Source organism: Carassius gibelio, chromosome A3 (assembly GCF_023724105.1).
Source record: "Carassius gibelio isolate Cgi1373 ecotype wild population from Czech Republic chromosome A3, carGib1.2-hapl.c, whole genome shotgun sequence".
NCBI classification, from domain to species: Eukaryota; Metazoa; Chordata; class Actinopteri; order Cypriniformes; family Cyprinidae; genus Carassius; species Carassius gibelio.
In genome coordinates this window covers 32,567,605-32,790,104 of record NC_068373.1, presented here as the reverse complement: position 1 = coordinate 32,790,104, position 222,500 = coordinate 32,567,605, and the positions used below count along the sequence as shown (strand labels likewise).

General features: G+C 38.8%; 6 protein-coding genes and 2 long non-coding RNA genes across 14 annotated transcripts; all 8 read right to left on the bottom strand.

Moving 5' to 3' along the window:
- Window positions 1-93: 93 nt before the first annotated feature.
- On the bottom strand, window positions 94-3,929 carry LOC127956243 (uncharacterized). Its single transcript, XM_052554066.1, has 2 exons — window positions 3,804-3,929; window positions 94-1,835 (listed from the first exon to the last, which is right to left on the bottom strand). The coding sequence occupies exons 1-2, from the start codon at window positions 3,823-3,825 to the stop codon at window positions 433-435; spliced, it is 1,425 nt and encodes a 474-aa protein (XP_052410026.1). The 5' UTR covers window positions 3,826-3,929; the 3' UTR covers window positions 94-432.
- Window positions 3,930-20,289: 16,360 nt separating this feature from the next.
- On the bottom strand, window positions 20,290-23,223 carry LOC127943372 (uncharacterized). Its single transcript, XM_052539776.1, has 5 exons — window positions 23,056-23,223; window positions 22,623-22,949; window positions 22,221-22,520; window positions 20,434-20,514; window positions 20,290-20,345 (listed from the first exon to the last, which is right to left on the bottom strand). Exons 1-5 carry the CDS (start codon window positions 23,114-23,116, stop codon window positions 20,290-20,292), a joined length of 825 nt encoding a protein of 274 aa, XP_052395736.1. The 5' UTR covers window positions 23,117-23,223.
- An 18,341-nt stretch (window positions 23,224-41,564) lies between these two features.
- On the bottom strand, window positions 41,565-60,794 carry LOC127956145 (GTPase IMAP family member 8). The gene is made up of 7 exons (XM_052553883.1): window positions 60,562-60,794; window positions 53,665-53,706; window positions 47,886-47,921; window positions 46,712-47,413; window positions 45,420-45,464; window positions 44,698-45,339; window positions 41,565-44,108 (listed from the first exon to the last, which is right to left on the bottom strand). Exons 1-7 carry the CDS (start codon window positions 60,575-60,577, stop codon window positions 42,178-42,180), a joined length of 3,414 nt encoding a protein of 1,137 aa, XP_052409843.1. The 5' UTR covers window positions 60,578-60,794; the 3' UTR covers window positions 41,565-42,177.
- Window positions 60,795-78,636: 17,842 nt separating this feature from the next.
- Window positions 78,637-221,037, bottom strand: LOC127956263 (uncharacterized). Of its 7 annotated transcripts, none has more exons than XM_052554099.1 (9): window positions 220,871-221,037; window positions 220,250-220,579; window positions 219,848-220,147; window positions 218,933-219,046; window positions 85,849-85,938; window positions 85,651-85,679; window positions 84,660-84,767; window positions 79,197-79,265; window positions 78,637-79,043 (listed from the first exon to the last, which is right to left on the bottom strand). In XM_052554099.1, the coding sequence occupies exons 1-9, from the start codon at window positions 220,929-220,931 to the stop codon at window positions 78,924-78,926; spliced, it is 1,221 nt and encodes a 406-aa protein (XP_052410059.1). In that variant the 5' UTR covers window positions 220,932-221,037; the 3' UTR covers window positions 78,637-78,923. The 7 variants fall into 7 exon arrangements, with proteins under 7 accessions (XP_052410059.1, XP_052410096.1, XP_052410101.1 ...); XM_052554136.1 differs by lacking the exons at window positions 218,933-219,046; window positions 219,848-220,147; window positions 220,250-220,579; window positions 220,871-221,037 and adding exons at window positions 87,118-87,387; window positions 116,442-116,471; window positions 116,575-116,892; window positions 117,011-117,159; XM_052554141.1 differs by lacking the exons at window positions 218,933-219,046; window positions 219,848-220,147; window positions 220,250-220,579; window positions 220,871-221,037 and adding exons at window positions 211,402-211,701; window positions 211,804-212,121; window positions 212,228-212,348.
- LOC127956406 (uncharacterized) lies at window positions 97,378-98,579 on the bottom strand. Its single transcript, XM_052554269.1, has 2 exons — window positions 97,926-98,579; window positions 97,378-97,799 (listed from the first exon to the last, which is right to left on the bottom strand). The coding sequence occupies exons 1-2, from the start codon at window positions 98,562-98,564 to the stop codon at window positions 97,710-97,712; spliced, it is 729 nt and encodes a 242-aa protein (XP_052410229.1). The 5' UTR covers window positions 98,565-98,579; the 3' UTR covers window positions 97,378-97,709.
- On the bottom strand, window positions 141,551-146,978 carry LOC127956518 (uncharacterized). Its single transcript, XM_052554531.1, has 6 exons — window positions 146,843-146,978; window positions 146,395-146,724; window positions 145,984-146,292; window positions 145,826-145,870; window positions 141,841-141,921; window positions 141,551-141,752 (listed from the first exon to the last, which is right to left on the bottom strand). Exons 1-6 carry the CDS (start codon window positions 146,901-146,903, stop codon window positions 141,700-141,702), a joined length of 879 nt encoding a protein of 292 aa, XP_052410491.1. The 5' UTR covers window positions 146,904-146,978; the 3' UTR covers window positions 141,551-141,699.
- On the bottom strand, window positions 174,566-190,018 carry LOC127956593 (uncharacterized). Its single transcript, XR_008153600.1, has 3 exons — window positions 189,736-190,018; window positions 175,369-175,459; window positions 174,566-175,235 (listed from the first exon to the last, which is right to left on the bottom strand). It is a non-coding gene; the product is annotated as an uncharacterized LOC127956593 (long non-coding RNA).
- Window positions 191,228-197,325, bottom strand: LOC127956522 (uncharacterized). Its single transcript, XR_008153578.1, has 3 exons — window positions 197,095-197,325; window positions 193,373-193,534; window positions 191,228-192,599 (listed from the first exon to the last, which is right to left on the bottom strand). It is a non-coding gene; the product is annotated as an uncharacterized LOC127956522 (long non-coding RNA).
- Window positions 221,038-222,500: the final 1,463 nt, after the last annotated feature.

Below are 222,500 nucleotides of genomic sequence, written 5' to 3'. Positions count from 1 at the left end.
GTTAAATAGCAAACATTAAGCTAGTCAGAACATCACATTATACACAATATACTCACGACTGTAAACTACAGAATAATATCAGATGCTTGTGACTGAAGTTTCATTAATGTGTTTATTTTTGTTCAGGCTTCAGAAAGCAAGCACACGGTGTTCAGTGACTCACACACATCTGCTGAGTGTGAACAGATCCAGTCTAAACCAGTCCTCACTCACACGTCTGGATCTGTTTCCTCACACATCACTTCAGCTCAGAGTTCAACAGAAGACATGTTCATACATCCAGTGTTCATCCGCTGAACAGAGCGGCTCAAGGAGAAACTAAAATCTAGTAAAATACTGAACTCATCAAATAATCTTTATGTTCTACACATCTGACTGCGATGACAAGCTGATGCGTCTGCAGTATCTGCAGGGTTAGAAGTGTGTGATTGTTCACTTGTTCCAGTGGATCTCGTAGGAGGTGTGTTCCGTGGTGTTTCCTGCGGAGCGCACCCTCTCCTTCACCACCCTGATCACCAGTCCTCCAGCCAGAGCTATCCCAGCCGCCGCTCTCCCGATCTCTCCCACAGCGCTCAGGACACGTGCAGCTGCACTGGAGGTCACTGACTGCACTGCTGCACTCGATGCTACAGCTTCACTCATCACCCCTCCCTCTAGCACCGCCCCCAGCGCTGCCCCCGCCCCCACAGCCCCGCCCACTCCTGCAGCCACGCCCACTGCTGCAGCACCCATCACTCCCACCTGCTGCATTGCCTCCAGCGCAGCCTCCCGTGGCCCCGGGGCCTCAGCGCCCGCTAGCGCTCCGACCGATCCTCCCAACACGCCGCCTGTCGCCGCTCCCAGAGCCACCGCGCTCTTCCCAGCCGCGGCTGCTACTATTGCTCCGAACGCTTTCCCTACGCCTGCGCTTCCTGCGGCCGAGACTCCTGCTAACCCCACTGATCCGCCGCCCATCACCGAGGCTCCGGCTGCGACCGCTAGAGGAGCCGCGGCTCCGAACACGGCCCCTATGGCCGCACCGGTGGCTCCCGCGGCCACCAGCACTCTGATGCGCTCCAGGACCTTCCCGGAGAGAGCGGCTTCGGCTCGGATGCGGCTGAGAGCGGCGCGCAGGGTCTGGCGTCGGCTGTGACCCCTCCAGTGCTGCATGCGCCGCTGCTGCTCGTCCCGTATGACGCGCTCCGCCTGCAGGAACACACTGTTGGTGTAACAGGCTCCGCCCACGTCCTGCACCATCCTCTGCACCGCGGCTAGCAGCGCGGTCACCTGCGTGCGGTTCTGCGGCGCTCTGTTGTTGATGACGCAGTAGCGTCCGCCGCAGACGCGCAGCAGCTCCTTCAGTCGCTCCGGAGTGGACTCGTGCTCCAGGAAGCTCTCGATGCTGTCGTCCTCCAGCTGGTCTCCGTGTGTGAACAGCACCACCGTGTGGCGGAGCGCCTCCTCGCCGAACACACGCAGCGTCTGCGTGACGACCCGGTCCTCCTCCGCGGTGTAGCGTCCGAGCGGGATCACCAGCAGGAAGGCATGCGGCCCGGGAGCCGTCAGAGCCACACATCGAGCCATCTCTGCGTGAACCTGAGCCTCGTCCAGACCAGTGTCTCCGAATCCCGGCATGTCCACCACCAGAACACTCTTCATCGCCCCCCCGCCGGACTCCTCATCCTCACACAGCTGCGCTCGGCCACACTCACACACACGGGTCACAGAACCCGCCCTCAGCGCAGACAGGAAGTGACGTCGCCCTAAGATGGTGTTTCCTGTGGCGCTCTTGCCGGAGCCGGTCCGTCCAATCAGAACGAGTCTCAGCTGTGTCTCCTCCTCCCCACTCCACTGATCTGGAATCAGAACAGACGTCTCTGTCATCATCATCATCATCTCGAGATCAACACACACAAGCTGTCGCGCTATTACTAACTGTAAAATAGTCTCTTCCAAAACTCCTTGCAGATTGCAATGTCAAAGAACTGGACTATTATAAGAGTGTAATGAAAACTATTAGCATTATTATTATTTTAAATGACAATATATCAGAAAAGAGTGAAGAAAGAATATAAAGGACAGCAGGATGAGCTCTTCGTAACTCAGCTGGACCTGAATGTTGTGATTTAACCTGATCCTGGATTGGTTGGTTCTTCTAAACTTATTCTGGAGTTGTTGTCATAGCAACAGATCCAGTTTAAAATATTTATTTATTTTGTGTATTTTATTTATAAAATTGGTCTATTTTTTTTTTATCTTTGAAGGAATTGCTAAAAGCAAATAAGGTATTCTTAAGCAGTAGGCCCTAGGCTAATTTTCCTTTGAACATGTAATAAATCCAGGTTATTATTATTATATAATATAATATATATATATATAGTATAGTTTAATTATTATAGGTCTATTTTTTAATTTACATTTCTTACTTTTTTACTGTATTTCTAAGTTCCTTGTTTGTGTTCGTCCATTTAATTAAACGCAAATAAAACAAAACATTTGTTTATTTATTTATATTCAACAGTGGAGCAATTGAAAAAATAACAGAGTAGCAGACAGAATATGCAATTTATTTATTAAAAAACCCGTATACGGTATTAGGAGAAGCGTATTCGTATACGAGCTCCCTGCAGCGGCAGAGACCCGGACCATACCTCCACACACACATATGGACACTGTGTATTATCTTGTTGTTGGTGTTAGTTACTACACAATGCAGGAGTTTAATAAAAGCCACAAGTCTTTGGGGAAAGTTAATGTGTGAAGAAAGCAGTCGAGTTCAGCACAGAATCAACATCTCTGTGAAATCTTGTGAGAAGCATCAGATTCAGTGGAGGATTCGGTTAAAGCTGATATCAGAATTTGAAAGTTATTTTTTAATGTGACGATATTTGTTGATCTTTAATGGGTTTCCCCCATGTATAAAACTAAACATTTTATAATATAGGAAAGCAAACACTTAAAAAAAAAAAAGGTATTAAAGACTAATAGATGGCTGCAGAGAAGTATTTATAGGTCATTTCCACTCCCTAATATAGCCTATGTATTTTAGTATTCATTAAATTAAATTTAGACATTATGAATGACAGTAATAAAGTACATTGTATCAGATGTGATATACTGTATTTATTACATCTGTAAGAGGTCTGCTAAAGATCTGGGAATCATCTGCTGTGTTCTCTGATAAACGTCTCAGAAGCAGTTTTACATCTGTTCTAATAAATGTCTAATATCTGACAGGAGACATCTTAGAGATGTACTGCAGATGAACACATCTTAGATATGTAACTGCAGACATTAGACATCTCTGAGAAGGACATGTGATTAGGGATAGTGTTTACTGTCAGGTGCTGGAGACAGCTTCTGTAGATCTTCATGATCTAGTGCTCCAACGTTAAACATTAGTCAGGAGACCTACAGCGTTCTCCAAGAGTCATAACAGTGTTAACAGAATATTCTCTGTGGTTATTTTCACAGCAAAACAATAAGAAATGTCGCAAATATCAAGGCAAATTTTGAGAAAAGGCGCAGAAAAATCCAGTCATTTTGATCGCAAAAATCACAAAAGAGAAAAACAATTCGTGGAATGTTGGAGGGACTGATTAGACGAACTGATTTAGACAGATCCTGATCAGCGCGATGATTTCATCTGGGATGTGACATCTAATCTGAGAACAGGCCTGAGCTCATGTAAACAAAGCACGCGATCAGCGACACAAACAGTGTGTTCATGAAGTTTAATCCTACATACACAGCATACATACACACACAAACAGGCCTCCAGTGCCTCCTGAGTAATATCTGATATGGATATGATCTTTACACACCTGGAAGAGCGTTCGCAGACATGCTGCTCGTGTCACAGCGACACTGTTGTTGTTCCGTTACTCGCGGAAGCGGAAGATCAAACGTCACCACGGAGAGTTTGAACGCAGAATTGGCGCCACCTGGCGGACGCGCGGGAAATATCAGCGCAGCAGCCTCGTGTTGACTTACTTTTTTATTTTATTTTATTTTATTATGAACAATACATAGGTACAGAGAACACTACAAATACTTTGCAACCTACACAACAAAAAAAAAAAGAAATGTACAGACCAGAGGATAATAACATATTAATTTATAGAAGGGAAAAATTAAAATATATTCAGTTCCTTCAGGAGATGAAATGTTCTTGTAGCCTTCATATTTGGCATGTTTATTTTATTGTTTTGTAATATGTTTTAAAGTCCAGATGAAATACATTAAAGTTAGGTTGTGAATTAGACCATTTACATTTGTGAATATGGTATTTTCCGAAGATAATAAACAGTTGAATAACAAAAATTAAATTTTTGGACAAACCACATAAATAAAAGTATAACATGACATCAAAAATATTGATTCTGATGTTTACATTCAATTTTGTGATTATAAATTCTTCCAAATCAGACCAAATTTTTTTTTGTGTACATACAGTGATACAGGGGTGGTTCTATTGTGAGTGGAGATCCGGGGCTTAGCCCAGAAAAATCCATGTATGTGACTTTTTATTTTAATAAATCAGAAAGATTTACCTTATGTAAAATATACAAAAACAATAAAAACAAAAACAAATTTAAAACATTTTATTTAAAGTATTGAGGAAAATACATTTGCTTTTTGCAAACAAAAATTAAGAATTGCAAAACAAATGAAAAAGCGCGAAAGCAATGATTTTGCAATACATATTTTCCATGGTCATATCTATTAATTTATTTGCAACGCTGCTTTTACTTTGCGTGTCAGTCTAGTTTGAGCTTGCAATACCATTTTTCCTTTGCGCTTCACTTTTCTGCACGTCTCTCTTTGTGGCACCGTTTTGACGTGAGGGCGGAGTCAATGGACGGGGGCCTGTACAACATGCCTCCATGGAAGTGACGTCATCGGCCCGAGACGCAGCTCACTGATCCAGGTCCTGTCATGATGAGCAGAGACTTTCGACTGGATCGTTTATTTTTATTCGGTAGCATTAAAACATTCATTTTTTTGTTTTATTTACTTTATTAACATGTATGTGTATTAGCAGAGTTTGCTCAAGTTAAATAAGTTGTTAACATGAACATCTGCTGTTTATTTCTCTGGATGTGCACACTTTTATAGCATTATGTGTATTGGGATCGCAAATCATTTGAGTCAGTTCGGGAGTTCTTAGCGGGATCGCGATTCATTTGAATAAGTTCGGGAGTGCGTAGCGGGTTCGCGAATCATTTGAGTCATTTTGAGGATCACGAATCATTTGAGTCAGTGCGGGAGTTCGTAGCGGGTTCGCGAATCATTTGAGTTAGTTTGGGTTCGTAAATCATTACATACATAGCTGTATATGGATAGGCATTTTTAACTAATTTAGTAGCTAGTTATAATTACATTTTCCACGCGTGTTTAGGTGTGATATGTGAACTCTTTTTGTTTTGTTTTATTGATGTGCCTTTTAACAGTATCAAGTATATTCAAAAACTAAACAAATCGTGCCTAAAAAGTGCATGTATCTAGGCTAATATAAAGTTACATGATAAAGTCATACTAGTGCGCCTGTGCATTTTGAGTGCGTTCTTTCACTGCATTATACGGTGTATTCAAATGAATTTATGAATGCATGTCAATGATCACAAAATTCAAGATATGAACCCTTTGTGCCAAAAGAGTTCTTTCTTGTCATTATAGAACCTTTTTAGCATGAAAGGTTCTTTGGAGTTGAGTAAAGAACCCTATGGTTCTATATAGAACCCCAATGATCCCTTTCTTCTAACAGTTTGTTGCCATAAGCAGGGTTGGTTCTAGGGTAAGTGGAGATCCATGTGACTTTTTATTTTAATAAATCAGAAAGATTTACCTAGTTTAAAATATACAAAAACAATAAAAACAAATTTAAAACATTTTATTTTATACATTTTATTTTAACATTTTATTACAACACATATGCTGATGTTGTGTCTCTATCTCACTTTTTTTTTTTTTTTTTTATATAAAAGTTACAGATACCTGAAGTAAGCTGTTGTATCTTGGCATTCAAGTGTTTTGGGTGGGGGGTTTTACTTCCTTTTTTTAAGAAGAAGAAGATTATTTTTGAAATATCCATTTTAATTTTCGAATAAATTGATCTAGTAAAATACTACACGCCAACAAACCGCCTGCCTCCAAAAGATCTCACTTCATTGGCTGGATCGTACAGAGGCTCATCGATGGTTGGTCAGTTTACCTGTCAGTCATAAGCACTAGACTCAGTGGGCGGTTTTCGTCGGGTGTGAATGACAACGCGTACTTACTTGGGTAAATTTACAGACACTATGGACTTGAGTCGAGAGATATTTATTTATTTATTTAAATTCTAATATAAATTACTTTATTGGGCATGAAAACTCATTGATGGCATGGTGGTAATAAAAACATTCGGGGCTTTACTGAAAACATTCGGGGCTCCAGCCCCCTTAGCCCACCCCTAACACCGCCCCTGCAGTGATAAAATAAATGAAAAATAGTCTCCCTATTTGATTGGCAAAAGACACAAGACTCTTCTATGTTTATTTTAAATCTTCTTAGCGTATATTTAACAGGATAAATTTGATGTAAAATTTTAAATGAAACTTCTTTTATTTTATTATTAATACAATATTTATAAATAATAGTATTTGCCTTTTCCCAATTTAAATCACCCATGGTTGAATACCAAAAAAACTTTGCAGCAGGTGGAACCAAGCATGAAATTTGATTTTTAATATAGTTATTGGTGTATGCTTTCTTTGTAATGTCTGTATCTCCAATAAAAATTCTATTAACTTCAGCACTAACATCTGTAAATGATATGTGTTTTAGAATTTGAAGTGAACCTGTAGGGATTGCATCAAATACAACTGCGTATTCTTTTGGTGTCACTGGGAAGTTAAAGTTCTGAAGAAATTCTGAATATGACACGAGTAAACCATCTTTGCTCAATAACTGTCCTACCAACAGAATTCCTCTATCAAACCATGGCTGAAAAAACAGAGACTTCTTTTTATAAAGAATTTCTTTATTATTCCAAATAAAGTATCTATGTGGACTTTATATATCATTATCCAAGATAGAAGGGCATGTTTGTGGAAGTCAGGTAATTTCAAGGGAATTTTATCAATAGAAAAATTACATTTCAGTAGAAAATGTATGCCACCAAGAGTATTGAACAGAAATGATGGAAAAGCGTTCCAGATGTTGTCAGGGCTTTTCAAGTATTCTATAATCCATTTAATTTTAAAAGTATTATTTATAGTATGAAAATCCAGCACTTCCAAACCACCTTGGTCTCTACATCCTGTGATAACATCTTTTTTTAGATAATGGGGTTTTTTCCTCCAGATATAATCATACAGTATTTTATCCAATTCTTTAATTGTATTTTTGGGATATCCAGCGATAAGGCAACATATACAGAGCGTGATATACCTTCTGCCTTTGATATTAAGACCCTGCCAAATAGAGACAAATCTCTCATTAACCATTAATTTAATTTAGATTGTATTTTTTTTAACAATTGGATCAAAATTTAATTTATGACGTTCCTCTTTATTTTTACAAATTACAATTCCAAGATATGTCACTTTTTCATTAATTGGTATTCCATCAAAACTGGCTAGATTGCAATTTTTCAGGGGGAACAAAACTGATTTATTAATGTTCATTACCAACCCTGATACATCACTAAATTTTTTGATAGTATTTACTGCAGTCCCAATTTGGTTTCGGTCACTTAAAAAGATGGCTGGCATCGTGTTGACTTACTGGACTATAGAGATCGCTAATGTGTCGTCATCATGATGTATTCGCAGTGGTGAACGCAAAGCATTTTGGGAATCCGCGACACAAACATTAGGTGCCAGACTTATTTGCATGGAGGGAAGAACACAGTGTTCAAGATGCTGTCTACTTATAAATGGCATGGATAGCAGCGGTAAGGAGGCCAAGATTACCTTCGATAACACCAAGCATTTTCACAAAGGTAAGTTACAATAACTCTCTGTAAATGTTAACTAGCATGACATGGCTAGAAGATGAGCTTAAGTTACCAGCGTATTAAAGCGTAACGTTAATCAGTTTTAAATGTTGTACATCTAGGCTACATTGCAATTTATTTGGTGACTGTGTTTGCAGTCAAACCTTCCTATGAAATGTTGGAGTGTGATCCTGCTTTGATTACAGGAATAAATTAGTTTAAAATATATTAAAATAGAGAAGTCATTTTAAATTGTCATAATATTTCACAATATTACTGTTTTTATTATTATTATTATTTATCAAATAAATGCAGCCTTGGTGAGCAGAAGATGCTTCTTTTAAAAACATTTAATAATCTTACTGACCCCAAACTCTTGAACGGTAGTGTATGTTGCCCCAGGGGCGATTCTAAGATTTTGATTTTAGGGGGGCTCAGCCCCCAATAAGGGTATGATTAAAAAATATTATTTGACTATTAGGGTAGGGTTGTATACTACTAACCTTATTGTAATCCACTATTCCATTGTATTCCCTGTATTTCATATATGGGAGTAGGAGTACTGACTGAGCCATATATAATACTGTAAAAAAAATACAGTTAATTCAGTTTTTACATGTGAACAGTCACTGGAAAATTTTGAATTGGGAATGTAGATATTTTTTTTTATTTTTATTTTTTTACAATAAAGACTTCCTGATTCAGTATTAGGACATTCATGTTTATCCTTTGATGATACCACTGCTTTTTCTTATGAAATGTACGTGGAAATTGGCAGAAAATTAAAACAACATAAGGGTTCAATGACTGCAATGAATCTTGGGAACACAGTGGTATTGTGTGTGTGTGTGTGTGTGTGTGTGTGAGGCTGTCTGTTCTATTCTCACCTGACTGTTGCTCATTTGCAGACCTACTCCCGCACGACAAAAAAAAAGTTGTATATCCATCTACAATGAAATATAAATTATTATATTTTATTATTATTATTATTATTATTATTATTATTATTATTATTATTATTATTATAAATTTTTAGCTTTTTAGACTTTATAATCAACAATACAGTTGGTTATACATCAAGTCAGCCCCTGAACATTTATTTCATTTCAAATAATTTAACTAACCAGCTAATATTCATTAAGAATATAGACAAAACATGTATTAATGTAATTGTCTATTGGCAATATGTTTAATCTGTTCTATATTTATTTATATTTATTAAAAATAACATCATTATCAATTTGCCACTTCTATAAATCAATTACTTAAAAAAAAAAAAAAATCACAGATCCCTTTACTCTTACTCTAATATATGTATCATGATACACTAATGATTAATTATTACTTAATACAAAATTATGTTTAATAATAGAAAACAAAATAACTCCACATGATGTTTCTCTCTCTGTGCCATTTAGTGCTTTCAGACAATGATGTGTGTCTTTAATCATTTCTGTGAATGGCTGCATAATGTAATGCCAAAATACACAATAATATGTTTTCAATTTCAAAAAGTAAATTAAAATAAATCATGATCGTTTTCTAAAGTATGTTTTCATGGGTGTTAATCGCTTCATTTTTGTTGGAAGAAAAAACAACTGTCACACTGTGATAAAGGCTGAAAGTGAAAGCAGCGAAGACGTACTGGTATTGGATGCGAGAACACACACACCACACACACACACGCACACACACACCTTGTACTCTCTGATGTTCGCTCTGCTCGGCGCCCCTGTGGATTGAAAAACGCGCTGAATCCATGCAGACTCAGATAAGGGGAGGAGCCGGAACTTGATGCAGCTTGCCACCGTTTCAAATGAGTTTTTAAAGGGGACTGAAGCGATCACTAATTAATTAATCAAATAATTTTTTAGGGGGGCTGGGCATAAGTTTAGCCCCCCTGTGTAAAGCTAATCTGGAATCCTTAGGAATAGAGGTTGTGATATGACACGATTTCTTTATATTGTTACTGTCAGACACTACACCTGCTCCTCAGATGGAAGATCCTGTGAATCCTCCTCCATCACCGGACACTGTCCACACCACTCTTGAGACTGAGAGTCTCAAGGCGTCATGTTAGAATTATACACCATGCTCACATCTAATATATAAATGTTTTTTTTGTTTTCTAAAAAAAATAAAATAATGTCTCTTCTCACATGTAATGTTTTTTAGCCATGTCTGTAAATAAAATACACAAAGATTGAATGTAATTCTGCCTCCTTTATCTGTATTAAGGAAGAATTGAGCAAAATCAGTGTTCTTTGGTTGCAAACACAATTACATAACTTCAATAGTAGTAACAACCAACTTAATTCCAGTTTCTTTACATATTTAACATGTAAATACATTTAGATGAATACATGTACATTTATACAGAGTCGATAGAAGTGATGAGAAGCTGGAGATGTATGAGGCAGGTTGTGGGTGATAAGTCACAGACACATGACTCTTCTCTGGTGCGCTGCTGAGTCCCACACAGTCTAAATGAACGGTAGTGTATGTTGTACAGGACAGTTCTGATTATCGCAAGCAAACATGTTATCAAGCTCTTCAGGATGTCTGTAAAAGCACCACAACACAGCCTTTACACATGCCCTTCTTTTGGGCTGGAGGGTGTTACCTTGACCAGTCGCTCTGCTCGTAAGGATCGAGTTCTTTGATTCTCTTTATTTTCTCGTCATATCTCATCTTTGCATTAGGATTTCGTTTTAGGTGGTATGCTCCAACAATGTTTTCGGCATTTTGTAGGATTATATTCTGTTTTTCACGCTAATTTTTCATTATTTTCATGCCAGAACACTAGCCTGCTATGCCAGACCATGTTAAAGCTGTAGTAGGGAACTTTTGACGCTCTAGTGGTTAATAAACAGAACTGCTTGCGTCTTGCGGAAGAACATTGTAGCTGGAGCTACTTCTCTCTGTTTATGTCTATGAAGAATCACAAAGGTACTGGGTTACTCCGCCGCGGTATCCCCGAAGCAATATAAAATAGTCAGAATATAAACACTTATTATAGGTGCACCCTAGTGATTCAGGACAAGCCAAAAACACGGTTTGGAAAATGGATTCATGGTGTACTCGCTTATTATATACATTTTGAACACAAACAAAGTTACGGACCGCAGCTCTGATTGGTGGTTTTTTACCGGGAGCGATGGAGTTTCTGCAAATGGCAATAGGACACTGGGAGGAGCCAGAGGAGCTTGATTTATACACAGATTATCTGTCTCATATTCTACTGTCAGGACATAATGACTGTGAAATATTTTTTTTACAAAAGTTCCCTACAGCACCTTTAACTGGCCAAACATACCCATAATTCTTTGCGTTCTGATGACGTTGCCGGCCAATTGGTCACATGTGTTAGCGATCTCTATACCATCAGTTTTTTTTTCATATTAGTGCTACCAGTATTATAACATCAATATTGTAACTTATTTGTACCATTTTAACTTTTAGTTTAGTGCAATATTTTGTCTTTGCAACATTTTAGTGTCATTGATATCAGTCAGAACTGCAGCTGGATTTGTATTATATAATGGTGAGATAGCAATGTTACTCAATACGACTGGTAAAACCGATGAGTTCCCAGAATCACAAGACACAGACTGGCTGGCCCTTCATTCAGAGTCCACACGTCGCTTCACAAACTTTGCAAACATTGACACTGAGCTTGATCTTGTCACATGCCCCCTATTTTTCGACAGTGGGAAAGCACCAGACACACAGCTGGAGCTCATCGATATCCAGTGTGATCAGGGGCAGACTGACCATCTGGAGGTTCTGGAGAAGACCAGAACAGCCGTCCATCTGAAGTCCGTCGGTCTGCTGATTCATCAAAGAAAAAGTGTCAGATAAAGAGATGTTGACAGCTGACAAAAGGGGCGCTAATGCAATATATTTTTGCTTATAAGAAACCCGAAACTGATGTATACAGCCCACAATGTCATTTAGTACATTCCGCTGGATCATTTTAGACTTGGATGATCAATTTTAAAATATTTATAACGCAAGTTACATAAAGAGTTTTCAGTTGGAGAGATCATTAGTTTCCAGCCGTTCCCTGTATTAATTTAACCATAGGAGGACGTGCACTCTGTCCATAAAAACAGGATTTTCCAGTCAAGATGGTAAACAGATTATCTTTTTTTTTTTTTTTTTACAAGTTGTGATGGGGTGAAGAAGCACACTACATGAGGATGCAGGTAAGTTCCCCGATAAAGTGGCGGGGAAAAAAAGACCAATGTGAGGGGTTTGGTGCTCGGCTTCTTTCTCTCTCCTCTCCTTTCGTGCGGGTCTGTGATTTCCCTTCATGGCGGGGCTGGCGCTCACACACTGCTCTCTGTGGGATTAATAGAAGATATGGTTAGCCGAGTCTTTTGGAGACATCTCTCACCTCTATGCTCGTCTCCCAGGCTTATAAACCCGGTGCCTGATGGGACGCAGGTGTGGCCGCTCAACCCGGGGTGAGGAGGTGCAGGTGTGGCTCGGTTTCCAGGGCGACGTATATCCTAGCGAGACCATCGGCGTTCGCGTTTGCCATCCCTGCCCAGTGTTGCAAGGTGAAGTTGAAGTCCTGGAGTGCGAGGAAGCATTGAGTCACTCAGGCCATCCACTGCAGGGGGGCGTGGTCGGTGATCAGGGTGAACTGGTGGCTGGGGAGGTAATATCGGAGCTCCAGGACTGCCCACTTCACGGCCAATGCCTCCCTTTCAACGGTTGCGTAGCATCGCTCTGCTGGAGTCAGCTTTCGGCTGATATATATCACTGGGTGTTCCTCGCCGTTGTGGACCTGGGACAGGACAGCTCCAGACCCAGTGTCGGATGCGTTTGTCTGCAGCAGGAAGGGGCGGTTGGAGTCAGGGGCTCTGAGCACTGGCTCTGGACATTAGTTGGCACAGGGCTGTCTTTATCCGCTGGAACGCTGCCTCTGCTTCAGGGCTCCAAGGGATCTTCTCCGGATGCCCCTTCCTGGTCAGGTCTATCAGGGGAGAGGCTAAGGAGGAGAAGTTAGGGATAAAGAAGCGGTAGTAGTCCGCCAACCCCAAAAAGGCCCGTACCGGAGTCTTTGAGGCGGGCCGCGGATGCTGTATATATATACATATATTAATTTGCTTGGAAGATGGCCTGTCGAGAACTTCGTCTTGCATTAGGTTAAAGTCATTTCCCATCAGTATATGGTAATTGTCGCTATTTGGGATTTTAGCAAAGAGGTTGATGAAGAATTGCTCATCGTCCCAGTTGGGAGCATAGATAGAGATTAGGATTACTGAAAGGTTCTGTAACAAGCCCAATACTATGACATAACAGCCACTGACATCCTCAATAATATGTGTTAGTTTAGTTTAGTTTATTTGTTTAGCACATGTTTAGTACAAGTAAACTATGCAAGGAGGGAACAAAGCCACTCTAGGCTTGTACAGAGTTCCACTCTGTTCCACTAATATGTGTTGGCTCAAACAATATATTCTTAGTAATAATAATAGCAACCACTCAGCTTTGGCTGAGAATTTCGAGTGAAACACATGACTGATATCTGATGTTTTAGATCTGTTTCTTGTAGAAATATAATATCCCCTTTCAAATGTTGCAGCTAACCTTACCAATGTTGAATAACCTTACCAATCTTAATGGCCTTATTCATTCCTTTGATATTCCATGAAATCAGTCCACACCTTGACTCATCCATGGCGTATCAACAGCCATCTAGAACAATGCATAATGTTGCAACTGGGACAAACAAAAAACTTTTCCTCCGAAATACGAACATTGTCTGAGCAACACGGCTCAACGCTTTACAGCGATACAAGACTTCCAACGTTTCATTCCCACCACCTTGGAACCAGTGTTAATTTCGTTGACGAAGACTATGACGAAAAATATTCGTCAACTAACCTTTTTCACGGACGAAAACTAAATAAAAACTAAATAAAAAGTCAGATATGATGACGAAAAACGTGACGAAATATAACTGACACTTTAGTCAACGAATAAAAATGAGACGAAAATATATGGGAGGGACGAATGGAGAAGAGATCCAATCAGAGCGAATCTTTGAGGGTAGGTTGATCTATGCAGAAGCAGCCGAGCCATTTTAAAAAGCCGCGGCAAATGCAAGCGCAACAGCTAAACAAACGCAGCAGCAGTTACACAGAAAAGAGAACAAAGATGAGTTTGCAGAAATTCGCACAGTTTCGAGGACGTTTTCATAACAGTTAAGTTGTTTACACAGGGAACTACACTGCGACCTTTGGAAATGCCATTGCGACCCAAATTTTTATGGGGTCGTAAATGTATCACTGATTATTTTTGTACCTACTTATGTGTAATGCTATGTTTTAATATGAGCATTTATTAAAACAGAAATGTGTAAGAATACGTTTTATAACGTGCTCCAAGCATTCAACACATCAAGTTGGCTTCAGCCCCGCGCTGCGGGAAAGTTGAACTGAGCAGCTGGTTACTCGCGCAACACTGAACCGAGCTCTCCTTCAGGACGTTTGCGTCCTCCTGCACCTGAACGAACAAATACAAATCGCATTTTAAATAAAGATAAGAAAAAGAGCGAAAAGTGAAAGAGCTCAATTCAGCAGCGCGGTGTTCAGGGAGCAAGCAGAGACGCGTCTCAAAGTCTTCTTGCTTTTGTACCGACAACAAATACATACTAAATATGTCAAGTACCCGTCTTGGAAAGTGTGTTCGAAAAGGTCTGTAGTTGTGTCTTCAGTGAAAGTAAAGAGTTGGAAAGAAATCGGATGTGTATCTTTATAACGGATGCATTTGTCTCTTAAAGTGACCGCGCCTAATTTACTAGCTCTGCTGTCAGTGTCTTTAATGTATGAAAATGAAAGTAAATCACTCACTGCTCTTGATTAAATTACTTTGTAGTTTTAACAAGAATTTATCCAAAGTCAATCCAAAAATCAGATAGAATAGATTATATTGTTTTACTAGTGACTAAAAAATACAAAAAAAAAAAAAAATTATTAGGGACCTGAGCATGTTTTGCTTAAGTGTTTCTTTCTTTAATTGCTAATGCAACCTTTTCACACCACAGACTGAACCAAATTAAGCATTGCATCAGACATTATCAAGATGAATTTGTTGTTCTGACACCGTTTAACCCTGAGTTATTGTCATATTTTATTACCAATTTCTAAACTACAGCAGATAAACTGTGATATTGTAAGAAACGTTGAAGGTGTCTGAATACATTTTGGTTTGATTGTGTATTTTATTTTACAGTGAAGACTATGCAGTGCTATTTTAAATGAACAAAAACAAACTTAAAAAATGTAAACTTTGTGTAAATATCACAAATAAAGAAATAGAATGAACATACAATACAAATATAATATAGGTGGTTGTCTATTTCAATAATACTGTACTTCATCTTGAAAGAATGTCATATGCATTGCATATCATTCAGGATGAATGCATATCTTTTTCAGAGAGCATGTATATTTTTCATTGAGAGCAGGCCTTATGTTTATTTTATAAATACCATTCCATAACAGACTGATGGAAACATTTAGTCAAGTCAACTAAGTTGACTTTGTTCTACTAAAAAAAAAACTAGACTAAGACTAAAAGACTTAAGACTAGACTAAGACTAAAACTCTTATGATATTTAGTCGACTAAAACTAGACTAAGACTAAAACATTTCAGATGACTAAAATGTGACTAAAACTAAATGGTGTGTTATTCAAAAGACTAAGACTAAGACTAAATCTGAATTTGCTGACAAAATTAACACTGCTTGGAACAACAACACCCCTTTTTGTAATGAAAATTTAAAGTGACCAAAGAATGGATCAAAGTCCAACGTCCAAAGTCCATAAAAATGGACATAAAAAAAAACATATAAAAAAAAACATATTTTTAAAGCAAAATGTGTATAATAACCACAAGGACCATGCAGGTGTAATGGAGGAATATAAAGGAAGAGAGAAAAGTGATAATAAATAAGTAAATTAAAATTAAAATCGAAAAAGTAATTATAATTTGGTTCACCTGTAAGTGTACAATGCTCTCAATGCTTTTGATGGAATTTATGTAGCCGAATGATAACAGGTCTGGGCCTCTGCCCCGGCTTCGGTTCATCCGACAGTGACCGGTGGGCTCTATCACATTCCGGTGGAGATTCCAGTACTCTGACCCCAAATACTTCCGCAAGTAGTTCTTAAAAGAAGATAGACGGTCGGGGCCCTCCAATGGATTCAGGTAGTCCAATAATTCTTATGTTATTGTGCTGGCTACGAGACTTAAGATCCAAGACTTTGGCTAGCAATTTAGTGTTGCTCTCTGTTTCTTCTGCTAAATGTTACTCTGTCAGACATGCAAATGAAATCTAATGTATCTCTTGCTCTGGCTACTGTGTATAGACCACCATTCCTAAAAGAATTCGCAGATTTCCTCTCAGACCTTCTAGTTACAGTTGATAAGGCGCTAATCATGGGAGATTTTAATATCCACATTGATAATGCAAATGATACATTAGGACTTGCGTTTACTGACCTAATAAACTCCTTTGGAGTCAAGCAAAATGTCACCGGGCTCCACTCATCGTTTTAATCATACACTAGATTTAATTATATCGCATGGAATCGATCTTACTGCTATAGATATTGTACCTCAAAGTGATGATATTACAGACCATTTCCTTGTATCGTGCATGCTGCGTATAACTGATATTAACTATATGTCTCAGCGATACCGTCTGGGCAGAACTATTGTTCCAGCCACCAAAGAAAGATTCACTAAATAACCTGCCTGATCTATCTCAACTGCTAATTGTACCAAAAATACACACGAATTAGACGAAATTACTGACAACATGGGCACTATTTTCTCTAATACATTAGAAGCTGTTGCCCCAATCAAATTGAAAAAAGTTAGAGAAAAACGTACTGTGCCCTGGTATAACAGTAATACTCACTCTCTCAAGAAAGTAACTCGTAGTCTTGAACGCAAATGGAGAAAAACTAACTTAGAAGTTTTTAGAATTGCATGGAAAAACAGTATGTCCAGCTATAGACAGGCTCTAAAAACTGCTAGGGCAGAGCATATACACAAACTCATTGAAAATAACCAAAACAATCCAAGGTTTTTATTTAGCACAGTGGCTAAGTTAACAAATTACCAGACGCCACCTGATTCAAATATTCCACCAACGTTAAATAGTAATGACTTTATGAATTTCTTCACTGATAAAATAGATAACATTAGAAATACAAGAGCGAATGTAGATTCTACAGCGTCTAACACTTCAGTTTCATCCATCGCACCCAAAGATAAACTGCAGCGCTTTACAACCATAGGACAGGAAGAGCTAAATAAACTTATCACTGTATCTAAACCAACAATATGTTTATTAGTTCCTGTACCCACTAAATTACTGAAAGAGCTGTTACCTGTAGCCGAAGAACCGCTTCTCAATATCATTAACTCGTCGTTATCTTTAGGTCACGTCCCAAAACCATTCAAGCTGGCGGTTATCAAGCCTCTTATTAAGAAACCAAAACTAGATCCTAGTGTACTGGCAAATTATAGGCCTATTTCAAATCTTCCATTTATGTCTAAAATTTTAGAAAAAGTTGTGTCTGCTCAATTGAGCACTTCCTGCATAAAAATGATCTGTATGAAGAATTTCAGTCAGGTTTCAGGCCCCACCATAGCACAGAAACTGCACTTGTTAAAATTACAAATGACCTGCTTCTTGCATCAGACCAAGGCTGCATCTCATTTCTAGTCTTACTTGATCTTAGTGCTGCGTTCGACACCATAGATCATGACATACTCATAGATCGATTACAAAACTATACAGGTATTCAAGGGCAGGCTCTAAGATGGTTTAGATCCTACCTGTCCGATCGCTACCATTTTGTTTACTTAAATGGCGAGTCATCTCATTTATCATCAGTAAAATATGGAGTGCCACAAGGATCCGTCCTAGGTCCCCTTCTATTTTCAATATACATGTTGCCCCTTGGTAATATTATTAGAAAATACGGAATTAGCTTCCACTGTTATGCTGATGATACTCAGCTATATATCTCAACGAGACCAGATGAAACTTCCCAATTATCTAAGCTAACAGAGTGTGTTAAAAATGTAAAAGATTGGATGACAAATAATTTTCTCCAATTAAACTCGGATAAGACAGAGAAATTAATTATTGGACCAAAAAACACTACACAGAATCTTGTAGATTACAATCTGCAACTAGACGGATGTACTGTTACTTCCTCTACTGTCAGAAATCTGGGTGTTATATTAGACAGCAATTTGTCTTTTGAAAATCATATTTCCAATGTTACAAAAACTGCATTCTTCCATCTTAGAAACATTGCCAAGCTACGAAACATGTTATCTGTTTCTGATGCAGAAAAGCTAGTTCATGCATTCATGAGCTCTAGACTGGACTATTGTAATGCACTTCTAGGTGGTTGTCCTGCTTCTTCAATAAACAAGCTACAGGTCGTCCAAAATGCAGCAGCTAGAGTCCTTACCAGGTCAAGAAAATATGATCATATTACCCCAATTTTACAGTCTCTGCACTGGCTACCTATTAAGTTCCGTATCAGTTACAAATTATCATTACTTACCTATAAGGCCCTAAATGGTTTAGCTCCTGCGTACCTAACTAGCCTTCTACCACGCTACAACCCATCACGCACCCTAAGGTCACAAAACGCTGGACTTTTGGTCGTTCCTAGGATAGCAAAGTCAACTAAAGGATGTAGAGCTTTTCACATTTGGCTCCCAAACTCTGGAATAGCCTTCCTGATAATATTCGGGGTTCAGACACACTCTCTCTGTTTAAATCTAGATTAAAAACGCATCTCTTTCGCCAAGCATTCGAATAATGTATCTCTTAAATTGTGAGTGTAGTTGCATCTGATCAAAGGTGCATTTTTATTCATTAGCTTGGGTTAAACTAATTTTAGTTAATTGGATAAGCAGCTATGCTAATGATGTCTCAATGTGTTTCTCTGTTTCTGCTGGGATCTTCATCCCGTGGTAACTAGGATTTACACAAGCTCCAGTCTGGATCCAGAACACCTGAGAAGAGATGATGATGACCCTCAGAGGAACTCAGATGATGCTAACCCTGAATCAACAAACAGAACTAACTAATATTGCTACAAGTGTGACTGCATCATATAATAACTATTAATTAATAATATTAATAATGTTCATCGTCTAGCTGACTACACCCTGTATTATTTTTTTTACAAATCCTGTCATACGTGCACAAACTGACAGTGACCACCATAAGCTACTACTAAATCTTGTAGAAACGTAATTTTCTGTAAAGTTGCTTTGTAACGATTTGTTTTGTAAAAAGCGCTATACAAATAAACTTGAATTGAATTGAATCGTAAGGATTGCACAAGTCCTTTCCAATCCTGTGCATTTACGTGTGTCTTGAGCATGGCAATCTTTGAGACGTGGTCTGTCATGGCCGTTTGAATTTGGTGTAGCTTTATCTCGAGTGTTGAAACGGCGGTATTAAAGTCTGCAGAAAGAGTGGTGCGGTGTTCCTCAAGAAGGCTAGCGATGGCTGGCAATTTAATCTCTTTGCCATTTTTTTTGGAACTTAAGCACAAACTTGTTTTGCTGAACTTTATTCTTATACATACAGACTCTATTTTGAGCAGTGTATAAATTACTGAATGAAAAGGCTTTCTTTTACCATATGTAAATATATATAAAAATTTTAACTTCTTGCTTGAGTTCAAGCAGCAAATTTCTGCAATCGGTATGCGGTTAGTTCGTGTGAAATGCCAGACACTTCTCCTTGAATGAGGACGAGAGTAGACAGCTGCAGTCATCCTCTAATCGTGTTTGTGGCAGATCTATAAGTGTAAAGTGATATATAGTGCTTTACTGTGCTGGTGGAGTAAGAATACACTGCTTCGAGTCAGAACGGATGTTGCATGACGTCATGTGGAAAGGGTCTATATGCTTATTCTAGACACATCGGTGCTGTGTGACTCACACACTCAGGAGCTACAGAGCTGACTGAGACACTGCATGAGCGACAGCGTTAGAGTTCAGAGCTGTTTTGTGATTCACTATATAACTAGACAAGAAACTGGACCGGATGTGCATGTCCGACATGAAAACATGTTGCAACATGATGTACGTGGAAAGACAATCATTCATATAATGTTCAGAAGTAAGGATTTAATATGATATTTTATGTATTCAGTACAGTATGGAGCACTGGAAAATATCCTTCAAAACTGTTTGCAAATATCCATGATGTTCATAGAGATGATTATAAATCTGAAATATGTCCTGTTATTTGTAGTATATTTTATTCTATTATTATATTCATCTCTACTTCCTCTGGCTGCTGCGAGTCCTTCCTCTCTGCAAAATAATTCAACACAAAATCATTTGCTGAGCTCTCATGAGTGCAGGTTGTTTCAAATCAATGTGAATCTTCTGAAAAACTCACCAGCTCTTCTTGCACAGATGATCTGAAGAAGAATCACAGTAGGAGCAGCAAACACAGCAAACTCAACAATAATCAAAATCACTGCAGGAAAGATGGACAGATGAACAGAATCAAGACTTTGTGAAATCAAAGGTATCAGATGATGATCAGTTCTTCAGATTGACTGTTTCAGCATTAATGAAGTGATGTACCTCTGAATAATGATCCAACAGAACTACAGACTTCAGTTTCTGCTGGATCTGTGATCGTTATGAACATAAAAACAAAACATCTTAATACTTTAGCTTCGGTGGTAACCAGCGGACAATCAAAATCATAACTTTAATAACAGAGGACGACTGTCGCGCACAAATAAAAAGCAAACACAAAATAAATTCAGGCCTGCTCCTCTCTCGTCCTTCACTGTCGTCGCTCCTGTTTTATATCCTTCCATCTCCTCCGGACGCTCATCTCCAATCACTCCACCGGCCTCACTCCTGTTCCCACGACTCTCGGCCCGCCCCACTCGTCACACTTCATGTCACAAACATGATAAATATGTACCAGACCTGTGTGAACTACATTAATAAATGAAAGTGTCTCATATGTAAATGCACTCTTCTCCTGCTCGTACTCCAAGACTCCTCAAATGATCAAGAAGCACGACTCATAGTGGTTATTGAAAATAAGGCAAAACTGCTGCTTCCTCCTTTAGCTACTATTGTGTACTGCAGGGGTCTTCAACCTTATTTCATTTGGGAGCTACTTTTAAAGTACCTGTTCTTTGTGATCCCATGTCACCATGACTCATGAACGAGTCAATGTTTTGTTTGTTATCTGTCTCGGCTCGGTGTTCATCTTCAGTTCTCTCTTCACAGCAGTTCAGTCAGTGTACTGTTTGAGTCAATGAATTACTCCGTGATATTGGTTTGTTTGAACTCAGAGGGAGTGTCAGCCACATTAAACAAGTTAACAGCTTAAGTCATTTGTGGATTAATGCGTATTAGAGATGCGAACCGTTTAAAATGATTCAGTTCGATTTGGTGAACTGGTTCAAAAAGATCCGGTTACATTGAGTGACTCGTTCGCGAACCGGATATCACAAACTGCTTTGTTTTTAACTGTCTAACAACAGATACGGAAGAGAAGACAATGCTGAATAAAGAAGTAGTTTTTGCTATTTTTGGACCAAAATGTATTTTCGATGCTTCAAAATATTCTAACGGACCCTCTGATGTCACATGGACTACTTTGATGATGTTTTTCTTACCTTTCTGGACATGGACAGTAGACCGTACACACAGCTTCAATGGAGGGACTGAGAGCTCTCGGACTAAATATAAAATATCTTAAACTGTGTTCAGAAGATAAACGGAGGTCTCACGGGTTTGGAACAACATAAGGGTGAGTTATTAATGACATAATTATGATTGTTGGGTGAACTAACCCTTTAATGTCTCTCACACTCTTTTGAGTTCAGAATAAACCAGCAAATAAACTGTTTCTCAAACTGATAGTTATTGATTCCCTGTACTCCATCTCTTAATGTCTTCAGAGAGGAATTCATTATATCTAGAGACTGATTTAAGAAGAAAACAGTATCTGAGAGCCGCTGTAAAGCACTGTGTGATGAATACAGTGATGATGTACCTTTAATTACGTGTTTGTTCACTGCTGTTGTTGAATCAGCTCCAGCTGTGAGAGATGAATATTAGTTCAGCTGAGATTATGACAATCACACAAGATAACTTTAGCATTAGTATTCTGCTAGCACATCTAACAGACTGATTGATGAGATGTTTTCTCACCTGAACTCTTGACAGTGTATGTGACTGAGGTCTTGACTTGATCTCTGTGAGTAACATTACATCTCCACTCTCTGTTGTGATCTTCATTCAGGAGTGTTTTATTCAGAGAGATGATACAGTGACCTGATGAGGATAATATCTGATATCTGGAGTCTGATTTAACACCAGCCTGATTCACCCAGAACAGATGAATTCTCTCATAACGGATCCAATCATCACAAGAGCCTTGAGGATATGAATACAGCCGACAGAAGAGAGACACAGAGAGACCTGCACTGATCTCAGTGTGTGAGGATGAGACTGAAACACAGAATAACACACACATCATACACTCTTCAATCATCAGGAGAGATTAAATCAAGAATTTACCCTTTTTAAAATGACCACATAATCATAAATTACCATGAAGAACATGCAGATAAACACCAGCATCAGGTCCTTGTTGTTGTCCACCCACACCAGTCCATTGTTGACAGCTGTAAGATCCACAATCTTCTGTTGAGATGTTCCTGATGTTCAGAGAGCAGTCAGACCCCAGACTCAGTCTCTCATGTCTCTCTGTGTCTTTATTCTTTATCCCTAAACGAATCAGTTCAACTGTTGCTGAATGTCTGAATCTGTTATAGTTCCATGTAGTTGATGTACAGTCCTGAAGAGCATTATTACAGGGCAGACGGACATCTTCACCAGAACTGATGAACACATGAACATCATCCACTCCACTGACACCTGAAACACAAGAACATTAGAGTGATCATATGTTATATATTAATAAATTAAAGTTTACACTGAACTCTTTCACATGAGTTTAAAGAGCGTGTAGAAGTGTGTTCACCTGTGAGAAGTGAAGAGAGAAAGATCAGTCCCAGCAGACACAGATGATTATTATCAGACATTTTCTCTTTCTCTCAGTCTTTCTCTTCAGTATATGATCTCATCTCTTTATTTAAACACTATCAGCTCTTCCTGTGTTTGTTCACTTCCTCTGATTTACAGACTGAGTCATGTTCTGATATAGCTGTATTTAGTGACACAATACCAGTTATAATGAAGCGCTGCTTTACATTTATCTGTAAGTATTGAAGAAATATTTTACTTATCCTATAAAAGGCAGTGTATTTTATTTTACTCTAACCATAAGCACTGACCTGTGGAAACACAAGACTCTGAGACGATGAAACATGTTCTTCAGTGTGAGATCTGTGTATTGTTAACCACACAGACTCAGACCACATCTGCATCACTGTTGTTTCCCTTCTTTCTTTAAGCAGTTCCTATTCATGATGTTACTTTTTAGAAACAAAGTCTTCGGAGTTATTAACAATTAAACTGGTTACTGAAAAGATATTCACCATCAATGAGTTCCTTTCTTCAGTCAGAACGAGATATGATGGATGTGAAGGATGGTTCAGTAGAGAGCGTTAGATAAAGCTTACTAATAATCAACATGTAGACCTGTTGAAATAAATAAATAAATATATATTTTTTTACTTTTTATTGAATTGTATCTTTATATTTGTAATGTTGAGACAGAGAGGTTCGGATCCATGTGCAGAACTTTTAATGAGAACGGTCAGACAGGCAATGATCAGCAACGGCGTCAGGTATATAGGGATAACCAGAATCGAAAACAGGAACAAGCAGATGTCGGGGGCAGGCAGCAGAGAATCAGAGTCGGTATAAACAATCCAAAGGTCAGGTACAGAGAGATCAAACACAAGGGAAACACTCGGAAATGACAGACGCAGCAAATTAACACTTCGCAGAGAGTGAGAGTGAGTGTGCTGCTTATGTGTGTGTGTAAATGAGGTGTAGGTGTGGCAAGGAGATTGACTGAGGAATGATGTGCAGGTGTGGCGGGGTGATTGTGATGCAGAGACTAATGGGAAATGTAGTTAGGGTGTGGTGCAACAGATAAGAGGTGCTAGAGTCCGGGTGACATCTGGTGGTTAATGTGGAATTGTCCTGATTGGAGTGCCCTCTACAAAAGTTCATGGGCACTCCATGTAATGATCATGACATAGCCCCCCCCCCCAAAGGAGCGGCTTCCAGATGCTCAAAACAATCTAGGAGGGCGGTGGAGCGGAGGCGGAACAGGGGGAGGGACGGAGGGCCAGGTCCATTAGGAAGTGGAGTGGTCGAGGACCGGGGCAGAGCAGGCAGAACTGGGCCTAACATGGAGATCAGGAGTCTCTCCTTGACCTGACATGGGAAACAAGGGCCCTTCCTTGGACTGACAGAGGAAAAAGGGACCCGCCATGGGACTAACTCGGTAACAGGGGTACACCAAGGCAGAGCAGGTGGCGTGGGAGCCCACCAGAGTGGAGCAGGTGGAGCTGGAGCCCACCAGGGTGGAGCAGACGACCACCACAGCCAAGATGATGGGACAGAAGCCCACCAGGGCGGACCAGAGGACCACTATAGTTGAACATACATGACAGAGGCCCACCAGGGCGGAGCAGAGGACCACCACAGTGGAGTTGATGGCACAGGAAAGCAAGTCTGGTCAGGTGGGACTGAAACAGGGAACATAAACAGGTTAATAGCGGCCTCCGTGGCCGTGATGAGATGGTAGCTGGCCTCCGTGGCCATGACAGGACAGACAAAGAGTTGGTGTATGGTCTCCATAGCCCTGACCGGAATGAATGACAGCTCATTGACGGCCTCCCTGGCCGTGACAGGATAGGACGAGAGCTCTGAGATGTGATGAGGCTCTGGGAGTTCAGCTGAGATGTGACGAGGCTCTGGTAGATCTGTGGTGATTTGACTGGGTTCATGAAGATCAACTGTGACTTGACTTAGTTCATGAATATCAACTATGACTTGACTGTGCTTATGAAGATCGTTGGTGACTTGACTATGCTCATGAAGATCAACTGTGACTTGACTTAGTTCACGGAGGTTAATGGTGACTTGCCTTTGCTCATGAAGATCATTGATGACTTGACTTGGTTCCTGAGGATCAACTGTGACTTGTCTTGGTTCATGAAGTTTAACTGTTGTTTTACTTGATTCTTGGGTGTTAGAGGTGACTTGACCCATCTCTGGATGGTCAACGGTGAACGGGGACCTGATCAACGGTGACCTGACTAGGTTCTGTGAAATCAACGGGGACCTGATCAACGGTGACCTGGCTAGGTTCTGTGAAATCAACGGGGACCTGATCAACGGTGACCTGACAAGGTTCTGGGAAATCAAGGGGGACCTGATCAACGGTGAACTGGCTAGGTTCTGGGAAATCAACGGAGACCTGATCAACAGTGACCTGACTTGACTCTGGAAAGTCGACGGTGACTAGCCCAGACTCTGGAGGGTCGACGGTGACTAGCCCTGACTCTGGAGGGTCATCGGTGACTAGCCCTGACTCTGGAGGGTCATCGGTGACTAGCCCTGACTCTGGAGGGTCTTCGGTGACTAGCCCTGACTCGACTCTGGAGGGTCAACAAACACCTGACTCGACTCTGGAGGGTCAACGAACACCTGACTCGACTCTGGAGGGTCAACGAACACCTGACTCGACTCTGGAGGGTCAACAAACACCTGACTCGACTCTGGAGGGTCAACCGGGAACTGACTTGACTCTGGAGGGTACACTGGGAACTGACTCGACTCTGGAGGGTCCACTAGGAACTGACTTGTTGACCTGATCAAACGCTGATAACTGGAGACGAAGTTCTGCATTCAAACCGTTTCGGTAGGTGGTAATGAGCGCCCGTTCATCCCATCCACTAGCAGCCGCTAGCGTGCGGAATCGAAGTGAGTACTCTGCCGCCGAAGTTTTCCCCTGTTGAATATTATACAGTTCATCACAGACTGAATTATCACTTTCGGAATATCCAAATACCTCCAGGAAATGTTCATGAAAAGCGCGATAGGAGAGGAGAACTGGTCCATTCTGTTCCCGGATTGAAACAGCCCACTGTAGCGCCTTTGCGGCAAGTAAAGAAAGCATAAATGCTATTTTGCTGCGGTCTGTGGGGAAACGGTTAGGTTGCATCTCAAAAATAAGTTCACATTGCAAAAGGAATCCTTTGCACTCATTCGCCTCACCAGAATACGGTTTAGGATTGGCCATTGGGACTGCGGTAGCGGTAGCCTGGTTGGTAGTTGATGTGGACAGTGTTTGTAGCAGTTCTGCCCGTAGCGTGTCCACAAGTTGTTGAAATGTGTCTTGTTGAGACATCTTCAGTGTTGGTCCGGTCTTCTGTCAGGGACAGAGGACTACGGAGACAGAACTGCAATACAGATGACAAGTTTATTGAAGTGATGTTTAAAGTAGAGTGAAGGTGAGATTAATGGTAGTCGATCACGGATATGAGTCCAGTGCACACAATGGATGGTTTGCCAATGGTGGATTCCTCGAGGAAGATGAAGGTCAAGCGGTTCTGTGTAAACAGAAATAGATATGGGTTAGGAGAAGTCGCAAGCATTAGAGTATGCCAGTAGAAACGAGACCGGACGGCGGCTGAGTGAGAGTGTCTGATATTTATGGTGCTGTCTTGATTGGGAGTGCCAGGTGTGGTAAATCAGAATTCAGGTGAATGTGATCTTGGGAAATGAGGAATGTGTGTGGTAGGACCTTGTGGATCCGTGACATGTATACTGTAGAATTAAATATAGAACACAAAATAATGTACATGAAAGTACACTGTATTCCTAAATATTACAGTATTTCACAACTGCTAAAACACATTTCTTGAATCCTTCACCCCTATTCTCAAAACTTTAAAAATAATACCCAGTCTTTAAACTATATTCACAAAACCCCTGACTCTTCTGGCAAAAACACTTGCCTCATAACCATTTGATCTGTGCTCAAAATCAAACAATGCTTTCAAAACATAAACACAGCCAGTCAATATATAAACACTCATCAGGATTCATTAGACACTACATCAAAAAATTGACAACACAGCAATACATTTTTTTTTATTATTGCATATAAAATAATTTTGCCATAAATAAAAGTAAATAATTCACAACTCAGTACATCAAATATATTGCATACTGTAAGTAATGCAAGTAATACAGTATAGAATTTCTGTATTTTCTGTCATGGTTCATGAATGCACCATCTCCTGCTCGTCTCATGTTACGTCATGTTGATTGTTTAAAGTGGGTGTTACCCACATGAATGAGCTGCAGCTCATTCCACCAGCCTACTTATGCCCTGTCTTTTGTCTCTTGTTTGTCAGATCGTTGTTCCATGTTTCTGCATGGGCTGGCTGACCGTGTCCAGAAGGAGATCTACGCTCTGGACCTTCCGACCTCACTCAATGGGCTCATTGAGCTGGCACTGATGGTAGATGCACGACTGACACGAGTGGATCGACGGAACCTACCCAATTCCACACCGAGAGCTCAGACGGATGTTCGAGTCAGCGGCGGGGACGCGGCCAGCCCCTCCTACGATCATGAGCCCATGCAGGTAGGGCGAGCTCGGCTTTCCCAGGAAGAGAAGGAGAGGCGGAGCTCCCTGGGTCTGTGCTTCTACTGCGGGGGTACCTGTCATCACGCCTACTTCTGTTCGGTAAAAGGCCAAGCCTGGTAGTAAGTATGAGGCTACTATCAGGTGGGATCTCCACTGAGAAGACCTCATCATCATCTACGCTCCTCCCGGTAAGACTAAGATGGTCAGGACAGATTCACGACTGTCAAGCACTTCTGGGCTGAAGGTAATTTTATGGACAATGCACTAGCACGCAGACTTCAAATTCCCCTCAGACCCCTCACGCACCACATCACAGTTCACGCCTTCAATGGACAGAGACTGCTGGTCATCTCACACATCACTGAAAACATCACCCTCATCACATCAGGCAACCACTCAGAAACCATCTCCTTCTACATCCTTGACTCTCCTCTTGCACACATAGTACTCGGTCACCCCTGGCTCCACAACCCCAAGATAGACTGGCAATTAAATTCCATCCTGGCCTGGAGTAACACGTGTCATGAGTCTTGTTTAGTGTCTGCTTGTCCGTCTTTTTCAATATCTGTGTTTCTGGAGGAGGCAGTGGATTTGTCTAACGTGCACGCGGATTACCTCCACCTGAAGGAAGTGTTCAGTAAGTCTCGTGCTGCTTCTCTTCCTCTGCATCGTCCCTATGACTGTGCCATAGATTTACTGTCAGGTATTATATTCATTTTCTGTCCCAGAAAGGAAGGCTATGGAGAAATATATTTATGATTCTCTAGCTTCGAAGTTCATCTGCCCTTCCTCTTCTCCAGCGGGGGTGGGGTTCTTTTTTGAGGGGAAGAAAGACGGATCGCTGCAACCTTGCATTGATTACCGGGGACTGAACAACATCACGGTAAAGAATACTTACCCTTTGCCGTTGATGTCTTCAGCCTTCAAGAGGTTGCAGGGAGCGTCGATTTTCACGAAATTGGACTTACGTAATGCTTATCATTTGGTCCGTATCAGGGAGGTGGATGAATGGAAGACCGCTTTTAACACCCACAGGGGGCACTTTGAATACTTGGTCATGCCCTTTGGGCTGTCCAATTCCCCAGCGGTCTTCCAGGCATTCGTCAACGAAGTGCTGCGAGATATGATCGATCAATTCATATATGTTTTCCTGGACGACATATAGATTTTTTCCCTCTTCTCTCCAGGAACACGTGCAGCACGTTGGACGAGTGCTTCAGAGATTGCAAGAGAATGGGCTTTTTGTCAAGGTGGAGAAATGCGCGTTTCATGCACAGTCTGTTCCGTTTCTTGGGAATATTGTGTCGACTGAGGGAATACGTATGGATCCCGAGAAGGTTAAGGCTGTGGTAGAGTGGCCAAGTCCAGATTCTTCTGGGGTTCGCCAACTTCTACTGGCGTTTTATTCGCAACTTCAGCCAACTAGTCGCACCTCTGACCGACTTGACCTCCCTCAAAACTACGTGAAGGTGGTCAGACATAGCTGGGGCTGTGTTTGCCAAACTGAACAGCTGCTTCGTTTCAGCCCCTATCCTGATCACCCCTGATCCATCATGTCAGTTTGTGGTGGAGGTCGACGCATCGGAGTTGGGGGTAGGTGCGGTGTTATCCCAACGTTCTCCCTCTGACGACAAGGTGCACCCATGCACGTTTTTTGAATATTGGTTATCCCCTGCCAAATGCAATTATGATATTGGTAAACGAGAATTGTTGCCAGTCAAGATGGCATTGGAGGAATGGCGCCACTGGTTAGAAGGCTTGGGGGTTCCTTTTATAGTATGGACCGACCACAAGAATTTAGAAAATATTAGTACTGCCAAAAGGTTGAACTCCAAGCAGGCTTGGTGGGCACTTTTTTTCGGACGTTTTGACTTTACTCTCTCGTACCGCCCGGGTTCCAAGAACATCAAACCCGATTCTTTGTCGCATATTTTTGACCGTTCCAAACGCCCGTCTACTCCCGAGTGTATTTTATCTGAGACATTAGTGGTCTCCACACTCACATGCGAGGTCAAATTGAAGGTCAAGTCGACCTTAGAAGGGGTAACGCCTCCACCCGGGTGCCCACCGAATCGATTATTTGTGCCAGAGGGATTACAGTCAAACGTCATCCAGTGGTGGCATTACTCTAATGTGGCTTGTCATCCAGGAGTTAACCGTACTAAATTCTTAGTCAAATAAAACCATTCTGGTGGCCAATTATGGCTTGCAACATTCACAGTTTTGTTTTGGCTTACTCGGTTTGTGCCACTGGTAAGACTTCCAATCGAACCCCTGATGGGTTACTTCAACTGCTGCCGGTCCCTTCGAGACCCTGGTCCCACATCGCACTAGATTTTATTACCGAGACTCTACTCTAAGTGGGGGCGCGCACCAAGGCTAAAGTCTATCGCCACCGGTCTAGGCCTCCCATATACGTCATGGGTGAAAGAGTGTGGCTTTCCACCAAGAACATTCCTCTCCGTTCTGTCGCAAATAAATTGGCTCCCAATTTTATTGGCCCGTTCACTGTCACCAAGATCATTAGTCCGGTGGCAGTCCGCCTCAAACACCACACATATTATCCCCCATAATTCTTCATACAGTGGACTACCAGTCAAATTTGACCATGCTTTGCTTAAGTGTTTTTCTTTAATTGCTAATGCTAATCTTTTTTAAACCACAGACAGGACAAAATTAAGCACTGATTGGTGGTAGGTTATTCTGACACAGTTTAACTCCGAGTTCTTGTCATATTTTATACCTAAATTAGCCCAAAGGCTAGATGTCATTGGTAGTCCTTTTGCCAGATGTTATTAGTAAAAAAAATCCTAGAGGATAAAAAAGAAACCAAATAGAAAAAAACAATCGAAATAAGTTAAACCAAGATTTTAAAATAATTCTTTAAAATACAGTTAAACAACAAATTATACAAATGGACAAAAAAAAGCGTGTGTGCGTGTGTGTGTGTATTCACTGCTGTGTGTGTGCACTTTGGATGGGATAAATGCAGAGCACAAATTCTGAATATGGGTCACTATACTTGGATGAATGTCACTTCACTTAAAAGAAATAAAGAAAAATGTAATAAAAAAAATAGAAAAGCAGCTTATTAAGATAAAGAAACAAAGTTAATGTTCATATTGTTGTGAAGAAGCCATTTCTTAAAATGATGCTTAATGAGTTAAATAATGTTCATTCTCTCATTGACTGTGGTATTGAATTCCACTGATGTGTTGCTCTGAATGAAAAACGAGGGTTTTCTATGTGGAATTATGCAATCAGCTTTAACTGCTCCTCTACTTACTGTTTTCAGTAGATTTAAGTTTAATAAATCAACCAGATGAGGAAAAGCTAAACCATGCAATCTTATAAACTAAACAAAAATTTTTAACTTCATGTTTTCCCAGCTAAGCAGGTTATACAATTTTAAAATATGACAAAGGTGAAAACTAAACAGTTTAAGTGCTTGTTTAAACCAATGGTTTTAGAGATATAGCATGTGTATTAGACCAACTTGTCAGACAATAAGTAATAAAAGCAATAAAGCAATACAAACATCAAATGACCAAATAACACAATATTTCTTCTGCAGATTTCCCAATCTACAACCCAAATTGATTATATGGTCCTTGAGGATCAAAATAGCCAAAACCTTTATAAACGAAATCAAGCCATCAGCAGTGACTACAGTGGCACAGGGTATGATCGTGGACACCTGAACCCCAGCAGCTTCCAGTGCAGTTACGGCCGTACAGCGACGTTCACACTGACCAATGCTGCACCTATGATAGAGCGTTTCAACCGTGTCCACTTTCATTGTCACAGGTACACTGTGAAAATGTACTGTAGAATTTAAAGGATTTTACTGGCAAAAAAAGTTGCCAATAAAATCCTGTAAAAATGATGTTAATTGCTGTAAAATGGATTACAGGACATTACTGCAAAGCAAATTACAGTTAATTGCTGTATGTGAAATACAGTAGTTTGTAGTATTTTTTACAGTAACATTAAATTTTACAAGTAGTTTATTTTACAGCAATATTTTGTAATTTCATTAAATTACAGTATTTAACTGGCAACAAAAGTTGCCAATAAAATCATGTAAATACAATATGATGTTGTAATAATTTTTTAAGAGTAAGAATAATTTTAACAGTAAACTATAAAATACTGATATAAATGCATTATCATAAGCTCTATCTTAATACATTTACAAATGAATGAAAACCAAGTCAATGACGATGCAAATAAGTATTTCTTAAAACTGGCAGAAAGACATTGCAAGGCTTTTACTGGTAAAATAAAATTTTCAGTCTTTCAACAGTTAAATCTTATCATAAAAATAGCATAGCATCACAAATAACTGTTAAAAAAAAGCCATATTCAGAGTAGAACATTAACTTTCTATACAAATGAAGGTCAATCAACAGAATTTGTAGATTTTTAAAAAAAAAAAAATTTAAAATAAAAAAGAAATATATGTTTTAAAGAAAAGGATTCAAATAAAATGCTGGAATCAACATTAAATCACAAATTCTGTTGTTTGAGCTTATGTTCTATTAAATTAAGAATATTCCGGCAAAAGACAATTTAATAAATACATACTGAAAGTCCATCAACTTTATGAGATGAGCACACACATGAGGGTTGTCCCTCTTGTTTTGCCTCCATGTGTCCGTCTTGTATCCAGGGAGTGTTGTGATTCCAAGAAAACATCTGCACTGGTAACAAGCAGAAGCATCAGGATAAAGTTAAGTATCGAATTAAACTAGCTCAATAAAATAAATGTCAAAATGCCACTTATACAATACAATCAGCATTTACCAGTACTTAAAAGGTTACTCCACCCCAAAATGAAAATCTTGCCATTAATCACTTACCTCCATGTCGTTCCAAACCCGTTAAAGCTTCCTTCGTCTTCGGAACACGATTTAAGATATTTTAAAAACAACCAGGAAGATTGTGACTGTCCCATAGACTCTCCAGTAAATACCACTGTCAAGGCCCAGAAAAGTGTGAAAGACATCATCAGAATAGTCCATCAGTGGTTCAACAGTAACGTTATGAAGTGACCACAATACTTTTTGTATGCAAAGAAAACTAAAATAAGGATTTATTCAACAATTAGTCTCCTCTGTGTCAGTGTAGTACCATTTTTGGAGAGTATCTGATGGACACACACTACATAGCCTGTTCTGTGTCACCTGGGTCACATGGACACGCTTTCTATGTTTATTTACGCTTTGATTTGAACGAAAACAGCGTATCCGAAATAAAAAATAACGGCTTTGTTGAATAATTTTGTTCTCTTTGTTTTCTTTGCATAAAAAAAAAATTATTATTGTAGCTTCGTAAAATTACAGTTGAACCACTGATGGCAGATGGACTATTCTGACAATCCTTTTCATACTTTTCTGGGCTTAGACAGTTAAATGTTAAATGTTTGGCAGTCAGTGGGACAGACGCAAGCCTCCCGCGTCTCATCTGAAATATCTAAAATTGTGTTCTGAAGATGAACATAGCTTTTACGGGTTTGGAACGACATTAACAGTTAACAGTGATGAATGACTACATTTCATTTTGAATAAGTAACCTTTTTCGTGAATGAAATTACTTAAGTAAAACTTGTTACCTTTGAAATAATTAATGTGTGCAAAAGATGCCTGCTCCCATCAATGTTGAAACCATCTGACCCTCAAATAGTCAAAAGCCACTGGGTGGACCTGAAATGAATAAATATGAGCAATAATGTAACCTACAATGTAGTATTTCAATATAAAATGTAATCTAAAATACAAGTTTATCAAATTATTTATATAATTAATATATTACCTAATAAAATCAGCTTCAGAGTCTTGAAGGATCGAACATTTCTCCACATCAGCTGCTATTCTTTGCACCTACAAGATAAAAGAGAAAAATCTTGTGATTTCTTTAAAGCATTATGTACTGTAAATGAGACCAAAATTAACACCCAAAAAGGCATATATTTTAGAATAAACAAACTATAAATTATATAATTTATAATTATAAATTGTAATATTACATTGTAGAACTGTACCACCAATCAAATTAAATCATTAACAGTGCAAAATTATATGAAATTTGAAAATACAATTAATAAATGTTGGAAAAATGCAATGCTACTTATTAAACCTGAAACTAATCCGCCATTAGGTGGCAGTAAATAACTAAATGAGGGAATCAACTGAGTCATTAATTGAACCGATCAGTTCAACAAAGATGAATCATTTAGCTCAAGTTTGGAGAGTTTTGATTTGAGAATGAGTAAAATAGTTTTCATATGAATAAACTCAACAGTTGAACATTTACCTCATGTATTTTCTGTGAGTTTATGTGTGCGGTTAAACTTGTTTTGATGTTGAATGAAACGTTAATATAATCAGAATCAGTCTCGCGTTTCGATGCTTCCTCAGTCTTGTTTTTAAGAAACTTCAGCATTTTACAGTGTACAGTACCTGATCCCAATGTATGGATACCACAAGACCGTAAAAAGGTCAAGGTGCCCCCTCACATCTGGACCGCTGTCTGTTACAAACACCTTATTGATGACAGAAAGTCCTTTTACTTTTCCTTTGACTGATCAGTCAATTACGATTTTTGCTGATGATTGCTCTGGTGACAATAATAGATAAGTTGAGGTTCACGGCTTTTTTAAGAAAGCTGATAGAATGCTCTCCCCGGTACTCACTCATCACATATAATGGAAAGACTTGCTTGGATGATTACCCCTGTGCTACGTATGGCTACAAATACTACTGGTGCTGGACCGCTAACAGCTGGGACTACTGCAGCCCTCCGCTGTGGAACAGTGAGACCATAACCACCGCCTGCACAAACTATGGTTCAAGGAATAAATGGTGCTATACCGATGATGAAGGCACATGGGATTACTGCTGAAGAAACTGTAGCCAGGTGATGGTCTACAGAGCTTATTACAATTATTACTGAAGTATGAGTTTGCAAAGTTTGTGATTGTACTTGCATTGCTTACAAGCATATAGTCTCTGATACGAGCTTCTGAAATTAATACCAGCTTAAAATGTATTTTTCCCTGATGATATGTATGCAAAATCTAAAGTCTGAATAAAAACATCTATGAACCTAACTTGCAAATTCTTACACAAAGTAGTATGATTAGTTACAGAACAGAAAAAGCCACAGTAGAATAAAAAGTAAATAAATAAATGTGATCTAATCTTCCCAATCTTCTACGTTTGTAAGTTATTTGTAAGTTAGTCTTAGAACATGATGTTATCTGTTCTGAAATACAGTGTGAAAGCATTTGTAAATTTGACTGTAAAATTACACAGTTTTGGTCTTGGTTGAGCTTGTGTGTAAAAGAAGATCAAGCATTTTAAATTGATCTTACTCTATTCATTTAGTGTCAAAGCAACAAGAAATGTGTTAATTGTTTAGCCTACACAGACGGATGTTGTGCTAACCGTGTTAAGAGTTTAGGAAACTTGTTAAAGGTATTGGAAAAACTATCATAGCGATTGTAAAAAACTGTAATGCTGAACAAGGTGATTCACAGTAAAACAATACAATGATAAAAATACAGTTTAAAATTTAAATCATCAGCTTAACCCATAAAACCAGATAAAAAACATCAGCATATAAAGTATTACAATAATCAAGCATTATTGAGACGAAGGCATGAATAACCGTCTCTAGATCACTAAAAGAGATTTGATCTATCTCCACAGAGAAACTACTCACAGTAAAAACCAACTTCAGTTTTTATCCTATTACGTAAAACTATCAACCAAAGCATCCGCATCAGAATACTGTGTTGTGACAGCTGCTGAGATCTCTGAAAATACCTTTGGAAACTGTACATTAGAAGAAGAGTTTATAACTCTAGACAGATATGTAGAAGGCCGGCTTTAAAACAGCAATAGAGCAATCAAAAATAATAGGCAGGTAATCAGACAAACCAGCATCATGGACCTCGATGTTTGTTATAAGAAAGCCTGATAACATAAGGTCAAGTGTGTGACCCTGCAAGTGTGTAGGACCAGAAATAAACTGTGTAAAGTTGAAAGAGTCTTAAAGTTGAGTGAATTCTCTTACAAGTGGCTTTTGGAGACAGCACACATATACACTGAAATCACATAGAAGCAGAAAATGATCAGCTTTCGTGGCCAGAGGAGGCGCAGGAACTATCATCCTGTTCACAACTCCACAGTGAAAGAGGATGCGATGATCATCCTCTCAAACAGGTGCCAAGTACAAGACAAATCTGATGATAACTGACACCTAAAATTTCAGAAGACTTGGGACCACAACATTAATCCATACGCAGACCATGAAGCGTTTTATAACCAGACCCAGAGCGTGAATGCAGTCTGTCTATCCACAATGATCTTGAACACTGGCCGAGATGTTTAGTCCTACATTTGTTCTATACCTATACCGTGAAACCATATAACCCTGGTATTTTCTGAGACGATTGTCATACCGTGAAAATCTCATGACGTTACAGCCCTACTTGTGACTAACTTAAAGATCATTTTATGCAGAATGAAACCACAATGATCAGGGCAGAAACCACCACATCTGAACTAAACGAGATACTACAGAAAATCAGCAGAATAAACAGCACGATAAAATCAATTGATTGACTAAATTAATAAACCAATAAAATCAGCTGATCTTCCACAATAATAAAACAATACCAGAAAGCAAAGGCACAGGAGTTAAAGCTCTGAATGTTGTACCTGAGAGCAGGTGAGATGGAGTTATCTTCACAAACATAACAGAAAACAGAGATGTAGACTTTCAAACTGGATTCATTTTCAATTCTGTTGAGTGTGAACACGCTTTGGGGAACTCTGGTTTTCCTGATTGTTGTCCAAATAAACAGCGCAAACCCTCTAACCCTGAAACCTCCCGATTCATCATCCTTTGAAAGACTGCCGGCGTGTTCCACAGACCAAAACTCATAACGGAGTAAAAGTACACCACAGATGGTGTAATGAAAGCAGTCTCTTCTTGGGGACGTATGGGATACATCAGATGTTCTTACTGACAAACACGAGGTTCAGAATATAGTTCAGTGATGTGATAAACGTTTTCTTATCATCATTACAAAGGAAACAGTGGAGATGATGTTTGACCCAAAATCCACTGGAGGCCACTATCAAACAGCTCAAGTCAAGTCACCTTTATTTATATAGTGCTTTAAACAAAATACATTGCGTCAAAGCAACTGAACAACATTCATTTGGAAAACAGTGTGTCAATAATGCAAAATGATAGTTAAAGGCAGTTCATCATAGAAGTCAGTGATGTCATCTCTGTTCAGTTAAACAGGTATTTATGATTAGTTCACATAGAAGAATGACACTCGTATTGAATCTAATCTGTACTTTAAACGCCTCCATTAATCTTTAGCCAAAGAGCACACATTTAGAAAGATAATGATAATTTCTCAAATGTTCACACCTCATTTCTTTAAAGAGGATGATTCTTACTATATTAATGTTCCACCAAATTATGTGATCATCTGAAGAGTTGAACACTCTCTCTCATCTTAATTACTCAAGAAATGCAGAAATGTCATCAAAATGATTTTAAATAAAAAATAGCAACTTAATGAGTCTGTTTTATAATATAACTATGCCTATTGAGAGGACTTCTCACTTGTGTTATCACACAAACACGAGTCTTTTTTCCTTGAATATCTGCATGATCACAAACGTGCAATAAACAACAAACTACAGAGTAACATTCAGACACAAAACTCAGTTTAGCTCTGTCAGAAAGAGAACAGAACAATCAGCAGAGTTTTGTTCCTCAGCAAATGATTCTGTCAGGATATACAGTAGTCATCTGCAGTTAAATTAATCAGCTTTTAAACGAATCAGTTGATTCAACTCACTCATTAAGACCATCTGCCATCTACTGCCGGCTCTAGTTTCATATTTAACAATGAGCTTATTTCATTTTTGCCATCATTTAATATTTATACATTAAAATTTTATATTTAAACTCAACATTTATGCACAAATCCCTCTATGAATTTTGTTGATAGTGATTTCATTTGATTGTTTATTATTATAATGAATATTTAATATTACATTTAATCTTTGACTACAGCCTAGACATGTTGCATATTAATTGACTACGTAACTAAAGTATATGTTTGTGTATTTTGTGTTACTCCATAATGATGTTCTATTGAGATCATAGGCCCAAACATAACCTCAAGCCCAGAAGCTCCGCCCCTCTAACTCCTGCCCTGCTCATGTTCCAGGGGGGCGGGGTTTATGACCTATACTGGGACCAGTCACCTGGGGGCGATCCAGACGTGATGGCTTCACTTTTGAGGACAAAATATACAAACCGCTTGGTCTTTTTTTAAGGTAAGGAGACACATTTTGATGTAACAAGCAACCGATGTGGACTCATTACATGTCAGTACATTTACAGTGGGGTACAGAGTGCAGAAAACATATTTATGTTATTTCCAGGGATTTTAGTGAGCGGGAGGCTAAAGCTTGAGTTTTAGATTGTTTCAGCAATTTCTCTGAGACATTACATGTCACAGTTCTGTATGTCCTGTACAGAGCACATTCAGGGCTTTTCAGAGATAATTTGGCCGACAGGATTTGAGCTAAACTCTTAATAACTCTTTATGAAACTCCTCTAAAATCTCCAGTATATACTCTTCTTTTCTGCGTGGGAGCCCTGTTGTTCTTCTGTTGAACATCTTGTTCATAAAGTGACTCCTGAATGTGTTATACAGTCAATGCATGTGTCTACATTACAGTCAAGAGTGATCTGTTAGATCTGAGCGGCCACACACACGATGAACTCATGAGAAGCTAATGCTTAGTTAATGATGACTACTGTATTTGGATGTGAACAGAGTTCTCCTGATATGTGCTGGGATTGGCCAGTGTTGGGCTCTGTCCATTTACATGCAGGCTAATATGAAGAAGATATGAACATGCTTGAGAACTCATCAATCATATTTAATTAGAAACATTAGTTGAATCATGTACCATAAGCATTGCTTTATCCAAAATGTAAAGACCCTGATTTTTGTGAACATAGAAAACTTCATGTTTAATAAATCATAAATCATGATGATGTACTCATGTCTTAATTAATGTGTTGTTCATCCATGAAGTCCTTAATGAAAGACTACGAGCTCCTGTTAGTTCCTGATAATTCATGAGATATTAATGTTTGAAGTAATGCATTATTCACACATTCATTTACGAGTCATCCAAAAATATTTTTTATGATATTCGGGTCGCAGTCGGTCGGGTCGTTTCAGATAAAGATGCTAATTAAACCTTTGTAATTAATATAGTACTAGACACATCTTTTAAATACATAGGCCTACACTTTATTGTCTGAATAACTGGTGAAGATGACGCAGGAGCTCAGTCTTCACGTAGAGATGGAGGCGGCGAGAGAACAGGTGAAGACTGGGGAGCAACGGCGCTGTTTTTGGTAAAACATGATTTTGACGACTTCATTAAGTTGTGTTTTATAGAAAACTCTTTTTAAAAGATTTTAGTTTTGTATAAATTGTATCTTAATTTTGATCAATGTTTTATCAATCAATTGCATGTATTTAATAAATAAAAAGCAAATATATAGCAGACAATGTAATAAGGCGCTGGCACGAACACTTGCATGTGAACTGGAGGGCGCCGAAACTCAGCGTGTGCCTCACAGATTTGAGAAATATAGGCTATATATTACAGAAAGCTTGAAATGTTTTCTTTTAAACAAAAATATTCAAAACCAAAATAAATAGGCTACTCTCTGATTATGTAATCCATATGAAATGTGCATTTCTCTCCAGCGTTCATGGCGTGTCTCCATCATCAACTTCATCTTTGCAGCGACACAGAAAACACCAGTTTATTACTAAACAATTAAATGACTCCTTGCATATTTTGGAACCAGCAGGCCGTTACCGAACCTGTAGAGTACTGCGCATGTGCAGTGACGTAGAAATGGTGTAATGACGTATGACACGCAGAACGAGCTGCTCTTCCTGGTGAATAAAGTGTCATAAATAAGTGTCCTGTCATTATAAATCTCCCCTTTCACTCTGCGTATGTGAAGTGTAACACGACCACGTCCCACCAGTCCTTGTTTAAGACTCTCATAAGACTTTTGCTTAAGTAAAGTTAAGCAGCACAACAGTTCATGTGCTGGTCATCGCCTAATTAGGACCCGAAGTAGATCAATATAACGTGTGCTTTTTAAACAGCAGTGGGGAACTCTGTATATTCATGCATTGTGCACATGTCAAGAGTAAATCTGATCAGAAGCTTGTGACATGTAAACGCACAGATCAACCCGATCACTTCATTCAGCGTTCATGTAGACACTACATTCGTATTCACCAATCAGAATGAATTCATTCTGATGGAAGCAAAAAGTGTCCATGTAAACACACCTACTGTCTGCTGAACTTGCAGAAACATCAAAATAGACATAGCCAGACTAGACTATTTTAGAACAAATTATAAGCTTATTGATGATTTTTTATAATTCTTGACAAAATTAGAATATATTAAGGTTTTTTAGTTTTTGTTTGTTTGTTTTTTTGCCTAGTTCCTACATCTATGGCCCAATGACGCTACGATGAGCATTTACTGCTTTTTAAAAATGCGGGTCAGGAAGCGGGTCGGGTACATTATTTTATTTTTCTTTTTTTGCGGTTAGTTGAAAACGTTGTCGGGTTCGGGTTATTAATACATTGACACACATATCAAATCTACGTACTGCTGATGTGTCTCTCATGACAATTTAATGATAACAAATGTTACATTTATCATAATGTTCACAGTTTTATAGGGCTGAAACAAAAAATACTCAAATTATGTGTCTATGGTCTCTTTATTTTTGTAACAATAACAACAATAATTTAGAAGTTTAACTAACATTACAATTTAATTTTTTTAGTCCTCAACATGTCAGATGGGAACCAGCAAGAAATACCTTCATTCCTAATTGTCTTGCCAATATTTTTCCAAAAATATTAGTGTGTCAAAGTGTCACGAGGTTGAAGACTGTAACAGCACAGGCTTTCTGATGCTAATGTGGGTGTAATGCAGGAACCTTGTTAAAGCATTTCAAATAATTCTATTAATAACAATATTTTTGTTGCCACAATTTTGATAAGTATATATATATATATATATATTTTTTTTTTTTGTATTTATTTATATATATTGAAACCATTACTATTTTTTAAAATTGAAATTATTAATAAATGAATTAAATAACTCAACCTTTACAACAATCCCGTAACAATGAGAAATACATAAATTTGTGACGGGGTTGAGGGTGATGGGGTTCACAACATTCTTTTGCATAGACTTGAACACTTTGTTGGCATCAATGGAAGTGCATTAGCATGGTTTAAATCATACTTATATGACCACCATCAGTTTGTAGCAGTGAATGAAGATGTATCATATCTAAAAACAAACGAATCTACTATGCTCAGTTATTTTCATTTATTTTTTAACAGACAGTAGTACAAATAATTTTTTTCCCACCTAGATGTGAAAATACTCAGTAGTACTACATTTTGTTAAATATGCAGTACATACATACAAGGAATAAATTCTTGAAATATATTTGATTTAGTTAACAGATAAACTAGGGAGAAAAAAACTGTGACGTGTAACATAGCCTATATATGCTACATATAATTATAGGACTTATATGAGACCTATATATGAGTTTCATTTCATTTTTGTAACATGCTTAATCTGTTCACAGAAAGGAAACTCAAATGACAGAAAGTGAAAGTGAAATCCTCTTTTTATATTCTTTATTTTAAAAAAGCACAATGCTTTGTTTTCATTGTGAGTGTACACAAATAAAAGTACACCAAGGAAACAGCTGAAGTGATCACGCTGGCACACACACACACACACACATCAGTTCCAGCATTGCTAACTTGACAGCGCAGTTGGTACTTTATAAAAATTAAATTCAGTGAAAAAATAAAAGGATATGTGTTATTTAACTATAGCAGGTTTGCATCATATTCTGAGTTTGCATTTCTGTTTTTACGAATTCTATTGTGTGCAAGTGAGTGAATCTGGAGGCAGTGTTGAGCAGGGTTATGATGACTGGACAAAAGAGCTCTAAATACAGAAAGAAAGAGTACAGACAAAGAGCTAGGTAGAGAGGTTAGTAGAGAGTCAATGCTAGTAGCTTGTAAGCGGGAGGTTTCCGCTGTGCAGCTACGAGATCAGACTGACTGAGGTGTGGGCTTTTGTGGTGGTGAGATGAATGAGATCAGGTGCTGGTGATTAAATGACTGGATTGTGAACAGGTGCTGGTGATTAATGCTCGAGTGAGAGAGTGCGCTGTGGGTGATAAGCCTGACCGACGTGTGACAGTCTCCCTCATATTAACCTCTAAAGCCTGCAGGACTTGATGTTTCATCGGTTGTGCTGGTTTTATTATGTGTGCTAGCTCACTTACACCAGAGCTTTAATTCTGGCTCCTTTATAAAGAGGAAAAAAAGCTTCACATAACAGAACACCATCTATTTTTTAAATCCTCAATCTCCTTTTTTAGTTTTTCCACTTCCTCACTTTTCTCTTCTTTGAAATGTTGAAAGAGTTTTTCCAGTAATTCATACTGTTTTTGATCCTTATTCAGCATCTGTCTGAGCTCCTCTTTTCCATCTCTCAGATCATTCAGTTCTTCTGCTTGTCTTCTGGCTTCATCTTCATGTTTCTTCATCAAGGATCTTATTTCTATCTCATGTTTCTCTTTCATTGCATCTCGCGCTTTCTCTTCTCTTTCCTTTCTCTCCTTCTCCTCTCTTTCTCTCCGCACAATCTCTTCTTCTTGTTCATGTTTCAGATCTTCAATCACTTTCTTCCATCTCTTTCTCTCGTTTTCTTGTTTCTCATCATCCTCTCTTTTTCTTCTCTCCCACTCCTCTTTTCTCTCTCGCTCTAGTCTTTCATAATGTCTTTCCGTTTCAGTTTTCATTCGTTCATATTCTCTCTCTTTATCTTCTTTCTCTCTTCTCTGTTTCCGTCTCTCCTCCTCAATCTTCTGTCGTTCTTCTTCTCTCTCTCTTTCAAATCTCTTTCTCATTTTCTCCAGTTCTTCTTGTTTTTCTCTCAGTTGATCCTCATATCTCTCTTTTCTCGTTCTTTCATCTTCCTCTCGTTCTCTCATCTGTCGTTTATTTTTATCCTCCCATTCTCTCTGCTGTCTTTTAATTTCCTCTTGAATCTCTTTTCTGTCATTTTCAGCCTCTTTTATTTTTCTCACCCATTCTTGTTTCTCTTTCTCTTCTTCTTCATTCCTCCTTTTCTCCACGAAATCTCTCTTTTTAGTTTCTTCTTTTTGTTTCTGTTTTAATTCGGCCATGGCACATTCATTCTCATTTCTCATCTTTTCTTGATCTCGTCTGTATTTCTCTTCTCTCTTTCTATCTTCTTCTTCTCTTTCTCTTTGCTGTTTCTCATACTGTGATCTCTGGTTTTCAATCTCTCTCTTCATCTCTTCCATTTTTCTATAATATTCAGCTCTTTCCTGTATTTCTTCTTCTGATCGTTTCTGGTTTTCAATCACACGTTTTTGTCGCTCTGTTTTCTCTTTTTCCTCAAACGCTTTTATCAGTTTCTCCTCCTTTTGTCTGAACTCCTTCTCTCTTTGTATTTTTTCCTCATCTGCTTTTCTTCTCTCTTCCTCAAGTCCCTTCTTGAGCTCTTCCATTTCTGTCTCATATTTGGCTCTCAGTTTCTCATGTTGATCCTGAATTTCTCTCTCTCTCTCTTTCATTATTTCCTCCATTCTCTTCTTAATGGACATCTCAGCCTCCTCAAACATGCTGTTAGTGAAGTATCGACCCTCATTACTGTTCTTCAGCTCTTCTATCATGCTGAACAGCTGAATCACTTGACTTTTGTCGTGTTCTTCATTATTATTGAAAGCCAGGAATCTGTCTCCACAATCACTGATCAGTTTCTTGAGTCCTGCATTGTTACTTCTCTTCACATAATCCTCTATAGATTTACTCTTAAGATTGTCTCCTCCAGTGAACAGAACGATGCTGAACTGAGCAGCTTTTGGACCGAAGATCTTTTTTATCAGTTGCATAGTATCATTCTCCTCTTTGGTGAATCTTCCCAAACTCAACACAATGACAAACACATGAGGTCCAGGAGACGAGAGTGAAACACATTTCACTATTTCTTCTGCTACTTGCTCATCTGGCAGTGTTGTGTCAAAGATACCAGGAGTATCGATAACAGCTACTGATCGACCATTGACTTCTCCAACTCCCTTCTGACAAACAGTGGTCACTGAATCTGAAATTAAGTCACTTTCAAACTCCTCTCTTCCCAGAATAGTGTTTCCTGTTGCACTCTTTCCACTTCCTGTCCTCCCGATCAGCACGATCCTCCGACAATCCTCATCTTGTTCATCTCCAGCTCCTAAAACACATTTTAAATACATGTTATGGCCTGTCATCACGTCATCAGCGTCTGAGTTCAAAATGATTTCCCAATGGTCTCAATTGGCTGAACTAAAGATGATGTTTGCCGTGATTTTGCCAAGTAAGACATGTTCCTGGATCAACATTACTGTCCAAAAATATAGACTTACCGCAATCCCCAACCCTGATTGTAAGCCTAAAACAGATATTTCCTGAAAAGTTATATCTCAATTCTGATTGGTTGATTGGAATGTTGTTCCAGGATTAACAAGGATGATGATCCATGAACATGTTGTACTTGGTCAAATCACACTCACCAAAGCTGACAAGTGAAGAAACCACAAAAACTGGCCTGACCAATGCTTGGCAATCATGATGTGGTCCCCTTCAATGGGTGTGAATTGCTTTTTTTACAGAATTTGTAAAAGTTACCCTGGCAATTTATAGCAAGACTGTTACTAAGACAATGTAATATCCAACTGTTGATGGAAAATGATAATTAAGCAATAAATGTTTTCCAGATTTGTATCGACTACATCAAGGACATAATCATAATGGGTTCTACATTGAGAGCAAAATTCACTCACCTGTCTGAATCTTCTGCTTTAATTCTTTGATCTCATTTTCCATTTCCTCCAGTTCTTTCTTGTGTTGTTCTTCCAGTTCATGTCTGACTTTGTTCTCTTGTGTTTTCACATACATCTGAGGTGAATAGGGTTCATTCTTCATGTTCTCTATATAATCCAGTAGTTCTGGGATCTGTCTGGAGTTTTCAGGTTCCTTTAACCCCATCACTTTGTACTGACCTCCATAGAGACTGATTAACCTCTGAGATTCTGTGTTGAACTTGACAAAAGCTTCTGCAAGTCCTTCAACAGAGAGACTAGTGGCAAAGAGCAGAACAAAATGCTCTTTGGAGCCAAATATCTTCTGGATCTTCTCTATTTCTGCTTTGTCTTCATTAATAAGTGGACCAACAGGAACAATGAGGAGGAAAGCATGAACTCCAGGATGACAGAGAGACAGACAGCTGAGAGTCTGACGCATCACTTCCTCTTCTGAGAGACGAGTCAGAGCTGGAAGCTCCAGCAGACTGATCAGACGGCCATGAATCTTCACCTCTCTCCTCACACACTCTGATCTTCTGACTGTCTGCTGTAGGATCAGGTCTGATATGGAGGATTTTAATGTCTCGTCCCTCCCACACACAACCAGATTCAGCTTAGACACTGAAAAATGTAGCAAAGAATGTATCAGTCCCCAATTAAAAAAATTCAGAGTCTTTGAATTTGCAGGCTGTTTGACTTACTATCAGGACGAATATCCGTAGATGGACTTCGCTCTCTCCTGCTAACTACAATCAAAATTAAAGACACAGAGAGAAAATGATTGGTTTGATGACGTTCTAACAGGTTTTGGTGTGTACCTTGGCTTTGGGGTCATGGTTCAGTATGAGCTTGCTGTAACAGGATATGTAATGCTTCATTTATACTGAAAAGACAGCAGTGCTACATAGATGTAGCAAGAGCAGTTGTTTTTGATTTAATTGATTTTTTTTTTTGAATTGTATAATTTCAAGATCTAAAGCAAAAACAGAATATTTCCGCTGTAAACAAAGCAGCGCTGCACTGAAACACTGCTTTATATGGAAGTAAAAGTAGAAGAGGAGAAAGTTTTCTGAAGATGGTCAGTTCCCCTCAGAGAGATAAATTCATATTCATATTCAACTTTTACATATCTGTCTTTCTGTATTTAGAGCATCACTAACAGAGAGCTTGATTTTCCTGCTACAGTATTTCATCCTCTTAACTGATTCATGAAAAAATTCCACAAATATTTTGGGAAATGATTGAAAGTGACATGACATAAAGCCAAGTATGGTGGCACATACTCAGAATTCATACTCTGCATTTAACCCATCCAAAGTGCACACACACAGCAGTGAACAAACACACACACACACACACACACACCAGGAGCAGTGAGCATCATTTATGCTGCGGTGCCCAGGGAGCAGTTTAGGGTTCGGTGCTTTGCTCAAGGACACCTCAGTCGTGGTATTGCCAGCTCAAGACTCAAACCCACAACCCTAGAGTTAGGAGGCAAACACTCTAACCACTAGGCCACTTTAGATGCTAAAAAGACAAAGTCCATATGCTTTGCAATAAGAAAACTACCAGTATCAGAATTAAGCATTAAAATTAAAGATCAGATTATAGAACAAGTATCAGAATAAGAATATTTTGGTATGATTTTAGATTATTAGATTTTAAAAGTCATGTTAAAAAGTTGCTTGAAACAAATCTTACTAGCTTTAGAATACTAAGAAACATATGTTTAACATATGATCATGCTTTTCAGTTTTGTTTTTAAGTTTGATTATATCACATGTGGTATATGGATTAGCTATTTGATTTCAGACAAATCAGTCCATAATTAATCAGGTTGAATGCTTCTATAAAAAAGCTTTGAAAATTTTTGATAATATAAATATTTTGTTATTTACTGCAATTCTACTCATAATTGTAAATGTACACTCAAGTGTACCAAATATATTTGGGGGTCTCTCCATTTTTAAGGCAACAAACTATGAGGACTTACAAGGGTTTGGGAACTTAGGTAAACCGCGCGTTCTTCTTTCTTCCTTTTTCTCTTTATGGCTCTCATCAATATTTTCATCCTCTGAGAGATCAGAATCCATGGATCCGCTGTCTTCTGCGTCCACTGATGAGGCGATCTTTGGTGTTTCTTCCATTGTCTCAGGATGATATTTTATCTTCAGTGCATTCTTAACTCTTTTGAAAATCTGTGAGCGGATTGTTTTTTTATCCTTAAACTGAAGGTGTCCTCCTCCACACTCTTCAGTTAACTGTTGAATGAATTCATTAACTTTCACAGAAGCCTGTTGACCACCATGTGTCTCTTCATCAGTCGTGAGCACTATAGTGTGTTTAATGGCTTCTTCACTGAACTCTTTTAGCACACACCTCACTCTTCTCAGGTCCTCCTCGGTGAAGTCTTTATGCTTCAGTATGAGTATAAAGGCATGAGGTCCTGGATCAAACAGATTCACACACTCTCTCACCGTCTGTGTGATCTGATGATCTGAGATGTTTGGCTGGAACACCTGAGAATTGATGATGACAGTCACGTGACTTTTCTTTAGTTTTCCTCCAACTCTCTGACTGCTCTGATGGAGCATCTTCTCATCAGGAGCTTCACTCTTAAACGCATCTGTTCCTAAGATGAAGTTTCCCACTCGACTGTTATCTGACACGTTCTTCCCCAGGAGAACAATCCTCACTGCAATGAGCAAATCAGACGTTTGGTATTTAAAAGGCACACACATTCTCTATGACAGTGTTTGAACATCCAACATAATCATCCATACAGAAGAGCTAATCAAACAGTGGTTAATTTGTGAGTTCTCTTGTTAAGCATTTATTTCTCTAGCAAGGCTCTCACACAGTGTTTTCTTTGTTTCCCAGTACAAACATCGGTACAAAGTCTGAAATCAAGATACTCTTGAGATGTAAAATACTATTGTTAGAAAAAAAAAAAAAACTCTTCAGTGCAACTTTTGTTGTATGTGATTTTCATACTGATTTTCATTCAAAAACATTTTTTTTTTTTAAATATAGCAAACATTTTTTTTTTTTATGAAAATCAGTTTGAAAATCACGTACAACAAAAGTTGCACTGTAAGAGTTTGCACATTTTCACATATCACATTCACATTTTGCTGTTGCTTTAATGCAATTATTAATTGACTTACTGCTGGGGAGACTGAAATCTGGAATACTTAAGCCCACTGTAAAACACAAGAGCACAAACACAGACAGTTCGTGAATCGGGTGAACATTATGTGCATTATGTGAACAGTTACTTCCCTCAGGCTTTCCATCTCACCAACAGTTAGCTTTACAGTAGACATGCAATACACAATACTATTAATGCATTTATTGATTTAACACACATACTTCTTATTCACATTTCCTTGCATTTGTACATAACATACTTGTACACAGTGGTGTAATAGACATCTCTAAGGCCCCCCCTCAAAAAAGGTGACAGGACCCCTCCCACCAGCAGTGATGCCATGCCACGCAGGAAAATGTATTGTGCACCTGGTGCAGTATACTACTGAGTCCGTCTCCCCCATTTACATAACTGATTTAATAGTAATGAATGTGGAAAATTATAATTGCATTGATGCATTTGATGTTATTCTTGAATAACATTACAAATATGTGTAGTGATTTTGATATCGCGTTTTAGTAAGACTGAAATCTCAGAAGAAATATTTCTTCAGTCTGAACGTGGAGGAGAAATTTGTTTACAACATTTTTTATTAAACCAGTTGAGCTGTGATACCAAACACGGACAACAGGGAGACACCAAAAGATCACTAAACCTGCTGCCTTAACCTGACTGTACATGTTCCTAAATGGATCCATTCAGAATAACTAAACCAGCACATAATACATATATGTTATAAAACACCCAGACACTGACCCTTTGACTCAGTACCGCCAACATGTCAGAAGTACCAGTATGCACGAAAAAGTGCCAGTACACTAAAGACTAATATATTGAAGTGCCAGTACTGTCTATTTAAGTGCAGTAACTGATGTCTCATGTTGTCAGATCATTGTTGTTCTCCGTTGTGTTCCCTTCTGTTCCCTTGGCTGTGTTGGATCAGCACCGGATCACCGGGGATCATCACTGGTTGCCCACCGAGGTCCCTGCGTCACCCACCATCAGAGCTTGTGATCATTGCCACTCTCCATCAGTGTTCTGGACTTCCTTGTTGTTTGTTTGTCTGACTACATTCTCTACCTGGTAAATAAATCGCTTTGCTTTTGCATCCTGCCTCTGAGTCGTCAAAGAACGATCTGACCACATCATGGATGCAGCAGGCACAACCAGCTGGGATGATTTCATTCTCGCAGCATGGCGAGGATGGACCAACAAGAAGAGAGTATCGCCAACACAAGTCGGGTGATCCAAGTTCTTGTGGCGCAGGTGTCCGAGCTCACCCAACAACTCCAACATCTGAAAAGCCCCGCTGCACAACCCCACCGCCAGTTCTACCAGTTCCACCTGAGCCAGCTCATCAGCATGAGCCCTGTTTACTCACGCCAGAGGGATACTCAGGTGAGCTGGAGTATTGCAGAGCATTCCTTACCCATTGCTCGATGAATTCTCATAGCAGCCACAGACGTTTCAACCAAGGTGGAATTTGTCCTTACTCTTCTGTCAGGCAAGGCGGCTCATTGGGGAACGGCGGTGTGGGGAAATCAAGACCCATGCTGCGCCTCGTTCCAGGCACTCTCAGAAGAGATGAAGAGGGTTTGCGGTCGTGCAGCAGCAGGTAGGGAGGCGGCCAGACTACTCGTCGATCTCCGCCAGGGGGGCACTCGGTGTCGGAGTAATCCATCCAGTTCCGTACCCTGGCCGCAAAGTGTCATTGGAATGAGGAGGCGCAGTGGGACCGGTTCCTGCATGGGTTGGCTGACCATGTCCAAAGTGAGATTTACATGCTGGACCTTCCTCCCCAGCTTAACGGACAAATTCAAACTACCAATACACACTTCGACGTTTGCTTGAGTAGAATGGGATGGTTTCAGCAGAGTCACAAGTTTCGCAGCACAGAGGACTCAAGCACCGGCAGAGAGGACAGAGTCAGCCCCGTCTCCGATCTCGAGCCCATGCAGGTGGGTAGAGCTCAGCTTCCCCGGGAGGAGAGAGAGAGGTGGAGTTCCCAAGGACTTTGCCTCTACTGCAGCAAGGCGGGTCACTTCATCCATTCCTGCCCATTAAAGGGATCAGGACCAGTAACTATGAAGCTACTATCGGGTGGGATCTCCGCCGAGAAGACCTCATCTACATGCCTTCCAGTAAGACTTAGGTTGGCAACCCTTACGCACAAGACTAAGGCATTACTGGACGCTAGGGTGGAAAGAAATTTTTTTTTAAACTGTGTTCTGTGTTCCAGTAAAAACATTGTGTTGAATTTGTCTAACATGCCCGAGGAGTACCAGGACCCAAGGTTATACATTTATTATAAATGTTATAAATGTTATACATTCAAATTTTAAATGTTTTAAAAATGTTATTTAACATTATAAATATATTAGGTTACACCATACTCCTTTGGTGCCACCTAGAGATGAATACCTCCTTGCAGTTCATGGCTGCAAACAAGATCTCATTGAGGAACTGACAGACAGTCTAAAGAGAGTAGGCAGGTGGAGCAATAGTAAGTGTAGTTCAGGTATGTCTTACCTCACCCCATGATAGCAAGAAGGACTCGCCTCCGCCTGTTTGTGGCTACGATACTTATGTTCCTTTACGGGCACATGACCTGTCTGATCTCTCTCATTGTCATACAGATGATGAGGATTCCTTGTTGTGGCCCAGTATGCCGTCTCATGAAGTTTCTTATCGACCAACAACAGATCCTTACTATAGCTGTTCAAGCGACAAAGTGCGTTATTTACAAGAGGCTGCTTTGACTGATCGCTTGGATCATACTTCAGATGATTGGTGGCGAGAGTACAGTCGAGATGATAGACAGCTTCGTACACCTGACCGATCTTACCATTCATTGGGTCATTCTGAGAGTTATTGCCCAATGCACCCTCTAGGTCCCACTCCTACAATCCCCGATTTCAGTCATGATGATCTCAGAGAATTAGCTCGGCTTGAGCTTGCACTAGACAATGTCCTTTCTGACAACGCTTCTGAGTCCTTTAAGTTCCAAATACTTTTGGAACATCTTAAATTGGAAGATGCCTTGCTTGTAAATGACTCCTATAGTCACAGTCGTTCTCCATTCAGCAACACATTGATAGCACTCACTGTTACGCCTGCCTGTTTTCCCCCTACTGACTCTGTTACACAGTGCAGATGCAAATTTGGACAACAGATGTACTCCATTCTTAACTAACTCACCAGAGTATAAAGACCGGTGACTTGGAATGAGAGGTGGCTCGCTTCGCCCTCACTTCTCCCAACTTTGTCATTTGTACATTTCTATTTTCTTATTAATCATCCCATTGCTATATTTGTTTATTTAATAACCACATGCTTTCTTCAGCCTTTAATGCAGCCATTTCCAACTGTTGCTTGTTCTGGGGAGTTTCCATCTTTAGTCTCCTCTTCAGCTGGTGAAATTAATGTTCAATTGGATTTAAATCTGGAGGTTGATTTGGGCAATCTAAGACTTAATTTCTTTGCCTTGATAAAGTCCTTGACTGAACTGGCAGGGTGTTTTGGGTCATTGCCCTGATCCAATATGAAGTGCTTTCTAATGCGTTTGGTGGCATTTTCTTGAATATTGGTAGCTAAGATGATATTGTACCCATCAAATTAATTCTGCTGCTCTCATCATACAATAAGTCATCATTAAAATGAATAGGTCCTGTTCTAGAGACAGCCATGCATGCCCATGCCATGACACCACCTCCACCGAGCTTCACAGATGAGCTTGTATGCTTAGGATAATTTGCAGTTCCCTCTTTTTTTCAGTTCCCGCTTTACAATCATTAAAATAAAGGTTCATCTTTGTCTCATCGGTTCCAAAACTCTGCTGGCTCTCTTTTGTGAAGAATCTTGCCTTCCTATGTTTGGTGCTGATCAGAGGTTTGCATCTTGCTGTAGCTTCTGTAGCTCCCTGGAGGTTGTTGGTGAGTTTACAGACATGTATTTTAGGGTTAATTTTCACAGCTTTTATGATTGTCTGTCATCAACTACTGTTTTTTTTTTTTCTCAGCCGATCAGGCCATCATTTGTTGCTGATGTCGCCAGTTGTTTCCAAACTAAATAGCGTAGAGAGCCAATGAGCGTTTGATATCGCTGCGTAAAACTTGTTGTAAGATGTCTCAATGGCACATTTTTAAATAGTTCCTATAGCTACAGAGGAAGGAGATACATATCGCTGATGAATGCGGTTTGAATGGATCGGTTCCTCACACCAAGCATCACATGGATACAGAATCTAAATAAAATACTTTCATGATCATTTTATTTAATGCTTGTGCATGACAGAATACTAATAAAAATGATGTACCCCTACTCTCTATCATAGATCAGTGTGTGTCCCATAGTAAACCAAATAATTTCAAGAGGGTCTGGCTGCAGACTTGCACTTGCACTCTCAGACTTGCATTAAACTAAATTACAATGTCACTTGCAATCGCTACTTGCACTCTGCGCTATGTTGCCAATGGAGACAAGACGCTGGTGAATAAACACAACACGCAAAGTTTCGCGTTAAACATTTTTCCATATAGAATAAACTGTCTACAACTTGTTTATATCACTGTCTTTGTACATTAAGCTACATTATGTGTTTTATTTATACTGATTTTCTATAGGAGGAAAACGTTTAATGTACAATTTAACGCACTGCGTTCTGTACTCATCTGTTTGTCTGTACGGAGCTGATCCTTTTAAAATCACTTAATGCATTTCATAATGCACGTTCAAATTTGCTGGTCTGTATATACGTTGAGTCAACAAGATATAGCCTAGGCCTACTGAATTGTCTTTATCATCTTAGTCTGTTATTAGGCCACATTAAGTGTTCGCATTGTGTTCATAGCCATCTGCTTTCCTTGTTGTACATTAAATAATAACTATATATCGAATTTGGTCTTTTAATTGAACTTAACGTATCCTAATACATTATGCCATATTAAGTGTTTGTTTTTTTCTACAGGAGGAAAACACTTAACGAAAGACTTTGTGTATAGTAGTAGGCCTACTAATTTAGTTTTAATCGTTTAATCACCACCACACCGTCTTGTCTCCATTGGCAACATGCATGATTTGTGTTGATTGCAAGTAACGTCACAGGTAGCGGAGAGAGCAAGTAGCGATTGCAAGTGACATTGTAATTTAGTTTATTTTTTCTTGTCTTCACCACCTGGCTACTGTTGTAAAATGTTGAAAGATTCAAACAAAAAGTTATCAATAAATAGAAAAAAATGTATAATAATAAAGACTGCAAGTGACGTCGCTAGCGGAAGCACAAGTGTCTGAGAGTGCAAGTCTGAAAGTGCAAGTCTGAAAGTGCAAGTGCAAGTCTGCAGCCAGACCCTTCTCAATAATTTACATGATAACGGTTGAATACTCTCTCTCTCTCTCTTTCTTTTCATGTAAGGATTCTAAGATTATTCTAGGTCACATGTGGGACAAGTGCGCTTGCTATGTGGGTTGCATTTATCCCTCCTTTCAAATAGACATTTCCCTGAAACTATTGGGACTTATCAGAACTGAGAACTACCTGACGGCATGATCTAAGTATCTCTGTATCTTTGAATCCTGTCTCTGAATACTGCACAGGCCTGCAGTTTGTTTTATTTACACGAATGTGTATTTCTATATGGGATTTACAAGTGTGAATAATTAGTACATTCTAGTGTGAAAACAATAGATTGAGTGAATCCTAATATATGACTCTGGCCCCTTTACTCCTCTCTTGGTCATTATTTAGGACTATTTTTTATGTTTTTTGATATAAATTGAGTTGAAATTCTAGCACTCACGTTTCTCTTTTACTCTCGCAGTCGATAGCATTCGTGTATAGTCTGGAAATAAACAAACAAAACAAACATGACATGAAACAGGCACACACAAAACAAACAGATATTGACAAGCTACAAATACTTTAACTCCACAGAAATATAGTTTAATGCTTAAACCGTTTTTCGTTTTTGTGTTTTGTGTTTTTTTTTTTTTCCTGTAGCGACTCTTAATTGTATAATGTCTATAGCTCTGACAGTTGGACACTAGAGGAGTGAAACTGGTGTGATCTTCAGCTTGATCTGTGAGTGTTTTCACATCAAGCTCTTGTCTGTAAACCCTTGGTAAGTCCACAGTAAGGAAAGTGAAAGAAAGGCGTTCTTCAGGTTTAACGTCTATTAACAATAAACACGAAAACTTTCACAATAGCATTTAATTGCATGGCTGTGTTCCCCGTTTTTTTTGTCTAATATTGTCATACGGTTGCTATACCATTGAATAACGGTTTCCAATTCATTAGGTTAATCACAATTTTCACAGTACATTTCCCTGGGTCACTAACATCACTATTCTGATCTGTGAAAATGTTGGTGGTAATATCCTGTTATTATGGAGGTAAATCAGTAGCTTAATTCAAGAGCTTGTTGATCTGAATGTGAGAACTTGTCATGATAACATTCGTATTTATAAGTTGAAATTTGAAAGTGAAATTTACACTCACAGCTCTGATGTGAACAGCTGAATCTTTCAATTTGCACACACACACAATGATAAAAACATGCTGTGTGCCTAATGGTTAGAGAGGTGGACGAGTTACCAGAAGGTCACAGGTTCAAGTCTCAGTGCTGGCAGTTGTCGTAGGTGAGGGGGGAGTGAATGAACAGTGTGTGTGTGTTCACTTCTCACTGCTGTGTGTGCACTTGAATGGGTTAAATGCAGAGCACCGGTTCAGAGTATGGGTACCAATACTTGGAAAATGTCACAACTTTCACTTTTTTTAAAAACTCACTTGTGCACTTGTATATGCAGATGTGAGAGTTCAATTCAAGTTTATTTGTATAGCACTTTTTACAATACAAATCATTACAAAGCAACTTTACAGAAAATTATGTTTCTACAATATTTAGTAGTAGCGTATAAGTGGTCACTGTCAGTTTGTGCACGTATGACAGGATTTTTCAGAAAAACTAATACAAGACGTATAGTCAGCCAGATGATGAACATTATTAACATGATTAATTAATAATTTCTATATGATGCAGTCACACTTGTAGCAATATTAGTTAGTTCTGTTGTTGATTCAGGGTTAGCATCATCTGAGGTCCTCTGAGGGTCAGCATCATCTCTTCTCAGGTGTTCTGGATCCAGACTGGAGCTTGTGTAAATCCTAGTTACCACGGGATGAAGATCCCAGCAGAAACAGAGAAACACATAGAGACATCATTAGCATAGCTGCTGATCCAACAGAGTTAAATTAATTAGTTTAAACCAAGCTAAAGAATAATAATGCACATTTGATCAAATGCAACTGCAGTCACAATTTAAGAGATACATTATTTGAATGCTTGGTGAAAGAGATGTGTTTTTAATCTAGATTTAAACAGAGAGAGTGTGTCTGAACCCCGAACATTATCAGGAAGGCTATTCCAGAGTTTGGGAGCCAAATGTGAAAAAGCTCTATCTCCTTTATGCAGCGCGCCTAAGTGGAGAACGAGAACAGAGCAGACTGGGCCAGGGGCGGATCTATCGGGGTGGCAAAAGAAAGCCTTGCCACCCCTGCTGCCACCCCAGTTGGCAGCAACGAATTAAATGTTATGGCCAATTTGAAAACTCCCAAACTGACTCAAATGATTCGCGAACCCGCTCCGAACTCCCGAACTGACTCAAATGATTCGCTATCCCGCTCCGAACTCCCAAACTGACTCAAATGATTCGCGACCCCCATAACTGACTCAAATGATTCGCGAACCCGCTTTTAACTCCCAAACTGACTCAAATGATTTGCGATCCCGCTACGAACTCCCGAACTGACTCAAATGATTCGCTATCCCGCTCCGAACTCCCAAACTGACTCAAATGATTCGCGACCCCCATAACTGACTCAAATGATTCGCGAACCCGCTTTTAACTCCCAAACTGACTCAAATGATTTGCGATCCCGCTACGAACTCCCGAACTGACTCAAATGATTCGCGATCCCGCTGCGAACTCCCAAACTGACTCAAATGAATCGCCACCCGCTACGAACTCCCGAACTGACTCAATCTGCCTAGGGCACCAACTCCCAGAGGGGGCACCATCCCAGTTGCTCCAAAAAAAAAAAAAAAAAAATTCCTCCATTCTCCCATCCGCGCTCGCGACCGCTCGCACTAACGTCAGTAGCATTTGAGGAGAATGACTTATAGTCATAAAAACAACTGTAATTGTTCATGTAGGTGTCCGCTATAATGCACAATTGAATTAAATGTTTGATATTTATTAAAATAAACTGTAAATCATATGTAAATTATGCTACTCCTTCACATGGGCTCAAACACAAATTTGAAGCTCAATAGCATTTGAGGAGAAAGACTTGCAGTCATAAAACAATTGTAATGTGTTCATTTAGGTGTCAGCTACAATGCACACCTTATACATTTTTAATATTTATTAAAATAAAGTATAAATCATTTAGGTAAAAATGAGGCCCATTTATCACTTTCAGGCACATTCCTGTGAAAGTTTTTTCAGGTTCCCTTACGAAAATTACCCATGGTTTTAACAATAACACCACAAATCATTGTTCTTGTAGCCATGGTAACTGCAAATTAACCATGGTTTTGTTACTTCAAATAATAATTTACAAAGTATTAATATACTGTAATATATATATTTTTTTTTGCTATACTGTAAAAACAGACCTAAGCCATCAATAGCCTTTAAAATGACTTAAAATGCATTATATAAAAAAATAATAAGGCAATAATGATTGGTTAATAATAACACTTTTAAAATACATAATGTAGGCAAATATAAACAATGTTATGTAGATGTTATTACAAATGCCATGTGATTGCTGCTGTTACACTTACAGGACGATCAAATCCTTGTTTAGGCTACTGACCAAACATTTCATTCAAATATTCACTTCATCTTTCATTTTTGGACACCTTTATGCTATAGATGACACAGCCTTTATAATTTCTTCAACAAAAACCTGCATATCACAACCCTTACAAAAATAAACCATGGTTTTATCATAGTAAAACTGCTTAGTTTCCTTTTGCATGATTTCTGAATGCTTGAGACTGTAAAATAAATTAGAGTCATAATAAAGTTATAGCCACAGGTAAATGTCGAGAGCTACAATTGTGATTTGTAAATAATACAATTTATTCATTTAGTTTTTTATTTGATTAAAGTTCTATATTCACTCCTATAGTAGGTGTTTTTTTATCATCATATTTGAGGAAGGGGGCACAACAATACAGTCCTGCTCAGGACACAGGAATGTGTGCTCTACTACACACACACACACACACACACACACACTGAAGCACGCGTGGTGTTTTTTAGTTAATTGATATCTACGCTGACTAGCATCTTATTCTGTGGAATGAAACAGCATACATTTTCTGATATGCTTATTATTTATATATCAATAAGTGTAGTATTTAGGGTTAAAATAGAGAAAATGTTTTTAAATTCTAGTGCAAAGAGGCAAATCAGGGGCATTTGGAGGCCAGAGATAATAAATACCACTGAAATGTATTTCCATTGTTTAACCCCTAGATGGCCTTCCTGAAGTTTAATAAATACATGTATTTAGATCTACTCTAGCTGCTCAAAACAGTATTACTGGTCATAACTGCTTACTCTGTGGGTTTTGCCTCTTAATGTAAATTTAGACGTAATCAACCACTTGATTTGTATAAGCTTTTTATGTTGCATTTAAAAAGGTTCATTACTGACCAGCAAATTAGGAACTTAACCCAATGAAGAAGTTTAAATTCTTTTTTACAAATTAAATTGTTTTACAAATAACTGATAAATATACATGAAACACATTATCTGCAGCAGGGACTGGAGCACAAGAAAAATGGATGGGGACAAATACTGTCAAATTCACGAGGAACATCTGCTGCCTTGTGCCAGAAGGATGTCAACAGGAAGAAGGTTTACCTTCCAACAATGACACAAAGCTCACAGCAAAACTGATCACAACGTGCTTGGAGAACTGAAATCCCACTGAAAATGTGTTGAATGACTTTAAGACTGCAGTTCACCAATGGACACCATGAAATTAATCTGAACTCGAGCAATTCTACAAAGAAGAGTGGACAAATATTAAAGTAGAAGTAATTAAAGAGATGAAAAAATACCCAAAGGGAGGATCCTTCTTCCAGCTGTGTGACTGTAATTTATTTTTATTTTTCTGAAATGTTGGTATTATTTTTTACACTTGGATGATATAAGCAGTGAATAAACAAAATAAAAACTGTCCATCTTCAACAAAATGTGATTATTTTCTATACCCGCTGTACATACATATATAAATAAAATATATATCAAAAAGGAAGAGGGTGAAGAAGGAAGAAAAATAAAATGTAGTTAAGCAAATAAAATAATATTAAATAAGCAAAAATAATAAAGATATAGGGACTGATTTATAAACCATATTTTTGTAGATATATTATAGGATAAAATAGTAATAATCAAGAAAATAAAATGCAATAAGAATATATAAAAATAATAATATAATTTAAATAAACAACAGTATATGCATATACTTATATACAGATGTTTAAAAAAGTGTCTTATACGTATCATTATAAAGACATTGTAAGAATCATGAAATTAAATTATGATTTTGCTGTATTATAGAAGCTTAAAATAAATATATTTAAATTTATATGGGCAACTTAAATCCACAAAATAAAAATATGAAATAATCATAGTAAAAACAATATTAATCATAAAATTTACAGCAATATATGCGCACACACACACACACACACACACATACAGAGAGGTGTATAAATCATATTATATGCACACTGTAAAAACTTTAAGCCAGTACAACAAAAAACAAACTTGGTACTAATTCCCCAAAGCTTTTTCTTGTTCACTCAACTCTTGTAAAAACAGTTATACTGACTGAAATTAAGTTATCAGTCATACAACAAATATGAAATTGGGTTAACTTAAGATTGTTAGTTTTGTGGAGAGGTGCAACTGTTTTCTAACAATCCTTTTTAAGTTGAGCCAATTCAACATTTTTGGTCTGTAGAACTTAATGTCTGAAGCTGAGTGAATAACAAAATACTATTGGGGATTGGTACGAAGAAATAATGTTACGACTGGAAACTACGATAACATACTGAAAACAGTGAGTCAGTGTCAAACCAAACATTTATTCATGGTGAAGGCATATTGTGTCATTGTGATTTGCAACTTTTTGGTCTTTACTCTTTCCCGATACTTTTGGATGAGGGCATTGCCATATTTGTCAAGAGCTGTCTGGCACAGTTGTATTTACAGTTTCTAAACTGCATGAAATAGATAATTAATTTATACCTGTACATTTAATTTTTTAAGTGTAAGACAACAGCTTGACAGATATTTTCAAAAATCATTATCTCCTCAGAACTTTCATCAATCAATCTACTTCAATTAATCAGAATTGCCTTCAGTACTGTATTATCAGCAAACCGAGAGCCAGGTAGAATGTGTACGACTTCAAAAATCTTACTTTGCAGCAAAATCCATAACTTACTGTAAATATTTCATGTAACGTTAAAAGGGTTAAAAATAAAGCTAGATTTAAACATTTAGTAATGTTGATAACTTACAAAGCAAGTTAGTGGTGTCTCTATTTTTCCTAATGAACTAATATCAACTAATTCAGAAGGACAACAAAACCAAATAAAAGCACTCACCATAAACATTCCTCTGGATTATTATCGCCCACATGCTGCCTTGTCTTTCAATGAGATTTTCTTCAGCCGCCTGATGAACACGTCTTCTCTCAGTTGATTCTCCCGCATTAAAAACTGAACGTATTACAGAAGCTAAGAGAAATATTTAGAAAACATAATGACCAATAATCGCTGGCAGAACTTCACAGAGGGATAGTGACTCTTTATGACCATGATAAATCAGAACAATGTAGAAGAAGATCAATCGCCAGTGCAATAACTGAAATAATTGTGCTCAACATTGTACATCTATATAAAAAAAAAATATATGAATGTACATCTATATATAAAAAAGATAAAAGTGATGTTAGTGGCAATAATGTGTTCATCAGGGAAGGGTTAACTGACCGAATTTTTAAGATCAGAATAGTTAAGTGATCAAGAAAGGGTTAAGTGACACTTTGGCAAATCCGAATATTGAAGCCATGTACTCAAGCAAAGGCACAACAACCGAAACCGTATTGTCAAACAAAGTGTAACGGAACAACGGAATAAACCAGCAACAGTATGACAATGTTAGACAAAAACGGCCACGCGATAAAATGCTATTGTGAAAGTTTTCACACATCCAGCTCGACCTAAAACAATGTTCTTTAATTCCAGCAGTCTGCGTGTTTATTGGTAATAGACGTTAAACCTGAAGAACGCTTTCTTTCACTTTCCTTACTGTGGACTTACCAAGGGTTTACAGACAAGAGCTTGATGTGAAAACACTCACAGATCAAGCTGAAGATCACACCAGTTTCACTCCTCTAGTGTCCAACTGTCAGAGCTTTAGGCATTATACAATTAAGAGTTCATAAAGAGTAATTAAGATATTCAGTACTATTTCCATGTCTGTGACAGCGCACTGCGTATTTATAGCCAAAATAAATCTGAATATCAAACAGCAAACTCTCTTTACTGCGGTAGCTACTTTAAACATCCCAAATACTGATCTGGTTCTCTTTCTTTAGATCTTACCTGCACCAAGTGCCATTTTCCGCCAACGCCTTGAAATCAAAAGTCAGATGTATTGTAATGAAGATGAAATGTGCACATATAAACTCATCTGAGTCTCTCTGGAGTCTCCAAAACACATCGACAGACTTCACTCCTCACTCACGAGATCGATTACACTAAGAAACAGAGATTTAAGAAGACTGTCGTGAGATTATCTACTGTAATGTATCATAAACCTGCCCTCTAGTGCTGACCCATATTCTGATCCGCGAGAATCAAGCTGAGGAAAGTTACACCGCGTTATCATCCATCATCCATCTGCAAGCACAGAATACATTAACTGATATTTTCTTATTATTTATTTATTTATAAATAAACACGAACACATAAACCGTCACTTCATGAGAATTTACCGTTTCATTTGAGAAAACTGTCATATCATAAACACAGACACTCAAAGATCTTCATGGCAGCCCATCAAAATAAATGTTCGGTTTAACGTGAGTAAATTGACAATATATTAAGCTACTGTTGTAGCCTTCAGTAGCTTTAGCTATGTCCATGTAGTAATAATAATATGTCTCTATTAATAATAATAATTATGCCTAGATGGTTGCTTGTTTTTTACTTGTTTTGTTGTAAAGAGATTGTGGCTGCATTTGAAGAAAAATAAGTAATATTACTGTCAAATGCATGTCAGATAATAAAAATACTGTAATGAATACAGTAGTTCACCATGCATCTGTTCATGTTTTATTAAGGGATAAGTCTGAAGCACACCATAAAATAATTCTAGCAATTTACACAGGGCTAGTAGTATATACAGCTGTATATACAGATACACACACATGTATCGGATCAGTACTCGATATCGGCCGATACCCTGAGCCCAGGTATCGGAATCAGTATCGGGAAGAGGAAAAGGGTATCGGAACGTCTCTAGCAAATATACTAACAAAAATGTACTCTTTAAATATATATAAAAAGTATATAAGCATGCTTTTGCCTTTTTTCACAATACAACTTTTAACACACTTAAAAACATTTATATACTTTATGTGTGTTTTTTTATATTTATTTGCCCTTTACTTAAATATATTTTATGAATATTTTTAACTGTGTGCTTAAAATGATCATTGTAACTATACGTTGAATGTGTACTTTTTTTGTTTCTTTAGAAAGTAAAAAAATACATAAATTAAATGAATGCTATGGAGTCAATATAATGCCACATATATATGCAAAAAATGTAGTTTTGCAAAAGAAAATGAAACTATTGAAAATAAATAAATGTGCTTTTTGCAAACAAAAATGAAGAATTGCCAAGGGGTGGAGTCAAGGGACGGGGGCGGGTACAACATGACTCCCTGGAAGTGACGTCATTGGCTCTTGACGGCAACCTCCAGCTCTCTCTCCTGAAGCTGACAAGGAAGTGTCTAAAACTGTAATTCATTGACTGCATAAGTCCCTTAGACTCCCCATGTTAAAATGCCCAACTTTACAGCATTAAAAAGCATGTTTACAGCTTGGTTAAAAGAATGAGTTTGGTCTATATAGCTAATGTTAAATTACATATTTCATTGTCCTTATCTTTCAATGCGGTCTGACCATTCTCAGTCTTTGCATGGGCCCATGGGAAAAGAAGTATGAACATTAAGCCTTTTAGTCTTTTCACAAACTCCTTCAAAGTTTATTATTACATCAGAATCAGAATGAGCTTTATTGCCAGGTATGTTCACACATACGAGGAATTAGTTTTCGTGACATAAGCTCCGCAGTACAACAGAATGACAGCGACAGAACATAAAACACATAATAAAAGAATAAAAAATACAAATAAGTGGATAGTGAATGACAATATACAAATGAGAATTACAAAATGCAGTTATGTATGTACATGTAAATTATGTGCAAAATGTAAGTGTACACTAAGTATGTGTGTTAGATAAATAAAGTGTATGTGTATATAAATATAAAGTGTAGTGTGTTCGCAGTTATTATAAGCTGTTCATAAGATGGATTGCCTGAGGGAAGAAACTGGTCCTGTGTCTGGTTGTTCTAGTGCTCAGTGCTCTGTAGCGTCGACCAGATGGACACAGTTCAAAGAGGGAGTGTGCTGGATGTGAGGGGTCCAGAGTGATTTTGACAGCCCTTTTTCAGATTTTGACAGACATTCACACATCATATAGTTGCAAGAGTTTTAGTTTATCCAATGAGATATGGATTACATATGTGTTGAGTATGAGCCAAAACAGCAAGTTAGCTGAGGTAAGCATATAGTCAGCTATTCCTGGACATATACGGAATAATACTAGCACTGAACTCTTCAACATTCAGTAAAGGACAAACTAAACCCAGTAACCCATTCTTCACTGATTCAACTCTATATATCATCTGTGCATGCTCGTATACATTGAGATAAAGAGACAGAAAACTAAAGAATAGAGAGAGAGAACACAGACGGGAGGAGGGAGAAAAACAAGGGGAATAAAGGGAGGGCAGGAGTAAGAGAGAAGATCTAATCACTCTCAGTCAAACAATAACAGGAAACATCTGAGGAAGGAAGAGAATAAGAAGAGAGGAGGGACTGCAAACTCACAGAAGCCTTGTAGCTTTTCCTTGACCTCAGTCTGAACAATATGTTTGTCTAATTCACTCCCATGTTCATAGCATATGTATGGTGTATCTGCTGCTACAAGTTCTAGTTTCCTCCACATAATTCTCTATCAAAACATTATATATTAGACTGCAAAAAAAATTATACGCTTTGCATTGCATTGTTCACATCTTTGGTTTCTAAAAGTACCTCTTTATCCCCAACCGGATATGATTAATATATGAGACCTTAACCAGGACAGTCAGATTCAGGCCAGTGTAATATCTAACTCCTAATGTCACCTGGATGTCTGCTGGGTTCAGGACTTACTAAAGCTCTCAGCTGTTTGATGTCAGGTGGACTTCTAAAGATGGTCCAATCTTTCAACTCATCTCATTTGTGCTGCGATTTTAATTTTAGCGCAAGTTTTCAATAATTCTAGTGTACAAATTAACTTTTAAAGTCTATATCAATGCTATATACCTACAGGATGCAGTAACTCGAGTCTACTAGAACAACAACATTATCAGTAATGTCAATCAAATACACAAAAAATAATTCTTCTGATCAATCTAAACACCATCACAATCTCTTCATTCTGTGCTGTATCAGAGAGAGGTCAGGATCAGGATGATTTAATCAGTCTGTTTCTCCTGCTAAGAGTTGTTCCTCCATCTTTCCTTGACTCCAGCGTGCTCTTTATCAGTAAAGACACCAGGTGAGTTTGCTGATTCTCCTCGCTGGTCCCCCTGAGGGACTCTGTCAGGGTTGGAGAAACACCTGCTGTGAACTCAGGATGTTCCTCCTTTCAAAGACATTGAGGAACACCGAAGCCATGCTTCTCTCGCTGTCACTCGAACAGTCCAGATTAGTGGAGTAAACCATCCTCGATATCAGAAGAACTACCTATACCTGCGATAGGAGATCTTAACATGCTTTTGTTAGAGACAGCACCCAGTCGATCCTTATCATATTTACCTGTGAGGAAAAAATTTACGTGGACTGAGGGCTGTTCATTTTCCCAATAACAGCAGTAAAGTGAGACTGGAACCCATATCATTCCAATTTCAAACATTATTTATTTATTTTATTTTATTTTCCATCTGACTTCTCTCCTCTTGCCCCTGTGTACCACGTTGAAGTGGTATACCCTAAATTTCAATCCAGCTCTACTATTTCTTTGTTGTTTCAAGGTATCTCTCTATCACCAAATCATTTCTTAAACAGGAGCTTTTTATTCAGACTATAACCTACTGATATCAGTAGTTCTGTGAAACACTCAGCCCACATGTAACATGTTAACATGCACAATGTATTTCAAACATATGACACAGAATCAGTTTGATGAAGTCCGTCATGACATCCTGAAAGGGCAAAGTAAAAGGTTCAGTGTGGGGTGGACAGGGCAAGCCGTCTTGCTCTATCTTCCCATGTTTTACCCTGCGCAGGTGTGGCACTTTTCTTTTTCTGCCACAAAACATCCCAGGCCAGGATAATTAGCCAAATAAATCCACATAATCCAGTTGGTGTGCCCTGTTAGAAAGTTTTTGAACAGCTGTTCATAATAGTCTGTCTGCCTTGTTGCACCATCACTCACACACACACACACACACGCACGCACGCACGCACGCACGCACGCACGCACACACACACACACACACACACACACACACACACACACACACACACACACCTCTGGCCAGAGCATCATCTCTCTGTGTCACTGCCTCCACAGACAGTGAACTGAATAGGGAATGTTTCTATTGCTGTGGAATACAACCCAGTCTTTCTCGAATAAAACAATTTTGGTAACTACAGAAGCTACTCAACGTATGCACTGTGTCATTCCCCTTGAAACAGTGTCTAAACATTGGACTAAAACAGTTGGACGATGTCCATCACAATGGGGTTTAATTAGGGCCCGAGCACCGAGGTGCGAGGACCCTCTTGTATCTGCTTTGTTTTTTATTATTATTAGGGCCCGAGCACCGATGGTGTGAGGACCCTCTTGGAATTGCTCCGTTTATTATTATTATTATTAGGGCCCGAGCACCGATGGTGTGAGGACCCTCTTGGAATTGCTCCGTTTATTATTATTATTATTATTATTATTATTATTATTATTATTATTATTATTATTATTATTCTCCAAAATGAATCGCATTTTTGAGGGCCTAAACATGCTCGAAAAGTCATGAAACTTTGCACACACCTCAGAACTGGCGAAAATTTACGTCTGATATGGGTTTCAGAAGTGGGTGTGGCAAAATGGCTCAACAGCGCCACCTATACACGTTCAACGGTGTGCGCCTCGAGCTACGTTTCATGTACATGTATGAAAATCGGTATACACATGTAACTCTCCAATACCTACAAAAAAGTCTCTTGGAGCAAAATCCGAAACCCAACAGGAAGTCGGTTATTACTAATATTATGAGCAAATTTTGTGTCATTTTTGTCATTTCCATGCGTTGTATTTTAACAAACTCCTCCTAGAGATTCATTCAGATCAACACCAAATTTGGTATGCCTAATCTGAAGGCCTTTGCGATGTTAAATTGCGAAGCTTTTGAGTTTTCGTTAATGGGCGTGTCCGTGGCGGCCTGGCGAATTTCGATGATTCGCCATGAAACAGGAAGTTGCTATAACTCAGACATACAATGACCAATCTGCCCCAAACTTCACATGTTTGATGAGACTCCTGACCTGAACAGATTGACATGCCCATATTCAGTTATAGTCATAGCGCCACCTATTGGCAACAGGAAGTGACATATTTTACACTGCGATGAACTACTCCTAGAAATTTTATGACATCAATGTATTTTTTGTGGTCAGTCTAATCTAAAGCCCTGTGCGATGTTAAGTTGTGAAGATCTTGAGTTTTCGTTAAAAGGCGTGTCCATGGCGCCGTCACGAAGTTCGATGTCTCGCCATGGGAATAAAAGATGTTATAACTCAGGCATAAAATGTCCGATCTTCCCCAAACTTCACATGTGTGATAAGAGTCCTGGCCTGAACACATCTGAAGGCCAAAATTCCATCAGGTGTGGCAAAATGGCTCGATAGCGCCACCTATACACTTTCAACAGAGTGCGCCTCGAGCTATGTTTCACGTACATGTACAAAAATCGGTATACACATGTAACACACCAATACCTAAAAAAAAGTCTCTTGGTACGAAATCCGAATCCCAACAGGAAGTCGGTTATTTAGAATTTTCTCTGCAATATTGGCATTGTTTTTGCCATTTTCAGGGGTTGTACTTTAACTAACTCCTCCTAGAGATTTATTCAGATCAACACCAAACCTGGTCAGTGTAATCTTAAGCCCTTTGCGATGTTAAATTGCGAAGATCTTTAGATTTCGTTAAAGGGCGTGTCCATGGTGGCCTGACAAATTTCGATGTTTCGCCATGAAAAAGGAAGTTGCTGTAACTCAGACATACAATGTCCAATCTGCCCCAAACTTCACATGTTAGATAAAACTTCTGCCCTTAACAGATCTACATGCCCACATTCAGTTATAGTCATAGCGCCACCTATTGGCAACAGGAAGTGACATGTTTTACGCTGCAACAAACTACTCCTATAATTTTTTTGAGATTAACATATATTTTGTGGTCAGTCTAATCTAAAGGCCTGTGCAATGTTAACTTTTGGAGATCTTGAGTTTTTGTTAAAGGCCGTTTCCATGGCGCCATGACAAAATTTGATGTCTTGCCACAGCAAGAGAAGTTGTTGTAACTCAAGCATAAAATGTTCAATCTTCCCCAAACTTCACATGTTCGATAAGAGTCCTGGCCTGAACACATCTGAAGGCCAATATTCCATTATAATGATAGCGCCACCTGCTGGCAACGGTAAGATTGGCACATATATGGGATATACTTTGATATATTCCACTTATATTTAGGACATTAAATGCATATTTCTCAACGTTCACCTTTTTACTAAAGCAACACGATGGCGGTGAGCCCGGGTGCGAGGGCCCGTTCATCGCTGCTTGCAGCTTTAATTATTATTATTATTATTATTATTATTATTCTTCTTCTCCAAAATGAATCGCATTTTTGAGGGCCTAAACCTGCTCGAAAAGTCATGAAACTTTGCACACACCTCAGAACTGGCGAAAATTTACGTCTGATATGGGTTTCAGAAGTAGGTGTGGCAAAATGGCTCAACAGCGCCACCTATACACGTTCAACGGTGTGCGCCTCGAGCTACGTTTCATGTACATGTATGAAAATCGGTATACACATGTAACTCTCCAATACCTACAAAAAAGTATCTTGGAGCAAAATCCGAAACCCAACAGGAAGTCGGTTATTACTAATATTATGAGCAAATTTTGTGTCATTTTTGTCATTTCCATGCGTTGTATTTTAACGAACTCCTCCTAGAGATTCATTCAGATCAACACCAAATTTGGTATGCCTAATCTGAAGGCCTTTGCGATGTTAAATTGCGAAGCTTTTGAGTTTTCATTAATGGGCGTGTCCGTGGTGGCCTGACGAATTTCGATGATTCGCCATGAAACAGGAAGTTGCTATAACTCAGACATACAATGACCAATCTGCCCCAAACTTCACATGTTTGATGAGACTCCTGACCTGAACAGATTGACATGCCCATATTCAGTTATAGTCATAGCGCCACCTATTGGCAACAGGAAGTGACATATTTTACACTGCGATGAACTACTCCTAGAAATTTTATGACATCAATGTATTTTTTGTGGTCAGTCTAATCTAAAGGCCTGTGCGATGTTAAGTTGTGAAGATCTTGAGTTTTTGTTAAAAGGCGTGTCCATGGCGCTGTCACGAAGTTCGATGTCTCGCCATGGAAATAAAAGATGTTATAACTCAGGCATAAAATGTCCGATCTTCCCCAAACTTCACATGTGTGATAAGAGTCCTGGCCTGAACACATCTGAAGGCCAAAATTCCATCAGGTGTGGCAAAATGGCTCGATAGCACCACCTATACACTTTCAACAGAGTGCGCCTCGAGCTATGTTTCACGTACATGTACAAAAATCGGTATACACATGTAACACACCAATACCTACAAAAAAGTCTCTTGGTACGAAATCCGAATCTCAACAGGAAGTCGGTTATTTAGAATTTTCTCTGCAAAACTGGCGTTGTTTTTGCCATTTTCAGGGGTTGTACTTTAACGAACTCCTCCTAGAGATTTATTCAGATCAACACCAAACCTGGTCAGTGTAATCTTAAGCCCTTTGCGATGTTAAATTGCGAAGATCTTTAGATTTCGTTAAAGGGCGTGTCCATGGTGGCCTGACAAATTTCGATGTTTCGCCATGAAAAAGGAAGTTGCTGTAACTCAGACATACAATGTCCAATCTGCCCCAAACTTCACATGTTAGATAAAACTTCTGCCCTTAACAGATCTACATGCCCACATTCAGTTATAGTCATAGCGCCACCTATTGGCAACAGGAAGTGACATGTTTTACGCTGCGACAAACTACTCCTATTATTTTTTTGAGATTAACATATATTTTGTGGTCAGTCTAATCTAAAGGCCTGTGCAATGTTAACTTTTGGAGATCTTGAGTTTTTGTTAAAGGGCGTTTCCATGGCGCCATGACAAAATTTGATATCTTGCCACAGCAAGAGAAGTTGTTGTAACTCAAGTATAAAATGTTCAGTCTTCCCCAAACTTCACATGTTCAATAAGAGTCCCGGCCTGAACACATCTGAAGGCCAATATTCCATTATAATGATAGCGCCACCTGCTGGCAACGGTAAGATTGGCACATATATGGGATATACTTTGATATATTCCACTTATATTTAGGACATTAAATGCATATTTCTCAACGTTCACCTTTTTACTAAAGCCACACGATGGCGGTGAGCCCGGGTGCGAGGGCCCGTTCATCGCTGCTTGCAGCTTTAATTATTCTTCTTCTTCTTCTTCTCCCGAATGAATCGCATTTTTGAGGGCTTTAACATGCTCAAAAAGTCATGAAACTTTGCACACTCGTCAAACCTGGTGAAAATTTTCGTCTGATATAGGATTCAGAAGAGGGTGTGGCAAAATGGCTCGACAGCGCCACCTATACCAAGAAAATCAACAGCCTTCCAGCTATGTTTCACGTACATGCACGGAAATTGGCACACATATGTAACACACCAATACCTACAAAAAAGACTCTTGGAGCGAAATTCTAAACCCAACAGGAAGTCGGTTATTTTTAATATTATGAGCATATTTTGTGTAATTTTGGTCATTTCCATGTGTTGTATTTTAACGAACTCCTCCTAGACAGTTCTTCAAATCAACACCAAATTTGGTATGCCTAATCTAAAGGCCTTTGCGATGTTAAATTGCGAAGATCCTGACTTTTCGTTGAAGGGCGTGTCCGTGGCGGCCTGGCGAATTTCGATGATTCGCCATGAAAAATGAAGTTGCTATAACTCACACATACAATGACCAATCTGCCCCAAACTTCACATGTTTGATGAGACTCCGAACCTGAACAGATTGACATGCCCATATTCAGTTATAGTCATAGCGCCACCTATTGGCAACAGGAAGTGACATATTTTACGCTGCGACGAACTACTCCTAGAAATTTTATGACATCAATGTCTTTTTTGTGGTCAGTCTAATCTAAAGGCCTGTGCGATGTTCAGTTGTGAAGATCTTGAGTTTTCGTTAAAAGGCTTGTTCATGGCGCCGCGACGAAGTTCGATGTCTCGCCATGCGAATAAAAGATGTTATAACTCAGGCATAAGATGTCCGATCTTCCCCAAACTTCACATGTGTGATAAGAGTCCTGGCCTGAACAGATCTTCAGGCCAATATTCCACCAGGTGTGGCAGAATGGCTCGATAGCGCCACCTATACACATTCAACGGAGTGCGCCTCGAGCTATGTTTCACGTACATGTACAAAAATTGGTACACACATGTAACACTCCAATACCTACAAAAAAAGTCTCTTGGTACGAAATCCGGATCCCAACAGGAAGTCGGTTATTTTGAATTTTCCCTTCAAAATTGCTGTTGTTTTTGCCATTTTCAGGGGTTGTACTTTAACGAACTCCTCCTAGAGATTTATTCAGATCAACACCAAACTTGGTCAGTGTAATCTAAAGCCCTTTGCGATAATAAATTGCGAAGGACTTGAGGTTTCGTTAAAGGGCGGGTCCATGGCGGCCTGACAAATTTCGATGTTTCGCCATGAAAAAGGAAGTTGCTGTAACTCAGACATACAATGTCCAATCTGCCCCAAACTTCACATGTTGGATAAGACTCTTGACCTGAACAGATCTACATGCCAATATTCAGTTATAGTCATAGCGCCACCTATTGGCAACAGGAAGTTACATATTTTACACTGCGACAAACTACTCCTAGAAATTTTATGACATCAATGTCTTTTTTGTGGTCAGTCTAATCTAAAGACATGTGTGATGTTAAGTTGTGAAGATCTTGAGTTTTTGTTAAAAGGTGTGTCCATGGCGCCGTGATGAAGTTTGATGTCTCGCCATGGGAATAAAAGATGTTATAACTCAGGCATAAAATGTCCGATCTTGCCCAAACTTCACTTGTGTGATAAGGGTCCTAGCCTAAACAGATCTGAAGGCCAATATTCCATCGAGTGTGGCAAAATGGCTCGATAGCGCCACCTTTACACTTTCAACGGAGTGCGTATACACATTAAACGGAGTGGGCCTCGAGCTATGTTTCACGTACATGTACAACAATCGGTACACACATGTAACACACCAATATCTACGAAAAAGTCTCTTGATACGAAATCCGAATCCCAACAGGAAGTCAGTTATTTAGAATTTTCCCTTCAAAATTGGTGTTGTTTTTGCCATTTTCAGGGGTTGTACTTTAACGAACTCCTCCTAAATTTATTCAGATCAACACCAAACTTGGTCAGTGTAATCTAAAGCCCTTTGCGATAATAAATTGCGAAGGACTTGAGGTTTCGTTAAAGGGCGTGTCCATGGCGGCCTGACAAATTTCGATGTTTCGCCATTAAATAGGATGTTGTTGTAACTCAGGCATACAATGTCCAATCCTCCCCAAACCTCACATGTTCGATAAAAGTCCTGCCCTGAACACATCTGAAGGCCAATATTGCACTATAATGATAGCGCCACCTGCTGGCAACAGGAAGATTGGCACATATATGGAATAAACATTGATATATTCTACTTATATTTATGAGTTTAAACGCATATTTCTCACCGTTCACCTATTAACTAAAGCCACTCGCTGCCGGTGAGCCCGGGTGCGAGGGCCCGTTCATCGCTGCTTGCAGCTTTAATTTCTCATTGCTTTCATAACCCCCTAATTTTTTCACTATTTTTTTCAGATTAATCTTTTTAAACCTAGGCATGCCATTATTGAAAGAACCTTTCAGAATAATTTTAATTTCTGAGATGTAAATGATCTGTGTACTTTAGATTTGTCTCTTTTTTTCTATTGCTCATGAGCTGCTCTGAAAGATTGGAGATCTCCACCAAATCTTGGATCCATGGCCAAAAACACTTACATCACTTACACAGTCTCTGGGTTTGACAGCATGTGTGTTGGACACGTTTGGAGTTTTAAAACTTAAATCCAGTCGTATTTTGATCTTGGACACTTTCTGTCCCTCTACTCCCCTATTTATTTATTTGTATTTTTAAAGGAATCCTGGTCCATCGATGTTTATCAGCTTTACCAGAAGCTCTGTGTTTACATCAGAGTCTAAACTCTCTCTATATTTGACAGTAAATCCTCTCTATGCTAAATCCAGTCAGTTTTAGCTGATTGAGAAATCAAGCGAACAGTTCACTTCTTTCATAGGGTTGTACTGGTGCTACTAGAGGAAAACAGTTTGTTGTTAGTTGAACAGATTACAAAGAACTGCTATAAGATCATTAAATTCATAAAATCATTAAAAACAAATCAAAACCTGAGGCAGTCTCTGTAGTTAGTTCCTGGGTAAATTTAAATTCTTTAAATTGTAAAAGAAAATCTTAATTATGATTTCAGGAGGTCTTAAATTTAGGGACAGAAAGAGCAGAAATGTGATCTGGCTGAATGTGAAATTAAACTTCAAAGTGCTAATGTTATGATTTCATAAAATAAACATTGAGCACTGCAGTTCAAAGTCCAGCTGCTTTGGAAACCGTTATATTTCTACCAAACACTCCACCTGCTGCAGAAGGAAAGTTACAATACAACTGAGTCCAGACCTGTGTGAAAATTGACACGTTTTTACCCTGCACACACGCAGAGCTTTAAATGTGAGCTGGTGGATTGATAAGAAAACAATGCATTATAAAAATCTAAACATAGGGGTGTGCGATGTGTATGGTTTGCGATAATAATGTTATCAAAGTTTAATGATTTGATATTATGAGAATATCGCAAAAATAAGCAAACACAAAACACACCTACAGAATGCATGCATACGTCAAGTGATGAAGCGCTTGCACATTTACATTGTACACTTACACATAAATTGTACAGTTTAATATGGTACTATAGACATTGCCCTACGCCACTCATATGGTATTCATTTTATTTGTGCAGGTCTTGAAAAAGGCCTTAAAAAGGTTTGAGGTTAAAAAATCCTGCAGGAACCATGTTTAAACAATATTATTTTTTGCTTTAGTTTCTTGTTTTCATGCATCTACTACTGTGTGCAAGAGAAATACTTTCATGGAAGAAGACATGATCTCAGAAAGAGAGGTAGGGTGTCATACTGTGGTACAATGAAAATCTTAGCAGTAATGATTGAATTCTCGTTTTCAGTCTGTCATCTTCAGTCTTCAGTCATGCACTTCAGTCAAGAGCTCAGAGAGAGTCTATGTGCTATATTTGGACTCAACATTTCTCCGATAGCATTTCATCAGCACCATCCTTTCTTTGAGGAGCTCTACGTTCGGTCTAAGCTTCTCTGTTTCTTCTTTCATCACACACAGATGTTCACTGATGCTTTGTTCATTTTCTCCAGCATCAACCTGTTGGGGGAGCTAAACTATTAAAAGTGGACTCTGCCAATAAAATGTAAAACATATGTATAACACTTATAGTCAAGGGCAGCCCTGCTAGAAAGAGTCCAGACTTCTAATTATTCTCAGGCAAATAACAAATATTAATCATCAAAACGTCTTACATGACAATCAATAATCTTAAATATGGAAATCTGGCTTGTCCGTGTCTGTTGTATGTGTCCTAACTTTAACAAGAGCTCTTTTCATCCGACTGGACTATGTTCTGATGATCTTATACTCAAACTAATGTCCTTTAGATATTTCAGTTCTTCCAGCATGAAGCATCTGTAACAACATTAGAGGAATAATTTAATCAAAAGCATTATTCCAGACCCATATAACTCACTTTTGATGAACACAAAACACATTCTTTAAAAAAGCACACATAAAAACTTGTTAAAAGAATCTTAAGTAAGTAATGTGTCATATCTTATCAGGTGACAAAATCACTTTTTTTAACGCACTCAATATAGAAAGTTTGAGTCTGCTGTAAAGAGTTATTTCTTTTCTTTTTTTTTTGTCTGTGTGTTGTTGTCTCTGTGTACTGGACTGTCACTAAAACAAATTCCTTGTATGCGTAAGCATACTTGGCAATAAAGCTGATTCTGATTCTGATTCTGATTCAAATGAATATTCAAAAACAGCACTTCAATCCAGGAAATGGACACATCACAATAACCTCATTTCCAAGCTTCATGATATGATATGATACTTGGTCACGAGACATGCAAGTTTACAATGGTTTGATTTGGCAATATGATGTTACAAAAAAGCATTGTAATGATGTCTAACACTTACTTTAGGACTCTTGTAGACAACTGACCTTTCGGTAAGCCCCGCCCCCTTAGTTACTGTGTCCACTGCTGTGTGTGTGTGTGTGTGTTCACTGCTGTGTGTGTGTGTGTGTGTGTTCACTGCTGTGTTTCTGTGTGTGTGTGTGTGTGTTCACTGCTGTGTTTCTGTGTGTGTGTTCACAGTGTGTGTGTGTGTGTTCACTGCTGTGTTTCTATGTGTGTGTGTGTGTGTTCACTGCTGTGTTTCTGTGTGTGTGTTCACAGTGTGTGTGTGTGTGTGTGTGTGTGTGTTCGCTGCTGTGTGTGCACTTGGATGGGTTAAATGCAGAGCACTAATTCTGAGTATGGGTAACTATACTTGGCACATGTCAAGACTTTCACTTTCACACGATGTGAGAACAGTCTATTTAGGTTTGTAACAGCATTGACTCTAACTTTAACGTTAGCTGTTTCTAGCTTGCTGGAGCACAAGATGACATTAATGTTCTGCTTGAGCAGATGAAAACTGCAACTTAAGAAGAGAAAATGTACATTTTTGTCTTCATTGGGATTGGGGTTGAATGCTTAGTGACTTTTTTGCTCTGTTTTGTTTGGGTTTAGGAAATGTAATAAAATAAATGATATTGCCCATCCTCTCAGGATATCTGGAATGAGTGTTAGAAGCACCACAGACACATCATTTTTCCATTTTCATATCATAAACACCATCACACCGATGAAAGATTCGGATCTCCCAGTGTTTCTGTGCTGAACCTGCAGATATCAGAGCGCTCCCTGTGCAACTGATACTCAACTGCCATTGGCTCATCTGAGATCGAGGGGAGGGGCTTAACGATAGGTCAGTTTGCCTGCTCACATTGTGAATCAAATCAAATGTCAAAGTTTAGGACACACATCACATAAAAGTCTTTTTAAAACACTATGATGTTATAAATACATATTGTGAATGAGGAAAATCACTTATGTTTGGTGTTTTCCAAAAAGTAACTCTTTTCAGTGTCACGAGTCAAAGAAAAGTATGTCTATCAGAAAAGTTTAGGACTACATAGCACCAAAATATAGTTATCAAATAATATAACATAATAAAATACATATGTAAATGAGACTAAACACTTCCAGTGTTCTCTCTGTTAAAGCCTCTGTGTCTGCACCACGAGTCAAAGGAACTGTTGTCTGAGAGAAAGAGTTCAGCCTGTCTAAACATGCACAGAATATTAATATCACTATAAATCAATATAAATACATACTGTAGATGAGATGAAACACTTACTTTCAGTGTTCCTGTGAAAAAGCAACCTCCTCATCAGCTCCACACGGCACACATAAATATTGTTATAAAACAATGTGATGTTAGAAAATTAATACTGTGTGAATAACATATATCACTTAATCTCTGTATTTTCTGTCCTTGTGTGAATATATATATATACACAGTACAGACCAAAAGTTTGGACACACCTTCTCATACAAAGAGTTTTCTTTATTTTCATGACTCTGTAAATTGTAGAGTCACACTGAAGGCATCAAGGGCTATTTGAGCAAGAAGGAGAGTGATGGGGTGCTGCTCCAGATGACCTGTCCTCCACAGTCACCGGACCTGAACCCAATCCAGATGGTTTAGGGGTGAGCTGGACCACAGACAGAAGGCAAAAGGGCCAACAAGAGCTAAGCATCTCTCGGGGAACTCCTTCAAGACTGTTGAAGACCATTTCAGGAGACTACCTCATGAAGCTCATCAAGAGAATGCCAAGAGTGTGCAAAGCAGTAATCAAAGCAAAAGAAGAACCTACAATATGACATATTTTCAGTTGTTTCACACTTTTTTGTTATGTATATAATTCCATATATAATTCCACATGTGTTAATTCATAGTTTTGATGCCTTCAGTGTGAATCTACAATTTTCATAGTCATGAAAATAAAGAAAACTCTTTGAATGAGAAGGTGTGTCCAAACTTTTGGTCTGTACTGTATATATATATATATATATATATATATATATATATATATATATATATATATATATATATAAAAGTGAAGTGACACTCAGCCAAGTAAGGTGACCCATACTCAGAATTTGTGCTCTGCATTTAACCCATCCGAAGTGCACACACACAGAGCAGTGAACACACACCCGGAGCAGTGAACACACACACACACACACACACACACACACACTGTGAACACACACCCGGAGCAGTGTTCATCATTTATGCTGCGGCGCCCGGGGAGCAGTTGGGGGTTCGATGCCTTGCTCAAGGGCACCTAAGTCGTGGTATTGAAGGTGGAGAGAGAACTGTACATGCACTCCCCCCACCCACAATTCCGTCCGGCCCGAGACTAGAACTCACAACCCTTCAATTGGGAGTCCGACTCTCTAACCATTAGGTCACGACTTCCCTTATTCACACACATATATTCACACAAGGACAGAAAATACAGAGATTAAGTGATATATGTATATGCGTATTTATTAAAATCTGATGTACAACTACAACTAGTAAATTAAGTTTAATTTACTGCAATTACAACATTTGGAGTATAATGAAGTGAGGTGTGGGTAACCCGTGCTTGTAATGTTTGTTCTGCATTAATCCAATCCAAGTGCAAACACAGTTAAAAACATAATGGCTGGGTTAACAGCTTCTTTATGTACAGCATGGTGCTATATAGCACCTTAACCTCCCCAAAGAACTGCTGAAGAACCTTTTTTAAGTGTTCGTCTTTAGGCCAACCCTCACACACAGAAGACTGAGAAACAGAAGAGAAACAGGAACTGAAGATGACCGCTGGTGAGGGAAGTATCTTTAACAAACCGGACAGAGAACAGGGCTGCGTTCAGCCCCAACAAAAACAGTGTGATGACGCAAGAGTTGAAACTACGGCAGCTGAGAGGATTCTCTGTGCTGTGTTTGAAGAATTGTCCGAGCCTGATGACATCGGTATACCGTAAATACGTGTTTAATACTGCAAAATACACTCTATGTTACAGCTCTGTAATATTTACATTATATAACATTATATAATCAGAGGAGCATAGAAAGGTTTATGAAAGTGTCACTCCACTATACAATAGGAAAATATATAAATATGTATAGTATTTTTATGTTACATTAATCAGTATTTAGCACACCTTCCTGTGATAATGATAAATGATATGGACCAGAAGACATTGCATTTATTAAATGATATTTAGACAGACTTAAAGAAGTTCCAGATCTGTACTTGTGCTCTTATTATTTCAGTCATTTTGCCTTTAATGTACATGAATATGTGCAAACATTATACTTGCTCTTGTGAGCTGTCTCTTTAATACCGCTGGTTTATTCACATGTTGCTGCTGATTGGTCAGACATGTTTGACACCAAACAAGAGAAAACATCTCAAACCCCGTTACACACCGTTACCAGGAAACATGTCAATCAAACCAGAAACTGTAGCACACCGGTTTGAGCTTCAACTTGCCCCTGATGTGAGGTGTGTGTGTGTTTCAGGAGCAGTCCATATGATGAAAATGTGATTTCACAGCTGACTGTTTTAAGATCAAATCACAGTATGATGCTGGCTTTGCCTAAATACTTTTGCTCAGAGATCAGGCCCTGCCAGCTGTTATTACAGAATCACAGGTTTGAACATTTGAACTAAAATTTATTTTATACTTTTAAGATATACTGAGGAGCACCACATTAATGCAGGGGTTAAAACAGAGATCCACGTGAAGAATCAAAGCTCATCACAAGCAGCTTTCCACAAGCTGAAGGACATACTGATATCCAGAAGATGTACTTCACACAAAACACCATAAGGGTAACACACACGACTCTTAAATAATGCAATAAACATTCATTAAACAACAGTATATATAACATAAACAATTAATGTAGATTAATGATTACAAAAACTAAGAAACACAATTATACAATGTTTTTTAATCATAAAAACTCTAAAATTAAAAGCATTTTACTGTAAAACAACGTTAAATTTATTTGACAGATTTCCCCTGTATGTAGTACAGAAACTTACTGTTATTAACACACACACACACACACACATATATATATATATATATATAGACAGACAGATAGATAGATAGATAGATAGATAGATAGATAGATAGATAGATAGATAGATAGATAGATAGATAGATAGATAGATAGATAGATAGATAGATAGATCTTACAGTGAAGACCTAATTAATTTGCACAAAGTATTTCATATTATCGTAGTTTTTTTTATCATATTGCTTGTAATTAGTTTCTTGTTCTTATTTCATGACTGACTGTTTATTTATCTCCAGTGAGGTTTTTTTTTTATTTTTTTATTTTTTATTTTCTTGTATTAGTTTGAAAATAGGATAATGGAAATTCTATGGTATCAAAGATTCTAATATCATAAAAAACATTATTAAAAGAAAAAATAACAACATTGTGATATATATTGTTATCGCGATATAAAATCAATCACATTGTGATACAAGATTTTGGTCATATCACCAACTCCTAGTAAAAGGGCTGTTAAAATCACTCTGGACCCCTCACATCCAGCACACTCCCTCTTTGAACTGTTGCCATCTGGTCGACGCTACAGAGCACTGAGCAACAGAACGACCAGACACAGGACCAGTTTCTTCCCTCAGGCAATCCATCTAATGAACACTTGATAATGACTGTGGAACACACAATACTAGTATACACTATTTATTTAACAAACATACTTATTTACATTTTAAATTTGCACATATACCTGTACATACATAATTGTCTATATTATATATTATATATTTTGTTTTTGCTATTTAGTACATTGTCTATTTTGTATGTTTGTATATTATTATTATTATTATCTGTGTCCTGTCTTGTCACTGTCATCCTGTCATGTTGCACTGTGGAGCTTCTGTCACTAAAACAAATTATTTGTATGTGTAAACATACCTGGCAATAAAAGCTCATTCTGATTCTGATTATTTTCCTGATTTGTGATGGTTCTTGTTTACAGAAGCGTAAAGTTGACTGCAGTCTTCCTGATCTCCAGCTTTTGCTCCTCCGATGGAAGCGTAAGTCACTTTATCATCACAGCAAACCTGAATCAACATCACAGAGACTGTTTCAACCCACAGTTATTACAGCATGAGGTTTGAGCTCAGTTCACTACACATTTATATCAGAATAACAGAGACAAGGGTCACACTGAGAGAAGGAGGACATCCATGAGAGGACAAGAAGTGTTTGCTCACCTTGTTCTTTTTGGCTCTGTTTTTACTGACCGCAGTAACTTCAGTATAAGTCACATCATCTGTCTGCTCCTAAACATCAGTGAAAATACAGTAAATCAAGCTGTTAAAGGCCCATCCATCACCACTGTGTGAAGCAGACTCATTATTTAACACAGCTGCTGCAAACGGTTAGGAGAAACAGAGTCAAGTTAATCTCACCTACAGGTTTAGTGAACATCTATTAAAAATAACTCTTAAATATTCACAGACATAACTCTCAAATATACACAGATGCGATGTTATGATGACCGATCCTGCTGTAACGTGATCAGAGTAACTCTCAAATATTCACAGACATGATGTTATGACTGATCCTGCTGTAACGCGACCATAGTAACTCTCAAATATTCACAGACGCGATGTTATGATGACCGATCCTGCTGTAACGCGACCAGAGTAACTCTCAAATATTCACAGACGTGAGGTTACGATGACCGATACTACTGTAACGTGACCAGAGTAACTCTCCAATATTCACAGATGCGATGTTATGATGACCGATCCTGCTGTAACGTGATCAGAGTAACTCTCAAATATTCACAGACATGATGTTATTATGACCGATCCTGCTGTAACGCGACCAGAGTAATTCTCAAATATTCACAGACGTGAGGTTACGATGACTGATCCTGCTGTAACGCGACCAGAGTAACTCTCAAATATTCACAGACGTGATGTTACGATGACCGATCCTGCTGTAACGCGACCAGAGTAACTCTCAAATATTCACAGACGTGAGGTTACGATGACTGATCCTTCTGTAACGCAACCAGGATAACTCTCAATCATTCGCAGATATAGCTCTCAAATATTCACAGACGTGATGTTATGATGACCGATCCTACTGTAATGCGACCAGAGTAACTCTCAAATATTCACCGACGCGATGTTATGATGACCGATCCTACTGTAACGGGACCAGAGTAACTCTCAAATATTTGCAGACGTGATGTTACGATGACCGATCCTACTGTAACGGGACCAGAGTAACTCTCAAATATTAACAGATGTAATGTTATGATGAACGATCCTACTGTAACGCAACCAGAGTAACTCTCAAATATTCGCAGACGTGATGTTACGATGACCGATCCTACTGTAACGCGACCAGAGTAACTCTCAAATATTCACCGACGCGATGTTATGATGACGATCCTACTGTAACGCCACCAGAGTAACTCTCAAATATTCACAGACGCGATGTTACGATGACCGATCCTACTGTAACGCGACCAGAGTAACTCTCAAATATTCGCAGACGTGATGTTACGATGACCGATCCTACTGTAACGGGACCAGAGTAACTCTCAAATATTAACAGATGTAATGTTATGATGAACGATCCTACTGTAACGCAACCAGAGTAACTCTCAAATATTCGCAGACGTGATGTTATGATGACCGATACTTCTGTAACGCGACCAGAGTAACTCTCAAATATTCACCGACGCGATGTTATGATGACGATCCTACTGTAACGCGACCAGAGTAACTCTCAAATATTCACAGACATGATGTTATTATGACCGATCCTGCTGTAACGCGACCAGAGTAATTCTCAAATATTCACAGACGTGAGGTTACGATGACTGATCCTGCTGTAACGCGACCAGAGTAACTCTCAAATATTCACAGACGTGATGTTACGATGACCGATCCTGCTGTAACGCGACCAGAGTAACTTTCAAATATTCACAGACGTGAGGTTACGATGACTGATCCTTCTGTAACGCAACCAGGATAACTCTCAATCATTCGCAGATATAGCTCTCAAATATTCACAGATGTGATGTTATGATGACCGATCCTACTGTAATGCGACCAGAGTAACTCTCAAATATTCACCGACGCGATGTTATGATGACCGATCCTACTGTAACGGGACCAGAGTAACTCTCAAATATTCGCAGACGTGATGTTACGATGACCGATCCTACTGTAACGGGACCAGAGTAACTCTCAAATATTAACAGATGTAATGTTATGATGAACGATCCTACTGTAACGCAACCAGAGTAACTCTCAAATATTCGCAGACGTGATGTTACGATGACCGATCCTACTGTAACGCGACCAGAGTAACTCTCAAATATTCACCGACGCGATGTTATGATGACGATCCTACTGTAACGCGACCAGAGTAACTCTCAAATATTCACAGACGCGATGTTACGATGACCGATCCTACTGTAACGCGACCAGAGTAACTCTCAAATATTCGCAGACGTGATGTTACGATGACCGATCCTACTGTAACGGGACCAGAGTAACTCTCAAATATTAACAGATGTAATGTTATGATGAACGATCCTACTGTAACGCAACCAGAGTAACTCTCAAATATTCGCAGACGTGATGTTATGATGACCGATACTTCTGTAACGCGACCAGAGTAACTCTCAAATTTTCACAGACGCGATGTTACGATGACCGATCCTACTGTAACGCGACCAGAGTAACTCTCAAATATTCACAGACGTGATGTTATGATGACCGATACTTCTGTAACGCGACCAGAGTAACTCTCAAATATTCACCGACGCGATGTTATGATGACCAATCCTACTGTAACACGACCAGAGTAACTCTCAAATATTCACAGACGCGATGTTACGATGACCGATCCTACTGTAACGCGACCAGAGTAACTCTCAAATATTCACAGACGCGATGTTACGATGACCGATCCTACTGTAACGCGACCAGAGTAACTCTCAAATATTCACAGACGTGATGTTATGATGACCGATACTTCTGTAACACGACCAGAGTAACTCTCAAATATTCACAGACGCGATGTTACAATGACCGATCCTACTGTAACGCGACCAGAGTAACTCTCAAATATTCACAGACACGATGTTATGATGACCGATACTTCTGTAACGCGACCAGAGTAACTCTCAAATATTCATTGACGCGATGTTATGATGACATATCCTACTGTAAAACGACCAGAATTACTCAAATATTCACAGACACGATGTTATGATGACCGATGCTTCTGTAACGCGACCAGAGTAACGCTCAAATACTAACAGACGTGATGTTATTATGACAGCATTGAACTACTGGTTTTGTCTGGTCAGAGGAGAACTGGCCCCCCAACTGAGCCTGGTTTCTCCCAAGGTTTTTTCTCCATTCTGTCACCGATGGAGTTTTGGTTCCTTGCCGCTGTCGCCTCTGGCTTGCTTAGTTGGGATCACTTCATCTACAGTGATATCGTTGACTTGATTGCTAATAAATGCACAGACAATATTTAACTGAACAGAGATGACATCACTGAATTCAATGATGAACTGCCTTTAACTGTCATTTTGCATTATTGAGACACTGTTTTCCTAATGAATGTTGTTCAGTTGCTTTGACGCAATGTATTTTGTTTAAAGGGCTATATAAATAAAGGTGACCTGACTTGACTTGACAGCAGAGTTGTGGACTTGAGTCACATGACTCAAGACTTTATTTAGACAGTGCAGTCCTTATGACTTTAACTATATCACTATTTTTCACTCCTCTCCATTACTGCATGAAATTTGAATAATTTGTGATCAATATTTGTTAAAGGAATAGCCTATGTAACAACTTAAAATAATATCCATTCACTGATGGTTTCTTATTGTTATTAAGGATTTGTAGCTGATACAATATATCTAGGGGTGTAACGATTCACTCGTTTTCTCGATGCATCGATTACAAACCCTGTCGATTCATATGCATCAATCTTAAAACATGATTTTTGAATCGTGAATCGCAGATCTTGGACAGTAATCGATTCAACATGCTAAGAATCGAATGAATCGCGATTTCAATAGCACAAATTAATGGAGACCTTGAAGAGTGTTCGTGAATCGTGCCTCTTATGTCCTTCACGCGCTCCACGGTTTACCGCCTGACCCGGTCACAGGATTGTGCTCGCGCTCCGTTCGTCTCTGACGCAGCTGACGTGTAATCTATAGGACTTGTGGCCAGTAATGCTAACATGAAGTAGTTTTACTTTTCTGTAGTTTGTCAATGGCTCTCTGCATCTTACCGACAGAGTTACCGGAGCCATCATCAGCTGTATTTATTGCATGGACGGAGCAGAAATGTAAGTGTCTAAATCATACGCACAGATCCATTGAATGATAAATGTTTTTAAACAATGCGGATGAACCGAATATACGATGGAAACTGTTAAAATTAACCACAGCATTAACAACGACCTTGAAATAAGAGCACGAGGTTTATCTGATAATAAGATGCATGAAAGTAGTGTTTCATTAGCAAACAGACATCTGGCCCATTTTCTCTCAGAATCATTCGCTGATGGAGAGGAAAAGTAAAATAGAGATGAAGACGTTTTCACATTGAAAGAGAAGTGATCTCGCTCTCATAGACGTGCCAGGCTATATCTGCAGCTAAACTGAATAAAATCAGAATGAACTGATGAAACTAAAAAAACCCACAAACAATTTATGAATGATGCAGTGCTAATTGACATGTATTACAGTACAGAAACTATAAAGTATATTTTCTAACTTATTCTGAGCAGAAAATTTTAATAATTGCTAATTAAATGTAGCCTAGTATATAAAACAATCATAAAATTGCCATTAGGAAAAGAATATTGATTACAAATGATTCATTATTGTCCAGCAGTGTATTTGATTTATTACAGCTGATTAAAAGTAATTAAAAAAGAAGATAATTCCTTGTAAAAAAAAAAATAAATAATAATAATAATAATAATAATAATAATTATTATTATTATATAGGCTACATACATAAAATGATTGTATTTGACATTTCTGTCACTTCTGAAATTACGCCCCTGGTGTGACAAAATGTTAGCTTATACATAATACTCTTTAAGCTCTTTTTTAAAAACTTGGCTTACATACATTTTTACATATGCCATGTGGCATCATTAAACTAGCATTGAACAATGGACAAAAGTTTTTTTTTTTTTTTTCTAACCTATGGTTCTCTAACCATAAATGCTACTGTAATTTGCCCCCTGACTAAGCATTTAAAGAATTTAGTAGAAGCATTTAAATAATCCCGTGAATGCACTTAAAGAATGCAGAATCTAATCGTTATAATCGAATCTAATCGAATATAATTGTGAATCGAATTGAATTGAATCGTTCGAAATTTGCAAAAATCGTTCTTGAATCGAATCGAAAACCTATGAATCGTAATCGAATCGAATCGCTAAATTATTTAAAAATGAAAGAGTGAACATGAAATACACACAAACAATGATTAATTCCTAAACGAACCACAACAAATTATTATATATTTATTATTATTATACTTAATTATACTTATTATAGACTATTAATGACATTAAATTTACTGTAGTAATTAATACAGAGACACTAATTTGCAAAAAGAACTAATGACTTGTTTAGGACTTGTAGCATAAAGATGAGGACTTACATCTCGACATGGACTTGTCCGTCTTGACTCGGGACTTGAATGCAAAGACTCAAGATTTACTTGTGGCTCGCAAAACAATGAGTTGCTCCCAGCTCTGGATGATGGTTCCTATCGTAAAATAACAGGAAAATTACCAGAGTAACTGTCAAATATACACAGATATGAAAATATACACTAATCATTGAAGATTAATCATATTGTTCAGCAGGAGTAGGATGAATGGAAATGTTGATTGTATCACTGGTTCCAATCTATTTATTTATATCGCTGAGCTTTAGAGCAGAAACAGTAGAAATATTCTTGTCATGATCAAATGTGAGTAATAATAGTATGATATTTCAGAGTCAGACCTCTGTGGAGCTCATGAACACTAACAGCTCATGATCAACCTACAAAACCAACATGTCCTCCAACCAATACGCTCGTATAGGTCATTTTCCAAATCCCTGAAATACGACCCATCAGAGCGTACACTACAATTGCGTTTTCATTTTAATATTTTCTACTCTTTAATTTGCAGACTCTCTGATTTGAGTTTCGTGTAGCTCAGTTGGTAGATTATTGCATAATACCTTGATTTTTAATCATGCTATCATTGGTTCGATCCCAGAGAACGGACATGCACGTAAAATGTACATGCTCAGTAAATCATAATTTAGCATGATTTCTGTGAGGGTTAGCTTTAGGGGTGGGGTTTTGTGTGTTCATTCGAACGAATAAGCCACCTAGTAAAATATGTACAAATTACTGTGAGATCGGTGTAAAAAGTCCACACATTGAATTTAAATAAACGTGCATTTTGATTGGTAATAACGTTATATTTTCACATATTTACATTTCATGACGACAGACGCAACACGATACTGTCATTATTTTTATGCCCGCTAGAGGGCGCTTAACTTTCAAACTTAAATATAGGTCGTAATAAGGTGCTTGCACAAATGTCCTATATGGTCGTTTTTTGTTGGAGGACAGGCTCAATAAAACTCACCACAGAGTCATCCGTCGCTCTTCTGACAGCTGAAATATAATGAGATGGGAACAGTTACGAACACTCAATACAGTCTCTAATGCAGATGACAAGTGATTTCTGAAAGTTCAGAAGACTCTAGTACTACAGAATACACACATTAGTTTAACTCTGTTTAATACTGAGTCAGATGTTCTGGACTGAACTCTAGAAACTCACCGGATCTTTTTTTACGAATCATCATCCAAAGAATCAGAGCAAGAAGGAGAAGAATGAATGAAGTGCCGACAACAATCATAGTCACATTCACTGAGAAAGAGAGACGATACAGAGAGACACAATCAGCATTACTGTGTTTAACCAAATATAGACACACAACTGCTACAAATAAAATGATAAATTATTAATTTAACACAAGCATAATTATCCTTAAAGGGATCCCCGGGTATGAAGACATGTATAGCTTAATATAACATAATGTGCCTTATTGAAATATGTAATAGAAAACCTGTGAAAGATGTAAGTTATTTTCAAAAATCGACATAGTTTTATACTATGGGGGGCTCAATTATTTTATGTGCACAGTACATTCTCGGTTGATGACATCAAATGTTTGCACTAAGTGAGCTCCTGGAGTCTTTTACTGCGACACAACTCAGAAAACACAACTGAAGACAATAAAACACTGATACGATACCACATTGTGTGGCTTTGGGTTGTAATTTTCAGTCGGAGGGCAACAAGAGAAGCAATATAAGACTTCACTGATTTATAAGACTTCACTTATCTATAGCGATAAGAAGAAGAGAAAAGAATGGAATGATGCATTTTACAAAAGTATTATGTTTTATGCAAATACATTGTGGACTATTTCCAAAAGGAATTCCAAATTGTATTTTCAATTAAATTTTCCATATGTGGACGCATTAATTGTGATATAATCCAAACACAATTGGAAATCTTTCATTACGATTTGTGTTTTCACTTTAGCGAGCATACAGTGACTGCCAAATTTCAAATGGAAAAGCAAAGTTCATTTGCAACTGTATGGTATTTAAAGGTATTTAAATAGCAGTATTAATTACCATGTCTGCTTTTTCACTCTCTATGTCGTGTATGTAACCTGCCACAACTCAAATGACTCTGATGAATTTCCGATGCCTTACACGGATACCTGTCAATCAGAGTCAGGGGCGGGACTAATCCAGGGGCTTGTGTGTATTGGGAGTCAATGTCCCACACTGACGATTGTGCCAGAAGTACACACATTTTTCTGTCAAGTCTCAATTCCTTCATTATTTCCAGCAGCAGGTTCTGGACTGTTAAACTTGACTGCAGTTCATTAGTTTGCAGCAGTGCTTTGAGTTTCTTCTGTCAGACTGAAAGAAGCTTTTGTTCCTCGGTTTGTTCTGCTTCAGTGACACTAACAGTCCTTAATGATACTGACATTATGAGACTCTAAAACTGATTGATGAGATGTTTTCTCACCTGAACTCTTGACAGTGTATGTGACTGAGGTCTTGACTTGATCTCTGTGAGTAACATTACATGTCCACTCTCTGTTGTGATCTTCATTCAGGAGTGTTTTATTCAGAGAGATGATACAGTGACCTGATGAGGATGATATCTGATATCTGGAGTCTGATTTAACACCAGCCTGATTCACCCAGAACAGATCAATTCTCTCAGAACGGATCCAATCATCACAAGAGACTCGAGGATATGAATACAGCCGACAGAAGAGAGTCACAGAGAGACCTGCACTGATCTCAGTGTGTGAGGATGAGACTGAAACACAGAGTAACACACACATCACACACTCTTCAATCATCAGGAGACATTAAATCAAGAATTTACCCTTTTTAAATTGAGCACATAATCATAAATTACCATGAAGAACATGCAGATAAACACCAGCATCAGGTCCTTGTTGTCTGTTATTCACATATTGCCTGCAGCTGTAAGATCCATAATCTTCTGTTGAGATGTTCCTGATGTTCAGAGAGCAGTCAGACCCCAGACTCAGTCTCTCATGACTCTCTGTGTCTTTCTTCTTTTTCCCTAAACCAATCAGTTCAACTGTTGCTGAATGTCTGAATCTGTTATAGTTCCATGTAGTTGAGTTACAGTCCTGAAGAACATTATTACAGGGCAGACGGACATCTTCACCAGAACTGATGAACACATGAGTGTCATTCACTCCACTGACACCTGAAACACAAGAACATCTCATCATTATGTTATTTATTAATAAATGAATGTTATTGAAAATAAGTCATGTTGTGCCCCCAACCAACAACACCCCCCCCCCCCAAAAAAAAAATCAGTGACATCATTTATGAACTTAAAAAGTTAAAACCTTGGATTAAAAAAAAAAAAAAACATTTGGTACTTTTGATCAGGAATGAAAGTTGATTATCAGATTTATGCAAAAAACAAAAAAAAATTGAATGTATCTGATCCATTTTTACAGCAGTTTAATTGAGTGGATGTTTTAATCCCGAACATAACAAAAGGGTAGTGAATTTAAACAATGCACAAGGGTTAAACCATACCAGCATAAAAAAACTGAAGATATAACATCATTTTTTCTGAACAGCACACACTCCAGATTAAACTATTGTTCTTTTTCAGAGAGCTGTTTGAATCTCAAACACTATGTTAGGAATAATCCAAGGGAAACTTTATTGTCCCACAAGGTTATTCATTCATTACGTGCCGTTATAACAACATATTCTTCAAAAACAAACAACAGTGTATAAATGGAACAATAAAGACAAAAAGAAATAATACTACAAAAATGAAAATTACAATCCAAATACAAAATTAAAAAAAAAAAAAAAAAATACAATCCAACATTTGACATTGAAAATATATAATATTAACAGGTAACTAAAACTATGATAGCTTACGATGTGCTTGATCATAATACAATCTGATCGCTGTGGGGACAAATTATTTATTATACCTTTCTGTTCTAATTCTCTGTTGTAAAACTCTACCAGTTGACCTATTCTCATGAATTTATGATATAGAGGGTGAGCAGGGTCATTAAGGATTTGGTCAGTCTTTTTTGAAATAAGCTCATTGTACAACTGAGCCGCCGACACCTGGTCAATTCCAATGATCCTGCTGGCCATCTTAATCATGCGCTGCAGTGTCCTTTGGTCCTTAACATGCATGTTACCAAACACACAGATGAGGCCAAAGGACAGAACACTCTGAAGTAGACTTTTATAAAACATTACAAGAATGTGTTTTTCTAATCTAAAATCATATAATTTCCTAAGGAAGTACATCCGCTGTTGCATTTTCTTAGTTTTGTTCAGTGTACATTCATTAAAAGTTAATTTAGAATCAATTTCAAATCCCAAATATTTATACATTGAGACCCTCTCCACTAATTCACCATTAATATTAGAGGTGGGAATTATCATTTTGATTTTACTAAAATTTATGACCATCTCTTTTGTTTTCACATGGATATAACACCACAGAGTGAAACCCTGAAATTCCCTCTGAAAACCACTCACAGAAGAAATGTCCGACTTTAAAAAAACAACCAATGCTGTGTCGTCAGCATATTTAAAATAAGTGTGAGCTGAAGAGGAAGCTTGACAATTATTGGTATATAATGTGTATAGGATAGGTGACAGAACACCCTTGAGGTGCCCGTGTTTATCATTTTTGAGGATGATATACATGAATTAAATCTGACTTTCTGACTACGATCTGTCAAGAAGTCATTGATCTATAAAATCATTTGGGGATTTACTCCCATGCAGTAGTTTTCTCACCAACAAGTGGGGTTGGATCATATTAAAAGCACTACTGAAATCATTGAACACAATCTTGACCAGGCTCTGAGCATGTTCAAGGTGCTCATGAGTGCTGTTAATCAAAGATAGCAGTGCATCCTCAACACCTCTCTCTGCAAATTGATTCGGGTCTAAAAAGGGTGAAACCTCCTGGAGAAGTTGTTTTAAAATTATTTTTTCAAAACATTTCATAACTGCAGAGGTAAGGGCAACAGGGTGCAGATCATTAAATTCCTTAGGTCTATAGTTTTTAGGCACAGGCACTATTAAAGATTGGGAATAACGCCTGTATCTAATGACAGCTGAAACAACCTATGGAAAGGTTGTGCCAACTGATCAGCACACACCTTTAATGTCCTGCAGCTGATACCATCAGGTCCACAAGCTTTACGAGGATTTACACGTCTGAAGTAGAATTTGACCTCGTCCATGGGGATATCAATATCTATACCCTATGGAGTCAATTTAACACCATATATATATATATGTATATATATATATATATATATATATATATATATATATATATATATATATACGCAAAAAAATTATGTTTTGCAAAAGAAAATAAAGTTTTTCAAACAAAATTAGCTTTTTGCAAACAAAAATTAAGAATTGCAAAACATAAATAAAACGGCGAGAAAGCATTGATTTTGCAATACATATTTTCCATGGTCATTTCTATTAATTAATTTGCAACGAGGCTTTTATTTTGTGCGTCAGTCTAGTTTGAGCTTGCAATACCATTTTCTCTTTGCGCTTCACTTTTCTGCACGTCTCTTTGTGGCACTGCTTTGACGTGGGGGCGGAGTCAAGACAAACAAATATTAACAAATGTATGTGTATTAGCAGCGTTTGCTCAAGTTAAAGAAGTTGTTAACATTAACATCTGCGGTTTATTTCTCTCCATGTGCACAATTTTATAGCATTAAAATATGTATTGTTTCATTTAGTTAATTGCAAGTGTTTGTATAAAATCTCTTAAATTGTGGAGGACGTCAGCGCACAGAAGCGTTCTTTGCTCACATTAGTTCAGAGTTACTAGTTTTAATGTAAAATAATGCAATTCACTTCATAAACTATAACTTACATCATTAAAGAGGTCTGCGACTCAAGTTTCATAGCGATGACGAATTAGTTTTTCATTTACATAACTACTGGCATAAATTAATAAATGATATTCATTGTAAGATATTTTTTTAACTCGAGTCTTTTTGGTTTAGTTTTTTAGTTGCAACAAGATATTAATTCTTGGGAACGTGATAATGTTTTGGCCACTAGTTTAATGAATAAACAAACCAGGGTGGCCAGAGGAACCTGAGATTATCACAGATTGATCAAATATTTTTTATCCATCCCACAGTCCGTTGATCATGTCTTTTTATGTAATATATGCTCATATAAGGCTATTATTATTTTTATCACTACCTTATTTTTCGGACTATAAGTCGCACCTAAGTATAAGTCGCATCAGACCAAAAATGCGCCATGACGAGGAAAAAAAAACATATATAAGTCACACTGAACTATAAATCACATTTATTTAGACCCAAGAACCAAGAGAAAACATTGCCGTCTCCAGTCGCGAGAGGGCTGGAGATGGCAATGTTTTCTCTTGGTTCATGTTAAATTAATTTTGATAAATAAATCGCACCTGATTATAAGTCGCAGGACTAGCCAAACTATGAAAAAAAGTGTGACTTATAGTCCGGAAAATACGATATATATATCTGCACACTGCTGGTAGTTGAGGAGAGACCCTTCAAATGATTGTACAGCGCTTTGGGTGGACAACAATACACAATAAAGCACCATATAAATGCATCATTCATTTATTCATTCATTCATTCATTCATACCCTTATATAATTGATAATGATAGTATATTAATTAGGGCTATATTTTTATATTTATTGTTATGCTTATTTTCCCCTTTCAATACGGTATTGCTTACCTAATTAACATTCTGTGATAAATGAGTGTTTTCATTTAAAAATGAAACTAGCAAATTATTAATTTATAATTCTACTATTTATTATTATAGTGTTAGGATATTTATATAGTTATTGTTAAATTCATCCTCTAAAGTTCACTTCCAGTAAAACTTCCTGTCACAGCATAATCAAAGCTTTATTGGTATGTCGGGCTTTTACAGTATATGCTATTATTTACAAAACTCTTCAGGGCTGCGTTTTCCTCTGAACTAATGTGAGCAAAGAACGCTTCTGTGCGCTGGCGTCCTCCACAATTTATGAGATTTTATACAAAAACTTGCAGTTAACCAAATGAAACAATACACATTTTAATGCTATAAAAGTGTGCACATCGAGAGAAATAAACAGCAGATGTTCATGTTAACAACTTGCCACAGTGCCACAAAGAGACGTGCAGAAAAGTGAAGTGCAAAGGAAAAATGGTATTGCAAGCTCAAACTAGACTGACGCACAAAATAAAAGCCTCGTTGCAAATAAATTGATAGATATGACCAAGGAAAATATTTATTGTAAAATCATTGCTTTCGTGCTGTTTCATTCGTGTTTTGCAATTCTTACTTTTTGTTTGTAAAAAACACATTTATTTTCCTCAATACTTTAATTATCGTTTGCAAAACATTATTTTCTTTTGCAAAACATATTTTTTTTGCGTATATATATATATATATATATATATATATATATATATATATATATATATATATATATATGGTGTTAAATTGACTCCATTATACCCTTCATGTCTCACAGGTTCAGTGTGTTCTGTAACATGACGAGACTCTGAGAGCACAACGTGAATGTGGGCAAGAATAAACTGATCATCTTTCTCAGTCTGATTCCACTGAGTGTCTTGAAGAGAAAACAGATGTCTTTACCTGTGAGAAGTGAAGAGAAAAAGATCAGTCCCAGCAGACACAGATGACACTCATCAGACATTTTCTCTTTCTCTCAGTCTTTCTCTTCAGTATATGATCTCAACTCTTTCTTTAAACACTATCAGCTCCTCCTGTTTTTGTTAATTTCCTCTGATCTACACACTGAGGGTTTCAAGTCTGCTCAAGTTGCTTTATATTCCAGTACATAATGGAGAAGTGTTGTCTCATATTTGTTAGAAAAGTGACTTCATTTCTGCACACGAGTGCCTTTCTGTTAGTTTCACTTCTCTCTTTTAGCAGTTTCCTGCATGCTGTTTTTAATTATGACACTATGTATGTAGCATGAATGTGTATTTATGGATGTGGGAATTCTGGTAAATGTGAGATCTCCATCTAAACTTGACCTCTAACACTTGAACTCTCTACACATTTTCTGGATGTTTACAGAAATGGGGACAGGGTCTTGTACAATCAGGCCAGGAACACACTGAACAAAGAGATCAGAGCGGCTAAAAAGACTTACGCTAAAAAGTTGGAAGACCAGTTTACTTCCAACGACTCAACTTCAGTTTGGAGAGGTCTAAGAGCCATCACGAACTACAAGACACCATCCCCTTGCACTGAGGCTAATCAACGACTTGCTAACGACTTGAATGAGTTTTATTGCAGATTTGAAACCCCCATCACCCATTCTGACCATCTCCCTACACATCCATTAACACCTCCTGCAATCCCACCCTCCGCACCTCCTGCTCTTCAAATCTGTGAAAATGATGTGCGCCAGGTCTTCAAGAAGAACAAAAGAAGAAAAGCACCAGGCCCAGATGGTGTTACACCAGCCTGTCTGAAAATCTGTGCTGACCAGCTGGCCCCAATCTTTTCACAGATCTTCAACAGATCCCTGGATCAACATGGGATTGCAACAGCCCTCCAGACCAAACTGACCCAGCTCTCTGTTCCTAGCTCTATCTGTCGGTGGATCACCAGCTTTCTGACAGATAGGCAACAGCTAGTGAGACTGGGGAAATTCACATCAAACAGCTGCTCCACCAACACTGGCGCCCCTCAGGGCTCTGTTCTCTCCCCTCTGCTCTTCTCCCTGTACACCAACGACTGCACCTCTAAAGACCCCTCTGTCAAGCTCCTGAAGTTTGCAGACGACACTACAGTCATCGGCCTCATCCAGGACGGTGATGAGTCTGCTTACAGACAAGAGGTTGAGCAGCTGGCTGTCTGGTGCAGTCTTAACAACCTGGAGCTGAACACGCTCAAAACAGTGGAGATGATCGTGGACTTTAGGAGAAACCCCCCTGCACTCCCCCCACTCACCATCATGAACAGCCCTGTGACTGCAGTGGAGTCATTCAGGTTCCTGGGAACCACCATCTCTCAGGACCTGAAGTGGGACAATCACATTGACTCCATTGTGAAAAAGGCCCAACAAAGGTTGTATTTCCTTCGCCAGCTGAGGAAGTTTAACCTGCCACAGGAGCTGCTGAAACAGTTCTTCTCAGCCGTCATTGAGTCTGTACTGTGTACCTTAATAACTGTCTGGTTTGGTTCAGCAACAAAATCAGACATCAGAAGACTACAGAGAACTGTTCGGACAGCTGAAAGGATTATTGGTGCTCCCCTGCCCACCCTTCAAGAACTGTATACATCCAGAGTGAGGAAAAGGGCTCAGAAAATCACTCTGGATCCCTCACATCCAAGTCACCCCATTTTTGAACTTTTGCCATCTGGCCGGCGCCTCAGAGCCGCATACACCAGAACAGCAAGGCACAAGAACAGTTTCTTCCCCCAGGCAATCTACCTCATGAACAGTTAAATGTTCCCTACTTATGCTTAAAAACGTGCAATATCCTTATATTTATTTGTTAACCCTCCATCCTAGAACATTCCTGCATCTCAATCCTATTCCATTATCATTTATAGCACAATTGTTTATACACTTATTTATTTGCCAATTTGTAATTCTCCATCTTTTTTTATTATTATTTATATTTATTATAAAACAACAGACTAATTTTTTTTCTCTTTTGTTGGTTTGATTGCTTCTGTTGTCCTAAATTGTAAGTTGCTTTGGATGAAAGTGTCTGTTAAATAACTAAATGTGAATGTAAATTTGACATAGTTTTCTCTTCTGAGTGCCATTTGTCTCACTCTTAGTCTTAGACTTCTCTGTTTGACCTAGGCTGTGTTCAGCCCTGACAAAAACAGTGCAAGACCTTGGTAAATGGAAACAGTGGCATGTTGAACACTGTTCTGATGACGCAAGAGTCAGCAGCTGAGAAGATTCTTTGTGTTCTCCTGAAGAATTTTCAGAGCTTGATGAAATCGGTATAAATATGTGTTTAATACTGCGAAATATGCTCGATGTTCCAGTCACTGTCCTTGTGTCCAGAATAAAAGAGGACATCCCAATCGAGTGAAAGGATCTGTGGAAACTGTGCTTCCTCTGAGACTGTATTATAATCTATATGACCGTATTATTATTTTTTGTGTGTATCAGGCTGATCATTATTGCTGAGCACTGCTGCTGTGCTATGATATATAATATTTACCATTAGATTAGATTAGATTCAACTTTATTGTCACTGCACATCTAAGGTACAAGGCAACATTTATATTTTACATTATATAATCAGAAGGGTATAGAAAAGTTTATGAAAGTGTCACTCCACAGTACAATAGCAAAATATATAATATGTATAGTTGTAATGAGACAGAAGCCGAGTTAAGATCCATGTGCAGTAGTTTTAATATAATCCTTTGTTAGACAAGTCCAAAACTGTGGTCAGATAGCATAGATGTGAGAAAGTCAAAGTTTGTAACCAGAAAGGCAGTCCAATCAAACAACTAAGCAAGAGAAAATCCAGAACGTAAATGGGAAAAAGTCAGGCAATGGTCATACACAAGACAGTTAAAACAGTGGAATAAGAACGCTCAGTAATGTCAGAAGACAGGCAATACTTCACACTGGTCTGTTAGCCTGGCCCTGCTAAACACTTCACAAACAGGAAGTAACCAGAGAAGCAGAGAGAGCGGAACACAGTCAGTACTCAGACGAGGGCTCCCTCTGCTGGCTAGGTGTTACGATAGTATTTTTATGTTGCATTAATCAGTATTAAGCACACCTTCCTGAGGAAATGATATGGACCAGAAGACATTGCATTTATTAAATGTATTTAGACAGACTTAAAGAAGTTCCAGATCTGTACTTGTGCTCTTATTATTTCAGTCATTTTGCCTTTAATGTACATGAATATGTGCAAACAATATACTTGCTCTTGTGAATTTATTTTGATGTTAAATACATTGTGACCTGTCTCTTTAATACCGCTGGTTTGACACCAAACAAGAGAAAACATCTCAAACCCCGTTACACACCGTTACCAGGAAACATGTCAATCAAACCAGAAACTGTAGCACACCGGTTTGAGCTTCAACTTGCCCCTAGTTTCCCCCAGCGTCTGATTAATTAATTCTGTTCACCTGTGTTTGTTAATGATCTCATTAGTTCCCTCTATTAGTTTCTGTATAAGTACTCCCTGTTCTGTTCAGTCTGGTGCTGGTTATTGATTTTTGAATGTGGTTTGTACTTCTCTTCAGAATTATCAGTAAAGGTCTTTGTGGATTCTTCTTCTTCACCGTGTGCTTTGTATTGCACACGCACCCGTGACAGAAAAACCGGCCACAATCAGAGTAAGCAGTGTGAGTAAGCAGAGGGTGACTTATGAGGACATAACCCATGTCCCCATTTTTCAAAACACTTATAAATCATACAGAATGAGTTTTTTTGAGAAAGTAAAAATGCACAAAGTTTCCTGTGAGGGTTAGGGTTAGGTGTAGGGTTGGTGAAGGGACATAGAATATACAGTTTCTACATTATAAAAACCATTACACCTATGGGATGAACACACTTTACACAAAAACAAACATGTGTGTGTGTGTGTGTGTGTGTGTGAGAGAGAGAGAGAGAGAGAGAGAGAGAGAGAGAGAGTGTGTGTGTGTGTCCGTGTGTGTGTGTGATTATCGCGATCAACCACTCAGCCTCCCTCCTCCTCTTCCTCTTCCTCTTCTCAGTCATCGTTCATCTTCTGCCGCTGTATCCTGTCAGTCTCTGCTCACCCTCAGTCCACCACACGGACACAACAGACACACACAGAGAAACATTGCTAGAGTTTGTTTCATAAACTCGATTCATCCTGAGACTAGTAATCTGCAAAGATGTAGATCTAGCGCCACCTGCAGGACTCTCAACATCCATCAACCTTCATTCATCATCCCAGAGACTGGATCACTGTTTCACATCGTCTCTGACTCCATGGTGTGTTTTAAACAGGAAATTAAAATGCTTTGTCATTTATTTTAATTGAACTGATTATGTGAATCATAGCTGTGTTCACTAAAGACAGCTTCTGTATAAAAGGAGAAGCAGAAGATCTGAGAAACAACATCTGAGTTCCTGCAGAAGACACTGAGCAACCTTCTCACCCTTACATCATCACAGGATATTTATAATCATTACAAACATTTTATTTTAGTATATCAGCTGATGCATTATAATCACAAACAATGCTTTGAAAATAAAAAGAGCAGAAATCTGCAATCACTGTGATACAATATATAATCAGCTGAAACACAAGGCTGCTAAACTGATTAATACAATTAATAAAACGCAAAAGACTTTCACCACATCTGTGTGAAGTGACAATATCTCAGTTGTATTATAAAGTTTATTTCACAATGTTTTACCACAGTAGACCACACCATCATCAATAACCAGCCATTTATTAATCTATCTGATCAACAGTTAATTTGAGTCAGGAGTAACACAAAGAAAAGTTAGTCAAGAGATGATCAGATTTACTTCATGGTTTTAATTTAGACCAAACTAAAGTTTCTGAACCTGACTTAAAAAGTGAATATCTGTACTAAAGAAAACATTCACAAATAACGGTAGTTTCGCTGAAATACTGAAGATGAAATAAGGTGTTGTTGCAGTAAATTAGACTGAGGAAATGTGTTTGGAGGAAGCACTGACACACAAAAGAAATCTTGATGAATTATTCTGGCACACAGCGTGCAGCGATGCAAACAGAGATTTATTCTCATAATTATACTCTGAACAAGTGATGGAGTGTCAGTGTGAAACATCATCAGATCTGCTAAAGCACTGAATCTGTCAGGAGAAACATGAGTTTACTGAGCTCTCCTGACGGGACAATGATCAGAAATATTGAGCTTATACGTGGATTCAACAAAGTCTAATACTGAAATGGTCAAATATTAGCAATGTAGGTTTTTTGCATTTGTTCTTCCTCACAAACAGCTGTAAAGAAGCGCTGTGTGTGGATCTCGGAGATCGTGTTCCTCTCGCTGGTTTCTGAATCATACGGTTGTTAAAGATTCAGACATGTTTCTGCAGACCATGATGTCTTCATCAACACTTTTCCCAGATCTGCTCTTTCCTCTCTGAAACTACAAAAGCAATATCAAATCATCTTCAGCGTCACATACCAGTGTCTTCATCTTGAACAGCCAATCCATCTCATGTTTTTATCATTCATGTCATTTATGATGGCAACAACATACAAGACAACTTACAAATGACAAACGAGCGTCTTTGCTGTTACTCCTCTTCATCTGTTTGATGAAGAATCTCCCTCCGTTCTCCGTCATCATTCCTTCAATCTTCTGCAGCAGATCTTCAACTTGAGCCTTCACTTTCTTCATCTTACTGAAACAGTGAGACTTTCCTCCACATTCAGTCACGAGTCGCTGCAGATCCTCATGATCTTTGGGTTTCAGATGTTCATCAGTGGTCTGATCCAGATCCTCCAGATCATCTCCATGTGTGAACAGAATCATGATGTACTTCTGAACTTCAGGACCAAACAAACACTCAATATAATCCAGGATCTGTTGCTCATTTTGCAGAGGTTTCTCCAGAGGAACGGTGAGCAGAACTGAACTGAGACCTGCTGAACATCCAGAGAGCAGCTGCTCTTTCATCTTCTCCAGCTGCTCTTCATTCAGATCTGGATCCAGTAGATCTGGACAATCAATCACAGAGACCTGCTTCCCTCTGATCTGAGTCTGACCCTCACACACTTCAGACTCATGCCTTTTAAACCTCTTTTCTCCCAGGATCAAGTTCCCAGACGAGCTTTTCCCACAAGTGTTTCTGCCCATCAGAAGAATCCGGATCACTGCATCATCTGGACTGGAGAAGATCACTGACATACATCACATAAAAATATGATACAAGACGTCATGTTGTTCTTCTCAGTGGAGGTCAAGAGTACGAAAAGATCAAATATACCTTGTTTCACAAAGAATGTGAAAATATATCTGCTCAGCTGTAAATGAATCTTAAAGCAAGACAGAATTAATCAGAATCTAAATCTGTCTTTACTGAAATAAAGTCTCGGAGATAAAAGTCTGGATCTTTAGGGAGACTGTGAATCGATTTGATTTGGTTTTCAGTTTGATTCAGGAGTGATTTCTGTTCATTCAGAACGATTCGACTCAGATTTAATTTGATTCTGTAGTTTTTAAGTGCATAGGATTATTATTTAAATGATTAAATGTATAATGGGATTATGATTTTGTGATTTGCAACTCTTTAAACCAAGCTTGTCTACATGAATAAATTAATATAGTTTTCATTCAATCAACTTGGTTCATGTTAATTTACAAATAGAGGACTAATTTTGTCCAATGTTAGATCATATCAGCCATTAATGATGTTACATATATTTATTTTAATATTATAGGCCACAAATGATTTGAAACACACGCACACACACAGACACACACACACACACACAGTTTTGCAAGAACATCAACAGTCTCTGAGTCTGAGTGAAGATATTTCATACCTGCAGGTCTCTCCGTCATCTTTAGTGAAAGATCAGAAGAATAAATCCAGCATAAAACATTATTAACCACGCTCTTTAAATGACACACGTCGAGGATTTGCTCAACAGACAGAAGCAGCGTTTAGATACTTTCAGTTTGTTACCGACGAGGAGGAGCCTGATCGACCAACACTGAACATGTTCAGACACACAAGAAACACGCCTCTACTGCACACACACACACACACACACACACACACACACACACACACACACACACACCAGTCTCTTTCAGACCTGCAGCTCTGATGATCACTCTTTCTTCTGACCGCAGCAGATGATCATTCTTATTCTTTATAAATCTGACATCTGTAAGGTAAACACTAGATGACATGAACAAGGTGCAGTATTTATTTTCACAAAGCCTTACCTGAATAAAGTTATGGGTTTCTGAAATCTGAAAGGTTGGGTTCTGTTTCCTCCATGTGCTCTCTCCTTGTTTTCCCAGAGTTTCCTCCATGTGCTCTCTCCTTGTTTTCCCAGAGTTTCCTCCATGTGCTAAACACATATTCACTCCTGCGGCCTCCCAAGATCCTCAGGGCCCTCATCTACATCAACGTTTACTTTGTTCTCTGTCCCTGCATATCAAAGAATGAGGTCAGATATAGTGTTGATTTCTCTCTGATGTTTCAGAAGTACCTGATAAAGCACGAGTCTGAGCACTGGACCTTGAAGAAGTGTTCTGTATCTGTGTTCACAGAACTAGACTTTCTCCAACTCTCCAGGACAGAAGGGACATCAGATGTGCTGATATACCACCTCGGTGGGCCGCTTCACGCCTGAAACCAAACCCCCGCAGTCATCCCATGTTATCTTCAGAGATATGCTTTGAACTGTATGTCCATGTGTGGAGATATGTGCTTCAGCCACCAGAATCCTGTGATCTGAAGTCATGTAGCTGGAGTACTGAGCTCACAGACAGATCCAGCTGGAGGACCATCTGCATGTGATAGTGGGACAAAGAGACACTTTCTATGTCATTTACAAGTGTGACAGTATCAAGCTTAATATAGCAGACAATGAGCCAAGACTATGGCCCACACAGAACAAGCCCGGACTCACACTTAAGCTGATTTGTCAAATAGGGGCCGAATCTGGCCCACACACAAACATCAAACCACAACACACACTGATACCAGCTTTTGATGTGTTTGAGCAGGATCTGTCCGTCTTTGTCTGAACTGCACAATGATTAAAGCAACAAAACCCTGTTTCCAAAAGACACTTACAGAAAGCAGAGCACTAAATGATATTAACCACATAAAACAAGACGAGAAACTCCCTTGGCCTACATATTTGACCATAATATAAACTTGCTTTAGACCACCAAAATATCACTGAAATGCACAGTTTGGATGGATTTGGATGTTCATGAATACAGACACATTACCGTGATGCCCTCATCAAACACACCTGTGTCTGTTTTACTTGATTCATTGTAATAATGTCCTATAGTTCTAGTGATCGTGGCATGAGTTGAGGCTTTAACTACAGGCAGTGCTGGATAGTAACTGATTACATGCACTGACAAAGATGATTATGGCCCCAATTAAATTAAGCGTAATTCAATTTTGCTAGTTTAATCCATTAAAATTTAGTTTTTGATTTCAATTAATAAATATTAATTAGATTTATACTAATTACATACATACATAAATACGAAGCCATGTGAATTAATTAAATTCAGTTTGAAATATTAAGTTGTTTCTGTGTGCATGCGCACAAATGCACATTTTCACGCGCATAAGGAGTTTCCAGTCAGTTTCACGGTGGGAACTGAAGACTTTTTCATTCCAGTCCCGGAGATCTCATCATTCAACGTTCACAGTAACTAATATTTCATTTAATAGAGCACAATTTATTACAATGAATAGTTATTTTCGCTCTATATAGATTATAATATGCTCTAGTTCAGAATGACTCTTTGGGATACATTCTACAGCAACCAGCCTGATACTCCACGCACACACAAATAACACAAATATGACTTTTTTATGTGTCACTGCATCTAAAAAATATTTTTGGATGAAAATGTAGTTTTATCAAATTAAAATATGCCGTTTATTTATTAAGATAGCACCTATTTTAAAAAATGTCTCAAGTGCTTTCGGAGATGTTGAGGTTAGCTCCAGCATGCATCAGCTGTTCCCGTTTAACGTTAGCTTTACCAACACCCAGTCCTCCGCGAATCTGCCTTATAATGTAGCTAAACATAAGATCTAAACAGTTTTGGATGGGTAATCTTCTTAAATCTTTAATCTTCTTAAATCTTTGTTCTAGAGCAGTTTTTTGGGCGGTGGGTAAGGTAAGTTAGTGCTAGTAGTGGCGGCTCATTGATCTGGATTACATAATCAGGGAATTTGGTTAAATTACATTCTACAATACTACTAATCTGTATTTTTAATGCTTACATGATTAATAATTCAAACTCTACCAAAGCACTATAGTTGAGCAGGTTCTTCTGCATGGACTGACCCTGAGACTCATCTACAGGTTTTCAATACACCTCACACAACACACACACAATATCATTACAGCACTTCAGATGAGAGAACTTTCTTTATTCTATGTACAGTAAATACAGTAACACATGTTGTACACACTCAAACTCGTTAATGATGAACTGATTTGTAGCCATGTCTTTGTGCAGAACTGAGAGTCGACTGTCTTTTGTCAGAAAACTCAGAAACTTCTATAACAGAAATGTGTCAGAGGATACTGAATGAATGACTGATTTAATTCATTATTTACAGTAACTGACCGTATATTCCACTGTGTGTTTACTGTATATCCTGGTGTTTGAACTTTTCTCTTCCAGTGCTTTTCATCGACGGTAACAGTAACACAAATTAACTGTAACAGTGTAAAATCAATAGTTTGTGTAACATGATAAATCATCTGATCTGATGATCTGATTGATTACACACTCACATCAGAGCAAACGAGAGAGTAACCAGTGCTGACCAGACCAATGTAGCTTTCACTCTTTGATGTGTTAACTTTTATTTCATTTATGAGACTCTAATCTTTGTTTCAATAATTTGATTAGTAGCCTACGTAGCTGTCATGGTGACATGTGGTTGTGTAGGCTATTTCTAGTAATTAAAGATGACAAAATAAATGGTGAATAATGAGTTTATTTAACAGCTGTGCAGGTCATCACAGCATATATATCTCAAACTGCCTTCCATCTGTCATCCCTTCATTCAACACAGTAATCAGCTTCCTTTTCTGAAGATGTGTGTCATCATCACATCCACACAGAAATACTGAAGGAAATTCCAGTTTCTAGGTAACTTCCAGAGATCACAGCATGTTATCAAGATGATGCCGCTCAAATACATATGCATGTGGATATGGCAAAAATCAATAAATGAAATAAAACAGAATATAATCCTCTCCTGATGTGACTTTAACTCCCCATGAATTACTGTAGCCTCTATGTTTACTAAGTGTTGTATATAAAGTTTTTAAATATTTGAACTTGAAATATGGCAATAAAAGCATTTTTGCAGCTTGAACGAATGAATGAATGAACGAATGAATGAATGAATGAATGACTGAATGAATGAACAAATGAACTAACGAACGAACAAACGAATGAACGAACGAACGATTGAATGAATGAAGTGGATGAGACTGAAAGAAACTGAAGAAATCCTGCTCCAGACCAGGTCAGGTTCACAGGGTAACTTTAGTAATTTACCGAGAGGTTTAGTTTAGTTTTTTATTGTAACCAATAACCCCGAGTTTCTCTTTTCTGGAGTTTCCATCAAAACCCGCTTTCTGAAATAGACCCCAGTAGAGTTTAACTAGAAAAATACAGCATCAGCATTCAACATGCAAATGGACAAATGAGCTGGCATTCTGGCCAGGAAAAAGGAGAATGACAGAGTCTAAAGTGACTTGACTCAATCCTGTATATTCACAATAATGTGAACTTTTAGTCCTTCCTGAAGACTTCATGCAGTCACACACCTCAGGCCATCAAATACACACACCCATTGTTTCTCACTCAGACACACACACCACCTATAGGACAATTTACACATTTAGATAATCTTTAAAACTATTAAACCAAAGTTCAAATTCCATCTTGACTTATCACATTCCTTCCTGTTTAATATGGGTTTAAACTTATATAGCAATGTGTAATGTTGTAAAAGTTTAGACATTCTACGTATATTTCAATTGATAACAAGTCTTATGTCAAGAAAATCAAAGATTTTTCAAAGCATTTCATTCCCCGTTAGATTTGTGTGTGCCTATACACGTTTTAATAGATATAGCAAAGCCAGAAGTTAATATTAACAACATAAAATACATATTAAAGGAGTAAGGCTACTAAAGTAAGTGTGAGTGGCTTATTAAAATAAAATAAAGCACTTTTTTCCAACAAGGACTTTTAAAAAAGAAAAATTGTATACGTTAACCTAATTTTAAAGTAAAAACATCAGTCTAATGATAAAACCAGGTAGAATGTTTTCATCAAATAAGAACTGATGTGTTTTTATTAAAAACGTTAATTTGTTTAAATCTTTTAACATACATTTAAATCTCTGCGGCCTCCGTTATTAGGGAGGTGTTAGGGGGAAATGTTAGTGGGTGTTTTTTATTCATTTTTCATATTTTTATTCAATGCTTTGAACATTAACACAAAGGCATACATTTCAGGTAAATTTACAAATATGGTCTGAGATTACCCTCCGTACATCATAAAACTAAATAAATGTAAAATAAATCAAATAAAACAACACTGAAGAAAAAAAAAATATATAAAGATAAAGATAAAGAAAAAATAGGGTAGTAACAGATTTTCACATTAAGAAACCAAAGTCCTCTAAAGAAGAATACAAAAATCTTGCTTTGGGACTTTTCATTCCTTTTAACGTCTCCAAATACATCACAAATTCCTCTTTAAACACCCCTAAACAGGTGTCCAAGCAGCTGTCATTAATCTTTTTTTTTTTAAATAACCCACCCAGGGCCGCTGCTCTTCACGCTTTAAAAATGGTATATGTGAGGATTTCCAGTCAGGATTTAGACCGTATCATAGTACTGATACTGCGCTCCTTAGAGTTACAAATGATCTGCTCTTATCATCTGATCGTGGGTGTATCTCTCTATTAGTTTTATTGGATCTTAGTGCTGCGTTTGACACAATTGACCACAGCATTCTTTTGCATAGACTTGAACACTTTGTTGGCATTAATGGAAGTGTATTAGAATAGGTTTAAATCGTACTTATATGACCGCCGTCAGTTCGTAGCAGTGAATGAAGATGTATCATATCGATCACAAGTGCAGTATGGAGTACCTCAAGGCTCAGTACTAGGGCCGCTGCTCTTCACGCTTTATATGTTACCCTTGGGAGATATCATCAGGAAACATGGTGTTAGCTTTCACTGTTATGCTGATGATACTCAGCTCTATATTTCTTCGCGGCCCGGTGAAACACACCAATTTGAAAAACTAATGTAATGCATAGTCGATATAAAAAACTGGATGACGAGTAATTTCTTACTGCTAAATTTGGAAAAAAACAGAGTTTTTTTTTTTTCAATTTTGATAATACCTAGAATATCAAAATCAACTGCGGGCAGCAGATCCTTTTCCTATTTGGCGCCTAAACTCTGGAATAACCTACCTAACATTGTTCGGGAGGCAGACACACTCTTGCAGTTTAAATCTAGATTAAAGACCCATCTCTTTAACCTGGCATACACATAACATACTAATATGCTTTTAATATCCAAATCCGTTAAAGGATTTTTAGGCTGCATTAATTAGGTAAACCGGAACCGGAAACACTTCACATAACACCCAATGTACTTGCTACATCATTAGAAGAATGGCATCTACGCTAATATTTGTCTGTTTCTCTCTTGTTCCGAGGTCACCGTAGCCACCAGATCCAGTCTGTGTCCAGATCAGAGGGTCACTGCAGTCACCCGGATCCAGGACGTATCCAGACCAGATGGTGGATCAGCACCTAGAAAGGACCTCTACTGCCCTGAAAGACAGCGGAGACCAGGACAACTAGAGCCCCAGATACAGATCCCCTGTAAAGACCTTGTCTCAGAGGAGCACCAGGACAAGACCACAGGAAACAGATGATTCTTCTGCACAATCTGACTTTGCTGCAGCCTGGAATTGAACTACTGGTTTCGTCTGGTCAGAGGAGAACTGACCCCCCAACTGAGCCTGGTTTCTCCCAAGGTTTTTTTCTCCATTCTGTCACCGATGGAGTTTCGGTTCCTTGCCGCTGTCGCCTCTGGCTTGCTTAGTTGGGGTCACTTCATCTACAGCGATATCATTGACTTGATTGCAAATAAATGCACAGACACTATTTAACTGAACAGAGATGACATAACTGAATTCAATGATGAACTGCCTTTAACTATCATTCTGCATTATTGAGACACTGTTTTCCTAATGAATGTTGTTCAGTTGCTTTGATGCAATGTATTTTGTCTAAAGCGCTATATAAATAAAGGTGGACCCTGGATCCTCTCTCATCTAATAGCTTGCAGTAAAAAAGCTTATTACAGCTAAAGTTATTCAGCCAAGAAATATGTAAAAACACTCATTTGAAACTTTTAAACTGTAAAAAAAAGACACAAATAAGTATTCAGCAAATATTTAAAGAACACATCCTGAATCTACATTTGTGCAGGCCTGACATAAAAACATGTTGCAGCATGATGTAGGTGGAAAGAAATCATTCATATAATTTTCATAAGTAAGGATTTAATATTATATTTATGTATTCAGTACAGTATGGAACACTGGAAAATATCCTTCAAAACTGTATGCAAATATCCATAAATTCATATAGATGAAGATATATCTTGCAATAATCTGGCCTGTTGTTTGTAGAGTATTTTATTCTATTATTGTATTAATCTCTATTTCCTCTGGCTGCTGCGAGTCCCTCCTCTCTGCAAAATAATTGAACACAAAAGCTGAGCTCTCATGAGTGAAGATTGTTGCAGATCAATGTGAACCATCTGAAAAACTCACCAGCTCTTCTTGCACAGATGATCTGAAGAAGAATCACAGTAGGAGCAGCAAACACTGCAAACTCAACAATAATCAAAATCACTGCAGGAAAGATGGACAAATGAACAGAATGAAGACTTTGTGAATGAAATCAAAAGAAAAAAAATGATGATCAGTTCTTCAGATTGAATGTTTCAGCATTACTGAAATGGGGTACATCTGAATAATGATCCAGCAGAACTACAGATTTCAGTTTCTGCCAGATCTGTGATCATGTCTGTTAGTTCAGTTCAAACATAATGAACATAGAAACAAAACATCTTAATACTCATCACAAACATGATAAATATGTGCCAGACTTGTGTGAACTATATGCACTCCTAGAAGAGACAACAAGACACTCTTCTTCTGCTCGTACTCCAAGACTCCTCAAATGATCAAGAAGCACGTCTCAATGAGAATCTGGATACTCTGGAGCTGCACACAAGGCCAGCGCCTTGAAAAGTAATTTATACTGAGATGTTCATACGTTTTTTCCCCCAGAGTTGAGAAAAAAGTGTTTTTTGGTGTTTTTATTTATTTTATTTTATTTTTTAGACAGCAAAATGTAACACCAATTTCTCTCTCACACACATATGACTGATAGATTCTACAAAACAGTTTATTTACAAGTGAGATGAGTGACAATGATATGATGAGCATGAATGGAATCAATCCCAGAGCTCTGGAGGGTTAAACGGGGGAAACATCAACAGGGAATCTTGGGTGATCTAAGGGCACAGAAAGAACAGGTTAGGAGTGCATGGTCGCCCACCAGTGCAGGTAGTAAACTGTAGACCGGACACCAGAGTACCGAGTTCAAGATGCCTTTATCCTGGTGAGTAATTACTGAGTCCAGTTGATCAGTACCCCTGTTATTGGGAACGGTGATGATTGGGGTGGCTGTGATGGAGAGTTCCTGACATTACCCCCTCCTCCAGGGGCGGCTCCTGAAACCCTGATGCATTGATGAGGGTGACCACGGCCTCTGGGTGCGGGATGATCAGGATGTCGATGAAACTCTTCAAGAAGCACGGGGTCTAGAATGTCACCCCTGGCCACCCAGGAACTTTCCACTGGCCTGTACCCGTCCCAGTCAACAAGGTATTCCAACTGGGCACCCTGTTGCCACGAGTTAAGGATTTCCTTCATTTGTTAGATGGATGGCTGTTCTAGGATTTGCAGAGGAGAGGGTTTCTGAGGTCCGGGGCTCCTGCAGTGGAGGGTTTTGTGATATGTGAGTGATATGTGGAATAAATGGGGAATGCGGTACCTGGGGTGGTAATTGGAGCCTATAGGTGACATCATTGATATGCCTCTCGACCGTAAACGGGTCAATGTGACGGAGATGCAGATCCATTGTTGTCAACCAGACATTATCCACTGGATGGTAAACTGGAGTGGCAGCACATCGAACATCAGTAAAGGCCTTGTGTCTCCGTATGGTGCACAGAAGGTGGAAGTGAGCGGAGTACCACAGTCTCTCGCTCACTCTAAACCAGTAGTCCAAAGCTGGAACATCCAAAGTTTCACCTGTCCAATAGAACAAAGGGGGTTGGTAACCGAGCATGCACTAGAAAGGTGCGAGGCCAGTGGTACCTCAAAGTGAGTTCTGTGCTTACTCATTCCAGGGAAAGAAACGGTTCCATCTATCCTGGTCATCTTGGCAGTATGCCCAGAGGTACCATCCGAGTTCTTGGATCTTTCGCTCAGTCTGGCTGTTAGTCTGCGGATGGTACCCAGAAGATAAGTTGACCATAACTTCTAGGAGTTGGAAGGCTTTCCATACCCAGGATATGAATTGTGGATCCTGGTCTGACACAATATCTTCTGGAAGGCCAAAGATGCGGAAGACATGATTGTAGAGATGTTCGGCAGTTTCGAGGGCAGTTGGTAATCCTGGTAGGGATTCATTCGCAGGCTTTTGAGAATCTATCCACAACAACCAAGATGCATATGTTACCTTCAGAGTTGGACAGGTCAGTGATCAAGTCAATTCCCAGATGGGATCAGGGTCTTCGAGGAACAGGTAGGGGTACCAATTTGCTGCCAGGAGCTGATGTCTCAAGTCTCAAGTCTCAAGTCTCATTTATTTATATAGCCCCTTCAACTACAAGGTAGACCAAAGGACTGTACATCTAAAAGCAAGGAAACTGCAAAAAAAAAAACAAAATATAGAATGACAAAGTCAAGAATTAAAAGAAACAGAATACAAATACGTTTTCACACGAGTTTTAAAAACATCAACTGACGGTGCAGATCTTATATCAGGAGGAAGAGCATTCCACAGCCTAGGTCCAACGACTGAGAAAGCTCGATCCCCTTTAGTTTTAAGACGAGTTCTTGGAACAACGAGCAGTAAACAATTAAAGGACCTTTGAGATCTACCAGAATTCATAAGCACCAAATCCTTAATATATTCCGGAGCCAACTCGTGAACAGCTTTAAAAACATATAACAAAACCTTATACTGTATACGATATTTCACAGGGAGCCAATGAAGCCTTTCCAGAACAGGTGTAATATGCTCCCTTTTCTTAATACCAGTCAAGAGCCTCGCTGCAGCGTTTTGAACCAGCTGCAATCTTGATATGAGAGATTGACTGATTCCTACATATAGAGCATTACAGTAATCCAAACGTGTAGAGATGAATGCGTGAATCACTGTTTCCAGATCAGGAACAGACAAAAAAGATTTCATTTTCGCAATAGTCCTTAACTGATAAAAACAATTTTTTACCACATTTTTAACCTGATGGTCAAACATAAGAGCAGAGTAAAAAATTACACCTAAATTTCTTATTTTAGGCTGAACTTATGTTTCCCATATACCTAGAAAATCGGCTAAACCACTGTCATCCTTTTTCATCCCAAACACCATGACTTCAGACTTGCTGGCATTTAACTGCAAGCAGTTTTGTTGTAACCAACTGGTCACCTCCTTTAAACAAGCAACCAGCGATAAATTAGGGCTTGATCCTCCAGCTCCAATCGGTAAATAAATCTGAATGTCATCGGCATATAGGTGATAAGATATACCATATTTCTTAAAAATTTGGCCTAGAGGAAGCAAAAACAGAGAAAAGAGAAGAGGTCCCAGAATTGAACCCTGAGGTACTCCACAATCCAGAGAAACTGACCTGGAGGAAAAATCCCCAACCCTCACAGAAATTGAACGTCCCCTTAAATATGAGGAAAACCATTTTAAAACCGTCCCTCTCAACCCTACAACGTGTTCCAAACGACTAATAAGGATATCGTGATCAATTAGATCAAAAGCTGCACTAAGATCCAACATAATTAAAGCCCCAGTATTTCCCGAGTCTGCAATAAGTAATAACTCATTTGAGACTCGCAATAAAGCTGATTCAGTATGTCCTGCCCGAAAACCAGACTGAAAGACATCTAACACCTCGTTTTTAGCCAAAAAAGAGTTTAACTGAGATAAAACTACCTTTTCCAAAATTTTTGAGATATAAGGCAGCTTTGAAATTGGCCGATAATTATTAAAATCCAACGGGTCAAGAGTAGTCTTTTTAAGAAGGGGCTGAATAACCGCCTGCTTAAAACTTAAAGGAAAAGTGCCTGTATAAAGACTGCAATTAACAATAGCAGTAATACAAGGGCCAGTATAATCGAATGTCGCAGCCAACAAATCAAAAGGCAAAACATCCCAATTAGCAGCAGGGCGTTTCAACTTACCAATAATAAGACTAATATCCTTAACTGAAACCAAATCAAATTTATCAAACGTGCTGACGTTTTTTAAAATGTCTCCTGTCAAGCCATTCCAGTCATGAAAACCAGATCTAATTGTATTAACTTTGTCTAAAAAGACATTTAAAAACTTCTCACAACACTCAGTGGATGGTGGTATTGAGACAGTATTTGAGTTTAAAAATCTATTAATAGATTGAAACAAAATTTTAGGTGATTTTGAATGCTGTGATATAATTTTAGAAAAAAAAGGCTGTTTTAGCATCCTTTACAGCCTTCTGATATCGCATACGTAAATCACGTAAAATCTGTTGTGAGATCATAAGTTTATCCTTTTTCCAAGTCCGTTCTGCTCGCCTACACTGCTGTCTAAGATCCCGAGTTTGATCATTTAACCACGGCTGATGATTAAACTTACTATGCTTGCTCTTATAAGGAGCAATAGAGTCTAAAACTCCAGAACACACAGTATTAAAAGCCATAAGTAACTCATCTGGATCTGCCGTAATAGCTACAGACTCAAGCCATGATACATCAGAAAGAGTAATAAAAATATCACCAAATGCCTGAGGTGTAGACTGAGTGATTGTACGGGAGCATATATAAGAAGACTGATGCTCCACCCTCTCAATTTGCACATTTACATTAAAAGTAACAGGCAAATGATCTGAAATACAGGCATCATTAACAACAACATCACAGATAGACAGACCTAAAGAAAAAACAAGGTCCAAAGTATGTCCCTTTTCATGTGTGGGACCGAATACATGTTGTATAAAATTAAATGAGTCCATCAGATCAGAAAACTCCTTCTCCAAAGGCTTCCCAGGGCAGCAAATATGAATGTTAAAATCCCCAACAAGTAAAATATGATCAGACAATAATAAAATAGTGGATAAGAACTCAGAAAATTCCTGAATAAAAACTTGACTATACTTTGGAGGTCGATAAACAACAACTCCCAAAACAAACTCAAGTATTAATAACTGAACCTCAAAGCTCGAGTAACAAGCGGTCGATAATCGATGACATTTATACTGCCGCTTACAAACAGTAGCTAACCCCCCCCCACGACCCATCAGTCTCGGGGTATCAATTAACATAAAGTCAGGTGGACAAATTTCCTCACAAGGACTACACTCATCCCGATTTATCCATGTCTCTGTTATAAATAGGAAGTCCAAGACATTATGCAATATAAAATAATTTAAGATGAATGTCTTGTTTGAAATCGAGCGCGCATTTACAAGCGACATCTGTAAAGTCTGTCCAACTATGGGGGCCGCTGTAGTAAGGCCCGACTTTACCTTCTTAAGACCGATCAAGTTACTCAAATCTGCACCTCTGACATGTGATGAAAGCTTTGCATCCTGATAAAACCGCAGCACTGACGAACCTCCATCCGGATACACTGGCAACAAATGAGAACACCGCCAACCCCGAAGATCCACAGCACAATCCATAATGCCGTCAACTGTTGCAAACTGCACAACAGAAAAAGACCTATGCAAGAATCTCTGCTTCACGTGAGCACCTGCACGTCTCCCTCGTCGTCGGCGCCGCTTTTTCCTGCAGCACGTACATCCATCCAAAGGACGCTGTAAATACGATGGCAGCGTGTGATAGGAAAAGGCCCACTTGTTTGCACTGCTTATCGACAAGTCCTCAACATGCGAACGAATCTGAAACAGGGTAGTATAGTCGTAAACCCACAGTGACTGGCAAGGACAAAATAAAACATTTAAGAAGACATAAAAAACAAACAAACTAAAAAGCATAGAGGAGCGACGGCAAGCCACAACACTGATCGGCGCCATCTAGGAAACGTGATGTGGAGTGGAAGACATGCCACAGACTGAGCAACTGCGGACATCCCTGGACATACTGGGCCACCAGTATCGATCTTGGAGTACCTCAAGGGTCCTTTGGCTGGCTGGATGTCCAGAGCCCAGTATACTGTGAACTGAGCCCAGAAGGGATTGCCTTGCACTTGCGGGTTCCAGGGTGTTAAGAGATTGTGAAATTAAATCTGGTGAAGAACAGGGCCCAACAAGTTTGCCGAGGATTCAGTCTAAGGGCTTCACAGATATATTGTAGATTGCGAGGCCTCAAGCCTCCATCATTCTTGCCCACGAAGCAGCCGGTGAGCTGGATGTTTGGATGATTTCTTGCCTGAGGGCCTCCTTGATGTAATCCTTTATAGACTTGCACTCCGGGATGGACAGTGGATATACTCCACCCTTATTGAGTTTAGCATCAGGCAGCAGGTCGATGGCACAGTCTCATGGCCTGTGAGGTGGTAAGTGGGTGGCTGCCTGCTTGATGAACACATCCTGGAATGCCACATAATCAGGTGGGATCATTGGAGCAACATCACGCTCAGGGCTCTCGACAAGGGTGGAAGCCACTTGACACCCTGGAGAACAGAGAACTGGAAAAGGAAGATACAATGTTGATGGCAGAACTGACCGGAGAGTGTAATGTGAGAGATGATGCTGACCCTCAGAGGACCTCAGATGATGCTAACCCTGAATCAAAAAACAGAACTAACAATTATTACTAAATGTGTGACTGAATCATATAAAAACTTAATTAATAATATTGATAGTTCATCGTCTAGCTGACTACGTCTTGTATTATTATTATTATTTTTATTTTTTCTAAAATCCTGTCAAATGTGCACAAACTACTAGCTACTACTAAATATTGTAGAAACATAATTTTCTGTAAAGTTGCTTTGTAACGATTTGATTTGTAAAAAGCGCTATACAAATAAACTTGAATTTAATTGAATTGAATCAGGAATGGATGAAGCACTGAATGCTGACCGGAGGAGGTAGCCCAGGTTCCTGCAACAGATCGACAGGTGTGGGTGACTAGGGATCCTTATGGTTGAATTTTGTAGGTCTGGTCTTCTGTCATGAACCACTATGGAGGCAGAGGGTTTAGTGCAAGTAAATGGTTTATTTACAAGTGAGAGGACTGACAATGATATGATGAGCATGAATGAAATCAATCCCAGAGCTTTGGAGGGTTAGATGGTAGACTGGACACCGGAGTACTGAGTTCGAGGTGTCTTTAACCTGGTGAGTGATTACTGGGTGCAGGTGCAGGTGATCAGTACTCCAGTGATTGCCATTATGCTTGATGTAAGTAAGGTGCAGGTGATGATTGGGGTGACAAAAAGTTTCTGACAAAAAGGGGCTTCTTCCTTATTTATAAGGAAAATATAATTTGTTTAACTTGACTCCCAGATATAACCTTATATGAAATCAACTGAAAATAAAAGACGTAAAAAAATCTCAAAATCTGATTAAACATCTCCACAGATAGCTTCACCAGCTTCACTCATTACTGACCAGACTGACTTTATGTCTGTCAGATGAAGATCTTATTGAGAATTACAGAGATTTAGATGCTGATGATTTATTGGAAATAATATTTGTTCTTACAATATTGAGACAGTAGTGTTTTCAGAGCGGAGATCTCACAGTTGAATTTTGGAAACATGTTTCTGCTGTGTGTGGGACTCAGTAGAGCAGAGATAATCTCTGAACCCAGATTAGACATGATGGCTTGGGGGGGGGGGGGGTAGGTTCAGGGGTGAAGTAGGATCCAGGGGGGTGGGGGGTGGTTAGGTTTAGGGATGAAGTAGGATCCAAGGGGAGGAGATGGGTAGGTTTAGGGGTGAAGTATGATCCAGGCGGAGGAGATGGGTAGGTTTAGGGGTGAAGTAGGGTCCAAGGGGAGAAGATGGGTAGGTTTAGGGGTGAAGTAGGATCCAAGGGGAGGAGATGGGTAGTTTCAGGGGTGAAGTAGGATCCAAGGGGAGGAGATGGGTAGGTTCAGGGATAAGTAGGATCCAAGGGGAGGAGATTGGTAGGTTCAGCGGTGAAGTAGGATCCAGGGGTAGGAGATGGGTAGGTTCAGGGTTGAAGTAGGATCCAGGGGTAGGAGATGGGTAGGTTTAGGGGTGAAGTATGATCCAGGCGGAGGAGATGGGTAGGTTTAGGGGTGAAGTAGGGTCCAAGGGGAGAAGATGGGTAGGTTTAGGGGTGAAGTAGGATCCAAGGGGAGAAGATGGGTAGGTTCAGGGGTGAAGTAGGATCCAAGGGGAGGAGATGGGTAGGTTCAGGGGTGAAGTAGGATCCAAGGGGAGGAGATTGGTAGGTTCAGCGGTGAAGTAGGATCCAGGGGTAGGAGATGGGTAGGTTCAGGGGTGAAGTAGGATCCAAGAGGAGGAAATGGGTAGGTTCAGGGGTGAAGTATGATCCAGGGGGAGGAGATGGGTTGGTTCAGGGGTGAAGTATGATCCAGGGGGAGGAGATGGGTTGGTTCAGGGGTGAAGTAGGATCCAAGAGGAGGAAATAGGTAGGTTCAGGGGTGAAGTATGATCCAGGGGGAGGAGATGGGTTGGTTCAGGGGTGAAGTATGATCCAGGGGGAGGAGATGGGTTGGTTCAGGGGTGAAGTATGATCCAGGGGGAGGAGATGGGTTGGTTCAGGGGTGAATTAGGATCCAGGCGGTGGAGATGGGTAGGTTCAGGGGTGAAGTAGCATCCAAGAGGAGGAAATGGGTAGGTTCAGGGGTGAAGTATGATCCAGGCGGAGGAGATGGGTTGGTTCAGGGGTGAAGTATGATCCAGGGGGAGGAGATGGGTTGGTTCAGGGGTGAATTAGGATCCAGGCGGTGGAGATGGGTAGGTTCAGGGGTGAAGTAGGATCCAAGAGGAGGAAATGGGTATGTTCAGGGGTGAAGTATGATCCAGGGGGAGGAGATGGGTTGGTTCAGGGGTGAAGTATGATCCAGGGGGAGGAGATGGGTTGGTTCAGGGGTGAAGTAGGATCCAAGAGGAGGAAATTTGTAGGTTCAGGGGTGAAGTAGGATCCTGGGGGAGGAGATGGGTAGTTTCAAGGGTGAAGTATGATCCATGGGGAGGAGATGGGTTGGTTCAGGGGTGAATTAGGATCCAAGAGGAGGAAATGGGTAGGTTCAGGGGTGAAGTAGGATCCAAGAGGAGGAAATTTGTAGGTTCAGCGGTGAAGTAGGATCCAGGGGTAGGAGATGGGTAGGTTCAGGGGTGAAGTAGGATCCAAGAGGAGGAAATGGGTAGGTTCAGGGGTGAAGTATGATCCAGGGGGAGGAGATGGGTAGATTCAGGGGTGAAATAGGATCCAGGGGGAGGAGATGGGTTGGTTCAGGGGTGAATTAGGATCCAAGAGGAGGAAATGGGTAGGTTCAGGGGTAAAGTAGGATCCAGGGGGAGGTGATGGGTAGGTTTAGGGGTGAAGAAGGATCCAGGGGGAGGAGATGGGTAGGTTTAGGGGTAAAGTATGATCCAGGGTGAGGAGATGGGTAGGTTTAGGGGTGAAGTAGGATCCAGAGGGAGGAGATGGGTAGGTTTGGGGATATGTAAAGTGGTAGGAGTTGGATTTTGAGTTGGAATTGGTGCACAAGCTGTAGATACTATGCACCAATGTGTACTTACATTTTGGTTACATAATATATAAACATCTAGTTACTATGTAAGTACACAGGTAATAGGAACAATATAAAGTGGGACCAAAAACGGTAATGTAAAGATCAGCAGAATTTAGCAGATATACAAAGGTACATTTCTGGAATCATTTAAAAATGCTGTAGTGTGTTTGCTCATTGACTATGAACACAAACGTCTTTACTTTTACTGTAGAATTTTTTAAGTTAGCTCCTGACACAATCTCACTGTAGGCACAAAATCAAATTGTCTGACAGCATCAGTGTGTTAATGTCTCTCACACTCTTTTGAGCTCGGAATGAACCAGCAAATAAACCATTTCTCAAACTGATAGTGAACAGTTAGTGATTCCTTTTACTCCATCTCTTAATGTCTTCAGAGAGGAATTCATTATATCTAGAGACTGATTTAAGAAGAAAACAGTATCTGAGAGCCGCTGTAAAGCACTGGTGTGATGAAGACAGTGATGATGTACCTTTAATTGTGTGTGTGTTTGTAGTTGAAGGATCCTGAGAGTGTGTGCTGTGGACTGGAATCACTGATGTTGTTGAACCAGCTTCAGCTGTGAAGGGTCAATATTAGTTCAGCTTAGATTATGACAACTATAGATTATGACAACTGTATTAGTATTATGTTAGCACATCTAACAGACAGATTGATGAGATGTTTTCTCACCTGAACTCTTGACAGTGTATGTGACTGAGGTCTTGACTTGATCTCTGTGAGTAACTTCACATCTCCACTCTCTGTTGTGATCTTCATTCAGGAGTGTTTTATTCAGAGAGATGATACAGGGATCTGATGAGGATGATATCTGATATCTGGAGTCTGATTTAACACCAGCCTGATTCACCCAGAACAGATCAATTCTCTCAGAACGGATCCAATCATCACAAGATACTCGAGGATATGAATACAGCCGACAGAAGAGAGTCACAGAGAGACCTGAACTGATCTCAGTCTGTGAGGATGAGACTGAAACACAGAATAACACACACATCACACACTCTTCAATCATCATCAGAGATTAAATCAATAATTTACCCTTTTTAAATTGACCACACAATCATAAAGCTACCATGAAGAACATGCAGAGAAACACCAGCATCAGGTCCTTGTTGTCTGTAATTCACATATTGTCTGCAGATGTAAGATCCATAATCTTCTGTTGAGATGTTTCTGATGTTCAGAGAGCAGTCAGACCCCAGACTCAGTCTCTCATGTCTCTCTATGTCTTTATTATTTTTCCCTAATTTAATCAGTTGAACTGCTGCTGAAAGTCTGTTATTATAATTCCATACAGTTGATGTACAGTCCTGAAGAGCATTATTACACGGCAGACGGACATCTTCACCAGAACTGATGAACACATGAGCATCATCCACTCCACTGACACCTGAAACACAAGAACATCTGATCATTCTGTTATATATTAATAAATGAAATGTTATTGTATGCAGATGTAGACTGAACTCTTTCACAGGAATTTAAAGAGCGTGTAGAAGTGTGTTCACCTGTGAGAAGTGAAGAGAGAAAGATCAGTCCCAGCAGACACAGATGATTATTATCAGACATTCTCTCTGTCTCTCAGTCTTTCTCTTCAGTATATGATCTCAACTCTTTCTTTAAACACTATCAGCTCTTCCTGTGTTTGTTCACTTCCTCTGAATTACAGATTGAGTCATATTCTGATGGAGCTGTATTTAGTGACACAATGCCTTTACCTATTGTAAACATTGAATAAATATTTTATTTATCCTATAGAAGACATTTGTTAAGAGTTTTTTATTTTTTTTGTGGTTGTGAAACATGTTCTTCAGTGTGAGAACTGTATATTGTTAAGCACAGTGATTCACATACATTTACTCTGAACGCAATCTGCATTACTGTTGTTTCACTTCTGTCTTACACCAGTTACATTTTAAAGACAAAATCATTGATTTATCAGTGATTAAACTGCTCTGTAAGCATGTGTTATAAAGCTGATCCTGGACTCTTCTAGCTGTTCACATGTATTCTCTATTTCTTCTAATGCTTGTTCTCCTAGCAGGTCAAAAACTGCACCAGGAACTCTTTTTATTTTGTAATATGATCTCTTCATGTTTTTCTGTTCTTTATCCTTCTCTCGCTGAGTTTCTGACTCCTAGTGTCTGATGGAGTTATCATGAATCTTAATGTCTCTGTTTTTCTCTGTTTTTCTGCACTCTTAGGCTTTTTCATTATAAAACGTCTCTTATTCTCATTCTCCTGTTTAGTAATCTCATTAGTCTACCTTTTATAAATTGTATTCTCATTCTCATTTGTTTATTAGTCTTTAATTGTCATCTTTCTGTACTAAAATGTGTTTAACTTTTAAATCCTTTTTCAAACTGCACAACTCTCTGTACCTAACTTCATCTTTTAGTAATTTATAGATTTCTGTTCAGAACAACTTTCTTGTCCCACTTTCATTAACATTTTCCATTTTCCTTATGTTTGTCTTTATTTGGGTTTAATGTTTAACTTGATACATTTTCTCTTTTCTGTTTTAACTATTTTATTTTATATATACAATATTCTTTACACTCAGTCTTTGTAAATACTGCATGAGTTCAGATTTAAGTGACTGTCACTATGTTTTGTTCTATTCATGGTATAAACAGTGATTCAAGCTCTAACTTCTACAACTCTCTCATTGTGACTGTTGTAAATCCTGGCTGCTCATCTCCTTTCTTCTTTTCCCTACTTTTACTTGTCAGATTCTTTCTATTGGATGCTTTGCTCTACTGTATTACGCTTCATCTGAAACACACCTGATGAGGTAATGCCCAGCTTCTTTTCTCTTCACAGCTCTAGCTAACACACGTGTCCTCTCTAGCTGTGCTCTTGCTCATACATGTTAGAAACATTTTCATAATAAATGCTTAAAACAACAACTGTGGTGTTTTACTGAATCCACTTTCTCAATAAAACAAATATAAAGCAAATCCAATAATGCATGGTGTCTTTCTTAATAAACCAAACAATACCATTAGCGATTGTATTTGGTTACAACTCAAAGGTATTACATAAGAAGTAACGACATACTTGCAACAGGACAATTGCTTTATTTCCTCTACAACATGCAGAAGTTACACATTTGCATGTTTGAGGCCTTCCCATTGTTTTTCATTCTCTTCTGATTCATTTCAATTTTTTTTATTAAATCTTTCTAATCAAAAACCTGTAATAAACTGAATGCAAAAAGTGAGTGCAAAGCGCAAAATATTAGTAATACTTTTCCTCAGCTTTTAAAAATATCTGACATGTTACACAGTAATGGAAGATGAAGAAATGGATCTTCTGTGTCAAACCAAAATTTACAGATGACAGAACATTGAATATTTACTGCAGAAAACAAGGAAAACAGGCAGATTTGTCACTGTAATATGCAATTTGTATGGATTTGGATTTGGATGCACCATAAATAGATTAACAGTGATGCCATCATCAAATAGACTTGAGTCTGCTTAATTGATTCATTATAAAAATGTACCATAGTTCAAACTTCTTGTAATTTGTTGTGTTGGGTAGTAACTTGTAATTAGATTATATTACATTTTTAAATACTTTCAACCTGATCCAGCATTGATTACAGGTCAACCCATTAATGGTTTAAAGTGTCACGACATACACTTGTATAGTTAGATGCTTTCATTATTATTATAGTATTTCCAAACGGGAACACATTTATCTGTTTACCCTCATGTATGAATAAAGGTAATAATTGAACTGCTTCAGCTAATGTTGATCTGCTCCATCTGGTGTTTCTGTTCATTATAACCCGGTTTGATTGTGATTCTGAAGTTAAACAGGGCTAGAATATCATCTACTGGACATAAGAAACACTCTCAAATGAGCTGTGGGACTTGTGCACATTACTTTAGGACTGTGTCAAATGCAGATCTTGGAGAGGAATCAAGATGTGCATTAACCCTGAATCCATAGACAGAAGAATGACATTAAACACATGAAGAAAAGCAGATTCAGTGCAATGAGAAATCCTGACTGAAAAGATTCAAAAACACCATTAGCATCTGAGCCACCACTTTCTCACGCAGTTCACTTCAGAAATCTGAGACTGATTGATGTTTAAATGATCAAGGCCTGGTTTCTTCACAACAAGAGTCAGCCGTGTCCACACATTCTGGAACAGCGTCAGACACTAAAACAGGTTTTCAAATACATTTTTATTACATCAAATACAATCAAATCAGGATTAAAAAAGAAAAAAAATTTTGGGTATGGAAATGTCTGCTTTTAATAGCTCAAGAAAGCTTCAGAACAATAAACCTGTCAATCAAACCTATAGCTGTGTAAGATATTTGTCATATAATAGTGGATCTGTGATGAGTCGATGAAAGCAGCTTGATTTTCCTCAGATCATCGTCAGAAACATGAGCACACATCTGAGTCTGTGACCTACTGATTCACCAGAGACTTCAGCGTGTAACTTACCTCACATACACCCTGGGAGAAATAATCATTTCTCATCTGATGAAAATACACTCATTTAATGTTGTCCACATTATATTTCATCTGCAGCAACACTGTGCACGTTATAATGACACGTTTGGTCATTAACTTCTGAATGCATCATGTAAACATATGAGCAGAGTTCCTGACACTGCTCTCCAGTACAGTTTGACATTAAATTAAACAACATATGGATGATGTTATCTGTGACAGATGATTGACAGGACAGTTAAAGCAGTGACAGGATGCTTGTAACTAAGCAACAGAGCATCTGTTAAAGACACAGTTATGAGGAAGTAATTCATCCCAGAGATAGATCCCAGACTACTGTTCTGCTGCATACTCAAAAGTATCTACTTATTATTCACAAATAGAGTACATAATTTAAGGGCATATATAAGCTGGTGAAGAGGGACACAGCATACATTTTCCTGTGAACCGAAGGGGCATTTGAAGTCACTTATGAACTACGAGAGTCTTCTTCCTGAAGGAGAGGAATGAGGTTCGTTCATCAGGATCTGAGGAGATCTGCAATTTACACAGTGAGAAACTCAAACTCTTCTGAAGAAGGACTAACAGCCGGTGTGTGTGGTGTGTGTTAACTCACCGAAACACGACACATTCAGGTCCAGCGTAAAGTGGTTTCATCATATAAGGAGAAATAAATGAGTCACATTGATGAGATGATTTGATTGAAGAGGACTGCAGTGATCAGAGCTGCTTGTGGTTAGTTCAGCTGAATCACATTATCAATGCAGTTTCACAGATTTGAGGAATTTATAACTACGGAGGCAAACACATTTTCACACAGCCTCAATAGATATTGGACTACTGTTTTGCTTCACTAAATATCATTTACAAACTGTCTTCAATCAGGTTTCATTTGTTTTATGGCAGGTTTTAATTCCTGAATCAGTTTAGTTCATAATAATAATAAATTAAATTAAATATAGAAGAAATCAGGATGGTGCAGACACTTCTGCACTGCATTATATGACTATATCACTGTTTGCTCTCTTCTTCTCATCTCTGTAATCTGGTGTTTTATCTATTTTTGTTCAGTTCTATGAGGAGCTGAATACAGAACTGAAATCATTACAGAAGAAACTGGAACACGATGAAGAAATGAACGAAGAGTTTGAGAAAACAGCTGAACACATCAAGGTGAGGAAACGGAGTCCAGAGTCATTTTCATCACAGCTGTAGATCACTAGATCTTGATCGTTATATGTCTGTCTCTGAGTTACATTTACATTTAATCATTTAGCAGATGCTTTTATCCAAAGCGACTTACAAATGAGAACAACAGAAGCAGTCAGGTCAACAAGAGAACAACAACAGAATACAAGTGCCATGACAAGTCTCAGTTAGTCTAGTATAGAACGCACAGCCAGGTTTTTTTTATTTTATGAAAAGACAAGAAAAGGAAAAGTGCTAGTATTAGTTGGTTAAGTGCTGGCGAAAAAGATGGCTCTTTAGATGTTTCTTGAAAATGAGTAAAGACTTGAGATTGGGAGGTCATTCCACCAGCTGGGCACATTCCAGGAAAAGGTCTGTGAGAGTGATTTTGAATTTCTTTGGGATGGCACCACAAGGCGTTGTTCACTTGCAGAGCACAAACTTCTGGAGGGCACATAGGATTTAACCAGTGAGTTTAGGTAAGTTGGTGCCGTGCCAGTGGTCGTCTTGTAGGCAAGCATCAGTATCTTGAATTTGATGCGAGCAGCTACTGGTAGCCAGTGTAACCTGATGAGGAGAGGAGTAACGTGAGCTTTTTTTGGCTCATTGAAGACAACCCTCGCTGCTGCATTCTGGATCATTTGCAGAGGCTTGACAGTACATGCAGGAAGAGCCAGGAGAGCATTACAATAGTCCAGTCTGGATAGAACAAGAGCTTGGACAAGAAGATGGGTTGCTTGCTCTGACAGGAAGGGTCTAATCTTCCTAATGTTGTATAAGGCACACCTGCAGGACCGGGTCGTTGTAGCAATGTGGTCTGTGAAGCTAAACTGATGATCCATCACAACTCCTAGGTTTCTGGCTGTCCTCGAAGGAGTAATGGTTGACGAGCCCAGGTGTATAGAGAAGTTGTGATGAAGTAAATTATGTGATTGTGTTGATGATGAAGGCAACTGAAGTGAATGTGGTTTGATTTCAGTCTCAAGCTGAGCACACAGAGCGTCAGATTAAACAGCAGTTTGAGAAGCTTCATCAGTTTCTTAGAGATTAATTGATTGATGATTGATTGATTGATGATTGACTGATTGATGATTGACTGATTGATTGATTGATTGAGTTGTTGATAATTAATGGTGTGTTTGTTCTGCAGAAGTTTCCAGTCTCGATGGAAAGGTGAGTGATCTTCTCTCTCTCTGCTTCTGATCCAAAGACACTTCAGTTCTGATCCTGAATGTTTTTCCAGAGTCCAGATCTCATCACAGCCGGATCCACAGACTCCTTCTGGAGCTCTGATTCATAGTTTAGTTTAGTTTTATTGTCCTTGCATATCTCTACACAACAAATATGAGATGACATCAATCACTCAGTTAGCAGCTAAAATGATAAAAAGTGACACTGTCAACAACAGTTAATAAATAAATATATATAAACATTTAAAAATACACAGTATAATTCAAGCCCAAATTTCATGTGACGCATTACTTAACCAACCTGTCCTTCAGAGTCTCGAAGAAGATGCAGGACATCGTCCAGAACACACACACACACACTTGAAACAATATTATGCAATATTCGCAGATTTCAGCTTTATGAGTCAATAACCAGATCAAAAGCACACGGGCAGTTGCGCCCCTGAGGCATCTGCCGTTGCTAAGCAACCATGACGTGCTCTCTCCATGGAGACACGGAAATTTCAGCAAAGGATAAATGGATTTGCAGCACTAAAAATCACTTGCAGTAGCTCTGCTACTAAATTTATTTCAAAATGACAATCCATATACAGCTATGAACAGCTGTTCCTTCATCTTAGCTGAGCTTTCAACGTTGTTACGGGAAAGGATGAAGCTGATTGGTTAGTTCTTGTCACATGACCCGTGGTGCACTTGCGGTATTCTGAAAAGTTGAGATGTTTTTAACTCGATGCGGTGCGGACGCGCCTGGAAAAAAAACATCTTCCATCATGCTTCACCCCCCAGCTCTTAATGCATCTTGTTTCCTTCTGGAGCATCAGTGAATGTTTGAATCTTTTTAAATAGTTGTTGTCAAAACTGAAGAATCTGCAGGACTTTAAGATTTTTCTGAAGAACAGTTCTCAGTTTAACTGTTCAGAACAAACAAGGGACTCATGCACAACCATCACAAAACAGAAAGACAGTCGAGGATCATCAGGTAACAGAACACAGTACTAAGAACCAAGGGTTCCCAAACTTTTGAGTGGGGTTATTTTAATAATTTCAGGATTTTGTTTTTTGTCTTGTGGACTAAATGTTAATATATTTTATGTATAATATCTTACTCAGGACAGTACTAAATAAAATATAACATGCATTTAGTATGAACTCTCTTATTTTTTAAAAAATTGCTCACATTTTCACAGATTCTGCAAGGGGTGCCCAAACTTTCGAGAAATGTAACAAAGTTTATTGTTGTATGTAAACTGTGTTTGAGAGAGAGAGAGAGGTGTTCAGAGAGGAGTCTGTTGGATGTTTAGCTGTTATTTGTTTATGGACTCAATGTTGAAAATGTAAAACATTTCAAACACTGTTGGCAGAAGTGAAAAATTAATAATTTTAGGAAGTTACAATTTTGTTTGATTCCATGATGTATTTTACTGAACATGAGTATTTACAATGCAAATCCAAATTATTTTAATTTACTGACAGTTACTTTTAACTTTATTAAGATCAGATTCTTCAGGTAAAATTACAATAATAAGGTGACTTGACTTGGACTTGACTTGACCTACTACAGGACTTGACTTGACATGCCCAAGAAAAAAATACTTGGGACTTACTTGAGACTTGAAGGTTAAGACTTGAGACTTACTTGAGACTTGCACATGTGAGACTTGGTCCCATCTCTGGTATTTCTAAGCACTTCCCCGAGCTCCAGTCTTAACTGGACATGCATCCTTTTCTGTCAGTGATGCATGCCAAAGCACACTCTTGGAAATGTGAGGTACATTACCATGTGTTTTAAGTATGTTATTCTAAGAAATAATATAAAATATACATAAAAAATTTGAGTGCATTGTTTTTGTCGGATTGGAAAACGTGTTAGGTCAAGTATAGTGGGGCCTACCAGGAAGGAGCTGGGTCAACTATTGGTGAGGAAGTGGAGCAGGTGAACAGCTTCCTATCTAGAATTGCTGTTACAAGAAAATACATGTCAAAATCAGGTATGTTGAATAAGGTATGATTTTATGCAGAATGCCTTTTGTTATATACACATGTCTCATTACATTTTCTACTATTTCTGTTATAGGCCGAGCAGACATGATTACAATGCAAGCCATGTTGTGGAATAAGCGGAAGATTCTCAATTTGGGACAAGCTCTGGTTAACAGATATGTAAAGGTATAACTTTCTTATCAGTCAAATATTGCAGTTGGGATTTGTAGGTTTTACTAATTGATACCTATCTATTAGTGCTTTAAGCAATTAAAAAAAAAAAAACACTGTTGAAAGTGGATCAGTCTGAGCACCACAGCACTCTTGAAGCCAAAAAGCAGTAGGGGGCGGGTACACTCTTGATGGAGATGAGAAAGAGGGAGATTTGAAGAAAGACTGTTGGAAGAGAGATGGCTGACAGACAATACAAAAGAAGGGAATATCACTGGAAAATGAGCACTGAAGGGAGGGCTGTGTTTGTTTGGGTTGATTTTATATATCCACAGTTTCTCAGAAATTATTTACTGCACTTTTGAATGCTGGACATTTTAAATGTGACTTTTTATTTTGTAGACTCAGAAGGCTCTGCAAATGCAGCAACACAGCTTGGAAGAACTGAAGACAGAGCTTTCACTGCATGAAGATTGTGTTCATCAGTGGGTTTCAGATGTTCAACAATGGGCAGAAGGTATTATTTTGATTTGCTTTGTAATTATTCTTATCATTGGCAGGTAATATATATAGATGCTTTTGCATTTTCTTGTGTAGAAAGTGACCAACATGGGAGTGGTGATATGAGAAGGCTTCAAGAGGAAATAGAAGGTCTAACCATCAGCATCAAAAGGCGTACACAGCGTCTGTACAGTCAAACAGGTGAAACACAAACATTGGGAATTTACCATGTTGTTTTTTACTATATATCATTAGATGTTAATTGAACATGCATTTTTTAGTAGCTAAAAGATTGCTGTAATGGCTAAAAATAATTAGAAAAAACGTTAATTCTATTCAGATAGCAACAAGCGGCGCCATTCTTTGCGCCTCAGAAGGACTGAATAGAAAAAGAAGCTAGTTGCTGCAGTGGAAGAGTACAACAGTATAGCAGATCCATCCCAGAAGCTTGGCTCAGTTGAAGTCTTCTTCACAGCTGAAACTGTTGCTTGGCCTTGGCAAATCCCTAGCAGTACTGGTATGTTCTATATAACAGGGCAATTCAATGATGTTCCCAGAGGACCACCACCAGCATAATTCAGTTCCAACCCAAATCAAACACAACTGCCTGTAATAATCAAGCAATCCTGAAGGCCTTGACCAGGAACAGAATTGAAAAGTCATATTCTATAAGACAAGTCTATACCAATGTTTTTTTAATGAGCAGGCACCTCATATAATGACTCTTTTGTTTTGACAAACAGAATCGTCTCCCTTTCTCACCAAGAGGAAGTTGTTTGACAAGGTGATGGCAGTGAGACGCCTTCAGGAAGAGAGAGGTCTAATTTGAAAGGAGATGAAACAGCACTGGACGGTCATGACACAGAAGATTTCCAAATCCAAAGCACTGATTAATGACATAAGTTCAAAATGTAAGAAAGTCTTCAAACATTCTTTTTTTAGCAATTGATATATAGCATTTTATTTTTTGATAATGTTTCCTTTTGTTTTTCAGCTCTTTTTCCAACCCTGTCTGACACTGCATGCAAAGGTCTCCTCTGCATTGTTCGAAAGAAACATTATGAACTTAAACATGTAATGCAGTTGGTAAAGGCAGGCTATGTGAAAATCTTCAGCCAACAAGATTTGATGTCTGAAGAAGAAAAGCTTGAACCGGAAGATGACGTACAAGAGGAAGAGCTTACAGAAAGCGACAACAGCTCCGATGATGAAAATGATTTTCCTTAACATAATAAATGTAAAGTTTATTTACAAAACTTTACATTTATAAAAAAAAAAAAAAAAGAAAAAGATAATTGGAATGTGAATCAGACTTTTACCTGTTCAGAAGGCCTGTTTGTCTGTCGGTGTTGATTGTGTCAACTGTTCTGTAACTACTTGATGTGTCTTTGAACAATAACCTAATAAATTACACGTGGCTAATTACACATCTAACAAAACTACTCTCATGATTTAAATCAATGGAGATGTCTACACTTAAAAGATCCAGTTATGCAGTTTACATTCAGTGTGTCATTTTTTTAGTCTTGTGACTTAACTTACTCAGCTTATTGTACTTGTCAAAATTAAATAAAATGGATAAAAAAAAAATAATAATAAAAAAAAAAATATATATGGTATATATACTCAAAATGTTATAGTCACACACAGATAACTATAAAAAATATAGTTTATGCATCCGATGTATGTCAGTGTTTACTGCACAAAAAAATGCATCACTGATACGTTGCTCTTAAAAAGAAAATTATTAATAATAATAATAAAAAAAAAAAATTACTAATCAGTTATCAAGATTTACAAACGCATGACTTTTTAGTTTTAATCATTCCAATCATTTATTTAGTCTAATGAATGATTTGATGGATCTGACAATTCTGTTAAACATGTTGTATCTGTCTTACAGAATGTTATCTAAAATCAGCATTAACTGATTTGGGGTGCATATAACACCCAAAAACTTTTTAAATATTTATTTTAATATCCTGTATAATATTTGATATAAACACCAGGATGATGATAACTTGATCGTTTAAGTTGAGAGAAATATACTGTGCCTACATTGTATGAATTTGTTCGGTCCTGGTATGTAAAGCACTTTGGCCAACGTGTTGTTTTTAAATGTGCTACATAAATAAAAGTGGATTGATTGATTGCTTGATTGACTTAGTTTACATACATATATAATTACTTACCATCACTTAACAAACATTTGTTTAGTCAGATCTATGCTATTCTGAATAATAATGCACTAAAATATTATTGCATGCATATATTTAATGACGTTGTCATGTACAGTAAATATGCCAAATTTCATTTACATGAAGGGAAAGCTGGGAAATGCATTACAAGAAACTCAATTGGGCTCTACCATACAATTTAAACATAGATTCTGAACTCAGTTATAAGCAAGATTATGCACATTACTGATGTCCATAACTTGAGGAACAGCAAAAAAAAGGACAATTTGACACAGATTTTTACAATGATATGATTTTTTTATGTTTTGATACTTTATATTGCATTGTTTGCACCGTAATCTACACACAGGCTGTACCTTGTTAAGTTCAATAAGGTACCTTACTGAATAATGCATTGGCTTGTGTAAATGTAAAAACAATGAACAAGTGTCACAATCTGTGTTGGTTATTTAAATTGATGTCTTAGTTTACTGGCAGCATTGTATTTTTCTTCTTTCACAGGCCAGAGTCCTTACTCATGAAATAAATGGAGAAGCTCATTCCAAATGGGTATTGCTGTTGTTTCCAGGGGTCCTTCTGCTAAAACTATGAATTAGATAATAATTTGTTGCCTAGTCTCTAGACATATTATTTTTCTTTACGTTTCTGTCAAACATTTCTGTATTTCATCAAATAGTCTCATAATACCCATTCAAAAATAATACAAGTATAATGTAAGTAGCAAGAAATGTGACTCATTTAGTTCAGTGTCCCAGATTTAAAAAAGAAAAGAAAAAGAAAGTTGTGATGTTTGCTAATAGGTGCTCTGCATTTAACCCATCCAAGAGCACCCACACAGCAGTGAGAAGTGAACACACCGTGAACACACACACGGAGCAGTGAACACACACACACACACACACACACACTATGAACACACACCCGGAGCAGCAGGCAGCTACAGATCCAGCTCCCGGGGAGCAACTGGGGGTTCAGTGCCTCGCTTAAGGGCACTTCAGTCATGGGTATTGAGGGTGGAAGAGAGCACTCTTACTCTCCACCACCTACAACTCCTGCAGGCACCTAGACTTGAACCGGCGACCTTCTGTTTACAAGACCTGCAAAAGTCTAACATATATTCAATGTTTACTAAATAATGTTGGACAAAGGTTTCAGACATGGAAAAGTGGTATAAAGGCATTTAAAAAAAAATTCTCACAGTAAAATAACACATTTCTCCCTGGCTCTCAAATATCTCATAGAGGATTGCGTAATGAACATATCTACACATCCATTTGTTCATTAAATATAATATATATTGAATTTCGTTACTAAACGTTTTAAACTACATTACCCATAAGCCCCTGTCATTCTATGGATGGAACGGTTAAACAGGAAGCTATAAATTGTAGTTCATTGAAGTGTGTAGTTACGCTTGGGTTAGGATCTCGGAAATTAGTAGTTTATCTCAACATTGCCACAGCTCATTGTTAACTTAATGTATCACTAACGTAATGATTACAGCAAAACATACTTTGTAACATGAATCGTTTTTAATATAGCTTTAAATACCTCAACGAGTCCTGTCACCCGTGAGTTCCAATCAGGCCCGGCTGCAGGATGAAATGACTGAGGGGGCATGTGAAATTGTTAAGGGTGCTTAACTTTATTACACCATCAATGATTAATACACACTGCGATCTCGCTTTGCAACGACAGATTTTTAAATACAGCGCTCCCTAAAACACTCCATATGCAACTGCAGGTAACCAGAGACTAGCAAATTTTAAAGTGTAATGATGATAGATCATGTCCTATACCTTTTTAGAAGAGCTGCAGTCTCCTTGATTTGGCACTGAATCACACTTAAGTTTAGAATATTCTAACTGACTCCCGAGAGTAAGATTTTTCAAGGCGACAGTTATTTTAGAACATCCCCCTTAATTTTTCCATGGCAACGCATCATATTTGTCACGTGAAACACCGCACAGCAACAATAATAACACTGTATAACAGATGTAGGCTATCCTTCATTCATAGCTGTCAACATTGGACTGCCTGTGGAGATGTGAGACGCCTCTTGTTCGGGCACCGCCTCTGGAACAGCTACGGGCACCGCTTCGGCCTCCGGAACAGCAACGGGCACCGTCTCGGCCTCCGGAACAGCCTCTAGCACCTCCTCGGGAATGGCCTCGGGCACGGCATCGGGCACCGCCTCGGCTTCCGGAACAGCATCGGGCACCGCCTCGGCCTCCGGAACAGCAGCGGGCACCGCCTTGGCCTCCGGAACAGCATCGGGTACCACCTCGGCCTCCGGAACAGCGTCGGGCACCGCCTCGGCCTCCGGAACAGCATCGGGCACCGCCTCGGGAACAGCATCGGGCACCGCCTCGGCCTCCGGAACAGCATCGTGCACCGCCTCGGCCTCCGGAACAGCAGCGGGCACCGCCTCGGCCTCCGGAACAGCAGTCCCCCTGGACGGCAGCGGCCCGCTCGGGAAGGTCCTCCGGGATGGCTGCGGCCCGCTCGGGAAGGTACTCCGGGACGGTAGCGGCCCACTCGGGAAGGTCCTCCGGGCTTTGAGGAACGGTAGACTCCTGTCTCCTCCTCCTCCGCCCTCCGAGCCGGTGGCACCTTGTCTGGAGACTCAGGCGTTGAGTCGGCCATCTTGTGCTTTGGCGCTGGGCTGGCGGCCATCTTGTGCTGTGGCTCTGAGCTGGCGGCCATCTTTTGCTGTGGCGCTGAGCTGGTGGCAATCTTGTGCATTAACACATAGACCAATATTGGATGTAAATAATAAAAAGTATACAATTAATTTGGCACAAATCCTAGTTCATAAAGTATGTGATAATCCTCAAATGATAAAGTATTAGCTAACATGCTAACAAGACACTGGGGGGGGGGGGGGGTACTTTCTTGGTGAAATTGCTTCTTTATTTTATTTATTTATTTATATATATTTTTTGTTGTAATAAAGTATTTCAAATTTCTTAATTATAAACCAAGAATTATAATTTTACTCCGTAAAAATATCATTTTTTATTGTCTGTATTAGTTTCACTGTATTTTTTTGATTGGCCAACATAATAAGAACCACAGCTGTAAAAGCACGTTAATCTGATAATATTTTACAGACAACATTAATGAGTTGATTATTAATTTATTAATGTCCCTGGCATCAGATGTAAAAAAAAAGGGCCTAAAGTGCAAATAGCAGTAATAATAATAATAATAATAAATTACACATGTACAAATAAAATAATTAACGACATAAGTGTAACTGGGCATCTCCAAACTACAAATAAAAAATAAATAAATAGTTTCATTGTTGTAATATTTCATATACACACAGAGAGAGAGAGAGAGAGAGAGAGAGAGAGAGAGAGAGAGAGAGAGAATACACAGTTGGTCTACACAATAATCTAATTATGCATCATAAAAACACAAAGGTTTATATAATATATAAACACACTTGCTGTGAATTTGAAAGTTTAGGAGTGGCTGAAGGTAGCCTATAAAACCAGATAAAAGTCTTTACAGAAAATATGAAATAGGGGATTTATAGACAAAAATTACATTTATGCATAAAAACTGACCTAGGAAAACTAATCAATTTAATATTTATTCCTTACCAGAGCTTTAGAAAACTGCGAGGACATTAAGGCTATTATTGTGACGATTGGGTTTAGGAAAAACACAAGGAGAAGGTAGATCCAATTGCAGGTAGTCTTTAATTAACAAAAAGGGTAAATACAAAATAAACAGTCCAGAATGACAAACCAAACAAAACAAAAGAGGGAACCGGATGAAACGGGAACTCGGAGGAACGAGTAGGTAAGAGGAAGTCTCGGGAGACGAGAACATAGGTACACATAGGGTAAGGACTCCATACAGACAACAGAGAAGGACAGCTATATATAGGGAGACTAATGACCAAGGATTGGCAGCACCTGTGCGATTTAATTGGAGTGCAATTACTGTTAAGACAGGACCAGACTAGAGGAATTAAAGTGCCTATGGTGAAGTGCCTAAGGAGAAGTGAGCTCACTAGGGAACACCCAGGAAAACAGAGACTGACAGCGTGACATTACCCCCTCCCCTACGGAGCAGCTGCCAGATGCTCCACCTGAAACCCAGGAAAACCTAACAGAAAAAGAGGTAGGAGGGAGGTAGAGCGGCGGCGGACTAGGGGGAGGGACGTAGGGTCAGAAAACAGAGACAGTAGAACCACATAGAATGGACAGACAGAGACAAACAACCAGGTGGAATGGAGAGACAAAGACAGGACAACCAGGTAAAATGGAAAAAACAGAGACGGAACAACCAGGTGGAATGGAAAGGCTGAGGCAGGAGAGGTGTAACACAAAACAAGGAGTCCAGGAGGGTGGTGGACCGGCGGAGGATAAAGGGGAGGGATGGAGGGCCAGGTCCAAAGAAGGAGATAAATAGAAAAACAAATGAAAACAAAAACACAAAAACATGGGTCCATAGAGGACATTAAGTGATGCCCACCCGGGAGGAACCGAGGACCACCACACCCATGTGGTCAAGGCAGAAGCCCCCCCAGGGTGGAGCGGAAGACCCCCACATCCTTGCGGTCAAGGCCGGAGTCCCCCAGGGCGGAGCGGAAGACCACCACGTCTTTGTGGTCGGCCCAATGGGAGGACGAAGATCACCGGTGACTTATCTCAGTCCTCGAAGATCACCGGTGACTAGCCTTGCCTCTGGAAAGTCCATGGGACCTAGTCCTGACTCTGGAATGTCATCAGTGACTAGCCCTGACTCTGGAGGGTTCACGGGAACCTGACTCGACTCTGGAGAGTTCACGGGAACCTGACTCGACCCTGGAAGGTCAACAGGAACTAGCCCTGATTCTGGAGGGTCAACGGTAACTAGCCCTGATTCTGGAAGGTCAACGGTAACTAACTCTGACTCTGGAGGGTCCACGAACACCTGACTTGACTCTGGAGGGTCAACCGAGAACTGACTCAACTCGGGAAAGTCAACGCGCACCTGACTTGACTCGGGAAGATCAATAGGAATCTGAATTGATTCAGGATGAACAACTGAAACATGACTTGAATCTGGATGGTCAGCAGGAACTAGCCCTGATATATAGGGAGACTCTGGAAGGTCAACGGTAACTAACCCTGACGCTGGAAGGTCATCGGTGACTAACCCTGACTCTGGAGGGTCCATGAACACCTGACTCGACTCTAGAGGGTCAACCGGGAACTGACTCAACTCTGAACAGTCAATGGGCACCTGACTTGACTTTGGACTGCCTGTGGAGACGTGAGACGCCTCTGGTTCGGGCACCGCCTCTGGAACGGCCACGGGCACTGCCTCGGTCACCGCATTGGGAACAGCCTCGGTCACTGCCTCGGCCTCCGGAACAGCAGCGGGCACCGCTTCGGCCTCCGGAACAGCAACGGGCACCGTCTCGGCCTCCGGAACAGCCTCGAGCACCTCCTCGGGAATGGCCTCGGGCACCGCATCGGGCACCGCCTCGGCTTCCGGAACAGCATCGGGCACCGCCTCGGCCTCCGGAACAGCAGCGGGCACCGCCTCGGCCTCCGGAACAGCAGCGGGCACCGCCTCGGCCTCCGGAACAGCAGCGGGCACCGCCTCGGCCTCCGGAACAGCAGCGGGCACCTCCTCTGGAACGGCCTCGGGCACCGCCTCGGCCTCCGGAACAGCATCGTGCACCGCCTCGGCCTCCGGAACAGCAGCGGGCACCGCCTCGGCCTCCGGAACAGCAGCGGGCACCGCCTCGGCCTCCGGAACAGCAGCGGCCTGCTCGGGAACGTCCCCCTGGATGGCAGCGGCCCACTCGGGAAGGTCCTCCGGGCTTTGAGGAACAGTAGACGCCTGTCAATTCCTCCTCCGCCCTCTATGATGGCGAGCCGGTGGCACCGTGTCTGGAGACTCAGGCGTTGAGTCGGCCATCTTGTGCTGTGGCGCTGGGCTGGCGGCCATCTTGTGCTGTGGCTCTGAGCTGGTGACCAACTTGGGCAGTGGCTCTGGACTGGCGGCCATCCTACCGGAAGATACAGGAGTGGCTGGGGTATCCCACGGAAGCCGATGCTGCAAGTAGCACAAAAACTCCCAGAACCCGAATGTGTCCAGTTGATCCAGTTCTTCCTGAGGAACCCGGTCATCCAGACCAGAGTTAAAATATTCCTTCAGGGCCGCATCATTGTAACCCATGCCCTCGGCCAGGGACCAGAACACCAGTGCCATGACTCCCACGTCATTGCCCTCTTGGTGGAAGGAGATCAACCTTAAATATTTTCCGTCCACTCCACCATGCTGGTTGGGGAGGAGAGATGAAAAGACATACCACTGGATCTTCGGTTGATGGAGTCCTTCTGTGACGATTGGGTTTAGGAAAAACACAAGGAGAGGGTAGATCCAATTGCAGGTAGTCTTTAATTAACAAAAAGGGTAAATACAAAATAAACAGTCCAGGATGACAAACCAAACAAAACAAAAGAGGGAACCGGATGAAACGGGAACTCTGAGGAACGAGAAGGTAAGAGGAAGTCTCGGGAGACGAGAACATAGGTACACATAGGGTAAGGACTCCATACAGACAACAGAGAAGGACAGCTATATATAGGGAGACTAATGACAAAGGATTGTCAGCACCTGTGCGATTTAATTGGAGTGCAGTTACTGTGAAGACAGGACCAGACTAGAGGAATTAAAGTGCCTATGGTGAAGTGCCTAAGGAGAAGTGAGCTCACTAGGGAACACCCAGGAAAACAGAGACTGACAGCGTGACAATTATTCTAGGCTCATTTGCTTTATGCCTCTTTTTCTGACGCATAAGGCAAGCAGTTAAAATCAATGGAGTTCCCTGATCGTCGAAATAGTGATGCCTAGGGGTAACTTCAGCGTCGCAATTGTGACGCGGAAGGCACTTGACCATGCTTCAGTTTTTGATGCCTTGGCAGTGATAATGGGTTGGAAGGGCAGTTTCTCTAGTGATACCAATCTGCAATCTTTTTTGTTGGCTTTGTTTTTCACTTCTTAAACTATTGTGAATTTACATTCTGCCTTAAATTAATAGTGCCCACTGCAAATCAAAACAAACACTGATCCATGTCTCCTTCTCTCTGAAGATCTGACCAGTTTGAGAACAATCAGCCTCTTCCTGATAATCCAGAGCAATTTAACTCTCTGTGTTCTGGGTTCAGAGGGGTTTAACTCAGGAAGACACTGCTGGGATGTGGAGCTCAGAGTCACTACAGCATCAAACCAGAGGAAGACAGGTTTCTTCAACACTGATGTCTGGTGTGTGTGGTTTAATCAGTGCAGATGGTCTTCAGGATCTTGAGCGTGTGAGAGTGAATCTGGACTATGAGAGAGGAACAGTGTCATTCTCTGATCCTGTAACTAACACACATCTACTGTACTTGATAGCCTGCATAGATAGAATATGAATATGATCGAAGCATTGCCAGTCACGCTAACCGATTCATGATTTAATAGAGATTTAATTATCGAATGGCGGGCTCGGAAATAATCGCTTTAGTATATTTGGCATGCAATTATACAATAATAATATTATAATAGTGGGCCAAATCGGCTTCCAGGTCAGCGGGAATTGTCCCGGTTCTCTCGATGGCCAGTACGCGCACAATTTCAACAGACATGCAGAACATGCAGGATTCATATTTAGGTTTTTTTCACGGCTTAGTATTCACATACACTAGTCCATATCTTGTTTTGATTCAGGTGTACTGACCTACTTTTGATATGGTGTACTCCATCCACTTAAGACTATAGGAATTCCTTTTTTATGACTGGATTCTACAAACCAGAGTGTGTTTTCCACTTGGCAGAAAATTATAGTGCCATATGTCTTAGAATAGTAGGTGCAATTTGGGAAACAAATCAATTAAATGTGGATGTGTGTAAATATTCAAATGTAATCCCCTTTGTAATCGTTAACATTTTGATAAGTAACTAATTTAATTACTCAAATTTTCTTAGTAACTGTAACTGGTTATAGTTAAATTAATTTTGTAATTAAATTACAAAACCCTGTTACTTGTAACTAGTTACTCCACAACATTGGGCATTAGTTTGCTCTGAAAAATAACTAGCTGGCATCTTTCTGTGTGGTGAGCATTAAAGTATTCCATCTTGGAACTTGTACTCTTCAAGGCCTTTCTATAGTCTGATGTTTTTATGTACTTCCTATCTATAGACAATTCCTCACAACGGATTTCCTCGTAAACTTTGTCAATGTTCGGACTTGGAGGTTATAATTACTACTATTATTAATTTAGTTTGTGCCGCTTGACTTTAATGTCCTGGACAGTGTATGCTCACTCATAACATCTGCTTTAAAGTTGCCCCACCTATTGACTTCGGTCTTATTTGACTGTTGCGGCCTTCACATTACATGGACTGTTGTGGCACTTTGCATAACTCTGCTATGGTGGTCATCAGGTAAGTTTGTCCATTACTGTTTATGAAATTCACCCTATCACGGCCTTTGCATATCACAGTCTTCGCTTAACATTTAGTATTAATAAAATGTATTAATAAAAATTGAGTAATTTCTTTCTTTATGGTCTTGCTTCACTCTACGCAAACATGGCGGCGCGCAGTAGCGCAGCGGCTTCTCGAGCTCCTGGTTTAACTAGTATTTTGGCGGCTCCACTGGCTACTGAGTGTATGTGTGCAAGGAACAAAATGGATCTAGTATAGTCTCTCTCCAAAACAAGTACCCGGATGCATTTTATGTGATTGCTGGAGATTTTAACCATGTAAAAAGAGCCAAGGCTGATTATGCTCTCAAGATACAGGGTCATTTTTCTACCACAGACATTGATACACAAACTGGAAATTTTAGGACTGAGTAACTCATTGTGCAACTGGGTACTGGACTTTTTAACAAACAGAAAACAGTCTGTAAAAATCCATAATAAATTTTCTTCCACCATTGTTCTTCACACCGGCTCACCACAGGGATGTGTCCTGAGCCCAATGTTGTACACACTGCTGACATATGATTGTTCAGCCAGACACCCGAGTAATCATGTTGTCAAGTTTGCAGATGATACTGTGGTGATGGGACTCATTTCCCAAAATGACGAGTCAGCCTATAGATCAGAGGTGGAACAAATGGTGGCCTGGTGCAAGGATAATAACCTATGCATTAACGTGGAAAAGACTAAAGAAATTATTGTGGACTTTAGAAAAACCAACAGGAGGCACCCCCCTCCCATTTGTATTGAGGGAGCTGAGGTGAAAGTTGTCTCCAGCTACAAATATCTAGGAGTACATATTAACGATGACTTAAAGTGGAAATCCAACTGTAATAGTCTGGTAAAAAAGGCTCATCAAAGGCTGTATTTTCTGAGGAGGCTTAAAAAGGCTGGCTTGGGAACTACAGTTCTCACATCTTTTTATAGGTGTGTGGTGGAGAGCATCCTAACATCTTGTATTACAGTGTGGTATGGAAACTGCTCTGTAACAGAGAGGAAGGCCCTACAGCGTGTGGTTAAGACGGCAGAGAAAGTCATAGGTTGTAGTCTCCCTGCAATTGAAGATATATACATCAACAGATGCAAGACTAGGGCTGCAAGTATCATGAAAGACTTCTCTCACCCTGCCAATAGACTATTTGACCCTCTTCCTTCAGGCAGGAGGCTGCGCAGCATCAGAGCTAGGACATCAAGGTTAAAAAACAGTTTCTATCCAGAAGCCGTGAGACTTTTTAATATTGACAACTACAGAATTGATGAACTTAACTTGCTGTCCTAAATTAGATTGCACTAACTTTATTACTATGCTGCTAATTTTTAAGGGTTTTTAGTGTGAGGAGAGACTGTACCCATATATTAATATGGGCTTGTATTATTTGATATTTTATCTATTGTATTTATTGATGAGTAGTTAGTTATTTATTGTGAATGGTTTTAACCGGGCCTCAGTGTCTAATTTCATTCCAGCTCATGTATATGCTTTGGAATCACAATAAAATCCTTTACCTTTACCTTTGCTGATCTGGCTCATTTTCTATTTTGGGGGGGGGAATAATTTTCCTCTGCTGGTTCTGGCTAAGCATGCACTGGAGTCTAGCCTAAAGAAAGCTTATGTATCCTTGTATATTCTCTGAAATCGCTGCTATAACCCTAATTCTACATCTATCAATTAACATAAACTGATGGCTTCTGGTGGCTTAGTGGTTAGAGATTTTGACTCCTAACCCTAGGGTTGTGGGTTCGAATCTCGGCCAGGCAATACCACGACTGATGTGCCCTTGAGCAAGGCACTGAACCCCCAACTGCTCTATTTATACTACTTACTGCAAATAGTGGCAATTATCTGTACATCAGTATTGTTGCACATTATAAAACAGTATGCAATAGTAACTTATTGAGTCTAATATAATGGTACAATAAAAAGCCCTTGTTACACCTACCCTTAACTTTTTGATTATTTACTTCATTTTCTTTTAAAATAAATGCTTTTCTGATGTGATTTGAAATTTGAAAAGAGAGAAAAAAATTAGCCAAAAGGCGGATTCAAACCCGGGTCAATCACGTCATCTGCGCCACAGCAGCTAACTTTGCAGAGATTGTCTTTAGTAATTTTGTAAACACGTTTGGTGGGGAATATGTATATTTGTATTAATAAAAACAACTGATAAAATTAGCCACCCCATAAATATAGTATTATAAAACTTAGATGCAATAAATAGGTTTAATACGTTTAAATTTTATAATTTAAAAATGTACATTCCTCCAAAAACATCTACATTTCTGTCATTTCTTGTAAGAGTTAGGAGTATATAATTAGTTGTATTTATAGGGGTTATTATAGCACAATTATTTATTTATTTATTTGTACCTTTATTTATATATCGCTTTAAACAAAATACATTGCGTCAAAGCAACTGAACAACATTCATTAGGAAAACAGTGTGTCAATAATGCAAAATGATAGTTAAAGGCAGTTCATCATTGAATTCAGTGATGTCATCTCTGTTCAGTTAAATAGTGTCTGTGCATTTATTTGCAATCAAGTCAATGATATCACTGTAGATGAAGTGACCCCAACTAAGCAAGCCAGAGGCGACAGCGGCAAGGAACTGAAACTCCATCGGTGACAGAATGGAGAAAAAAACCTTGGGAGAAACCAGGCTCAGTTGGGGGGCCAGTTCTCCTCTGACCAGACGAAACCAGTAGTTCAATTCCAGACTGCAGCAAAGTCAGATTGTGCAGAAGAATCATCTGTATCCTGTGGTCTTGTCCTGGTGCTCCTCTGAGACAAGGTCTTTACAGGGGATCTGTATCTGGGGCTCTAGTTGTCCTGGTCTCCGCTGTCTTTCAGGGATGTAGAGGTCCTTTCTAGGTGCTGATCCACCATCTGGTCTGGATACGTACTGGATCCGGGTGACTGCAGTGACCCTCTGATCTGGATACAGACTGGATCTGGTGGCCACGGTGACCTCGGAACAAGAGAGAAACAGACTAATATTAGCGTAGATGCCATTCTTCTAATGATGTAGAAAGTACGGTGTTATGTGAAGTGTTTCCGGTTCCGGTTTACCTAATTAATGCAGTCTAAAAATCCTTTAACGGATTTGGATATTAAAAGCATATTAGTATGTTATGTGTATGCCAGGTTAAAAGAGATGGGTCTTTAATCTAGATTCATTTAAACTGCAAGAGTGTGTCTGCCTCCCGAACAAAGGCGCCAAATATGAAAAGGATCTGCCGCCCGCAGTTGATTTTGATATTCTAGGTATTATCAAATTGCCTGAGTTTTGAGAACGTAGCGGACGTAGAGGAGTATAATGTAAAAGGAGCTCATTCAAATACTGAGGTGCTAAACCATTCAGGACTTTATAAGTAATAAGCAATATTTTAAAATCTATACGATGTTTGATAGGGAGCCAGTGCAGTGTGGACAGGACCGGGCTAATATGGTCATACTTCCTGGTTCTAGTAAGAACTCTTGCTGCTGCATTTTGGACTAGCTGTAGTTTGTTTACCAAGCGTGCAGAACAACCACACTGTAAAAAATTTCTTGTTGTTTTTACAAAAACTTTTTGGCAGCTGTGGTTGCCAGAATAATTTTGTAAAAATACAGAAAACTGTAAACACATTTACGTCAAAAACTGTTAATTTTACAATATAAAGCTGTAATTTACAAACAAGAAAATGTGAATATAAACGAGTAAATTCAACAACACACAAAATTAAATCTGTTTTGTACCTTGAAAATACTGACAACCACCATAATAATAAAGATGGTACTGTATAAGAGAAAGCCACATGAAGTATCAAAGCTCATCACAAGTAGCTTCACCACAAGCAGAAGTATATATTAACATATAGAAGGTGCACATTTATGGAAACACAAAACACCATCATGGTAACACACGTGATACTTAAATAATGCAAAAAACTTTCATTAAGCAACAGAAGATGTAACATAAAGCTCAAATGTACATAACTGATAACAAGAACTATTTAAAAACATGATTATTTAAACAAAATACTTTCAAACGTGGAGTGTCACGCAGGGAATTCTGGGAATATCAGTTTACAGTTTTAGACTGTAAATTATACATTGATTTGTTCTTTTTTTACTTCTAAAAGCTGTATAATTAACATAATTTTACTGTAAATTTACATTAAATGCTTTGTTAGATCTTTTACAGTTTTTCCCTGTATATAGTACGGGAACTTACTGTTAACCTATTATCAGTTTTTTTCCGTAGCGTTTTTACAAAATTTTACAGTTAAAATTACACTTATTTTTTACAGTGCACCCAATAAAGCATTAAAATAATCTAACCTTGAAGTCATAAATGCATGGATTAACATTTCTGCATTTGACATTGAGAGCATAGGCCGTAATTTAGATATATTTTTGAGATGGAAAAATGCAGTTTTACAAATGCTAGAAACGTGGCTTTCTAAGGAAAGATTGGGATCATGGAAGGAAGAAGGAATATAATTGTGAGGATACCACCTTTTCAAGTATCTTGGACAGAAAAGGGAGATTCGAGATTGGTCTATAATTAACTAGTTCTTTGGGGTCAAGTTGGTTTTTTTTTATAAGAGGCTTAATAACAGCCAGTTTGAAGGTTTTGGGGACATATCCTAATGACAATGAGGAATTAATAATAGTCAGAAGAGGACCTATGACTTCTGGAAGCACCTCTTTTAAGAGCTTAGATGGTATAGGGTCTAACATACATGTTGTTGGTTTAGATGATTTAACAAGTTTATACAATTCTTCCTCTCCTATAGTAGAGAATGAGTGGAACTGTTCCTCAGGGGTCTATAGTGCACTGTCTGATGTGATACTGTAGCTGACGGCTGAATGGTTGCAATTTTATCTCTAATAGTATCGATTTTAGAAGTAAAGTAGTTCATAAAGTCATTACTGCTGTGGTGTTGGGAAATGTCAACACTTGTTGAGGCTTAATTTTTCGTTAATTTAGCCACTGTATTGAATAAATACCTGGGGTTATGTTTGTTTTCTTCTGAAAGAGAAGAAAAGTAATCAGATCTAGCAGTTTTTAAGGATTTTCTGTAGGATATGTTACTTTCCCGCCAAGCAATATGAAATACCTCTAGTTTTGTTTTCCTCCAGCTGCGCTCCATTTTTCGGGCTGCTCTCTTTAGGGTGCGAGTATGCTCATTATACCATGGTGCCAAACTGTTTTCTTTAACCTTCCTTAAGCGTAAAGGAGCAACTGTATTTAAAGTGCTAGAAAAGAGAGAGTCCATAGTTTCTGTTACATCATCAAGTTGTTCTGAGGTTTTGGATATGCTAAGGAATTTCTGTTTAGCCCAAGCAACCGTGAAAAATATTTGTTCCCCTTGCTTGGAGTGGTCCACTGATGAATGTCTGAACTTTGAAGTTCTTCTAGAAAGACTTAAATGTCACGTCACATATTACAATTAGACCTAGCTAATCGGCACTCAACACGAAGAGTATAAAAGCCCTCTACTCACCCTTCATTGTCTTTGCAGATTCTGCCGCAAAGTTTCCCTCCATTCTCCCCACCACCACCAGGTTGGCCCAGTCCATGTGGGGGTATGCTCCGCCCTGCCTTCATCTTCAGCAGGATTAGCTGGAATCTACAATGCCTGATTCAAGCTACAGATGGGGCCTACGCTAAAATAATTATGTTCTTTGTATTGGTTTTGTAAGGGTTTTCATATGTAAAAACCCTACTTTGACACTTTTAGACTGTGAAAAAGACTTAAATATGTATTCAGCAATATTTGAAGAGCACATTGTGAATGTATATTTGTGCAAGCCTGACATAAAAACATGTTGCAGCATGATGTAGGTGGAAAGACAATCATTCATAACATTTTATTTATATTATTTAATTATATTTTATGTATTCAGTACAGTATGGAACACTGGAAAATATCCTTAAAAACTGTATGCAAATATCCATAATGTTCATAGAGATGATTATAAATCTTAAATATGTCCTGTTATTTGTAGAATATTTTATTATATTATTGTATTAATCTCTATTTCCTCTGTCTGCTGCAAGTCCTTCTTTCCTGCAAAATAATTGAACCCAAAAGCATTTGCTCAGCTTTCATGAGTGCAGATTGTTCCAGAATAATGTGAATCCTCTGAATAACTCACCAGCTCTTCTTGCACAGATGATCTGAAGAAGAATCACAGTAGGAGCAGCAAACACTGCAGTCTTAAGAATGGTCAAAATCTCTACAGGAAAGATGGACAGATGAACAGAATCAATACTCTGTGAATGAAATCAAAGGTGTAAAATGATGATCAGTTCTTCAGACTGACTATTTCAGCATTAATGAACTGTGGTTCCTCTGAACAATGATCCAGCAGAATGTCTCAGGTTAGGCATGTAACCATGGTTCCTGGTTCCATGGTTCCGTCTTCTAGAGGGTGCTTTGGGAACACTGTCAGCATAACTGGTGGCTGAAGCATGAATGAAATAACGACAATGACATTGGCAGGCGGAAGCCTATGACATATATATGACATGGCAACTGTGAATATAAAAGGTCACTTGTAAAACACATCATCCTCTTTTTTTTGTCTGAGAAGACACGGGCATGATACCAAAGCATGGCAAAGAGACGCAGCATCTCGTTCTCTATTCTCAGGGAACCATGGTTACATGCGTAACCTGAGGCATTCCCTTTCGAAAGGGAACCCCACAGTGCTTCCTCTAGAGGGCGCTTTGGGAATTGTATACCAAAGTCGCCATGTTGAGGGATAAGTGCCTAGGTAACTGTTTCCCCAAGGCAGGACTTGAGGAACAGCATCCCTACCAGCGAAACTGCTTGGCTTTATGGCAGGCTCAAGCTCCAAATATCATAGACCAACTCGCCTGCCAAAGTCTGGAGCTCGCAAAAACTCCAAAGTCTCAAAGAGTGGAGGTCTCGGCATAATGACTCTCTAAAACGAGAGGAGACCTAGCTACAAATAAAAGAGCCTGCACTCCTACTGCCTCAGTGGAGCTCTGCGGAGCGAAGGCTTCACCAGAAAAGCCTCTTTACAAGAGGAAGCCTAACAACACTCAGCCCATATTGTGGTTTATCAAGGTGGCCTCAAGAGGCCGAACACTTGATTACGCTATCTAACTAGCTCTGATGAACAGATGCCTAAGCAGAATGACTCTCTCAAGTGAGAGGAGGCCAAACCGACTCAACATAAAGGCTGTCTATCAAGGTTGCCCACACTTGACTACACTGCCTAACTGAAGCTCTGATGAGCGAAGGCCTCAGCAGAATGACTCTCTTAAGCGAGAGGATGCCAGACCTACTCAACATAAAGACAGTCTATCAAGCCAGCCCCACAGAGGTCCGAACACTTGATTCAAAGTTTAGATTGAGCTCAGGTGAGAGGAGGCCAAACCTACTCAAAGTGAAGTGAGTGACGTGACATACAGCCAAGTATGTCTCTGCTCATGCTCTGCTTTTAACCCATCCAAAGTGCGCACACACAGAGCAGCCATTTATGCTGCGGCGCCCGGGGAGCAGTTTGGGGTTTGGTGCCTTGCTCAAGGACACCTAAGTCGTGGTATTGAAGGTGGAGAGAGAACTGTACATGCACTACCCCCACCCACAATTCCTGTCGGCCCGAGACTCATTACTCATAAAAACATGTTGCAGCATGATTTAGGTGGAAAGACAATCATTCATAATATTTTATTTATATTATTTATATTATATTTTATGTATTCAGTACCTTATGGAACACTGGAAAATATCCTTCAAAACTGTATGCAAATATCCATAAAATTAACTCAGACCACCGCCCATGACGTAGCTCTGAAGAGTGAAGGGTTCAGATGGATGACTCTCTAAAATGATAGGAGCCTAACAACACCCAACCTCGTTGAGGAGCTCTTAAGAGTAGAGGTCTCAACATAACGTCTCTCTAAAATGAGAGGAGACCTGACTACTTTACGCTAGACACCGTAGTGAGGCTCACAATAGAGCCTTCATACTAATAGTTCTGTCTAAGCAGCTCCACAGAGAGCACCAGGAACTGTGATCTCAGCCTAGCAATCCTCCAGGACAGCTGATCATGAGATCACAGAGAGCCTCACAACTTGGGCTGAGAGAATGAGGAGGCTCAGAGGAGGCTCAAACAAGAGCCTAACAACTCAAAAAACTTGCCTTGTTTACACCAGGTTAGGAGCCTCCTTCACCAACAACAGATGGACTAGTCACCTGGGTGGAGCACACGATTGTGAGTTTGGAGCACCAGGTTGTGAGCACGTCTTCCTATTGTTTGCTTTGTGCAAGTGTGGTTGAGAGCACACTTTCTTTCTGCTAGTTTGCCACCCCTATTTAAGCTTTAGCCTTGTAGTTATTTTGGTAATTAATTTGTTTGTTAAATAATATATTTTGGCGTAGTCATTATTATGTTGTTGATGATTTATTGGAAATAATATTTGTTCTTACAATATTGAGAGAGTTGACAGCTATTCTAGACCTTCATTAGTAAAGTAAGTGAAAGTCATGACATTTGCCAAATATAAATATGATAAAAATATGGTAGCCTATACTCGGAATTGGTGCTCTGCATTTAACCCATCCAAGTGCACACACACACAGCAGTGAGAAGTGAACACACCGTGAACACACACACACACACACACACTATGAACACACACCTGGAGCAGTGAACACACACACACACACACACACACACACTATGAACACACACACACACTATGAACACACACACACACACACACACTATGAACACACACACACACACACACACACACACACTATGAACACACACCCGGAGCAGTGAACACACACACACACACACACTATGAACACACACCCGGAGCAGTGAACACACACACACACACACACACACACACACTATGAACACACACCCGGAGCAGTGAACACACACACACACACACACACTGTGAACACACACCCGGAGCAGTGAACAAACACACACACTGTGAACACACATCTGGAGCAGTGAACACACACACACACACACACACACACACACTATGAACACACACCTGGAGCAGTGGGCAGCTATAGATCCAGCGCCCGGGGAGTAACTGGTGGTTCAGTGTCTTGCTCAAGGACACTTCAGTCATGAGTATTGAGGGAGGAAGAGAGCGCTGTTCATTCACTCCCTCACCTACAACTCCTCTACAACTCCTGCCAGCACTGAGACTCAAACCGACGACCTTCGGGTAATTACTACAAGTCTCTAACTATCAGGCCACGGCTGCCCCCCGAGTAGTGTATTAATGATAGCAGGTGTAGTGTTTTCAGAGCGGAGATCTCACTGTAGAGGTTTGGAAACATGTTTGTGCTGTGTGTGGGACTCAGTCGAGCAGAAATCATATCTGAACACAGATGAGACTGATGATGAACTCTCACACATTCAGATGACAGATCCTGATATACAGTTCAAACATTTAGTGTTCAGGATCATGTTCACATATGTACGTGTGTGTGTGTGTGTGTGTGTGTGTGTGACAAACTCCTGTGTTCCACTGCACTCTGAACAAGCAGAACACACACGAGACTAGAGTGGAGTTTTACATTCTTCACATCTCTGTGTGTGTGTGTGGCTAATTACTTTATGTTACTTTATGTGGCTAAATACCATTATTAGAAGAGTTAAAATAGTTTTGAAAGAAGTGTTTGCTTTTGCATGTTGTGAGTATGTTTTGTGTGTAGAGTTTAGAGAAATGGAGCCATAGTTTCAAAAACAGTGTGTAAAATTTAGCAGATATACAGATGTACTTTTCTGGAAACATTTAAAAAATGCTGTAGTGTGTTTGCGCATTGACTATGAACACAAACGTCTTTACTTTACTTTTACCGTAGTATTTTGTTAGTTGGCTCCTGACAAAATCTCACTGTAGGCACAAAATCAAATTGTCTGACAGCATCAGTGTGTTAATGTCTCTCACACTCTTTTGAGCTCGGAATGAACCAGCAAATAAACTCTTTCTCAAACTGTTAGTGATTCCCTGTACTCCATCTCTTAATGTCTTCAGAGAGGAATTCATTATATCTAGAGACTGATTTAAGAAGAAAACAGTATCTGAGAGACGCTGTAAAGCACTGGTGTGATGAAGACAGTGATGATGTACCTTTAATTACGTGTGTGTTCACTGCTGTTGTTGAATCAGCTCCAGCTGTGAGAGATCAATATTAGTTCAGCTGAGATTATGACAATCACACAAGATAACTTTAGCATTAGTATTCTGTTAGCACATCTAACAGACTGATTGATGAGATGTTTTCTCACCTGAACTCTTGACAGTGTATGTGACTGAGGTCTTGACTTGATCTCTCTGAGTAACTTCACATCTCCACTCTCTGTTGTGATCTTCATTCAGGAGTGTTTTATTCAGAGAGATGATACAGGGATCTGATGAGGATGATATCTGATATCTGGAGTCTGATATATTCAGTTTAACACCAGCCTGATTCACCCAGAACAGATCAATTCTCTCAGAACGGATCCAATATTCACAAGAGACTTGAGGATATGAATACAGCCGACAGAAGAGAGTCACAGAGAGACCTGAACTGATCTCAGTGTGTGAGGATGAGACTGAAACACAGAATAACACACACATCACACACTCTTCTATCATCAGGAGAGATTAAATCAAGAATTTACCCTTTTTAAATTGAGCACATAATCATAAATTACCATGAAGAACATGCAGATAAACACCAGCATCAGGTCTTAGTCGTGGTCCACCCTCACCAGTCCATTGTTGACAGATGTACGATCCATGATCTTCTGTTGAGATGTTCCTGATGTTCAGAGAGCAGTCAGACCCCAGACTCAGTCTCTCATGTCTCTCTGTGTCTTTCTTCTTTATCCCTAAAGCAATTAGTTCAACTGCTGCTGAATATCTGAATCTGTTATTATAATTCCATACAGTTGAGTTACAGCCAGGAACAGCATTATTACAGGGAAGAGTGACGTTTCCACCAGAACTGATGAACACATGAGTCTCATCCACTCCACTGACACCTGAAACACAAGAACATCTGATCATTATGTTATAAATTAATAAATGAAATGTTATTGTATACAGATGTAGACTGAACTCTTTGACAGGAGTTTAAAGAGCGTGTAGAAGTGTGTTCACCTGTGAGAAGTGAAGAGAGAAAGATCAGTCCCAGCAGACACAGATGATTATTATCAGACATTCTCTCTGTCTCTCAGTCTTTCTCTTCAGTATATGATCTCAACTCTTTCTTTAAACACTATCAGCTCTTCCTGTGTTTGGTCACTTCCTCTGAATTACAGATTGAGTCATATTCTGATGGAGCTGTATTTAGAGACACAATGCCAGTTATAATGAAGCGCTGCTTCACATTTATCTGTAAATATTGAAGAAATATTTTATTTATCCTATAGAAGACATTTGTATATGTTTTTATTTTGTACTTTTTTACTCTACCCATAAGCTCTGACCTGTGGAAACACAAGACTCAGAGACGATGATGATTTGTTGTGAAACATGTTCTTCAGTGTGAGATCTGTGTATTGTTAACCACACAGACTCAGACCACATCTACATCACTGTTGTTTCACTTCTTTCTTTCAGCAGTTCCTCTTCATGATGTTACTTTTTAGAAACAAAGTCATCAGAGTTATTAACAATTAAACTGCTCTGATAATGAAAAGATATTCACTATCAATGAGTTCCTTTCTTCAGTCAGAACGAGATATGATGGATGCGTGCAAATAAATAATATTATTAAAATTATATTTCATCTGCTACAGCAATGTAAACTTTTATAAACATCTGTTTGGTCGCTAACCTTTTAATTCATCATTATGCAGAAAATATGAGAGTTTATTAAGGTAAAACAGTAGCTAAATTCAAGAGCTTGTTGATCTGAATGTGAGAACTTGTCATGATAACATTCGTATTTATAAGTTGAAATTTACACTCACAGCTCTGACGTGAACAGCTGAATCTTTCAATTTGCACACAGACAATGATAAAAACATCTGTGTTCTGAATTGGAAGTTGTAGATTAATAGTCACAAATGTGTAAAATTACATTTACACAAACAAAATGACAGACACAAATGTTTACGCCATATTTACTTTTGCACTTCACTTCAGTTTCGCTGCACAACGTCAAATTATAAACACATAATATGCATTGATTGAGTGGGGTCACTTCATCTACAGCGATATCATTGACTTGATTGCAAATAAATGCACAGACACTATTTCAACTGAACAGAGATGACATCACTGAATTCAATGATGAACTGCCTTTAACTATCATTTTGCATTATTGACACACTGTTTTCCTAATGAATGTTGTTCAGTGCTTTGACGCAATGTATTTTGTCTAAAGTGCAATATAAATAAAGGTGATTGATTGATTGTGCATGTAAATCTACGCTGACTAAGCTTAACAATCTTATTCTGGGGAATGAAACAGCATTATGTTCTCATACTCCTCCTGAACAGTCAAATGTGATCAAACACCTTAAATGTAACTTTTAACCAATAAAATACCTGCACTACATGTTAGCTCAGTCCTGTTTAGTTCATCTGAAGAGATTGTGGGACTAAATAATATGAGCAATAATTATGGTCCATGAATGACCATTTAAAATATAACATTTTCTGATATGCTTATTATTTATATATCAATAAGTGTAGTATTTAGGGTTAATATATATATATATATATATATATATATATATATATATATATATATATATATATATATATATATATATATATGTATATGTATATATATATATATATATATATATATGTATATATATTTATATATATATATATATATATATATATATATATATATATATATATATATATATATATATATATATATATATACATATCTTTTTTTTTTTTTATTCTAGTGCAAAGAGGCAAATTAGAGGTATTTGGAGGCCAGAAAGATAATATTCATATGTAATACCATCGTTTAACCACTACATGGCCTTGCTGATGTTTAATAAATACATGTACTTAGCTCTACTCTAGTTGCTCAAAACAGTATTACTGGTCATAACTGCTTTTTTTTAGGTCTTGCTTTTTAATGTACATTAGACATTATCAAACACTCGATGTTTATAAGCTTTTTATTAAAGCTCATAACAATTTTCTTTTTAATGTTGCATTTAAAAATCATTACTGACCAGCAAATTAGGAATTTAACCCAGTGAAGAAGTTTAAATTATTTTTTACAAAACATAAAAGTAATAATAAAAACAGATATTGCAACTGTGATACAGTGAGATGCAGTGGGATATACCTGAATGACAAGATGAATCTAGTGTCTTAAAATCCTGTAAAAGCTAAGAGTAATCAGTGAAAATAGTTTGCAGTGTTTTTCAAATAACCGATACATGTGTATAAAACACAAATGTCTTTCTTGGAGGGTCACGGTGGCTGGCGTTGTTCATTGGTCAGGCATCGACCAATAAAATGTCTTAATTCGTACCAAAAACATCCATAAGCTCACATGGCAGTCAACTGATGGTAGGACCATCAACCAAATCGACCACATCATCATTAACGGTAAATGGCGCAGGTCACTGCAAGATGTTAGAGCCTACCGAGGTGCAGATGCCTATAGCGACCACTACCTAATTGCTGCCACCATTAAACTCAAGTTGAAGAAGTTAATCCCACAAGGCCATCGGCAGAAGAAACTGGACATTGCAAAACTCCAACATCCAAAGAAAATCAAGGAGTTTGTGTTGGAACTCAGAAACCGCTTCAGCACACTAGAGGCTTCCTGTTAAATAGAAGAAGAACCCAGCAAATGGAATGCTATCAAAACCATATATTCTGAAACAGCACAAAAAGTCCTGGGCTTCAAACAGAAAGGGGCCAAAGAATGGATATCCGCTAACACTTGGCTGAAAATCCAAGAGAGGAAAGAGCTGAAGGCAAAGATGCTGAACACCAAGTCCCAACGACTCCTCGAGAAAAAAAAGATGTCATATAAAAACAAGGACAGAGAGGTGAAGAGGAGTGCTAGAAATGACAAAAGGGTCTTTGTTGAACACCTGGCAAGTGAAGCTGAGAAAGCTGCAGCCTATGGAAATCTGGGCACAGTGTATAAAATCACAAAGCGACTCTGCGGAAGATGCACAAACCAAACTACCCATGTACTGGACAAGAATGGCAACATCTGTACATCAGAGAGTGAACAAGCAGCCAGATGGGTTCAACACTTCCAGGAAGTACTCAACCTCCCTGAGCCTGAACAACCAGCCAACATCACAACAACAGAGGATACCCTGGAAATAAACACCAACCCCCCTGACTCTGCTGAAGTTAAAGCTGCCATTCAAACTCTGAAAAGTGGCAAGGCATGTGGCATAGATGCTATTCATGCCGAGATGCTTAAGGTTGATATTCTAACATCAACAAGAGTGCTGACGGACCTATTCCAAAACATCTGGAGCAGTAACACCATCCCTGAAGATTGGTCCAAAGGCCTCATTGTCAAAATCCCCAAGAAAGGCAACATTAAGAACTGTGACAACTGGCGTGGAATTACTCTTCTGTCTATCCCAAGCAAGGTGTTCTGCAGAGTCCTTCTCAATCGCATGGAGACAGCCATTGACACCAGAATTAGACAGGAGCAAGCAGGCTTCAGGAAGGGAAGAGGATGTATGGACCAGATATTTGCTTTGCGTAACATCATAGAGCAGTGCTTGGAATGGAATACACCCCTCTACATCAACTTCGTGGACTTCAGGAAGGCCTTCAACAGTGTCCATTGACACACCCTCTGAAAGATACTGCAATCCTATGGAATACCATCAAAGATCATCTCAATCATAAAAACATTCCATGAACATTTTAAGTGTAGTGTCATTATGGGAAATCACCTCTCTGAGTGGTTTCCTGTGCAGTCCAGAGTGAGACAAGGGTGCATCATCTCCCCTATCCTCTTCCTGGTCGCCATAGACTGGATCACAACCAACACCATAGCAGACAGACGCAGAGGCATCCAGTGGACTCTGCTCTCCCAGCTGGAAGATCTTGACTTCGCTGATGATCATGCTCTCCTATCAACCAACCAGTACAACATGCAGGCTAAAACTGATAGGCTGAACAACTTTGCCAGACAAGTTGGGCTCAGTATTAACACCTCCAAAACACAAGTGATGTGTGTCAACTCCATTCCCACAGCACCCATCCTTGTTAATGAGGAACCACTTGAGTTTGTGGAAAATTTCACCTATCTGCGCAGTCTCATCAGTAATGACAGTGGGGCATCTAAATATATTAAAGCAAGGCTGGGAAAGGCTCAGTGTGCCTTCTCCCAACTTCGTTCTATATGGAGATCAAAACAATACAGCCTTAAAACGAAGATGATTCTATATAGCTGTAATGTAAAGTCTGTTCTGCTGTACGGTTCAGAGAGCTGGCCAGTTATCAAAACTGACATGAGGAGAATGGAAGTGTTCCATAATGGATGCCTCCGACCAATATGCCAGATTTTTTGGCCTAATAATATCTCCAACAATGAATTGTACAAGAAAACGGGAAGCTGGAGTATCACCAAGGAGATTACACTAAGACGCTTGAGATGGCTAGGACACGTGTTAAGGATGGAGCAGGACAGCATCACAAAAGTCGCCCTAAGATGGACACCACCTGGTAAAAGAAAACCAGGGAGACCCAAAACCACCTGGCGCAGAACTGTGACACAAGAGCTGGAAAAGATGAACCTTTCATGGGGAGAGGCCCAACATGCTGCCGGGGACCAAATACAATGGAGAGTGCTCATTGAAGCCTTATGTCCCATAGGGGATGAAGAGAAATGATGATGATGATGATGCGTACCAAAACCCCGCCCCCGGCTCTGCTCTCTCACATCTGCCTATACAAGTGCACAAGTGAGTTTTTCAACAGGAAAACTGCAACAGGAGCAGCAGAAGTCCGAGCTCTAGGATTTTAACTTTGAAAAAGTATATATATGCCGTAAACATTTGTGTATGCCATTTTGTTTGTGTAAATGTAATTTTACACATTTGTGACTATTAATCTACAACTTCCAATTCAGAACACAGATGTTTTTATCATTGTCTGTGTGCAAATTGAAAGATTCAGCTGTTCACGTCAGAGCTGTGAGTGTAAATTTCAACTTATAAATATGAATGTTATCATGAAAAGTTCTCACATTCAGATCAACAAGCTCTTGAATTTATACTGATTCACCTCTATAAGAGTTTTCCTCATAAAGACCCGCGGCTCACAGATCAACAAGCTTCTTCTTTTCTCTCCAGTACGGTAGGAAGTTAAACTAAATGAAATATGGAGGATGTGAACTGTGACTAGATGATTGACAGGACCGTTTATCAGTGAGAGGATGTGTGTAATTATGTGACAGAGCGGACTGTTACACACACAACTGTACGATGTTATAGCTTGTCCCAAAGCTTTCCGACTCTTCTAATATACACTCAAGTGTGTACTTCTTCTTCATCAAAAGAGTATATACTTTATATCTGTCTCCAGCTACCTAACTATTAATTTCTATTACATTCATAACTTTCCTGGAATATGATCTGATTTGATTCTGTCTTGTTTAGTACTTCATGCAGCAGGTGCTTTGACTAGTCGATCTCATTTACCCAATACTTCAAATATTAGCAATCTTCTATCTCAACATCTCATCAGCTCTCTTCCTCTCTTCTGGGACATTTATATCAGATTCCTCTAATTTCAGCTTTTGGCCAGTCATTCTGAATTTGTTCAGGTACTGTCCTTGGCAGCAGTATTTCTCCTTTCTTACTGTATGTCACAGTCCTGTATCCCTCTGTGTTTCTAATTACGTCTCTTTACCTGCACTTTCTGTGTTCAGTATTAATGACTATTTTCTCTTCTTCTGAACTATCTGTAAAACTTCTTCTTTCTCTCTGAAGCAGAAACTGTTGTCCTATAGGGTTCTGTCGTTCTTTCTCTTTTAATGGAACTTTGTTTACATTTACATCACTATTATACATTAACAAATATGATTTCAGAGGAAACTGCTCTTCTGAATTCATGAATATTCCTGTGAATGTTTATCAGCTGTCACACAATGTTCTTACCGTCCTGTCGTTAAGGTTAAATGAATTATTTTAACCCTTCGACTGATTCTAATTTGAACTCAGTATGTCATGAATGTCTCAGCTTCTAACTCAAAGTGTTTAATAGTACAGAACTCCCCTCTATTCACCTTATTTTCCATGGCAACAACGGTGCCGCTCATCTTACTTCCGGCTGAGGGACCGGATGTAACGTACCTAAGCTAGTGGCTAGATAACAGAACGCAGATATATCAAGTATTATATGCTCAGTTAGGGGCTGCATAACAATTGTATTAAAAAAAACAATTGCACCAACGATGTAGCGAACACATTGTGAAGCGGTCGGAGTGTTGTGCTGCACTTTACACCCACCACCTAAAGAAGAGAAGCACCTGAGGAAATGGATGACGGCGCTAAATTTGAAGCGCCCACCCAAGCGCTCTTATGTGTGTTCGTACCATTTCATGGACGGGAAGGTGACTGACGAACACCCTTACCCCGAGAAATACTCGACTACGATGTCCCGTTAAAGAGGTCACGCCGGGGATGAAAAGATTGTCAGATTCGGGTAAGCAAACCTTAACTAGCTATGTGTTTGCTCGCCTAACGTTAGATTTATGAAGTCCGTTCTATGAATACATTTATGATCAGTAACAGGTAGTTAACAAAGTACAACGAATGTTCCATGATGACCATTGTCCACCCATTTATTTAATATTTAGGGTAGTACAAGATATTATAGTACATTACAATAGCTCACATTATTCCTGCTACAGAGATTGCAGGTGATAGCAGGCCAGCTAGCTTCATTTCTCATTCAGAGACTGACCTACGTTTGAACACTACAGTTAAGAGTGTGTATACTGTTTTTTTCTCTAATGCATCTCTCTCTCTCTCTCTCTCTCTCTCTCTCACACACACACACACACACACAAACACACACACACACAGTTCTAAGTTCGGGTCACATAATATATTAATTCTCATGATATATTGCAAGTACTAATGTAAAAATGTTTAATTATTTCCACAGATGTATCAATGACCGTCAGTGATGCAGTGGACAACTGTGAGGGTGATCAGATCCACATGACCCTGATCTTGCTGAAAGTCACCAGAAGTTACCTGCTGTGATAGTTATTTTTTATGAACCTTTACAAAGTCACCAGAAGTTACCTGCTGTAATAGTTATGAACCTTTACAGTGTCACCTGACATTACCTGCTGTAAATAGTTTTTATTTATTCATCTTAATTTGATCTTTTTTTTTCATCTTTAATCTCTGATTTGAAGGAATAAGTCATGTCAAGTTTGCAAGTTAATTCCATCTTGGTTTATTACATATGGAAAATAAATGTTGAAATTTTATCGGATGGTCAGTAGGAGGTGTCTCTTGCTTCCTGAAAACAACAAACACTTATCAACAAAAAACACAAATGATTTTATACAACTTATATTAAATTATCCATGTTCTAAAAAACAAATCACAGTCTGTCTCTTGTTTAACACAACTGATTTAAAACAACTGATTTCATATAGTTACAGTCTTCACCCACATCATCTACATCCCACCCCAATCACCTAATATCCTATCCTTAACCTAATTATTCTCATTCCTGCTTATTTACAAAGCTGCAAGTATCTTGTGGAAAGCAGCAGGTCGCCTGCCTGAAACTCATCTGACACGAGGAAGCGTACACATAAAATAAAAGGTTTGTAGTCTAGTGTTACGTTCCACCCAGTCTAGGATAGGGGAAAGCAACATTAAAGAAAAAAAAAAAAGTAAACAACATAACTGTGATACAACAATTTATTTGATGTAACACAAACAAGGAAGTATTAAGTCTTCAGGAGTGGATGAAAATCCCAAAGAAAATACAATAAAAAAAATGCCTCTAACTATTGCGACCAAGTCTACACTTACCTTACAGAAATAAAAAATAAATAAACAACAATATAATTCCCTTACTCCCTCTCTAGTTTTAAACAGGAGAAAATGATTCAAAAATAATAAAAAGAGGGCACCCACTCCCTAGAACTTCCCGTTTTTGGATGTATATATTGAAATTAGAAGACACGTTTCCACAATTGGTATCAAAATAAATACAGAAAGAAATAAGTGTCTATATCAATGTAACAATGTTGACAAGTTAACAGCAAGGCAAATAATTAAATAGAAAGGTTTTAACACTGATTCACAACTGAACAACAGTAAAGCTTAGAAACAACCAACTATTAGCTAAAGCCCCAAACAACAAAAGAACCACGCGTTCCTCTCCCTTGAGCGTGATGAGGCTTTTAAACTTCGACAAGACCACTCCCCAAACGAGCATCCTTCATCCCAGGAGATCACCTTCACCTGGCTTTACCTGCACAGAAATAAAGGCATGGGGGGGGGGGGGGGCAACCACGACTGCCATCTAGTGGTTGGGAAGACATGTATACAAAATAAACTTAATCTGTAGAACGTAACACCCCCACCCTTAAATTACAAACCAGAGGTTTGTATATAATACAAGACAGTATACCCCTAAATTTCACCATCATAAACACGTGACAGAGCATCAGCAACAACATTTTCAACTCCTTTCTTATAATGAATGTCTAGATTGAACTCCTGTACCATGAGCGACCACCTCATCAAACGCTGGTTTGAGTTGGACATTCGTGACAAAAAAACCAAGGGATTGTGGTCCGTATACACCCTAATGGGATTACAGCTTCCACCAACATATACTTCAAAATGCTGAAGTGCCAACAACAGAGATAGTGCTTCTTTCTCTATAGTACTATACTTTCTTTGACTCTTCGTAAACTTTTTAGAGAAGTAAGCTACAGGGTGTTCAATACCAGAGTCATCATCCTGCAGCAATACAGCTCCAGCTCCACAGGCACTGGCATCCACTTGCAACTTGAAAGGAAGTGAAAAGGTAGGAGCAGACAGCACTGGAGAATTACAAAGGAGTATCTTTGCAGAATTAAAGGCCTGTTCACATTCAGGTCCCCACACAAATTTTCTGGCCGTACTTAGCAGATCTGTTAGTGGGGATACCACCACTGAAAAATTCCTACAGAATCCACGGTAATATCCAGTCATCCCCAGAAAACGTCGGAGCTCTCTCTTGTTGGTTGGGGTGGGAAAATCAACAATGGCATTCACTTTGGCATCAACTGGCTTAACTTGCCCTTGTCCAATCACTTTACCAAGATAAGTGACCATAGCTTTAGCAAATTCACACTTCGCCAAGTTTAAGGTCAATGATGCTTCAGCCAACCTCTTGAAAACTAGTTCCAAGTTATTTACGTGATCCTCCCAAGACATTGAGTAGATAACCAAGTTGTCCAGATATACCTCACAATTGGGCACCCCTGACAAAACTCTCTGCATGAGCCGTTGGAAAGTTGCTGGGGCATTTCTCATCCCGAATGCCATAATGGAATATTGCAGGAAGTTATCAGGGGTGACAAATGCAGAGATCTCAGAGGCCCGTGGGGTCAAGGGTACCTGCCAATACCCCTTTAGGAGATCAAGCTTGGTAATGTAACGAGCAGAGCCTACTCGATCTACACAATCCTCCATATGTGGCAGTGGGAAGGAATCTGGTTTTGTTATATTATTAACCCTACGGTAGTCAGTACAAAATCTTACAGTTGAGTCAGGTTTTGGAACTAAAATACAGGGTGAACTCCATGGGCTTTGACTGGGAAAGGCCAAACCATGATTTAACAAATATTCTACTTCCTTTCTCATTAATTCACGCTTCATTGGGTTGAGCCGATATGGGTGTTGCTTGATTGGCCTACACTCGCCCACATCGATATCATGTTTCAACACTGTAGTCTGCGTTGGCACATCAGAAAATAAAGTAGAATACTTGTGGACCAGATTTACAATGTCCTCACATTGTTCTTTAGGAAGATACCAGAGATATGATTTCAAATCACTCAAAATGGAGGAATTATTTAAGCGCATTGTCAGGCCATGAACATCACTATTGGCCAAGCCATCATTTACAGGATTATATACCACTTGCCTGACACTAGTGGACAAAACCGATACAGGTTTTGGTATTGACTCTGGAGATACCGACCTGGTCACGTAGGCTTTCAACATATTTATGTGACACAACCGGGTTTTTCTCTTACGGTCTGGGGTACTAATCACATAGTCTGTGTCACCAAGCTTTCGCTCAACAACATAGGGGCCCGAAAATTTGGCTTGCAAAGCTGAGCCAGGAACAGGAAGAAGGACAAGCACTTTTTCACCAGGTTGAAAATTACGCACTACACTTTGCTTATCATAATGAGCTTTCATTTTAGCCTGTGTTTTAACAAGATGCTGTTTTGCAACTTCACATGCCCTGTGGAGACGTTCCCGAAAAGAACTGACATAGTCTAAAACTGACATGGGTGGAGTGGTCTTAGACAGCAACTGCTCACTCAACAACTTCAATGGTCCCCGAACTGTATGGCCAAAAACGAGTTCCGCAGGACTGAAACCCAGTGACTCTTGAACGGTCTCTCTAATTGCAAACATGAGTAATGGCAATCCCTCTCCCCAGTCTTTTCCTGTATCAAGACAGTATGCACGAAGCATGCACTTTAAAGTTTGGTGAAACCTTTCAAGTGCCCCCTGGGACTCAGGGTGATAGGCACTTGACAGTTGATGTTTCACCCCCAGTTCTCGTAATACCTGCCTGAACACGAGAGGTAAAATTGGTACCTCTATCAGATTGGATAATCTTAGGCAATCCAAATGTAGAGCAAAATTTTACAAGCTCCTTAACAACTACTTTTGCTTTAAGAGCACGTATCGGGACAGCCTCAGGATATCGTGTCGCAGCACACATCAACGTTAGGATGTACTGATGACCTGATTTTGACTTGGGCAATGGACCTACACAATCAATCAGGAGTTTCTCAAAAGGCTCTCCCACAACAGGAATTGGTTGCAAAGGAGCAGGAGAAATAACCTGATTTGGTTTACCTGAGAGCTGACAAACACAACAGGAACGAACAAAGCCTGACACTGCAGACTTCAAACCGGGCCAAAAGAAGTACCTTGAAATCCGCTGGAAAGTCTTTTTGATACCCAGATGAGCAGACAAAACATTCTCATGAGCCAACTTCAGAACTTGTCTACGATAACCTTGTGGAAGAACAATTTGGTAGCTTGTACTCCACTCATCCTCATCAGAGAATTGTCACCTCCACCAACGCATTAGCACTTCCCGGTCCCAAAAATATCCTACTCTAGTTTTAGGACTTCTTTCACCAGCGCAGGTGGCACTTATGCACTTTGATAAAGTGGGATCAGACTTTTGTGCTATAGCTAATTGTTCTCTACCAAGTGTTAAAGGAATTTTCTCCACTTCAGTCAGGACATCAAGATCTGATTTAACAAGTTCAGGGTCAATAGACAGCTTGACTTCCACCGGCTCACTCTGAGTAATCAAGAAAGAGTCTGAAAGTTCAACAACATCATCATATTTACGAGCCTGAGCACGAGTCACAGCACAAACAGGAAAGACGGATGGAAACTTTTCTGCAATGTCATTTGAACCACAAGCAGTAGGAACATCCGTCACCACAGGACAGGGAAAAACCTTTCCACCTGCTAGATCATTTCCTAGGATAAGACTTATCCCCTTCACTGGTTATTGAGAACAGACAGCTATCTTCACAGGCCCTTCAACCAGATCAGACTTTAAATGGACTTGGTGCAACGGAACTTTGACACAACCCAATTCAATCCCCTGTATTAAAACACTTTCACCAGTATATGACTCAGATGAGAATGATAGAGCACTCTTCAGAATCAAAGACTGTGCACTTCCTGTGTCCCTCAGCATCTGAATAGGCTTATAGTCAGAACCAGCAGAAAGAGACACAGAGCCGTTAAAAATGAAAGGTTCATATACTTTGGACTTGAGTGGAGAATCAAAACTGGATGCACTCTGAACAAACGCTACACTTTTAGTCTTGGCAGCAGAGTTTTTCTGCTTCCAGGCCTTGCACTCAGAAATTAAATGGCTGGGGTCAAGACAATAAAAGCAAACACGCCCATCTCCATTTAATTTAGCAACTGGGCTACGACCACTAGCGACTGGCATGTCATTTCTGTATGAATGAGGAGTTTTAGGCATGCCTCTCTCCCTACTTTCATCCCTAAAAGACAGATTTCTAGTTGGACGTGGTGAAGAAAACACCTGTTTATGGGTCAACACAAATTCATCACAAATAACTGCTGCATCCTGCAGAGACAGAACCCTTTTCTCATTCAAGTGAACAACAATTTTCTCTGGGATGCAACGCTTGAAATCTTCCAACAAAAGCAATTCTTGCAGCTGTTCAAAACTATTAACTTTGCTAGACAGACACCATTTTTCAAAGTGATTTTTCTTTTCTCTAGCAAATTCTACAAATGTCTGATTGACTGTTTTTGACAAATATCTAAATTTCTGGCGATAGGCCTCGGGCACAAGCTCATAGGTTCGAAGTACTGCAGATTTAACAATGTCATAGTCTAAAGACTGCTCTATTGGCAAAGCTGAAGAAACCTCCTGGGCCTTCCCTACTAAACTGCATTGCAGTAACAAGGCCCACATCTCTTTTGGCCACTTCAAATTAGCAGCCACTCGTTCAAATGCGGTGAAATAAGCGTCAACTTCGCTCTCACGAAATTTTGGCACTTATGCAATGTTTTTACTCACATCAAAACCGGATTGTGAATCTAACATTGAACGATTAGGACTTTGCACAGGAGAAGTGCCAGAGGGAGCTCTAGATCGTGGCAATGGAACAGGCTTACTCTGCATTTGCTGAGCCTGTAAATCTAGCTGCCGCAATCTAATATCACGATCAGCTTGTATCTCAATAGCCCGAAGCCGAATTCTTTGAGCCTCACACTCTTGTTTCCTTATTGATAGATCTAATTCCTTTAGTTTAAGTGCCATCTTTGGATCATCACAAGATGCAACACTTTTAGAGTCAAGGGGAAGCTCTTGATCTATAGATTCCCCAGCTACATCTTGTTCCTCTTCAATCACCTCTTCATATTCTCTTGGCAAAATACCCTCACTAACTAGCTTCTCAAACAGTTCATCTTTGATAACCTTCTTAATCGCTTCTCTAGGTATTTCAATGTTAAAGAAATTAGCTATCAACAATAAATCTTTCTTTCTACAACGATTAAATTCTTCTGTTGTAGGGCTAAGTGTAAATGATATAAGATCAAAATCCATACTGTCCCTATCACAGAATTTCCTCTTTCACCAAAGTCAAAAATAGGCAAGCAATATACACAGAAAAAATGGCAGTGATCATAACAAAGGCTTACCTCCTCTTTTAGTTGAAAAGGAACATAATGAGTATGAGGAGATGCCTACCAGTTGGACGAGCCCCCAATTAATGTTACGTTCCACCCAGTCTAGGATAGGGGAAAGCAACATTAAAGAAAAAAAAAAAGTAAACAACATAACTGTGATACAACAATTTATTTGATGTAACACAAACAAGGAAGTATTAAGTCTTCAGTAGTGGATGAAAATCCCAAAGAAAATACAATAAAAAAAATGCCTCTAACTATTGCGACCAAGTCTACACTTACCTTACAGAAATAAAAAATAAATAAACAACAATATAATTCCCTTACTCCCTCTCTAGTTTTAAACAGGAGAAAATGATTCAAAAATAATAAAAAGAGGGCACCCACTCCCTAGAACTTCCCGTTTTTAGATGTATATATTGAAATTAGAAGACACGTTTCCACAATTGGTATCAAAATAAATACAGAAAGAAATAAGTGTCTATATCAATGTAACAATGTTGACAAGTTAACAGCAAGGCAAATAATTAAATAGAAAGGTTTTAACACTGATTCACAACTGAACAACAGTAAAGCTTCGAAACAACCAACTATTAGCTAAAGCCCCAAACAACAAAAGAACCACGCGTTCCTCTCCCTTGAGCGCGATGAGGCTTTTAAACTTCGACAAGACCACTCCCCAAACGAGCATCCTTCATCCCAGGAGATCACCTTCACCTGGCTTTACCTGCACAGAAATAAAGGCATGGGGGGGGGGGAGGCAACCACGACTGCCATCTAGTGGTTGGGAAGACATGTATACAAAATAAACTTAATCTGTAGAACGTAACACCCCCACCCTTAAATTACAAACCAGAGGTTTGTATATAATACAAGACAGTATACCCCTAAATTTCACCATCATAAACACGTGACAGAGCATCAGCAACAACATTTTCAACTCCTTTCTTATAATGAATGTCTAGATTGAACTCCTGTACCATGAGCGACCACCTCATCAAACGCTGGTTTGAGTTGGACATTCGTGACAAAAAAACCAAGGGATTGTGGTCCGTATACACCCTAATGGGATTACAGCTTCCACCAACATATACTTCAAAATGCTGAAGTGCCAGCAACAGAGATAGTGCTTCTTTCTCTATAGTACTATACTTTCTTTGACTCTTCGTAAACTTTTTAGAGAAGTAAGCTACAGGGTGTTCAATACCAGAGTCATCATCCTGCAGCAATACAGCTCCAGCTCCACAGGCACTGGCATCCACTTGCAACTTGAAAGGAAGTGAAAAGGTAGGAGCAGACAGCACTGGAGAATTACAAAGGAGTATCTTTGCAGAATTAAAGGCCTGTTCACATTCAGGTCCCCACACAAATTTTCTGGCCGTACTTAGCAGATCTGTTAGTGGGGATACCACCACTGAAAAATTCCTACAGAATGGGGGGGGGGGGCAACCACGACTGCCATCTAGTGGTTGGGAAGACATGTATACAAAATAAACTTAATCTGTAGAACGTAACACTAGCTACAGTCTTGGCTCAGAATTGCTGATTGTGTGGCACATGTAACTTGCTGTGATGGATCCCAGATGAGCAGCTTACAGATCCTCAGCCCTGTACAGAACATGACAAACCTAAAATACATTTCAAAGATTTTACAGTTGTCTTATTTCAGAATCATTCATTATTATTACACTTGACGTTTACCTTATTCATTGATTAGACTTGACGTACACCTACCAAATCTTACCTTTACCTTACCTTTTGCATATACACTGTGCAGAATTAAGAGGCAAGCTGATTTTCTGATCATATTTTTTGGTAAAATTTACCAATTCCAAACCAAACCAATCTTAACTATTAATTGTGCATTTAATCTTTTTTAAGTGATATATAATCTTTTTTTGGCTTGTTTTATCTGTAAAAGAAAATCTGCCTAATAATTATGCATACCTGGATATAAGGCGTTTTTCACTTCCAACTTCCAGCCTCTTCCTTTTCTATTGCATAATTGATAAACGTTCACTTACCTTACTCCACTGTGCAATTAAGTTATTAGACAAAATACTTAGTCTGATGATGGTCATCAAACACGTTATTATACTTTTAAACATTTATAACTTCGTGTATGTTAACATCACACACACACAAAACTAACCAGCACCATGCTGAGAGGTTTAGACGGCTCGACTGGCTGGTTGCACGTTCAATTTTAAAAAGAGGAAAAAACCCTCGCTGTGTAACAGTACACGACCCACTGTCTCACTATGTAAATACTGGAAAGCCTCGGTACATTTTTTTAATCATTTTTCCTTTGCTGCTCCATCAACTCCTCCTGACAGGGCAGTTAAATATATAGGTGAACTCTGGCAACTTCTTCATATCGTCTAACATTACCCACGTTAACAGCGACAATGGATGGGAAAATTTGAGACCATTTGATCGTCGTAAGACGTTTTCATCGTGCTCCCAATTTATAACATAACGTTCTTTGTCATTTCGCCACAGTTATAGCTAGCTATAAACAATCTTACAACTACTAAACTAGTAACCGGACGTGCCGTATCGGTTTAGCGGAAGTCAGATGACAAAATGCGGAAATGCGAAGTATTAAAAGTGGGCGGGGCGGAATAAGGTGAATAATGTCATCACGGTGTGTGTTATAAAGCTCCACTGAGGCTCTCTGCTGGTATTTCTGACTGATCCTGGACTCTTCTAGCTGTTCACATGTATTCTCTATTTCTTCTAATGCTTGTTCTCCTAACAGGGTCAAAAACTGCACCAGGAACTCTTTTTATTTTGTAATGTGGTCTCTTCATGTTTTTCTGTTCTTTATCCTTCTCTCACTGAGTTTCTGACTCCTAGTGTCTAATGGAGTTATCATGAATCTTAATATCTCTGTTTTTCTGCTCTCTGTCAGACTTCTTCCCAGTTTTTAGACGTTTGATTTTAAAACGTCTCTTATTCTCATTCTCCTGTTTAGTAATCTCATTAGTCTACCTTCTCTAAATTGTATTCTCATTATCATCTGTTTATTAGTCTCTTATTAAATGTAAATTACATTTAAAATGTAAACGTTAGCCTGAATGCACTGTAAGTCGCTTTGGATAAAAGCGTCTGCTAAAAGCATAAATGTAAATTTAGCCTCTAGTTGTGACCTTTCTGTACTATTTGTTTACTTTCACGTAAGCAGGAGGGTATAAATGCTGTTTGCGTGCACAGATATGAGGCGAGGTGACTTGCTGTGGAGGATGTATTATGATAACTTGGCTTTATTATATTTATATCATATGGTTATAGCCTTAGCTACTACACTAGGACAGTTTTATAGTGAACACCCTGGTTACATTGTCATACTGTATTTAAATAAAAATAACGCAATTAACGCGGTTGCAGTTTTTTTATTTCCAGTTGTGGCCTTGTGTGTTCAACGTGCAAAGAAATATGGATAAGACCAAGGAAGGACTTTTAGACGGAAAGTTTCAGTATAAAACTCTGCCGGATTACTCTTCAGTCTGCCACAAGAAACATTACTCTTCATTCAGTCTGCCACAAGAAACAGCAACATTAAAATCATGAACTCAAATGTCATTGTTTAAAAAAAACGTTAATAAGCTTAAACGAAAATGACGAAATAATTGTGTAGCGGAGTATTTTTTGTACACAGTGCCGCGAACTGTCAATCACTCCTGTACGCGTGCATCACTGTCCTCCTCGCAGCTGCAGCAACGCTCTCTCTCTTCATCAAGCTTTAAAACAAAAAGGGGACAGAAAGATCATATTGTCTTTGTGCATAGGCTATAGATTAATTAGATAAATGAATATCTAAATTTGTGCCTTGCCGTCTACGGTATTTTTTTAGAACTTAGAAAAAAGATGCTGCAGCCAATGAACAGCCAGCGGGGGCTGCAGGACGACTCAACCTCCGCAGACAGTTTTTAATGTTTATCAGACAATAAATACTCAAGATTTTGCTTTAGTATAACTCACAACGAGTTTCACACACCTTCTCCGGCCACGTTGAGTTGTTGACACTTCACAGTGGGAAAAGCGACACATGCGCTATTCACTTGTATAACTTAAGGGTGAATGGGTAATGTAGTTTCTGCTCTGGGTGGGATGAATTAGGAAACTTGCATTGTGAAGGGCGCTCTGAAAATCGGCAGTGCAGGTAAAAGATTAAAACCTCTATTAAAACAGATGTCCAAATGAGCGTACCGGTACGCTACAAGCACGTTCTGGGCGCACGGAGAGGTGGCGGTACGCTCAAGAGCTATATTTGGAAGTGGCGGTACTGAGTACTGGTGCGTAACCCGGCCCACTTAAAGCACTGGCAATGACTATACTTTGGAATTTTTTTGCAGTCCACTTAGAATTCAACATGGAAATCATTTTTGTTTTTTATTGGCATTGATTGTTTTGAAATTCAAATGGTACTTACATGCCTGTGTTTTTATTTCTGTAATAAATATGGCTTTCAAGCCAACAGTTAATTTGGAGGATATTGATGGTTTATTGCAGGTATGTTGTTTACATGAGAAAATCTGTGTTACAAGTTAAACAAAAATTCCAATAAACAATCATATTTTGAATTTGAATAGTTTCTTTGTCTTGAGTTTACATTAATTATTTACATTTTACATTTACATATCCAAAAAGTTTCAGTCTTTTAATTGCGATTAATCGCGATTAATCGCGATTAATTTTAAAAAATTGTGCGATTAATTAGTTAATTTTTTTTAATCGATTGACAGCACTAATATATATATATTATTTGTTTTCAACAAAGGGTCTTTTTTGGTCTTTGTATTTCCAGTTTTATCTTTAATATCTATATCTCTTGTCTCCTTCTAGTGAACTGACCTGTGTGTCTTTAGAAAGTACTTCATCTGATATCAGTCTCTGGGACACTCTGCAGAATGAAACACACTGAAGATACTGAAGAACAAACAGGTTGGTGTTTATTCTTGATTATTCATTAATGATGATTTTTGTTGTAATAGGAGAAATCTTTAGAGCTGTTAATCTTGCTCAAGTATCAATCTCCTCTTCACAGGCAGGCACAGCACAGCACTCGTGTTCGTGTTGGTGTGTGCTGTCTGCTTGTCACACATCTATTGTGTGCTAATTTGAAACATTTTTCTTTCGTTATCGATGAAGGAGTATCGTCGATGAATATCAATACCGTTTTATCGCCCAGGCCTATAGGAAAGTATAAATATATTTGAGCTATACTTCACACTCCGGGAATCCATGTTTTCATTGTTATCTGATAGGGGGTGCTAATAAACATCTTCTGTACAGAATTTACAAAACACAAGTGGAGAAGAAACCCAAACAACAGATACTTCCACACGTAATCTAACACAATCAGACATGCCTCAAAACTGTGTAACTTCTATAATAATAGGTCGACCCATGAAGAGTTAATGACAGTCAAGCTTTGACTCCATCTACATTACTCATTATCATTTCTGAACCCAATTCATAGGCTTTTTTTTAGATTTTTGTTCAAAATGTAGTTTATTGCATGATTTTTTTTATTTATGAAACTTACCCACATTCAAGTGTTCATAAAAATAATGCATGAAGCTAAAATAAAATGTTTTGGTTTAAAAGCAGATACTCTGTTCTTTCTTTGGATGTTTTGTATGTTCAGATATTTGTTAGATTATATCGTGCTCTCTGTCAGATATTTCTGTGAGTTTGCAGTCCCTCCTCTCTTCTTATTCTCTTCCTTCCACAGATGTTTCCTGTTATTGTTTGACTGAGAGTGATTTGATCTTCTCTCTTACTCCTGCCCTCCCTTTATTCCCCTTGTTTTTCTCCCTCCTCCCGTCTGTGTTCTCTCTCTCTTTTCTTTCGTTTTCTGTCTCTTTATCTCAATGTATACGAGCATGCACAGATGATATATAGAGTTGAATCAGTGAAGAATGGGTTTCTGGGTTTAGTTTGTCCTTTACTGAATGTTGAAGAGTTCAGAGCCAGTATTATTCCGTATATGTCCAGGAATAGCTGACTATATGCTTACCTCAGCTAACTTGCTGTTTTGGCTCATACTCAACACATATGTAATCCATATCTCATTGGATAAACTAAAACTCTTGCAACTATATGATGTGTGAATGTAGTAATAAACTTTGAAGGAGTTTGTGAAAAGACTAAAAGGCTTAATGTTCATACTTCTTCCCATGGGCTCATGCAAAGACTGAGAATGGTCAGACCGCATTGAAAGATAAAGATAAAGAAATTACAAATCATTAAACAAAACATACAAATCAATACCTAAATAGTGACATCGAAGTATACGTAAAGTATGATGTTCACTTAAATAAAGTGAAGTATAAAAATACTAAACTAGTACTTAACTGAGTATATACTTAAGAGTGCAGTACAAGTATTTATTTAGTAAACTGTCAGTTTACCTATAAGTTAACTTTTAGCATAGTTGCAGTTCAAACTAGAAATATATGTAATCCAGTTGTGTACTCAAAGTTCACTACAGTTATAGTTATACTGTTACACTGTTATAGTTATAGTTATACTGTTATAGCTGTTGCAGTCTGTCAATGGTATAATGTAAGTGAATGGGATCTATGGGTTTGAGAGTCAAAAAAACATACACAACCAAAACCAAATTAAACCCTGTGGCTCGTGGTGATACTTTAATGTTAAAAGACACAAAAGAGAAAAGAGTTTTGGATATAATGCATTCTCGCTTGGAATAATCTACAACGCATTCTAAAGCTGACTATGTTTCCATCATTACATGATTTTAAGCTACTTTTATTGTGTGTGTGTGTGTGTGTGTGTGTGTGTGTGTGTGTTTTATGGTTTGGTGAATAGTTGTTGTGATCTTTGATTTGTGTGTTGTGTAATGATGTTAACTTGTATATACTATGTTTTTTGTGGCTGTTTCTTGGTCAGGTCACACTGGCAAAGACAGTTTTTACTCAATTAGTTTTTTAAGCTGGTTAAATAAAGAAATGAATGAACATTAAAACAAATGAACACAAGAGTTACTAGGGCTGTAGTACTCGAGTCTGGAATCGAGACATTTTTCTATCTTCTAGGACTTGTCTCGGACTCGTTGGTGTTTGCACTCAGACTTGGTCATTTAAAACACTAGGTGCGCTGCTTTCTCCTTGTTTCCAGATCACTCTGTGTCCTGCGCCCTGCGCTCCAGTGGCATCTGGACCATGACCCGCTCTCCGTGAAGATGCAGAAGTTTCAGCAAAAGATAAATATATTTCCAGCCCTAAACATCCATTCATTTAAAAATATCCATCCTTGTACAGCTATGATCATCTGTTTCTCCATCTTGGCTTTCAGTATTGTTCCGGTAAAGGATGTGCATGACCAGCGCTGCACTTGCTGTGTTCTGAAAGTTGGATCAGATGTTTCTAATTAAATTTTCTACCTGTTAGATTGTTTTATTTACGTCTACACCTAGATAGCCTTAAAGTTACCATTTACAATAAGTGAAGTGACATTCAGCCAAGTATGGTGACCTATACTCAGAATTCATGCTCTGGATTTAACCATCCAAAGTGCACACACACACACACACACACACACACACACCCAGATCAGTGTGCATCATTTATGCTGTGGTGCCCGTGGATCAGTTTGGGGTCTTGCTAAAGGACACCTCAGTCGTGGTGTTGCAGGCCTGAGACTTGAACCCACAACACTAGGAGTCAAACTATCTAACCACTAGGCCACGACATCATTAGTATAATGAAATACCAATTAATGTTGTACAGTATAGGGGTTGGAATTACTGATTTCTACTAGTCAAATTTTTATTTAAAAAAAATGCTCAAGTTACTCAACTACTTGTGGTTCTTGCTATTGTAAATGAAAACACATTAAATAGCTTATTAATGTATCGCCTTATGCAACAATTAGGCTATAAGGTATATATTAGGTATTCGGCTTCAGGCACAACCCTAATTGTTACATTAAATATTTTAATTTTACATGTGTTGCGTCCTAAGACTTATTTTATTTGTAATCATTTAATGTGCTTTGTGGTCTGTTTTTGTCTCTCCTCATGTCTACTGCCACCATGCTCATGCTGGTGATTGGGATCACCTGTCGTTGATTTGCTGCCCATTAACCTCAGCTCCATTGATTGGCTGCAGTCGGGAGAATGTCAGCATATAAAGCCAGCACCATCTCACAACAAGGAGAGAGGGAGAGAGAGGGTTGCAGATGCCAACTTGCCACATGGACTTCTTTTCTCCTTGTTCCAGATAGCGTCATCTTATGTTGTGGAAATCTGTTAACTATTGGGGCAATTGTAGATATAGTTTGAGATGTATGGTTTTGTTTAGAACTTAAGGTTTTCTTTTAAGGAAACCTGTAGGGAGGTGGGTGCCATTTTTGTTTGAATCTGCTTTTCTCCTGGTTATGGGTAGTTAGGTAGAAAGGGAAATTTATTTGTTATTTATTTACTCTTTGTTTTAATGTTTAGGTAAGTTATGGTTAAAACTGAGTTAGAAACCTTTTTGTTTGTTTTGTTGGCCTTTGCCCCCTCCTGAAGTTTGTTTCCTCTTCTCCTTTTTCTTTAGATTCAATAAATACTTTTTCTAAGTTTACTAGTTTTGGGATGTGTTACTGGGACTAGAGATAAGAAGCACCTGTGCTCTTTCTCTCTCTCTCCAAAACTTTGTTACTGCTATGCCTAGTTCCCCTAGACGAGCTTAAAGATAATAAAGCTAGCGCGTAACAAGTGGGGGCTCGTCCTTTCATGTGAGAGTACCGCGTTGTATTGTAAGTATCTGCTCGTTTTTTTTTTTTTTTCTCCCCCTTCTGTTTGGCTGTTTTCCTTTTGGTGAGGAAAGGCTCCTGTGGTAGTGAGAATTATGGAATTTGACTTGTTGTCATTTACTCTTTCTCCTACCATAGAAGTTTTTGAGGGCTGCAGAAGGGCAGATTTGCTGTTGATTGCAGACTTCTTTAATGTTGAGGTTCCAAGGCAGGGTACAAAAAAAGTAATTAAAGATTGCTTGCGGGGAAAGTTGGTTGATGATGGAGTTTTACCAGATTACTCTGCTGTCAGTACTGAGGAACAACCTGGGAACACTGCAGAGGCTGTGTCAGGTGAGGTTTTTCCTCAGCTGGCAGCTGAGTCTCTGAGTGAAGCTATGTTAGCTGTCAAGTTGAAGGAGTTAGATCTTGAGATAAAAAGGCAGGATTGTGAAGAGCAAAAGATCAGGCTTCGTACTATAGAGGCACAAGCAGAAAGGGACATTAAGATGCGTCAATTTGATTTGCGTGCTCAGGAGTTAAATCAAAAACCGATTCCTATGCCTCGGTCTAGACTCCCTTCTGCTGTATCGCCTGTCGCTTCACCTGCTGTTTTTGTACCTCAAGTTACGGATAATGCGACTTCTGAGACAGATTTTGATGTTGGCAGGTATCTTAAACTTGTACCACCATTTAGAGAAGCGGAAGTGGATTCGTATTTTGTTGCTTTTGAACGGATTGCTACAAAATTGCGGTGGCCGAAAGATGTGTGGGCTCTGCTATTGCAGTGCAGTCTTTCTGGTAAAGCGCAAGAGGTTTGCTCTGCTTTACCAATAGATCAGTCCCTTGATTATGATATAGTGAAATCTGCTGTTCTACGAGCGTTCGAGTTAGTGCCTGAGGCATACCGTCAAAAATTTAGGTCACATTTGAAAACAGCCAAACAGACGTTTGTTGAGTTCGCAAGGGAGAAGAAAACCCTTTTCGAGAAATGGTGTCTTTCCAGTGGGATCATGACTCTTGATCAGCTTCAAGAGCTGCTCTTGCTGGAGGACTTAAAACGTTCTATTCCAGAGAATGTTGTTGTCCATTTAAATGAGCAGAAAGTTGCAAACCTTTTCGATGCCGCAGTTTTTGCTGATGAGTTTGTGTTGACCCATCGGACTGTGTTTTCCCCCGCACGTCGTGTTAATGTGCCCCCATCCACTTATGAAGTATCTGATAGGGAAGCAACACGTGTTTTCTCACGCATTGGCAAAGGTGAGACTCAATCAAGTGCGCGCCGTAGGAATGCTTCAAATGATAAACGAGTTTGTTTTTACTGTCTCGACAGCAGTCATTTAATTTCTGACTGTAAGGCGTGGAAGCAAAAGAACTCCGCTTCCAAATCTAAAAGTGTTGCACTCGTACACCCCATATGTGAGGAAAGCCATATGACCGCTCTGTCCTATCAACCTTTCTTACTGACTGGTTCAGTGTCTGTCTCAGTTGACTCTGAGTGTAAACCCGTCACCATTTTGCAAGACACTGGGTCAGTTCAGTCATTTATCTTAGAAGAATTATTGCCCCGGTCTACCGAGACTTATTCTGGTACAGACGTGCTTATACGTGGAATTGGAATGCAGTGTATAAATGTTCCTCTTCACAATGTCTACTTGAAATCAGACCTTGTAACCGGTACTGTAAAACTTGGTGTACGTTCTCAGTTACCTGTCGAGGGAGTGGGTGTGATTCTAGGAAATGACTTAGCTGGCGGCGAAGTTTTTCCCCGACCAATTGTGGTCCATACCCCTAAATTGTGTGATCAACCTGACCTAGCCCGTCAATTTCCTGCAGCTTTCCCTGCATGCGCTGTGACGCGTGCCCAGTCGGTTAAATTCAGAGACATGGTGGATCTCTCTGAATCGTTTTTGGTGTCGCATGATGAACTTGTGGAGGATAAGAAGGTAGTAGAGGCAGAAGTATGCCCTATTTCCGAGAACGCAGTTACAGTTCCTTTAAAAGTTGGTAGGGAACAATTGGCTGTTGCACAGAAGTTAGACCTTTCATTAGTGAAATGTATGGAAGCTGCTGTCCCCCTGAGCCAAGTGGCTAATGCTAAGGTAGCTTATTTCTTTGAAGATACAGTGCTCATGCGTAAGTGGAGGCATGAAACTCACAAGGATTCACATGAATCGAACCAAATTGTATTGCCAGCTGATTATCGAGAGCAGGTGTTAAAACTGGGTCATGAACATGTGCTATCAGGGCATTTGGGTGTCACAAAAACCTTTCGTCGAGTTTCCCGGTACTTTTATTGGCCTGGATTAAAATCAGATGTGTCTAAGTTTTGTAGATCGTGTCCTGTATGCCAATTGGCTGGGAAGCCCAATATAAATATACCAGTTGCCCCTTTGCAGCCGATACCAGTTATGAGAGAACCTTTTGAGCGACTCCTTGTCGATTGTGTTGGTCCTGTACCAAAATCCAAGTCAGGACACGAATACATTTTGACCATCATGTGTACCGCGACACGTTTCCCAGAAGCGATACCTTTACGTTCAATTAGAGCCCAAGTGGTAATTAAAGAGTTGGTGAAGTTTTGCACTACCTTTGGTTTGCCTCGTGTTGTGCAAACTGATCAAGGGTCTAACTTTACATCAAAGGCATTCACTCAGACCCTTGCTGAATTAGGGATTAAACATCAGCTCTCAAGTGCGTACCACCCTGAGTCGCAGGGCGCACTTGAAAGATTTCATCAAACCCTTAAATCCATGTTGCGCTCTTATTGCTTAGCCAGTGGGAAGGATTGGGCTGAGGGTCTTCCATACCTTCTGTTTGCTGTCCGTGAAGCAGAGCAAGAGAGTATTGGGTTTAGCCCCGCTGACCTTGTTTTTGGGCACACTGTGCGTGGTCCTTTGAAGTTGCTAAGTGAGCAATTATTAGCTAAAGCTTCATCTCCTGTGACTGTACTTGACTATGTCAGCACTGTTCGTGAGCGATTGCATAAGGCCTGCGAACTTGCTCGAGAACACTTGGTTATAGCCCAGTCAAAAATGAAGACCCGCTATGATAAGAGAAGCATGAGTCGTAGTTTTCAACCGGGTGATAGTGTTCTTGTTCTCTTACCTGATCCGGGTTCTGTGTTCCAAGCTAAATTCTCGGGTCCTTATGAAGTCAAAGAGAAGCTCAGTGACACCAATTATGTCATTCACACTCCTGACCGCAGGCGAAAGACCCGTGTATGCCATATAAATATGTTGAAGCAGTTTATTGTGCGTGGTGAGAAATGTGTTTCTTCCCTTGTTTCATCTGTGGCTGTTGCTTCTGCTGGTGTGATTCCAGAGGATGAACCTGTTGGGAAGGATGTGCAAGTTGTAGCTAAACGGCTTCAAAACTCTGCCATATTGAGTGACCTGCAGAGCTTTCTGGTACACCTGACAAAAGAACAGAGTGAGCAGATTATTCGAATGGTTCAGGACTATCCTTCAATCTTTTCTGACGTGCCTGGTAGAACAACCATGCTAAAACATGATATTGTGTGTGAATCTCTTCCAGTTAAGCAACATCCTTATAGAGTAAACCCTAAAAAGCGCGACATAATGAGATCTGAGGTGGAGTACATGCTGCAGCATAGAATAGCAGTGCACAGTCAAAGTCCATGGAGTTCGCCCTGTTTGTTAGTGCCCAAATCTGACGGCTCTTATCGTTTCTGTACCGACTATCGTAAGGTTAATTCCTTAACGAAACCCGATTCTTTCCCTCTGCCTAGACTGGAAGACTGTGTTGACAGGGTAGGCTCTGCTAGGTTTGTCACTAAACTAGACCTGTTAAAGGGTTATTGGCAAGTCCCCCTAACTTCAAGGGCATCTGAGATCTCTGCATTTGTCACGCCTGAACACTTCCTGCAATATGAGGTGTTAGCTTTCGGTATGAGAAATGCTCCTGCCACCTTCCAGCGCCTTATGCAGGTGGTTTTGACAGGAGTGCCAAATTGCGACGCGTACTTAGATGACTTGGTCATCTATTCAAAAACTTGGGAAGATCACATCAAAACTTTGAAGTTAGTATTCAGTCGCCTGGCGGCTGCCTCCTTAACCTTGAATCTTGCCAAATGTGAGATCGGAAAAGCTGTGGTAACCTATCTGGGGAAACAAGTTGGCCAGGGTTGTGTCAAGCCTGTTGAGGCCAAGGTTGCTGCCATACTTGAGTTTCCTACACCCCGTAACAAGCGTGAGTTACGCCGGTTCTTGGGTATGAGTGGGTACTATCGGGGATTTTGTTGTAATTTCTCCACTGTCGTGTCACCCCTCACAGACCTTCTCAGTACTACAAAGAGTTTTAAGTGGAACCCTGAGTGTGATCATGCTTTTAAGGCCGCAAAAGATCTTCTTTGTTATGCTCCAGTGTTGTCTGCCCCTAACTTTGATCTGCCTTTCAAACTCCAAGTGGATGCCAGTGGTACTGGTGCTGGGGGAGTTCTGCTGCAGGAGGACTCCCATGGAATTGACCACCCTATCTGCTACTTCTCCAAAAAGTTCTCGAAATGCCAGCAACGCTATAGTACAATTGAAAAAGAGGCCCTTGCTTTGCTTCTAGCTCTTCAGCATTTCGAGGTTTATTTGGGAAGTAGTGCCATACCTATTGACGTGTACACTGACCATAACCCACTGACTTTTCTCTCCCGCATGTCCAACTCCAATCAGCGTTTGATGCGCTGGGCCTTAATTATCCAGGAGTATAACCTTAACCTCCAACACATCCGTGGAAAAGACAATGTGGTGGCGGATGCACTTTCTAGAACTGCAGATGTGGAGACTTAAGTGGGTTGGTTAACCAAGTCAGGTTTGAATTGCACTCCTATGGGTGTTCTAGGAGTAGTTTATTTTACAATCTGTGGGTATGTTGGGGGTGTTGCGTCCTAAGACTTATTTTATTTGTAATCATTTAATGTGCTTTGTGGTCTGTTTTTGTCTCTCCTCATGTCTACTGCCACCATGCTCATGCTGGTGATTGGGATCACCTGTCGTTGATTTGCTGCCCATTAACCTCAGCTCCATTGATTGGCTGCAGTCGGGAGAATGTCAGCATATAAAGCCAGCACCATCTCACAACAAGGAGAGAGGGAGAGAGAGGGTTGCAGATGCCAACTTGCCACATGGACTTCTTTTCTCCTTGTTCCAGATAGCGTCATCTTATGTTGTGGAAATCTGTTAACTATTGGGGCAATTGTAGATATAGTTTGAGATGTATGGTTTTGTTTAGAACTTAAGGTTTTCTTTTAAGGAAACCTGTAGGGAGGTGGGTGCCATTTTTGTTTGAATCTGCTTTTCTCCTGGTTATGGGTAGTTAGGGAGAAAGGGAAATTTATTTGTTATTTATTTACTCTTTGTTTTAATGTTTAGGTAAGTTATGGTTAAAACTGAGTTAGAAACCTTTTTGTTTGTTTTGTTGGCCTTTGCCCCCTCCTGAAGTTTGTTTCCTCTTCTCCTTTTTCTTTAGATTCAATAAATACTTTTTCTAAGTTTACTAGTTTTGGGATGTGTTACTGGGACTAGAGATAAGAAGGACCTGTGCTCTTTCTCTCTCTCCAAAACTTTGTTACTGCTATGCCTAGTTCCCCTAGACGAGCTTAAAGATAATAAAGCTAGCGCGTAACACATGCAACATATTTAAGGTCATAGAAAGTAACAGCTCCTCGCATTATATATATACTGTTTTGTAATCCTAAAAGTCACGTCGTACTTGCAAACACTTTGTATGCATCATGGTTAATTTATGCTGGAGTAGTCGATTGTTTCTGACAGCGCTCGACTCGTCTATGCTAGCACTAGTACAGTATGACAATCATGTCGCTGTATTTATGTGTGTATGCCCAGTGGAGACAAACGTATCCCTTCTAGCCTTAACCGTGCTTCGTGTGTGTGTGTGTGTGTGTGTGTGTGTGTGGGCTGCGCCAAGGGATCAGTCATTTTAATTTTTGATCACAGACATAATGTCAGCAACAGCAGCATTATTAAATAAATAAAATGTAAATAAAGAACATAAAAAGTATGTGGTCTTGAAGAGGACCCTTTTTTTCTCTCATTTGGACTCTGTCTTGACTCAGTCTCGACTAGTCCAGCACTCAGACGTTACTCAAACAGTGTGTCCCTCTGTTTCTCTCCATCTTCCCTGTTTTCCTGATTGATGTGAAATCGGTTGCAGACTCATCACTTTAATGTGTTTGTTGTTGTTTTTGTTGATTCTTTCACTGGTCTCTGAATCATATTTCATTGATGATGATGCTGTTTCTTGTTCCATTCTTCCAGATCCAGTCTTTCCCAGCAGAACCGGTCTGATCTGGTCTTTCTTCTCAGGAATCACAGCATTTCCATCTGGATCTTCTTCTGTAACTGCAACAGAAAGATCACATGACCAATCACCAATCAGATTATACCACGCTCTGTCTGAATACTGGACTCTGATTGGCTGTCAAATATCAGGGGCTTTCACTTATAAACGTGGATGTATTATTATTAATCTTACAGTTGATGAGACTGTCCATGCTGTCACTTCTGCTGATGAACTTCACCATTCCTTCAGTCTTCTGCAGTTCTTTAGTGCGATCATATTCCTCCTTCATGGCATTGAAACAGTCAGTCTTTTAATGTTATTAGTCAATAATCAGACATTTATCAGCTGAAACTCGCCTCAGTTTGCAGTCAATAATCAATTTGACATATTTAAAACTGAGACAGAATGTTTAGCATAGTGTTTATTTAACTCATTTAAAATAAACTAATCAAGCAGCAAAAGTCTTTTGTTTTTCAGTATACGCAACACAAATCTATATGGAGTTATTTTGTCTTTTAAATGTTTATATATTAGCATAACCCATCTTTATCTACTTAATTTAAAAGAGACAAACACATGAAGCTGGCAGCCAGAACAACTAAAACTAAATCCAGATATTTGTTGAAAACTAAAAAAAAACTCTTTCTGAAATAATGCAGCATCTAGCAGTCAGAACAAATGGAGCATGATACACTAGAAGTAAACCTACAGAATACACCACTAATTCTCTTTAGACTCATGTTTAAAGCTCTGACAGGAGTCACACGAGCTGGCAGCACTGAACAGCAATGTGTTCATTTCTCATACAATAAAACATGTAGAAATAGACTAAATAACAAGAGCATTTCTATTATTAATGTGCCCTGACACAAACTGAAAATTACATTTCACAACAGGACATTTCTGATTAAAAACAGTTGACTATTATTAAATCTGGTCATCTGGACTGCTGTATTTTTTTAATAAATGCATTGCATGATACAAAAGAATATAGTCTTTTTAATTGTTTTTTATTATTTTTATTTATTTATTTCAGAGCTCTGAACCGGTTCAAGGAACGAAAACGAAAACCGGAAACGAACGATATTTTGACAGGAAGAGAACCAGAACCAGAAACAGAAACGAAATTATTTTTTTAGTTCAGAACAGAATCGAAAGTTTGAAATGGACATTAACCGGTTAATAATGTTATTTTAATGGTTCCGTTCATTATTTGAAATTTGCTGTCAACCAATCAGAATTCCAGCAGTACAACATATGCAAATGTGACTCTGAAGCAGCAAGTGAAATGTCCGCTGATTTGGGGGCCCCCCCTCCCACCATGCGGAGTCACCTTTGCTTCAAGATTATTGACACAAATGTCACGATATAATGTTACATTATAAATGAATACAGTGAGGTTATGTATTAATACAAAATAAATAAATAAAAATCAATACTTAAATAACATACTTTACTCTTAAACTTCTGAATACAAACTGTCACAAAACATGAAATAAATAATTATCAAATGTCCAAATGCAAATGTGCATGTGCAACCTTTTAAATGAAACCAAAATAGACAAACATTAATATAATAAAAAATATAATGTTACAAAAAAATAGTTAAAAACTTAAATAATGAAAGCAAACATAAGAACAGCAAGGATTCAACAATGACCTAGCTTTTCAGGAGTCACTGATGACATCAGGACAGCAGGATTTATTGTTGTGCCCCCCTTCCCCAAATATGATGATTGAAAAAAACACCTACTATAGGGTGAAAATAGAACTTTAATCAAATAAATAACTCAATGAATTGTATTATTTACAAATCACAATTGTAGCTCTCGACATTTACCTGTGGCTATAACTTTATTATGACTCTAATTTATTTTACAGTCTCAAGCATTCAGAAATCATGCAAAAGGAAACTAAGCAGTTTTACCATGATAAAACCATGGTTTATTTTTGTAAGGGTTGTGATATGCACATTTTTTGTTGGAGAAATTATAAAGGCTATGTAATCTATAGCAAAAATGTAACAGCAGCAATAACATGGCATTTGTAATAACATGTACATAAACTGTTTATTTTGTATTTACAATTGTTTTATGACTACAAGTCTTTCTCCTCAAATGCTATTGAGCTTCAAATTTGTGTTTGAGCCCATGTGAAAGAGTAGCATAATTTACATATGATTTACAGATTATTTTAATATCAAACATTTAATTCAATTGTGCATTATAGCTGTCACCTAGATGAACAATTACAGTTGTTTTTATGACTGTAAGTCATTCTCCTCAAATGCTACTGACGTTAGAAAAGTGTATACCAATATCTCATGTAACTTTAGAGACGGTCCCTAAATTCTCTCGAACGTGCAACGTCAAGCCAACTTCATGTCCTTTTCTTCTTTGTCTTTTCGGAACCAGAGGGATACATCCTTTTTGTGACATGACTTATCATTTATTACAGTGCCAGCGCGAATTGTCAATGCACGCGAGGAGTCTAAGCAGACACTGCAGAGACCTAAGTCTCGACACAAAAGCAGTTGTTGGTAAATAAGTATAATTATCCTATCTTGAATTATTAATTTATTCGAAAATAAAGTTATTTGCGGCACTCCCGCAAAGTGGAAATACCTAGCAAAATAAAATTACTAAAAATAGATAAACCTTTATTTATAATAGACTGAAATAAAATAAAAAAGACTCAAATAAACGCAAGGGTTTTTTTTTTTTTTTTTTTTTGCTACAGAGAGCTTCATCGTGGTCGTGGGAGAGGGCTACGATCCTGGTGGATGGCACTCATCTCTATCACCAACCCTATCATCTGTGATTGATCGGGCGTAGGCTACTCATTGCGAAAGGGATACGCAGCCATAAACATGCAGGTTATAGTCAGGGGCGTGTCTAGAGCATTTTCAGTGGGGGGGGCCATGCTGGGGCACTGCCTCCTAATGGGGTGGCCGCCAGTGGCCAAAAAAAAAAAAAGCGAAATTCTACAGTGTATTACGTATATCCTATTGATTTTATTATTATTACTAACTTGAATAAGTTACTTGTAAACAAATGCAGTAATAAAGCACATTTTTGATTAATTTAGTTTTTGTCATCCCATATATTTATTTATTTATTTTTTTCATTGAAAGAAACTCCCTATATCTTTACTTCTTTTCATGGCTTGCCACTGCTCTCTTCCCTGCCTTCAAAAGAAACACTTATGTGTGTCTGTTTTTCTCAATCTCAAAAAAAAAAAAAAAAAAAAAAAAAAATCAAATTGTAAATGAAATGCACAGAATGCATCCACAACATTTCATGTGTAAATGGTTAAGTTAGGCCTGACAATTTAACTGACTCTCTAACTGACTTACTCTCATGCATTAACAAGTAACGTGTCACCAGACAATTATTATTATGGAACATTCTGTGCATATTGTCATTTGGTGCAATCTTGCTATTTGGTCACTGTCACAAAATAAACTGATACAAAATATGCAAATCAACATGACATGTTTATTGTTTGATAGCCCCCCATCGTATTTTACTTTTATTGTGTTTTATTAAACGTTGACTGAACGTTCGATTGAAATCAACCACGACCAACGCGAGCAGAGCCTGACGGGGTAAAAACATTGATCTGAGAAAACCATACAAACATTTTAAACCATACATAAAGGTTACCTACCAGCTCTTTGTTTGGTGTCTTGTAATGTTTCGTTCTTGAACGACGAATCTTTAATGTGACTAGGGAAGAACAAGTCGTCTCTATGACGGCGACATCACTTTGATTGTTTTTTGTTTTTTTTACAGTGGATTCTAATCTTCAAAAATGACCGTGTTGTATGATTTATGTCTTTTGAGTTCACCTTTCAGATTAGACTATAGAACTGTAGTGTTACTTGTTTAGGATTCAAAATGTTGTTTGCTTTGAATTTATGTCATTATGTCCTTTTTGAGCAAGCATCTTATACATATATTATTAAAAATGGATTAAAAATTAAACTAGGCTATAAATACTTGGATTATTATATTATTATATAGCCTAGTGTTTATTTACTGATAGACAGTCAAAAAGACAAATTAATCAATATTTTATTTATAAAAAGGTTTTATTTATTTATAAAATAATAACACCACAGATCCTCAAGAAACAGTAACAAAAACACAGTGACAGAAATGTCAGAAATAGCGCATGGGTCTGTCACGTGATTAAGGAATGATTTGAAGCTGAAGACTTGTCAGACAGGAGGTGAGTTAATCACAGACTGAAGACCCAGGTCAAGAATTAATTAATTAAGTCCAATATTGCGACGAGCGTTGTTTCTCTGAAGACGCTGCACTTCTTTGAATCGCGAACTTCACCAATCACAAGACATCTTATAGGGGGGGCACCTGGGGTGGCCAATCGAATTTCAGGGGGGGCCGGTGCCCCCCCTGGCCACCACGTAGACCCGCCCCTGGTTATAGTGGACCATAGAGGTGTGATCTCAGAGCTGGTGGCAATGTTGAGCAAAACTTCAACTTCCTCTGAGGAGAGGCTTGGTGCCCTTTTTTTACGTTGCTTCCTCGCCATATTCTGTATCTAACTCTCTCTCTCTCTCTCTCTCTGTTCATTGTAGATAGGTTGCTTTTTATTAAAAACATAAACCAATTGCAATCAATACCGCATTAAACAGAAGTAACTGCAGCTGCTTGCCAATCAATTCTGATTGTAAAGTACCTTACCATTAATATAAAGGTGTAATATATAATTTTTATAAGTCGTTAAACCCATGTCAAGAAGCAGCACAAGTGGCACAACGGGATAAGGAGGGAGGATGATTAGCGAGGGATACCCGGTTCATCTAACCATTACATCGTGTGAACATATTACTGACCATTTGATCATTTAATTTATAGTCTATATTCTACTGATAAGTTAAACTATGTTAAAATAAATGTTACTGTAATAATTTGAGGAAAGTTTCATTTGCATAGAACGTGTTGTCTTTCTTAACGCGGTAATGCACCTTCACGTGTAGAGGAAAATCGATTCCTGAGCAATTGAATAATTCAGCACCTTCACTTTGGACAGCGCTCTTGTGACGTCAGACGTAAGAGGCAGCGTGCTAAGAAGCTTCCTAAGGGACACTTCGGGGAACACACTTAGAAACATAAACAACTTTGGTAAGATATATCTTTTAAGGTCTTCTTAGAGCGCTAAGAGTGAGCGTTATCGGGAAACCGGGCCCAATATATTTTAATTCCGTTTTTTTTTTTTTTTTTTTTTTATTATTTAGCTAAACATTTACATTTGGTCTATTTTGTTATTGAGGAAAAATGATTTTTTTTTGTTTGTTTAATGTTTGAAGAAAATAAGGTATTCTTAAGCAGTATAGGCTAATTTTCGTTTGAGCATGAAATAAAATAAATCCAGGTTTATTATTAGTATATAATTCATTAGGATATACTATACTATGTAATATATTTTGTATTTTCATATCTTTTTTTTTTTTTTTTTTTTTTTTTATTTCAATGTTCTATGTTCCTTGTTTGTTCCTTTCATACATTTAATTAAACGCAAATAAAACGAAACACTTGTTTCTTTTTTACATTTATGTTCAACAGTGGAGCAACTGAAAAAATAACAGAGTAGCAGGCAGAATATGCAATTTAATTATTAAAAAAAAAAAAAAAAAACGACGAAACGAGCGGGAGGAAACTTGATCGTTCGCGGGCGGGAGCGGGAAAAAATAACATATATTTTTGCGGGAGCGGGATAAAATCCATCCCGCGCAGGTCTCTACACTCCAGCGCCAGCATCAGCCTTTCCTGCCCAACCGAGGACCGCAGCTCTCCTTTGATTATTCCCAACTTTGAGTCATTGGGCATCATCATGTACAGATAGAGGCGCTAACCAATTTCGACATATAGAAACGTCTGAGAAAGATTTAACGATGACAAAAGCTCGTACAAGCTCTGCTGAGTCACCGGTTTCTGAGTGCAGCAAACTCAGATCAGATGATTCTGACCGATTAATAATCAGTTAAACGGTTTAAAAAGTCATTTATGTTTTTTTAGTAAATTATCAAAATATTTAAAAAGGTTTCCCTGCATGGTTAATATATATATTTCATATTTAATTCAGAAATATACATAATGCAGACACAAAATGTTTACAAACATTAGCCTATTTTTTTTATAATCATTTGTTATTCAAATACATGGCGAATACGGAAACTTTGATTTCAGTTTCGTTTTAGCCTAAATTAATTAGTTTTGGTTTGTCGTTAATATTGCTATAGCTTCTTATATTTGTAATTCTTGTTTTTTTCTAAATACTGTTAATTGAAATTATTTTGTTGTGGAGTGAGGGGAACTAAAATAGAGGAGCTGCACAAATTTCCCAGAAGCTGAACAGTTTTCATTTGCTATTAACCTCAAAATAATTATTGAATGAAATTTGGAATCCAACTGTCGGACGCATATACAGCGTTACTTATTATACATTTACTATCATTCTATATTCTTTATATTAAATAACATTTTAGCATCCAGATACGCCGGGAACATGGAAACATTTGGATTCGTGCCGCATGAGAGAGGTCAGCTTCAGCTTACATTCATTTGTTTTTGGATTGAGGTTTTTATAGCCTAAACTTTAGAGGATTTGATTTGAAGAGAAACTAATAACTGTTTTTATAATGTTTTTAAACATTTTGCTTTAGACTACAGGCATTTTATCCTTCATTATTTCGGGAAGCAATAGGGCTAATAAAATGCGATGATTTTTTTTTTTACTCTCAAAACGCAATCTTATACAAGTGTTTTTTTTTTTTTTTTTTTACCAATGCAACAAACATTTTTAAATATCTTAAAAATACTTTTAAACAGTAGTGTAGCAAGAAAAGAGACTCTGGGTGTGCATATGAAAATCTGGGTGTGCCACATTTATTGTCAGATTACTGTGCACAATTATGGGATAGTATTTTTGTCGCACTGCTTCCGTCCAAACATACTCCTAGTGTTAATTTGCAGGTCGTGTCAAAATGTAGTTAATTGTTAAATGTAATAATTTTCTTCCAAATACGATAATTTTGAACTTTGGCTATTTCATTTTGTTTATTTTTCATTACAATTTATTCACTTTAAATAAATTATAATATATAATTATAGGATTAAAATCAGATCTTTTTTTTCATGTTTTTGTAATGTCTGGGAAGCTAGAATGCGCATGCATCAACAGAAACATTTATTAGCTGAACCCTGTTTTTTTAACGTGCCATTTATAGCAAGATATATTACAGATGATATTACAGATGCTTTGTTAGATTTAAGTTGAAGCGCGTGCCGAACCGTGTGTGGTGAACCGAACGGTTTTTTTTTTTTTTTTTATTTCAGCGAACTGTGCCATCCCTATTACCTCAATAATCAATCAATTACAGGCCTAAAACAATCATGCCCGAGCAGACTGATATTAGTACATCTCATCACACCGGCACCCGCGTCTAAATCAGTTGTATGGTCTGGTTTTCAGTCTAAAACAGTTGTGTCAAGTATAATGTCTCGTCTGTTTCGGGAGGTGCGCGCGCAGTCAGCGGAGGCTCGCACCTTTTTTTCTCAGATTTGGAAAATCTTTGCGATCAACTTAAAATGCTTCCGCGATCGACGGGTTGGTGACTCCAGATATAGCGACCAACTCTTTTTGAGCAAGCGTTGATTATGCGTCACACAGTCTCAATTTGTGGCGACGCATGTATTGGGCTCAAACGCTGTGCGCGCACGCGCTACGCGGGACGGGTGGTCACCCTACCTGGCACACCCGTCTACTGTGTGTCCACCTTTGTGTGTGGGTCCATGTACATGCTGAATCGACAGGTAAAAAAAAGCCTCAAGTCCAAATATTCATTTATCACCAATTAACTGTTTGACAAACACTTCTTGCTTCGATGTCCAGATCTGAATTTAAAAAAATCTCAAACAGGCTCCGAAGTGCCGATCTGAATCAACCGAGTCGCGAACATGCTCCGAAGTGCCGATCTGAATCAAAGGAGTCGCGAACACGCTCCGAAGTGCCAATCTGAATCAACCGAGTCGCGAACATGCTCCGAAGTGCCGATCTGAATCAACCGAGTCGCGAACAGGCTCCGAAGTGCCGATCTGAATCAACCAAGTCGCGAACAGGCTCCGAAGTGCCGATCTGAATCAACCGAGTCGCGAACAGGCTCCGAAGTGCCGATCTGAATCAACGGAGTCGCGAACAGGCTCCGAAGTGCCGATCTGAATCAAACGAGTCGCGAACATGCTCCGAAGTGCCGATCTGAATCAACCGAGTCTCGAACATGCTCCGAAGTGCCGATCTGAATCAACCGAGTCGCGAACATGCTCCGAAGTGCCGATCTGAATCAACCAAGTCGCGAACAGGCTCCGAAGTGCCGATCTGAATCAACCGTATCGCGAACAGGCTCCGAAGTGCCGATCTGAATCAACCGAGTTGTGAACATGCTCCGAAGTCCCGATCTGAATCAACGGAGTCGCGAACATGCTCCGAAGTCCCGATCTGAATCAACGGAGTCGCGAACAGGCTCCGAAGTGTAGCGAAAAAAAAAAAAAAAAAAAAAAAAAAGAAATATATATATATATATATATATATATATATATATATATATATATATATATATATATATATTCTAAGTAAACGACAATAGCCCAAGTTTAGTAAACATTTTTTATTGAGACTATAAAAAACAATTCTGCATCTATTTTTAGGTGTGGCAGCACTGTAAACTGTAAGTGTTAGATCTCTATTTTTTCCATTTTTCTGAGTAAGGAAAACGCTATACTTTATTATAAAATTATTATTATTAGGCAAATTACAGGCAAATAATATATATATATATATATATATATATATATATATATATATATATATATATATATATATATATATATATATATATATATATATTTAATAACGTTATTAATCGGTATTTTTTCCTCCCTAACCGGTCTCGGAACGGTAATAATATAAGGGGAACGCAGAACAGAAACATTAAAATATAAATTCTGCTCGGAGTGAACCGATTGAATTTTTTTTTTTTTTCGTTTTCAAGCCCTGATTTATTTATTTATTTGTTTTGTTTTAATTTATAGTTTGTTTATTTGTTTTGATTGGTTTTTATGGTTTATTTATTCCTTGGTGGACAGAAGAATGCAGCAATGCAGTAAAAGAAATAAATAAGAGATTTAAGCAACTTAGGAAAAATATGAATATGGATTATATGTTGAAATACAAGCGAGCAAGAGCCAATATGAGAAGAATTATTAAAAATGCTAAGAGGGAAGGTTGGATGACATTTTGCTCCAAATACTCCACTATCGATCAAGCATGAAACATGGAAGAGGGAAAAATAGAAATCAAACTCCAGTGTTGATTGAGTAGAATATAATGGCTATATCAGATATAGACAAAGCAAATATGTTAGGAAAGTTTTAGAAAGATTACATAGCTTAGAATTGGGTGAAGAATACGAAGTCAGGAGAAAGGTTTTTTTAGGAAACAATACACGAGAGAAGAAATAGAAACAGTAGCTACTCAAATTCTACAATAAAATATGGAGAGGCGGAATAATTCCAAAAACTTGGAAACAAGCAATTATAATTCCAATCTTAAAGACAGCGAAAGATCCAACAAATCCTGAAGGTTATCGACCAATAACACTGACGTCAAATTTATGCAAATTAATGGAGAAATGAATAGTTCAAAGGGAAATTATGATTAAGAGAAAAGGAGTAAATATAGCAAATATCAGTGTGGCTTTAGAAGTAAAAGATCAATGATAGATGTGTTAAATAAAGTCATGGTAAATGATAAAAGTAATGGTAAAGAAAAGGCAATTAATATGAAAGAGATTATGATAGGAGTATACTTTGATATAGAAAAGGCAGATGATGCATTAGGCTAGAAGGATTGCTATATAAAGAGGGGTATAGAAGATTAATTATACAACTGGTTAAGTTTTTTTATTCAATCGAACATTTGTAGTTCAAGTGGACTCATTCCAATCATCTTTTTTTTTTTTTAATTCAGCGAATTGCATCCCACATGGAAGCTATTATAGGTAATGTTATGATAAATTATATTTTTGGTAATTTAGGACCCGGGATAGGTAGAGCACTTTATGCTGATGACGGAGCTATTTGGAAGAGAGGACACAACATGACCCAAGTTATGTCAAGTATTTAATCTGCTATTAAGATGGTTGAAAGATGGAGTATAGACTGGGGATTTAAAATATCAGCTAGTAAGATATGTTATATGACATTTAGTAAAAAAAAAAAAAAAATGAAAAAAAAAAACGAAAAAAAAAAAAAAAAACCTAATGATATTGTATTACAAATATTTAGCAAACCGCTAGAACAAGTGAAATAATTCACATATTTAGGTATCTGGCTGGATAGTAGGCACACTTAGAAAAATCATATAGGAGAAGTGGAGGAAAAGTGTAGGAAAGCTAACTGTTATGAGGGCAATAGCTGGTAAAGAATGGAGAACAGAAAGATCTTCAATGATGAAAGTGTATCAGCTTTGATCTGGGCCCGGTTTCCCGATAACGCTCACTCTCTTAGCGCGCTAAGAAGACCTTAAAAGATATATCTTACCAAAGTTGTTTATGTTCCTAAGTGTGTTCCCCGAAGTGTCCCTTAGGAAGCTTCCTAACACGCTGCCTCTTTTACGTCTGACGTCACAAGAGCGCTGTCCAAAGTGAGGGTGCTGAATTATTTGGCATCGATTGCTCAGGAATCGATTTTCCAATTCACGCGAAGGTGCAATACCCTCTTGAGACCCTGTGGCCTCATATGAGGACATTATATTTTTGTGAATTTCTCTGAGTCTGTTCATGCCACAGTTTTAGATCTGGATGTCCTGTACAGAGCACATTCAGGGCTTTTCAGAGATACCAAATGATTGGATGTTTCACATGACCACTCCCTCTCCTTGGTCATCAAAATGTCTGAAATTAATTTAGTGACACTCTTATAGAAATATGATAATATTTCTATAATATATTGTAGTTATCATTTAAATCTGTCTAATTTTTAAATTCTGTGTCATAAATCAACATCTCAGAAATATGTTATGGGGTTTCAAATCAAAATATGACTTTCTGTTACTAAACAGGACATTGATTTCATACATGTCCTCAGATGAGGACACCGGGACTAAACGCATGCTTATGACGCATTTTTGGAGACATAACAAATGAATAGAGAAAGAAATTATATTTCAATATTATATGAAATATTATATATTATTATGAAAATCTTGACAATTATTACTCACATTATTACACTTCTTTTTTCATTACATGTTGCCCCAAAAACACATTTATATGCAAATTAGATTTAGTTTATAGATACATTGTATATAATTAGAAAACCCATTAATGGTAATTTTACACACATTTTGCAGAAAGAAAAATGTTATACTGAATTATTCTGTTATACCATAGTTGAGAATCATCTTTATACAAAGTTTGGTAAAAAAAAAAAAAAAAAATCTTGAACATTAAAAATTTATTGGTGATTTTAAAAAATCTATTGTTTTTGCCTATGCATTTTCATTCATGTCTTTTCATTTTTTTTTTAGAAATTGAGTCCCGATGTCCTCTGCCGAGGACATAACATAACTTTATAAATGAAATGCATGAATGCAGAGCACAAGGCTGCACTGGGAAATCCTGTGTGCGATGCATGACATGCAATGTGCATCTGTGCTTGCAAAGTGAATGAAACTGCTTTGCAGCATTTCACATCATGATAGACCCACTGTCCTCACATGAGGACATCTTTTTTCTGGGAAAACTACTTCCTGTACAAAAACAAATTTTAGGTATTATACTTATTAGGTCCTACATATCCCAAATAGCAAGAAAAATTATAAAATGCACAACAGGCAATCTCTCGGGTTTCAGGAGGATACAGCGTTAAGAAAGACAACACGTTCTATACAAATGAAACATTCCCATATTATTACAGTAACATTTATTTTAACATAGTTTAACTTATCAGTAGAATATAGACTATACATTTAATTATCAAATGGTCAGTAATATGTTCACACGATATGTTGTGGCGGTTAGACGAACCGGGTATACTAACATAAAAAAATACATTCTTATTGCAACTCGCCATACAACTCACTGTGTTCACACCGCCGGCGTCGAGAGTGTAAAAGTGGCCGGAAGTCATTCATTTTCAATGTAAGCTTGCGTCGAGCAGCGGCGAGGAGAGTTGAAATCAAGGCAACTTTATGGTAATGAGCTATGACGCGGTTGGGCAGCAACCAATCGGAACGTAGAAGAGGGGACTCCAGAGAACACCGCTCCACATTAGTTCTCAAGCACAATGTAGAACAGGTTGATTATTTCTGTTTCGGGTTTGCAATAATCTATGATGTGTCCCTGTTTGCGTACAGGGACTTAAAAATAAATTAAAAGTGATACGTGGACCAAGGTGTCTGAGATTCTTCATTTTCCTGGTGAGTTGCTGATGTGCATTAACGATATAAGAATAATAATATATTGATATAATAAATAATAGGACTGTAGTCCCAGATTACTTTTAAACAATTTTCCTTGATTATATTTGCATTAATTAATGTTTATACTTGATTATATTTACTTAAGTAGCATCTTCAATGCAAAACTTTTTTACAGTGCTTTATTATTAGGTAAAGGATCTTAATACTTCGTCCACAACAATATTTAATGAGGTTATTATAACTTTACCCTCATTGTGGGTAAAGAGCGTCTGAGCTCTCACGAATCTTTCCGCAGCGTCGTGAGCAGAGCGGCAAGAGCGATTTTTTCGCACGGTAAGAAGAAGAAGAAGAAGAAGAAGAAGAAGAAGAAGAAGAAGAAGAAGAAGGAGTCGTCGGGGGAAACACCGCGCGGTCGGATCTGGAGTCCCGCAGACGAGCGTGTGTCTCGCGGAATCCGGTGCAATAACGGTGTGTGACACGAGTGCTCGAGAGCTGATCGACAGCGAAAGCTCAGGACAGTGACTACATGGGACTGGATGGGTGCCGTGGCGTGGCGGGGGGTGATATCTGGGCGTGCTGTGAGTACGCATAAACTTGACCTAACCGTGAGCCTATGATTTCCAGTCGATAGTCTTAAAGAAGGAAATTAATTCGCTTCTGATGAATTTCATTTAAATTAGTGACTTTATGGATCGGCCGATTTCTTTTAAATATAGCTATGTCGTTTTTACTGAATAAATTAATATGTGAAGATTGTATTGTGATATTAAACCGTGTTTGCTGGCAGCATGTTCTCTGTTCTCCAGCGGTCACCAGATGACCAGCAGAGACTCATGCACGACATTTTTTTCTAATAGATTGTAATAAATAGTCTTATTTTTGATATTTGGCCCCGTGCAGACACCTTTTTATTGGCAGCTGCTGAGTATAAAAGGTGCTCCTGGAGCAAGGCTTTAATAGAGCTCTGCTCGTATCGATACACAATAGAGAAAGACCATTTTAATTTGAAGAGCTAAATAATTCGTTCTTTGCACACTTTAATTAAATTAGAAACTGAATTATATTAGGTATTGGTGTCATTATTATACTAGTTTTGACATTTAGGCACTTTAGAAATTGTGTTTTAATACATTAGCAGTTAAAAGGTTTGGATCCGTAAGATTTTTTGTTTTTTAAAGAAGTCTCTTCTATTCACCAAGCCTTCATTTATTGGATCCAAAATAGAGCAAAAATTGTAATATTGTGAAATATTTTGATTAAAATTGATTCCTTTGATTTCAAATCTGTATTTTCAGCATCATTCCTCCAGTCTTCAGTGTCACATGATCTTCAGAAATCAGAATAATATGATGATTTACTGCTCAAGAAACATGAAGATTATTGTCAGTGTTGAAAATCGATTAGATATTTTTTCCAGGTTTCTTTGATGAATAGAAAGTTCAGAAGAACAGCATTTATCTGAAATAAGAATCTTTTGTAACACTATAAATGTCTTTATCATCACTTTTGATCAATTTAAAGCATCCTTGCCAAATAAAAGTAATATTGAAGTGGAGGTGCAGTCCAAGAGAAAACCTTAAATTATTTTCCACGGCCCCAGGCCAAGCTTTTAGACCTTTATTCATGTGATGGCTATACAAATAATACACATAATACAGGTTTTCTAGTTTCAGAAACTGTTGTGGATATATAGGCTACACACAGGAAATAAGGGGAACAGCTTGTCACTGAAACAGTACCCATAAACGGATATATTTGTTCTTTTTTTAACCCCTAAAAGGTAGGCCTACAAATTAGTACCTTAAGGGTACACATTATACTCTAAAGTACCAATTTTGGCCATTTTGTTTTCTGTGTGGCCTGGATTTCCGGACCTTAATCTGTGTCCCAGCTCTGGTTACAATCATCCGGGTTTACATTTACAGATGACAGAATTTCCAGAAACTCTAGTGATTTCAGAGTACACCAGTCATGTTGACTGTAATGATTTTAAAGAAGTCCGGGGGTTTTCATCATACATAATGAGTCAGCATAATGAGCAACTTAACTCACATGGGGGAGTCCCTCGTTGGGGTTTGGGGTTTCCAGATCGTGAGAAGATAGAAGAAACTCCGAAATTCTGCTTCAGAGAGCGATGCAGATGAACTGAAGGAGAGGGGTGTGTTAATATATTTCTCAGCCTGCTCAGACACGAAGATCCATCAGAATCTCTGAATGCCGTCTTCACCTAATGAACCGTTACATCGGATGGATAACACACTTCCGGCTCTGTGTAGTTCAAAACTAAACTAAATATCATCCGGTGCTCCGCCCACGACTCCGGTCGACTGGAGAGTACTTTCTGAAGAACTGGCTTACTTCTTTCCTGGTGGAGTATATGACAAAAATAAATAAATAAATAAATAAATAAAAAACCTTGATGATGTGTTGCAATGGTTTTAATGTTTAGCAGAAAAACAGAGACTCTGATGGTGAAGCTGCAGCTCTGTGTCCTGTGGTTTATTAACTAAAACAAGTCTTCATGTGATTATATAGATTTAATTATTTATTTATTTATTTATTTTTACATATTTCAGATACGTGAAATTACAGAAGAAAGCATTTACAAACATTCACTCCTATATTGTGACGAGTAACGTAAAATTCATCAAGAAATTCTAAAAGTAATCCCTGAAAAGTAATATCTGTCGTTTAACAGTTTTATTTTATTTTTTTTTAAATCATAAACAGTGGACAAATATTTCTTAATTGACCTCAGCTCGCCTTCAGGTGACACCTCAGCGTCTGTGTCTGTGAACATTCTTCGATTTGATTGGCTGTTTCAGAAATGTACGAGGCTTTTGATCCAGCGCGCGCTTAATTAATGAGGATGTTTGACTCAAGCGAGCTGCGCGGGAAACTCCTCTGGGCCAATGGAGGGATGTCGCTGTAATTTACTGTAACTCATTCTTTAGCCTATATATATATTAACGCAATGCCCGGCCCACACTGTACAGCTGCCCACAGGGAAAACTCCACACTCCAGATAGAGACAAAAACACTATGAAAAGAGCCAAAACCCACCTCGGCGGATCTATACAGAAGTGATACGATATAAAATCAACATATGTACACAAACAACAACAACACAATAAAAAACATCTGATCATCAGAATTGAAGAGGAAGTTAAGAGTTCACTCAAAATCTCCCTCATCTAAACAAACAGATTTTTCTTCAAAATATTTTCTTTGTGTCGATGAAAGTCATATTTGTAATGACACGTGGGACCTTTTTCATTTCTCTTCAGCTGATGTTGGTGTGTGAGGAGGATCGTGCACTATTTTCTGATCTGTTGTCATAAAGTGAAAAATCTATGAGTCAGCTTTGACAAGTCATATACATTTCCCATCAACATTTAATCCCCATATTTTACAGTTATTAAATAAAACAAGCATTGTGAAATTATGATCGAGTTAGATTTGTGCAGCAGCTCTAGTCTCACCTGCACAGATTCCATATTCATTAATCTGAGATCAGTGAAATAAAAACACTCAACTCTATGCAGCCTGGCAATAATAATAGTTTATTGCTAAGGTGTGAAATTCAACACCGTCACACATTCTTAAACAAACAAACATGTCCATGAAGAGCAATGTCTTTAATACTCATAATTACATATATACTTGTCAAATTAAGTTGGCATGAAGCATTATTAAAGCTATGCATAAACAACAGTAAAACATTCATGACATTTATTAAGTGACGTAATAAATACGTTTCATACATACGTTTCATTTCATACATATATAATTTACATGAAATGAAAAAAATTCACAAACAATACTCGTAAACAAGCTGCATGCAATATCGAAACATCTGATGACATCTTTGGTGCAGACGCTTCAGCTATAAACAACCATGATATTTACATGTTAATACTAAATACAAAAAACTAGACTGCACATCTTAAAATAGAAAAGATTTATAACCGTATGAAAAAGGGTTACACTTGAAATTGACACAAATCATGTCACTTCATGACTTAATAATGAAATAATCATCTTTAGTGTAAGTACATGGATAATCTAAATAAAACATATCAGCTTCATTATTGTAAACAATCATGTTAACAAGCTGAAGCTGTCAGAGCTTCAATGAGCTTCTGTAGCATCATGAATGATTTTTCCTCTGAATCCTACACATCTTCTGTTGTCTAGTTTCCCCTCGGGCCCCAAGAACATGTTTTACAGCCTCCAGGGTTTGCTGGTGATCCATGCTTCAGAAAGGAAACTACATCAGTTACACATATTCAGAAACCACTGAACTATTTAACACAAGACCCAGACGAGTCCTCTGCACCTGTGCTGCAGGCTGGAATTAAAGCACATCATGCTGGTTCTGTCTGGCCAGAGGAGATCTGACCCTGACTGAGTCTAGTTTCTCACACAAACACTACTGAAGAGACCTGGAGGATCATCGATGAACTGACTTCAGCTGGCTGTTGTCTTCTTGCATCATTGACAAACTCTTTTCCTCTTTGACTCTCTAAAGCAGCTTTGACACAATCAGTTTATATAAAGCTCTATAGAAAAAAATGTGACTTGATTTTATATTCTATAGGCTCATCTGCTCACCTGTAAATAGTAAGCATCATCAATATTCTGAGTTAGAAACTTTTAGATCAGTTTTAGTACATTAAGGCACTTCTCATTTGAAGCATTTTAGGTTTGTCCTAGATTTTTTAATAATTGAGATGAATCTGAGCTGCTCTGTTTTATTTAAGAGTTTGAACCGCCTCAAGTTCCAAACCGGTTTCTGTTTCCAGTGGCTCTTTTCCCAGATCCAGTTTCTCCCAGCAGATCTGGCCTGGTCTGGTCTTTGCTCTCAGGGATCCCATCAATCTCATCTGGACCTTCAGCTGGAGACTCTCCTGAAACTACAACAGAAAGATCAGCTCACTCATGAGATCAATCTTTGTTCATTCATTCTCCACTTCCCCTTGTGCAAGGAGTCAACCAAATAAAGAGAGGAACACTGGTACATTTCCAGTGTGTCTGTAACATCTGTCCGGTTGGATTCCCTGTGATTGTTATAGGGACTTTTATGTTGAAATGGTGGTTTCCATTTGTAGGTGTTTTGCTAAAAGTTGTTATCTCCTGTATAAAGTCCTCTGTTTCTCAGTTCCTTGTGAAGTCTTGGCTGAACTCCCTAGAGTTTTGTTTTCTTGTGCATTTATTTATTTTATTTTAAATGATGCTGTGTTTGGATCCAGTCCCTCTCGTGATTCATCTTCATCACTGTGCATCAGAGAACTGGAGCAGAAACAGCTTCCTCACATATAGCTCACAGTTTCACTGATGTTATACTAATGCATTAAACATTCATCTGGTTTTCATGTTTAAGGTAATGACTCATCTCATAAAAACTACAAAAAATGACAAAAAAGTAACTTCTCAATAAATGAACATGATTAAATTATATATTATAAATACAATTATTTTTAGTATCTATAGAACATTCTGATCAAAGATTTTTGCACCAAAGACAAGAGATGATCAAGGACATTTAGTGCTATTACTCGACCATGATAATGAAATTAATTCATTAAAGAATATGTGAAGACCTCTGTCAATTTATTCTGGAATAATATTTGACCAAATCTGCTTCTCGAGAGTTTTATCTGTGTAAAATAGAGTGGTAATGACTTACAATTGACAATGCTGACCATGCTGTGTATCCTCCTCATTTGTTGAAGTTTCTCTCTGTTCTCCATCATCATTGTTTCAATGTTTTGCTGTAGTTCTCGTTATGTGATCGTATGAATCTCTTGTTATTGTTATCCTCCACATTAAGTCAGCAGTCGCTGCAGATCTGCGTGATATTGTAGAATAGATGTACATCAATTGGCTGATCTATTCCAGATCCTCTAGATCATCTCCATATGTGAACACAATCATGAAGTATTTCTGAATCTCAGAACCAAATAAACACTATCGGGAGTCAGAATGGATGTCCAGTACAACACATAAACATAGAAAGAACGTGCATGAACGGTTAGCGTGCACGCGCCTGCTGAATAAACAACTTCAGAGCGCATGCGCGGCTGTCGAAACTGAAAACGTAAACAACTTTTAGAGAACTTTCACAAGATGAACCCATGACTGCTGCGTATGTTACTATTGTCTAAGCACCGTTAAATATTCACACTTGCTTTTAACAGTTAAACGTTTAACAATGTTATAAATATATACTTATCAGGGCTCTCAAGTTTTGAACTGAGTTCAGAGTGAGATTTTGCCCGCGGTCGCGATGGCGGCAGGGGTTTGATGGGGACGGGTGTCTGATCTCATAAATGACACATATTCTTACAAATAAAATAATATTTATTTAATTCAGCATTTATTTGTGTGTGTGTGTGAGAGAGAGAGAGAGAAAAAATGGTCAGTGCTGTTTATAGTAGGTGTTGGTAGCTGGTTTTGAGGCCAGGGGTTGGTGGCTCCCATTTGAATCACTGTGGTTCCAGGCCAGCCATTTTTCACAGTTCCATCAAGTGCTAAACTGTTCCTGGTTTAGGTCTTGTTTAATCCCACCATGGAGAAAACCCTCTCAGCATAGGTATTTGAATGAGCAAGCACTAACACTAATGCAGCTATTTTAGAAAGCCTCCCTGCTTATGTCCCTCACACCTTGATGGACACAGGAGTTATCTTGTCTGCAGACTAAGCACCAGTAAAAAGAGCTGGTGGTTCCCATTGTGATGAATGGCGATCGGGTTGACCACTCCTTCTTAAAGGAACACCTACAGGTGGCTGCTCTACATAACCCTCTCTTTTTCCCTGTTTCCAGTGGGTTCTCCACTGTTTCCTCTATGGTCCTCCACAGTCTCTTCCATGCACCCATCCTCTTCTGGCACCCTAACTCCCTCCCCTACTGTATTCTCCACAGCCTCCTCCTCTGACCTAGCCACCTTTTTAGGGAGCTGGGCCTAATTCATAAAGATTCTAAGAATCCTCTCAGAAAACTCTTAATTTAGCTTAAAAACTTTTACGTAGGAGTCTTAGCTTAAAAGCGATTCGGGACCGATCTGAGAGCAACTCTGAGTAAGGAAAAGACAAAAACGTTTATCTTAGTGAGGAGGCGGGGTTGAACCGGTTGCTATGTATGACACAATCTTTTGAAGACTCTGATTGGCTGGTTGTCCAAGAAGGAAAAAAAAGAGTGATTTTAAGTATAGGGTCTATTCTAATCCTCACTTTAAATTTACATGCGTAATTTTTCCTATTTGACCGTTCTCTCTCTCTCTCTCTCTCTCTCACACACACACACACACACACACACACACACACACACACACACACACACACACACACACACACACACACATTATATGTGTGTATATGAATTCTATTTTTTTATTTACCATGCTTTTAATTTCCTATAAGGTATTTGATTGGCTTAGAATGATAAAAATTGTTCCACTCTTTCCAATTACAGTGATTGCCGTCCTATGTAAGTGGCGGTTTGAGTGTTGGTTTTAATGTATCAAACATGGAATCAAAGCCAAGAAGAGCGAGAAAGCCAAACTGGACAGAGGAACAGTGTTTACTGTTAGCCCAGTTAATGGATGAACACAAGGCCATTCTTAAAGGAAAATTCAGACACAGCAAGGGACAAGAAGCAGACATGGGACAAACTATTAACGGTTCATTCCCCCTGCTTGTGCGCACCTAAGCCTGCTATATTCATAAATGCAGTTTTTTGAGCTTGCAAGGTGGGAATGTCCAGTGAAACTAAATGAACTGCGACACAATAAGATGTTCTGAAAGTGCTGTAATTGTTTGTGTGATCACTCTGCTTACAGAAGGTTGTGACAGACCCAAATCATCACTATTGCATTGTTGCATGTTCCCAGTTGCCAAATATTGTAATGTAGTGATTACTTTAATTTATATATTAAATTATATTATATTAAATTATTATATAATCTATACCGTCTTATTAACTCATTGTCATCCATTGTCTGCAACACATTTCTTCTGCCTCTTCATCTTTCTGCCATTTTCTCCTCTGCTAAAGAAACTCTTAAGCCTCTTAAAAGTCCTCGTCTGTGCTCATAACAAATTTTACCTTAAGACCTCTTTTAAGGGATAAGATGCTTTCTGAATTACTTTTTTCTTTACTAGGATTTTTTTCTTTAATTTTAAAAGTAAACGCCCACATTTCTAAGAATTTTCTTAGAATTTTGTCACTAGGAACTACTTTTTGCATTAAGATTCTTTATGAATACGGGCCCAGATCTTTTAGAACAAAGCATGAAAGATTGCTCCTTTGCCTCTTCCCTGACATCTTTGAAATAGACGAATGCAATAATCAATATTATACATTGGATAAAATATAATGAAATAGCCTAGGCAAAACGTTTTGAAAATGGGGACCAGGATGAGGTGCAGTAAAAATAAAAGGAAAGAATTTTTTTTTTTTTTTTAAACTATTATGGATACTGCCATACAAGTATTATGGATAGGCCTATTATAGAAGTCTCTTATATAAAACTGTCAGAGTAGCCCCGCATCCTCTTCAACGTGTAACTTTGGCAATAAAAAAATAATAGTGGGCTAATAATAGGCACAAAAGCTACGGCCGACCACGTATAATGGCCAAAATTGCGTGCGTGTCGGGGTCATAATAACCATCAGACCAAAACATATCTTAGACTGTTTTTAAAAAATGTTAAATTAATATATTGATAAAAAAAAACATATAGTGAAAATCTGTGTCATTGTCTTGACAAGTCTGTAACCGTAACGTTACCTACTTCAGCGAGCGTCTGGATCTGTGTTGCACACGAGCCTGTAAAAATCTTACCCGGATACAGCAATGCTATTTTCTGATTGGCTGATCGGTAGCTATATTTTTTTTATTCGATTAGCAGGTGCGTGTCAGGGCCTTCGGGGAACTCACTTGATTCCTCTACGTTACCTGTTTCACTGTTTAAAAAAATAGCGCCGCAACTTGGTGGGCGTTGTCCTCGTAATGTCTCTGCGTGAGAAATACAAGGTGTGGCGTGTGAGCGTGTGAACGGGTTGAAATGCGTGAGTCTCACGCCCAATGCGTGAGACTTGAGAGCCCTGACTTATAATGCGATACGTGCACAATCGATGAAACTCCTTCGGTTTGTACTAATCTATTTTCCTCCAAACAGTGTGCAGCTTAAAACACATAATACATAATTGAAATAAAGATGACTTTGTAAGAACAGACCTGAACACTTTCTATTAGTCTAGAAACACGAGACTTAGAATCTCCTAGACAGCTGAAGCTTACAAAGGTTGAACCAAACATACAAACCATACAAAAGAGAAAAAAAAGAAAGAAAGAAAAATCAAACAAACTAACAAGCACAGCAGGGATATGTGAAACACATTTCATACCTTAAACGGATCCTTGGACAAGATGAACGATCAGATGAAGGATTTCTCTCCAAAAGGCAGGTTTAGAGCGAACGCCCGTCAATCATCAGGAGAACTGTATTGTGAGAACGAGCACAGAAGAGGAGGAGAGATGTTCCCCCAGCTGTTCAGAGGAGTTACTGAGCAGACTTTCTCACATTTGGACCAACTGTCAGAGAACATTTACCAGCTGCATCACAAACCCCCCGATTCCGAAATATAGTCTACACAGGGTGGATCCCCACCGGAGAAAATAATAAAAAGGGGGGAAACCCCCTCTTCGCCTTTACCGAATTATTTTTATTTTCGGTGGTGATCATGATCTGAATGATTCAGGATACGCGCTTTCATTCAGTCATTGCGACTGATTCAGACATTTTCACTCCTATGACATTATGATGTGCCTTGTTAACAGATTACACTAACATTAGGTTACTTTAAAACACACACACACACACACACACACACACACACACACATACAAACAGAGAGAGAGAGAGAGAGAGAGAGAGTGTTGTTAATTGATAAAAAGAAATAATGGCAAATGTTTCTGAAATGAATTCCACCTGTTATGCATCGGTTTCTTAAGTTATCTGATCCTTGTCTGAGGAAGCACAGTCTACTGAATTAAATCAGTATTACAGTACATGACATCCCACCCAAAGTTAGATAAAGACCATTTAACCTCAATCTTGCTTAAATACACAATTTATTTAAACATTTAACTAGCAAACACCACATTCTTTAACTTGCTTTAATCTTACTTTAAATTGACCAAACTGTGATGTCCTTAATGCACCATTAATGCACCACTAGATGGCACTCAAGCCCCTTGAGTTAGATATATACATAGTAAGTAAGTGAGATGAGTAAGAAAGAATGCTGAGCATGTGCATGCATGTTAACCTGCTTGTTCATAGTAGTTATTAAAGTTTGCTAAGATAAATACACAGTCTTGTACTTCTTGTCTACATGAAGACATAACAAAATTGGCGACGAGGAGGTTTTTTTACGATATTCCCTGAGGATGGCATCAGTAAGTGCTCCATTTCCCAGTCCTTTTTTGCCTTGTCCCGGTGAGCCTGCTATACCATTAGTAACATGGCTGAAGATGTTTCAGAATTACATGCTTGTCATTAATGCTACTGGAGATTCCTGGCCAGAAGCCAGAAAACGGGCTTTGCTCCTTCACTGCCTCGGAACTGAAGGTCAGAGACTGTTTTATACATTGCCTAATACCGGTGACGATCTAGCAGATGCTATTAAAGCTCTGGAAGAGCACTTCATTCCAAAAAGAAATGTGGTCGTGGAAAGACATGCCTTCAGGAAACGAGTGCAGAGGACAGATGAAACGGTATTGCAATATATTGCTGCACTGAGAGATTTGGCAACTACTTGTGAATTTGCTGATAATCTTGATGATATGCTGCGTGACCAGCTTGTTGAAAACATTGCTAACTCTCGCATTCGTGAAAGATTATTAGTGGAATCTAAATTGACATTGGAGACTGCAATTACAATTGCCACACAGCTAGAAGCCGCTGATGTTCAGGCAAAATCAATGGCTACAAGCAACCCTGCTCCAGTACAAGCTGTACATTCCACTCCTGCTTTTGGACGGCAACGTCCAAAGGCCAAATTCAAAGCACGTACCTCATCAAAACCCTCTGCTTCTGCTCCTTCTTCGTCAGCTCGGACATGCTTTCGTTGTGGCTCTGCTGGACATCTTGCAAACGCACAGAATTGCCCTGCTGCATCTGCTAAATGTAAGAATTGCAATAAGACTGGACATTTCGCACGAGTCTGCCGTTCTGCTCCTACACGTTCAGTGCATTCAGTTGAATTACCAGAGGTCTGCATTCTCTATCTACCTGGAGAAACTGACCGTTTGATGTGTGATGTGATCATAAATGCCACACCTGCTGCCATCCCTGTGTCTCTACAGCTCACAGTGGACACTGGTTCATCAGTGTCCATCCTGCCAAAACAATTGTATGAGCAGCATTTTCACACTGTGCCGTTACATGCTCCTACTGCCCGTTTAGTTACTTACTTAAAAGAACCAATTTCAGTACTAGGATGTTTATCTGCTACAGTATCTAAATATGGCCTCACCTGTCCTGCAAACTTCTTCATCGTTGACAATGGCAAAGCTTTGCTAGGCATGGACCTGATTAAGGGACTCCAGCTTCGATTTGATGGACACACTGTGCTGCCGCCGCCACAATCTGCTTCAGTCTGCGCCCTTTCCACTCCTCCATCACAGCATGCTACATTGGGCTGTGTAAAAAATTTTACACACAAGGTTAACATTTCTGAATCTGTACCTCCTGTCAGACATAAACTGCGTCGCTTACCTTTCTCTGTGAGAGATGCTGTTTCTACGGAACTGGAACGACTTTTGCATGCAGGTGTGATTGAAAAGATTGACTCTTCTCCATGGGTTTCTCCGATTGTTGTGGTCCAAAAGAAAACAGGGGGGATCCGCATGTGTGTGGATCTGCGAGGGCCCAACAAGGCAGTTATAGTAGATAGCTACCCCTTGCCGCACATGGAGGAAATGATGACATTACTGCAAGGCGCATCTGTATTTTCAACTATTGACTTGGAAAGTGCATACCATCAGGTACCTCTTCATGAAGACAGCCGGGACCTCACTGCATTTATTACACACGAAGGCCTCTTCAGGTTCTGCAGGGTACCTTACGGCTTGGCATCTGCTCCATCTGCATTCCAAAAGATGATGGTTGTCATTCTAAAAGGACTCCAGAATGTTGCAAATTATCTGGACGACATCATCGTTTGGGGACGCTCACTACAAGAGCACGATCAAGCGCTAGAGAATGTGTTGCAACGTCTCAAAGATGCCGGGTTGGTGCTGAATCAGTCTAAATGTCAATTCAGAAAACAGAGCTTGAAGTTTTTAGGACACATGGTGACATCGTAGGGTATTCAGTTGGATCAGGAACATCTCTCTGCAATAATCGATGCACCTGCACCAGCGGATGCTGTTCAGTTGCGTTCTCTGCTAGGCCTTCTATCATGGTACAACAAATTCATTCCCAATTTCGCCTCTGTGGTAATGCCCCTGCGTGCATGCCTGAGAGATGAGAGTGGATTTCGTTGGTCTAATGAAGCTCAACAAAGCTTAGCTGATGTAAAAAAGCTACTTGTACACAGTCCTGCTCTTGCAATATTTGACCCGGAGCTGCCAGTGGTAATTTCTACTGATGCATCAGCTTACGGACTAGGTGCTGTCTTCGCACAAATATGCACGGATGGTCAAGAACGTACTGTCGCTTTCGCATCCAGAACACTCACCTCAGCTGAACAGAAATATTCCACTGTTGAAAAGGAGGCTCTGGCATGCGTTTGGGCAGTGGAAAGGTGGAGGACATACTTGTGGGGACGCAGATTTACTCTACGGACTGACCATCAAGCCTTAACGACGCTGCTGACCACAAAAGGGACTGACAGAGCTGGTATGCGCATAGCCCGGTGGGCTGCTCGGTTGCTCTGTTTCAACTATACAGTTGAGTATCGTGCTGGATCTGAAAACCACACAGCAGATTGTTTGTCCCGCTTGCCTCTGCCTCTTACTTCAGATGCTGAGTCGGATACAGAGCCTGAGTTTGTTGCTTTACTGTCCACAGGTCCGACTGCTATTTCTCAGGATGAGTTCGCTGCTGCCTCTGCTCGCTGTTCGGAACTCTCTGCACTGCGCACACAAATTACAATTGGATGGCCTTCTTCTGTTGCTGCTTTGGATCCTGTTCTTCATCCGTACTACAAACTCAGATATGAGTTCAGTGTGCAAGCTGATTTTGTGTTTAGAGGGTCTCGATTGGTGGTACCTGGGGAACTGCGTGAGTCATTGGTCCGCATTGCACATGAGGGCCATCAGGGAATTGTTAGAACAAAGCAACGCCTGCGTGAAATGTATTGGTGGCCCAAAATGGACACACTTGTTGCAGAGAAAATTACTGCCTGTCAGTTATGCCTTTCTCTGGATAAAACTGCGAAAGCCTCTGCTGTTCCACTCCAGCCTGTTCCTTTACCTTCTGCACCTTGGGAAAAACTGGCAATAGACATCGTGGGCCCTTTCGAGACTGCTGTTTGGGACTGTCGATATGCTCTGACACTCACTGACTATTATAGTAAATGGCCCGAGGTAGCCTTTACTGCATCTGTTGCAACAAAACAGGTGACTGCATTTCTTACCTCTGTCTTCAGTAGGCACGGCAACCCGACCACTCTGGTCAGTGATAATGGGCCTCAGTTCACTTCCCCAGAGTTTGCTGCGTTCCTGAAAAAGAGAGACATTAAGCATATTCGCACATCAGTGTATCATCCTGCTGCAAATGGAGCTATTGAACGCTTCCACAGAGTTCTTAAAAGTACGATTCAGTCAGCAATCCTACAATCAGCTCCATGGAAAACAACAGTGACTGACTTCCTGCAAGTCTATCGCGCTACACCTCATGCTGTGACAGGTGTTTCCCCCTTCGAATTACTTCATGGAAGGAAAATGCGTACCTGCCTCAATGTCTTGAAACCCTCACCTTCTGGTCAGGCGCCTAAACAATTGCAGAAGCGTGTTTCATCACGTCAGGATGTCATGAAATCTCGCTTTGACCAAAAGCATCGTGTGCGTAATTTTTCTTTCCAGAAAGGGGATAAAGTGCGCATTAAAAAGTCAGCACATGTACCAAAAGCTCATCCAAAATTCACTCCTCCAGTTGAGGTTAGGAAAAAAGTTGGCCCTTACACTTACCTCTTGGATGATGGAAAAAAATGGCATGCATCGTGTCTTGCACCTGTACCGACTAATGTGCTGGATAATGGACTGACCACTAATGCTGAAAATGTGATTCCCTCTAAGGTTCCATTGTCTGGAAATTCAGTGTCTTCTGATGCTTGTCCACGGGAGAAACGTCAAAGACGTGAGCCAGTTTGGCTAAAAGATTATGTTTGTTAGTAACAGAAACTGACATGGACTATTGCAACATACATTACACACACTCACATGACAATTCAACACTGAATAGTAGTTGAGTAGTTTGGTTCATGTTGCTTATTATTTAAAATGATCTTTTGCATTCAGTTAATGTGTTTCTTAGTGCATAATTCATAGAGATGTAAACTTGTTGATACATTACAGATTTAATGTTCTTTATTTCTATTTCATGCCAGTTGTTAGTTACAGAAAGAATTCATTTAACTAAGAGGGGAATATGTGATGTCCTTAATGCACCATTAATGCACCACTAGATGGCACTCAAGCCCCTTGAGTTAGATATATACATAGTAAGTAAGTGAGATGAGTAAGAAAGAATGCTGAGCATGTGCATGCATGTTAACCTGCTTGTTCATAGTAGTTATTAAAGTTTGCTAAGATAAATACACAGTCTTGTACTTCTTGTCTACATGAAGACATAACACAAACCATGAGTATATCAATTGCACTTTTTATTCACCAAGAACTCAAAGTCTGTAAATTTTAGGGGAATTCTGTTCCCTTGTGGGCTTCACGTGTGATATCTTTGTGACCCTCTGTTGTACACACACGTCTGTCTGTCCTCCAGCACTGTGTTGATTTGTTTCTTCAGAACCGCTGTCATCTTCCGATTTCCTGCTATCCTGTTTGTCTTATGTCTCAATTTCTCCACAAATTTAACAACTCCTTAAAGATGTAATTAAATCCATTAAAATAGAATTCAGAGCATTTGATGAGTAAATGTTGTTTCAAAAAATATAGAAAGGAAATATTTTTACATTACATGCAACTTGTTCTTTATACCTTACAGTGTGGTTTTTTTAAACCGTAAAAGCAGCCTCTGTAAAGATGCTGTATAATTGAATGTTAAATGCACCCGTTATTGAAAGCAAGTCATTTATAGCAAGCTATATTCATATGAACATGATTACATGCTAACAGGACTGGTTCTGACAAATTAATCAAAGATTTGATATACTGTATCACATGACACATCAAACTAGCATTTCCACTCGTGGAAACAGATAAATGCTGAGGTGCATTATATAGATATCATGTATGGTTGGAGCATGAACTGATGGGGCTTATTTGAAGTCATTTATTAAGAAGCCAATGGACAATATCAACTTTCTGACTGTGTGGGGCATCTGACTGCTTTCCAAGAAGAGCGCGAGTGATTTACTGATACTGTGATAGTGTCGGATGAGACGGTCCAGGGGCAATGACTAACAACCGCAGTGGAGGAAATACTGCTGGATCATCTACAAGTAATCTTGTACAATATCATACAAGTGTTCAATTGAATTACTGAATTATTAAGACTTTGATGTGCACCTGTATTTAGGGGTAATTTTTAAGACTTTGACCCTGTCCACATACCCATGCATGCACAAGACTGTCCCTGGTCTTAATAATGCCAAAACGCAGTGCCTTCAACACAGAATAAACCCACACTATCTCTAATACTGCTCTGGAGCGCTATACAACGCTAGTGTATCCCATCATGCATCATGTTTTGGAATTAATGTGAGACTTTTTTCCGAGATTGCAGGAGAGGTCATGGAAATCATTCCAATTTAAGTAAATAATAATGAGATGCAAAGTGTGTTTAGTACTGTAGATAAGTACAGTATTTCACAAAAGTGAGTACACCATCCTCTTCCACTCCACAGTGACATCACGGAGCTACTGCTTGGCACAGCACGGTGTGGTTCACTTTCGGGGGTTTCCCACTGGCTACCTGGTGAACCGTACTGTTACCAAAACGTGACGTGTAAACTCTGTTGATCACTGATTAGCCGGAGAGAAACTTCACTACCTGCGTCACTGAACTTGTGACACGAACACAACAGAACCGCTAGATTTAAATCAGCACAGCCAGTCAACGATCGAACGCAACGGTTGTGAATGAGCACACATTTTTTTCAACAACCAAAACGTTTCGTAGTCTGTTGTGAAAGAACAGATGTTCCTCTCGCTGATAGCAGAGGAGCAGATCCAGCGAGAGCTTGATGGTGCGACGCGGAATGAAAAAGTTTTTTTAGGAGTCGTCACAATAGAGGCGGCACAACTATAACAACATGTGAATAATCCCACCCTCTCTGAAGCGGTACTAAACTGAAGTGGAAACAGCGTTCAGCGTGTACTGAGCCATGCCGTACCACGCAGTGGAAAAGTGCCATTAGACACATGGTGCTTCTCCACCTTCCGCTCAATAGGGTTCAATTCTGGAGACAACGCTGTCACCTTCAGCTTCAGCTTCCTCAGCAAGGTAGTGGTCATCTCTACATTGTGTTTGGGGTCGGTATCATGTTGGAAAACTGCGGTTCTGCCCATTTTCTGAAGGGAGAGCATCATGTTCTGCTTCAGAATGTCACAGTACAAGCTGTAGTCCATGTTTCCCTCAATGAAGCGCAGCTCTCCAGCACTAACCACTCTCATGAAGCTCCAGACCATGATGCTACCTCCACCATGCTTGACTGCAGATGTTACTCCTCACCAGGTGTGTTCATTTAGTTAAACACAATGAAACTCAAAGACAACCTCGGATGAGCGATATAATACAGTATTAATCAGATTAGTGCTGTATGATTACTCAAAGACGACAGAATACCTTTTATAACAGGCATTAAAAGAGCATTTTTAGGACTGCTCACACAACCTGTGGCACTTGTAAACTGATGTGTGCTGAATGAGACTTCTTGAACATGATTTTATAGCAATAAACATCTCATGCCCTGACACACTGTTTTCCTAATTAATGTTGCTCAGTTGCTTTGACACAATCTGTATTGTTAAAAGTGCTATATAAATGAAGGTGACTTGACTTGTCCCCAACACATCAATATAAACACATCTCATTACATGTACTTAGTTGACATTATTTATTTAGCTCTTCTGCTTTAAACTAGATGAGTTAAGATAATTAGTTGTCAACTAATAAAACTAGTAAATCTGATAAAATCCTACCTCAGGTCAACAATGAACCAAGAGAGGCTGTCAGCAGCTGACACTAACTTCAGTTGAACAGAACATATGACGGTTTTTGGATACAAAGGACATAGTGACAGCATTTGTTGTAGTAGCTACATGAAGTGTGATCTAACAAAAATAGCAAATGTGCGTTTTATAGGCTATTTATTTACACACATGCTCACAAATCTGCTTTTAACAGTAAATTTTTTTTTTAATGTAAACTTAAGCACAAGCTTGTTTTACTGAACTCTATTCTTGTTCAGACTCTGTTTTGAGCAGTGCATAAATTACTGAATGAAAAAGCTTTCTTTTACCATATGTAAAAACTAAAATGTTTGTTTATTTAACTTTATCTGTAATAAGGATTGCAAACACTGCACAATCAGAAAGTATGACTGCTCCATTTGTAACCTCCTTGACTTCAAGCAGCAAATCTCTATGATCAGTATTCGGTTAGTTCGTGTGAAATGCCAGACACTTCTCCTTGAAAGAGGACGAGAGTAGACAGCTGCAGTCATCCTCTAATTGTGTTTGTGGCAGATGTATAAGCTATAGGGCTTTACTGACCTGGTGGAGTAAGAATACACTGCTTCGAGTCAGAGCGGATGTTGCATGACGTCATGTGTAAAGGGTCTATATGCTTAATCTAGACACATCGGTGCTGTGTGACTCACACACTCAGGAGCTACAGAGCTGACTGAGACTCTGCATGAGCGACAGCGTTAGAGTTCAGAGCTGTTTTCACTATATAACTAGACAAGAAACTGGACCGGATTAATTTATACTTTGGCCACAGCTACCTCCCACAAGTTCCTCAAGGCTCAGTGCTTGGACCACTTCTCTTCTCCATCTACATGACATCTTTAGGATCTGTCATCCAGAAGCATGGCTTTTCTTATAACTGCTACGCTGATGACACCCAACTCTACTTCTCATTCCAGCCTGATGACCCGACGGTAGCTGCTCGCATTTCAGCCTGTCTGAGTGACATCTCTAGCTGGATGAATGACCATCACCTTCAGCTTAACCTTACAAAAACTGAACTACTGGTGATTCCAGCTAACCCATTGCTTCATCACAACTTCTCTATACAGCTGGGTTCGTCAACCATAACTCCTTCAAGGACAGCCAGAAACCTATGAGTTATGATGGATCATCAGTTAAGCTTCACAGACCACATCGCTACAACGACCCGGTCCTGCAGATTTGCCTTATACAACATTAGGAAGATTAGACCCTTCCTGTCAGAGCAAGCAACCCAACTTCTTGTCCAAGCTCTTGTTCTCTCCAGACTGGACTATTGTAATGCTCTCCTGACTCTTCCTGCATGTACTGTCAAGCCTCTGCAAATGATGCAGAATGCAGCAGCGAGGGTTGTCTTCAATGAGCCAAAAAAAGCTCACGTTACTCCTCTCCTCATCAAGTTACACTGGCTACCAGTAGCTGCTCGCATCAAATTCAAGGTACTGATGCTTGCCTACAAGACAACCACTGGCACGGCACCAACTTACCTAAACTCACTGGTTAAATCCTATGTGCCCTCCAGAAGTTTGCCCTCTGCAAGTGAACAACGCCTTGTGGTGCCATCCCAAAGAAGTTCAAAATCACTCTCACGGACCTTTTCCTGGACTGTGCCCAGCTGGTGGAATGACCTCACGATCTTCTCAATTCTCATGAAACCTCTCAATTTTCATGAAACATCTAAAGACTCATACTATGACTTCATTTTCTTATCTATTCTATTCTTGAAGAAGAAAAAAATACCTGACTATGTGTTCTGTACTAGACTAACTGTGACTTGTCATGGCACTTGTATATTGTTGTTGTTCTCTTTTTGACGATTTGTAAGTTGCTTTGGATAAAAGCATCTGCTAAATGATTAAATGTAAATGTAAAGCTACAATCAAAAATAGTAGCAAATGGATCTCTGCAATACACAGAAACTGAATCCAGGCAGCAGAACGTGGACTTCCAGCTGCTGTTTTGTTATAGATTTTACATTTTGCATTAACGTATTAGCTTGCAGTAAAAAAGCTTATTATAGCTAAAGTTATCTAGCCTTTTTTTTTCATCTGTAAAACCCTACTTTGACACTTTTTGACTGAAAAAGACACAAATATGTATTCAGCAAATATTTGAAGAGCACATTCTGAATCTGTATTTACAGTATTGTTCAAAATAATAGCAGTACAATGTGACTAACCAGAATAATCAAGGTTTTTAGTATATTTTTTATTGCTACGTGGCAAACAAGTTACCAGTAGGTTCAGTAGATTGTCAGAAAACAAATGAGACCCAGCATTCATGATATGCACGCTCTTAAGGCTGTGCAATTGGGCAATTAGTTGAAAGGGGTGTGTTCAAAAAAATAGCAGTGTCTACCTTTGACTGTACAAACTCAAAACTATTTTGTACAAACATTTTTTTTTCTGGGATTTAGCAATCCGGTGAATCACTAAACTAATATTTAGTTGTATGACCACAGTTTTTTAAAACTGCTTGACATCTGTGTGGCATGGAGTCAACCAACTTGTGGCACCTCTCAGCTGTTATTCCACTCCATGATTCTTTAACAACATTCCACAATTCATTCACATTTCTTGGTTTTGCTTCAGAAACAGCATTTTTGATATCACCCCACAAGTTCTCAATTGGATTAAGGTCTGGAGATTGGGCTGGCCACTCAATAACATTAATTTTGTTGGTTTGGAACCAAGACTTTGCCCGTTTACTAGTGTGTTTTGGGTCATTGTCTTGTTGAAACAACCATTTCAAGGGCATGTCCTCTTCAGCATAGGGCAACATGACCTCTTCAAGTATTTTAACATATGCAAACTGATCCATGATCCCTGGTATGCGATAAATAGGCCCAACACCATAGTAGGAGAAACATGCCCATATCATGATGCTTGCACCTCCATGCTTCACTGTCTTCACTGTGTACTGTGGCTTGAATTCAGAGTTTGGGGGTCGTCTCACAAACTGCCTGTGGCCCTTGGACCCAAAAAGAACAATTTTACTCTCATCAGTCCACAAAATGTTCCTCCATTTCTCTTTAGGCCAGTTGATGTGTTCTTTGGCAAATTGTAACCTCTTCTGCACATGCCTTTTTTTTAACAGAGGGACTTTGCGGGGGATTCTTGAAAATAGATTAGCTTCACACAGACGTCTTCTAACTGTCACAGTACTTACAGGTAACTCCAGACTGTCTTTGATCATCCTGGAGGTGATCATTGGCTGAGCCTTTGCCATTCTGGTTATTCTTCTATCCATTTTGATGGTTGTCTTCCGTTTTCTTCCACGTCTCTCTGGTTTTGCTCTCCATTTTAAGGCATTGGAGATCATTTTAGCTGAACAGCCTATCATTTTTTGCACCTCTTTATAGGTTTTCCCCTCTCTAATCAACTTTTTAATCAAAGTACGCTGTTCTTCTGAACAATGTCTTGAACGACCCATTTTCCTCAGCTTTCAAATGCATGTTCAACAAGTGTTGGCTTCATCCTTAAATAGGGGCCACCTGATTCACACCTGTTTCTTCACAAAATTGATGACCTCAGTGATTGAATGCCACACTGCTATTTTTTTGAACACACCCCTTTCAACTAATTCAACTAATTGCCCAATTGCACAGCCTTAAGAGCGTGCATATCATGAATGCTGGGTCTCATTTGTTTTCTGACAATCTACTGAACCTACTGGTAACTTGTTTGCCACGTAGCAATAAAAAAAATATACGAAAAACCTTGATTATTCTGGTTAGTCACATTGTACTGCTATTATTTTGAACAAGACTGTATGTCTGACATAAAAACATGTTGCAGCATAATGTAGGTGGAAAGAAATCATTCATATAATGTTCATAAGTAAGGATTTAATATTATATTTAATGTATTCAGTACAGTATGGAGCACTGGAAAATATCCTTCAAAACTGTATGCAAATATGAATTAAATTCATAGAGATGAAGATAAATCTTATTTATTCTATTATTGTATTAATCTCTTTTTCTTCTGACTGCTGCGAGTCCTTCCTCTCTGCAAAATAACTGAACACAAAATCATTTGCTGAGCTCTCATGAGTGCAGATTGTTTCAGATCAATGTGAATCCTCTGAAAAACTCACCAGCTCTTCTTGCACAGATGATCTGAAGAAGAATCACAGTAGGAGCAGCAAACACAGCAAACTCAACAATAATCAAAATCACTGCAGGAAAGATGGAAAGATGAACAGAATCAAGACTTTGTGAATGAAATCAAAGGTATCAAATGATGATCAATTCTATTAATTAACAATTCAATTAATGAACTGATGTACCTCTGAATAATGATCCAGCAGAACTACAGACTTCAGTTTCTCCTGGATCTGTGATCATGTGATCTCGTACTGTTCAAACATAATGAACAGAAATAAACATCTTAATACTTTACCTACACGTCACAAAGATGATAAATATGTGCCAGACCTGTGTGAGCTAGATTAATAAATGAAAGTGTCTCATATGTAAATGCACTCCTAGAAGAGACAACAAGACACTCTTCTTCTGCTCGTACTCCAAGACTCCTCAAATGATCAAGAAGCACGACTCAATGAGAATCTGGACGCTCCTTATACACAAGGCAAATATCATTAGTTTAACCTGACTTCAGACACAGTCTTAGATTAAATCAACTGACGATAAAAGACATTAAATCTCTCAAGATCTGATTAAACATCTCCACAAACAGCTTCACCAGCTTCACTCATTACTAACCAGACTGACTTTATTTCTGTCAGATGAGAATTACAGAGGTTTAGATGTTGATGAGTTACTGGAAATAATTGTTGTTATTACAGTATTGAGACAGTTGACAGCCATTCTAGACCTTCCTTAGTAAAGTAGTGAATTAATGATCGCAGTTGTGGTGTTTTCAGAGCGGAGATCTCACTGTTGAGGTTTGGAGACATGTTTCTGCTGTGTGTGGGACTCAAGATACATGACAGATTTCACTAAACTGAGGAGGAATAGATGAATTTATACAACGAGGGTAATGGCACAGATGTTTTTCCAGAACTGCAGAATTCTCAGCATGGACAGTATTATCAATAGGACTGTGATCAGAGAAGGAGACATCTTCTACAGCGACACCATTAGACAAAATAAGGTCCAGAGTGTGACCATGGACATGAGTTGCTCCATTTATATGTTGCATACAAAGAGCAGAGATCATCTCTGAACCCAGATTAGACATGATGATGATGATGATGATGATGATGTGAACTCTCACACAATCAGATGTCACTTCCTCTTTTCTTCTGCTGCACACCATTAAACTTGATCTTTACAGTTAACAGAGTAATATGTTCAGCCGGTTTAATAAACTGAATTTAAACCCAGTTTTAATTAAATCAGCCAAACAACCTACCGTTTCTATCAGACTAGCCTAACCAAACTGTATTTACTGGTCACTATATCAAAAAAAAAAAAAAAAAAAAAATGTAAATGTTTGACAATCCTTAAACATTTATTTAACCATATTAAAAATGTCCTTATAAAGTCAGTCTCACATTTAAATGTAGTGTTTATTGAAAACAAGGCAAAACTACTGTTTACTCCTTTAGCTACTATTGTTCTGTATAATATAGAGTACAGTTCAGACATTTAGTGTTCAGGATCATGTTCACATATGTACGTGTGTGTGTGTGTGTGTGTGTGTGTGTGTGTGTGTGTGTGTGTAGTGTTCAGGATCATGCTCATCATGTTCATGTTCACATATGTACATGTGTGTGTGTGTGTGTATGTGGTGTTCAGTTCAGGATCATGTGCGCTTGCAGACATAATGAGCTCAGATCTCTTGAGCAGGAACTGAAACACTGCTAATTACTGCTGATTACGTTATGTTTGTGCTAAGAAAAAAATACCATTATTAGAAGAGTTAAAATAGTTTTGAAAGAAGTGTTTGCTTTTGCATGTTTGAGTGTGTTTTGTGTGAAGAGTTTAGAGAAATGGAGTCATAGTTTCAAAAACTGTGTGGAAGCTTTTTTTTTTTTTTTTTTTTTTTTTGTAACTGTAACGTAAAGATCAGCAGATATTAGCAGATATACAAAGGTACTTTCTTTAAAACATTTAAAAATGCTGTAGTGTGTTTGCTCTTTGTCTATGAACGCAATCTTCTTTACTTTTACTGTAGTATTTTTTTCAGCTCCTGTATACACAAAATCGGATTAGATTATGACAACTGTAGATTATGAGAATCATATTTTAATCACACAAGATAACGTTAGCATTAGTATTCTGTTAGCACATCTAACAGAGACTGATTGATGAGATGTTTTCTCACCTGAACTCTTGACAGTGTATGTGACTGAGGTCTTGACTTGATCTCTCTGAGTAACTTCACATCTCCACTCTCTGTTGTGATCTTCATTCAGGAGTGTTGTATTCAGAGAGATGATACAGGGATCTGATGAGGATGATATCTGATATCTGGAGTCTGATTTAACACCAGCCTGATTCACCCAGAACAGATCAATTCTCTCAGAACCGTCCGAATCATCACAAGAGACTCCAGGATATGAATACAGCCGACAGAAGAGAGTCACAGAGAGACCTGCACTGATCTCAGTGTGTGAGGATGAGACTGAAACACAGAATAACACACACATCACACACTCTTCAATCATCATCAGAGATTAAATCAAGAATTTACCCTTTTTAAATTGACAACATAATCATAAATTACCATGAAGAACATGCAGATAAACACCAGCATCAGGTCTTAGTCGTGGTCCATTCTCACCAGTCCATTGTTGACAGATGTAAGATCCATGATCTTCTGTTGAGATGTTCCTGATGTTCAGAGAGCAGTGAGACCCCAGACTCAGTCTCTCATGACTCTCTGTGTCTTTCTTTATCCCTAAACCAATCAGTTCAACTGTTGCTGAATAACTGAAATAGAGCCATGTAGTTGAGTTACAGTCCTGAAGAGCATTATTACAGGGCAGACGGACATCTTCACCAGAACTGATGAACATATGAACATCATCCACTCCACTGACACCTGAAACACAAGAACAATAGAGTGATCATATGTTATATATTAATAAATGAAACTTTACACTGAACTCTTTCACAGGAGTTTAAAGAGTGTGTAGAAGTGTGTTCACCTGTGAGAAGTGAAGAGAGAAAGATCAGTCCCAGCAGACACAGATGATTATTATCAGACATTCTCTCTTTCTCTCAGTCTTTCTCTTCAGTATATGATCTCAACTCTTTATTTAAACACTCTTTAAAAGCTCTTCCTGTGTTTGTTCACTTCCTCTGAACTGCAGACTGAGTCATGTTCTGATGGAGCTGTATTTAGAGACACAATGCATATCGTCATTGTCAGTTGGAAACCTTCTATGTCCAAATTTTATCAATTTAATATTTTCATATATTTAATATACTCAAATCAATGCTATTGGTCAGTCTGCATGTGGGTCTGTTAATTCGACAAATTATTAACCAATCTCAAGTCTTAAAAATAGCTTGAGAGTCTTAACTCCATTGGACACTTGAACTGTCTGAGAAGTCTCGTAACTCCGCCTCTTCTTCAATCCGTGAGAGAGCTTCGCGGCGTATGTCTCCTCAAGACTGAAGTCACAATGAATCCTCGTCGAGCAATACTTCCTCTTGAGGTAAATGTCCTCAAAACAATGGTTAGGCATGATTCAGTTATATGAATTATATAATAACCGTTTATATATATTATATATAACAGTTATATCTCAAAGTAATGGTAGTGCTGAGGTGTCATGTGTCGTTTCTGAGGATGCTAGAGTTTTCTTTCTGCTAGGTCTAGCATTGGACAGCAGCTGTCTTGTTGACTGAAGTCTTCCATGGTTTTGTTTGGGCAGCTGTGGCCTAATGGTTAGAGACTTGAACTAGTTACTGGAAGGTTGCTGGTAACCGTCTCGGTGCTGGCAGGAGTTGTAGGTGGGACATATGCTTTTATGTAATATGAACACAAAATACAGGAATTTTCACCAAACAGGTTGCATTGCAATAAATAAATAAAGTATTTTTGTTCACCAGTTCAAATATTTAATAATCCATTTATTAGAAAAGCAAAATGCAAAACAATCTGCCAGTGTGGGTCAGAACAAAAATGCTTATTTTTTTAAATGCTTAAAATTAGCACTTAAATATTTTTGCTCCTCTCAGAAACCAAATATCTTCTGTCATTTTATTTTTATAGTGAATGTATCTTCATGTGAGAATTTTTAGATGTCAGAATTAAACTTACCATGATAAAAACCTTTGATAATCACGTGCATCGCCATATCAAATATCATCCAGATCACATGAAGCTCCAGAGCACAAGGAGAAAAGTCAAGCCAAGTCGGGTGATTAGCAATGTGAACATGAAGTTTAACTCAAGTTTAATTAAAAGCCAAATGAAGACAATGTAAACTAAAGGGGACAGAATCCCCAACATTAAGCAAACTACAATAACAAGTACAGTACATTTTTTTTAAAACTCTCAGTTAATGTGTGTCATTATTCTCGTAGTATTAAAAGCAAATGGAGAAAAACTACTGCTAGGGCAGAGCATATCCACAAACTCATAGAAAATAACCAAAACAATCCAAGGTTTTTATTTAGCACAGTGGCTAAGTTAACAAATTACCAGACGCCACCTGATTCAAATATTCCACCAACGTTAAATAGTAATGACTTTATGAATTTCTTCACTGATAAAATAGATAACATTAGAAATCAATCAATCAATCAATCACCTTTATTTATATAGTGCTTTAAACAAAATACATTGTGCCAAAGCACTGAACAACATTCATTTGGAAAACAGTGTCTCAATAATGCAAAATGATAAAGGCAGTTCATCATTGAATTCAGTTATGTCATCTCTGTTCAGTTGAAATAGTGTCTGTTTTAATTTGCAATCAAGTCAATGATATCGCTGTAGATGAAGTGACCCCAACTAAGCAAGCCAGAGGCGACAGCGGCAAGGAACCGAAACTCCATCGGTGACAGAATGGAGAAAAAAAACCTTGGGAGAAACCAGGCTCAGTTGGGGGGCCAGTTCTCCTCTGACCAGACGAAACCAGTAGTTCAATTCCAGACTGCAGCAAAGTCAGATTGTGCAGAAGAATCATCTGTTTCCTGTGGTCTTGTCCTGGTGCTCCTCTGAGACAAGGTCTTTACAGGGGATCTGTATCTGGGCTCTAGTTGTCCTGGTCTCCGCTGTCTTTCAGGGCAGTAGAGGTCCTTTCTAGGTGCTGATCCACCATCTGGTCTGGATACGTACTGGATCCGGGTGACTGCAGTGACCCTCTGATCTGGACACAGACTGGATCTGGTGGCCACGGTGACCTCGGAACAAGAGAGAAACAGACAAATATTATCGTAGATGCCATTCTTCTAATGATGTAGAAAGTACGGTGTTATGTGAAGTGTTCCGGTTCCAGTTTACCTAATTAATGCAGCCTAAAAATCCTTTAACGGATTCGGATATTAAAAGCATATTAGTATGTTATGTGTATGCCAGGTTAAAGAGATGGGTCTTTAATCTAGATTTAAACTGCAAGAGTGTGTCTGCCTCTCGAGCAATGTTAGGTAGGTTATTCCAGAGTTTAGGCGCCAAATAGGAAAAGGATCTGCCGCCCGCAGTTGATTTTGATATTCTAGGTATTATCAAATTGCCTGAGTTTTGAGAACGTAGCGGACGTAGAGGAGTATAATGTAAAAGGAGCTCATTCAAATACTGATGTGCTAAACCATTCAGGGCTTTATAAGTAATAAGCAATATTTTAAAATATATACGATGTTTGATAGGGAGCCAGTGCAGTGTGGACAGGACCGGGCTAATATGGTCATACTTCCTGGTTCTAGTAAGAACTCTTGCTGCTGCATTTTGGACTAGCTGTAGTTTGTTTACCAAGCGTGCAGAACAACCACCCAATAAAGCATTACAATAGTCTAACCTTGAAGTCATAAATGCATGGATTAACATTTCTGCATTTGACATTGAGAGCATAGGCCGTAATTTAGATATATTTTTGAGATGGAAAAATGCAGTTTTACAAATGCTAGAAACGTGGCTTTCTAAGGAAAGATTGCGATCAAGTAGCACACCTAGGTTCCTAACTGATGACGAAGAATTGACAGAGCAACCATCAAGTCTTAGACAGTGTTCTAGGTTATTACAAGTAGAGTTTTTTAGGCCCTATGATTAACACCTCTGTTTTTTCTGAATTTAGCAGTAAGAAATTACTCGTCATCCAATTTTTTATATCGACTATGCATTCCATTTCAAATTGGTGTGTTTCACCGGGCTGCGAGGAAATATAGAGCTGCGTATCATCAGCATAACAGTGAAAGCTAACACCATGTTTCCTGATGATATCTCCCAAGGGTAACATATAAAGCGTGAAGAGTAGCGGCCCTAGAACTGAGCCTTGAGGTACTCCATACTGCACTTGTGATCGATATGATACATCTTCATTCACTGCTACGAACTGATGGCGGTCATATAAGTACGATTTAAACCATGCTAATGCACTTCCACTGATGCCAACAAAGTGTTCAAGTCTATGCAAAAGAATGTTGTGGTCAATTGTGTCAAACGCAGCACTAAGATCCAATAAAACTAATAGAGAGATACACCCACGATCAGATGATAAGAGCAGATCATTTGTAACTCTAAGGAGAGCAGTTTCAGTACTATGATACGGTCTATATCCTGACTGGAAATCCTCACATATACCATTTTTCTCTAAGAAGGAATATAATTGTGAGGATACCACCTTTTCTAGTATCTTGGACAGAAAAGGGAGATTCGAGATTGGTCTATAATTAACTAGTTCTCTGGGGTCAAGTTGTGGCTTTTTTATGAGAGGCTTAATAACAGCCAGTTTGAAGGTTTTGGGGACATGTCCTAATAACAATGAGGAATTAATAATAGTCAGAAGAGGACCTATGACTTCTGGAAGCACCTCTTTTAAGAGCTTAGATGGTATAGGGTCTAACATACATGTTGTAAGTTTAGATGATTTAACAAGTTTATACAATTCTTCCTCTCCTATAGTAGAGAATGAGTGGAACTGTTCCTCAGGGGGTCTATAGTGCACTGTCTGATGCGAAACTGTAGCTGACGGCTGAATGGTTGCAATTTTATCTCTAATAGTATCGATTTTAGAAGTAAAGTAGTTCATAAAGTCATTACTGCTGTGGTGTTGGGAAATGTCAACACTTGTTGAGGCTTTATTTTTCGTTAATTTAGCCACTGTATTGAATAAATACCTGGGGTTATGTTTGTTTTCTTCTAAAAGAGAAGAAAAGTAATCAGATCTAGCAGTTTTTAATGCTTTTCGGTAGGATATGCTACTTTCCCGCCAAGCAATACGAAATACCTCTAGTTTTGTTTTCCTCCAGCTGCGCTCCATTTTTCGGGCTGCTCTCTTTAGGGTGCGAGAATGCTCATTATACCATGGTGTCAAACTGTTTTCCTTAACCTTTCTTAAGCGTAAAGGAGCAACTGTATTTAAAGTGCTAGAAAAGAGAGAGTCCATAGTTTCTGTTACATCATCAAGTTGTTCTGAGGTTTTGGATATGCTAAGGAATTCGGATACATCAGGAAGATAACTTAAAAAGCTGTCTTTTGTGGTAGAAGTGATGGTTCTTCGATACTTGTAACAAGAAGTAGAATTTACAATTTTGGCTATATGAAGTTTACACAGAACTAAATAATGATCTGAGATATCATCACTTGGCTGAATAATTTCAACACTATCAACATCAATTCCATGTGACAGTATTAAATCTAGAGTATGATTTCGACAATGAGTAGGTCCTGAAACGTGTTGTCTAACACCAATAGAGTTCAGAATGTCTATAAATGCTGATCCCAATACATCTTTTTCATTATCGACATGGATATTAAAATCACCAACTATTAAGACTTTATCTGCAGCCAGAACTAACTCGGATGTAAAATCACCAAACTCTTTAATAAAGTCTGTATGGTGCCCTGGTGGCCTGTATACAGTAGCCAGTACAAACATAACAGGGGATTTATCATTAACATTGGTTTCTCTGGATAATGTTAAATGAAGCACCATTACTTCAAACGAGTTATACTTGAAGCCTGCCCTCTGAGAAATCCTGAAAACGTTATTATAAATTGAAGCAACACCTCCCCCTTTGCCTTTTAGACGCCTTTCATGATTATGAAGTTTTTAACTGACTAAAGTTACTGACTTTATATATTTGAATGTTTGATAGACGTGATGCCATTATTGTCATCGCCAATGACGTCATTACGTCGGGCATAAAAGAACCGCTGAACCATTTTTTTCAACCAGTTTATTGAATCGAACTGTCTGAAAGAACCGGTTCACGGAAAAGAATCGAACTTCCCATCACTACCCCCCATAGTCCAAAATATGTACAAAACTATGTGATTTTTTTATAGTAGCATACATTTTTATGATTTTTCAACTACATATTTTTAGTTAGGACATAATTTGTGTTAGATTAAGCTATAGTTGTCTTAATACCCAGGGATCCCTTTAAGACAATGGATGCTTGTGATGATGATTTTATAGAAAGTTAATCTGTGCTGGTTCTCTAAAAACAATCAATTGCAATGTACTAAACAACTGGCCGAGCGAAAACACTACAGCAGTATTACAGTAATATTAATACTGACATCCTCTGAGGTCATTTTCACAACAGTCCATTACCGAGACTCAGGAAAGTGCCAGATGTGTTTGTATGAAAGTCTGTAGTTGACATTTGTAAGCACAAAACCAGTCTGTGAGAAGGTCTGCTGGTGTGTGAGAGTGCAGATGAAGCTTGTGCAGGAGCTGCTGCTGTAGTTCAGCTTGATGTCGTCTCAGAGTTTGAGAAACATCACAGTTCTATACTTGATCACTACATGACACACAGTTTATGCTCCATCATCACTGTTTTCATTGACAGTTGTTAAGAAGAGAGGTGTTACTAAATACTAATACCTCCTTTATATGAGACTGAAACACAATAAGAAACAGTCAAATTGATCTCTGAAAGTTTCCACAAATCCACTTTTGTCTGAAAAGACATTATTTTGGCCATTATAGTCTAGCTTTTATGTTTAAAAAATATTTTTTCTGTAAAGATGTATTAAGGACTCAAGAAAGGACTAAAAGCTGAAAACCGCACTGAATAGAATAGAATAGTCTATTTCACAGAATAGTCTATAATTTTCTCATAGAGCTGATTTCTCTAATGGCTTAGATCATTACCGATCATTATTACACAAAATAAAGAGGACAGAGCAGAGAGAAACTCAGCATTGTGTTAGTTCAGTCAGGACACGTCAGTCGAGCTCGCATCACTCAACCATCAGCTGTTCCTGACGTGTACCAATCTAGTATTGGCATCTATTACAAGCAGTTTGTGGGGCAGCTGTGGCCCAATGGTTAGAGAGTTAGACTTAGTTTAGAGCAGCAAAACCAATTGATCATATTGACTACAGCTAAAATATACAGGTAACAGTGAACAAATAAAACATTTTTTCACTGCACTGATATTAAGACATCTCTATTCACTGCATAAAGCAACAAACACCACAGTCATCATCTACAACCAAACCACGAGCTCTACTCTTCAGCACAGTTATAAACACAAAAACCTCAACGGAAACTCTTCAAAAAGTACAAAATAACTGAACATTGACTTGACTTTCAAAATCCATAAGATGACACTTAATTTTCATCACTTTATTTAATTGAAACTACGCTTTTATTTTAAGTGATTGCATTCATTTGTTAAGGTGGACACGAGAGGATTCAGTGAAATGAAAGAGGAAGTTCATTTGACTGTACCTGGTGTAGTAGTCCCTGCTGCTGTAGGGAAGTCTGTGCTGTGGACTGAAATCACTGCTGTTGTTGGTGTTGATTTTGTGACTAGATTCACTGTTGTCGTTGAATCAGCTTGAGCTGTGAAAGATTAATGTTAGTTTAGAAGCATCAAACTGTAAAACAGTGGTTTTCAAGTGTCTGTGAAATATTTTTCTATACTGTATTTTCCAAACCACAAGATTTAATCATCTGAAACTCAAAACATTTACAAAAGTGGTATGTTTTATGGAAAGACTTTCTGGACTATTTTCAAAAGGAAATTCCAAATGTAATTTTATGCATTAAATTTACAATTAAATGCATTAATTGTGACAATCCAAACACAATTGCAAATCTTGTATACTGTTTGTGTTTTCACATTCGCGAATGCACAGTGCCAAGTTTCAAATGGAAAAGCAAAGTTCATTTGAAACTGTATTTCCCATGTCTTATGAGTTATGAGCCTGTCATATTTAAATAGCAGTATTTATTACCATGTCTGCTATTTCACTCTCTCTGTGTCATGTATGTAATCTGCCAAAACTCAAATGGACTCCATTTGAATTTCTGATGCCTTACACAGATACCTGTCAATCAGAGTCAGGGGCGGGACTAAACCAGGGGTGTGTGTATATTGGGAGTCAGTGTCACTCACATACAATTGTGCCAGGAGTACACACATTTTTCTGTCAAGTCTCAATTCCTTCATTATTCCCATCATCAGGTTCTGGACTGTTAAACTCGACTGCGGTTCATTAGTTTGCAGCAGTGCTTTGAGTTTCTTCTGTCAGACTGAAAGAAGCTTTTGTTTCTCGGTTTGTTCTGCTTCAGTGACTCTAACAGTCCTTAATGATACTGACATTATGAGACTCTAAAACTGATAATGAGATGTTTTCTCACCTGAACTCTTGACAGTGTATGTGACTGAGGTCTTGACTTGATCTCTCTGAGTAACTTCACATCTCCACTCTCTGTTGTCATCTTCATTCAGGAGTGTTGTAGTCAGAGAGATGATACAGGGATATGATGAGGATGATATCTGATATCTGGAGTCTGATTTAACACCAGTCTGATTCACCCAGAACAGATCAATTCTCTCAGAACGGATCCAATCATCACAAGAGACTTGAGGATATGAATACAGCCGACAGAAGAGAGTCACAGAGAGACCTGCACTGATCTCAGTGTGTGAGGATGAGACTGAAACACAGAATAACACACACATCACACACTCTTCAATCATCAGGAGATATTAAATCAAGAATTTACCCTTTTTAAATTGTTCACATAATCATAAATTACCATGAAGAACATGCAGATAAACACCAGCATCAGGTCTTAGTCGTGGTCCACCCTCACCAGTCCATTGTTGACAGATGTAAGATCCATGATCTTCTGTTGAGATGTTCCTGATGTTCAGAGAGCAGTCAGACCCCAGACTCAGTCTCTCATGTCTCTCATGTCTCTCTGAGTCTTTATTCTTTAACCCTAATTTAATCAATTCAACTGCTGCTGAATAACTGTAATGGTTCCATGTAGTTGATGTACAGTCCTGAAGAGCATTATTACAGGGCAGACGGACATCTTCACCAGAACTGATGAACACATGAACATCATCCACTCCACTGACACCTGAAACACAAGAACATCTGATCATTATGTTATATATCAATAAATTAATGTTATATATTAATAAATTAAAATATAAAGCATAACAGAATAACAATCAGAATCTACAAAACATTATATTTTTCCTAAACAACACACACTCCAGATTAAACTATTGTTCATTATCAGAGAGCTGTGTTCTGTATGTACCAACAAGACTCTGAGAGCACAACGGGAATATGGGCAAGAATAAACTGATCATCGTTCTCAGTCTGATTCCACTGAGTGTCTTGAAGAGAAAACAGATTTCTTTACCTGTGAGAAGTAAAGAGAGAAAGATCAGTCCCAGCAGACACAGATGACTATTATCAGACATTCTCTCTTTCTCTCAGTCTTTATCTTTATTATATGATCTCAACTCTTTCTTTAAACACTATCAGCTCTTCCTGTGTTTGTTCACTTCCTCTGATCTACAGACTAAGGGTTTCAAGCCTGCTCACGTTGCTTTATATTCCAGTACATAATGGAGAAGTGTTGTCTCATATTTGTGTGAAAAGTGACTTCATTTCTGCACACGAGTGCCTTTCTGTTAGTTTCACTTCTGTCTTTTAACTCTCTTTCCTGCATGCTGTTTTTATTTATGACACTATGTATGTAGCATGTATGTGTATTTATGGATGTGGGAATTCTGGTAAATGTGACATCTCCAGCTACACTTGGCCCTCTAGTGTCTGCTAAATAACTAAATGTAAATGTAAAATGTAAATGTCAATTTGACAGTTTTCTCTTCTGACTGCCATTTGTCTCACTCTTAGTCTTAGTCTTCTCTGTTTGACCTAGGCTGTGTTCAGCCCTGACAAAAACAGTGCAAGACCTTGGTAAATGGAAACAGTGGCATGTTGAACACTGTTCTGATGACGCAAGAGTCAGCAGCTGAGAAGATTCTTTGTGTTCTTCTGAAGAATTTTCAGAGCCTGATGAAATCGGTATAAATATGTGTTTAATATTGCGAAATAAGCTCGATGTTCCAGTCACTGTCCTTGTGTCCAGAATAAAAGAGAACATCCCAATCGAGTGAAAGGATCTGTGGAAACTGTGCTTCCTCTGAGACTGTATTATGATCTATATGACCCTATTATTATTTATTGTGTGTATCAGGCAGATTTAGATTAGATTAGATTTAACTTTATTGTCACTGCACATCTAAGGTACAAGGCAACGTTTATATTTTACATTATATAATTTACATTATATAATCAGAAGGGTATAGAAAAGTTTATGAAAGTGTTACTCCAGAGTACAATAGCAAAATATATAATATGTATAGTTGTAATGAGACAGAAGCCGAGTTAAGATCCATGTGCAGTAGTTTTAATATAATCCTTTGTTAGACAAGTCCAAAACTGTGGTCAGATAGCATAGATGTGAGACAGTCAAAGTTTGTAACCAGAAAGGCAGTCCAATCAAACAACTAAGCAAGAGAAAATCCAGAACGTAAATGGGAAAAAGTCAGGCAATGGTCATACACAAGACAGTTAAAACAGTGTAATAATAACACTCAGTAAGGTCGGTAGACAGGCAATACTTCACACTGGTCTGTTAGCCTGGCCCTGCTAAACACTTCACAAACAGGAAGTAACCAGAGAAGCAGAGAGAGCGGAACACAGTCAGTACTCAGACGAGGGCTCCCTCTGCTGGCTAGGTGTTACAATAGTGTTTTTATGTTGCATTAATCAGTATTAAGCACACCTTCCTGAGGAAATGATATGGACCAGAATTGCATTTATTAAACATATTTAGACAGACTTAAAGAAGTTCCAGATCTGTACTTGTGCTCTTATTATTTCAGTCATTTTGCCTTTAATGTAAATGAATATGTGCAAACAATATACTTGCTCTTGTGAATTTATTTTGATGTTAAATACATTGTGAGCTGTCTCTTTAA

Bases quoted from the DNA above. Each gene is read 5' to 3' on its own strand.
- LOC127956145 (XM_052553883.1), bottom strand. The intron at 47,414-47,885 runs GTAAGTCAATTA...TGCTCATTGCAG, and splicing joins AGATTTCAGTCTCCCCAGCA to TGAGGATTGTTCTCCTGGGG. The intron at 45,465-46,711 runs GTAAGTCCTCAT...TTTTGATTGTAG, and splicing joins ACCTAAGTTCCCAAACCCTT to TTAGCAGGAGAGAGCGAAGT.
- LOC127956406 (XM_052554269.1), bottom strand. From the start codon at position 98,564: ATGTCAGTGATCTTCTCCAGTCCAGATGATGCAGTGATCCGGATTCTT. The intron at 97,800-97,925 runs GTAAGTTGTCTT...TTGCTTTTGTAG, and splicing joins AAGACGCTCGTTTGTCATTT to TTTCAGAGAGGAAAGAGCAG.
- LOC127956243 (XM_052554066.1), bottom strand. From the start codon at position 3,825: ATGTCTGCGAACGCTCTTCCAG. The intron at 1,836-3,803 runs GTGTGTAAAGAT...TTCTGATTCCAG, and splicing joins GTCTGCGAACGCTCTTCCAG to ATCAGTGGAGTGGGGAGGAG.
- LOC127956263 (XM_052554099.1), bottom strand. From the start codon at position 220,931: ATGTCTGATAATAGTCATCTGTGTCTGCTGGGACTGATCTTTCTCTCT. The intron at 79,266-84,659 runs GTAAGTCCTCAT...ACTGATGTTTAG, and splicing joins GGACAAGTCCATGTCGAGAT to GAGCAGACAGATGATGTGAC. The intron at 79,044-79,196 runs GTGAGCAAACAC...ATGTTGATTCAG, and splicing joins ACAGAGCCAAAAAGAACAAG to GTTTGCTGTGATGATAAAGT.
- LOC127943372 (XM_052539776.1), bottom strand. From the start codon at position 23,116: ATGTCTGATAATAATCATCTGTGTCTGCTGGGACTGATCTTTCTCTCT. The intron at 22,521-22,622 runs GTAATTTATGAT...TCTGTGTTTCAG, and splicing joins TTATCTGCATGTTCTTCATG to TCTCATCCTCACACACTGAG. The intron at 20,515-22,220 runs GTGAGAAAACAT...TCTTTCCTGCAG, and splicing joins ATACACTGTCAAGAGTTCAG to TGATTTTGATTATTGTTGAG.
- LOC127956518 (XM_052554531.1), bottom strand. From the start codon at position 146,903: ATGTCTGATAATAATCATCTGTGTCTGCTGGGACTGATCTTTCTCTCT. The intron at 146,293-146,394 runs GTAATTTATGAT...TCTGTGTTTCAG, and splicing joins TTATCTGCATGTTCTTCATG to TCTCATCCTCACACACTGAG. The intron at 141,753-141,840 runs GTGAGTTATTCA...ATTATTTTGCAG, and splicing joins CATCTGTGCAAGAAGAGCTG to GAAAGAAGGACTTGCAGCAG.